The sequence below is a fragment of the Ceratotherium simum genome, chromosome 7 (genome assembly GCF_057802395.1).
Source record: "Ceratotherium simum simum isolate JZ-2026a chromosome 7, ASM5780239v1, whole genome shotgun sequence".
Classification (NCBI taxonomy): Eukaryota; Metazoa; Chordata; class Mammalia; order Perissodactyla; family Rhinocerotidae; genus Ceratotherium; species Ceratotherium simum.
The window spans coordinates 23,261,603-23,542,243 of NC_141906.1; the positions used below are offsets into that span (position 1 = coordinate 23,261,603).

Consider the following 280,641-nt stretch of genomic DNA (forward strand, 5'->3'; position numbering starts at 1 on the left):
GTGTAACATTCATATAGAAAAGGGCACAAATCATAGTGTTCGGCTCAATGAATTGCCACAAACTGAAACACCCATGTAACATCACTCAGGTCAAGAAACAGAACATTTCCAGCATCCCAGAAGCCCCTCCCAAGTACTACTGTATTACTTTTTAAAGCTATCTTTAAAAAGCATATTTAGAGACATCCAACACATGCAGCTGTGAGGTCATACTACAGAAATAGTTACCAAAGCTGTGTTAAATTTCTTTCACTATGGATTCTGTGACACGTGAACTATACAAGCATCCAAAACAGCATTCTTGAGGACATTTCAAGTTAATGGATCTTGCCCCAAAAGTAAAAATAGTTAGCATTTATTGAGCACTTACTATGTGCCAGGTAGATGGTACTATACATATATTAAATAATTTAATCTTTAGCCCCACTTTATAGATGAGAAAACTGAGGCAGAGACAGGTTAAATAACTTTCCAAAAGCCACATAGCTTGTAAATGGCACACTCTGGACTCCAAGCCAGGCAGTCTGCTTCCAGAGTCCACAAGCTTAGTCACCATACCATACTGCCCTATCCAGTGGTTTGTTGTTCAAAATAAAGTAAATGAGAGCAAACCCTGTAATATGAGAGACTTTGTAAGGACTCAAATATAAGGTTACTCTCTCTTTCCTGGAGGATGATTTTGGAAAAACAAGAAAGAAAAAACCTCACTCTATATTCAAGCTTATACAGTATTTGCAGATGACTCCCAAATATTTATGTCCATCCCAGACCTACCTACCCAACAGGCACTTCAAAGCCAGCAACCCAAATGGAAAGTCATCATCTTTCTATATCAACCCCCCGCAAGCTGCTCCGGCTCCTTTTGTCCAGTACAGTGAATGTCACCACCATCCACCCAGCTGCCCAAGCCAGAAACCCGTTTGTTAGCAAGGACTCTAGCCTCTCCTTCCCTTTTCTCTTTCAAAATCATACTCCCTTCTGCTTTAACTGAAACTTTGCTCTCTATCCCCAGAAGTTCCTCATTTCTTTGTACCATTTGTACACGTCTCAAGTCCAGAATACCTTTGGACTCACAGCCTACTCCTAGTCATAAGAAAGGACAGAAGGGAGGCGTCAAAACTCTTTAATATTCTCCACCTGTCTGATTTCACCTCTCCCCATTTTCTCTCCCAAATTGGCCCCTCAAGCCCCTTCCCACCTCCCTGCCCAGTTTCTGTCTCTTTCTTTTTCTGGGGAGTATACCCTGAATTAGACCACCATCCCCAAATCTTTTCGTTCCAATACCCTCCAATCTCTGGCTTCAAATTTAGGATGAAAGTGAAAAAGAGGGAAAGAGAACTAGGTGATGAGGAAGGGAAAAGGGAGAAAGAGCATGGGGTAAACAGAAGTGACTAGGAGGAGGGAAGGGAGAAAGAAAGTGGAAGAAGAGGATGGGGAAGGGGAGCACGGGGAAAAGAGGGAAGACAGAAGGGAATGGGGCAAAGGTGGGAGGGAAAGAGATGAGGAGGCAAAAGGGAGAAGTTGGGGAGAAAGGTGAGGAGACGAGATGGGGAGAGTGGATGGGGCGACAGGGAAGCGAGAAGGGCTGGGAGAGGAGATGGGAGAATCTGATGTGGGGAAGAGGTTGGGGAGAGGATCGAGAAGAGATGGGGAGAAGGAGGTGCAGAGAAAAGGATGGGAGAAGGGGTGAGGAGGGGATGGGGAAAAAGGAAGAGGAGAATGGAGAGAAAAGGGTTGGGAGGGAGAAGAGGACAGTGAGGGAGAAAAGGTGACGACCGGCAGTAGGGAGTGGGAAAGAAGATGGACGAGGGGGACCAGAAGGAAAAGGCCCGAAGGGAGAGAATGTAGAGACGGGACGGGAGGAGGGGTCGAGGCGCAGGGACCGGGAAAAGAGAGGAGAACGGGGGACGGCGCGGCGCTGCAGCCGGATCCGGCGCCGGGACTGGGGCCGGGAAGTCGAGGGGCGGAGGGAGGGCGGCCGGGCGGGCGGTGGGGGGGCCGCGGCGCGGAGCGCGTGGGGGCGGAGGCGGGGGCTCCGCGGGCGGAGGGGCGGGGGCTCGGGTTACCGCGCGGAGGGCGGGGGAGGGGAGGGGAGGGGAGGGGAGGGGAGGGGAGGGGGCGCGGGGCCGCGGCGGCGAATCTCGCATCCTCCGCGGGGCGGCTGTGGAGGAGGCGGCGCCCCGGCGGCGGTGACGGCGGCGGACGGACCGACCGACGGCCAGGGGCGCGTGGACCGACGGCCGACTGCCCGGAGCTGATCGCGGGCCCGGAGACAGCGGCGGCGGACGATGCGCGGCCCCAGGCCCCGCGCGGGCGGGCGCTGCCCGGGGGGCTGACCGCGGCCGGACGGTGCCCCAGGAGCGGGCGAGGGAGCCCGCGCCGCGCGGAGGTCAGTGCCCGCGCCCGCCCGGCCCGTCCGGCCGCGCCCGCCCGGCTCGCCGGCCTCTCCCGGGCGGCGGCGGTGGCGGCGGAGCCGGGGGCTTTGTTCTGAGCCGGAGACAATGGGGGAGGGGGGGCCTGGGCCTGCGGGACGAGGGCGAGCGTGAACGTGAGCGTGGGGGCAGGGCCTGAGGGTCTTTGTGTGCGTGTGTCATCGAGTCGGGGTGTGTGGCGGCGTGAGAGTGCCGGGGTGTGGGGGGCTGGGTGCGGGCAGGGCGTGTGTGTGTGTTATCCTGAGTGTGACTGCATAGGATGAATGTGAGTCAGTGCGTGTCACTGGGAGGTTGTGTGTCCGTGTGTATCTGTCTGGCCATGTGTGTATGTGCGTGTCACTCCGACAGTGTGTGGGTCAGAATGAGTGTGTGTCATGGTGAGCAAGTCCCTGTGAGGGAGTGTGTGTGTGTGAGGGAGTGTGTGTGTTTTGCCCGCCTCTGTGGGAGCCATGTGTCAGAATGTGGAGGATGGGTGTGTGACAGAGACAAACTGAGACAGAGACAAAGAAACTGAGGGGGGAGAAATAAGAGAAGCAGAGGAGAGTCAGGGGAAGCCTGAAGTGGAGGTGGGTCACCTAGACTGGTGTTCTGAGTTTGTGTTCAGCACACCTAGATCAGAATCCTGTGCAGGGGATGGAGAGAGGTCATCACAGGCCTGGTCCCACGTGGAGGGGGTGGGGAGAAGGAGGTCTAGAAGCACAATGAACTCAGTGTGGCGTGGGCTGGGCCCGCAGCCACCGGGTCATAGGCCAGAAAAATATTGTTGCTTATGTCAACTTCTCGAATACCCACAGGGGACACAGTCATAGCCCTACTTAACCCACAGGGGACACAGTCCCAGGCAACACACATCCACAAGAGATGCCTTCACAGCCATGACACACCCCCAGAAAGCACTGTCAGAGCCAACACACACCTTCAGAAGATGCTCTCAGGACAACATGCACGCACAGCAGAAATGGTGCAGCCAACACATTCCTACAGGATCACTGTCGAGGCCAACACATACCATGGGAGACACTGTTACTGCTAGCATCTCTCCAGAGACACTGTAACAGCACTACACATCCATTGGAAACAATGTCACAGCCAACACATCATCTAGGTTGTACTTCATCAGTGCTGCCCATGCATAGCAGGTGTCCCAGAGAACTGACACTAACATGAGGCTGTGTTGCAATCGCCCTTACCACATACCCGCTTGTACAACCTATAGGAAACACACTTTTAGGTGACATGCACACACCACGGGGTGAACTGTCCCAACTGCTCAGTAAACTGCCATTAACTTATGCTCACACCATTACTCCTTCTCATCCACAGACCTCCCAGGCTTACCCTCTTGTTCCCTGAAAACTTGGGGACCTGGATCAGTCTTCCTCTCACCCTATATCCTGCCATGGTTCTAAGGGTCCCTCCAACACCCCAGCCTTATAGTTTCTTGAGCTCCTTAGCTCCTTTTACCTTCATCTCCCCTCCCAGGACCACTCTGTAGACCTGGTCCATCTCTAAACTTCTAAACTCCTGCATTCCACTCTCTGCCCACAGCTTTTTATGTCCTTCTAGTTGTCAGGTGCCTGGGCTCCCATTACACTTACTCTTCAGCCTCATAATCACCTCTTGCCCTGGACCACTTTGCTTTCTCCTAATCTGCCACTTCCGGCTTTGTGCTCTCCTTCCAGGGACCCAGGACCATCCCTTCAACCACTCCTTGGCCACTCTTTGTTCCATTGTCCTTGAGCCTACCGTCCCGCAGTCTCAACCTTGCTGGAGTGATTTCCCAACCATACCAAGTGATGCTTCTATAAATTCCACCCTCAAGTGGGCCCTCCATAAATAAATAGATGAAATTTTTTCTATTTTCTTCACACCCCTTAACCTCACATCCCTCACCCCATTGTTTTCAGCAGATTAATTAGTCAATCCGCTGGTTCATTCATTCAGCAAACACACATTAAGCACCTGCTCTGTGCCAGGCAGTGTGCTAGGTGCTTGCATCACAAGGGTGAACAAAATGGACATGGTCCTTGCTTTTATGGAAGCTTACAGGCTCTGGGGTGAGTGCTGTAATATGGCAGCACATAGCATGAGGTCAGAAGAGGTTTTCTGGAGGAAGTGACATTTAAGCTTAAGCTTGATGGATAAATAGGGAGTTAACCAAGCAAAGGAGAGGTGGAGGTGAGGTGGGGTGGGTGGAGAATATGCCAAGCTAAGGAAGCAGCATGGGAAAGCCCACATGCAAGAAAGTATTGTGTTTGAGGGATAAAGCAATCCATTGAGCCTGACACTAATAGCATGATGTGAGGAAAAGTGAGAGAGTCTGGGAGAGGTAGATAGAGGGTTAGTTAGATTATGTAGTTCTGGTAGGTCATATGAAAATATTTAACCCAAGAATAATGGAAAGTCACCAAGTCATTTGAAGCTGAGGCCTGATATAATCAGATCTGTTTTAGAAATACCACCCTGACAGCAGTGTAGAGACTGGAGGGAGGAGTCTCAAAAGAAGGAGGATAGTTGACTGTTGCAGGAACCCAGGAGGGGATAACGCTGGCCTGAACTGGAGTAGTGGCAGTAGAAAGGGAGGAAGTAGGACTGGCCCAGTGGCGCAAGCGGTTAAGTGCCGGTGCTCCGCCTCGGGCGGCCCAAGGTTCGTGGGTTCGGATCCCCAGTGCGCACTGACGCACTGCTTGTCAAGCCATGCTGTGGCAGTGTCCCATATAAAGTAGAGGAAGATGGGCACAGATGTTAGCTCAGGACCAATCTTCCTCAGGAAAAAAAAAAAAGGAGGATTGGCATAAGATGTTAGCTCAGGGCTGATCCTCCTCACACAAAAAAAAAGGGAGGAAGTAGATGGTTTGAAGAGTTCTCTAGGCAGTGGAGTCAGCAGGGCTCAGTGACAGAATGAATGTGGAGGTTGAAGGAGAGGGAGGAAGTAAGAGTAGCCAATTTGGTCTCTTCACTCTTAGAAAATTGAGGCCATCCAGTTTGAATTCTCTCAGCTTTCTGCCTCCTCCCTCAAATTTTATCTGCATCCTCCTCAGTCTTTTTTCCTTCTGTCCTATAATAATGAAGAGGTGTCTCTTCTACGTAGGACCACTCCACCACCTGTGTTGTGGATCCCATCCCCTCTCACCTCTTTTTTTGTGTGTGTGTGAGGAAGATTAGCCCTGAGCTAACATCCGATGCCAGTCCTCCTCTTTTTTTGCTGAGGAAGATTGGCCCTGAGCTAACATCCGTGCCCATCTTCCTCTACTTTACATGGGACACCGCCACAGGATGGCCTGACAAGCGGTGCGTCGGTGCGCACCCGGGAGCCAGACCCGCGAACCCCGGGCCACCGAACTGGAGCACATGCACTTAACCGCTCGTGCCACAGGGCTGGCCCCCCTCCCACCTCCAAGAGGACCTCACTGGACTAATTATTCCATGTCTATCCATGTGTCCAGGTTCTCCCTCTATACCCATTCCTCCTGTGAGCACATGAAGAGCCTCCAGTCTCTCCTACTTTCCTTAACCCTGTAATACCTGATTAGCTAAGAGACTCTCTCACTTGGCTTCACTGACACATTTTGTGAAAGGGTCTTCTGTATGAAGCTGTTCCCACTTCTTCACTTCCCATTTACTCCTGTCCCTCCAGTGTAACTGCTTTCCATAAGGGAAAGTGACCTCTCACCTACCAAATCTAGGGGTTCTTTTAAAAAGTCCTCAACTGCTTAACCTCTTGGCAGGGTCTGACATTTTTGGCCATTCTTTTCTTTTTGAATCATTCTTGTCTTATGGCTTCTGAGCCACCGTTTTACTCTATCAACATTTAATGAGCTCTCATGTGCCAACCACACTGCTAGGTGATGGGAATAAGTACTATGATAGGAGACACTATTCCTACCCTCAAGAAGTTTAAACCTCAGTAGGGGAGACAGGCAAATAAACAGATGATTACCATATGGTGGGATCCATGCATCTCTCTCCCAGAGCTGCTCCTGGCTGTTCCTTCTTAGTCTGCTTTGGGGGCTTTTTTGGGTGGCCCCTACTGTTACTGTCCCAAGGTTGCATATTATTCATCTTGGGGTTCTGGCTTGGACTTTCTTATCGTCTGACTGTATACATCCCCCTGGGTGATCCATCTCATTCATTTCCTGCGCTTCAATTATCATCTGTATAGGCTGATGACTCCCAAATATCTACCTCTTCCAGACCTCTCTTCTGACCTCCAGACCTGCTTGTCTGCTTCCTACCTGATCTTTACTGTCTAGCTCACAAGCCCCTTAACATGTTCAAACCTGAACTCATCATTCCTTCCTCCCCCAAACCACCATCCCCACTCAGTTACCAAGCTACAAACCCAGAAATTAACTATAGCCACCCCCATCTACACATGTCCTACAACCCAGAAAGTCATTGGAACCTGTTGGTTTTACCTCCTTTCTAGCTCTATCTGATATCCCATCCCATTTTCTCCATGGCCTCAGTTACTGCCCTCACTTCACCATCTTTTCAAATAAATTACTGCAAAAGCCACTTAACTTGTCTCCCTAGACTTCTACTCTTCCCTCTTCCAATCCATTCTTTTCATTGCAGCAAGAGGGTTCTCCCTAAAACACAAATCCATCCGTGTCATTCCCTGCTCAGCATTCTTCAGTGTCTTTACATTGTCTTGGGTGAAATCTCTACTTTAACGAAGCTTATGCAATCCTTCCTGATCTGACCCCCAGCCTCCCCAGCCACATCACCTGTCCCATTTCCCCACCTCCCTCACGTTGAGTTCTAGCCATATTGAATTCCTTGTAGTTCCCCAAAGACACTGCATTCTTCCATGTTTCTGGCCCTTTGCACATACTGCTCTCTGATCAAAAAGCCCTTCACTCCCTTCTTCTTCTAGCTAACCTCCTCCCAGCCTCAGATCTAGTCTCAAACCCTGCCTTTCCTGACTCCACCAGGCAGGCTTGGGATCCTCTTGTCTCACTGTTGTCATTGCCTCTTCCCTGTTCTGTCTCTCTAACAGGGCTGGGACCTCCTTGATGGCAAGGTTGCATATTATTCATCTTCCTGTCCCAAGGGCCCCTCTACAGATGCTTGGCAATGAACAAATGAATGAATAAATGCGGCACCTCACAGCACATCCCTCATCCTCATTCATTCTTCAGAGACTGACATCTGGTCTCAACTCCCCACACAATCGAGACATTTTCACACGAGACTTATCCCACTGGAGACATTTCCACTCCCCTCCTCCTATCGACTTATCCTTCCTCACCCTCTGCTCTCTCCTCTCTTTCACCTGGGCTTCTCTTTTCCTGGATCCTCTTCCTCTCCCCTCTCTGTACTTTATTTCTCTTTCATTCAGTTAGCAGGTATTTAAGGAGCACCAAAAATTTGCAGATCCAAATCTGTTGAGCCAGGTTCCTTTTGGGATTCTTGGAGAGTGGAAGATGAGGAAGCTGTGACCTGCCATCAGGCCACAGGCACTACAGTGCCTTACCGTCTGCTCCATGCCACCAGGCCCCTTTCCCTAGAGGTATCATAGGCTGCTCCTTCCTCTAACGCCTCCTCACATACACCTGCTCTGAGCCCTCGAACTCCTGGCACCCTGGCCCCTGCTCCTCCCCATGTCCGGTTCTCTGGTACTTGTGCCCTCTTCCTCTTCCCTCTCTTGCCTATCAGTAGTAACAGGAGCAAGACTGGACTCTCTGATGCCTGGGTATCTGCAAGCAAAAGTTCCTCCCAGGGGCTTATGCTGTTGGATCCTATCTTTGTCCTGGCTTCCCACTGCCTGCTCCTTCCTTTAGCTCCAGTGTCCATGTTTCCTGGGTAACCCTCTGACTCCCAAGCATTTTCAACGCTGCCACTTGGGAGGGGCTTCTCAGTTCCTCTGTCCCCTGGTGAGAAGACACCCCCCTCCCCGCCGCCCCTCAGTCCACCTGGAGCCCCCAAGCCTGAATCAGGATGTCCCTCTGTGTTCTTAGCACACTGGAATGTCCTTGTTTATGTCTGTCTCTCTAAGCTGCTCCCTGGAAGGAGCTGTTATCTCTCAGAGCCTAGTTCACACCTCCCATCCTGGAGGAGGGGAAGGAGGAAAGGAGAGAGGGAGGGTTACACCTCACACCCTCCAGCCATACAGTGTGCCGCCTGGGTGACTTTAGCTTCTCTGAGCATCCCTTTCCTCAGGTGAAAACGGAGGTAACATTAAGAGAGCTATTTTGAGGATTCAAAAAGCAAACTATTAAGTGCTCAACTCTTAACTTAGTTAATTTTACTTCCAACATCTTAGTCCCTCTACTGTGCTCTCCTGCCCCTCAATCTCCTACTTCCCCAAACTAGATCCAGCCTCACTGGTCTCCTCTGCAGCCTGTACTCCAATGGTCAGGGTCAGACCTTAGGCCCTTGCTGCCCATCACCACTACCCTTAGCGCCCTCACCCTCCCCAGGTCTCCGCACCTGTGGACACGGCGAAGGCAGGGACTCAAGCTATCCAGGTCACTGCCGTATCTCTACTGCTTTGTATGGTGTTTGGCACGTGGTAGGTCTTCAACAGATATTTGTTGAATAAATCTATTAATGAATCATTTCACACGTGTGCCCTAGGCCTACCTCTCCCCATTTTTTTCTTTGTCTCCTGGAGACCTCCAAGCATCCTCTGGTCCCTTTCCCTGTCTCACCACCTGACCCCAGCCTGACCCTCTACCCGGACTGGCAATTGCCTCATCACTGACCTCCTCCGCTAACCCACCTTGTGCACACTGCCAGAGTTATTCTCCTAAAAGAGAAGTTTGCTCATTCTCCTTCCCTGTTCTGTTGCCAGTTACATGACCCTTTATCAGCATTCCAAGCCCTCCAGCAGAGAAGCAATACAGTGTAACAGAAAGCACTAGCTTTGGGGTCCATCAGAGTTGCATTCCAGATGTCTCTCTGCTACCCACACTGAGCCTCAGTTTCCTCATCTGTGAAATAACACTTATCCCAGGGTTATTGTGTGTGTCTGGCACACAACAATAGCAGCTGATATTTATTGAGCCTTCACTGTGTGCCAGACACTGTGCTAAGTTTTTGTAGCATTTTTTCATTTCTCTCTCATATCAACCATATAAAGTAGGCACTTTAATACCCATATTATGGAAGAGGAAGCTAAAGCTTAGAAAGGTTAAACACCTTGCCCAGGGTTACACTCTAAGTGGCAGAGTCAGGATCTGAACTCAAGTCTGACTGACAGCAGAGCCCATCTTCTTAACCACTGTAATAATAGCTTGTGCTTGCACACTTATAAAACACTTACTGTGCTCCAGACACTCTTCTAACTGCAAACACAGTGTAGGAAGTATTATTATTGTCGCTATTTTATAACTGAGAAATTAAGTGGCTTGCCCAAAGGCACACAGCTAGTAAGTGTGAAGCTGGGCAAAAGTCCAGTTGGTTTGGCCCCAGAGTTCTCATCTTCACCATTGTCCTGTCCTGCCCGACTATGATATATTGCTTCCCCGTTCTAGGAGGGCAGTAAGTGTGCACTGATGAATGAATCTATGCTGACGTCTGGTCTGTGGCTAGTTGTTAGTCAGTCCGTTCTCTCTCATTTCCTGCTGTAGCAGGCTTGCACCCTTAGGACTCTCCTGAAATTATTCTCCCCAAGATCACTAGTGAACTTCTTACCGCTAAAATCAGTGCCCACTCCCCAGCCTCATCTTACTTGAACTCTCAGCAGCATTGGACACTATCGATCCCTCCCTCCTTGTTGAAATGTTTCCTCCCTTAACTTCTGTGGTACTGCCTCCTTCTCTTTCTCCTCCAAGAATAATAAAGATCTCCTCAGTCTGCCCCTTAAATAGGACTGTTCCTCAGGGTTCTGTCCTAGACTGTCTTCTCACTCTACACATCCTGTCTGATGGGTCTCCACACCCATGGCTTTCAGTTACCCCTTAATTTGTCCAAATCCATATCTCCAACCCTCTCTCCTGTGCTCCAGACCTGCAAATCCAACTGTGTCTGGGACATCTCCATGTGGGGATCCCAGCAGGCACCCGAAAAATGGCTTCTCCTCTGTGGTAACCTAATGGCACCACTTTAATAACCAGATGAGAACCCTGGGAGTCGGTCTAGAGCCCTTCCATTCCCTCACCCTTCCCAAAGAGGCAGTGGCCAAGTCCTGTCAACTTCACCTCCTCACATCTTTCTTATCTGTGTCTCCTCCGTCCCACTGCTACTGACCTGGGCTATTACAGACACCTCATACCTGGTCTCCCTCCTCCCGTATGTAGATTCTCTTCTTCAGTCCTCCTTCATCTTGCTAGGATTCTCTCCCCTCAGCTCCCCTGTAATTTCTTCCTCTCTCTCTCTCCCTTCTCCTGGATTCCCAGGCAACATGGAGCATATAGTCCTGGATTCAAATCGAGGCTGTACTAACTCAGGAAAGTTATTTCCCTTCAAGCCTCAATTTCCTCAATGGGAGGTGAGACAGCTTCTTCACAGGGTCGTTAGGATGATTAAATGAGATACTATCTGAATTTCCTGGCATAGGCCCCAGGATACCTTAAAAGCTCAGAAAATTGACTTTCACTCTGCCTCTTCCCCTCACATTTGTCTCTAGCCTTCCCTGATGTGCCTCCTGGGAACCAGTCATTGGGAGGGACAGAGCCAGGCTCTGGACACTGCCCTGGCCGCTGTCCCCTGGGGTTATCCCAGGGATATGCAGGGAAGCCAGTTTGTCATCCTTCTCCTCCCTCCTCCCTTCCTGACACCTCCTGTCCTCTCCCCCTGCCTTCCTCCAGCTCTGGCTCCCACCTCTGTCTACCTCCCCTCAACCTCTCCAGGCTAGCTGTTTCTGTCTCTGACTTACCTCCCCTTTCTGCATTAATTCCACTCACTCTTTCCTTTGCTGGACATGTTCATGTTCACTTTCCCTCAGTCTTGCTCCCTGTCATCCCCCACCCAGAACTCTCACCTCTCTTCCTCTTTCCTTTATGCCTAATCCTGTGTCTGCACCTCCCATTGCTCACTGAGGCTACCGACTTCTTCATGCACTTCTGCTCCAATCTGCCTTTCATAGCCCCCTCCTCACCCTGTTGTCTTTCTGATCCCTGCCCCTCCTTGGCCCTGGGACAGGAAGTTGAGGGAGGAGGCCTGGGCGGTCCCAGCTCCCCCAGCCTGCTTCCCCTTCTGTACCTCAGGCCATTCCTCTACTTCCTCCTGGAGAACCCCCTTCCATTGTGGTCCCCCTGCCCACCCCCAGCCCACCTCTCTTTCCTCTCCCAGGTTCCGCCTGCTCCCAGATCATATAGACACACAGGCTGCGGGTAGAGGGGAGGATTGACATCACATTTCAAGCCCCAATGAACAGTCTCGCCCCTCCCCCTCCTAATGAGAACCAGCTGTGGTTCCAGAGGCCCAGATGTGGGGCTAGAGGGGGAGAGCAGGATGGAGCCAGAGAACAGAGTAACAGGACCAGGACAGAGTGAGGGCATGTAGCAAGGCAGAGTGGCTGGGAGAAGAGATGTGACAGTCCAGGGAAGAAAGAAGAAAAATCTGAGCAGGAGGCAGGACAGATTAGGGAAACAGACAGATAGGTGGTTTAGGCCAGATCTGGGGGAAGGGATGGGACAGACCTAGAGAAGGAAAGAAACAGAAACAGAGAGGAGGAGCAAGACTTGGGGAAGAGGCAATGAGAAACACTGGACAGATGTGGGGAGATGGTGCTGAGAAGAGAGTTGGAGAGAGGATGAGACGGTCTCGAGAGAGAGTCTGGAGTTCGAGTTTGGAACTGGAAGCCCTGGAGCAGGAAGTGATGAGGCGCAGTCCAGACAGAGGCCCCAGGGACCTCCGAGGTCACAGCTGCAGCCGCAGAGCTGACCACGAGTGCCCCGGCAGCATGTGTGAGAGCACGCCTGTGTGTGGGTGGGTCTGCAAGTGTGTGCGCACGTGCCTGCCTGTGTGAGTCTGTGCATATGTGAAAGTGGGTCTGTCCGTGTGTTTGGAAGGGTGTGTGTGGGGGGTGGGGGAGAGTGTCTGTGGGTATGAATGTGCCTGTCCATGGGAAGCCAGTGAGAAAGTGTCTTTCTGTGTGTATCTGTGTGTCTGTATGCATACCTGCATGTGTCTGGGGGGGGAGGTTCCATGTGAATGAATATGCCCATCTGTGTGTGTGAAAACATGCTCCTCTGTATCCATGAGGAGGGGTACCTGTGTTTGTGTGTTGGCTGTGGATATGTTAAAGTCGCCTCTGCATGTGTGTATGAGTGTGTGTTGAGTATGGCTGTCTGCATGTGAGTCTAGGCATCTGTGTGCCTGGCTGTATGTGGTCTGTATCTTCGTTAGTATGCACCTTTGCGTGTCCACTGAGAGAGTATTGGGGGAGTTTGCATTAGACAGGGACCCAGGTTGGGTGATGAGGAGGGCACTGGGGTCTACACAGGTTAGGAGAAGGGGTATCTGCCTGGGCCTGAATGCCTCCTCTTCAAGGCTGATCTATCACCTGAGCTTTTATCTCATGCCGTTCATATCTCCTTTCATTCAGAAAATTTATTGCCATCCTCCGTGTTACACACCAAGGTGAATAAGATACAGTCCTGGCCCTCAAACAGCTGACATTCTGTCTCTGGGTGGACACAGAATTATAATACAGAGTATAATAAGTACACTGACCTCACTGTCCATTATCTTCTCTTCCTGACAACCATAACTGCTTTCTGTCCACTGACTGCTTAAATGAATAGGACCAACTCTTAACCCTTGACCCCTAACCCAGTCTCTAGGCCTAGATCCCTGACTGGGGCTGCTGGGCCATCTTGTACACTCAGCCTCTCCCCCTACTCTTTGAGTCAGGCCTGTGTTCACTCTGACCTCCTTGTTCTAAATTCCTCTGACCTGTTACTCCACGTGGCACCATGTGGCAGCTCCACAGGCTCCTCAGACTTGAGCCCCAGGGAGAGAGGTTTAGTGCACACATAGAACCTCAGAACTCTAAAGCCAAAATGAGGGGACCCATCAGGGATAGTGTTGGGAACTGATGAGAAAGCATCCACCAAATGCCCAGCTCTGAGCTTCTTGCTTCCATAGTCTCTAATTCTCACAAACCCCCATACAGTAGATATTACCATAGCCATTATATAGATTAGGAAAATAATACTAAGACTGAGACTCAAACCCAACTCAAACTCCAGAGTCCCTGCTCCTTTTATTGCCTCACACAGATGGGACAGATGGGGGTTGGAAGCGTAAGAGGGGAGTCAGACACTCTCCTCCCTTAGGAGAACAGGAAGTCCTACAGCAGAGCAAATATATAAAGACCTGAGGACACACTTCTATAACCACTTCTCTAGCCACACTTCTGACCATGGTACCTGGGCATGGGCTCACATGTGTTTGTCTATGTCATCTGAGTTGGCATGTCTGTGGACGTTTCTCTCTGTGTCAGTATGTGAGTGTGGTGGTGTGGAATTATGAGGCTCTGACCATTCATTCAGCACTGATTGCCTGCTCACGCCATACTTCTACTAAATGCTGGAGAATCAGAGATTAAGACCCTCAAGTTGCTGCCCTCCAGGAGCCTCCAATTCAGTGTAGGGGGTGGACACATGAGCAAATCAACTCTACTGTGCAATTTATTGTCAGCATGTACCAAAAGCAGGGTAAAGTAGTCTTTGCAGAGGAGTGAGAGAGATGTCATAGAAGATTCCACAGAACACAGGACATTTGAACTGGATCTTGAAGTTAGAGTAGGAGATGGCCAGTTGGAGAGGATTTTTAGAGGATATCTCAGGACGAGAGAATAGTGGCTACAAGGCAAGGAGTTGGAGAGGAGCATGGTAGTGGGTCTAGTGTTGGAATGTGGGGGGGTAGGCAGATAAAGGCGGGCACACCAGAGAGGCTGGCAGGGCTCAGATCAGGAAGATATATTAAGGAGGTTGGACTTTATCTTGTGGGCCAGAAGTTTTATATCTAGTGTCCATGAACCCCTTGAAACTGAAGACACAAGTTAGTGTGTGTGTGTGTATCTGCATTTGTTTTCCATAGAGGGGCAGCAGTTTTCTGCCGTAGGTAATAGGGAACCAGTGGAAGCCATTCATCAGGAGAAGTTTGGTGAGAGCTGTTTGGACAGCTCTGGTCAGGTAGAGATGGATCAGAGGGTCCAAGCCAGGAGGCAAGGGGACCAGTGAGGAGCTGTCACAGGATTCGAAAGGAGAGATGACAATGCTTGTACTGGGACAGCAGCAGTGCGAAAAGAGAGGAAAGGGCAGAATTGAGACAAGTCTAGTTGAGATGGTCAGGTTTTTATAACTAATTGGAAATCAGATCGAAGCAAGGAGAGCTTCTGGATTTCTGGCTTGGACATTTGATGAGTGGTGGTGCTGTTCACAGGAAGGGGAATGGAGGAAGGAAATCAGCTTGCGTTGAAGGTTGGGGATGCATTGTGAAGGAAATCCTACTGGAGGCTGGGCATGTATCTCCTAAGCTCTCCAGAGCTGGAGCTGGAGGTTGGAAGGTCATAAGCAAATAGATGGTACATAAAAAATGATGGATACATTTGAATTGAAGGCATAGGAATGGATAAGCTCACCTAGGCAGAGTGTGGGGAGTGGGAAAAGATGGGGCCAAGGATTGAGTCCTGAAGAGCACTGATTTTTAAAGGACGGGCAGAGGAAGAAGAACTTGTGAAAGAGTTTGAGGAGTAGACAGAGAAGTACAATGGAAGCAAGAGGTGGGGTGTCACCATGTGAAGCCAAGAGGAATAGCCTTCAAGAAGCCAATGATCCAGTGTTCCAGAATGATCCAGTAAAAGGAGGATAAAAAAGTGTCCATTGGATGTAGAGCACAGAGATGACAGAAAGCTTAGTAAGAGCAATGTCAGAGGAGGGGAAGCCTCACTGCACAGAGGGAGGACGGTGTGAGAAGTAAGGAATTGGGGAAAGTGAACCACCTTTTCAGAGAGGGCAACCCCTCCCCTGACTTTGCTCTCACTTAGTCACTAAAGGCCTTCATGGGGCTTTAGGCCTCCTCCTTCTTTAACTTCAGCAGCATTTGAAATCCTGGCTCCCCTTAGACTCAGAAGCACCTCCCTCTCTGGTTTTCTTTCTCTCTCTCTCTCTCTGGCCAGTTAAGAACACCTTTGTCCAGCTGATAGTTCAGGGCAGAAATTGGCCCGTCATCCTTGACTTCCCCCACTCCCTCATCCTCTGCTTTCAAGCAGTCATCAAGCCTGGCCTATTCTACCTCCTAAACCTCCCACAGACCTATCCATGTCTCTGCACATTCATTGCTAACACTCATCCAAGTCACCATCAAAGCAGTGCCACCACCTGGACTCCCACAAGTGTGTTATAAGGGCTGTCCTGAGATAAATGGCCCATGTGCATACCAAAGGGCAGCGATAACGATCTTCACAAAATGTAAGTCATATCATGGCATCCCTTACAATGCTTTCGTGGCTTCCATTTGCCCTTAGGGTATAGTCAATTCATCACCAATTCATCACTCATGGCTTATGAGTCCCTGCCCCATTTCATGCCCCCTGCCCCCAGCACTCTACACCTACACACATTGTCCCCTACCCCCCAAACACTCTCAGCCCTTTCTTGACTGTAAAGTCTAAACCTTCCCACTTTCTGTTCCCTCTTTAAAGGCTCTTCTCTCCTTTCTGTACCCGTGTCTGCACACCACTGCCCAGCTAACACCTACTCATTAAGTAGATCCTTATCTGAATGTCACTTCCTCAGATAGGCTCTCCCTGATGTCCTGTGGTCAGCCCTCTTCTCTGCTCTCACAGCTCCGTGTACTCCTCACAGCCCTTGTCACACTTGGAATTATTTGTCCAAATCCTGGACTGTGGAGCCAGGGACTGTTTCCTTTATTCACTGCGGTGTCCCCAGTGAATATGACTGTCATCTTCCTGAGCGCAGATGGCTCCACATGGCAGGTGTCAATCTCTTGTTGAAAGGAGAGGGAAGTGCGGCTAATGGAAAAAATATATATAAATAAAACAAGAGAGCCTTCAGCATATTTAAATGCAGAGAGAAGGCTCCAGCAGAGAGGAAGAGGTTGAGGGTTCAGGTGAGATTACCAAGCACATGGTTATTGAGGTGAGTAGTAATCCTGAGTGAGAAGGAAAATGAGAAGGGATTGGCTATATTTTAAAGTCTAGATATGGGAGGAAGGGAGTCTGAGGGCATTCAGACTTGAACAATAGGAAGCAAAACCATCTGCTGAGAGAGGGGTGGTCAGGGTAGGATTGAGACCTGCCAGGGAGACTGGAGTGGGTCCCGAGGAGTCCTGAAGCAGGAGCTTCCTGGGGCTGAGATGGATGTGAGGCAGCACAAGGGCCCTGCTGGGGGGCTGAGCATGCCTGAGTCTTGGTGTGGCCTAGACCCCGGTCTCCCTGGACAGTTGATCCCTCCCCCATCATGACCTTTTTTCTTCTGCTTTTCTCCCAGGTCAGGAAGCCTGAGCTGGAGCCAGGGCCCGAGTTGGATCTGATCCAGAGCCTGAGATCAAGCTGGGCCCAGAGCCTGGCCTGGAGCTGGAGCCCAAGCCACAACTGGACTGCCCCTGTCATGCAGAAGGAGCCGGGCGTTGCACCTTCCTGCACTGGCAGGCAGAGCCCCAGGCCCCTCTCCCTGCTACCACTGCTGCTGCTGCTGCTGCTGGGAGCCAGGGTGCCAGGCGCCTGGGGTCAGGCTGGGAGCTTGGACCTGCAGATTGATGAGGAGCAGCCAGCAGGCACACTGATTGGGGACATCAGTGCAGGGCTTCCGGCAGGCACAGCAGCACCTCCCATGTACTTCATCTCCGCCCAGGAGGGCAGCGGCGTGGGCACAGACCTAGCCATTGATGAACACAGTGGGGTGGTCCGTACAGCCCGTGTCTTGGACCGTGAGCGGCGGGATCGCTACCGCTTCACTGCAGTCACTCCTGACGGTGCCACTGTGGAAGTTACCGTGCGAGTGGCTGACATCAATGACCATGCTCCAGCCTTCCCCCAGGCTCGGGTTGCCCTGCAGATACCTGAGCATACAGCTCTTGGCACCCGCTACCCGCTGAAGCCTGCTCGTGATGCAGACGCTGGCCGCCTAGGAACCCAGGGCTATGCACTATCTGGTGATGGGGCTGGAGAGACCTTCCAGCTGGAGACACGCCCTGGTCCAGACGGAGCTCCAGTGCCAGAGCTGGTAGTTACTGGGGAGCTGGACCGAGAGAACCGTTCGCACTACATGCTGCAACTGGAGGCTTACGATGGTGGTTCACCCCCCCGGAGGGCCCAGGCCCTGCTGGATGTGACACTGCTGGACATCAATGACCATGCCCCAGCTTTCAATCAGAGCCGCTATCATGCTGTCGTGTCTGAGAGCCTGGCCGCTGGCAGTCCTGTCCTGCAGGTGTATGCATCTGATGCCGATGCTGGTGCCAATGGGGCCGTGACTTATGAGATCAACCGGAGACAGAGTGAGGGTGATGGACCCTTCTCCATCGATGCACACACAGGGCTGCTGCAGTTGGAGCGGCCACTGGACTTTGAGCAACGGCGGGTCCATGAATTGGTGGTGCAGGCACGGGACGGTGGGGCTCACCCTGAGTTGGGCTCAGCCTTTGTGACGGTGCATGTGCGAGATGCCAATGACAATCAGCCCTCTATGACTGTCATCTTCCTGAGTGCAGATGGCTCCCCCCGAGTGTCTGAGGCTGCCCCACCTGGCCAGCTCGTTGCTCGCATCTCTGTGTCAGACCCAGATGATGGTGATTTTGCCCATGTTAACGTGTCCCTGGAGGGTGGAGAGGGCCACTTTGCCCTAAGCACGCAGGACAGCGTCATCTACCTGGTGTGTGTGGCTCGGCGGCTGGATCGGGAGGAGCGGGATGCCTATAACTTGCGGGTTACCGCCACAGATTCGGGCTCACCCCCGCTGCGGGCTGAGGCTACCTTTGTGCTGCACGTCACTGATGTCAATGACAATGCGCCTGCCTTTGATCGCCAGCTCTACCGACCTGAGCCACTGCCTGAGGTTGCACTGCCTGGCAGCTTCGTGGTGCGGGTGATGGCCCAGGATCCTGACCAGGGCACCAATGGTCAGGTCACCTATAGCCTGGCCCCTGGTGCCCACACTCGCTGGTTCTCCATCGACCCCACCTCAGGCATCATCACTACAGCTGCCTCGCTGGACTATGAGTTGGAACCTCAGCCACAGCTGATTGTGGTGGCCACGGATGGGGGCTTGCCCCCTCTCGCCTCCTCTGCCACAGTTAGCGTGGCTCTGCAAGATGTGAATGATAATGAGCCCCAGTTTCAGAGAACTTTCTACAATGCTTCACTGCCTGAGGGCACCCAGCCTGGGACTTGCTTCCTGCAGGTGGGTAAGCCCTGCACAGAGTAAGATGCTGTTGTGGGCAGGAGTGGATCAGAGGGTAACGGGGGACCTCACAGCAGGAACCAAGCCTTACAGGTACATCTGTTTATGGTGACTTATGCCAGAGGGTTTGGTCCTGTCCTGTGAGCTCCAAAGTCTGCAGAGCTTGAGGGTTGATGAGAAGATGAGAAAGCAGATTGCAAGAGCTGGGCCAGGTAATCTTGGGAGTTGAGGGAATTAAGATTGGATCTAGAGAAAAAGTGTCTTGTGGTATTAGGAAGTGAGAGAGACTCTATAAAGTCTGACAGCTGTTCCATACAGCCATGTGGCTCCTGTTCCCCAAGGGAGATGCCAGCATTTACGGAGTCCTCCAAGCCTTGTCCAGTGCTGGGCTGTGCTGGAAGAATCCCCCATCCTTGCCCTTGGTGCTGGCCTTGATGGGACACTTGGGCTCAAGCACAAGGATGAAAGATAACAAGAAGTATCCAGTGAGATCCCAATGTCCAGAGCAGGAAGGCCTCTCAGAGGAAGAGGCAGAAGCCCCAGACAGACTCTGGGAGCCACAGAGTGCCTGCAGGTCAGGCCTGGAGGAGATGGAAAGAGCATGAAACTGGAGAAGCAGGCCAAGGCCAGATTGCAGAAGTCTGGACACCAAGCCGTGGGGGGTTAGGACTTTACTTGAAAGGCAAAGGAGGTCACTTAATTTCTTTGAGCCAGAAAAGGGCGTGATCAGATTGTTTTGGTTTTGTTTTGTTTTGTTTTTAAGACTTGATGTTTTTTGGAGCAGTTTTAGATTCACAGTAAAATTGAGTGGAAGGTAGAGATTTCTCATATACCCCTTGCCCCTACTCATGCATAACCTCCCCCATTATCAACATCCCATACCAAAACAGTACATTTGTTACAATTAATGAACCTACGTTGACATATCATTATCACCCAAAATCCATAGTTTACATTAGGGTTCACTCCTGGTGTTGTATATTCTATGGGTTTGGACAAATGTATAATGACACATATAATGTATATGTATAATGGACATATATAATGACATGCATCATAGTATTATACAGAGTAGTTCCACTTCTAAAATCCTTTGTGCTCCACCTATTCATCCCTCCTTCCTACCCACAGATTGTTTTTTTTTAGGAAGCTAACTTGCTTTAAGGGTGAAGGATGGAGTGGATCAGTGGGTAAGTGATACATTCAAGAATTAACTTACCCACTGTAAGCCTGGCACTGTGCTGGACCCTGGAAACAAAGAAAGGAGACAGTCTTGTTCCCAGGCAGGTCCCAGTCTAGACAGGGAGACACACCAGTAACCAGTGCTGCATCAGGTGGCATATGAGATGCTGTGAAAGCCCAGAGGAGGGGCCTTTGAAGAACCAATGAGACTTTGCCAAATGGATAATATAGGTGTGTGGATGAAGACTCCAGGCCTACAGAAAGAGCTGAAGAACACCGTGATGTGTTAGGGGGCTGCATTGTTCAGGTTGGCCTCAACGGTGCTGATGAGAAAGAGTTGGAGAGAGATGAGACAAGATACTATACAGGGATCAGATTACAAGCTTTGACTTTATCCTAAAAATCACAGGGAGCCAATTAGGGGCTCCAGGCAAATCTGGTGTATCTTTTGGAAAGGTTGCTTTGGCAACCTTGCACCCTGGAATATGGATGCAAGAGAGGAGACTGGAGGCATGGAGGCCTATTAGGAGACTAGTGCTTGAAGTCCTTGTGTCTCAAAAGTCCACCAAGCCCCTGAGTATCTTCTTGGGCTGCCTTTTGGCCTAGACTTCCAGGCCACTGCCTGGGCCTGGCTGACCCGCTGTCTTCTGACCAGACTCTGAGTATTTGCCTGCCTGCTGCTGTCCAGCTCCCACCCGCTCTCTCATGTGTTTACTCTCCCTCTTGGCCCAGGACCAGTGGGCTGTGGCTTCCAAACTTCTTCCTCCTCACTACTGCCTGAAGTAAGAGTGTAACTCTCCAGGTGGTTTCCTAGAGTTTTTACTATTAGTAACCATAGAGGAAGCAGGGGTAAAAAATGATCATTGGGTGTTCATAACTGTTAAAAGAAGTCTTAATATTTAATTCATTCAGTATACATTTGTCAGGTATCTACCATGTGCCTGTTATTGTATTAGGGACACAGAATACAGTAATGAATGAGTCATCCCTCCCTACTTCACGGAGTTTATAGTCCAGAGGAGAGATTCATGTGCAAAGAAACAGTTTACTGCAATAAGAAAACTTCCATGATGGGGATCTATGTGAGGTACAGATAGGCAGTACAAACATTTTCCCAAAGGAAGGGACCCTTGAGCTGAGACTCAGAGGATAAGCAGGAGTTTATGATGGGATCAGACGAGAAGGGTTCCAAGCAGAGGTGACATGCCCAGAGGAGTGGGAGAGCCTGATTTGTTTAAGGGCCTACAAGTGGCTCAATATCTCTGCAGTTTAAGAAGTGAGATGGGAGAGTGAGAGATGAGACTATGCAGGTAGGCCAGACTGTGAGGAGTCAAGCCAAGCCGAGGAGTTTGAGCATTTTTCTTTAGGAAGCATTGAAGATTTTTCAGTAGAAGAGTAATATGATCATACTTGTTTTCTCAAAAAATGCTTTTGGTAGTCAGTGTGGAGCAGTGGTTCACAGCTGGGGGAGATTTTGCCCTCTGGAGGGGACATTTGGCAATGTCTAGAGACATTTCTGATTGTCGTAATTGGTGGGATACTACTTGCATCTAGTGGGTAGAGGCCAGGGATGCTGCCAAACATCCTATAAATGTACATGACAGCACCACAACAAAGAATTATCTGGTCCACAATGTCAGTTGTGCCAAGGTTGAGAAATCCTGGTGTAGAGGACAGACTGGAGGGTCAGACATCTACAAGAAGGGAATTACAATAGTCCAGGAGAGAGACAGCTCAGGCCTAAGTCAGGACAGTGATACTGGTGATGGAGAGGAATAGACAAATAGAAGAGATAATGAGGATTTACTTAGTCCCTGGTTGATTGATGTACCGGGAGAGGAAAAGGGAAGAACAGATTGCTGGCTTGAGCAGCTGTGTGGATGGAAGAGTCATTAGAGAAGGGTTTGGAATGATCATGAGTTTAGTTTTGGACAGGTTGGATTTAAGGTGCCTGTGGGACGTCCAAGTGGAGATGTTGAGCAGGCATCTGCATGTACAAGTTGGAGTTCAGAGGAGTGGTCTGGGTCAAAGTACGGACGATGGTCAAAGCCACGGAAGTGGAAGAGAAGGCCCTGAGAGAGTGTGTTAGAGTGAGAAGAGGCCAAGGAGAGATTCCAGGGAACAACAACGTGTAAGAACAGGCAGAGTAAGGGGAGGTGGAGGAGGGCTGTGGAGTAGGGAAGCAGTGGGAGGAGAAACAGGAGAGACGCCTGGGAAGGAGGTAAGAATGGGGCAGATGCAGTAAGTTTGTGGTCTGGTAAGAATTTTAGAGAGTTCACAGATAAGGGTCTCTATTTTCTCCTTGAAATAGTGCATTTGATGAGAGCTAGGGGTGGGGTGGGACAAAAGGAGAGAGACGAGGTTAGTTATAGCTTTTGGGCAGAGTGGGAGAGGGAGCTGACCAAGGTTGGACTGTGAAGCAGGGCTGAGCACCTGCTGAAAATGAAGACTGCACATTTGCAGTGGAACCTCTGAGCAGGGGCCGCACAGGCCAGGAAATTCACTTCTGCTTTGGTCATTTCCAGTCAATGGCTCCTGCGCTTTCGGGGGTCACTTCCTGACAACTTCCCCTGACCACTATTTATTGCTTTCTTCCTGCAGCAAGTCAGAGGGCAAAGGTCTTGAACAGCTTCTGGAGATGGTGCTGCAGCTGTGCTGCAGCCCGCCTGGATTGATGCAGGGGGAAGTTTGTCTCCTGGGATATCCGGGCCCACAGCCACAGTAAAGAGTTGGAGCAGGAGCTGTTTCCAGGGTTCAGCCATGGCAGGGTCTTACTGTCCCAGGAGGGTAAACAATGGCACAAATCACTGCTGTCAAGGGCCTGGGCAACAATCAAGAAGTCCTTGGCCAGCCTTCTCTCTGAGCAACATTTTCTGGCTAAGAAAGGGGAACTCTCCAGCTTCCTCTTACAGCATATCTTGACCCTGAGGCCCTTGTATCCACAAAGAGCACTTTGTCACAGGCTACAGCAGTCGGCACCAGCTGACACACTGCTGAGGGCCTAATGTGTGCCCAATGTATAAAACTTAGTTTGAAAGAAGTTTTTGTTGTAAGGCAGGGCAATCAGAATGTCCGTTTACTCAGTGAACAAATATGCATAGAGTACCTACTGCGTGCCTGGCCCTATCCTGAGCTCAGGAGCTCTCTCAGAATGGTGTCTCCTGCTCATCTGGCTCTGAAATGTTCAGAGGCTCCTGACATTGGTGTCCAATCATTCAGCTTTTCCTGAGCCAGTCTTAGAGATGCTTGAGAATTAGTCAGGAAATCTTTCCCCTACTTCTTAGTTTTGGGGAGCTCCCAGGACTTAATGACCTCTTATTGTCCCATTGACTTACAGTTCTCACTCTCTCACTTCCAATGAGGTTGGCTTGAGAGGTGATGGGATGCTAAAGGTGCACGAGCCACATCCATAAATCCATAGAGCAGACCCTGATCACTCCAGTGATCAGATGCCAGTATCAATCAGATCCCACTCTGCACTGACCAAACTCAATGAAGAGCAGGCCTATAACATCAGTCTCTACAGTTCTTTTGGTCAGCTGGTTCTCTGCTTAGAGTGATGATGAGACTCGGTCATTAACTCCCTGTGATCCACCTGGAGCTCTTAGCACTCTTCTTAGGGAGTACAGTTGGTCCTTATCATTTGTAGATACTGTATTTGTGAATTCACTGACTCTAAAATTTATTTTAACCCCAAAACCAATACTCACGGAGCTTGTGCAGTCAATCCTGGACATGGCAGAATGATGGAAAATTCAAGTTGCCCTAAGTGCACATTCCCCGCTGAGGTCAGACAAGGCAACGCTCTGCCTTCATGTTTCAACTTTTAAACTGTAAACAAGGGTCCTTCTTGTGGTCTATTTAGTGCCACGTTTTTCACATTTTTGTGCTTTTTGTTTGGTGATTTTGCTGTTTAAAATGGTCCCCAAGTGTAATGCTGAACTGCTGTCTAGTGTCCCTAAACACAAGAAGGCTATGATGTGCCTTATGGAGAAAATACGTGCATTAGATAAGCTTCGTTCAGATATGAGTTATAGCACCGTTAGCCATGAGTTCAATGTTAATGAATCAACTATATATATGTTAAATAAGGTGTCTTTAAACAGAAACACACATAAAGCAAGGTTATGTATTGACCAGTTGACAAAAATGTTGTGACCAGAAGCTCACAGGAACCTAACCCAGATGGTGAGGTCTGGACTGGGGTTGGGTTTGGCGCGTGTCCTACTAGTCCCCTCTGTGTGTCCACCATCTAGAGACTCTGGGCACCAGCTGGCCCAGGGCCACTTAGCTCTGGTTTTTCTAGCCAAAAAGATGAGGCATCACTCACTGCAGCCTCTCCCCAGGTGACAGCCACAGACGCAGACAGTGGCCCATTTGGCCTCCTCTCCTATTCCCTTGGTGCTGGACTTGGGGCCTCGGGGTCTCCCCCGTTCCGCATTGATGCCCACAGTGGTGACGTGTGCACAACCCGTACCCTGGACCGTGACCAGGGACCCTCGAGCTTCGACTTCACGGTGACGGCTGTGGATGGGGTGAGTGGGCAGACCGTGGGCAGGTTGGGGTGCTGGGGTAGAGCATCACCAGGGCCAGACAAGGCCCACCTGACTTACGGCCGCATGTCTCCCCAGGGAGGCCTCAAGTCCATTGTATATGTGAAGGTGTTTGTGTCAGACGAGAATGACAACCGCCCTCAGTTTTATCCACGGGAGTATGCTGCCAGTCTGAGCGCCCAGAGTGCGCCGGGCACAGCTGTGCTGAGGGTGCGTGCCCATGACCCTGATCAGGGGCCCCATGGGCGACTCTCCTACCACATCCTGGCTGGCAACAGCCCCCCGCTCTTTGCCTTGGATGAACACTCAGGTGAGGATCCTCCCATTCCCAGGGCTAGCTCCCCGACCCCCCTCCCCCGCTGCCTAAATAAAGTACTGCCCCCCACAACCCTTCCAGCTCTATTCTGTTTGCTTATATATTTCTGCTTCTATCTCTCCTCCCAGGGCTGTTGACAGTAGCCTGGCCCTTGGCCAGACGGGCCAACTCTGTGGTGCAGTTGGAGATCGGGGCTCAGGATGGAGGTGGCCTGCGGGCAGAGCCCAGTGCCCGAGTCAACATCAGCATTGTGCCTGGAACCCCCAAACCACCCATATTTGAGCAACTACAGTATGTCTTTTCTGTGCCAGAGGATGTGGCACCAGGCACCAGTGTGGGCATAGTTCAGGCACACAACCCACCAGGTATCATTTATCATTATACCCACTTGGTGCCATACCCAGACACCCCAACATAACCCTCGAGCTCCATCCCAAGGTACCGTAGAGTATCACACTGCAGGTAGCCCCCAAACAAAGCACTTCGGTTCCAATCCCAGCACCTCCTTGGGCACGATGCAGGAACTCTGCTTCATCCCCTGCCATATGAACATCACCCTAGTGCCACCCAGCTTCTCTGCTAGCACTTGCCCCTCCCCCTAATACTTTGAAAGACACAGGTGTGGGCACTGCCTAGCCCCTCTTGGTATCACAGTCTGGGCCCCAACTCAATAGGTGACCAGGTGCTCCCCATCTCTTTCCTGACCCCTGTCTCCTCTTCCTAGGTCGCTTGGGGCCTGTGACCCTTGTGCTCTCAGGTGGGGACCCCCGAGGACTCTTCTCCCTAGATGGGGCCTCAGGGCTGTTACAGACACTTCGCCCTCTGGACCGGGAGCTGCTGGGACCAGTGCTGGAGCTGGAGGTGCAAGCAGGCAGTGGAGTACCCCCGGCTTTTGCTGTAGCTCGGGTGCGTGTGCTGCTGGATGATGTGAATGACAACTCCCCTGCCTTCCCTGCACCTGAAGACACAGTGTTGCTGCCACCAAGCACTGCCCCAGGGACCCTCATCTATACACTGCGGGCTCTGGACCCTGACTCAGGCGTTAACAGTCGAGTCACCTTTACCCTGCTTGCTGGTGGTGGTGGGGCCTTCACCGTGGACCCTACCATGGGCCATGTGCGGCTTATGGGACCTCTGGGTCCCCCAGGGGGGCTAGCCCATGAGCTGGAGCTGGAGGCCCGGGATGGGGGCTCCCCGCCCCTCACCAGCCACTTTCGGCTGCGGGTGGTGGTACAGGACTTGGGGACCCGTGGGCTCGCTCCGCACTTCGACAGCCCTACCTACCGTGTGGACCTGCCCTCAGGCACCACCCCTGGAACTCAAGTTCTGCAAGTGCAGGCTCGAGCACCAGATGGGGGCCCTGTCACCTACCACCTTGCAACAGATGGGCCAAGTAGCCCCTTTGGCGTGGAGCCACAGAGTGGGTGGCTGTGGGTGCGGGCAGCACTGGACCGTGAGGCCCAGGAGTTGTACACACTGAAGGTAATGGCAGTGTCTGGGTCCAAAGCTGAGTTGGGGCAGCAAACAGGCACAGCCACCGTGAGGATCAGCATCCTCAACCAAAATGACCACAGTCCCCGCTTGTCTGAGGAGCCCACCTTCCTGGCTGTGGCTGAGAACCAGCCCCCAGGGACCAGCGTGGGCCGGGTCTTTGCCACTGACCGAGACTCAGGACCCAATGGACGTCTGACCTACAGCCTGCGACAGCTGTCAGAAGACAGCAAGGCTTTCCGCATCCACCCCCAGACTGGTGAGCACTGGGACCCAAATTCTGAGACCCCATAGCCTCATCCTCAGACTGGTGAACACCCAGACAGTATCCCCAGGCCCAGGCCACAAAGACCAGGGCTGAGCCTGGAGTTTTGCGCTGGTATTTCCCTTCACAATCCCCAAACCCCAGCCTGTCAGCCACATGCCACAGGCTCTGCATCCCTAGCTATCCCATACATGATGTCTGTCCTGCACTCGCAGGAGAGGTGACCACACTCCAAACCCTGGACCGTGAGCGGCAGAGCAGCTACCAGCTCCTTGTGCAGGTGCAAGATGCAGGGAGCCCACCCCGCAGTACCACAGGCACCGTGCATATCGCAGTGCTCGACCTCAATGACAACAGCCCCACTTTCCTGCAGGCTTCAGGGGCTGCTGGCGGGGGCCTCCCTATACAGGTACGTGAAGCAGCAGGACCCTGCCCTGAAGAAGTGTGAGAGAGAATGGGGGTCTCCCCATTGAGCTATAGGTGTAGGTAAGCGAGACTGCCTCTTAGAACAGGTGTGAGAGCAAAAAAGGGGCTCTGCCTGCACACAGGTGAGGGGAACTTGATTCTGAGTTGTCTCAAGAACAAGGAGGAGACAACTGTAGGTGAGTGGTGTGTCCCCACAGGTACCAGATCGCGTGCCTCCAGGAACACTAGTGACGACTCTGCAGGCCAAGGACCCGGATGAGGGGGAGAACGGGACCATCCTGTACACACTAACTGGTATGGGTAGTGGAGAGAAGAGAGTTGGTGGGTGATGGCATGCCCTCATGACCTGCCCAGCTCTGAGACCCAAGCCTTCAACCTTGCTCTGCCTGTCCCCAGGTCCTGGCTCAGAGCTCTTCTCTCTGCACCCTCATTCCGGGGAGCTGCTCACTGCAGCACCCCTGATCCGAGCAGAGCGACCCCACTATGTGCTGACTCTGAGTGCTCATGACCAAGGTAGCCCCCCTCGGAGCTCCAGCCTCCAGCTGCTGGTGCAGGTATGGCTGCCCTTCCTTCAGTCTGTCCCCTTCCCCTTGGCCACGGCTGTGAGCCCCCCTCCAAGAGTTCCACCTTCATGGGGTCCTTGCCACTCTAGTTAGCTACTCTCACCCCCCTTCCTGCTTCCCCGCGGGACAGTCCAGACTCCCTTTTACACGAGTCCCCCTGATTCCGTGCTCCCTCCCTGGTCCACAACAGGTGCTTCCCTCAGTTCGCTCGGCTGAGCCCCCGCCGGATCCCTCAGAGCCAGACCCAGCGGCGCCGGTGCCTGTTGTGCTGACGGTGACAGCAGCCGAGGGGCTGCAGCCCGGCTCCCTGTTGGGCTCGGTGGCGCCGCCAGAGCCGGCGGGGGTGGGCGCACTCACCTACACACTGGTGGGCGGCGCCGACCCGGAGGGCACCTTCGCGCTGGATGCGGCCTCAGGGCGCTTGTACCTGGCGCGGCCCCTGGACTTCGAGGCCGGCCCGGCGTGGCGCACGCTCACGGTGCGCGCCGAGGGGCCGGGAGGCGCGGGCGCGCGGCTGCTGCGAGTGCAGGTGCGCGTGCAGGACGAGAACGAGCATGCGCCGGCCTTCGCGCGCGACCCGCTGGCGCTGGCGCTGCCCGAGAACCCCGAGCCCGGCGCGGCGCTGTACACGTTCCGCGCGTCGGATGCCGACGGCCCTGGCCCCAACAGCGACGTGCGCTACCGCCTGCTGCGTCAGGAGCCGCCTCTGCCTGCGCTGCGCCTGGACGCGCGCACCGGGGCGCTCAGCGCACCGCGCGGCCTGGACCGGGAGACCACCCCCGCTCTGCTGCTGCTCGTGGAAGCCACCGACCGGCCCACCAATGCCAGCCGCCGCCGCGCAGCGCGCGTTTCCGCGCGCGTTTTTGTCACGGATGAGAATGACAACGCGCCCGTCTTCGCCTCGCCGTCACGTGTGCGCCTCCCGGAGGATCAGCTGCCTGGGCCCGCAGCGCTGCATGTGGTAGCCCGGGACCCGGACCTGGGCGAGGCCGCACGCGTGTCCTATCGCCTGGCAGCTGGCGGGGACGGCTACTTCCGACTACACTCCAGCACTGGTGAGTGGGGCCCGAGGGTGGGGGTGAGGAGGGTGCTGATGTGGAGGGAGCGTTGAGGATCCCTTCCAATCTGGCTTGCCGCTCACCTAGGAGCGCTGTCCGTGGTGCGGTCTCTGGACCGCGAACAGCGAGCTGAGCACGTACTGACAGTGGTGGCCTCCGACCACGGCTCCCCGCCGCGCTCAGCCACGCAACTCCTGACTATCAGTGTCGCCGATGTCAACGACGAGGCACCCGCTTTCCAGCAACAGGAGTACAGCGTCCTCTTGCGTGAGAACAGCCCCCCTGGCACATCTCTGCTCACTCTGCGGGCAACCGACCCCGACCTGGGTAAGACCTGGGGGGATGGGTTGAGGGAGGGATGGACTGGGGCAAGAAACGGTATATTTACCCTTGGATCTTTTTCCATGCTGCCCCTCCTCAGGGGCCAATGGTCAAGTGACTTATGGAGGCATCTCTGGTGAAAGCTTCTCCTTGGACCCAGACACTGGAGTTCTCACCACTCTTCGAATGCTGGATAGGGAGGAGCAGGAGGAGATCAACCTGACAGGTACACATTGACAGGACTCCAAAAGCGTGAGGTGTTGTGAACACCAATGTAAGATGGACAGAACCCTCAAAGTACCTTCTAGAAGCTTCCACTGATTACAGCACAGCTTCTGTTACATTTTTGGATCTTTTTGGAGATTCAAGAGTTCAGCAGAATGCAAAGTGAACTGACTTCTAGGCTATCAACCACTGTGATCATATAAACTCTGAAATGCATAACGTCGCAGCTCTGCCCTCTAGGATTCTCTCAGTTTATACTGCAGCCATTTAACAGATATTGAGTACCAGAGAGGTTAAGTGACTTGCTCAAGCTAACACAGCTTGGAAGTGGCAGAGCTGAGACTTGAACCCAAGATCTTTTAATACCTCATTTAGTGCCTTTTCTGTCATACCACCACTAATCTAAGATACATCTTGCATGCATGAAGCATGGGAGGTGGGGGAAAAAAACATTTTCTGACACATGTATATTTATGTGTGCATGCACATATGTAGTCTCCTGTGTGCTGCTGGGGTGTAGAGAGATGGACATTTTCCCGTTTGTGTGCACCTGGTGAAAATGTGTGAACACTATGTGGTGTGGATTTCTCCATGGAATGGGAGCAGACTAGATCTCATTGATTTTACTTCCCTACAGTGTATGCCCGGGACGGGGGCTCACCTCCACTGTTAACCCATGTCACAGTGCGAGTGGCTGTGGAGGATGAGAATGACCATGCCCCAACCTTTGGGAGTGCCCACCTCTCCCTGGAGGTGCCCGAGGGCCAGGACCCCCAGACTCTTAGCACACTGCGGGCATCAGATCCAGATGTGGGAGCCAACGGGCAGCTGCAGTACCGCATCCTGGGTGAGAACCATCCCACATCCAGTAACCCAGCACCCACTTGTCCAGTTCTTACTCCTTGTTGGCCTATGTCAGACTCAGTTAGTGTGTCTCGGTCTCCTTTTCCTTCTCTTTCTGTCCTCCACTTTCTCTTTCATGCATATATTTGTGTCTCTGAGTGTCTCTTTCTATGCCTCTCCAGCTCTTTGTCTCCCTGTCTGTTTTTATCTTCTTGTTTCTTTTTTTTTTTCTGTCTTGTCTCTGTCTCTCCCTGTAGAGCAGTTGTTCTCAAACTTATTGGTGTCAGGAACTCTTAACATTCTTAATTTTTGAGAACACTAAAGAGTTTTTGTTTGTATGATATCAATATTTATTGATATAAAAATGTGATATAATATTATAATATATAATATAAATATATAATAAATATACTATATCAGTATTTACTGTATTAGATATTAAAGCTGAGAAAAATTTAAAATATCGTTGCAAAACAAGCCAATGAAGTATACTGCTTGCCATATTTCTGCATGGGCACAAGAAAATATTAGGGTTTCAAATAACAGTTTGTTGGACAGTAATAAGGTTGCAAAGATTATAGCAGGTGTGACTGAAGGTAAGCCAAAAAAAACTGAATGAATCTCTGAAAACATACAGAGTTATGCTCTAAACTTTCTACCTAGAATATTCTAGAAAACACAAGAATACATAAGCACACATTCCATTAACCATCCAAGTGATGATGTCATCACGTCCTGTAGCATCTGGACTCCATTGTACATTTGTGAGATAATGAGAACAAAAAATGCACAAAATGTCCTGGTATTGCTATGAAAATGGTTTTGGTCTTATGTACTCCCTGAAAGGGCCTCAGGGGACTCCCAGGAGTCCCCGGTCCACCCTCTGAGAACAGCTGCTTTATAGTCTTTCTTTACCTTCCGTGTTTCTCTTTGTTTCTCTGCCTTTCTCCCAGTTTCTCTCTCTCCTCTCTCTCTCTTTCTCTCATTCTTTGCTGTTGCCTGTAAATCACTCCCTCTCCCGTGGGCTGACACATGTATGTTTATGTGTGCATGCCCTTCTCTGCAGATGGGGACCCATCAGGAGCCTTTGTCCTAGACCTAGCCTCTGGGGAGTTTGGCACCATGAGGCCACTAGACCGGGAGGTGGAGCCAGCATTCCAGCTGCGGATAGAGGCCCGGGATAGAGGCCAGCCAGCTCTCAGTGCCACTCTGCTTGTGACAGTGACAGTGCTGGATGCCAATGACCACGCCCCAGCCTTCCCTGTGCCTGCCTACTCTGTGGAGGTGCCTGAGGATGCGCCTGCGGGGACGCTGCTGCTGCAGCTACAGGCTCATGACCCTGATGCTGGGGCCAATGGCCATGTGACCTACTACCTGGGTGCAGGTGCAGCAGGAGCCTTTCTGCTGGAGCCCAGCTCTGGGGAATTGCGCACAGCCACAGCTCTAGACAGAGAGCAATGTGCCAGCTATGCCTTTTCCGTGAGCGCAGTGGATGGTGCAGCTGCTGGGCCCCTAAGCACCACGGTGCCTGTCACCATCACGGTGCGTGATGTCAATGACCATGCACCCACCTTCCCCACCAGTCCCCTGAGGCTGCGCCTGCCGCGCCCAGGCCCCAGCCTCAGCCCCCCGACCCTGCCTCTGGCCACTCTTCGAGCTGAAGACCGAGACGCTGGTGCCAATGCCTCCATCCTATACCGGCTGGCAGGCACACCACCTCCTGGCACAACTGTGGACTCTTACACGGGTGAAATCCGTGTGGCCCGCTCCCTTGTAGCCCTGGGCCCCCGTGATCGTGTCCTCTTCATTGTAGCCACCGACCTTGGCCGTCCAGCTCGCTCCGCCACTGGTGTGGTCATTGTTGGGTTGCAGGGGGAGTCTGAGCGTGGACCCCGCTTTCCCCGGGCTAGTAGCGAAGCCATGCTCCGTGAGAATGCACCCCCAGGTGGGTCCCCAACCATGTCTCCCAGCTTTGTATCCCTGGATGGGCTGGGGTTACTCACTAAAAATGTCCCCCAAACTCCCTCAGTCTAGTGCTCACAGTCCAACCATTACCATCCTCTGTGTAGGGACTCCCGTTGTCTCCCCCAAGGCTGTCCATGCAGGGGGCTCCAATGGACCAATCACCTACAGCATTCTCAGCGGGAATGAGAAAGGGACATTCTCCATCCAGCCTAGTACAGGTGAGAGGCAGGAGCAGGGGGCTCAGGGAGAGGACAGGCTCCTGGGGGAGCTCCTCTTTGGGCCTGGGGAGGCTCAGGTGGGAGAGGGGCTGCTGTTGAGTAAGGGGCCTGAGAGAGGGAGGCTCCAGGGCAAGCAAGGGGGCTGTCAGTGATGCATTCTGCCTCCCCTCAGGAGCCATCACAGTTCGCTCGGCAGAGGGGCTGGACTTTGAGGCAAGCCCACGGCTGCGACTGGTGCTGCAGGCGGAGAGCGGAGGAGCCTTTGCCTTCTCTGTGCTGACCCTAACCCTGCAAGATGCCAATGACAATGCTCCCCGCTTCTTGCAGCCCCACTATGTGGCCTTCCTGCCTGAGTCCAGGCCCTTGGAGGGGCCCCTGCTGCAGGTATGGGGTATGATAGAAAGTTGGGGGCAGAGCTGTTTTGACTTATCCAGACCAGTGCCAACAGCCTCCTACTCCCACCAGGTGGAGGCAGATGACCTGGATCAAGGCCCCAGTGGACAGATCTCCTACAGTCTGGCCGCATCTCAGCCAGCACGGGGGTTGTTCCATGTAGACCCAGCCACGGGCACTATCACTACCACAGCCATCCTGGACCGTGAGATCTGGGCCGAAACACGGTGAGGCCTGGCTCTGTAGACCCTGCGACCCCATCCTGGGTCTGTCTAGTTTCAAGCCCTGCCTTGAATGCCCCTCAGTTTCTAAGCCACATCCTTGAGCCCCCCAACCCCTAGCTTGTCCTGAGTCTTCCTAGCCCTGCCTAGGGTTCTCCCTTATCCCCAGGCCCCACCCCTGATTGTGTCCAGGCTGGTGCTGATGGCCACAGACAGAGGAAGCCCAGCGCTGGTGGGTTCAGCTACCCTGACAGTGATGGTCATCGACACCAATGACAATCGCCCCACCATCCCCCAGCCCTGGGAGCTCCGAGTGTCAGAAGGTGAGGGCTGGGTAAACTGAGAGATTCAAAGGGTGGTAGGGCGGTGCTGTTCCCCAGCCTGGTGCTCCATGGGTGCCTAGGACCATGCCAAACACGCTTGTCCCATGTACTGCAGATGCACTATTGGGCTCAGAGATTGCACAGGTCACAGGGAACGACGTGGACTCCGGACCGGTGCTGTGGTATGTGCTGAGCCCATCTGGGCCCCAGGATCCCTTCAGCATAGGCCGCTATGGAGGCCGCCTCTCCCTCACAGGCCCCCTGGACTTCGAGCAGCGTGACCGCTACCATCTGCAGCTGCTGGCACATGACGGGCCTCACGAGGGCCGTGCCAACCTCACGGTGCTCGTGGAGGATGTCAATGACAATGCACCTGCCTTCTCACAGAGCCTCTACCAGGTGCCGACACCCTCAGATGTCCCCACACCTGGGGCCAGAGTTGTTCACTTTGGAGAGAAGTGAGGAGGCTAGAAGCATCTGGGGTGGGCTAGGCATTGGAACTGACCTGGGGATGGAGCTCTGGAGATGGGAGGGTCCCATCTCAAACCAGCCTTCCAAGTCCTGGGAACTGTGTCCAGATTCTGCATCCTGTGCCTAGAAATGGGGGAAGGTGAGTAATTTGAATACTAGGGAGTATGGACTCCAAACTGGAATGGATGCCAAGCAGGGCTAACGGGACCAAGCCCCAGAACATAGGGTGAGTGGGCGGCAGGGCAGCTGGGAAGCTTGGCCATAAACACTTGTCCTCACACTTCAGGTAATGCTGCTTGAGCACACACCACCAGGCAGTGCCATTCTCTCCGTCTCTGCCACTGACCAGGACTCAGGTGCCAATGGTCACATCTCCTACCACCTGGCTTCCAGTGCTGAGGGCTTCAGCGTTGACCCCAACAATGGTGCGTCCTTTCTGGGATCTGACTGCCTCTATTGGACTGTGTTGGGCCATATTCTGACCTCATTCCTAGAATTTCTTGCCTGAACTCTTAACTCCTAGATCTCTGACCCAGGGAGGACATTTTACCCCCTTTGTCTCTATTTTAAGCCCTGACTGCATGTCTAGAAGCTGTTCTTTGAATCCTGGAGGCCATTCCATAATTTCCCAGCACATAGGCCATTCCCTGGAGTCTGATGTCTGAGGCCATTTCCTAGGCCCTGAAGGCTCACCCCTCTGCTCACACAGCCTCTGCTGAATGCATGTTTCTCTCCATTTCTTTCTCATCTCAGGGACCTTGTTCACAACATTGGGAACAGTCGCCTTGGGCCATGAGGGGCCAGGAGTGGTGGACGTGGTGCTGGAGGCACGAGATCATGGGATGCCTGGCCGGGCAGCACGAGCCACAGTGCATGTGCAGCTGCAGGACCAGAACGACCATGCTCCGAGCTTCACGTTGCCACACTACCGTGTGGCTGTGGCTGAGGATCTGCCTCCTGGCTCCACCCTGCTCACCCTAGAGGCCACAGATGCCGACGGAAGCCGCACCCATGCCACCGTGGACTACAGCATCGTCAGTGGCAACCGAGGCCGAGTCTTTCAGCTGGAACCCCGGCTGGCTGAAGCTGGGGAGGGTGGTGGACTAGGCCCCCGGGCACTGGGCTGCTTGGTGTTACTTGAGCCTCTAGACTTTGAAAGCCTAACCCAGTACAATCTAACTGTGACTGCAGCTGACCGGGGGCAGCCACCTCGCAGCTCAGCTGTGCCAGTCACTGTCACTGTGCTGGACGTCAACGACAACCCACCTGTCTTCACCCAAGCGTCCTACCGCTTGGCAGTACCTGAGGACACACCTGTTGGAGCTGAGCTCCTTCATGTGGAGGCCTCCGACGCTGACCCGGGCCCTCATGGCCTCGTGCGTTTCACTCTCAGCTCGGGTGACCCTTTGGGGCTCTTTGAGCTGGATGAGGGCTCGGGTGCCTTGCGACTGACTCGCCCCTTGGACTGTGAGACCCAGGCTCGACATCAGCTTGTAGTGCAGGCTGCCGACCCTGCCGGGGCACACTTTGCTCTGGCACCAGTGACCATCGAGGTCCAGGATGTGAATGACCACAGCCCAGCCTTCCCGCTGAGCTTGCTCAGCACTAGCCTGGCAGAGAACCAACCTCCAGGCACTCTTGTGACCACTCTGCATGCGATCGATGGGGATGCCGGGGCTTTTGGGAGGCTCCGCTACAGCCTGTTGGAGGCCGGGCCAGGGCCTGAGGGCCGCGAGGCATTTGCGCTGAACAGTTCAACAGGGGAGTTGCGGGCACGAGTGGCCTTTGACTACGAGCACACAGGAAGCTTCCAGCTGCTGGTGGGTGCTGCCGATGCTGGGAATCTCTCAGCCTCAGTCACTGTGTCGGTGCTGGTGACTGGCGAGGATGAGTATGACCCAGTATTCCTGGCTCCAGCTTTCCACTTCCAAGTGCCAGAAGGTGCCCGGCGAGGCCACAGCCTGGGTCATGTGCAGGCCACAGATGAGGATGGAGGTGCTGATGGCCTGGTGCTCTATTCCCTTGCCACCTCTTCCCCGTATTTTGGTATCAACCAGACTACAGGGGCCCTGTACCTGCGAGTGGACAGCCGAGCACCAGGCAGTGGAACAGGCACCTCTGGTGGTGGGGGCCGGACCCGGCGTGAGGCACCACGGGAGCTGAGGCTGGAGGTGGTGGCACGGGGACCTCTCCCTGGTTCCCGGAGTGCCACAGTGCCCGTAACCGTGGATATCACCCACACTGCATTGGGCCTGGCACCTGACCTCAACCTGCTATTGGTGGGGGCTGTGGCGGCCTCCCTGGGAGTTGTGGTGGTGCTCGCACTGGCAGCCCTGGTCCTAGGGCTGGTGCGGGCCCGTAACCGCAAGGCTGAGGCAGCACCTGGCCCAATGTCACAGGCAGCACCCCTGGCCAGTGGCTCCCTGCAGAAGTTGGGCCGAGAGCCACCTAGCCCACCGCCCTCAGAGCACCTGTATCACCAGACTCTCCCCAGCTATGGTGGGCCAGGAGCTGGAGGACCCTACCCCCGCGGTGGCTCCCTGGACCCTTCACATTCAAGTGGCCGAGGCTCAGCAGAAGCTGCAGAGGATGATGAGATCCGCATGATCAACGAGTTCCCCCGTGTGGCCAGTGTGGCTTCCTCCCTAGCTGCCCGTGGCCCCGACTCAGGCATCCAGCAGGATGCAGACGGACTGAGTGACACATCCTGTGAGCCACCTGCCCCTGACACCTGGTATAAGGGCCGCAAGGCAGCCCTGCTGCTGCCAGGTGCAGGAGCCACTCTGTACCGAGAAGAGGGGCCCCCAGCCACTGCCACGACGTTCCTGGGGGGCTGTGGCCTGAGCCCCGCACCCACCGGGGACTATGGCTTCCCAGCAGATGGCAAGCCATGCGTGGCAGGTGCGCTGACAGCCATTGTGGCTGGTGAGGAGGAGCTCCGTGGCAGCTATAACTGGGACTACCTGCTGAGCTGGTGCCCTCAGTTCCAGCCGCTGGCCAGCGTCTTCACAGAAATTGCCCGGCTCAAGGATGAAGCTCGGCCGTGTCCCCCGGCTCCTCGTATTGACCCACCACCCCTCATCACAGCCGTGGCCCACCCAGGAGCCAAGTCTGTGCCCCCAAAGCCAGCCAGCACGGCTGCAACCCGGGCCATCTTCCCACCAGCCTCTCACCGCTCCCCCATCAGCCATGAAGGCTCCCTGTCCTCAGCTGCCATGTCCCCCAGCTTCTCACCCTCACTGTCTCCTCTGGCTGCTCGCTCACCCGTTGTCTCGCCATTTGGGGTGGCCCAGGGCCCCTCAGCCTCAGCACTCAGCACAGAGTCCGGCCTGGAGCCACCCGATGACACAGAGCTGCACATCTAGCTGTGGCCCAGGCTGGGCCCTGACCTGGGATGCGCACAGTGTCCCCAATGCAGGCCCCATCTGAGCCTGCCCTGGGCAGCCTCGGACCATGACTGGCCACGGAGGAGGCCAGCTCCCCATCCCAAACTCTTCCAGTGGGGGCAGGTCCCACGTCTCACCCCAGCCCCATCAGAACACCAACACCACAGAGGCCCTGTTGGGCAGTGACCTGTGGCCAGGTCCAATGTGGGGCGAAATATGAAGGAGGCAGCAGCCCTGGGTTCTGCTCAGTGAGGGCTTCCTGCCCTGTGCCAGCACCTTGAGATGGAGCTGAGACTTTATTTATTAGGGGGCAGGGTGAATGGGGGAGGTCCCTCCAACCTGTTTGGGCCCAGCTTCTTTGGGTTCCACTAACACCCCTGCCCCTGCCCAGAACCAAGTGCCAATTCTCACTCTGGAGCCTTAATAAACTGCAGTTTGTATCCAACGTCTGGCTCTGTTCTGCGGGGGCCATAGGGATGGGGGGCATGATTGGAAGGGGTGGGTACCAGGAGGTGGTAAGGGGGTGAGGGAGGCTCGGGAGGCACGAGGGGTGGTGGACATAGGGGCCTTTAGGGTGAAGATGGCACTGGGAGCACGGGCCTGCCCTGAGGCTGACCATCATGTCTCTCTGCAGTCCACTTTTCCCTCCAGCATGGGCAGGAGGCCAGGGAGAAGGCAGACAGCAGGGGCTTTCTTGTGGCAGTGACCTAGAGAGGGATTGGCTGGATGGCGAGAGATCTTGGGGATGACCAGCTCGAGGCTTGAGGGGTGGATACAAGAGCAGCCAAGTGGTTTGTTTTTCTCGAGGCCGCTATATATTCACATGTAATAAGAGCTCACATTTGTTGAGCCTTTGTCATGTCAGGCTTTCTGCTGAGCGATCTGCCCGCTTTATCTCTGTAAATTCTCACTGCAACGGTAAGAGGCAGAGCACTTTTAATATAATAGTTTCTGTATTCTAAATGAAGAAACCCAGGCTCCAAGTGGTTAGGTGACTTGCCTGATATCATACAGCTAGGAAGAACCCAGGTCTATGGGTCTATGGGCCTCCAGAGCCCATTTCTTAAGCACCCCTTATACCCTGTGGTGAGTCCTGCTTGGACTCTTGCAGCAGGGGGGAGCCCTGGGCTTACCCAGTGCTTGATGGGCCGCAGAGGGACAATCTAGTGGCAGCCCCACCCATTCCCCAGAATTCAGGACCAACCCCATTGGAGGGAGGAGCCAGCACCGTCACTAGTTTCTAGGCAGAGGAGTGGTGATGGTGGTGGTATCTAGTGCTCATGTGATCTGTCACATGACAGCAGATCTGCAGAAACACGGAATGGGACTCCAAGCCTGGTGAGAGATTAGGGGGGCCCCAGGAGAAGGGGGTCACATTGGAGGGAGTACGTGTTGGAGGGAGGGAACGCAATGACCATCTGGCTGCCGCTGAAACCCCACCTGCCGCCCCTGCAGCCTCCTAGGGCTCCTTGCCCTCCTCGTCACCAGCAAATGCAGTTACAGCCCGGAGCCAGACCAGCAGCGGACGTGAGTTGACTTAGCACTGACTGCCCCCTTCATTATGTCCTGTCCTGCACCCACTGTCCTTGTCCTAGCCTCCCTCACCCCCTTAGCACCTCCTGGTACACACTCCATAGACTTATCCCCAGGTTCCCAGGTCCAGTCCCCAATCACCCACCTCTGTGAGCCATATCTGCTTCTGGGATCCTACCCAAGGACTCAGCCCCTAATCCTGAACCTTCCGTGACTAATATTTCCCATCCCCACCCTAACGAAGACCATGTTCCTGACCCTGACTCTGCAGGCTGCCCCCAGGCTGGGTGTCTCTGGGACGTGTGGACCCTGAGGAAGAGCTGAGTCTCACCTTTGCCCTGAAACAGCAGAACCTGGAGAGACTGTCCAAGCTGGTGCAGGCTGTGTCGGATCCCGGCTCTCCTCACTACGGTGCCTGTCGGGACTGAGGGTGGGATGTGGGATGCAGTGGAGGGATACAGGGCTGGGCTGAGAATGGGACGGTACAGATCACATCAGGGTCATGCTCTTGGTGCCTGTCGAGGGGTGATATAGGGCAGATGAATGGCAGTTGCTCTCATTGAAGAATTTCTGAATAAAAAAGTGAACTGGAACTAAACTGTCCGAAACTAACTCACACTCTTTCCTCTAAAACTTTCCACCTGTGTTAATCAGGCTAGAAAGCTAAACATAGATGTAGCTTAAGAGCATAGGCTTTGTGATCAGATCTGGATTCAAATTCTGACTCTACTGCTTACCAGCTACCAGACAAATGGGGAAGTAGCATCTAGTACATGTAGGGGCTTAAACTGATCCCCAACCCTCAAATCCACTCCCACTTCCTCCTCCATTCAGACATTGAGGCTGCCAGTTCCAACTCCAAAATAGCCTTTGGAGGAGTCTACTTCTCACCATCCCTTGTTGCCACCAACTCAGTTGTTTATTGTCTCACCTGGACAGCTGCCCAGCCACCTGCTAGTCTGAAGTCTCCCCTCCACCCCACTCCCCACTCTACTCCCCACTCTGCTCCCAAACAGTCAATGTTTTACTCCAACGGTCAAGCTGGATTGTGTCCTTCCCCGGCTCCAAGTCCTTTATGATGGGGGAAGAGAGGTCTGTGTGAGGGGGCAGTCTCAGATTCACCCAGGAGGCGTGTGCATGGCTCCATTCAGAAAAACAGTGACTCACTATCATGTTAAGCTTAAAGTCATTAAGTATGCAGATTTGAGCTAAATTAGATGTCATCTTATAATTGGCTCTGAAAGTTTTGAAAAATTCTATTGGAGATAAAATGGGAATTTTAAATTCATTAACAGCTTTTATTTTTCACGATCATGGCAATGCATGCCATGGTGCAGCATTTGCAACCTACTGACCTTTACAATAAATCCATTCTCCTGCCCATGGCATTCCAAGTCTCTCCAGCCTTTTCTTCCCCTGGCCCCCAAATACAGCCCGCACTTACACAGCCTGCCCTTTTGCTAGAAAGCTCTCACTCATCCCTCAAGACCCTGCTCCGGGTTCCCCGGGAAGTCCCGATGTCTTCTGGTTGAAGTCCAAAAGGGGCAACTTGGAAAAGCAATGAATGAAGGCAACAGCCTCTACCGAATTCCTGCAGGAAAATACCTGACCCTGGAGGATGTGGCTGAACTGGTCCGGCCATCACCACTGACCCTCCGCACCGTCCAAAAATGGCTCTTGGCGGCTGGAGCCCGGAACTGCCACTCAGTGACTACACAGGACTTTCTGACTTGCTCGCTGAGTGTCCGGTGAGAGGGAATGTTTTCCCTATGGAGGGTACCAATCATCCCATCAGGGAGGCTAGTCACGCCAATGGGAGGGAGTTGAAAGCTTGCTGGGGGCTTGTGGGTGAGAGCTAATGCATGGGGAGACAACGACTAACTGTCCAGTGATGCTCAAGCAGCCTCCTCTGCTCCATTCCATGCTCTCTGACCTTTGTTCTCTATCTCTGTCCTCCAGACAGGCAGAGCTGCTGCTCTCTGGGGCTGAGTTTCATCGCTATGTCGGGGGATCTGCAGAGACCCATGTTGTAAGGTCCCCACGTCCCTACCAGCTCCCGAAGGCTTTGGCCTCCCATGTGGACTTTGGTAATACCCAGTGGGGTTGGTTGGGGTTGGAGAAGGCAGAGTCAGAGGCTGGAGAAGTTTAGACGCTGTGGGGGCGGTTAGGGTGGGGTCAGCAGTAAGGTGGGGGTTGGAGTCTAAAAGATCTCCTCCGGCTGGCCCGGTGGTGTAGTGGTTTAGTTTGCATGCTCCACTGCAGTGGCCTGGGGTTCACAGGTTCGGATCCCGGGTGCAGACCTACATACTGCTCATCAAGCCATGCTGTGGCAGCATCCCATATACAAAATAGAGGAAGAGTGGCACGGATGTTAACTCAGGGCAAATCTTCCTCAAGCAAAAAGAGGAAGATTGGCAATAGATGTTAGCTCGGGGCCAATCTTCCTCACCAAAAAAATAAATAAATAAAATTAAAAAATAAAAGATCTCCTCCTCAAGTGTGACCCTTCCCCACAGTTGGAGGACTGCACCGCTTTCCCCCAACATCATCCCTGAAGCAACGCCCTGAGTCACAGGTGGCAGGGACTGTTGGCCTGCACCTGGGGGTGACCCCATCTGTGATCCGTGAGCGATACAACTTGACAGCACAAGACGTGGGCTCTGGCACAACCAACAACAGTCAAGCCTGTGCCCAGGTGAGCCATGCAGAGAGCCCCAGGGTCCTCACAGCCTTCCCAAGGTGCCCAACCAGCCTGGCGCTTGCTTTCTGACTCTAACCCCCGGGCTCTCATCCCCTATCCTGTGATCTGGGACAGTACCCCCTGTCCTGACCCTTGGGGCTGCATCCTCTGACCCATGATATCTGCTCTGACTCCCTCCATAGTTCCTGGAGCAGTATTTCCATGACTCAGACCTGGCTGAGTTCATGCGCCTCTTTGGTGGGAAGTTTGCACACCAGGCATCAGTAGCCCGTGTGGTCGGACAACAGGGTCGGGGCCTGGCCGGGATCGAGGCCAGTCTAGATGTGCAGTACCTGATGAGTGCTGGCGCCAACATCTCCACCTGGGTCTACAGTAACCCTGGTACTGCCATGGGGACTGGTTGGTGGGGAGGGGGTGTGGGTGAGTGTTGATCCCTGCTCCCTGAAGGGAATCCCATGAGCTAGAGGGAGAGCCTGACAACCCACCAAATGACTGCCCTTATGCTCCAACCCCTCAAAAAAATCCAGGCCGGCACGAGTCACAGGAGCCCTTCCTGCAGTGGCTCCTACTACTCAGTAACGAGTCAGCCCTGCCACATGTGCACACCGTGAGCTACGGAGATGACGAGGACTCCCTCAGCAGTGCCTACCTCCAGCGGGTCAACACCGAGTTCATGAAGGCTGCTGCTCGTGGTCTTACCCTGCTCTTTGCCTCAGGTGACCTCCTACTCTAAATTTAGACCGCCTCCACTCACCCACCCAACCTGGCAGATTTGACCCACAGTGACATGTGAACCTCATCTCTGACTCATAATCTGAACTCAACAGAGACCACTGACTGACCTCTAAACTTTGACCTCTTGCACTAATGACTAACACTTGAATTTCCTCTCCGACATCTGAACCCACACACCAAGCTCTGACCAATTAATCTGAGTGCTAAACTCGGTCTCTCTCCCAGGTGACAGTGGGGCTGGGTGTTGGTCTGTCTCTGGAAGACACCAGTTCCGTCCCACCTTCCCTGCCTCCAGGTAAGCACCCTAGCCGACCACTTACCTGTGACCACCAACCTTTCATCTGTGACCTCCTGATCTGGAACCTTTGCCTGACTGCACCAGGCCCTCAGCTTTACCTGCTCTGGTTGCTGCACTCCCCTCTTCTTCCTGTAGGTCCCAGGCCCCAAGACTCCTGAGTAGGACACAGCTCCCAGTGTTCCTTTTCCTCAGTCCCCAGGCATTTTAGTGAAAGATTTGGTGGGTGTTCCATAGGGAAAAATGTGCACAGTCACCTCAGGCCATGCCTTGAGGGCTCAAAACCTCTTAGTCATCCCCCTGTACATGCTTCCCTACAGAGTCCAGCCCCTCTGCAAGTCCAGCCCTTATGCAAGATCCGGGGCATACTTCCCCATCCCCACTCATTTTGGAGGTCCCCTTGGGACCCCTACGATCTGAGTGCTGTCTTCTGCCCTCAGCCCCTATGTCACCACGGTGGGAGGCACATCCTTCCAGAATCCTTTCCGAGTCACAAATGAAGTTGTTGACTATATCAGTGGTGGTGGCTTTAGCAATGTGTTCCCACGGCCTTCATACCAGGTACGCATATGTTTGTGTGGGTGGATGGGTAGGGGGGATCCTCAGTTCAGCAGACAAGACTCACTCAGCAATGCCTTTCAGGAGGAAGCTGTATCCCAGTTCCTGAGCTCCAGCCCACATTTGCCGCCATCCAGTTACTTCAACGCCAGTGGCCGTGCCTACCCAGATGTGGCTGCACTCTCTGATGGCTACTGGGTGGTCAGCAACAATGTGCCCATTCCATGGGTGTCTGGCACCTCGGTGAGAATCAGCCTGGCTCCAAAACCCCCACTCAGCAACTACTCTTGCACCCAGAACCCCTGACTCCTCAGAGACCTCTGGTCCTTTCAAACATCCCTCTCCCAAAGTCCAATCACTCTGAACCCCTAACCTCTACTTACACCCTCACCCTTGCAGGCCTCTACTCCAGTGTTTGGGGGTCTCCTAGCCCTGATAAATGAACACAGAATTCTCAGTGGCCACCCTTCTCTTGGCTTTCTCAACCCAAGGCTCTACCAGCAGCGTGGGACAGGACTCTTTGATGTGAGTGTGGAATGGAAGGGGGCGGACGTTTTCCTAAGAGTATGGGGAGTGCTAAAATGAACTTGAGGGCAGTTCTTACGGGGTGGGAGAGCCCCTGGGATGTGAATACAATGTGAGGGAGTGCAGTCTATTAGTACTGGGACCAGCAGACCCAAAGCTGATGCCCACTTTCTCCCTAGGTAACCCGTGGCTGCCATGAGTCCTGTCTGAATGAAGAGGTGCAGGGTGAGGGTTTCTGCTCTGGCCCTGGCTGGGATCCTGTGACAGGCTGGGGAACACCCAACTTCCCAGCTCTACTGAAGACACTAATCAACCCTTGACCCTTTCCTACCAAGAGAATGGGCCTGTCCCCTGCCCCACGGCTGGCGGCTCGGTCCCTTATTCTGCAGTTGGAAGCCCTGCTGAACCCTCAACTGTTGACTGCTGCAGATAGTTTATCTCCCTAACCCTGAAATGCTGTGAGCTTGACTTGATTCCCAATGCTACCCTGCTCCATGATACTCAGGTCTCCCTACTCCTGCCTCAGGTTCCTCTACAGATGCTATAACCAGTACTGTTTGGGAGCCTCCCCCCCCCCCATTTCTTCTTTCTCTTTTCAACCAGACTTTTCCAAAGGGTTGTCTACGCAGTCTGTATACATTATTCCACCTCATGTTCTCTCAATTCATTGCAACGAAACCTCTGCTTTCATTTTTTCACTTTTTCCTCCCGACACTGAGAAACAATGGCCTCCCCGCTGCTTCATCCAGTGCACACGTCACAGTTTCCGCTTTAGGGGCTCTCTGTCATAGTTGCTCACTCTCTCTCCTTCTTTAGCTTCCAGGGCTTAACTTTTCCTCTGACCATTCTCTCTTCCTCCTTCATTCCCTCTTCCTCCTTCTCTTTCTCTTCTTCCTCATTGAATATTGGTGCACTTCATTGCTCCATCCTTAGTCTTTTGCTCTCGTCCCTCTACCCATTGTCCCCTGGAAGAAATCAATCACTGGCATCCACAGCCATCACCATCTCCCAAATCAGACTTTCTATCCAACAGTAATTGATACCACAGATGCAAGATGTGTGAAACTCAATACTTGATCTCCCTCCTTCCCAATCCCAAACTGTTCTCTTTTGTTTCTTCTTGGTAAATGATACTACGCTTCTTCCAACCAAGCCAGAAACCTAAGTGTCATCCTAGACTCCCATTTCTTTCACCTCCCCCCATCACCACCTTCAATCAAGTCCTATTGACTTCACCTCTTAAATACATCTTTATCAATCCACAAGTCCTGCCAAGTATGTCTCCTAAGTATATCTAGAACTCGTCTGCTTCTCTCCATCTCCACTGCTACTACATTAGCTTAGAGCCATCTTGTCTCTCCTCTGAACTGTAGGAGGCCCTTGCAAAAAGTGTCCTTATGTTCTGCCCTTCCCTAAACCATCTTCCAGAGTAAAATGCAAATCCCATCAGGTCATTTACTTGATTAAGACCCTTCAAAGATTACTGGATAAAGTTCAGTCTTTTTACCATGACTCACAAACTGGATCCCTTCCTTGCTGTTTGTTCCTGAGTAACAAGTTGTTTATCCTCCCCTGCTCTCCTCCCCACACTTTCACTCTTGCTCAAGACATTCTGTGCCCTTAACACTACTCTTAACTCCCCTTTGCTTGGTTGACTTCCAGGATTTTTTCAAGAATCAGCTCAGAAGTCACCTTCTCCTGTGAACCTTTTGGCTTCCTGAAATTAGTTGATTTTGGCATGTCAGAAAAATCCTAGATTTTTGAAACCAAACCAGTTTGATTCTTGGTTCTGATATAGACTAGGAGAGAACCTTGGGCAAGTAAGTTCATCTCCCTGAGGCATTTTTCTCATGTTAAGTAGGGATATCGATACCTGCCTCTCATAACAAGCAGGGAATAATTAAATGGAATCAAGTTGATAGAGCACCTGACACACAGAAGTAAGCAGCAGATGTTAGTTCCCTTCCTCTGCTGCACTGCATTCTGTGTCTACCTCTAGGATTGTAAATCTCACATAACATTGAAATTGCCAGATTACCTGTTTGCCTCCCTTTCCAAGACCATTGGTGCCTAGAGGACTAGAGTCTTGTCCTACTTAACTTTGTATTCCCAGGCCCTAGCTCAGGATTGGCAAATAGGAATCAAATAAATGTTTGCTGCATTTAAAACCCCACTTTTTCACTCGCTGTGATTTTGCATATGTTGTTTACCCAGGCTGAAATACCTCTTTCCACCATCTACAGCAACACTGTGTGCGCTATCCCGCTGCCCTCACTTCTCCCGGCAGCTGGCGGGGAGTGGGGGCTTTCCAACTCCATTACTAAGCCTTAAAAACACTGAATGAGGGAGCTATAAAGGATGCAGGTTGGCAGGCCTCCTGGTCGAGGGGGCTGGGCCCAGGAGCCCCAAAGCAAGGTCTTTAGGCGTAAGGCTGAATGAGGGGGTCCCAGACCCACCGAAGAGAGTCCTCGACATTCAAGGGTTCCTATCCCAGCGGAACACTTGAATACGGCGCGGTAGAGGGTGGAATGTCCGCGGCCAGCGCCGTTCTCCTAAGCTGGTCCCCGACCTTCAGTCCATGTCATCCAGCGGGAGGATGGGCAACCGGGAGGCGGAAAACCTACGGCGGAGGGCGAACACGGCGTGGGCGCGGCGAGTCGCGAGGCGTGTGACGTCACCCATGGTGTGTGTGCGTAACGTGAGCGGAAGCGGAAGCGGCTCTGTTCGCCGCCTCTCCCACCGGCCCGATGAGCTGCAGCGGCTCTGGCGCGGACCCCGAGGCGGCGCCGGCTTCCGCCGCCTCGGCCCCGGGCCCGGCGCCCGCGGTCTCGGCCCCCGCCGCGCTGCCCGCCGGCACTGCTGTGGAGAACAAGGCCAGCCCCGCGGGGACAGCAGGGGGGCCTGGGGCTGGAGCCGCGGCAGCGGGCACGGGACCCGTGGCGGCGCGGGCCGGGGAGCCGGCCGAGCGGCGCGGGGCGGGTGAGGGCCGGGACGGGTGAGGGCGAGGGCAGCGCCTTGGGCTGGGCCCAGCGGCGGGTGAGAGCAGAGGGTCTAAGGCAGATCTAGCCGGGGCCCTGCGCCCCCCACCTCCGTGTCTCAGTTTGCTGGTTCTTCTCCAGCTCCGGTGTCGGCGGGCGGCGCGGCGCCCCCCGAGGGGGCCATGTCTAACGGGGTTTACGTGCTGCCGAGCGCGGCCAACGGAGAGGTGAAGCCGGTGGTGTCCAGCACGCCTCTGGTGGACTTCCTGATGCAGCTGGAGGATTACACGCCTACGGTGGGCTTCCAGCCTGAACAAGGCTGTTGACCCGCTGTCACGCCAACTTTCCGCCACACCACCTGGATTTCCAGCGTCCTCTTGTATTTGCTTCCCTGCTAGCTCTTGTGATTTATCCCCTCTGCCCACCCAAACTGTGAGCTTCCTGATAGCCAGGCCTGTCCTCCCCCATTTCCCTTACTCTCTCACGGCAGTGCACAGGGCTAACCCTGACAGTCATCTAATTGATTTCTCAGATCCCAGATGCAGTGACTGGTTACTACCTGAACCGCGCTGGCTTTGAGGCCTCGGACCCACGCATGTGAGTAACCTGTGGGCAGGTTAGAGCCTTGGGTGCTTGTGTGGACTCTGTTGTCCATCTCCTCCTCATACCAGTTTTTTCTCTCTAGAATTCGGCTCATCTCCCTAGCTGCCCAGAAATTCATCTCAGATATTGCCAACGATGCCCTACAGCACTGCAAAATGAAGGGCACAGCCTCTGGCAGCTCCCGAAGCAAGAGCAAGGTGTGAGGGGAGGCTCATTGAATCAGTAATTACCTCCCCAGCAGCAGAGGCTTAATTTATGCTGAAACTCCTTTGGGGAAACTAAGTTCTAGGGGAGGTGAATGACCTACTCAGGGTCATCACCTGGGACTGAAATCTGGGATTCCTCTGCTCAGCTGGTGCTCTTCCGTCTTCCCTCAGGACCGCAAGTACACTCTAACCATGGAGGACTTGACCCCTGCCCTCAGCGAGTATGGCATCAATGTGAAGAAGCCGCACTACTTCACCTGAGCCACCCAACCTAAATGTATTTGTCTGTCCCCTTGACCCCACACCAGCCTGTTTTCATAATAAACTTTATTGTGACAGGCAGGGCTGATCCCTCCCATGCTGGGAGACACCGTGTGGCAAGTGACAAAGCTCTGAGCCCAGCCCCTTTTGGGGCCACAGTGGTAGGGATGGGGGCAGGGGATGGGCCCCATGGCTGGGGTAGTACCATGACTGGAGGCAGGGAAGGCAACCAGAGGCCTGCAGCTCTGGGGAGGTGCACTCCCCTGTGTCCTGACACCTCTGGAGTATAGGCAAGGACATTCCAGCCCTACTTGTCCTGCATCTTCTCCAGGATAGGCACAATCATGTCAAACTTGGGTCGCTTAGCAGGGTCTTCATTCATGCAGATCTTCATGAGCTTACACACATGGGGGGAAATGCCTGGTGGGATGGTAGGCCGAAGGCCTTCCAGTGCCACCTGCAGATACAGGGAAAAACCAGGTAGGTCTCAGAACTTGAGTCATGTGGGGAAAAGCCTCTAGCCCTCAGGACAGGATTACTGTATATCCAAACATACACAGTATGAGAGCCCAGCCCCACCACAGTTATTGTCACTGCCACCACCATTCCCCCAACACAAGTATATAGATTTGTGCTCTCACTTTCATTCCAATCTCCATGTTGGAGAGGTCAGCAAAGGGTACCTCCCGTGTCACCAGTTCCCACAGAAGCACTGCAAAACTCCACATGTCTGCTGAGCGTCTGTTTGTGTCTTCAGGCTTCTTCTGCAGAGCTGGAGGGACGGGACTTATCTGTTCCAGCTGCCTGTCCTGTCCTGTCTCTGCCCCCTTCCATTACTACTGAGCTGGCCCTTCTCTACCTCCCAACATGATGCCCTCACTCACCTTCAGGGGCCACCCAGGCAGGTGCATACATGCGCCCAGGGCATTGGAAGGAGAACTTCACGTCGGCCATGCTGATTCGGGCAGTCATGTCCTCATCAATCTGAGGAAGAGAAGATAGATTTGAGGAAGGAGGTAAGTCCTATTCTAGATAGGGAAACGGCTTCTGGGGGCCTGGGCCGGGAGTGAAGCTGTGACCTCACCATTACGCTACGGCTATTGAGTGCATGTCGTGGGATGAGGGGCTCTAGTGTGTGTAGGAAGGCCATGCCCCTTGCCATGTCCAATGCAAACTTCACAGCCTGGCTCTGGTCCACGACGAAATCTAAGAAAGGAGGCAAGAGTCAAATACTTCGGAGAGGCTCACACATCCTCTGCCCCCTCCAATGAGATCTGGCATCCCCTACTCACTGGTGCCTTCATGTAGTACATTGTACAGGGATCCATATGGCATCCAGTGTGTGATGAGGGTGGGGTGAGGAGCAGGTGGAGACTGACAGGCACCTAGCACTGGGAGCACATTTGGATGCGAGAAAATCCTGAGAGGGAGAGAGTGTCCCTGGCTGAGACCCAGCATAAAAGATCTCCCTCTGGGTGCTAGTCAGGGTTCCTTGGAAACAGCAGCTTCCAGTTTAGGCTTTGCCCCACCTGAGCCGGGGACATTCCTCGTTGAAGTCCCTGCTTTTCCTTGTACTCCAGTCTCGAACCTTCAGCACCTTCACGACGATGTCATTGCCCTGCCAGCGGCCCTTCCATAGCTGAGGGACAGGTAAGGGTTAGGAGGCTTGAACTAAGGCCACCACTTTCTTGCCTGCTAACTGGAGGAGAAACTTAAAACAGGTGCAGAGCAGGTAATTTGTCGGGGTTTGGGGCGGGAGGGCCAAGAAGGGCAGGGGTCACCTCTCCAGAGTGATTCTCGTTGAGCTTCGCCAGGAAGTTGAGCTGTTTGAAGTCAATGCCGGAGTGTTTGTTCAGAGTCCCGTTTCCTGAGAGTGTGGGCAGGTCAGGTACCCAGCTTCCCCCTCACCCAGCCCCAGGAGCCCAGGATTATTCCCTATTACCACTCCTCCCCCCACAACTGACTCACGGGGTCGAGTGCGGGTGGTCCCCTTCCAGAATGTGTCCTTGTATGGAATACGGTTGAGATTCTGTCCCATCTTCTCTGCCCGCTCTGGGGAAGAAAGACAAATAGTCTTCGTCTCCGCTGTGGTCTGGAGGGAGGAGATAGGCAGGGACAAGACAAGAGGGCACAAGCTCGGGGGTAGAGGACGGACCTCGGAGAAGCTCTCTCAGGGGTGCCTTGGCTTTGTCCACAGGCATCTCTCCATACTTGTTACAGATGCTGACAAGGGCCCCATTAGCCACCAAGTCCTGGAATGAAAAGGTGCTTGTGATGAGGGCCCCTGCTACCTCCCTGGCGGTCACAACCAACCAAGAACACAGATGCAGTACAAACCCTGTGAGTGTCATACACTGAGCAGTACTCACAGGATGGGTTGAGGGTTCCAGAATCTCCCAATCAGGCTCAGACTTTGCTTCCCACCCACCCCAGGGCTCGAGGCCTGAGTACTCACCTCTGCCACCTGATCTTGGCCCCAAAAACAGGCATAATGTAGGGGGACATTCCCATGCTCATTCACTGCATTGATGTCAGCTTTGTACTGCAGCAGCTGGTCCCCATGGCGAGAGAGACACACAAAGAGGCAGAAGGCACAGTCAGTCACAAATAAGAGATGGTGTTGAGGCATTTGAGGAGGGAGAAGAGTACACATACTGTCTCCAGTATGTTACAGTGCCTGTGACTGACTTCTACGCATGTATGTGATGTAGGTGACGGAGGGGTTCATACATACCTTCTGTACAATATCACGGTGTCCATGACTGGCTGCCAGGTGCAGGGGGGTGTCATCCCCACGGTTCATCACATTGATTCGAGCACCCCGCATGATCAGCATCTCAACCACAGCAGAGCGGCCCTCTCGGCAGGCCCAGTGCAAGGGAGAGAAGCCATGATCGTCCCTTTGAGGAAGGGGCAATGGTCATTCATCTGGAGGTGGGATGGGGGCAAAGGCTTTGATACAGAAAAAATTGATAGGCACTCTGCATACTCTCCGTGGGAAACCTTACCTCTCCAGGACTTTGATTCTCATTCATGCCAGCAATTCCCAAAGCTGTCCAATTCATACCTTCCCCTGAGCTTCAAACCTAACCAACCACCACGTGAAATCCTGACAAGTCCATAAGATTCATTGTCTTCACCACCATCTCCCACTAGCTGTTTTTCCCTGGCACGCCCCATCTCATTAAATGGTAGCATTCATCTGGTTTCCTCTGCACCTCTTTTGTAACATCTGTTGGTCCTTTCTATTTTGCACTGCATCTTGTACATCCCCCTACTATAGTACTTGTCACACTGGATTGTAAAAATCTGTTAATGGGCTGTCCTGTCTATTAGACTGTAAACTTGAGAAAATGGATTGACAGTAGGTATTCAGTGCATGTTAATGGGGTGATGTCTTGGAGAAGGAAGGCCACAACTCATGGGAGAGGGAGCAAGCTTACTGATTGGCTCTGGTACTGAGACTAAGATCTAAAAATGGAATGGAATTAAACTGATGTTCAGGAAGGGTTTATAATGAAAAGGAGAAATGCTTTTGATAAGTCATTACTGATGAGGCCACCACATACAACAGGATTCCTCTGCTCAAGCAGTCCTGGGCACAGAAAACAGGAAAAAATGAGACTAGCTTCTCTAGAAAGAAAACTATCTGACTTTTTTCTTACCCCACTGACATATATTTTCTAAAGTAAAAAGTGTACAAAAAACCCAAAAAACAATTGGGTGGGAGCTGTGCCTGCCTGACAGCCCGGGGCCATAAAAGGAAATTCCCTCCAGTCCCGGGTGGCAGATCCAAGAGGCGGAGCAGGGGGCGGTCTGTGGTCCTGGCCACAGCCTCCGGATGCCTTAGTGCTGAGGTCACTTCCCGTGTGGGGGCTCTAGGCGGGACCTGGAGCTGATTGGTGGGCTGGCCATCCCGATGCCCCCCACAGCCGCTGAGGGTGGGGGGCGTGGCTTTTAACCTCAAGATTCCCCTCCACAGCTGCCCTCATCTGCTCACACAGAGATAGCAAAAAGCTTTCCTGGGAAGTGGGTATCTACCTGCTCCTCGAAGCAATTACCACCCCTGCCTTATCAGTCAGTTTTGCCTCCCAGCTCTTTAATTTGTGTCATGGCTTATCAGCCTCCTGAAGGCTGTGGCCCCAGAGCAGGCCAGAGCCTGAAGGCAAAAGTTTGGGGACAAGGGTACTACCTACTGTCAGCCTGCCTGTCCACCTCAGACCCTGGACTTTAATCCCAAAGAGGCCTGCAGGGCGTTTACCCCCACCTCATATCCAGACTATAACCAGCTTGTGCTCCCAAAGCCCAGCCCCTCAAACCAGCACCAAAGCCTTGCAGTTTCATTAATGCCACCCCTTTACCTTTCAGCAGCAAAAAATCTTCCTAGATGCCAGGCCCACTGGATAACTTCACTTAAGCTTTTATAACCCCACCAACAAAACAGTAATGGTGCTCACTGGCTTTATCAGAGCACCCTTTGAGTTATATGAAAAATGGAACAAGTGACTGCAAATTATGGAGAAATAGTGTAGAGCCTAATGGAAACCAGTAAAGCCTGGATGAAGATAACTGGTGTTCCTTACCTCTTAAACCTAAACACTAAATTCCCAACCTTAAAAAATAAAATTTTAAAATTAAAATCCCCCATCCTGAATCAACATCACTACTGCTTTTCTTGCCTTCCTGTCTCAGCCTTTTAAGCCTGTAGACAGCCTTAAAGAACCTGTCTACATTCCCTTTTTCTGTTTCCTCACCTCCCATTCAACCTGCCACAAGGCCACTGCCTTGAGAGCAGGCATTACCTCTGATTCTGGGCCTCTAGCGCCTAGTACAGGTGTTCAGTATAGTTCCTTAAATGAAGGAACCCAGTGTCATCTGGTTTCTTCACCTGTTTTCCTCTGAAACACCCCTCACAGAGATCAATGTAAATTCAATGATTACTTTAAAGTGCTCAAGTTCTTTGACCTCTCAGCAGCCTATACTACTGCTGACCACTCCCCCTTCATTGAAACATTCACTTCTCTAAGCTTTACCAACATATTTTCCTGTTTCTCCTTCAACCTCCACTTGTTCATTTTTGGTCTCGCAGGCTTCTCATCCCCTCTCCTTCACACCCATGTCTTCAGGTTTCATCTGTATGCTAATATCACCCAAGTCTGTATCTCCAAGTCAGATCTCTCTCCTGAAATCCAAATCTGCATAACCAACCACCTACTCCACAATTCCACTTCGCTCTACTGTCACTTTAACATGTCCAGGGTGGAACTCATCATCCTCCAGTCGTCTGTCTCAGTAAAAGAAACCACCATCTACTCAAGTGCCCGAGTCAGAACCCTGGTCATCATCTTTGACCTTCCTCAATTCCCACACCAGATCTCACCAATTCTTTATCCTGATGATTTCAGGAATCTGATCACTTCTTTCTTTTTCATATGACCCCATTCTAGTCCAAGCCGTTACTTCTGGGATAGACCAAGCAGTTGCTTCTCTTCACATCACCACTTGCTCTTCACAAAGCATCCAAAATGACAATAAACAAATGGACAACCTCATCATATCACCACACAGCTTTAAACCCTTAGCCTAAATATCCTTGCATGTTCTAGCTGATTCTTGCAGACCTTTCCAGTCTTATCTCCTGTCGTTCTCCACTTGTACTCAACGCTTCAGCCCACAGAAGCCCATATGGAACTCTGGACAATTTCAGGGTACTCTCCACTCTATCTTGCCTCCTAGCTTTTGCCCATGCAGTTCACTGAGGCTGGAAAGCTCTTTGCAGCCTCTGCCTGTGAAACTCTTATTCAGCAGTCAAGATTCAGCTCAAACACAGCTTCCTCTGCGGAGACCCCCTGCCACCCACAGGCTGGGCTTAGCACTCATCACACTGGATAGGAAAGTCAGCCATCCACACCAGACGTGAAGCAACCCACATCGCGGAGAGGAGCATGTCTCTGCCCTTCCTCTCACCCACCAGCCACCTCAGCTCACCCCTGGTTGAGGTCGTTCTCGGTGTTGTCCAGCCACAAGCGAACGGCAACCGCGTTGCCTTCCCGGCACTGAGTGAAAATGTCGTCCATAGCAGCGTCCCAGCGCTGAGTCCCCAAGATTGGGGAAGCCTGGGGACTGTGGAGGGATCCAGGGAAGGGGGTGAACCCCAAGCTTTGTCCCCTGCAGGAGAGAAGTGTTCGTGTTGGGGGTGGGGGTCTGGGCAGCGTCGCCGGCTACTAGAGGTCTGGGAAGGAGTTCAGGGTAGGGAGATGATCCCCGACTGTGTCCCCTGGGCGCGAGGGAAAGGCGGGTCCGGGCGAGGTAGGAGGTGATTAAGAGGTAGTATCTCCTGCAGGGACGTCAGAGAGCAAGCACAGAGACCCTACCCGCGAACAGAGCTGGGGGGGGGGTGGAGTTCAGGCGCTCTAAACCCTGGGGGATGCGATCGGGGATCCTTTCCCGGGGGAGCCCTCGTTCCCTACTCGGAACTCAGCCGGAGCGAGGGGTGACAGGTCGGCAGCGCTCGAGCCTTAAGGAGGGGACACGGGTGCTCCCACACTCACCGGGACTTGGGCTGCAGGAGCCTTCTTCAGGGAACTACCGTCCGGCCGCGCCCGCCGCCCAGCCCCGCCCCGCCCCTGGCCCTCTCTGGTCAGCGCGGGCCTCCTACCCTCCCTCCCTCCTCCTTCCTCCTTTGCCTTTCTAGCCCACCAGTGTCTGAACTCGATGGTTTTCGGCTCTCTGCCGGCCGCTCTAGCCACCCTGGCTTCCACTCCTTGGTTTCCGGCTGGGTTCTGGCTGCTCTCCGCGGTGTGAGTCGGGGAGACGCGCTCTGCACGTGGAGCGGCGCCGGGTCCCCGCGTCTTCGCCCTCCCCACCCGCATGTTCGAGGAGCCGGAGTGGGCCGAGGAGGCCCCCGCAGCCGCGGACCTCGGACCTGTATCCTCACGGCCTCGGCCCGCAGCAGCCTCGAAGATCAAGGTAAGTGGCCCCGCAGGGGCTCTGGAGCTGTTTCAGGCGGCGAAGCGGACCCTGGTGGATCCCAGCGCTGGGGCACGCCGTGTGTGTGCGTGTATATGTGTGTGTGTGTTTGTATTAGGGAGAGGGGGGCACCTGCGGCCGACTGAAGATACGGGAATTTCCAAAAGAAGATGACCTCGGAACTGAGACAGAGTTGGTGAATAGAAGTTAGTGAAGCGAGGAGGGTTTCTTGGACAGGAAAAGCCTGTACAAAGGCCCTGGGGCAAGAGACCAGGTCCTAGTTGGGTCACACACAAAATAATCCGTGTGGTTGGAGCACAGAGAGTGAGGGGATGCCCTTGAAGCTGGAGAGGTAGATTAGAGGTTTTGCGTATTGTAAGATGAGCAAGGAGCCAATGAACTGGTTTTAGCAGGGGAATGATTTCTTCAGATTTGCATTTTGCAAAGGTCATTGGTTGCACTGTGGAGATTGGATTGGAGAGAGCAAGAGTGAATGACAATGAAGGATTGTCAGTACTATCGTTTAAAAGGAGGTTGTGTGGAGGGGACCTGAGAACCTCCAAGCCTGGGAGGGCCCAGTAGGACTTCAGCGCAGAAGACCTCCCAGACAACAGATCTTCTCCTTTAAGTTTTTGCAGATGTGATGGCTGCTGTACTTCCTCCAGCTCTTCCTACCCTTCAGTCAGCCTCCAACATGGAATCTGCATGCTTTATTCTCTTCTCTTCATTCCTTCAACCCATTGTTATAATTTAGGCCACTGGCCTCTCTGTCTGCAGTTTGTCGCCTTCGTTTGTTCTCTACACTGCAGCTAGAGTCATCTTAAATGCACACGTGTGAGTGATCCCATCACTCTTGTTTTCAGAAACCTCCCTTCCTCTTTTATAGAAAGATATCAGCTGGAGGTAAAAGCCTGAGACTGAGGGTTGGAACTCCTGGTCTCTGGCCTTGGTCCTGTTGCTTGTGGCCTCACCACATTCCTCTGAGGAACCCCATTACCTCATCTGTACATTAAAGAAAGTGGGGTGGGTGGTTTCTCTGCCCTCCAGCCTCTCGGAGGTTGGATGGTGACTTGAAAGTTCTTCAGGGTCTGGCAGGCTTCATGACAAGCGAGTTAAGTTGACTGGGAATAATCCAGATGTCTCTGCCAGCGTCTGAATCAGGTCCCCATTTCTCCCTTCTTATTCTCCAGGCCCCATCCATTCTCCTCTGCCCTGTTCTCATGCCTTGTTTTCCCTCAGGACTCCAAGCGCCGCCAGCTCTTGGCCACATTACGGGTCCTGGAGGCAGCATCTCTTCCCCAGCAGCCCCTCAGCCTGCCTGGCAGTGACTCTGAAGAAGAGGAGGTGGTGGGAAGGAAGAAGAAACGCCCAAAAAAGCCCTCATTTGCCAGTGTTTCTACTGAAGTAGAGGAGAAAAGGAAGAAGAAACATCAGAAACAGGGCCCACCTGGCAGTGACTCTGAGGAAAAGGAAGTAGAAAGGAAGAAGTGCTGCAGAGGGGCTCTTGGTGGTGATTCCGCTGAAAAACAGAAAAGAAAAAGGAAATGCCAGACACAGGCCTCTTCAAACCCTGCCCAGCACCTGGACAATGGTGACCAAACAGGTACTAGTGGATGTGTATATGTGTGTGGGACTGGGAGGGGGGTCAGCTGATCCTACGTATGACAGAGGTTACCTGCCACCCTTAGTTTTGGGGTTAGGCAGTAAGAAGTACTTTCATCCAGGCCACAGTCTCTGTCTCAAGGACAGGGGTATGGCCAGGATGACTTGCCAAACCTCTGAATTCAGGGGATCTTGCCCCAGATATGCTTTCCATCCTCCTCCCTGTAGGTCCCAACGCTTGGAAGAGTAGTGGTACAAATGACCCACCCAAGCCAAGCCCTGGGACCACTTCCCCCAAGCCCCCCCAAACCTTGAGTCGCAAGCAGTGGCGGAACCGGCAGAAGAACAAGCGTAGACACAAGAATAAGTTTCGGCCACCTCAGCCGCCAGACCAGGCTCCAGCCACAGCCCCCACAGAGGAGACAGAGGTGCCTCCTACTCCCAGTCCAGACAGCCATGAGGCTCGGGCAGGGGCTCTGCGAGCCCACATGGCACAGCGGCTGGATGGTGCCCGATTTCGCTACCTGAACGAACAGCTGTACTCAGGGCCCAGCAGTGCTGCACAACGCCTCTTCCAGGAAGACCCTGAGGCCTTTGTCCTCTACCACCGTGGCTTCCAGAGCCAAATCAAGAAGTGGCCACTGCAGCCCGTGGACCGCATTGCCAAGGATCTTCGCCAGCGGTGAATGGGGGTTGGGCGCTGTGAGAAGCAATGTGGGTCAGTCATGGGCTCATGCACTAGACCAGTGAATGATCCCTCTTCTCCATTCCCAGGCCTGCGTCCCTGGTGGTAGCTGACTTTGGCTGCGGGGACTGCCGCCTAGCCTCAAGTATCCGGAACACTGTGCATTGCTTTGACTTGGCCTCTCTGGACCCCAGGGTCACTGTGTGCGACATGGCCCAGGTAAACCCCTCTATCCCTTTACGTGTCTGGCCTGTGCTCCAGGCCCAACCTCCATGTGCTAAACTCTTAACATTCCCTCCTTCCTCCCTCCCTGTGCCCTCATCCTAATGTCCAGCCCTAGCACTCAGCGCTGACTTTCTCCTCCCCATATTGTGTGTTTCATACAACACTCCCACCCTGCACAGGTGCCTCTAGAGGATGAGTCTGTGGACGTGGCTGTGTTCTGCCTTTCACTGATGGGAACCAACATCAGAGACTTCCTAGAGGAGGCAAATAGAGTGCTGAAGCCAGGGTAGGAGCCCCCAAGACACAGACATGTGTGTATGTGCACATGCATGCATCTGTGTATTTACATAGAACTCTCCATCCTTCTCAGGGGTCTCCTGAAAGTGGCTGAAGTCAGCAGCCGCTTTGAAGATGTTCGGACCTTTCTGGGGGCTGTGACCAAACTAGGCTTCAAGGTCATCTCCAAGGTAAGGGCCACAAGAATTCTGTCTCTGTTTTTGTCTCATGGGTGGCCCTTTTCAGAGTAATGGTATTCAGGAAGGAGGCCATAGGCACAGGCACAGACTTTTGCTCCTTGAAGGCACGACTCATGGGAGAGCCCTGGGAAGCTTTCTGAGCAGGGGCGGGATGTGGATGGAGGTGTTTTGAGGAGCTCGGGTGAGGATTTGGAGCTCACTTGGTCTTTTCTGCCCCCAGGACCTGACCAATAGCCACTTCTTCTTGTTTGACTTTCAAAAGACTGGGCCCCCTCAGGTAGGGCCCAGGGCTCAACTCTCAGGCCTGAAGCTTCAGCCATGTCTCTACAAGCGCAGGTGACCTCTGGACCCCCCTTGAAAGGGGAAGCAAGTCTCGAACTCAAGGCTCAGAACTCTGAAGACTGCATCCAGCCAGGCTGTGACCCAGGACCTGGTACCACCCTTCCTCCGTCCCCAGAACAAAGTGTGATGAAAACTCTGGCTCAGCCCTGTTCTAATGAAGACTTCTTGGTGGCAAGAAGCATAAAGTCACTCGGGCTAGCTAAAGAATAAGGAGTTTATTGTGAGAACACAGGGGTATCTGGGAATTATGGGTGCCCTAGGTGTCATGGAAACTAGATGGTTCGGAATACCAGGCATCTCTCAGGAGCCACAGGTCTTTCTGACCTGGCATGTCCACTCTCTGATCTTCTGTCTACAGACCAGCTCTATCTGCTCACCCGTAGCTCCTGCTCCTTCAGCTTCAGTCTGCCCAGGCCTTCAAGGCCTCAGACAGGCAAGTGTTGCTTCTTGGCTCTGGGGCAACCAGCAGCCCACCAACATCCTGGCTCAACATATTCTGGGCTTCTGGGTCAAGACTATTTGATTGTCCCTATAGTAAACACCTCTGTCTCCTCTACCTTCATCTTCATCTTTGGAGCCATATGGCCCAAATGACTCCTAGCACCTATTGCCCTGTGGGGGCTTGGTGTGTGAGAGCACAGATTTTGGAATCAGGTAGGCCTGGGTTCAAATGCTGGCCTGCCACTTGTTGCTGAGAGTCATTTAATCTTTGAATATCATATTCCTCATTTGGAAAATGGTAGGATTCCTGTCTCACGGGATTGTTATGTGAGTTAACTGAGGAAATCCATAGCCAGGGCCGGGTACATAAGAGGTGCTCAATAAACTATAGCTGTGGCTATTATGTGTTGTAAGCCTTACTGTTTTCTAAAGACCTTCCCTAGGCAGGGTTGGAGGTTGAAGGGTAAAGTATGGATTTGCTGACTGAGGAAGATTCTGGGAGAGCTCAATATAGGCCTTTCAGTATGCTCACTTTATAGGATATTTAGAGATTCTTGATTCTGAGCTGTCCTTGGAGGGGGGTGGTGAGAGAGCTGGGTCTCTTCATAAATAACAACTGGTTGATGCCATGTTGGGGCGAAGGATTGGGCTGTTCATTGGCAGAAGGGTCTGTCTGTTGTTTCTGCCTTGCAGTGGGCCCAGGTCAGGATGTCCTAGGAAAGCTATGGGCAGGGAAGGCTGGGAAAAGATGAGCTGGGATGATAGATCCTGGGCCTCTCCCAGAAGGTATCTGCCATGGGCCCAGGTATAAAGATACATTCTCTTCTACCTATTTCCAAGAACAAGAACTGAGAGTGACCACTGGGACACAGTTCCAGGGCTCTGAGCCATTTGGATGCCTCCAGAAGGGGGTGAGGTTTTGAGGCAGGCTGTGAACCATTCAGCAGACCCTGCACAGTGCCTTTGCCTATGCTTGTCTCTGCTGAACACTCTTCTGACTGGCAGAGTCTTACTCATCCTTCCAGACAGCCTGATTGTTTCCTCCTCCACCACTCCCAAAGCAGAATTTCTTCCTCTGTGCTCTCAAAGCACGACATGAAGAGTGAACCTTCAGCATCGAAGTATTGTGTTGTGATTGCTTTGTGCATTAGGCTGCAGTCTTCTTAAGTCATATTTATCTTTCTAAATATGGTTTGGGGCACAAGATAAGGGCACTGTGGACTAGTGACGATGGAAGAAGTAGGCAGGCAGGAGAACTTCAGTAGGTGGAACTGGTAGGATGTTGAGGGTTAGTGAGAGAAAGAAATCTGAAGTAAGTCTCTGGTTTCTGGCTTGAACAACTGGTTGGGCTGGTGATGCCATTCAAATGTTGGGTTTTATGTATCTGTTACATGTTCATTTGGAAGTGGGACATAAATGTCTCAGGAGAGATCTGTTCTAGGGATTTGGGAATCAGCAGCCTAGAGGTGGTAATGTAAGTCATAGGAATAGATGAGATACTCAGAGTAAGACAATGAGAAGAGAACATGGCTCTGAGTAGAACTCTGAGGAGCATTTACTGGGTGGGTAAAAGAAAATGAGCCAGTAAAGGTCACAAGATGAGAAGGTTGGGCTAGAGATGGAGGAGTAAAACCAGGAGAGTGGATTTTTTAATCTGGAAGGAATGGGGAGGTTGTCAGCTGTCAAATGCTGTTGAAAGGTCTATTAAGATGAGAGAGGGGCTGGCCCCGTGGCCTAGCGGTTAAGTGCGTGCGCTCCGCTACTGGTGCCCGGGCGCACACCGACACACCGCTTGTCCGGCCATGCTGAGGTGGCATCCCGGATAGAGCAACTAGGAGGATGTGAACTATGACATACAACTATCTACTGGGACTTTGGGGAGAAAAAGGGAAAAAAAGAAAGGAGGAGGATTGGCAACAGATGTTAGCTAAGGGCCCATCTTCCTCAGCAAAAAGAGGAGGATTGGCATGGATGTTAGCTCAGGGCTGATCATCCTCACAAAAAAAAAAAAGAGAGAGAAAAGAACACTTATTAAAAAAAAAAGATGAGAGAGAAGTCAGATTGCACTGGGGTGAGAATTGCTGAGTAATGTTGAGGGCCTTTTTGAATTTATAGTGGTATTATGCATGAATTTATGGTTATACCAGTCAGCCGAATGGTGTGGTTGTCTCTGCCTACTCAGGAGTCTAGAGGGAGCTGTGGGAAGAGTGAGTACTAAGGGGTCATCCAGAGTCCAAACCTTGCCACACAATTGAAATGAAAGGAAATCAAGCAAAGGAATTTCAGGCTGTTCGTAAGTGATTGCTATGCTGGACCTTGGGATTTTGTAGAACAGGGAGGAGAGTGAAGACAGGAGTAGGTTGTTGTACTGGGAGTAACTGAACATGTGACCTGGGAGGATGGGAGGCTGTGGTCATAAATTGGGATGTTTGAATTATTAATATTAGAAGCAGAGTAGCACCAGGCGATGGCAAAGTCTAGAATGTAGCTACAGGAGTGCGTGCCTGAGAAGCATGCAAGGGAGGTTGCCTGTAGATTGGTTAATGGACTCAGGGCTCAGGTATTGTAGGGAAGGTTTGTCTGCATGGACTTGGACGTTCTCCAGGATGATGGCAGAAGTTGGCATAAAACAGGTACCAGCCTCTTGAGGGAGGGGGCCGATCCAGGAGGTCTGCAGACAAAGGGAAGGAGAGGCTGGATGGCACAAATTTCAGAAGTGCAGAGGGTTCACACAGCCTATGAGAGAGACTTCCATTTTGGGGGTGATGTGAAGCTGGTGAGTGGAGTTGGCTGCCAGGCAGCCAAGATAAAATACCCTGATAGTTGTCTCTAGCTCATCAGGATTCACCAGGGATCATTGGGGAGATGACTATTGTGGCAGCTCCATGGGGCAGGAGCCTCTGGGATAATGGGGAGACAAGCCACAAAGTCCGAGGAATGTGTTGGAGTAGCAGGGCATCTCACTGTAGGACACACATCCCCTTTTATAGCTCCGTATCTGTGTTCTTTCCCAAATGTTTATGTTCCTAGATCTTGAATCATTTTCCCTGTTTTCTTATGCTCAGCAGGACAGCTGGTGTCTGCCTTCCTCTCTTTTGCTTCCTCCCTGACTTATAATTTAGATTCTTCCTTTGCCTATTCTGGCTCCAGCCACCTGAGTAAATACTTCCTTGGGTCTGACTTAGGCCCCGGGCTCCCCCTAACTCAGCCCAGCCCCCGCTAGTGGCTCCATCAGTCACCCTGATTCTGAAAGCAGGACTCTCCTGAGCCTGATCTGGGTCCTCCCTGCTCCATCATCAGCTTCAGGGCAAGCTCTTGTTCAAGGCCATGCCTGGGATTCAGTGTCTAATGTTGAGAGCCTGGACTGAAGAGAGAACAGTGTATGTTTCATTAAGAAATAACAGCATGCCAGCTGTCCAAGGAACAATGAGACCAGTTTAAGGAGCAGCTTGAGAACGGATTGAAGGAGTGGCAGGAATAGTAAGAGGTAAACGGGAGTGGGAGGGAGTTGCTCCTCTGTGAAAGGCAGAGGTTCTCAAACTTGCATAATTAGGGTAACCTGGAAGGCTTGTTACACTGCAGATTGCTAAGTGCTCCCCCAGTTTCTCATTCAGAAGGTCAGGATAGGGTTTGAGAAGTTCTTTTTTGGTTGCTTTGATTTTTCTCAATGAAGCAAGAGGCAGACTTACGGGTTGAGAGTGAGAATGGGGGAGAAAGGGTTGGAGTTTTGAGGAGTGACGGTCGTGAATGTCGTTTCTAAGAGAGTAAGAGAGGGAGTAAAAGAACTAAGGAAATACAGTATGATTGCTGGTAGTATTAATAGCACACTTAAGGTTCAAGGTCAGAAAGAGGAAGGATGGGAGGAGACTCAGAGAGAGCTTCTGTGAGACAAAGTACAGCTGGCCTGTCAGAACCCGCCCCCTCCTTTGGAGGGCTGGTTTCTGCCCTCTTACCTCAGGTGTACCTGGGGACTCCACTGGGACCCTTCAGGAAGCTTGAGGGATTTATTCCTACAGCCAAGGAATGATGAGCCTGGAGTCTGACTCCTGTGCTGGAAGTGTAGCCGGCAAGCAGAGGCTCACTAACTGTTTCCATGGCGGAGCCAGGAGAGTGCTGCTGCTTTTGCATTGGCCTACATTTCCAGAATTTGTCATGGCAAGTGATGCGTGAGTGTATCCTATGCACCTTGCGGGAGAGAGGGAAGCATGGGGTGGTCTTGGGTCCTGTCCTGTAGGACCATTTGAACAAGCAAGGAGACCTCAGCACAAAGAAGCTAGGAGTGGGCTCAGCCCCTGTGGGCTAAGGAGGGAGTTGCAGGAGACCACCCAGAATAGAGCTGCATCCACTGGGGTCAAGGGGACAGCAAGGATGCCCCTTTTAAATATCTGCGAGGCCCATAGGGCAGAGAACCACCCAGTCAGGGAAGAACTGTTTTATCCCCTTGCTTCTCTGCAGTTGGGCCCAGAGCGGTCAGCAGCTATTAGGTAGAGAGGAGGTGGGAAGAGTGGAGAGCATCCAGATCTTTCCTCCCTTCTGTCACCAACTAATTGTCCCAAGGAACTCAAAGGTGGGTTCGGAAGCATTTAACTATTTAAGAGATGCAGTCACCAACCACTCTGAACCAGACCAAGCGTCACCACAGGAGCTCCGCCTATGACCTTTGCCTCATTTTTAATGCTAAGATCTTCTCTCTGGGAGGAGCTTAGGCCTTATCATCTTAACCTGCAGTGTATGTGGAAGCATGTTTTCCAACTGAGCCTGCACAAGCAAATACCCACCTCTTCCTTTTTAATATTCATTACCCATCTGAAATAAAAGACCCCTGCTTTCCTGTGTTTGGGGACAGCCACGACTTTGGAAATGAGTCCACGTGGTCTCCTATTTGCTGCAAATAAGTTCTACTTTGTGTGACAACTACTTCTGGTTGAAAGTCTGATTTTAACTCGCCAGGAGGCAAACCTACTTTTGGTTAAGTAACACTTCCTCAATTCAGGCTCCTTGACTTAAGTGGGGCAGAGCTGGGGGGGGAAAGAGTTAAAGCTACAACACATGCAGATTATTTATTGTTACATAGGATTAGGTGTTCTAATTACTTGAGATTGTATCTTAAAGTTGATTTTAAGACTATCTGTTAGCTAAGAACGAGCTGAGAAGTCACAGGCTTGCTGCAGCTTTTCTGCACGGCAGGGGAAGAGTCCCCCCAAATGAAGAAGTCTGGAGGGGTAGTGAGAGACAAGAAGGAAGTGGATTTGGATAGCAATCTGTGCCTCCTGCTTGTTCAGCATCGCTTGTAGAGGTTATTGCCTCTGCAGTTACTGGTGTGCTCCGGCTTTTGTTCCTGTAACGCAGTCCTAAGGGAACACAGTTCCAAAAGAAACAACATGATCTTGGCAGAGACGCAGTTCAGCTCCAAACACTCAACCATTTACGTAATTGCACAAAGCGCTTTACAGCTTTTCACAGACAGAGACCAGCAATTAGAGCTTTTTATCCCCAGGGCGTCCTCCTTCACAAGTGACTTCTCAGACTGGCCACCTGGTTCTAGGATAGTCAGCTACAGCAGTAACTGCCTTAGTGGTCTCTGCTTCCATTCCTGCCCCCAGAGCAATTCATTTTCCTCGAAGCCAAGTGATCCTTTTGAAATGTAAATCAGATATGTTGCCCGTCTGCTGAAAAGCCTTCAGTGGATTCTCACTGCTCTGAGAACAAAGACAAACTCCTTCCCAGGCATCCCTCTCCAGCTGCATCTTAAAAACCCCTTCCTCACCAAACTCCAGCCACGCACGCAGGCTTGCTTTTCATTCCCTGAGCGTCCCAAGCCAGTTCTACTTTTGGGTCCTTATATAGGCTGCTCCATCTTCCTAGAATACTCTCTCCCTGATGAGCTCATTTTCATCTTCCAGATCTTCACACCAACATCACCGTTTCTTGTATGGAAGAAATTGGCTAGATGCTCACTAAAAATGTCCTTTTCCTCGACACATAGGCTACGTTTCCCAGCTTCTTACATCAAAGCAGGGCTGTGTGAGCCATTCTCACCAGCGGAAAGTAAGTAGAAGTGGATGAGCCTTCTCTGCATTCTCCCGCCCTCTCTGCCTTCTGGGGTGACCTTGAAGCACACGTTTCGAAGATGATGGAATCACAGCATAAAAGTCTGAAAGGTGCTTGGCCAAGAACATGCACATTGGACTTTGAACAAGGAGTAAACTTCTATTGCATTAAGTTAGTGGGCTTTGGGAATGTTAACGGCAGTTAGCATTATATACCCTGGCTAATTAACCTATCTTCTCTGGGCATCTTGTCCAGCTTACTCTTGATCACAAAACTGTTTTTGTTTCCTTCAGGGTGCTTCAAACATGTAATTATTTTACCAGATGGCAGTCAACATTTCCCACATGTCCTATGAATTTGAATCTTAATTAGGAAAAAAATGCTTACATGAGGAAGTTGAGATACTCATTTTATCAGTTACATTTTTATTGTGACAAAAAAATAGCACTAAAGAATGTCTTAAACTAGATTTTTCTTCTATTATAACTAGAAACATGAAGGTAGGTGGCTGTTGGCACTGGTTAAGGAACTCAAGGATATTAGCAAAGAGGTCTCTGTGATTCTCTTGGTCTCTTGATTCTTCTGGTCCCACCATGATGTGTTCGATTGAGCAGGGACACCCTACTTACTGTTAAACTTCTTGGGTGTCTGGCTGTGTGCCACAGCCCCTATCCTTTTGGCCTTACTCCAAAGGTCCTTCTACATTGTTAATGCTCCATTATGTAAATATGTTCCATTATTCCCTACAACATGGCTGAGGCCAATCTCAAATAGTAACGTTTTAAATATACTTGTCTCCCCCACCCCTTCCCACCTCTCAGCGGCCTGTCAGTAGCTCCTCCAATTCAAAGCTGCTCTCCCTCCAGCTCAGTTGGTGGGAACGTGGTCTGTTTGTTTCGCTCATTCTTTACGCCCCCTATCCCTTCTAGCATTGTGATGGAGGAGGGCATATTAAAGGCAAAAAGACCAAACATTTTTTTAGTTTGTCTCTATCAGTGTGCTCTATGAAGACAGGCACTTAAATGTTGGCTCTGGTGTAGGCTATTGGGGTTCCTTGTGCACTCACTGGCTTTGGTTCCCTCCTTGTGATACTCAGCCCACACTTCCCCTCGGCTCCTCAGCTCCTCAGCTCCTGACCCTGACACTCTACGCACAGCCTCCTAATGCTAAAGTCCTTCACCCTAGCAGGCCGCCCTCCTGGGAGAGGGCTCAACAAACACCTCAAGACTGGTTCCCTTGCAAGGAGCCCACAGGAAACTCATGCATATTTGTCCTGCCAAACAGTGGAAGTGCAGCCCAGCCAGCCGCTGCCTCCTCTCCCCTTGCCCTGCCCCAGCCAGCCTGACTGACTCCTCCCTGTGAAAAGTAAACACCAGTCTCTATACTCATATGGCTCCAAACCCTCATAAGTGATTCAGGTTATGTTCTCCCAAGAAGCCCCTGCCCCAGGCTCCACCCCAGTGGCTATATGAGATGGGTCTGTAAGTTCCTGAGTGTAGCAAGCCTCTAGCTAGAGAATGTAATGCTGAATGAATGTAATGTCTCTCCTCATGAGAAGACAAAATGACTAAATGGTTCTGTTGGAGCCCTCCTCACTTGATTTAAGATGGAGGGAACAGCACTGCTCCTTTGCCTTTCAGGGAGGAGAAGTTCTCTCTGTTCCTAAAAATTCCCGGGGCCAGCCCTGTGGCCTAGTGGTTAAGTTCGGTGTGCTCTGTTTTGGCAGCCTGGGTTTGGTGCCCTGGACACGGACCTACACCACTTGTCAGCAGCCATGCTGTGGCAGCGAGCCACATACAGAATAGAGGAAGATTGGCACAGTTGTTATTGCAGGGTGAATCTTCCTCAAGCAAAAAGAGGAAGATTGGCAACAGATGTTAGCTCAGGGCGACTCTTCCTCAGCCAAAAAAAAAAAAAAAAAAAAAAATCCCATCAATGAATCTTGTTTCTAACTTCATATACAATAGAAAGGCTGGTGGTCTCTGGTCAGCTTTTCTGTCTTAGAGTAGATGCTGTGTGGATATATCCAGCACCTGTATTTAGAATGTGTCAGTACCTATTACCTGTTGTCTTCAGTTTGGTTGTATTCACCAAAGATCTTATGCAAGTATTCTTGTAAAATGTGAATTGTTCTTTTGTATGTGTGTGCTTTATTTGTATAAAGTATTGTTGACAAATCTTTTCTTATTTCTTACCTTTTTTCCCTCCCTCAACTGTTTTTAATATCCATCCATGTATCAGTTAGGGCCCAGTCAGGAAAATAGAAACCACACTGAGTATTTTAAGTAGAGGGCATTTAATACAGAGAATTGGTTACAAGTGTTGGAAGGCTGAGCGTCAAAAGAAGATGCTGATATAATTAAAAAATTAGTAACTGGAGAAATCAGGTAACATCCCAAGCCCTGGGAAAACAAAAAGGAAGAAGGGGTGTGGTTACCAGAAACCAGGAGATCAGAGAAGGGGCCCCTTTTGACCGACACTCAGACCTTTGTGGGGGAAGCTCCCTCCGAGTGCCTGGTGCTTGGACCTCTGAGGAAGGATCTGGCCTTGAGGGTTGGGAGCAAGGTCTGACTGGTCTCTGACCGCCAAGCGGGTAGCTGATCTGCTGCCGATATCTCTGAGAAGTGTAGCAAAGCTGCTGCTGAGTGCAGAAGAAGCTAGTAGCTGGAGCCAACTGTCTGCAGCTGAAGTGATGTGACAACAACTGGAAAACAGTGAAGACCCTCCTCCATCTTTCACTTTCAGTTTCCCTTTGTGGCATCCTTTTGGCAGAACCTAACAGGGAACCGCCTGGCAGTGGATTCTGAGAAATACAATTTGTGGAGTCCCACCTGCAGCAACACACCTCCAGAGCGTGTGTAGTGGGGGGGCGGTGGCGTTGGAGGAGGAGGTTGTGTTATGGAGGGAGATTTGGAGAGTCTCCAAGCAGAAAGAAAATAGGTCAATAACCAGTATAACCCCTGTAGCCGCTCATACATCTAGTTTGTTGCTTCTGTTGCTGTGGAATATTCCATAGTATGCATCCACCATGGTAAACTTACCCGTTCACCTGGTTGCCTCAAATTCTTTGCTATCTGGAGAAATTAAAATCCTTGCAGCTAGGGTTCTTTTTTTTTTTTTTTATAATTTTATTTATTTATTTTTCCCCCAAAGCCCCAGTAGATAGTTGTATGTCACAGTTGCACATCCTTCTAGTTGCTGTGTGTGGGACGTGGCCTCAGCATGGCCGGAGAAGCCGTGCGTTGGTGCGCGCCCGGGATCCAAACCCGGGCCGCCAGCAGCGGAGCGCGCGCACTTAACCGCTAAGCCACGGGGCCAGCCCCATAGCTAGGGTTCTGAGTACAGAATAACTCGCACCAATTAGAGGCACTCCTTTGAGATTTGGGAGGTAAGGGTCATCTTCCCGCTGCTTGGCTGTTGCAGCTGGAAAGCAGGTTTATGTAGCTGTCTGGCTGCCTGCAGCAGCATTCCCACTGAGGCCAAGGACAAAATAAAGATGCCTACTGTGATGGCTGAAGTTCCGCATAGGACGGGAGGTTCCACAAGTAAAGTGAACCTACTCTGTGACAGTACAAGTTTCGCTATAGTAAACTGTGGTGAAGAAGAAAAGTTATTGGAATGATATCACTAAGTAACAGAACCAATGGGAAGTCCAGGGAGTGAGGCTTAGAGAACAGACAGGAACCAAGGGAGGATGGACAGCTGCAGAAACTAAGGTCACACTTTAGACTCAGTCTGGTTAGGATGGCACTGCTGGCACCACTGCTGCTGGACTTTTCTGTCACTCTTGTTGGTACACAGATTGATGCTGAGAATTGAGGTAATCTTCCTCTAAGTTCATGGCACTGTATTAGGATGGGTCCATGAAAGGCCCTCTCCTGTTCTTTGTTATTTTATTTGTTTCCTTTATTCTTGATTCACACTTCTGTTTCTCTTGTACGCCCACAGTGTGTTTGTTGTGTGTCCTTAGACACAGATGTATCTTTGGCAAAGATACATGGTGGTTTTGGTAGAGGTATGTTTGTGGCAGAGACTTGCCAGCTGTTCCTCACACACGGGAAATCCGCTGGACTCTGTTTCCCAGCTTCCCTTATACTTAAGTGTGGCCATGTGATTGCATCTGCCAACTGGAGGGTAGTGGAGCCACTGTGTGCTGCTTCCAGACTTGGGTCCTTAAATTTCCCTACGCATAGTCCCCCATGTTACTTCCACTTTGGCCAACTTGATGCATTTGAGCATATGACCTTGAAAGCTACACATTGAAGATGATAGAGCAAAAAGATGGAAGGAGCCTGAACATCACTTAGAGGAGAGCCACCTACCAATTAGGAACATCTGTTTTGGACTTCATGTGAGTGAGAAATAAATTTCTATCTTTTTTGAGCCATTGTACACTTGGTTTGTTGTTACAGCAACTAGGAGTCTTTTTTTAAAATCCCTTTTAAGTGAACATATCAGAAAAGTAAACAAAACACATACCCGTACAGAAAAGAAAACAAAAATGTTCAGCCCAGTGGTTTATCACAAGGCCAATACCATGTAACCACCACCCAGATTAAGAAACAGAATGCTTTCAACACCCCAAAACCTCTTTTATGTCACCTCCCAAACATTAGCAACTTTCTTCTCTCGACCCTGCAAAGTTACCACCATCCTGACTTTCATACCATTAAGTTTCTTGCTTTTCTTTATAGTCTTACTAGTTAAGCATGCAGACCTAAATAATATGTATTTCCTTGTATCTGGCTTCTTTCACTCAACATTAGGTTTATGGGATTCATCAATGTTGTTGAGTGCAGCTGCATTTCGTTCGTTTTTATTACTGTAGAAATAACCCATTCTGTGGAGAAACCACAATTTATTGATTCAACTGTTGATGTATATTTGAGTTGTATATCAATCAGATTGGGCTGTGTCATGCTGAAGGAAATAAAAACCCAAAATATTAATGGCTTAACCCCACAAAAGATAATTTTATACTATTGCTGGATGGGCAGGGACTCTGCTCATAATCACTTAGGAACCCAAGCTAATGAAACTCCATTGCAATACATGCTTCCATAATCACCAGGCAGGAAGAGAGAACAAGGCAGATCACCCCCGGCACCAAAAGCTTCAGCCCAGAAGTGACACATGTTCTTTTTGCCCCTATGTAATTGGCCAAAACAAGTCTCACTGCCCTGTATAGCTCCATAAATGGTAAGAAAGTACACTCCTACCATGTACCCAGAAGGAAGAGAAACAGAGTGCTTGTGAACTGACTGATGACCAGTTTGTGGTTCCTACAAATAATGCCTCTGTGAACAATCTTGCAAATGCCTCTTGTGCACATGCACACATTTCTGTTGGGAATATAACTAAGAGTAGAATTGTTTGGTAGTAAAGTGAGTATATCCTCAACTTTAGTAGACAATGCCAGACTGTTTTCAGATACTTCAATTTATACTGCCTTCACCAGGGATATGAGAGTTCACTTAATCCACATGAGAATTCACTTTACTCCATATCTTTGCCATCCTGTAGCATTTCTCCCCAATTCTGGTGTCTGTGCAATGTTATGTCGTTCAGTTTTACTGTGCATTTCCCTGATTACTAATGGGATTGACCTTTTCATGTGTCTACTGGCTACTGAAAATCTTCTTCTATAAAGTGCTTGTTTAAGTCTCTTGCCCATTTTTCTATTGGGTTGTCTTTTTCTTGTTGATTTTTGGAGTTCTTTATATATATATATATATAGAGAGAGAGAGAGAGAGAGAGAGGATATAAGCCCTTTGGGTTATATGTGTGCATGTATCTTCTCCCATTCTGTGGTTTGCTTTTTCACTTTCTCAATGGGCATTTATTGGTGAACTGAAATTTTTAATTTTAATGTAGTCTAGTTTATCAATAATTTCTTTATGGTTAATGTTGTTTATGCCTATTTAAAAAGTCATTCCTACCTGAAAATGATGAAGATATTCTACTAAATTATCTTCTGGAAGTGTTACTATTTTGCCTTTCATGATTAATTCTACAACCTGTGTGCAACTGACTTTTATGTGTAGTTAGAATAGGAGCCAAGTTTAATTTTTTTCATCTAGATATCCAACTAATCCAAAACTGTTCATTGAAAAAACCTTTTCAAAAAAAAGAAAAACATTTCCTGGAAACAATAGGGTATTCCTTTAAAAAATCATTAAATGGAAGAACATTTAGTGATATGCAAAAGCATTCCCATTAGGTGGAGAAAACAGGTTATATACATGATTATATAGGTAATATATATGTATATATACCTATAAAAAATGTACTTATGTGAGAGACTGAAAAAAATTTTCCCATTGCTATGCAATGCCATCTTTCCATATTTTTCTATATATATGTGGATCTGTTTCTGGGCATCCTAATCCATTCCTTGGTCTGTACATCTGTCTTTTCACCAATACCTCACTGTTTAATTACAATAGCATTCTAATAAGTCTTAGTATGTGGGACTGCAAGTCCCATACTTTTCTCCAGAAGGGCTAATGTTGCCCCTTTGCATTTCCATGATTGTCAAGGTCCTCACCCTGATGGAATTTTCTTATACTAGATAAGTTGGGGGCGAATTAATATATTTGTAATACTGAATCTTCAATTTCTGTGGTGTATATGTTCCATTTCTTTAATTGCTGTCAATAATGTTTTATAGATTTGTAAACTTTATAACTTTAGAGTGTAAAGTTTTTCTTTCACATGATTGCTAGGCATTTACTGTTGTTTTTTAAAACATGATTTGCAAATAGAATCTTTTAAAATTTTATTTTCTGCTTGCTTGTATATAGAAATACAACCAATTTTGTGTTGAACATGGAGCAGTACTCTTGCTAACCTCACTTACTAATCATTTATCTGTATTCTTTTTTATTTTCTACATATATACTCATATCATCTCTAAATAATCACAGTTTTATTTCATCCTTTCCAATTCTGTATCATTTATTTCTTTTCTTACTTTACTCCACTGGCCAGGAGATCCATTACTGTGTTCAAGAGAAGTGGTGTTGGTGGAAGTCCTTGTCTCATTCCCAAACTCAAAGGAAAAGCTTTCCACGTTTTGTTACTGGGTATGATATTTGCAGTGAGGTTCTTGAAAACACCCTTTGTCAGATTAGTGATGTGCCTTTCTATTTCCTATTATTTTTATCATGAATTGGATTTTGCATTTTTTCAAATGCTGCTTCTGAATTGATATGATCATGTATATATTTTTTTATTCTGTCAATGTAGCAAGTAATAGGTTTGTTTTCTTTTTTTTAATTTTTTTTTTTTATTTTATTTATTTTTTCCCCCAAAGCCCCAGTAGACAGGTGCATGTCATAGCTGCACCTCCCTCTAGTTGCTGTATGTGGGACGCGGCCTCAGCATGGCTGGAGAAGCAGTGCCTCGGTGTGCACCCGGGATCCGAACCCAGGCCGCCAGCAGCGGAGTGCGGGCACTTAACCGCTAAGCCACGGGGCTGGCCCTAGGTTTGTTTTCATATGTGAAATCAACCTTGAATTTTTGGAATAAAATCAGCTTAGTTGCTTATTATCATTTTTATATATTGCTGAAGTCAGTTTGATAATAATTTTTTTTAATAATTTTATTTATTTATTTATTTTCCCCCAAAGCCCCGGTAGACAGTTGGTGTGTCATAGTTGCACATCCTTCTAGTTGCTGTACGTGGGACGTGGCCTCAGCATGGCTGGAGAAGCAGTGCGTCGGTGCGTGCCTGGGATCCCAATCCCAGCCGCCAGCAGCAGAGCGCGCGCACTTAACCGCTAAGCCATGGGCCGGCCCCGTGATAATTTTGATTGGACTTTTGCATCTATGCTCATGAGTGAACATAAATGACATTTTACTATAAATCTTTCTTTTCTCACTCAACACAATGCCTTTAAGTTCTATTCATATTTCTATATGTTCCTGTAACTCACTTTTCCCACTTCTCCAAATGCTGATGTTTTTTCATCTCACTTATAATGTAGTCCAGAGTTCTAATGGTAGCCTAAAAGGCCTTGTATTATCTGGACTGCAATTATCTCTCTAACACTCACCCCCTTCACTCACACCTCTCCAGCTACACTGTCCACCTTGCTATTTATTGAACATTCTAAGCATCCCCCTGCCTCAGGGCCAGTGTACTTATTATTCCATCTACTTGGAATCTTATTTCCTTTTGGTTGGCAAACCGGCCCCCACACACAAGCAAGGAGAGACCTAAGAAAGAAAATCCACTCCAGATTGGTAGGTGGCAGGTTTAATAAGCAAGGGAACTTACATACAAGGCTTGTCTTGGGCAGCTGCAAGACGAGTAGATCTCTGCACCTGCCAGCCAGAATCTTAAAAGTTCATATAGAGCCTTAACTGGGTTCAGTCACATACACCATCCAGATGGTCTCGACAACACACTGCTCTCTCAAGACTACGTCTTAGAACAGGTCCTGCTGTGGAAATAGTTGGTAGAACATACATTCCAAGGACGGGAATTGCCAATTGCCCAGGTCCAGCTTGAGGGTCAGCTGGCGGTCATGTCCTCTCAATGACCTCCTCCAACATTGCCCCAGCTATCTACATGGCTCACTTCCTCACTTTATTCAGGTCTCTATTCAAATTTATCAGATAGTCCCCCTCTCTAGCCAGTACTCTCTACTGCCTTACCGTGCTTAACTTTTCTTCAAGGGACTTATCACAACCTTTTTAATTGCATATTTATTTGTTTAGATGATTATTGTGCATTTCCCCACACTAGAATTTAAATTCCGAGAGAGTGGGGACTTGATCTGTTTTATTTAATACTACATCCCTAGGAGCTAGTACCTACTTGGCACGTATTAGGCATTTAATAAATAACCGAATGAATGAATAAATTGCATCTTATGGCTGCTTAATGTTCCAACATATGTATTTAGAACATTTAACATAGCATTTCCTCTAGTTAAGGACATTTAGATCATCCAGATCCTTGCAACCACAAAAAATTGGGGGAAGAATTTTCTTACAAATGTTCTCTAAAAATGTACATGTGAGTTTTGGTTCCAGGTTCCAAGATAATTTGTCAAGCCAATTATCCCACACTTAACTATAAAATCTGAACAAAATATGAACCGAAAAACAAATATCAAAGGCACAATTAACAATGATAAAATCTGAACAGAATATAAACCAAAAAACCAGCTATTTGAAGGCACTGGAAAATCAACAAATGCAGGCAGAAACCAGAGGAGAATTTACCCTTGAAAGACATCAACTGCAATGGGTAAGAATTGTAATTTTGTGGTCTTTCTGTGTAAAAGTCCTTCCCAATCCTACCCCATTCCCCAGTTCCAAAGGTATAAAACCGCAGCCTTACTGGCTCAAAATAGCAAAGGACAGGGTCCAGGACTGGTGGAGCAGCTGGAAACTTAAGAAGTGAGAGAGTGGCATAAGGGGTGAAACCAAAATATGAACATAAACTCTGCCCAAGTCTTTGGATGACTAAATTACACATGCATAGGAGAGGCTGAAGGGGACCTAGGGAAAAAAGCTGGCAGAATCCAGTGAGGAGTCTACTCTTAAATGATAGAAATGCACTGGGGGAGATGTGCAAATCTGCAGCTTTTTTGACGTGCATTTTTTAGTGCATTCCTCAATTCACATCCAGCTTGAGTGGCAGCTGACATGTCAGAGGACGGGGTTTGGTAATGGAGAGCAGCTGGAAATTTAAAAGGAAAACCTCAGGCCGGCCCTGTGGCTTAGCGGTTAAGTGCGCGCCCTCTGCTGCTGGCCGCCCGGGTTCGGATCCCGGGCGCGCACCAACGCACAGCTTCCCCGGCCATGCTGAGGCCGCGTCCCACATACAGCAACTAGAAGGATGTGCAGCTGTGACATACAACTATCTACTGGGGCTTTGGGGAAAAAAATAAATAAATAAATAAAATTATTTAAAAAAAAAATTAAAAAAATAAAAGGAAAACCTCAGAAGAAAAAGATGTTAGAGGGGATAAGCCCCCAAATCTGAGCCAAACTCTGCCCAAATCCTTGGTAGTGACTAAACTATGTACATACAGGTAGATGACCAGATGCCAGACTGAAAAAGCAGCTGCTGAAAGAACTAAACAGAGATATCAACTATTGCACACCACAGGAAATACAAAATTTGCAATTTGAGCCCACCCACTTGCCCAAAATGCCTGCTATAACAACAACAACAACAAATCTTCAGACCATAACAGAATGAAAACTAACTACAATACGTTATCCATAATATCCAGTTTTCAACCAAAATTACCAGACATGCAAATAAGCAAGAAATTATAACCGTGTTATAATTATTAAAATATGAAATTATAAACAATAACTGATACTCAGGGTAAAAGACAGTTAATAGAAATTGACTCCAGTTTGACTCCAGTGGGCTCAGGTATTGGATTTAGCAATTAAATATTTCAAAGTGGCTATTAAGATATTCAAATAATGAAAGGAAAATATGTATAAGAAACTCAAGGAAAATATGGTCTCAGTGAATCCACAGATATGGAACCTTACTGGGGGCATAGAAACTACAAAAAAGAACCAAACAGAAATTCTAGAACTGAAAGATATAAATAACTAAAAGGAAAATTTCAATATATGGACTCAACCACAAATTAGTGATGGCAGAAATAAGGCTCAGTGAACTTGAAGAGATGAATAGAGATTAATCCAAAGGACAGAGAAAAAGAATGAAGACAAATGAGAGTCTTGGGAACATATGGGACAATATTAATTGGTCCAACATATATGCATGGAATCCTAGAAGGAGAAGAGAGAAAGAAGGGACAGAAAAATATTTGAAAATATAATAGCCAAAATCTTCTCAATATTCTTGAAAAACATGGACTTGGATTCAAGAATCTATGTTTCACAAGCAAGATAAATACAAGGAAACCCAGACCTAGGAATATCATAATCAAATTGCTGAGAGGCAAAGAGAAAACATTGAAAACACAGAGAGAGGAAGATAACATATACTGGGAACAGGCTGGAATTCTCTGGGTATAGTTGGCCCAGTTCCATACCTGGGCATTCTGCCAACATTTGCTTCTAAAGCGATGAAATCGTGTGGTCTTGTCTTTTTCAATTGTCAGGCCTGTTCCCCTCCCTGCCAATGTGGCCTCTCCACAACTCTGTTTGGTGCTGCAGACCCCAGTGGTTCTCTGCCTCATACTCCATCAAGCTTAAAGGGTCTCTACTCAGTATCCACACTATATAGGGATTAAGAGAGACCTCTTCCTGCCTGTGCCACTCTGCCCTCTCAATGCTCTTGGAGCTACAGTGAGTCCATACTGCAAAGCAGTTCCCTCCTAAAGTCCCAGTAGAGAAAAGGGCAAAAGCCTTTTTGCCCTCGGTACCTCAGTTTGTCTACTGTTCCGTCCCAAGGTCCCAGATCAGGTTGATTTTCTCACCACGCTCCTCCTGTTCTTGTCTCTACTCCTTCATCTACCCCTGTCCATCAGGAAAGGACGGGACGTGTTTCTCCCTTTTGTCATGTGTATTACTTCTTCCTTCCTTTCATTGTTTGGGACTTTAATTTCCTAATGGGATTTTAATTTATCTGGTAGACAGTTTCAATAGTGAAACTGTCAAATCTGGAACATTTTTACATGGCAGTCATTGTATTTGGGCTATGCTGTCATATGGTACTTATTTCATAATCTCTAATTGACTCGGTTTAATAACTTGGCTAGGCATGATTCAAGAATGAATTTCAGCAGTTGTTCCTCAATAAAGCTGAAATTTTAAGAAACAGAAAAAGAAAATCCTAGATAAAAGAAAAGGAATGAATTTTGGTCTAGAGAATGGTGTGGATTTGTAGGAAATATTCTGTACTAACCAATATCAGATGGTTTTACAGATATCTCACTATCGCTCCCTGCTCCCACTGGACGATAAATAGTAAGGATGGTAAACATGGACAGAGGGTCCATTTATCCAAAAGCACTTCTTTAAGACTCTGCTAATCTCCTCTCCTGGAGGAACAGCCATGCTCCAGGTTGACCGTAGAAAAGAAAAGGGAAGGGTGTCTGAGGAAAGTGGAAGCTTTTGCCTCTCTGCTCAGCCCTTTGTTGAAGGACATCGTTGCACCACAGTCGCTGGTGAGTGGGCTGACTGTGAAGAGGTTGTGCACCGATGCTCAGTATACACTTGCATTTACATTTCTTCCCGCCATGTAGCTCGTATGGAGCCATGCAGCAAGGGAGGTAATTTGTAGCTGGTGAGTTTTGGTGCTTGGAGGCAAGGAGAGGAGCCCAAGTAGGCCTTTAGCTCTGCTATACTCTGCCTCAAATTTTATCAGCAAGGTTTGCCCTGGAATAGCATGTGATCACACGACTAATAATAACTGATCATGTCAAAGCAACTCTTGATTCCCTACCCACAACCTGTCTCTCCCTCAAATTTCCCATCTCAGTAAATAACACCATGATCCACCCAGCTATTCGAGCCTAAAATATAGGAATCATCTTAGATTTGTCCTCTTCCCTCACTCTTCACATCTAATCCACCAGCAAGTCCTGCTGGCTTTGCCTCCGGAATATATCCTAAATCCATCAATTCTCTGTCTCCACTGTTATGACCCTAGTTCAAACTCCATCATCTCTCACTTGAATTACTTCAATAGCCTCCAAACAAATCTTCCTCCTTGTTACTCTGGATTTTCTTCCACCCATCCACCATAGAACAGCCAGGGTGATCCTTGAGAAATGCAAATTAGATCATGTCATCTCCCACTTAACACTCTCCAATAGATTCCTCCTTATGCTTTTAAACAATACAAGCACATTATCATGAAACGGCTTTGTGTGATCTACCCCTTTCTATACCTTTCCATCCTTTGGGCTTACTCTGTCCCTCACTCACCATGCTCTAGCTACATCTTCTATTCCTTGAACACCCCAAAGTTGTTCCTGACTCAAGACCTTGGCACCCACTGATGGTGATACCTGAAACACTCCTCCCTTTCAAATATTTAGCATGCCTTCCTATATTAACTGCTCCCTTCTAGCCGCTAACACTTCAGCCTACTTTTATTTTGTAGCACTTAAAAATCATCACATTAACTTTATATGTTGACTTTTTATTGTGTGTCTCCCTGCATAAGAACAACTTCATCAGTGCCTGGAAGAGCTTCAGAAGAGTGCTCCATAAAAAACTGTTGAATGATCATAGGACCTTGTATCTTATTTTGCTTTTGTTTTTTGTGTGTATGACTCAGAGAATCCATCACTGGGGAGGGGATGACAGGGCAGGATTGGGGCATTCCCAATAATACCACTAAACGCCTTAAGAAAACATTTTGAGTTCTAATGTTCTCCCTTTAAAAATATCCTTTGTGGATTCAGCACAAGTGCTGAGACCACAGTAGAGAGCTGGGGAGGATTCAGGATCCTGTGTGTCGGCCATCCCCAGATCTGCCTAGGTCCTTGGATCCATGACTAACACCAAGCCCCTCTCCCCCCAGGGTACCCACCCTCCCTCTCCCCAGTTGCCAGGCACACGCCCTCTTCTACCTTCAGTGTGCACATACCTCCTCTCTCCTCAGCTGTGCACAGTGTGCTTTCCCCTCGGTGTGTCACATTCTCCATATGCACACACCCTACACTCCTTCTAAATCTCAGAAGTCTTCCATGAACCACTCCAACTTTATTTTGGTTGAGGGCTCAGGGCAGGGGTGGGCTGCAAACATGGACTCTCCTTTGGACACAGGTGGCAGGGCTGAGCTTCGTGGGCAGGGGCAGGTGCATCAGGACATTCCTGCTGTGCAGCCTAGTGGTACCAAGGGGCCCTTCCAGGTACACGGGACAGGAGTACACAGCCAGGCCGGCTGGAGATGGCAGGTCACTGGTGCCCTGAGCCTGGGTGCTGACGCTGACTGGAGGCAGAGGGCTGGGCTGGCTGGATGGACTGTCCTGCAAGGCCCCTGCTAACGGGTCCCACTCTGCGTTCCAGACCTGTAGCCCAATCAGCAGCAGCCCCGTCTCAGGAACCGTGGGATTTGGGTCGCTCACCACCTGGGAGCACCAGAAGCTGGTCAGGCAAGGCTAGGAAGCTGGGGGATGGTGGTGAAGTGGGATCAGAGAAGCAGATGGGGTTAGAGAGAGGCAAGATCACCTAGAGGCAAGGTGGGGTAACTGCGAGCTGTTATCCTGGATTTGAGGAGGGGAATTGCAAAGGAAGGGGCAGCAGGAAGATACCTGGAGGTGCAGAGGGTTGCTGTTCAGCTCCTGACGTCTGTAGGCGAACTGATGGCAAGCGGAGAAGTTGGAGTCGGGCACATACTGCTCCAGGGCGACCACAGGAAAGGCAGCCTCCCAGCGCAGTGCCAGCAGGAGGCGGCGAGGGTGGCCAAAGGCTGATAGGTGAAAGATGCGCTCTGGTACTTCGGTGCCCACGCCCAGGTAGCGAACTAACAGCTGCCCGCGGCGCGACAGCTGTCGCAGCCAGTGCCAGGGTGGCTGTGGGCCGGCAGGCGCATGGGGTCGCCAAGGCGGGGGTAGGCGGCCAGTCCAGAGAGCGTGGGCCACCTCGGCACAGCGCCGGGAGGCGCACGGGGGCGCCCCCTTCAGCTGCTGCAACAGGCAGTTAAGGTCGCGTTGCAGCGTGCCCACCAGCTGACTCAGTTCCAGCACCTCTGTCTCCAGGAAGCCTTCCAGAGGCCGCCACGCACTCAGCCGCGGCCCCACCCACCCCGCGCCAGACCAGTTTTGGCGAGAGGTCTCTGTCAGCAGAGCCTGCAAGGACTCCAGCCTCCGCTCAGCTTGCACCAGACGGTGCCGCAGCCGCCTCTCGGCGCGCCGGGAGCCTCCGCGAGCCGCAGGAACCCAAGTGGGTGAACTCCGCTGCAGCGCGCTCAGGAGGGCGCGGCTCTGGCGTCGCAACAGCCAGGCCTGGGGGCCAGCACTCAGTCCGCAGATCTGGGGTTCGGGTGGTGTGGACAGCAGGTGCATCTGGGCCTTGCATTCTGCCACGGCATCCAGCTCATTCAACTCTTGGAGGTGGAGGTGAGGAGTGAGAGACAAGGTGGATTCTCTCCACCCTAGACCCAAGGGAGTAGGCCTTCCTCTGACACTTTAAGCCATCACCCCATCACCTTCCTTACACCTTTATTGGTACCACTGTTCACATTCCCATGAGGGTGGCATTACGCTGAGCCGTTCCCCACCCCAACACAGATACCTGGCTCTAGCTTACCTGGGCTGGGCATCAGAGTGGCCAGCAGATACTGGGGAGTGTGTGGTTGGGCCCAGCTCCCACTGCTGGGGCTCAGGCAGGCTTGTGTGAGACTGATCAGGGCCTCCCTGTCCTTGTCATCTCCCACAGGACCCCCATAGAAAACTGAAGCTGAGGATGAGGTCAGAGCGCCTCAATTCCAGCCCCTCCAGTTTCCCACCTCCCAAAGCAAAGTTGTGAATTATGTCCTGGTAGTATTCCCACCCCCACCCCTTTCTGGGCTCTCCTGGGGGCTGGTGAATATGTGGGGGATAGGAAAGGTCTCACCGGCTAGCTCCTGCATCGCAGTGCTGGGGTTGCTGAGGCTGGCCCACAGCTGCTCTTGGATTTGAAGGACCTGAGTCAGGGTCACTTGACTCCTAGGGGAGAGGAGCAGGAAGTAGGGTTTCACTATATGCCGAGGACTCTCATATCTCTCTCTCCAGCCCAAACCTCTCTCCTGAGCTCCAGATTCATGAGAGCTCACTAATCATTGCCAGTTGGTACCTCAAATACAACTTGCTTTCAACTGAAATCATCATTTCCCCCACACCAGCCACCCAATTGTCCAAGGCAGAAATCTGGGAGCCATCCTTGACTCCTCCCTCTTCCTCACCCCGTATTTACTCCTATCCTACTGTGACTACCCTGGTCCCTACCACCCATATCCTGATCTTGTCCCTCGAGACTGCCAGAGCCTCCCAAGACTGTTCTGCTTGCCTGCAGCCCTGACCCATCTGGTCCATCCTGCACACTGCAGCCAGAGTGATCTTTCCAATGGACAAATAGGATCATGTTTCTTCTTTTACTTAAAACCCTTCGGGGGCTTCCCACTGTCCTCAGGATAAAATAGGGCCCCTTGCCATGGTCTTGAAGGCCCTTTACCACAAGCCACACCTCTCCCCTCTCAACCCCCAGCATGCCCACCTCAGCCACACTGAAGTCTTCTCCCTCTCACTGAGCTTAGTTCCCTCAGCTCAGAAAGGCCTCATCTCCACCTAATCTGCCTCTGCTTTCAAGACTCAATTCAAAGTGAGATCCCAAAGTCCTTGGAGAAGACTTCCTTGACTTCCCCTTGCCCTCACACTTTGGAGCTCCCCAGGGATGAATCCCAGCATGTGGAAAATACTCAGTGTTTGCTGAGTGACTGACTAACTGAGCAGGATGGGTGGGTCCCTCACCAGCGCCCCCTGTGTGCCTGCAGCTTCATTCCATAGAGCTGCCGGTGTAGCAGGAGGCCATGCAGGAGGAGCAGAGGCAGCACCCTGGTAGGGGGTTGCATGTAGAGTCCTTGCTGGGCTAGCTCCATGCTGTCAATCAAGACATGGCCCAGCTCCAGGGACTGGTCCCAGAAAACAGGCGTGGAGTGCTGAATCAGCACAGCTGGGGAGGAAGGAGAGTGCTGAGTCAGCACAGCACAGTTGCTCTCCCCCCTCTAATCTGAGAGCCTATGGGGTAAGCTCCTTACCTGGTAAGGAAGCAATAGCCTCTGCAGATACGATAAGCCAAAGACGGAAATCTTGGTGGACAGTGGCCACATTCCTGCTTGCAGGTTGGGCTAAAAGCAGTTCTAACTCCAGGTCGGAGACCACTAGGGGTCAGACATGGGGCTGAGATCAATCACTGGGTAAAGGGTCAGACACAAGTCTAGGAATCAGACTTGAGGCTAGAGGGTCAGGAGTCAGATACAAGGGGACAGACTTGGAGCTAGGAATCAGCCATGAGGCCTGAGAGTTCAAGTTCAGGCCCAAGGGTAGGATAGGGTCCTAGAAGTCATCCCCAGGCAGCAAACCCACCCTTGGCTCCATCCAATAGCCCCAACAAGGGCTGTAGCAGCTCTTTCGGCCAGTGAGGCATCAGATGACAGTTCTCCAGCACCAGCCAGTGTCCTTTGTGCATAGCCTGGCATAGAGTGCTGATCACAACTGAGAGCGGGTCCCAGGCTTCAGAGCCCAGGGCTATCACCTCCAGATGCCTCTGTCCCTGGGGACCAACAGAGAGATGGCAGAGTAACACAAAGTGATCCTAGGGTGACCCAAGGGACCCAGAGTAATGCCTCAAATGACCCAAAAAGTCCCTGAGTAACCCAGAAAGATCCAGGAGAATGCTGGGAGGGGGTCCCCACACCCCCGAGAGGCTAGGCTCAAACCTGCTTATGCTTGGCAGCCAGTTTCTGGATGACAGTCAGGGGATGCAGGGTGGCTGTGAGGTGACCAGTTGGTGGCAACAAGATCAGCATGGGCTGAGTAGCCTGACTGTGTTCAAAGGGTATGGTGGAGGCATCCAAGTTTTCCTCCAGGGGCCGGCCCAGGAGGCTGGTGGTGACATCTGCCAGAGCACCTGCTAGGCACTCAGGTCGCAGCACACGCCACAGGATCAGCTTCTGGAGGAGGCTGAGTGGATCAGGCCCAGGCCCAGGTGCAGGACCCAGCACTGTGGATGACAGTGACAGATAAGCCTGCCAAACACTGGAGTGGCCTGCCAGGGACTCACACAGCCCAGCAAATGGGGGCAGCAGCTCTAACATCCCACATTCATGCCAGGCCCTCAGCCCCAGCCAGGCTGGTCGAGCCACACCTGGGTCTGGCTTGCTATAGCCTGTGCTGGGAGAGGCTGCCAGTCCAGGCCAAAGTGCCAGCCTCTCCAGCTCTGGTGCCTTTCTTGCCACTCGCAGCAGAGCCAAAGCACCCAAGGCACCCACCAAGGGTACTTGGGTCAGGCCCAGTGTAGCCACGGTGCTGCCCAGTAGCTGGCGGGTCAGGTGTGTTCTGAGCTGCAGCAGATGGCTGGGCAGGTCCTCCCGCTGATGAATCTCACACTGCTTCATGCTATTCAGAGCCTGCTTGGTGGCTGCCAGCCAATTCTCTGAGCTCATATGGAAAAGTGGCAGCAGGTTCTGCAGTGGGCTAAGGGCCTTTATAATGGCCATTCCATGCCAGACCACTTGCCGATAGGGTGCCCGCAATACCACCTCCTGCAGCTTCAGGTCTTCTAGCTCCTTGCAATGGGCACGCAGCCGACATAGCTCTGCCTGGGCCCTCACCATATCCCTCAGGAACTTGGCTGGTTTCTGATGCTGTGGGTTCTGGAACAGCAGCATCGTCAGCAGCCGCTCCTGTACACAGTCACTTGTTGCATGGATCTGGCCCTTTCCCACACAGTCCCCAATCGTCTACGCTCATCTCCATCCCCATTCCTGGGCCCCTCCCAAGCTCATCCCAACCCATAGACTGGGCCCGCAAGCACCTCAACAGCCTCCACATCTTCGCAGGTGTCCAGGGCTCTGATCTTTAGGTCCTGCCAGCGGCTCTCGAGCTCAGGACACTCTATGCACAGGATTTCATGCAGCATCTGTTCTTCTAGGAGTTCCAGGTTCAGGCCCAGATCCAGCACATTCAGCCCCTTCAGCAGTTCACAGCCTAGCACTTGGGGTCACATGGGAGACACTTAACCCCTTCCCCTTGGCGGCGCCAGGGGGTGAGGTGTGCAGGGAGTATGGCTCCCTACTATGGCTTCCCTACTGAGTGAAGCGGGGGGCCTAGTGTGTCCACAAAGCTGTGCTGGCAACTTACCCACTGGGCCTCACCTTTTCCCAAGGCACTGAGGGGCAGGGTAGTGCTCAGATAGAGACAGAAGCCAGGCTGCACCTGGAGTGGGCTCAGCTGCTCCCGCTGTAGTAACCATTGCAGTTCCGGGCACGCTAGGCCCAGCTCCACGTTGGTCAGTAGAACGGGCAGGCCTGTGAGGGAGAGGCAAGGACACCCCTACCCACCATGCCAGCGCCTATGCCACCAGGCACAAAATCTGGCTCTGACCAGCTACCCCCCCCCGGCTGATAGGAGGGTTCCTTTAAGGCTCTTCCACAGAGTCAGTGCCCAGGATGAAGGTGGGAGCTGAGGTCAGACTGGGTGTGAGAGGCCTCTGGAGCCACAGAGTAGGGGCAGGACAGAAGAGGGACATGGTGGGCGGGCACTAGTTCTCACCACTGGCAGCTGCCTGGCAGAGCTGAGGACCCAGCTCTGGGTCAGCACCTGAGAGCACGCTAAGGAAGGGGAGGGAGGGAGACTGAGCCTCAGAGGCTGGCCTCGACTCCTGCCTCTTCGTCTCCTCCTCCTTCTCCTCTTCCTTCTCCTCATTTCCCCTTTCCTCTGCCTTCTCCTCGTTTGTCTTCTCCTCAGCCTTATCAGTCTCTTCACTATCATCATCTTCTTCCATGTCCTCCTGTTTACACTCTTTTTCTTGATTTCTCATGAAGCCCTTCCCTGTGGCAGAAAGATGCAGAGGAGCTCTTCTCAGGGGAGGAATCAGGCTCCGAGGGAGCACCGTTCAACCAAGGGCTCCATCTCATGAGGGAAGGTCCGCAGGAAGACACCTTAGGAAAGTTGCTTAAGCTCTCTATGACTCAACTTCCTTATCTGCAGAATGGGGTTGACATTAGCGACTACCTCATAGCGTTAGTGTGAAGATGACAGCACTCAGCTGGCACCTACTAAGCACTCCATAAATGTTAACCATCATTATTATTACTCTAAAATTCTAGGCAGGGGTTCTAGTCATCCCTGAAATCAGCTCCATTTCTGCCGGTTGGTTAGAAGAGTCAGCGCATTTCCCTTTTTTGCCTAAGCTAATTCTGTCACTAACAACTAAAAGAGTCGTCACTAATATAGAAATGGTGCCTGGAAGTAGTGACTTGTAAGTGAAAGGCCATAAACTGTGGAATTAGCTAAGTCATGAGCGGTGCGGTGGACACAGATGGTTGGCTAACCAACAGCCATCCCCAACCCCCTTCTCCTTTGCCTCCTCTACTGCAAGAACTAAAAAAGATAAATACTTTTTTTTTTAAGCATTAAGAAATTTAAGAATTTTTTAAAGTATTAAGCATTTAAGAAGTGGGCAAGTGGAGGCTGCCAGGTCCACAGTTTGGTGTATTCACTTTCTACTGCTTAACAAATCGCCACAAACTTAGCAGCTTAGAACAACACCCATTTATTATCTCACATCTGGGTAAGTCAGAAGCTCGCATAGCATGACTGGATGCTCTGTTCAGGGTTACTCTGGGCTGACATCAAGGCCTCAGCTGGGCTCCAACTGTGTCATCTGGGACTTGGGTCCTCTTCCAGGCTTACTGGGTTTTAACAGAATTTATTTCCTTCTCACACTTTCCCTAGAGAGCACTCCATCTTCCAGCCAACAAGATTCATTGAATCCTTGTGTTTCAAATCTTTCTGACTGCCTCTTCTTTCTTCCTTTCTTCTTTGAAGGGCATACATGATTACATTGGGCCCACCCAGATAATATCTCTCTCTTAAGGTCAACTGATTAGTAAACTTAATTACATCTGCAAAGTCTCTCTTGTCATGGAACACTTCAAAACTAAGGGAGTAACAGCAGAAGACAAAGGTCTTGGGGGCCAAAATTCTTCCTACCACATTTGGCTATTCAGACTTCTGGAGAGCTTTTGTTTTCCTGACAAAAGGGACAGAAATGGACAGCAGCAACCCTGACATGATGCCTGGAGGGACAGCAGCCAATTTGATAACAAATTACCACAAATATGGTAGCTTAAAACAACAGAAACTCATTCCATCATAGTTCTGGAGACTTGAAGTCCAAAAGCAAGGTGTTGGCAAGGCTGCACTCCCTCTGAAGGCTTTAAGAGAGACTCCTTCCTTGCCTCCTCCAGCTTCTGGTGGTTCCAAGAGTTCCTTGGCTTGAGGCTACGTAACTCTAATATCTATCTCCATCTCCACGTGGCTTTCCCTCTGTATACGTATGCCTTCTCTTCTGTCTCTTACAAGGACACTTGTCATTGGATTTAGGGCCAACCTAGATAATCTAGGGTGATCTCATTTCAAGGTCCTTAACTTAATTACATCTGCAAAGACTCTTTTTCCAAATAAGGTCACATTCATAGGTTCCAGGGGTTAGGATGTGGACATGTCTTTTTGGGGGCCACCATTCAACCCACTACAATATAAGCCAGCATGCTAAGAATCGTAGACCAGAAAGATAGAAGAATCTGGATGCTTGAAAGCAACACTGAAGCCCTGACTCGCTTATCTCAGTACTTCTTATAATGTGAGATAAATAAATCTCTATTTGTTTAAGCCATAAATTGGGTTTTTGTTACTGTTAGTGAGAGCATTCCTAACTGATTCAGAGAGCTGGGGGGCAATGAGGATTTTTCTTTTCCCTACTGGGAAGGTGGCCAGGCTCTGTGGTGGGTAAAAAGTTGGCTTATCTCATGGGACTTGGCCCATGTGCTCACTGACCTTTAGTGGATTTAGTAGAAGATACTGGAGCGTGCTGGCTACTTCTCTATTTAGATGAGAAAAACAACCTCCAGAAAAAACTTTAAGGGAATTCCTTTCTGCTCATATCAAGCAATTTCAGACCACAAATGATCAGATACTCATGCACTTTGCTGCTTGGTAAAAACGATTCTCTACCTCATGGAATAGGAAATTACGGGCTCTTGGAGGAGCATGGAAAATCAGGCAAGCCTAATTCTCCAAATCCATTCCACGTACTTCTCTCTATGCATCTCTGCTTGACAAAGATGATGGTCTCCCTCCCTGCTTTTGACCTGGATAGAGCCCAAAGTAAGAGGGGCTGCATTCCATGACCGATTAGCCTAAGCCCACCACTCAGACTATTTTCTTTCTTACTACAGCTTGGGAGAAGGCTGAGGTTTAGCTGGATGACAATTACACTAGGGCTTAGTGGAATTGGTGGAGACCCCAGAACCAATGTTAAGAGACAAAAGCCGAAAGGTAGGGTTTAGATTAAGAATGAGAATGTACCAAGATTTCTGGCATTGGTTAATAGCTAATAGAGTCCTTACAAATGAAATCTGCGGGAAAAGACGAGAGATTTAAGGAGATTAGGCAAAAAATCCCACGTCTGGTAACAAGTGGTCTGTATTTGCTTAATTTTAAGGCAAATCCTAAGCTTCCATACCCGTTCCAATAGGAAGTGGACATTTAAGTAAAAACAGCTACACCAGGGGACTTTTGCCCAGCTTTCCTTTTAGCCCTGGGGAGGGAGGACAAGGAAAATTATACTTTTCATAGGAACCCAGGGCAGCTGAACTAGCTGTCCAAGAGCTCACTTGACAGCGGGTGAAGTGATGCTGATCATTTGCCTTACTATCTCTGTCTGGCATTATATGACACATATATACAGCATATGTTTCTTACCCTTTCCCAGTTTCTAAACAGAAAGTTTATTGTAGTTATTTTGATTTGATTTTGCTTCACTTTGCATATCAGGTGTCTTGGTATGGTGAGATTTAGCATGTAATCTATCATAGGTTATGGAATCACAAAGAGCCACATCCAGATCTGATCAAGAACAATGAACATCATTCAGAGTTCCTGGACTCAGAATTGGATGAAGCAGCTAGATGTTTCTTTTTTTTTCTTTTAGCTTTTTTTTTTTTGAGGAAGATTGGCCCTGAGCTAACATCTGTTGCCACTCTTCCTCTTTTTTTCTTTTTTCTCCCAAAAGGCCCCAGTACATAGTTGTATATCCTAGTTATAGGTCCTTCTAGTTCTTTTATGTGGGACGCTGCCTCAGCATGGCTTGATAAGCAGTAACTAGGTCTGCGCCCAGGATCTGACCTGTTGAACCCTGGGCCACCAAAGCAGAATGCGTGGACCCGACCACTGCACCACTGGGCCAGCCCCCAGGTATTTCTTCGAGGTGTCTCTTATTAGAGAGGGGGGAATCCATTTTTAGTTACACATGTGGTAGTTATATGATGGGCATTCTTGTAATGGTGGATGGGCACAATGGAAAGTTATGCTGGATGGCCAAGGGATGGACTGTAATAACAGTAGCAATAATATATTAGTAGTAATAATGACTAACATTTTTGAGAACTTATTATATATTAGGCACTGTATGAACCCCTTTTACATGAATTATCTTAATACTCACAACACATTATGGGACAGGTATAATTAAGACCCTCATTTTATTGGCAAATGAATTTAGGCTTAGAGAGATTAAGTACCTTGCCTAAGGTCACACAGGTAGTAAAGGATAGATATTTGACCCAGACAGTCTGATTATAGAGCCCATGTTACAGATCACTTTATTACACATCTTCCATTGTAGATGTCTATTATTCTCACCAATGCAACCCCTTCTTCTGGGAAATAAATACCCTTGCTTCCTTCCCCTAGGAAATGCTCCTTCCCTGATTCAAGCAGAGCCAATAGAAATATTTCCCCAAAATTCCTATACATGGGATAAATTCGGGTAGTAAAGCTCTGAGTTGTAGGTTAAGCTTCCAAAAGTGCTGAGCAGACCAGAGAAGTGGAAGATTGTGGACTGGTCAGCCATATAGATTCAGAATGATTACAATACGGGCCAAAAAATATAAATGTGACCTAATTTGTTAATATCATGTAGGCTGGTGAAACCTGGGATACCCTGGCCACAAAAATTTAGTGTCTTCATTATGAAAGGGAAGATCACAAGTGGCTGAGAGTGTTGGGCAGTTCAGACACCTGAGAAGCACTGTGTTTATTATCCCTGGTTTTACCTCTGCCCTCAGCGGGACCTGGGGCCAAGCATCTGGTCTCTTCCAGAGGCAGTGGGTTCAGCCAGATGAGGGCCTGGTTGCTGGGGTCAAGCAGCAGAGGCCAACGGCAACTGAAGTAGTGGGTGCGACTTCGCAGAAGCAGGCCTGCCAGGCGGGCTGACTTTGCCTGGGGCTTCAGGTCTCGGTCCCACTGGAACTGTTCGGATTCAGAGCTCAGCAAGGACAGAAGGCTGAAGGGGGAGCGTGTGGAGAGCAGAGGGTTCTTCACTGGCATGATGACAGATTTCTGCTTCTGCTTCAGTGCCTGTGCCACATCATCTGGGCCCAGGGTCTCCTGGAATCCTCTACACAGAGCCAGCCACTTGTCTAGTAGCTCCTGGCGCCGCAATGGTGGGAAGGGACCCAGGTAGATGACAGCAGCTGAACATAGGAGGGCATCTCCGAACACAGTTGTGCAGTGCCCCTTCAACTTCTGGTGTGGAACGGAAGGTCAGAGGGTGTGTAGGCCAGTGAGGAGGGTATAGGCAGAGGGTCTGGCAGAGAGGGAGCAAGGCAGGGTAAGGAGGGCCGAGTGGGACAGAAGGAGGCAGTGAAGGCACAGGGAGGAGCAGAAGAGTGGGGGCAGTGGTGCAGAAATGAACTTTGTGGGGGGCGGGAATCTGAGAGGGGCTGGTTACCTGGAGCTCTGTAGTCCAGGAATGCATGGGTGTGAGCAGTGCAGCCTTCATGGGCCATTTGCAGTACTGGCCAGACTGAGCCCGACTGAGATTCTCGACCACACGGCTGTGGGAAGCCTGGGCATCTTGCAGCTTCTTGGTCAGGGCCAAATTGTGCTCTAGGATCTCCTGGGCCTGGAACTGGTAATGGCCCAGGCGGGCCTGCTCCCGAGCCAGTGTCGCCTCTACCTGCCGCAGCAGCTGGCCCGTGGGCAGTCCTCGGCGCTGTGCCAGCCCGTAACACAGAACAGCCCAGAGCCAGGCTGCCAGGCTTGCTGCAGGTATGCTTACTGCCTGCAAGGCTGCATTGCTCATACCTGGAGCCCTGAGAGCTAGGTTTAACTTTATCAGCTCTGAGTCTGTCATCTTCTCCTTGGGGAAGAACACCAGCTCCTGGAAGAGTGTGTATTCGGTGGTGGGGTCGGGGGGTCGGGGTGGAAACACAGAGGCGCTGAGCCTTGCCCCCTCAGCCTAGCCCCACCAAGTCTCCCTCCATGCCTCCCCTCTCCTCCTCCACTGTGCTCCACACTACCTACCTGATAAAAATCCTCACTGCATAACAGCTGCTTGGCACTGGCCCAGCCTGTTTCACGGTGGAACAGGTCACACAGAGCATCAGTCACCCGGACCACAGATTCTGGTGGTGCTCGATAGCTTCGTATCTCCTCAAAGTCAGCCACCTGCAGCTGGCTCAGGGGCCCCAGAAATGCGTTGCTCATCTAAATCAGAGAGATGCATTCTTGAAGTGAGCTCCTGAAATGTCCTCTTTCTTCAAGGTGTTGCCATGAAGGATCATCTCCTCCTACGAGTCCCCATGAAGGACTACTCCTCAAGCCATCCTATTACCTTTGCCCCTCCCCCAGGAGACTCCATGACAAGTCACCCTCCATGACAAGTCCTCTCCTCTGGGCATCCTATGAGCGTTTGGCCCCTCGAGAGAGAGGAGCAATACAGGGAAGGCAGCAGGAAGAGCCCACCTGCTCCAGGAGAGCCTCGCGCTGAGCCCGCAGGGCATCTTGCTGCTTGGTCAGGTTCTCAATGAGGTTCTCCTGCTGCCGACACTCTGCCAGCTGCCGCTTGTACAGGAGCTTGCTTTGATCTAGCTGCTGATGCAGTGTGCTGAGGCTCTGTGAACAGAGATCCAAGCTCTGCAGCTCCAGATCCAGGGCCAGGTGGGAAGGCCCCAAGGGAAGACCCCATGGGCGCGGGACTCCTGCACACTCCTCACTTGATAGTCAGGGTGACCAAGTTGTACTCTAAATAGGCCACAGATACAGACTGAGCTCTGGAACTGTTACTTACCAGTCTGTGAGTTATACATCTAGTAATGCAGCTCCAAGTGGTGGTTGCTTCTCCCGACCTGCCCTACAGGCCCAGGCAATCTGAATCCAAAGCCTATGTGCTGAACCATTATGCTGCACTCTTTATCTTACCTGACCTATTAGCAGCAGTTATCAGAGAAGACACTTCCCTCCTCGAAACATTCTCCTCCCTTGACTTCCCCGATAGCGTGTTCTCCTTGGGCTTTCTCCAACTTCTGTGGCTGCTCTTTCTCACTCTCTTCCTCTGCCATCCCTTAAATATTCCTCAGCAGTTTTTACAGGCCCCTTCTTTTCTCACTCTATACTTCTAGGCGCCCTCTCTAATCTCATGGCTTTAATTACCACTTATTTTCTAACAACACCCAAATCTCTCTCTCCAGCCAGATTCTCTCCCAGGCCTGACACCCATGTACCCATCTGCTTAGTGGGAATCTCTTCGACATCTCGCAGGCCCTCAGACTTCACATGTCCAAAAATAAACATATTGGCTGTGCCTCCTCAGATCTCTCGCAATCTTACTCATCTCCTCGGTGGTCTTTTTCTCAGAGAACTGTGGCAAAATACACCCAAGTTTCCCAAGGAAGAAACCTAATTGTGACCCTGACTCCATCTCTTCTATTTCCCCAAACGCTACTCATCTTCAAGGCCTTTCAATTCTCCTTCCTAAGTGTCTCTCTTGTCTACTCCCACCCCACACCCATCACTCATGCCCATGCTCTCACCCTGACCTTCTGCACTGGCTTCCTAACTGGCGTCTTGGCTTCCATGCTTATTCTTCCTCCTCTAGTCCATTTTTCATGCTGCAGCCTGGTTGGTTTTCTAAAAACCAAATATCATCATCACTGTCCCTTAATACCTGCCACTTTTTCATTTCTTTTACAATGCCTCCCTGACCAAGAGGTCTCTACTCATCTTTCCAACCTCAGCTCTTTTTCCTCTCCCAGCACTCTACTCTCCAGCCATTCCTGACTTTCAGTTCCTCCAATGTGGCACACATTCTCTTGCCTCTGGGCCTTTGCATATGCTATTACTCCAGCCTGTCACATTTCTCCTCCCCCCTGCCTTTTATGCCAAATCTTACCTAACCCTCAGGTAACAACTTTGATGTACTTCATTCATTTGTTTACATATTGAAGGAATGTTTTTGAGCGCCTACCATGTTCTGCATGTGGCTATGTGCTACATTCTGTGGCACTATGCTTTCTCTAGGAAGTCTTTGATACTTCAGAGCACTCTATACTTTCTCTGTCATAACACACTGTTTTGTAATTGCCTGGATGAGTCTATATCTTCCAGTAAAGTAGGCCCCATGAAGGCAAGGACAGCCCCTCATCTTTCTTATTAGGAGGCAATCTAACCTAATAAGGACTAACAATTATTGAGCTCTTACTATGTGCCAGCACTTTTAAGTGCTTTACATATTAAGATCTCATTTAATCCTCATCCTAACCTGATCTCAGTTTTCTCATCTGTAAAATGGGAAAAAGGACAGCCACTTCAGAAAGTTGTGGCAAGGATTCTATCTATATATCTATCTATCTATCTATCTATCTATCTATCTATCTATCTAGATGTAAACATAGATGTAGACATAGACATAGACACAAATATTAATGGGTGCCTCGACAAAAAAATGTGGAGTTCAACTAATTTTTGTTGAGTACAATAATGAATAAATGAACCAATTGAATATGAGAGAGAGAAGAGATGGAGGGATCCAGAATGACTCAGATTTGGCTGAAATGACTAAGGAGATGGTGGTGCCACTTCCTGGGGTGGGGAACATTGAAAGAAGTACATACTACTATGACTGTTGAGTGAATGACCAAGGGTTCTGACACTGAATGCCTCTAAGACTATGAACACCTCTTATCCAGATTTTGGGCTTCTTATGTTGTGCTCTGATATAACTGACCCAGGGATCAAGAATATAATAGCCCCTCTAAACCAGATCAACAATTCCTGGTCTTAAACAAGGTAGGGCCCAAGACAAGAAACTGGAATATGGAAAACATGGGAGAGGGGACCCCTGTCCTTCTATGAACTTCTTTTTTTTTGCATCCCAACTGAGTTTTGAGGTTTAATCTAAGCTAGCGATCCTTGGTGATGGATAGCAGGAGGGCACCAGTACGATGGGAACTCCAGGGAGCACCATTTACACAGAACACAATGAAAACCATGTATGTGGATACACATAAGCCATGCCCCTGGAGTTTGCAACACCGGGTGATAGCCCTGAGGGCACTCATCAAAACAGGCAGGCTGGACATTAGGAATTGTAAGGCCTGAAAACCCAGTAGAAAGTAAGTCAGATTATCTACTTGTGAGTTGATCATTAGTTCACCTCTCTGTAGTTATTTATCCCTGAACCTTCAAGTGTTGTGTAGCACAAAGAAAACAACAACAACAACAAAATGTTATTTCAGAATTCCTCTTATTAAAAACAAAAGAAAAAAACTCCTTATTTTGGGAAAACACCTTTAACTGAGAGTATTTGACTATAGAAGTTGTGATGACCCCACTTCCACCAGTTTTAGCTAGATATGAGAGGTGTATTTATTCAAAGAAGAAAATTGCTCTGTATAAGAAAGCAACAGGATTTAGGGTTTGGACTAGGAAAAAACCTCTTGTTACATGAGAATTGTATTTGGGGAGCTCTAAAGGAGATGTGGGGTGGCTGAATAACATTGTGGAGCAGATATTGGGGAGATGTGAGGAGAAGAAAAAGTTGGTCATTGGGAAATGCTCTGTAGAGGACAGTGACTGAGGAAATTCAGGACACTGATTTCTAGAATACCATTTAAATCTATTTCTGGTTCTGTTCTAGAATGTACATTGCCTCTACTGCCATCATCCATCCACATTTCCCCACTGTACGCAACAGCCTTGCATATTTGGTGCTTTGGTGGAAGGAAGAGGTCAGGGACAAAGCATTGTGGGAAAAGAGGATAGCTACAAGAGGTGTGCCAACTAGCAGTGATGGAGAATTCAGGAGAAGGGGATAAGAGGAGGAGGCAACTGTGAGAATGTAATCCCTGCCCCATCCCCAGTGGAAATCTATAGAGATCTTGGGAGGCATACTGAACTTCACAGTCAAGGAACTAGGGATAACCAGAATCAGACACTTGGGTTTCATGTGTTCAGAAGAATCAGCCTGGTCTGAGCTGTGCCACGGGGAACTTTGAGCCTGAGCTCTAAAGGGGGAGGCAGCAGGGATTAGAGAGATCTCCTGGGGAAAGGGGATTCTCGGGAGAGAAGAACTAAGGTTTGGTCTGGTTGGTTCCTCCAAAGTCCCCTTTTGGGCTCCTGCTTTGACTTTACTGTGCATGCCTCATAATCTTCTCCCTCTTACCGTGCAGGAGGCTTTCAGCTGCTCTTCCAACTTGAAGATCAGGTTGGTGTGGGCGTTGTGCTGCTCAATTATCATTCTCAGGTTCCGCAGGGCATTCTGGATCCTGGAGATACAATGTGCCAGTGAGTGGACCCAAGGGAGCAGGAGGTACAGTGCAGGGAAGGGGGCCACTCACCGCTGGGCCTTGCTCTTTATCTGCAGGATCATCTGTTCCTGTAGCAGCACAAAGGTGTCCAGGAAGTCTAGGAAGGTCTTGGGGGTGACGAGTGGCAATTCAGGGCACAAGTGCCCATGGTAGCTGGCAGCCGAAAGGTGGATGAGAGCCATGGCTTTGGCCACACTGGGAATTGAGGCCTGGAGGTCTGGGCACTTCAAGGAGTCTGCAATGGGTATGACTTTAGCCTGGACTTGTGAGCTTGTAGGGGAATGGGAAGGGAAAAGGACCCTCTCCTGGCTCACAAGAAGGGCAGAAAAAGGGAAGGGGGCCCACTAGGTTCTAGAAAGAGAGAGACTGACTTAAGTAATAATCCTCATTAGAACCTGGATGAGATGAGTGGCGAGGACAGGTAAAAAGGGCTCACCGTCATCAAGGGGTAGACTCTGAGCACCCTTCAGGTAGTGCTGGACCACTCTGACCAGGGAATCCTGATCCCAGGTTTCATAGCGGTCAATGCTGGCGACGGCCAGTTGAAGGAGCCTCAGGAAAAGGGTGGAGGGCAGCTGTTTGTGGGCCTGGTCATCGCTGATCAGGAAGAACATGTGCAGGTGGCTGCATACTTGCTGGTAGAACCTGTGGGCCAGGGGATCAGGTACTGTCCTCCCCTTTATCCCTATTTGCCCCTGGTCCCAACTCTGACCCCTAGCCCTGATCTTCTGAGCCCTCATGGCAACCCCTAGATTTCTTTTTGGCCTTTTTGCCAGGATGGAGCAAGAGCAGAGCAGCCCCTGTTATATAGGGTTCTTGGCCTCACCTCTGCAACAGCATTTCCTTCTTGATGTTCGGCTTGATACTTAGGTTCTCCCTGAGGAGATGTTCTTCAATGTTGTCCAGATCTGCGTCTGTGTACTGGTCAGGGAAACTGCCTGAAGTAGCCAGGGCTAGCAGACAGTGAAGGGTAGTAAGATCCACATCCGTGGGCACCAGCAGGGCCACTGGCTGGCCTAACATGCCAGCATGCCAGCTGGCATCCTGTAGGCACTGGAGAATGGCCTCCTCTGACCCAGATGGCAGATGGAAGAGGCGGACCTGACAAATGCTAGCTGCCAGAGTGATGGCAGTACGGCGCCCAGTACTCAGAGCTCCCGAGAGCAGTAGGCTATGCTGCCGGGGCCTGGCCAGCACCCGGACCAGGCGGGCCACGTGCTGGGCCATGGAGTGGCACTGGGCAAGGTGGGGGCTCAGCTTCAGCTGAGCAGCTGAGGTGGCTAGCTGCTCCTCCAGGCTCTCCCACTGCCGTTCCAGGTACAAGTTAGGGCTCTCTGAGTTGGACCCCAGTATCAGCTCCTGGCTGAAGACCAGGTCTGAGGGCTTTTCCTGGGGATGGAGTAGTAGCACTGGTAGCAACAGGGGTGAGACCAGGTCCATCTGGGGAGTCTTCTGCCACCAACTCTTAGAACTCTTTAGCTGGAATTTGTAGCTGGAGGCCCTTGTGCCTCTCTCCTGGCTTATCTTCTGACTCATGTTCTCTGTGGTCTCCTTCTTTACTGGTGGCATGGATGGTGCTAGACTTGAATCACTGTAGTGCAAGCCTGTGGTGACCTGAAGGCAATAAGGGTCCTCCTCCTCCTCTGTCTCACTGCCACTGTTGCTGAAGTCCTCCAACTGGGCCAACTCCCCTTCAGATTCCACTTCAGGCACCCTTTCCTCTTCCTCCTCCTCCCCCTCATAGCCCTTGCCCAGGCTCTGGGGCACTGGCCCACAGCAGAAGACACTCTGAGCTACTTCTAGGAGCAGCTTAGCACAGTAAGAGCGTTCCCTAGGGCTGTCCAGTCGGTCACAAAATGTTCTCTGTGCCTCATGCAACCAAAGACGCACCATGTTGCGCATGGCCATCATAATCGTCAGGTGAGTGCCTCGCAAGCCTGACACCCGGCGCAAGTGCTCCCGGTGGTTGGGACAGTACAGAAAACCTCGGGAGCCCATTCTGGTTGGCAGTAGCTGAAGGCTGCCCAGTAGCTGGCTCACAGAGTGCAGGGAGAAGCGGTAGTGTGGGTGGAGAGGTGAAGGCATAAAGCAGTTGCCCACAGCCTCCCAGGCCTCCACTGAGGCCCAGACCAGGGCTCTTGCTAGAACCCCTTCCCGCTCCACAGAGGGGAAGCGCTCAAGCCAGGCCTGGATGCTAGGTGTGTGCCTGCTCAGCAGCATGGCCTGGGTCATGCTGCCCAGGGCCAGCACTGTGAAGAGTCGAAAGAGGCGTGGGCACAGCGGGCGCTCGCAGAAGCCTGGCACCGTGGCAGTGGCAAGGAAGTTGACTATAGGCTGCAGCGTCTGCAGTTCCAAGGTGCTGTGGGCATACATGGTGCCATCTATGGCCTGGCGCAGAGTCTCCAACACCGGCTGACAGCTCTTCTCTGGGTCTGTGGGACATGAAGTATAACAGTGAGGACATGTGTGAGTCCACATAACAGTGTCACCATGTGCCTCCTATCCCTGCCTACTAATATTGCATCAGTATTGTCTCTGGTGCAATACTGAATAGAAGCAGTGAGAGTGGACATTCTTGCCTAGTGACTGATCTTAGGGAAAAAGTGTTCAATATTTCACCATTAAGTATGTAATTAGCTGTAGGTTTTAATAGATGTCCTTCACTCTTTCTATTTCTAGGTAGCTGAGAGTTACCATGAATAGTGTTGAATTTTAATCAAATGCTTTTTCTTTATCTATTGAGGTGATCTTACACTTTTTCTTCTTTATTCTGTTAATGTTTTGAATTACACTGATGGATTTTTGAATGTTGAGTCAACTTTCCATTCCTGGGATATACTCCATTTGATGATAATGTATTGTTCTTTTATATGTTGCTGAATTTTATTTAATACTTCATTGAGGATTTATTTTTGCATTTATATTAATGAAAGAAAATGATCTATAATTTCTTTTCTTGAAATGTCTTTTCAGGGCTTGTTATTAAGGTTATGGTGGCCTCATAAAATGAGTCGGGAAGTGTTTACTCCATTTTCTGAAAAAGTGTAAGTTTCAATTTTTTCTTAAATATTGGATATACTTCAACTGTGTAACCATCTGGGACTGGGAATGTTTATTATTATGAATTCAAGTTTTTAATAGATATATAGGGCTATTCATTTTCTATTGTTTTTCTTCTTGAGTCAGGTTTTAATAAGTTGTGTTTTTCAAGGTATCTGTCCATTTCATCTAAGTTACTAAATGTACTAGCAAAGTTTTTCACAATGTTCCCTTGTTATCCTTTTTAACATCTTTAAGATAAAATTTCTTTCATTCCTGATATTGATAATTTATGTTTTCTCTTTTCATTTCTTGATTTGTGTAACTTGGGGATTAATTTTATTCATCTTTTTTCAAAGAACTAAATTTTGGCTTTGTTATTTTTTACTGTTTTTGTGTTTTTCTACCTCATTATTTCTGCTCTGATTTTTATTATTTATTTCCTTCTAATTACTTTGGGTTTAACTTGCTCTTCTTTTTCTAGATTCTTTTTTTTTTTTTTTGCTGAAGAAGATTGGCCCTGAGCTAAAATCTATTGCAATCTTCCTCTTTTTGCTTGAGGAAGATTGTCGCTGAGCTAACATCTGTGCCAATCTTCCTCTACTTTGTATGTGGGACATCGCCTCTGCATAGCTTGATGAGCAGTGTGTAGATCCGCGCCCAGGATCCAAACCCACAAACTCCCTGGGCCGCCGAAGCGGAGCACGCAAACTTAAAGACTACGCCACCAGGCCGGCACTTTCTAGATTCTTAAGCTGAAAATTTAGATCACTGATTCTAAACCTTTCTTCTTTTCTGATATAGGCATTTAAAGCTGTAAACTTCTCTCTAAGCACTGCTTTAGCTACATGCCACAGATTTTCATATGTTTTTGTTTTTTGTTTTGTTTTGTTTTGTTTGTGAGGAAGATTGGCCCTGTGCTAATATCTGCTGCCAATCTTCCTCTTTTTCTTTTTTCTCTTCAAAGCCCCAGTACATAGTTGTGTATCATAGTTGTAGAGTTGTAGCTTTACTTTATCACCTAGTCTGATAATGTTGGCCTTTTATATGGACTGCTTAGTCCATTTACATTTAATGTAATTATTGATAGGGTTGGTTTAAAAAGTGCATATATTGTTATTTGTCTTCTATTTGTCTCTTCTATTGTTTACTTCTCTGTTGTAAGCTTATTTCCTGCTTTCTTTTACATAACTTAAATATTTTTATCCCATTGTATTTCCTTTATTGATTTTTTAGCTATACTCTTTGTTAAGTGATTTTTCTAGGGCTAACAATATGCCTCCTTAACTTATCAATACTTAGAAGTAATATTTTACACTTCATACTTCACACTTGACCTTTCCAACTTCCTGTTTCACATTTCACAAACATAAGAACCTTACAACAGTATAATTCCTTTTACCCATTGCTCCCCATCCTATCCTTTTACTATTGTTCCAATTTCTTTCTTACTTCTACCTACATTAGCAACTCCATCTGACATTATTATTTTTGTTTTAAACTATCAGCTGTATTTTAAGGAAATTAAGAGATGAAAAAGATATTTTTGTAAAGATACTCACATATTTACCATTTCTGATAGTCTTCATTCTTTTCCATAGATCTGAGTTTCCATATGGTATTATTTCCCTTCTGCCTGAAGAACATCTTTTAGCAGTTATTGTAGTGCAATTCTAGCTGCAGTGAACTTTCTCAGCTTTCAAGTATCTGAAATACCTTTGTTTCCTCCTCATTTATGAAGGCTATCTTTACTGGATGGAGAATTATGAGATGACAGATTTTGGTTCTTTTTTTGCCTTTTCTTACTTTAAAGATGTTGTTCCACTATCCTCTGGACTCTGTTGTTTCTGATGAGAAGTTAACCATTATTCTCAATGTTGTTCATCTACACATAATGTGTCTTACTTTTTCTCTAATCACTTTCAAAGTTTTTCTTTCTTTGATTTTCAGAAGTTTGACTATGATGTGCCTAGGTGTGGTTTTCTTTTTAATATTTTACTTGGTAATAACTGAGCTTTCTATATCTGAAAGTCAATATTTTCTAAGAAATTTGGGAAATTTTTAGTCAAAGAGTTTGGTCAAATATTTCCTCAAAGAGTTTTTCTGCCCTGTTCTCACTCTTCTTTCCTGCTGGAACTCCAATTATATACATGTTAGATTGAACCTCTATTCATATCTAATATTTTTCTTTCTTCAGGGTTCACTGACTCTTTCTTTAGCCATCTTGAATCTTTTATTAAGCCATGAAGTGAATTTTTCATTTCAGTTATTGTATTTTCCAGTTCTAAAATTTCCCTTCAGTTATTTTTAGTAGTTTACATTCTTTTGCTGAGATTACCCATATATTCACTCATTAAGATCATATTTTCCTTTAAGTACTTGAATACTTTTATAATAGCTGCTGTAAAGTATTTGTCTGCTAAATTTAACTTCTAGACCATCTCAGGGTCAGTTTTTATTGACTATTTTCTCTTAACAGTGGGTCACAGTTTTTTGTATTGTATGTCTATTAATTTTTTATTTTATGCTGGATGTTTTGATGACTATCATTCAGTGACAACTTTTACACTGCCAGCTATAATATACTTCATTCTACAACATTGCTTGCAATGTTTTCAACCTTCCTGTTGAAATCTCTTCTCAGTTGCCGTTCACAGATCTGAATTCACCCTTTCTATTATCTACTGACATCCTGATTATTTGTGCAAATTCACTGAGAAGGCCAAATAATGTAGTTAGAAAAAATTACAAGTTTTGGAGCAAACAGACTTGAATTTTAATCTTGGTTTGGACACTTACTGGCTAGAGTGTCTTCGGCATGTTATAAAATCTCTCAGTTTCTTCATCTTTAAAATAATCATAACAAATCTCCATGTTACTAGGATTCTATGAACACTAAAGATGACATAGATAAGGCATGTAGCACGTAGTGCTCAATAAATTGTACTACTACTATTAAGTACTTACACTACCTGGTTCAAATTTTCTACATCTCATAAGGGATTTCAGTGTCTAACTGAAATTATGGGCTTTAGCCCATTGACTTCCTTGACTCCAATAACCTGTACCTATACTTCATTTCTGGCTGGTCCAATGGCCGTATTCTGAACCTGACATTATCTGGAGGCACAGCATTTTAGAAACTTTAAAATTCAATATCCCACACTTTCATCACAATTTCTCCCCTTTCCTTTCTTATCTTTTCTTCTACGAACTGTTACTGGGCACTTACCTCCTGTTGAGTCTATCAAAACAAATGAGACAAATCTCTGTTCTCATGAAGATCAGAGTGTGATGGAAGGGCAGACAAGTAAACACACAATCAAAACCATGGTTGTCACAGATTTTTGTACAGAGCATGGGATGAGTATCTAACCTAGCCTGGCTTCTCCTCCAGGAGGCTCAGGCTTCCTGGAGGAGATATTGCCTGAGATTACTTGTAAAGAATAAGTAGGACTTAGCCAGATAAATAGAGGACAGAAGGCAGAGAGGACAGCAATCCCAGAGGCTAGAGGAAGCCTGACTTATTGGATGCCTGTACATAGTTGAGTCCAGTTAGAGCACAGAGTATAAGAGGTTACAGAAGAAAGCATCATACTTTGGCAAATGCTTTTGCCAAAGTTCCACGTAATGACTGTCTGAACCAGGGAAAGTGAAATGAAAATAAGTGGAGAGATTCGAGAGATATTTAGAAGGTATAATTGAGAGGCATAGTGACTGGACATTGGTGAGAGAGAAGATGTCAACAAGATTTCTGGCTTAAGTGACTGGATGCATGGTGGTACCAGTTACCAAGTGGATAGTAGCAGGTTTTGGGGGGAAGAGGATGAGTTCAGGGTTGCATCTGAGGTGTCAATGTGACAACAAGGTAGAGAAATACAGTAGGTAGTTGGAAAAACAGTTCTGGTGCTTAAAAGAGAAGCCTGGGTTGGAGATAAAGATTTAGCAGTCAAAGCATAGAGATGGTGGATGAGGCCATGAGAGGGCTAAGATTGTTCAGGGAGCATATGTAGAATGAGACGATATTAAGAATGGAACACTGAAATTTGGTCTATAGGTGTATATTTGAGAGTCAATGAATATTGATAGGGATTTTACAGTCTCAAGAGATGATAGTGACTTCTTTCTTCCCTCCTCCCAGCTCCTCACCAGAAGCGGCCAGGTGCAAATCCTCCAGGAGGAAGAGGAGGGAGCCTTTAGAATCCAGGTGCCGCCCGGGCCACAGACTGGCTTGTGCTTGGCCCTGGACCCCTCTGCTCAGTAGAAGGCGAAGGTGGTTGGTACTGAAGGCAGGGTGGATGGGGCTGTACATGTATGGGTGATGTGGCTCCACTAGCACCTCCACAAAGGTTGACTTCCCTGTTGCTGCTTCTCCAGCCAGCAGCACAGGGTGTCCCTCTGACAGAAGCAGGTCCACCACATACAAGAGCCGTTCGGTCTGCAGGAGAGGAGCAGGGCTTACTGTGGCAGCTCCAGTTAGGACAGTAATCTAGCTGAAAGTAAAGGTCTAGGGGTCTGTCTTAAAGCTGTACTTGCAGAACTCTTCATGTATTCTTGCCATTGTGAAAACATATCAAAGAATGGGAGCAGGTAGGCCTCAGCTGAGCCTAGAACATGGACTCCTCCAGGATGTCTCCTTGAGCCCCAAGCCCAGCCACTGCTCTACTGTCCTCTCACCTGGGGAGAAGGGTTGAAGGTGCCTGGAATTCCCTTGACGCGGCTCCCCAGGTATTGACCAGTGAAAGGGACCAGTGTCCCGTCTTCAGGGCATACATGTAGATCGAACACCAAGGCTGAGGGTGGTGGCTCAGGGTAGTTGCAGAGGCAACTAATAGAATCCCTTATGAAGGTGTCAAAGAGGGGCCAGAGCCTGCTCAGATGGATACACAGGCAAAAGTGTCAGACAGTTATAACAGTTCCATTTGTGACACCCTCACACACTCCACCCTCCCCTGACAGTGTTGTCACCTGGGTTTTGACTCCCATGGGCCAGTCCATCTCAGCCCTCTGCAACCCCCACACTCCACCCCTGTAGATACCTGGAAGGAAGGTGGGCTCCAAAGCCCCAGATCAAGGCAAAGAGAAAGCTGCTGACAGCCAGCAGGTGTTCCCTGCGCTTATTAGGCACATCATCGCTGTCAATCCGGGACCGGTTCAGAGAGCTGCTTTTTGAGGATTTGAAGCTTTGGGCCATAGGATCACTACAGCTGAGGTCCTCTGCAAAGGTCACCGTGGCCAAAATAGGAGCCCCATAGGAAAAATCGGGGGGTAGGGGAGGAGAGTGGAGGTTGGCTCTATCACTTTCAGTCCCCAGGCCCAAACCCACCCAAGAACCCACACTCCTGGCTCCAGCTATATCTCAAGGCCCCATATCTCTCAAACCAGCCTTTCCCTTTCCCTTCCCTTCACCTGGAACACGTGCCTTCTCCTCCTCATCTATGTGCAGGTGGGGGTCAAGGAGACAACGCAAAATGCGGGCCAGGCTGGTAACTTCAGCCACGCCTGGGCAAACAGCCTGCTGCCCATGTACCTGCAGCAGAGAGCTGGCACCCTGGTGGGCGAGGAATCGGAATGTTGCAGGCACCAGCACTTCAGCCAGGCGGTTGAGCTCGGTGACTGTCTGGAGCTGCAGGCGGTACTCATGGGGCAGGGCTGCCATCAGGACGCTAAGCATACCCTGCCAAGTCTGCTCCCCACCACACCAGACTAGGGCACAACGGCCCACCACTGTCGGGGACATGCCTGTTGCGTCTCCCACCTCCATCAAAAGAAAAGTATCTGGGGGTCGTGTTATTTGCTGACCATTGGGGAGGCAAAGCAGGGGCGGGTCGCCCAGGAGGCAAGTGATGGAGTCCAGCCAAGCAGCACTGGAGGCCCCATCACATATTATCCAGTGCTGGGTCCCCACCGATTCCTGTGCCTGCCCCTGTGGGCCCACAGCCTTACTCTGACTGGCTGCACGAAGCAGCCTGGGGAAGACGCCATGGTGCCAGCAGGATCCCTCTAGCCATCCCAGGAACTCCTGGGGGCTGAGGACACTGGGATACAGGTGAGTAATTTCCACAGGCTGGTAGCCTTGGGTCGAGGCATCCTCCATGGCTGCCAGCCGATTCTGGATCTTAAATAAGCTATGCCAACAAGTGGTCTTGCCGCTGCCTGCAGGGCCCAGGAGCAAAATGCCTGAGGCCCGGCCCAAGGCCTGGCTCAGCTGCTCCAGGGACCCCAAAATATCAAGGCTGGGATGCAGGCCTACCTGCTGCACTTCCTCCACCAGCAGTGGCTTCCTCAGCCTGTGGGTCATAGGCTCTGCCAGCACCTGGCTGGCACTAGGGAAGAGCCCACAGAGCAGCTCTTGGAGGTTGTGCAGGTGGACCCCATCGAGGATGCTGAACAGTGGTGAGCGTAGCAGGGCACGCAGTAGGGCAGCCTCCTCAAAGGCAGCTAGGTTGTGGGGCTGCTGAGACTTGGGTTCCTCCTCGGTCATGTTTAGAGCCTGTATCATGTCCTCTAGTACCTGTTTGAGCAGTGGCAAGCGGCAGGGCAGGGACCCAGGCACCAGCTCACACTCTAGGGAGAAGAATTTGGATAGGCGGGTAGCCATGCGGGAGGCATCCCGCATCCCCGCACCCAGCAGGGTCAGCTCTGCTACTTGCTGCAAGTCAGGCAGTGTCAGTGCCACAGGCCGCAGCAGTAGGTGCAGGTTAGCAGGCACAGCAGGGCTCAGGGCACGCAGTGTCAAGAGACAGCCATAGCCAAGGCGCATGAACACGTGACGTTTCTCAAAGAAGCCACTGCCAAGGAGTTGGGAGTGGGTGGGGTCCATAATGCTGGTGCTTCGGGAAGCTTCCTGGTACAGTGGGGCATAGAGGTGGTGAAGTTCAGTCAGGCGCTGGCCCAGGGCAGAGAGCAAGCCAAGCGGCAGGTGCTGGGCTGCCTTCAACAGCAGCCAGGCACCACCCTGCAGGGCACCGTTCAGGTAGTTGCTCAGGCTTTGGGCCTCTATCTGGGGCAAGCAGGGCATCACCACCAGCTGGCGCCCCATGGCCTGTGCCAGGCTCTGCACTATGGCTGCCTTGCCCACACCATCAGGGCCCAGTAGAGTCCCACACGCCACCTCCTCCAGGGCCAATAACAGCACCAGAGCTGGCCGCTCAGGCAGCAGGCTGGGTAGAGACCCCAGTCTCGGACCCAGGTATTCATAATTGTACAGGAATGACCGGCCCAGCACATCTATCCAGCATGCAGCTGGTGACAGAGAAGTCTCAGCAGACGCAATCGTCTTGAGACTCTGCAGGGGGCTCTGGGGGACGACGTGAGGTGAACCCAGGTGGTACTTGAGTTGGCGGGCCCAGTGAAAGTCTGTCAGATCACTGACCTGGTGCTCCTGAAGCAGCTGTGCTATATCCCGGTGAGTCACTGCCATGACCAGCAGGGCACTGAGCAGGCTGGTCTGGCGGACAGAGGGCAGGGGCTGCCCACCCTGGGAGGCCCTCTGGGCCTGTAAAAAATGCACCAGTACCTCAAGCTTGTGCACATTCATGGGGACCATGGCTAGGGTCCTCCCCTCAAGCAGAGCCTCCTCCATCTCGGCCCGCCATACCACCTCCTCTGCCACCAGCACACACTGCCATGGGAAGGCCTGGACTAAATCCAGCCAGTGGTGGACATATGGGTGCAGGGACAACTGGCTTTGCAGAGGCAGCTGCTTGAAGGCCTTGTCTAGGGATGGGCCCAGAGCAAGATGGGCAGCCACACAGTCCTGCAGCATGTGCACCAGTGCCAAATGCAGACACTTCTCCAGAGATGCCAGCCATTTGGGGAGATCTGGATGCAGAGGAAGGGGCCCCTGCAGCTTCACCTCCTCCCCACCTGCCCCTAGAACTGCAAGCGCCTCCACCTGAGTCTGTGTGCTTGGGCTTGACTCCCAGTCATCCATCATGTTTTTATCAGTTGTGCTGGACTTGAAGCTCACAGCATGCACGTGAGGAAAGCAGCGTCGTACCCATAGCTGGGCCTCACATGACTCCAGCGGGGCAGCCAGCAGGGCCACCAGCTCACTGTCACTGAGAAAGAAGAGGCGGGGGAAGTGAGCACGCACCCCATAGAGCACGCTCTCCAGAGCCATAATCATGCCCTCCAGCTCCACTGAGCCTTTCTGCAGCAGCTGTTGCAGCTGCTGGCCTTGGAAATGAGGGCTCCGCTTGGCACTGGGCACTATAAGCGACAGAACCAGGGGGTCAGCTACAGAGATCTGCATCAGGGTCCGATACTGATCATCTATGGCCTTGAAGCGGGAGTTCTGTGGTGAGGGAAAGGGTAAAAGTGAGGGCAGACGTGAAGGGGTAGCTCCCCCTTCCCACCCTGAGCCCCACTCTTCAGTAGCCCTTGCCCACACTGCCTCACCCCACTTCCCTACCAGGTCCGAACTAGGAAACTGGATCTTCATCTCATACAGAACTTTACTCAGAAAAATCCACTTCTGCTGGAAAGTCACCCACACTTCCATCAGGGCACCTGTGTGAGCAGCCAGAGGAAAGGAACACTGGAGGGAGATTAGGGTTCTAGCTTCTGTAAGAGGGTCCAGCCTGCTCCTAACCTCTCAGGGTGCCCCACCCCAAAATACTCTGCTCAGCAGGACTCAGGGACCTTGCCTAGAGGAGAGAAAACTTTCACTGTAAATAAAGTCCTGGTCACCTCACCCCAAGATGCAGCCCTCAAGAAGGTACTCATTGTGTCCTTCAGATCTTCCCCACCCAAACCCCACCTCTCACCCTATCCCTCTGGGCCATCCTGCTTCAGGGCCTGCCCATCAGCCCAGCAAGAGGCCTGTACTCACCCAGGCTGTGCATGATGGTCACCCACTCCAAAGCTCTTTTGTATAAGTCTCCTGACTTTTGGGTGGCCAGGATCTTGAACAATACCTGAAGACTTTCCTGGATAGAATCCTGCAGGCTGCTGCAATCTAAGGAAGAGTGGGCTCCAGCTGAGCTGAGCTGAGCTGGCAGTCAGATGGGGCAAGGACACAGGTGACCAAGACCTAAAATACACTGAACCTCACAGATCTCAAGCTATTCTCTAGAAGACCCAAACGGTTTTTCTTTCATTAGTTGAACTGTACGCTTACCAAGAATCAGAGGGTGTTTACAAACCTGTTTATATGACTTATAATTTTAATTACAGAATTTAATCTAATAGTACGTTAACCAATGAAATATGGGTGCGAAAAGAGTTGCTGGTTCTATAGGAACTATGGAAGGCTTTAGTAAAGGTGAGTTGATAAAAACATGATATTAAATTAGGTATAGGCAAGTCAGTTTTTAAAAACCAGGAAATTATAACAAAAATCCAGAAAAGTTCTGGACTCAGGTAACTTCACAATTGTCTTCATGTCACCACTCAACTTTACAGAAACTGAAAGTTCAAACAGTAGACAATGCATTAATGCAAGAAAGGCAGTGAGGAACTTCTATCAGTTGACTGCAAATCAAAGAAAAGCTCTCGTCCTTAGGTTAAAAGGTTAGTAAATAAATGTACATTTATATGTTTTATGCTAAAATAAAAATCTTAAGCCATGTATGCATCCTATTTTATGATTTTCCTATTTAACTAACTTTTTAAATTCGCCAGTTAGGTTTCAATTGTGTTGGGTGAGAGAATTTCTCTACTGGCAATTCCCTAGCTACACCATCTTGGGTGTCTGTACATATGCTGTTCCCTCTGCCTGGCATGCTCTTCTCCCTTGCAGGTTTGGCAAACTCCTGCTCCTTCAGAACTCAGCATGAGACCTTTGCCTATGGGAAGGGAAGATTTCTCTGACTCTCCTGGTCCTTTGAAGCTGGTCCTCTTTCAGAGATTCCACTGTCCTCATTAGGTGCTCCATCATGTATTTATCTCTGTTCAACTGTCTCTCTCTCACTGGATTGGGAGCTCCCAAGGGACAGGACTTCTGTTTATAAATCTCAGGGTCCCCTGTGTTTGGCTCAGAGGAGCAGGTGAATTTGTTGAGGGAATAAAAAAGGAATGAATGAGTGGGGCAAAAGATCAAACAGCAGGGTGTAATCTAGAGGACAGAGCATTGAAAGGTGGAGAGATATGACCATAAGGAATTTCTTAGCACACCTAGAAAGGAAAGGACCTCTGCTGAAGAGGCCAGGCATTGGGCGGGAGCAGAGGGACTCCCAAGATTAAGACTGTACAGGAGCTACATGAATACACTATCTCAGAACAGACTGATGTCTCAGGCTGTAGAGTAAGGATGGGGCCCTGGCTAGGGAAGTCAGATCTGGCAGGGCTTGGTGGATATGGTGGATGAATATGGTCCCCCCGCAGGGGGCTTTCACTGGTATACAAGGGCTGGGTCTCACCTGAAAGGATGAAGGTGCCACTATCCTTGTCCACCACTTCCCAGTGGGGGCTGCGGAGTGTTTGCCTCTTGGAGCGCTCTGAGGCTGGGGGGTGGTAGGGCACATGCAGGATGAAGTTGAGCAGTCGCAGCTGGCGCATTTCCCAGACCCGCTGCAGCCGCTGTAGGGTCTCTTGGGCATGAATTCGTTCGTTTTCACACTGCCAGATCTGCAACAGCTAGGTCTTAGGAACCAGGACTGGGTAATGGCTCAGGGGATAGCCTTGGAGCCGGGACTTAAAGGCCAGGGCTCAGGGGAGTGGAGGTCTCAGAGATAGACTGGGACTATCGGACTTCAAAGATAGGCCATCAGCAGCATACTTTGACCTAGGGCTGCTGCCTTGAAAGCCACTCTTTTGCAACGCTCTAGCTGAGCAGACAGTGTCTCCATCAGCTCGTGCTCTTTTGGGACAGGGTAAGTGTTGGGGGACATCTGCCATCCTGTGTGCCCCCAACTTCAGGGTGGCCACCCACTTCCTTCCCCTGGTGGGGGCATACTCTCAATCACACAGAATCTGAAACCACCCATCAGATCCCCATACCCTCTAGGCAGGCCAGCAATCTCAACCACCCACCCACAAGCCAATATCTACTGCCCTCTTGTCTCAAGGGGCTGCTGGGCCTTAACTGGCTCTACTAGAGTTTAGCAAACAGGTCCTAGGCTGGACCACTTCCATCCCTCCAGTGGGCCCCACCTGATTGATTCGATCTGAAAACTCCAGCAGTGGACAATTCAGCAGCTGGCCCAGTGTTAGGAGTTCTATGTTGTGGAGACTGCCCAGCCCTAAGGCTGGAGGTAGAAGGGACAAGTCAGAGCAACATCCAGTATACGGCAGAGTCCAGCCCCTATCCCAGAGCCCAGAGCAGGACCCAGAGCCCAGCCCAGCTCCCAGATGTCAGATCTCAAAGTTCAACATAGAGCCAAGAGCCCAGAACCTAAGGTCCAGAGCACAGTGCAGAGCCCAGCCCAGGTCAGCAGAGAGGACCCATATGGTAGTGTGGGAATCTAGAAATGTTTTTCCCTGTGGAGGAAAAGGGGTTATAAATACATGGGGGAAGGCAGAGAGCAACCCAGGGAGGAAAAATGTTTTCAACAGGAGTAGCAGGGAACTGAGCTGTCACATTGTTCTAATCCCTGTCTTTCCTTTCCCCTCCCTTCTGACTCTACCCAAACACACCTTGCAGGAGGGCTTGGAAGTTGAGGTTCTGTAGCTGGAGGCTGCCCAGCTTGGTAAGCAATGGCAGATAGCTGCGAAACTCCTCCAGCATGCGCATGCAGCGCTGCAGAACCGGGCTGTGCAGGCCCAGGGTTGCACTCATCCGGGCCGCCTCTGTCAGCCAACCATCTGTCTTCTCCTGGGCCATAGCCAGGCTGAACTGTAGGGAGAAGGGTTCATTGTCAGCTGGAGACCCTTCCCACCCCCATCCCCCAGAGACTCTCCACTCCCAGGCAGGAGCTCCAAGGAAGGGTGTCAGCACCTTGGCAAAAGCCATGCACTTCCATTCGCTGATGTTTTCAGAGATGACCCGGTACAGGTGCCAGACGCGCTGCTGCTGCACAATAGGATGGGTCCCACAGGTTGGCAAGGGCACAGGCCTCTCATCCCCTGTGGGACAGGGCTGGGTGAGGCCTGGGCTATGTGTGCGGGTCGGGGGCTTGATGGGAATGGTCAGTCAAGAACCCATAATGACAGAAGAGGGGGTCCTGAAAGTGCCAAGGTCGGGGGAGTCTAAAATTGTTCAATACAACAATGGAGTGAAGACAACCCAAGGGGCAGTTATTCTAAAGAAAGAAAATCTGGGAAAATGTGATGGTAGTGAAAGGGAAGGGTTCTTTTCTGCTAGTCTCCATTTCACTCATTCTACTCTAGCCACACCAGACTCTTCACTGTTGCTCAGACACACCAGGCATGCACCCTCCTGCTGAGGGCCTTTGACTGGCAGTTCATTCTTTCTGGAACATTCTTCCTTCAGAGAACCATATGGCTCACTCCCTCACCAAATTCAAGTCCTTACTGAAACATTATCTTCTTAATGAGCCTATGCAGCCCACTCTATTAAAAACTGCTATCTACCCTCCCTGGCATTCTTGACCCCTCCTATCCTGCTCTGTTTTTTCTTTTCTATACCACTTATCACTTTCTCACATGCTCCATAATTTGCTTATATTGTATGTTTAGTATTTGTTGTCTTTCTTTCCCAACTAGAATGTTGGGTCCACGGGGGGAGGGGTTTGTCATTTGTTCATTGATACACCTCAAGTCTGGTGTGCCGTAAGCACTCAACAAATACATGTTGGACAGATGAGTTCAGGGAGATGCACATAAAAAAAGATCCGGCCCACAGGGAGGAATATCAGGGGTACATGGTGATGCCTCCTGTTGTGTTTGCCTCTGGCCATTATTCCCTCCCTTTATCTCATAAGCGACTGCATTAGTTCTTAACCAATAATTTATATTCAGTTGTGAGATATGTGTCAAAAGTAATTTGCGATTAATAATAATTATAATACTGAGGCTTTCAATTTACTTAAAAGACATTAGACCAGATTCAAGGATATTGCAATGAAACTGTCATTCTCATTCACTTGAATTCCAGTATATTTTCTTGAGTGAGAGAAAAAGTGATGAAGTTACACCCAAATGCTGGGAATCATGGATCTTACATGTATAAGCATTATCCATCATGGAGATCTCAGAATATTAAAAGACTGAGAATCATTAGGCGATCAGAGCTCTGATCTGACAAAAAAAAAATGACAGTAAATCTGAACCCTTCCAATCTTCCTTTGTCTGAACTCAAAAGATCCAGCTAGAGACCTATGTCTTTGATAGCAGTTATCTCAACATGAAATACTGGACAAGTAAAGAACTTTCTCTGTAAGAAGGAGCAGACATAATACCTCCAGATGCATGAGCAGATAAAGACAAACTTGAGGATAAATGTCCTCTGGACATTTGCTGTGGTATCTCTTCAGTAAATTCCACTGCATTTTAAAACTTTTTATTTGGAAATGATTTCAAATTTTTTAAAGCTGCAAGAAAAAATAGTAAAAAGAATACCTGTATACCTTTTATCTAGATTCACCTTTTTTAACATTTCACCCATTTTCTTTATCATTTGTGTTTACATGCTCTGTGTATGGGTATGCGTATACACACACAAACACATAATTCTTTTCTGAACTATTTAAGGGTAAGTTACATATATCACAGCCTTTTACGCCCAAATACTCAAGTGTGTATTTCCTAAGAACAGGGATATTATATTCTATAATTACAGTATAATTATCAACTTCATATACAGGCATGCATAGCTTAACAATAGAGACACGTTCTGAGAAATGTGTCATTAGGAGATATCATCATTGTGTGAACATCATACAGTGTACTTACACAAGCCTAGATGGTATAGCCTACTACACACCTTCTGTATCCTTGTGACAAGCTCCCATAACTTTTTCAAAGAATTTAACACTTCCTTACTTTCTGGCTTAAAAAGATATTCCAGGCTCATCTTGTGTCTACCCCGCCACAGTCCTGGAATCATCCATCCTCTGAGGAGCCCTGGTTCCTTTTAGTGGGAAATGGTATTAGAAACTAAGATCTGGGCACCATGTGGCTCCTTGCTATTGGAGTATTTTTGTTTCTTGGCCTCTTCAGTAGATGGAGCTAGGAAATATATTCATGTATATATACACATATATATACACTTATATACATATACATGTGCACATAAGCATCTACACAACAATATGTGTGTGTGTTTGAAAATGCAGTGGAAATTACGGAGTAGATACCACAGAAAATGGAAATTTATAAGACAAGCTCACAATATTTCCCCAGAACTCAGAAAAAAAGAATAAAGGAATGAGTGATGATGAAGAAGATAAAAGAAATGGAGGAAAGATCCAGAAAATCGAATATACAAATAAGAATTCTGGAAGGAGACCAGAGCAAATATAAAATCCATTATCAAACAATCAATAAATAGATTACCTACAAAGGAAAAAAATCAGATTGATATCAGATTTGTCCACAATTATAAATGTCAGAAAACAATGATGCAATATCTTAGTTTGGGGAAAAAAATTTTGTGACTTCAGAATTCAATATTTAGCCAAGCTGTGATATAAGTACATTATAAAGTCATCTCAGCATAAGGAGCTTAGAAATTTTAACACCTCTAACTCACTTAGGAAAAGAAATACTCAAAGAAATATCACAGCCATCCAAGGAAAGAATGAAAATAATGAAAAGATGTGGTATTTTAAAGAATGGTAGGTGGGTAAACCAACCAAGGAAATCTTAGATGTCAGAATAGTTGTTAACATAGTTATAAAACAAAGCAAATGTCAAAAGTAATGAGTAAAATAAAAGATATAGAATGGAAAATAAAGAGTAGTATTAATAACCTGGATCTAAGATCCTGGATTATTTTAACAAAAACTGGGAGTTTGGTGAGGAGACAGGGATGGAGGAAGGAAGTAAAAGCAACGCTTGGGGTTTCCTGGGCCTAGCATCACAAGGCCTACGTCCCCTGCTCTGCTTTTCACAAACACCCCCATCCCTAGCAGGAAAGGTCAAGGTCTGTGGTCTATGTCAAGCAGAGTACGGGATGAGTGTCCCCTAATACTTGGCCAAAGAAAAAGTCCCTTGCAGAGCGTCCTCCACCTCCCATTTGGCCAAATGGCCCCAGGACTGGAGATGTCCACAGGCAGAGAAGTTAATAGTTGGTAGTTGGCCAAGAGGCAACTCAGAAGCAATGTGTCCTACCCAGGGATAGAAGTGACTGCTAGAAGTGACTTCATCTGAGAAAAGAAACTTGGGCCCATAAAGTTCTTTACGTGCAGAAGGGAACCCGCCTAGTTGCACCACTGTACGGGGATCCTCAGTACCAGTGAAGGTAACATAGGCATGGTGCAGTTCACTGAGGTGGCTGGCTGTGTTCTGGAACTGACGCTCCAGGGAGATGAGCTGGAGCTCAGTGCTCCTCTGCTCTTGCGCAGGGTCCATGAAGGGACCGGACAGGGCCTTCTCAATCAGGCCTTCCAGCTCTGCCAGTGCTGCCGCCATCAGCTGCTGCAGCTTGGGCACAATGGCATGTTGCTTGCTGAGTAGGAACTCTGAGGCCTGGCTTTTCTCAAACTGAAATGCCTCCCACGCATCCAGAAGCTGCAGGGCAAGCAGAGGGCAGTCAAGGAGATGTGGTTGTGGGGGAAGGGGGACTGGGAGGGATGGGAGACTCCCTGAATTGCCTTCTCACCGAGATGTCCAGCGCCTCGTTCTCTGCATTAAAGAGGCTAAAGTGGTTGCGGATGAGTTCATGGAGTGACCGTATGTATTCCAGTCGCTCTTCCAGCTTGGTGTACTGCTTATTGGCCTCGTTCAACTGCAGGAGCTACAGCATGAGACCAGCACCCCCACAACCCTGCGCACCAGTTTGGGCCCATCCCTGAGGGGCACCCCCACCTTCTGGAGGCTCCAAACCCCAGCAGCTGCCTTTTAACCAACTGGGTCCAGGGACAATCTGCAATCAGATCCCCATCTGACCTATGTCTTTGTGATGACAGCACAGTTCCTCCCCCACCAAGTCATTACCCTGATGACGGGGCAACAGATCCCTATCTGACTGACACAGAGAGCAGAACTATGTGTCTCTCTTCACACCAGGGCCTCCTGCTGCCATGAGAAAACTGAGGGCCATGTGAACAGGGCGAGAATTAGCAAGTGCAGATCACGTATGCGAGCAGTTTAAGAGCATCAAGGCCCATGGGGAGCTCGGCTGAGACCTGAAGAGAGTGTGCTGAGCATTTGAGCAGGATGGGCCCTGGATAAGCCGGGAAGGAAGGATGGGGAGAGCCCACCTTCTGGGAGCACTGTGCGATGGTGTGAATGTCTGAGTTGATGCTTTGGAAGACCTCTACAAAACCCGTGAGCTCCATCATCAGCTGTTGACTACGGCTCCAGCACTCATGCTGCACCTGTGCAAGAATGTCCTTCTTGATGCTCTCCAGCTTGGACTCTGAAGACAGGAGAGAGTTAGGTGTCAGGGGGTGCACAAAAAAAGAAGGGGTGCTAGGCGAGCGCTGTGGGTCCAGAGTGGGAGAAGTTTAAAGGGGAAGCCAGACCATGAATTCATTCCTTCACTCATTGAACACTTACTGGACCTCTGCTCACTGTCCAGTCAGCTGCTCTACACTGGGGCCTGTGCTGGGCACCAGCAGACAAGAGTGAGTGAGACAGAAAGTGTTCCCACCCTCAGAAGCTCACGATGCAGTGGCAGAGACAGACAATAAATGGACAATCACAAACCAGTGTGATAAATGCTCTGCAAGTACCCAGGAGCCCTCAATCAGGCACAGTGAAGGGAAAGGAGGCCCAACGAGGCTGGGAAAGGCCTCCTCAGAGATGGGGACACTGAGGTTGAATGTATTGGGTAGTTAATGCTCCAAGGGGCAAAGGCACGCCAAGTAGATGAAATAGCATGTGCAAAGGCCCTGGAGTGACGTGTTCGTGAATAGCAGAATGCCCCATCAGAGATGAAAGTTTTCTCTTTGGGGAGTCTTACTGCCTCTGCTCTCCTAGAAGAGGTACCAAGAAGAGTGTTAAATCTGCCTTTTGTTTTTAAGGATTAAAGGATATGGGGCTAGAAGATAATCTTGGAAGCTGCCTTTGGTGATACGAACACTCCATTGTCTCTGAGGGCAGGAATAATACCAATATAATACCTCATCAAATCTAAGATACTACTGACTGTAAGAAGCACCATTATTTTATAAACCATGAAAAATGAAAAAAACGATGCCATATAAACTCTCACGTCGTCAATCATAATACGCCTCTTAAGTTCAAAGATGTTAAAATATGCACAGAACAGCAAAACACAACATAGAAATACAATATGCAGTATACCACAAAATACAGTATAGAGTGCTTACTATGTGCCAGACACAAAGTCAACTACTTTACCTGTATTAACCCACTTAATAGTCACAAAAACCCTTTGCAGTAGATACTACTATTGTCCCTATTTTATAGATAAGCAAACTGAGGCTCAGAGAGGTAAAGTAATTTTATCAACATCACACAGTGGCAGAGCAAGGATTCAAACTCAGGTAGCCTGGCTCCACTCTGTTATATTTTATGTTTTGAGGGTGAAAAGTAAGTTGACTTATCCCTTACGAGCATCTCTGCAACTGGAAAGTGGGATCGTGACTTCCAGGGGCAGAGAATTGAGATATACTGGGTATGGCACTTTTGGAGCCTTGGAGGAAGTAACCAAGAGGACTGAGCACCAAGAGCTGAGACTGAGAAAACCAAGAGGGAAGGAACCTATCAAAGGGCACCCAAGGTTGAACAGAACACAAGGATGTGTACTCATCCTTTTTCAAACTACCCCTCTGGCCTATGACAGTAGCTAGGCCGTTGCAATGGTGCCACTTTTGGACCAGCAGCATCAGGCAGGCGAAGGCAGAGAGGGGCTCAACAGCGACACCGTATGGCATAAAGAAGTGACAGATTCATAAAATACCAGGGCTGCTGGAGATGGATGGGAAAACAGATTTGAGAGATATTTAGGAGGCAGAAGAATGGGAAGCATTTGGTGACAGGTTGTGTCACTGACTAGGTAACTTGAGAAACTCAAAGGTGGGTTTGGAAGCAATTAACTGTTTTTCCAAGTTGTTTCTTTTCCTTTTGTGTGTTAAGGAGCTGTAACCAACAGCCATCCTGAAACTGACCAAGCCTCACCACAAGAGCTATGCCCATGACCTTTGCCTTATTTTTAATGCAAAGATCTCTCCAGGAGGAGCTTAGGCCTCATTATGTGGAAGCATGTTCTCCAAGTGAGCCTGTGCAAGCGAATACCCACCTCTCCCTTTTGAATATTCATTCCCCAACCGAAATATAAGTTCCTGCTTCCCTTTCGGAAATATAAGTTCCTGCTTCCCTTTGTTCGGAGACACCATGACTCTGGAAATGATTCCTCATGGCCTCCTATTTGCTGCAAATACACTTTACTTTGTGAGAAAACTTCCACTGATATAGAGTCTTATTTAATTCCCCAGGAGGTGAGCCCACTTGGTTCAGTAACAGTTGGATGTGGTGCAGTTAGGAAGAGGGAAGAGTAAAGGATAAATCCAAGTTTCTGGTGAGGACAACTCACCAGAGTGGATAATTATGTCGTGTGCTGTTCAAGAGAGCCCAGGTAGAAGAGGAACAAAGTTGGAGAATAAGAAGATAAAATTAGATCAGCAAGAAGGATGAGAGCAGACAGAAGGGGATAAGGTGAAATGAAAAAAATTAAGCACCTACTGCATGCCATATTCAATGCTCGGAGTATTACAAATAATATCTCATTTAACCCTCCTTGCCAAGACCCTTTGAGTGACTGCATTATCATGTCCATGTTACAAATAAAGAAAGTGAAGCTCAGGGATCTGCAGTGGCACAAGCCAGTGAAAAACAGCCAGGATTCTGAACCTGTGCTTTTCTCTCTGTTCCTCTTGAAGAGGCCAGTTGATCCTGGACTAAGGGTCAAGAAGCTAACAAACCAGAAAAAACACGGACTTCTCGCAACAGTGGAGGAAAGCCTGCCCAAAATAGTGTCAGAAAGAAAGCAGGCTAATCACGGGCCCTCCCTGTTCCTGCCCTGCCAGCCTGAGCCCCCTGTACATTTAGGAGGGGAAGGGAAAAAGCGGGGAGTTTTTGTGGCTTATGAGATGCCTCACGAGGCATGTGCTCTCATCTGCTGAGGAGCAGAAGCGGGGAGGGCTAGGCAGGCAAGCATTTTCAAGCAAATTCTTTCAGGCTCCCGCTCCAAGAGCTCCCACCTTCATAAAGAAAGCAGGCCTGGGGGCCATGGATCTGAATACTACCCAGTCTCTGCAGAAAGTAGACACTATTGGTTACTGCCATCCTTGGGAGTTAGGTGAGAAAACAGAACAACCTCCCTATTTCCTAGAACAACAAATCACTGGCTTCCCAATCCACCCCACTGTGAGCCTCTCCAAGGCCAGCTCCTGGGCAGAGGCACTTAGCTAGTAGACAATAGCATTTCTCCCAGGGGATGGGAGAAAGAGAAAAGAGGAACAAGGCTAGGTCTTACACCAGATTTCTCAGAGACCCAGGGAGATCAACAATCGGGCCTTGGCCTTATGGGCATAGGCAGTGGCAAGAGGAGAGAAACTGAGATGCATGGAGGAGGCAGCAGACAGCAGAGTGGACTTAGCTCCACTTTCCATGTGGAACTCTGGAAGGCATCCCCCTGCAGGGTTCCCTTATGCTCACATGACACGAGATAGTCACAGCAGAGTAGAAATCATGGTGTCATGTGTTGTGACAGAAAGAGGGCCAAACAAACCTTCCCAAGTTCCCCACAGCTCCCAAATCACAGGAGATACAGAAGACAGTGGTGAGTTGATAGCCAGTGGGCCTGATTAGGTTCCTGTGTTGAGAGGCAAGTGACCTTGCAGCAGAAGCTATGGGGGTGGCCAGCTTAAGACAAAGACTAGGTGAAGGGTTCACTAAGACCCCAAGGATCTACAATGCCAGCAGGAGCCCATGCAGGGCCGAGTCAGCAAAGGCAGACACTCTGGGCTCCTATGAGCCAAGAGCACACACCCCAGTTATACCAGCTCAGGACACAGAGGCAGCGATGTCAGAAGGGGGGCAGGGACCAGGTAGGGATGCATTACACCTCAGCAAAGGTCACAGAAGCCAGCAGAGACGAGCACACAGCCCAGAGCCCTCTCCAATGCCAGATGCACCTTGGGGAGGAAAAGGAACAGAGGATACTTGAGAATAAAAACAACCCAGAACTGTAGTATTAATTTTGAATTGACCAAACACCCAAAATAGGCTGAATTAGAGCAAAAGTGCTGCTTTAAATGAAAAGTGCTTTCACTTTCAATTGGAATGTATTCTTTCACCATCAGCAGAAGTTAGGACTACAGAGTAGGACAAGATCAGTTAAAGAGAGTAACTTTTTACAGGTGCAAACTGTAGTGTCAGTTTTGACTCTGCTACACGTGGGGAGGAGGCCCCCTTGATTCCTGAGAGTCTCTGTAAAGAAACTGAGCTCACTAGCCTAAGGAGCAGGCTAAGATTTTTCTCAGTCTCATTTGGTTTGAACTACTTCCAGGCCATAAGAACAGAAAGTGTCAGGTGACAGGTACACGATTCCTAAGGAGAAAGGGGAATGAGCAGAGCCAAAACAGATGGAGAGGCTGTCCTCGGTAAGGATCACATCTTTCATTGCAAAGAGAAAGGGCCGGGACCTGGGGCTTTGCGAGGCTCCATGGGTCCAATGAGAGGCCTGCACCAAAGGTCCTTGGAAGACACTCCAGGCTCAAGGAGGGCCATGTGGATAAAATAAGGAAGGCGGAAGGAAAGGAGGGTGCATAAGCAGCACTCACCCAGCTCTGCCTGTATGGCACGGCAGCTCAGCAGCAGCAACCTGCCTTTTGTGATCAACTCCGCAGGTATACTGGAGACACGGGCCTGCCAAACGTTCAGGCAGCTCACCAGCGTCACGTAGTTCTTGATAGGACAACCTCTCATAGACTCCAGCTTCTGAGGCCCCCAGGCTTGCAGGAACTCATAAATGCCTGTCATCCAGTGATGTTCCTTGCAGAATTCCTGTACCTCCCACAGCATGCCCTAGGGGCAGACAAGGTGCTTAGGACAGAAGTGCGTGGCTATGGTGGGAATTGGTGGACATGATCCTACTCATTAAACCTCTGTTCTCACCTCCAGCAGGGCCTGTTGTATAGTCAGTGCCTGCTGGATTTGAGGGTTGTTGTCCAGGTCTTCTTGCAGCTGCTTATAATTGGGGGGCAAGTACTGGCCTCGCAGCCGGTACCCACGGACCTCCAGGGCTTCGGTAATTATACGAGACTTCCACGGCCACACCAATCCTATATTTGGGCCACAGAAGATGCCCACAGCATCGCTGGGCTGGCCCTGGAATTTGGGCATCACGGATTCCGTGTTTGAGTCCTCCTCTTCATCTTCTGGTGGGGCACACGCCATAATTGTCCATGAGCGCTCTCCAGGGCCCACACACAACCTCTCTCTCTACCGAGTGTACACAACACATTACACACACAATCCCTGCTCACGAGTGAGTTTACACATACATCTATATCACAAACACAGTACACCAGACCCAATGAGGGAAGTTATTAGTTAGAGTTCAGGAGTAGAGAACAGAATTTACTCTAGCTAGGATAAGCAGGAAGGGAATAATTGTGGAATATTTAGTGGGTTGCGAATAACTGGAAGAGCTGAAAAACAAAAACACTCTAGCCTGAGTGTCTAGGGCTCTGTGATGCCTGGCAAATGGGGATGTCACTGCCATACCATCAGCTACAAAAAGCACATTGCCTCTCTTATGATCTCCACCAGCAGAATGGATGACATAGGCCCTGCCTCTCTCCCCTACTGACCTCAATTCTGAACTAAAGTCTCATGTAGATCTAAATCACATATGACACCTAGCTGCAAAGGGGTCTGGGAAGTGTAGTTTGTAGCACTCCAGCCTCTGCAGAACAGAGGAGGAGGTGGGAAAGGATGTTGAGCATGCCAGTCCTCAGTATCTGCCTTAAGGAAATATTCTTGAACCTAGCCTCCCCTTCAACTTCTTAGAAACTGGTTAATTGCCAATTTCAGTATTTGTCTTAAACTTTGTACAAAAAGGCGGGGAAACCATCAAAATGCATACTACCAACACCTAAACACTACAGTGCCTGCCAAAGCTCAGTCCTCAGATCTCTTTACTTCTTCATCTGTACTCACTTTCTAGAACTCTTCCAGTTTTACGGTTTTAAATACCATTTGTTTGCTATCAAATTTATGTCTAGCTCTGATCTCTCCCTGAATCCCAAAACCATTTTAACAACTGCCTACTCCACATCTCTACTTGGATGTCTAATATGCACCTCAAACTTTTAACAGGGTCAAAAATGAGCTCTTATTTCTTCCCCCAACCACCACCCAAAACTGCTCCCCTGCAGTCTTCCAACTTTAGGAAATGGGAACACCATTCTTCCAATTGCTCCAGTCAAACACTTTAAAGTCACCTTTGACCCTTCTCTCACATACAACACACCCAGCCACCAACAAATCCCACTGGCTCTACATTCAAAATATATCCAGAATCCAACCAATTCTCACCACCTCCACCACCACCTCCCCCCGCTCCCAGCCCAAGTCACCATCAAGTCTCACTGCATTATTGCAAGACCCTTCTAACTCATCTCCCTGCTTTGACTCTGGCCTCCAGCACCTTACATTCTCTGCCCCACAGAAGAATAATCCTTTAAAAATAATGCCAGAAGGGATTCTGGGAAAATGGTGGAAGTGGCAGCATAATTTTGAAATCTCTCCCAAATTCCCACATAAAATGACATAAAAGTGACAGAGCAATTAGATAGTAAAACAAAAACCCATGGATTACGTTTTCTACAAAATGGAGATTAGGGATCCTTACAAATCCTAAAATATGAATGAGTGGGGACAAATCACCTACGGCCTCAAGACCCACAAGGCATTGCCATTTGTGGGGAAAGAAACAGAGGGGAACAATGACAGATGTGACAGACCTGAGACTGGGAAAACTCCGAATAGGCATTTCCTGGAAAGCAGAGGGCCAATTTGAGAACAGCAAGTAAAAGTGGGAGGGGTTTTGCCCACTCCAATGGCAGGTGAGGTAAGACCTGTAAGAGCTGAAGCCGTCTAGGCCCATGAACTCCTGAAACCAACTGGCCAGGGCTCTCTTCTGGGACAGAGCTAAGGATAAACTGCGAGGGGTAGAATAAAAATTAAGCAGAACGAAGCTATAGAGAAAAAGAAAAGAAAAGGTCCAGATAAAAGTGGGAGAGAGAAACAGAAACCAGGAAATCTCAGAAAGCTAGCCACCATTTTTTGAACACTACAGGAAAGCAATAGAAAAGGAAACCAAAAGGTTAGAAAACGACACTGAACCAAGCCTCCTTCTAAAAGTTTAGAAAAGCCCAATTTTCAAAAGTGAGCAACACAAAAAGTATCAACATCAAACCCCATACAAAGGTTTTATAAGAAAAAAGAAAATAAGGAGTAAATAACATCTTTAGAGACAATGAAAGCATGTCAAGAAACAGATCAAACAGGCCCATTTCAAGACAAGGTGAAAGACACTAGGAAATGATGTAAATCATGAAAGAACAACACATATCAGAACTAGAAAAACTCAGAAATTATGTGACAGAACTCAGGAAAGAACTAGAAATAAAAGACAAAATCATCTCAGAATGGAAACTTAACTGAAAAAACATAAGAGGAAATAAACTTAGATAATGTCTTAAGAGAAACAGAAGGTAAAAATGAGGATAATTATAAAATAAAAAAGAAATAGGTTTTTTAAAAAAAGTTTTGGAGAACAGGAAAAATATTTGAGATAGGTGATAAGGATCTAAAATACATGTAATAGGAGTCCCTGAAGAAAAATGCAAAGGAAAGGATGAGAACAGTACCAAAAATTTTTAAGAAAACTTTCCTGAAATAAAAAAGATTTAAAGCTACACTTTATAAGAGAATACCCAATAATACTGCCTCAGCATGTTCACTACCAGACATATTTTACTAAAATTACTGAATTTTAAGCAAAAATAAAACAATACTTTGGGCATCTAGGCAAAAACAACAAGTGATTTATAAGGGAAATAAAATTAGATACTATCACACTTTTTGGTAGCAATTCTTAATGACAGAAGAAAATGGAGGAACATCTTTAGGATATGCGCCAATGATCTTATATCCAGTAATACTGACTTCCAAAAGGTATAAACTGTTATATACATAGCAGAACTTGAGAATTTTGTTGCCACAAGCCCTTTCTGGGGAAGCTCAATAAAGAATGAGCTTCAGACAAACAATATTACTGAGAGACATCAACCTAAGGACTGTTGGTGAGCTTAAAGATATTGTTACTTGTAGAACTAAAATTAAATGAGGGTTAGAAGGCAAGGGATATAGTATGAAATGATGATGTAGAGAATGCTGGTGATTCTTTTGCCTGCAGGTAGAGAGAACCTATCTGAGGAATGGAACCTTGGAAGGCATACTGGTTGACTACCCAAAAGCTAGTCCCTTCTCCCTTCTTCCGTGCTGGGAGAGCCTATCTTCCATGAGAAACTAGAAACATCAGCCATTTGATGTCCCAGCCTTTCTTGCAGCTGGAGGTAGCCTCATGACCTAGATTTTCACAATGAGATGTAAAAGTGAGTCTGCTGGGAACTTTCTGGAAAAGATTTCCTTTCCTGATAAAAAGTGAGTCAGGCAAGGAGAGCTGTCTCACCAACCTTGCCTCCCCGTTTTCCCCCTGATTTTGCTTGAGCATGGGATGCCTGGAGCTGCAACATGTCTTGCAACTATGAGGCAATAAGCCTGAGGATGAGAAAACATTTTTGATTGCAGCCTCCCCTACCACACACCCTTCTAAGAGGATCTGCCCTTACCTATAGCTAAACCCAGAAAGGAGTAAGGGAAGGATATATAGAGGCTGGTACTTGATGACATTTTTGAACCACTGAACCAACTCTGGAATCACTTACCTCAAGACTTCTTATCATGTGAGATAATTGTTTTTATTATTTAGGCCACTCTTAGGTCTTCTGTTACTTCCAAGCTGAAAGCATTCTCAGTGATTCAGATTTCAAACACACAAAGTCAAAAGACTAAGAGAGAGAAAGCCTTGATGACACTGCCTGAGCCCTGAATCCAGCTGAGCCTGAATCCAGCTGCATCTGTGAATTTCTTACAGGAACCAATAAATTCTCCTTTTTGCTTACCTAGTTTTGAGTTATGATTATGTAATCCAAAACCAACTTGCACATTTAGGCCCATGTAATAGATGTTTAGAAGCAGTATAAACAGAGTTGAAGATTGGTGCGTCCTCCATACACACCCTTCTAAGAGGATCAACCTTACCTACAGCTAAAACCAATTAATTTGTACCATGACCCATTTCCCTTGCCCGAGCTTATGGATATGGACAGGCTGAACCAATCACCTTCCTTGTCTTGAAAATTTGAACTAAGTCACACATACAGGAAAACTTAACTGAAAGATCATATACAGTCAAGGATGGAGTTGGTGCCATAGAAAATCTAAGTCATTTGCAAGCGATAGAAGGCAGCAGAAAGTTCAAAGGAAGCAGAGACAGCTGGTTTTAGGAGAGAATCAGGGGAAGTGGGAAGAGGCACAGAGAGAATTAGAGATGAAAGGATAAGCAGCAATTTGAGAGAGGCTCTCTTCCTGACTTTCTAGCTTCGATTTCTGTGAAGCTTGGTGCTGCTACATCTTTCCTGCCTTTGAATTTGGTAACTGTCTGTTTTGTGAGCTCCAGAACACAAGATAAGGTGAAGAACTGTGATTCAAGGGGCCACGACCCATGAGAGTGCTCAAGCAACACGGTGCTACACAGTCAGTTCACATGTGATTCTGAGCAATGGAAAGAAAAGCTAGTGTATTTTCAATGCATTTTGGCGAAAGCAATATCCTAATAAAACAAAACAAAACAGAAATGACTAATAACTTCATAGCCAAAGTAAGAGTTAAATAAAGTTTGCTTACAATAAGAAATCTGATATCAACTACATCAAAGAAACATAAGTTACCTGTCATTACTGAGGGATTTGGACTTCAATTTATAATATGCATATATCACTATAGTATGTATAAGTCAACATGGAGACACATTTTTAAATATCAATCCAACTTTGAAAGATCTAAATAATATAGAACTTTAATATAGGTTTCCTTGAATGAGTAACTCAGACATTTCACACAGAGTAAAGCTTCTCGTCAAACATATTTATACAACTTTTCATCTCTTCAAAATTTCTTATAGAGTGGCAAGAAAAAAAATCTCTCCCTCTCATCTACGAATCCACTCACTGCAAAATTGCTTCCCTCCATACTTCCTCTTGCTGATCATACTGTTTATACCACACACTCCCAAGAGACCCTCCTTGACATATGCAGCCCCCTGGCAAAAAATACAGTAATGACAGTTTCATGCTTTGCAGTGTATCTCTAAGCTAACTTGAACACCATCCCAACCAAAAAGTACATCAAAAGATTTTATAATAAAAATGAAGGAATCTTTTGTCCCTTTTTAGTGTAACAGATTTACCTTACCAACAAGATCAAAAAAATATTTTGATCGTGGTAGGATATTGTCATAGTAAAGTTAACAGAAGAACTTTTAAGGAACTTGACACTTGCCAGATAAGAAAAATGATTATCTGATTACATTTTCTCAGTTTTAAACTGCAGAAAATTCCTGATAAGATTGTAAGGACATCAGATAGTAATATTAATACTCTCTTTTTGGTCAAAAAATGTTCCAGTATTTAGACTGTCCTCTGGAAAATGGCAGAGAACACAGCTTAAGACTAGAGGATATGATACGATCCAGCTATCTTACTACTGGGTATTTATCCAAAGAACATGAAATCAACAACACAAAGAGATCTCTGCACCCCTATGTTCACTGAAGCACTATTCACAATAGCCAAGACATGGAAGCAACCCAAGTGTCCATCAACAGATGAATGGATAAAGAAGATGTGGTATATACAATGGAATACTACTCAGCCATAAAAAAATAATTGTCCCATTTGCAACAACATGTATGGACCTTGAGGGTATTATGTTAAGCAAAATAAGCCAGACAAAGAAAGACAAACACCATATGATTTCACTCATGTGTGGAAGACAAACAAACACATGGATAAAGAGAACAGATTAGTGGTTACCAGAGCGGAAGGGGGTGGGGAGTAGGCAAAAGGCGTAAAGGACCACATATGTATGGTGACGGATAAAAACTAGACTATCGGTGGGGCCAGCCTGGTGGTATAGCAGTTAAGTTTGCGTGTTCCACTTCGGCGGCCTGGGGTTCACTGGTTCGGATCCTGGATGTGGACCTACTCACCGCTCATCAAGCCATGCTGAGGCGGCGTCCCATATAGAAGAGCTACAACTTTACAACTACGATACACCACTATGTACTGGGGCTTTGGGGAGAAAAAAGAAAAAGAGGAAGATTGGCAACAGATGTTAGCGCAGGGCCAAACTTCCTCAAAAAAAATAAATAAATGGATGTATGACGGGGATGACCACTCATGCATCCTTTTCAAAAAAAAAACAAAAAAACTAGACTGTTGGTGGTGAGCACCATGCAGTCTAAACAGAAACTGATCTTTAATAACGTATACCTGAAATTACAGTGTTATAAACCAATATGACCTCAATAAAAAAAAAAGACTGGAGGATACGTTGCAACCATTTTATTAGTACTATATCAGGTATTCTTCCAGGAACTACAATCTAGTCAATGTATAAGTTTCTATTGTGGGGGGCTTATTTTTCATATTTTTGTGTATAAGCAGAGGTATTGAAATCATGTTGTAACTTGGTTAAAATATCATAAAAATTTGGCCTCATTGAAGTAAAATATTTCTTAGATGGAGGTATGTTTCTTAAAGACTACTAGTGGTGTTTTAACTGCTACATATTTACTTTTTTGAATATTACTCCAATTTTCTTAAAGAACTTAAGGAAAATCTTATATCAGAACTTTGATTCTGGTTCCTCCACAACTTGAATTCAATTTTCCATGCTGATCTTTTTTTTTCCCTTCAAATTTGAATTCTGAAAAATCTCAAACACGTAGAAAAGTTTAAAGGTACTATGAACACCTTTATCCATCTGCTTAGATTCAACAATTATTAACATTTGCCACATTGCTTTATTTTTCCTTCTATCTCTCTTTCTCCTAAACCATTTGAAAGTAAGATACAGGCATTGTGACACTTCACCCCTAAATACATCAGTCCATGCTGATCTTTTAAAAGTAGAAGGGACAACCCAAGACATTGCAGGTGAATATTTTCACTTTCACTAGACTTGAGAGTAAAAGTTTAAAGTTTTGTTTTTTGTTTGTTTTGCCGTTCAAAGGAAAATACTATAGCATATCCATAATACGAATTAGTACAACACATAATAAGAAAATACTATGAAATGTCTGATTTATCTAAGCTTTTAATACGAATACTAGTAAGAAGATACTATCTGTAGCATGTATTACTATGTGCTGAGCACTATACTGGACATATTATCCCTTTTAATCTTCAAAACAATCCTACAACTTAGGTATTTTTTTATTCCCATTTTATAGATTAATAAACTGTGTTTGATTTCAGAGCCTTTCTCATTCCACTGTATCAAGTAAAACGAATACCAATAGCCTCTATCAATTAACCTAGACTCATTTGAGAAAAAAATGTGCCCCAACTGGTGATTTGTAAAAGACATGAGCTCCTTCCAGTGAACCTTTTTCTTCATTGTCACCTATTTCCTAAAATTAACTTTGTGTTTTTAAATCATCTTAATGAAAGCATACTAGTTGAATGGGAAATGAAAAAGCATCTACATGCTTGAATGCATTTAATGATTTTATTTGTGACAATGTTAGTATTCCAAATAAAGGTAATGTGAAGATGTATTTCCTCCCTGATAGTTAACAAGTTTGAAGATTGATAACCAATAACTGGTTAAAATAGCTCAATAACATTAACGAATTATTCTATATGAAATGAAAAAGAGCTCTAGGAAATAAAGCAAATACTGAATAAGCAGGGTTTTTCAAACAAGTACCAACGAACTTAGCAATAAGATTCAACAGTAAATGAAACACCATTACGACATTAGTGAAAAACCATATGGAGTTTGGATGAACCAGAGGAAGGACAATGTACTCACATTCTTTCATACACCCCTCATCACACTCAGGTGCACACACACACATACACATAAGCACAGGCATGAGCAAGCAAAAACATATCCCCACCCTTCTACTGCTCCACACACGTGTGCAGTGCCCAGGGTAGAGCTGCTCCATCCACACCCAAGGCCGGACTCTATGGCCACGCCACTAGCACGCTGCATGTGCCCTCCCCCCTCCTTCCACCCTTCCCACCCTCTGCCTAGGTCTCCTTAAATACCTTGAAAACACAGGGAATCCCAGGGGGTCTTCAGGTCTCTAGATTGCACTACCTTCATGCCAATGTATGGAGAAGGGGCAGAAATGGAAAATAAGGAAGGTTCAGACCAGGCTGAGAGGTTCTGATTACACAGAGGATAGGAAGTGGAAATTCCTACAGCCAGCCCGCTGCCCAATCCAGAATACCTTCAGGGCAGAGGCCTTGACAGACTGTAGGCCCCCATTTAGAATCTGGATCATATTTTCAATACAGGGCTCATGAGATAGCTGGCCACAATTGTCAAAGACCAGCTGTGCTGAGAGAAACGGTTTCTGCCTTGGGGCCTGTAAAGAAGGGTTAGGAGAGGTCATGGGGCTAGGTGTCAGTATTTGCTCCCTGCCATTGGGCCCTTGACCACCTGCCCACCTCCACACATGCCACCCACCACCTCACTTGCAGAATGTTGGCCACAAAAGAGGTTATATCCTCCTCTATGATAGACACAAGGCTCTGGCAAATCATGTAGTCCACCAGGCGGGCCAATCGTCCCAGCTGCAACAACCAGGCCTCTGCCTGCTTCAGCTTCTGCTCCAGCTGCTGTTGCTGTACCCTCTGAAGGTATGTGGAGCCTTGGCCTGTCCTGATCCTCTTGCAGTTTTCCACTCGCTCCTGCAGGCCCTGTTGCATGTGATATGTGTCTTCATGAACCTGTCAGCACAGAGAGTGGAAAACTCACTGGAGAAAGGGGGATGGAGAGCAAACCAGCCACCACTGGTCTGTGCACAACTCTCAGGTCTTGGATCCTGAAACCTAGAACCTAGATATGCACACGGAGGGCTGCTTTTTAGTAGAGATTAGCCCCAAAAATCTTTAAGTGACCAGAGGAGATGCAAAACAGAGAACATATATTGAGAGGCCACAATGTGCTAATTTGATAGACCAGGCCTGTCTACTAAAAGCCCCCAGGGTGGCACTCAAATAGAAAATCTGTGCATGTGTAAATAGAGAGGTTCACAATGCATAGATTAGACAAAGAAAGAGAAAAGATTAGATAAGTCGGGCTCAGCAATAATTCTAGGATCTGGACTCCAATCACTAGGCCTGGGTGTTGTGGCCTGCTGACTAGCATTATACTGCCGTATGTGATAGTAGAAGCTCTCTGGGTACTGACACAGACTTTCTATTGGGGGATGGGGAATGTGGGATAAAAGTCTGGGAGCCTCTTTGTGGGTTCTTCTCAAATCTGGGAGGATCCTCAGCCTACAAAAGCTGCTGACAGCTGCTACCTCTCTGGGCCTGTCCCGTTTAGAAGCAGAGGGGAGACACCAGAAAGATATGCTTGGCCAGATGGACCTTTTGTCCTTGCTGTTCTCCTGTCCTTTTTGGTGCTCAGTAGAGCTTATGATTAGAATTAATTGGTACCCGTGAATTGTATTCTGCTAACCCTGACCTCAAATCCCAGTCTTCCGAGACCCAGACATAAGGCAGTTGAGGCCTAAGCTAGGCACATCATACACAAACACGCCCTCAGACTTGGCGAGATGTCCTCTTCTATGCTCTGGCAACACCCTCAATATCTAGTGCTTCCCACTTCATAGCCCTTAGTCCAGTGCACCATCATTATCTAGTTACTTGTGAGACTCATTCACTACAGATACGCTTTGACTTAACAGTGGGGTTAAACCATCCTAAGTTGAAAATATCGTAAGTCAAAAATGCATTTAATACACCTAACCCACTGAACATCACAGCTTAGCCTAGCACACGTTAAATGTGCTCAGAACACTTACGTTAGCCTACAGTTGGGCAAAATCATCTAACGCAAAGCCTATTTTATAATAAAGTATTGCACGTCTCATGTAATTTATTGAATACTGTACTGAAAGTGAAAAACAGAATGGTTGGATGGGTACTCATCCAAAAAAAACACTGGCAACACAGTACACTGTCGAATATCAGCTGTTTACCCATGTGATTGTGTGTGTGGCTGACTGGGAGCTGTGCTCGCTGCCGCCGCCCAGCATCACAAGAGAGCATCATCCCGCGTATCCCTAGCCCAGGGAAAGATCAAAATTCAAAACTCGAAGTACGGTTTCTAATGACTACATATCACTTTCACACTATGATCAAGTCGAAAAACTGCAAGTCAAACCATCATAAGTCGGGCACCATCTGTACATTGTAAATTCTTCAAGGAGGAGGCCTCTGTCACACCTTATTCCATTTCTCTATTGCTTAACACAGTGCCTGGCATGGGTAGTTCTACAGTAAATGTTTGTAAAAAGAATGTATCACCTCACATTGAAAGGGCTTACTGAGTGTCAGTTAGGATAAAACCATACAAACAACAACAAAAATAATTACTACAACAGAGCATAATCAGTGTACATTTTTAAAACCTCACCATTAGGGGCAATATCTTCAAAGTTCTGAGGATATTTTTTAAACCCAGAATTCTGTATCTAGCCACAGTATCACTGAAGTTTGAGGATAAATAAAGACATTTTTAGATATACAAAGACTCCAAAAATTTACGATCCACAGATTCTCTCTGAAAAAAAAAAAATAGTATATTTCTGACAGAGGAAAATGAATACCAGAGAACAAAGTGGTCTACAAGAAGCTCTGATGAGCAAAGAAATTTGTGAAACATATTGTTAATTCTAAATGGGTAGGCTGTAAAACAAGAATGTTCATAACAATCCAGAATTAAAATTCTAGGAGAGATCAATATAAGCATAATAGGGGGCCGGTCCTGTGGCTTGGTGGTTAAGTGCGCGCGCTGCAATGCTGGTGGCCCGGGTTCGGATCCCGGGTGCGCATCGAGGCACCACTTCTCCGTCCATCCTGAGGCCGAGTCCCACATACAGCAACTAGAAGGATGTGCAGCTATGACATACAACTATCTACTGGGGCTTTGGGGGGAAAAATTAAATAAATAAAATCTTAAAAAAAAAAAAAAAAAGCATAATAGGAAGGGTGGAGGGTAGAGAGAGGGAGAGAGGAGAGAAAGGGAATGAGGAGAGTGCTGAGGCTCTTACTCTACTTAGGAGAAAGATATGGATACACATTCACACTTGACATTCATTCATTCAACCAATATTCACTAAGCACATACTATATGGCACACCTATAATAAGCACTAGAGATATACTAGTGAATGAAGCAGATAAAAATCCCTACCCTCTTGGGGGTGGGGGTTGGAAATGGGAAAAATACAATAAACATAATAAGTAAATAATTTAGATTCTATGTAAAAAGGTGATAAGTGCTATAAAAAAAAAACCACAGAGCAGGGAAAGAGGGATGATGAGTGCTGGTGACAGTGGGCTTTGCAGTTTTAAACAGGGTAACCAGAGAATGCCTCTCTGAGAAGATGATTTTAGACAAAGACATGGAAGAGACATTCTTATAAAATATAAGTTGAACAGCTACACATGTTGGGCAGGGGTATAAATGTCTTATATAGGCACTCAGCTGCAAGAGAAAACTAGAAAAAATGTGGCTTAAGCAAGTAAAAGGTTTATTTATTTAATGCAATAAGAAATCCCTGGATAGCATATTGGCCCGACAACATCAATCAGAACAAAGCTCCTTCTGTCTTCTCCCTCCTCCATCCTTAACATGACTTTCACCCTTACCTTGGTGAGATAGCTTCTCCATCACCAGGAATTCATCTCAGGGTCAGGCAATAAGACAGGAGTAAATGTCCAAAAAGACATTCCAGTTGAATTTGCCTCTTTTAAAAAGTTTTCCCAGTGACTTCCACTTACGTTTCATTGCCTGGACCTGAATTACACAGCTTCCTCCAGCTAGGAGTCCATGAAAAGAAACAAAAGCAAGATTCTAAAACTAAGAAAGATGAGTAGGCACTGAGTGGTTCCTGGGCAACCCCAAGAAGAATAAAATGGATAACATCCCAATCATTAGATGACAATAACAGCAACAAAAATGTAAACAATCCAACCAAAGACAAGAAACACAAGGAAGACTCAAACAGAAATCATAGGAAATAGAAAACACCAAAACCAGATGGGAAAAATAAGTCCAAACCTATCAGTAACCATAATAAATGAGATAAACCTGTTGCAAGACAGAGACTCTCAGACTAAACGTTTTCCAGCTATTTGTAAGAGAGACACAGAAAACAAAATAACAAAGGAGGACTGAAAACAAAGGGATAGAAAAAGACAGATCAAGAAAATGCTTGATGCTCTTAACATCAGACAAAAGAGAACTCTAGTACAAAAGTAGTACCAAGAATGAAGACTTTTTCATATCAACAAAGTCACCAGGAAATATTGTTATGAACCTCTATGCACATTACAGCATGATTTTGAAATACATGTTGCAAAATGAAAGAACAGCAAGGAGAAATTAATAAATGTATAGTCATAGGAGGGGATCTTTAACATATCTCTCTCAGAAACTGAAAGATAAATTGGATAAAAAAAATTATTGTGGCTATAGAATATTTGAATAAAACAATGAGTCTAATTGGTCTAATTTCTTAGGTTGGGTTTCCTAGAAGCAGAGCCTGAGACAAGAATTTGGGGAAATGAGATTTATTGAAGGAATGATCTTCAGGAAACACACCTCTAAGGGAGGCAGGGAAGCAAAACAGGGAGGGGACAGTGCCAAGCAAGGTCTCAGCGAAGGCGGTTCTTGGTCTGATGTGAAAGGGAGACGGCTTTGGAATGTATATCATATTGTAGAGTTGTCCCACCATGAGACAAGGAGCTAAAAAAAGGTGGGAAGCTGTTCCACATGGAAGATACTGAAGAGAAGTGACCACTAAATACAACGCATGATTCTGGATTGGATCCTGAAGCAGGAAAAAAACACAGCAAGAAAGGACATTACTGGAATAATTGGCAAATTTTTAATAAGGACGGTGGGTTAGATAACAGAATTGTATCAAAGTGAAATTGCCTAATTTTTGATAACTGTACTATAGTTATGGAAGAAAATGTCCTAGTTCTTATGAAAAACACTCTGGCATATTTAGGGGTAAAGGGACTTGATGTCTGCAACTTACTCTCAAACAACTCACGAAAATAATGTATATATACGTAGAGAAAGAAAGAGCACAGATGATAAAGTAAATGGGACAAAATAACAATCTGGGTAAAAGGTACATGAGAGTTTATTATACTATCCTTGCAACTCTCCAAATAAGTTTGAAATTATATCAAAATAAAAAGTTACACAAGAAGGAAGGAAGGAAGGAAGGAAGGAAGGAAGGAAGGGAAGGGAAGGGGAGGGGAGGGAAGGAGGGAGGGAGGGAGGGAGGGAGGGAGGAAGGAAGGAAGGAAGGAAGGAAGGAAGGAAGGAAGGAAGGAAGGAAGAAAGAAAGAAAGAAAGAAAGAAAGCAAAAGTGTTTATCCCAGAAATGCAAAGGTGGTCTAATACTGACAATTCACCATATTAATAGACGAAAGGAGAAAAATCCCATGATCATCCAAATAGAAGCAGAAAAAAAAAATCACTGGACAAAATTCAACTCCCATTCATGATAAAACCTCTTAGCAAACTAGGAATTGATGGGAACTTCCTTAAAAATTGATAAAGGGTATCTACCAAACACTCACATTCAACATCATTATTTATTTAACGTTTTGAATCTATTTTACTTATTAGTAATGCTACAGTTTAATGGGCAGCAGCATGCTTTTATTTAGCACAGATTACAAGCTTGGTTCTGTAACAATTCAGTTACCAGCTGGGATGATTACTGATCTTCCCCTTCTCCACCCCCCGCCCCTTGGGGTGACTGCCAACAGGAACAGGTTCCATTCCAGTCTGCGTAGCAGCACAGAAAGTGGCTCCACGTGTTGCATTTGCTTGTCTTTTCACTCTTTTTATCATGCTTTTTAAAAAAATTTTAATATAGACAAATTTATTTATTTTCTTGTGGTTTACAATTTTTATATTTGTTTAAGAAAACCTGAGATAATAAAAATATTATCTTGGGCCGGCCCTGTGGCTTGGTGGTTAAGTGCGCGCGCTGCGATGCTGGTGGCCTGGGTTCGGATCCCGGGTGCGCATCGGGGCACCACTTCTCCGTTCATCCTGAGGCCGAGTCCCGCATACAGCAACTAGAAGGATGTGCAGCTACAACATACAACTATCCACTGGGGCTTTGGGGGGAAAAATAAAATAAATAAAATCTTTAAAAAAAAAAATAAATAAATAAAAATAAAAATATTATCTTATATTGTCCTCTGAAAGCTTTCTGGATTTTCCTTTCACACTTACGTCTTTTTATCCACCATAAATTAATTTTTGTGTATGGTGTAGCAACTATTAGAAAACAATAATGTTTTAAAATACCATTTACAATAGCAACAACAAAAAAATCAAATATCTAGTAATAAACTTAACGAAATACATTCAAGAACTCTACTGGAAACCAATAAAATCTTGTTAAAAGAAATTAAAGAAATCAACGGGCCAGCCCCGTGGCTTAGCGGTTAAGTGCGTGCGCTCCGCTGCTGGCTGCCCGGGTTCGGATCCCGGGCACGCACCGATGCACCGCTTCTCCGGCCATGCTGAGTCCGCGTCCCACATACAGCAACTAGAAGGATGTGCAGCTATGACATACAACTATCTACTGGGGCTTTGGGGGAAAAAAATAAATAAATAAAATCTTTGAAAAAAAAAAAGAAATTAAAGAAATCAAAATAAATAGAGATCCATGTTCACGGATTAGGAGATGAGAAATTGTTAAGATATCAATTCTCCCTGAAATTGATCTATAGATTCAAAGCAAGCCAATAAAAATATCCTTTAAATTATTTTGTGGAAATTAATAAGCTGATTCTAAACTTTATACGGAAATTCAAAGAACCTAGACTAGTCAGGGAAATCCTGAAAAACAAAAAGTTGTAGGACTTACAATACAAGATATCAAGACTTATCATAAAGCTACAATAATTAAGACAGTTGTGACACTGACAAAAAGATAGACACATAGACTAATGGAACAAAAGAAAGTCCAGAAACAGACCCACACATATACAATCACTTGATTTAAGAAAAAGACACCACTGTAATTAAGTGGGGAAAGGACGTTCTTTTCAATAAATGGGAAAAATAAAACTTGACTCTTACCTCACACCATACATAAAAATCAATTTGAAATGAACCATAGAACCATTTCTAAATGTGAAAGAAAAGGCAATAAAATTTCTAGAAGAAAACATAGGAGAATATCTACGTGACTTTGGGGTAAGCAAAGATTTCTTAAACCAGGACTCAGAAGGCACTAACCAAAAGAGACTGATAAAATGAACTTCAAGAAAATTAGGAACTTCTGTTAATCAAAAGCCACCATTCAAACAGTAAAAAGGTAAGTCACAGACTGAGAAAATATCTACAATACATATATATATTTGATATGTATTATACATAAAGAATATATAAAGAACTCCTACAAATTAATAGGAAAGAAACAGGCAACCAATAAAAAATAAGCAAGAGAGTTAGACACTTCACAGAAGAGGGTAACAAAATGGCCAATAAACATATGACAAGATGCTCAATATCACTCATGATCATAGAAACACAAATTAAAACCACAATAAGATATCACTGTAAACCCACCAGTTTGGCTAAAATTAAAAACTCTGACAATACCAAGTGTCAGTGAGAAGGCAGGACAACTGGAAGTCTCCTACGCAGTTGGTGGGAACATAAACTGGTACAACCACTCTAGAAAACTGTTTGGCACTGCAAAACATACATATTCCCTATTCCAGCAATTCCACTCCTGGCATAAATACCCCAAACAAATGAGTGCTTATGTCCACCAAAAGACACATATGAGAATGTTCATGGCAGCATTATTCATAATAGTGAAAAACTGGAACCAACTCAAATGTCCATCAATAGGAGAATTAACAAATAAATTGTGGTACATTCATACAGGGAAATACTACATAGCATGCAGAAGAGTGAACCACTACTACCTAGACTATTATGCACAAATCTCAAAAACATAATGTTGAGTGAAAAAAAAAGCCAGACAAAAAAGAGCACATGCTGTCTGATTCCATTTACATGAAATTTAAAATCAGACAAAATTAATCTATGGTGACAGAGGTCAGAGTAGTGGTTGCCTTTGTGGGGTATTGATGAGAGAGGAATCAGGGAGCTTGCTGAGGTGCTGGAAATGCTCTACATCTTGATCTGGGAGGTGGTTACATGGAAGTATATATATGCAAATATTTCAACAAACTGTACACTTAAAATTTGTTTACTGCATGTAAATGATACCTTAATAAAAAGAATAACTACTGACTATAAAAAAAATTATAACTATTTTGGTGACATTAAAACAAAGGTGGGATTTATGAACTGGGAGGTAGAGAAAGGCTGTGGAGCAGCTCACCGCCCCCTTCTGCCCCCTTCAGCTTAGTGCAATGGCAGGTCCAGCTGCTGTTGTCTGGAGGCTCAAGGCCATTTCCCTGTATGAGTGTACCAAGGGCCTTCACATCATTTTTCATTTTCAAAAATCTGGGTGGGTCGCCTCTCTCAGAACTGGACTATGCGCAGATGGTGATTAGCCAGAGAACTGTGTGAATATCCAGCCCCACCTGACAGACAACAAACCATGATGATAGGTCATGGGCAAGAGGCAAGTACACAGCAGGGCCTTCCAGAGTGCTAGGCAGGGGGCATGTACCACAGATGCAAAGTAGGCATAATTAGGAAGGACTCCATCACTGGATGCTTCTACCAGCCACAGTGGCCTGCCAAAGGTTCAAGATAGGTTCAAAGACTAGCCCAGCAGCATGAAAGATCAGGATTCCAACTCTCAAACTCCCTAATGCCTCTGGCACAAACAACTGAAAAAATAGACATCGTTATGTTCCTTCTCCTCCCTGCTCAAGGCCAAGACCAACCCTCAGGGAAAGGTTGAGTCCAAGTCTCTGCCCATCTGTTATTGATCTACCCACCCCAGAGCAGAGGCCACTGTTGCTGGGCAGGACAACGGCTGAGACAACTGCAGAGTCCAGGCCACCCAGGGGATCCCAGGAGAAGCTTAAGCCAAGAAGAGGCTGGAAGTCTGGTGAACTCAGCCTGGAGAAAAGGTTCACAATAAACTGGAGCCTCTTACCAGTTGAAGGATGGATGTGCAGAGGTGCAGGCAGCGCCGGAGCAGCCGCAGAGCCTTGTGGTTCTCCTTGGCTAGAGCCCGCTGCAGGTCCAGCAGCGTGTAGCACCGATCTGGCTCCTGGGGGAGCCAGGACACAGAGTGCAGCTCCTGCAGAAGCCTGGAATCAAGGGCTAAGCTGGTCAGAGCTGGAATCTCAGTCCTCTTTCCTTGGACACCTTTGACCTCTTCCTAGCCCAGCTCACCCCAAAATAAGCAAAAGTTTAGAAAGGTAATAATATTCCCAGTGACTGACAGTGACAGCTTCCTCCTGAGAGTTCTTTGTAAGAATTCAAGCCCAGGAAGTTGCTGGCTGAGGAATTCTTTGGGCAAGCCCTGGAGTATGTGCAAGTGTTTACACAAGTGACCTTTCTGCCAGGAGAGAGGGTCAAATAGATCCCAAGGTCTGACTTAGAAGGAGAGACTACAGAGGTTTCTTCTTTGGAACAGGGCTAGCAGAGGGCCCTAAAAATTTAGATGAACAGGTGAGTTTTAGGATCAAAGGTGATGAACCTTCAACTTCCCTATGGGCTGACCATCCCTGAGGAAACCCACTTCTGTTACCCACTCCCCCACCACCCGCCCTGAGAACTCTGCATCTCTAAACATCCTTGAAAAAGATGAAAGACTCCCTTTAAGCAGAGGATGATCATAATGGGCGTCATTTATTCAGTACCTATTAAGAGGCACTGAACATGGTATTTCATATTCACAGTCTCATTTAACTCTCACTACAGCTGTGTAGCAGAAATCTTTATCCCAAGTTTTCAGATCAGGAAACAGAGGCTCAAAGAGTAAATTCTTTGCTAGCATTCAGGATTTAAATTCAGATCTGTCCAGCCTCTAAGCTCTTATGCTTTTAATTACACCATGATGATTAGGTTAGACTGGAAGTTGCCTAGAGCAGAGGTTGCAAACCGGTAGCCCACGGGCAAACTCAGAACAAAAATATTTTCATGTGTACCACTAAGAGTTAGCCAGCACAGTGTTTTAATAAAAACTTGAGCTAACCAGATAAAATGAAGAAATTTTACAACAAAATTTTGATTTCTAGGAAATCCTGAAAAACAAAGTGGCTGACATGCTGGACCCATACTCCCAATGGCAACAGTCAATTGGAACTGAGTAGTGACTGTCCTCTTTAGATGCAATCTCCAGACTGCAGTCCCCACACTCCCTCATGTCTTGCACCTAACCCACTGCATTTCTTCCATAGCTCCTGTTGGGCCCCATAGGTGTTTTGAGTTCACAACTCCTATCACAAAAGATAACTGGAGTGGCTGAGGATTACAGAGAAACCAAGAAAGCACTGAAAATAGGAATAAATAAGCTTTTCCAAAAAAAGAATCCAAGTAATACCATGGAAAGGGCAGAGAGTTTGGATTCAAACACCTAAATTAGAGCCCCAGATTTGATACTTAATAATTGTGTGATCTGGGGCAAGTTGATGGAGGAATATGTAATTACATGGAGATATGTTCAGAATATATTATTCAGAGAAAAAACTAGTTAGTTAACAGCATGCAAAGTATGATCACATTTATACATGTGATAGAAAAAAGATCACAAAGATATGCAACAAAATGTTCATAGTGGTTATTTATGGGTGGTGGGATTAAAGATTTTTTACCTTTGTGCTTTTTTGTATTTTCCAAATTTTCTACAAGGAACATGTTATTACCTTCTATAAAAATGATTTTTAAAAATCCATTGAGGTTGTGTTTTGAAGACCTCACCTGCTAATATGGAGCAGCCCAGCTCCAAAGTGGGGCACAGCACAGAGCAGATTCTTCCCTAGGAAAGTCTGGCACCGTTGTAGCCCCTGCAATTTCATACTCTTCTTCCAACTGCAGATCAGAGGGCAGGGACAACGTGCTATCACTCTCTGCAACACCTCCCCCCCAGTCCCATACCCATCATCACCTACCAGGCCAAGGCCTTGCGTAAGAGGCAATACTTGAAGAATGGAATGAACTGGAGCTGTTGCCAGAGGACAGAGTGGTGGTGCCAGGTACCCAGTGTCATTGTCTCACTGCCCTCCACAGGATGTACATGCAGGATGCCAAAGGGAGAGAAGATGTAGTGCTCAGGATTCACCTCGTTTGGTGGCACCACCATCAGGCTGTAGGGCCTTTGAAAAAGAGCTCTGATCAGTAGGAGCCCTAGGCATTTGTGCAGACTTCAGGAAGGGACAAAAGAAGGACAGGGAGTTGAAAACAAGGAGGCAGGAAGGAAGGCAGAAGAAAGGAGGAAGAGGGGAAAAAGAGACGAACGATCTTCAAACTAGAAAGATGGAACAAATATTATTAAGAAGAAATGGAGGCTGGCCCCGTGGCTTAGCGGTTAAGTGCATGCACTCCGCTCCCGGCGGCCCGGGGTTCGGATCCCAGGCGTGCACCGACGCACCACTTCACCGGCCATGCTGAGGCTGCGTCCCACATACAGCAACTAGAAGGATGTGCAGCTATGACGTACAACTATCTACTGGGGCTTTGTGGGGGCAGGGGGAGAAGAAATGGAAGCCAAAGATAGATGAGAAGAAAGAAAAAGGCACTTAGCCAGTTCCAAGAAGTTTCTATCTCCAAACCCAGACACCTTACATCCCATCAAACCTAAGAGACCATCAGTTGTAAGCTGTAGCACTTTTTTAATGAAACACTGAAATAAAAAATGCTGCCAATATGATACTCTACAAGTTTGTAAGATGCATCACAATTTCAGAGATGTCGAAATGTGAAAAAAATGTGCATCTTAGAAATGATAAAATACGTATATCCCTAAGTACTGAAATACCATGCAGAGATAATCAGGGAATGCTGTTTGGAGTAACTGAGAATGGGGAAAAGGAGGGGGCAACTAGAAGGCTAGACACAGGCCAATAAAGAGGAAACCTGCAACCTTGTGAGCCAGACTCGTGCCTCCAGAGCCACCTTAAAATCCTACTAAGTTCTCTTACTTCAGCAAGGTGCACCTACAACCCACATTACATACAATTTATATGGGGCTATACAGTAGTTGTGTCTAGTTGCAGTAGACTAGTTAGCATAACGCTATGGGCACATTTAATAAAGCATTTATTCATTTTTATTTTGCAGTTTTCTTTTCATAACTTGGAGCCAGTAATATTTTAAAGCATTAAATATATTTTAAAGCCCTTTAAAATCTGTATGTCCTAGGTCCTATGCCTATAATACCCAAGAGAGAAAATAGCCCTCCTCTACCTCTTATCTCTCTCACTCTCTAGAATACATTATCAAGCAAATGACTTGAGTATTTGGACAGATATCAGAATAAACTCACTAAGTCAAGTCATATATAAACTTTAGTTCATTTCTGATAAAGTGACTAGATCTTCTCAAGTACTATTTTCCCCAAATTACAGATGAGAAAACTGAAACAAAGAGAAGTTATAACTTTGCCCAAAGCAGTTAAGGGAAGAATACAGGATTTAAAACCAAATCTACCTGACTCAATCCCCCTCTCTTAACCACTGGGCCATTTAGCTTCCCAGTGGATAGCCTCCTATCCTAACTGGTCCCTGGATCTCCCAAGGGGACACTCCTTTCCCCATGACTTTCTTGATGGAAGCTACTCTTTCTGCACAGGGCCAGGAGTTAGGGAGTACTCTCCTCACTCCCCACTGCTCCTTTGGGGGATATTCACTCATTCTACAAATGTTTATGATGCCAAGCACTATGTCAGGCACTGAGGATACAGCAGTGAACAAGAAAAATCCAGTGCCTGACTTCATGAAGCTTAGTTAAACCATCACCAAGTTCCCTTTCTATCCAGGTGCTGTGATCGGAGATGAGGACATAAAGATAACTACTACAGAGTCCTTACCCTCAAAGGACGCAGATCAGTTGGAGGATTAAGTGATGTTAGAGAGTAACTGAGGTAAGTCAAGATCTTCCTGAGTCCCAGACCCATGTATTCACTGCTTCCAAAACACCTCACACTCTATGTCTTGCATCTACCTGAGACACAGCAAGTTCTATACCGAACTTATCATTTACTCCCTCCAAATCTGCTCCTATTTTGGGTATTTCATTCATCCATTCAACAAATGTCACTGAGTTTCTACTCTACGCTAAACTCTTCTAAGCCCTTAGGATACATTGCTAAATATAACAAACGCAACTCCCCGCCCTGATAGAGCTCTCATTCTACTGGAGAAGAAAGAAGATAAATATAATAAATGGCGGGGTTGGGGGGTGAGGAAAAGGAGATTGGCAGTGCCAGAAGAGGAGGGAGAGCAATTTTAGATAGGGTGGGGAGGGTGGGGAGGGTGACAGTCGAGCAAAGACTCTAAGGAAGTGAAGGAATAAATTCCTTCCTAAATATGAATCAAAATCTAGGACAAATACAAGAAAAATTTGATAAATTCAAACACATTGAAAAAAAACTCTGTTAAATGGCAAATAAACAAACAAAATGAGGGCCGGCCCCGTGGCTTGGTGGTTAAGTGAGCGCGCTCCACTGCTGGCGACCCGGGTTCGGATCCCGGGCTCGCACCGACGCGCTGCTTCTCCGGCCATGCTGAGGCCGCGTCCCACATACAGCAACTAGAAGGATGTGCAGCTATGACACACAACTATCTACTGGGGCTTTGGGGGGAAAAAATAAATAAATAAAATCTTTAAAAAAAAAAAAAAAAAATGAAACAATAAATGCCAGGCTTCTACGTTTGCTGATGGTACACTAGAAATTTGGACCAACACTCCCACTTGAGAACACCTAGAAAAACTGGGCAAAATATCTGGATAAAATATGAAAATTATCTGTGTGAATGTATCAGAGAACCCACAAATCAAATCCCCTGGGCTTGGTGTTGGGACCCTGGGTTACAATATCGGTTGAACCAGAAAACACTTCCGTCCTTGGCATGGGCCCTGAACCGCAACTTCTGTTCTTCACCTTTCTGAGTCTGTCGAAAGCTCAGCTCCTCTTCTCAGTCTTTCGGAGCATATAGTAAAACTGACACACAACTGCCTCTGCTGGAATCGACAGGCACCTCTGTTTGGGGAAAAGCAGCACTAAATGCTAAACTCACTTCCTTGGGTTCCTTCTTTGGCAGATGTTGGCCCTGTAATTATTCACTTCTGTTTTAGTTCTCTTGCTCATGGTTTTTTGTCTTTCTATGTGCCTAATTATCTTTGATTGTGCTGCTTCTCTGATTATGACTGAGCTGATAGTCTAAAGCCCGAAGCTTGTAATTTTCTTTCTGTAAGCTCTCCACCATGGTCAACAGGCATCCCCTCCCACATTGCTACCATTACTATCATCACCGCCAGACGGTCAAGTGGAGCAGCCACTAGGTGTCAGTAGGTAGTCATCGTATTCAACCACAAGTGATAATTAATTGTGATACCACTACCTGTCATGGATTACTGGACCTATTTCCCTTTAGCAAGGAGCTCAGTATCGTTCAAGGCCAAGGACATTACCAAACCAATATCAGAATCCCATATTTGATGATCGTTTCCTGGGACCACTCATGATACTAAGTTCTGCACCAGTCTGGGTCCAGTCAGGAAAGCAGAAACCACACTAGGCATTTCAACAAAGTGAATTTAATAGAGAGACTGTGTTTTTAAAAAGGTGTCAGAGGGGACTTGCCCTGTAGCGTAGCGGTTAAGTGTGTGAGCTCCACTGCTGGCGGCCCAGGGTTCGGAACCCGGGCGCGCACTGATGCACTGCTTGTCAGGCCATGCTGTGGCAGCATCCCACATAAAGTGGAGGAAGATGGGCACGGATGTTAGCCCAGGGCCAGTCTTCCTGAGCAAAAAGAGGAGGACTGGCATGGATATTAGCTCAGAGCTGATCTTCTTCACAAAAAAAAAAAAAGGTGTCAGAGGACTGAAAAAGGAAAAAGGGAACACTAAGGCAGCACAGAGATAATATATGCAGGAAATGGATGCAGCTCCTGAACTAGAGGAACAAAGGCAAGAGGTTTGGGTTCTTAGAAGCTATGAGCTTGAAGAGGGGCTTGTAGAGTTGGGACTTGGATTTCTAAGGAGATGATGCCTGGCTGCTGTTAGTGCCTAAGGAGTTTGGAGGAGTGGCCTTGAGAGTTGAGACTCAGAACTCTGATGGGAAGGGGCCACTCAGCTGGTGTCAGTACCTCTCAGGATTATGAAGAGGCTGATTCAGAAAGTGCCTGCTGCTGCCAGGGTGAAGGACCATTTCTGGGGCAATGCCAACAGGAAGAGCAAGCAAAGGAAGAAGAAAGTCTCTTCTCCCCTGATCCTGCTCTCCAGTCTCTTTCTAGCACCCCTATTAATCAAACCTAACAGGAGGCCAGCTGAAAAAGGAAAAATGAAGTTTGCAGTGTCTTAGCCCCAGTGTCACAAAGCAGAGAGAGATAGTAGAATTACAGCCAAGAGACGATTGTTTAATAACTGGCACAATGCTCTCAGTGAACGTTTATTAAATGAATTGATCAGCAAATGAATGGAAGATGCAGATCATTAGTGCTACCTAAGTTCAGAAGAAAGAGATCAGTGTACGCAGGAAATAAGGCTCTCTGGGAGAATTTATCAGATGTGGCTTAAGAGCATGAACTTTTGAGTTAAGACAGTCTTAGGTTTAAGTCCTGTTTCCACCACTTACTATGTGGCTTTGGACAAGTTACTTAGCCTCTCTATGCATCAGTCTATTCGTCTCATATATGGAAATAATAACAGCACCTACCTGGTAGGTGAGGATTAGATAACACATGTCATGTGTTTATTAGCACAATGCCTGGTATATAGAAAAGCTTGATTAACAGTAATTATTATTATTATCTCTAGGAAGAGATAGGACCTGAATAGGGCTTTTAAAAATAGGTAAGATTTAGATCTAATGGAAGAAAGTGCATGAATGCCTCTTGAGTCATGTGGAAGGAGGAGACTTGTTTTTATAGCCCCAGAGATAAAACTAGGACCAGGAGGTAAAAGTTAAACAAAGCAGATTTTGGTTTAGTCTAAGGAACAGCATGCCTTGGGGAAAACAAAGCTTCCCTGACTGTAAAGATTTAAACAAACACCTGGTTGTTGCACTGGTGTTGGAAGACATCACCACTAAATTCCCTTCTGAGGCGATGACCAAGTGTTTCTATCATTCTAGGACAGAATAAAGAAGACAGAGCAAAAAGTAGAAAAGGATGACTAAGACAAAAGGCTGTGAGAGCAAAGGGAAGCAAAGAAGAGGTGGAGAGGGGAGAGGAGGAGGCTGAGGAGAAGGGAAGAGGGAGGGAAACTGGGAGACAGAAGAGAAATGAGAGGGGAGAGGACAAAGGACCAGAGAGGAGCGCGTATGGAGAGGAGGAGGAGGGGAAGATAGCAGGGGAGGAAACCAGGGAGTGTGGGAGTAGGAGAAGAGGTCTGGATATGGGCTCTTACCTAAAGTACCGGCTGGGAGCCACATTGAGATAGAGGAAGTGGATCTTCTTCAGGTATCTCTCTGTCTTCAAAATGGTCATCACCTGGCTACCCCGCAGGGAAATCTGAGGTAAGAAGCCAGTGCTTCTCCTTTGGAAGGCCTTCTCCCCAGGAACTTCAGAGTCAAGCTGAGACCTGTATGATAACAAATCAAGAGAGAAGAGGCAGAGCAAAGAGGTCAGGTTGCCCCTGGTGGCCAGTGAGAGGAGGAGATAGATCAGGCGCCTGAGAGGACCTGATATGGCGTTGTCAGAGCCTGTCTACTGCCTATACACTGAGGTGGCCACAGACTGAGCAAATGCAGTCCACGATGTAACACAGTCAGGCAGCTATACTCACACAGGCCTGTGCACGAACCGCTCCCCCTTTCTGATAAATGAGTAATCATTCTGGATTGATTATGATTACTATGAAGTCAGTATTACACAATACTGAGCAAAAGTAACAGGAATACTTTGTTTTCTCAACTCATCACCTCACAAGCCCATAGTCCTGGATTTCCCCTCTCTGACAACCTTCCTAACCTTCTAGATCTCCTATCTTTGCTCCCATTATACCTGCTTTCCAACCCCACATGATCTCCATGCCTGTGACTCTTTCTTGCTCTTCCTCCATCATCACCCAACCCCAGCTTCACTTCCTTTCCTTTCCAGCCAGAATCCAATCGTGCATCCTTCAACCGCTCAAGCCTGCCTCAATCTTCTTACTCTTCTACCACATCAGTCAACAAAATTGATAAGAAAATTAATTATTCAAGAAACCAAAAGTTAATTACCTGGACTAATAATTTTGGTTGGGGTGACCTCAGAGCACACCACACAAAACAACTCTGAATAATCAAACTTAGACTCAACCAGTCAAAGTATACTAGTGTCATTAATTGTCCCAAACCTAGATCAACAAAACAAGATAGTCCAGAGATAACAGTGCAATCCTATGTAAAGTTTATATCAACAATAGAGTTTATGATCTTGATGTCGGATCAGAACATCTTAAAGGTGTAACTGCTATTAAAAGTTCATTTTCTCAACAATTAAAGTCCTACCTGATCTAGGCATGTTCAGAGGATCACAGAACTAGGAGTATGGGCTTATCTATAGATTCCTGTTGTCTAGTCTCAACTGTGGGCTCACTCTGCCATGTCTTAGTATAAGTCCTCAGGCTCCTCAGCTGCTATTCCAGGCCTCCAGCTACCCTCATGGCCATCCCTGCCAAGCCCCCAGTCCCTCCCCTTCTCTGCCTTCTTCCCTGCCTAAAGAAAACTGAGGTTCTCAGCCAGGAACTCCCTCAAGTTCACCTGCCCTCCCACACATTTATCTGCACACACTCCCATCCTAATCTTGTCTTCCAATCTGAGGGGAAGTAGTGTCCTTTCTTGTCTGCAAGGCTAATTCTTCCATTTGTGTTCTGGATCCCTTATTCCCCCTTCATGATGTATTTTCAATCTCTCCTTCTTCTTCCCCTTAGCCCATATTTATTCATTTACACTCTACAAATATTTATTGAGCACCCACTTCTCAAAGCACTGTCTTAAGGGCTATGAACATCTCTTCATCTTTCTTTCTTTTTTAAAAAAGAGTCCTACTGAGACACCACTATTCTTTCACTCTGCTGTCCTATTATCTTTCTCTCCCTTTCAAGCCAATCTTCATGAAAGAATAGTAAAATGCAATTTCCACCTCTTCATCTCCCATTCATTTCTGAACACACTACCATCTGGCTTCCTCCTCACATAACTCCATGGAAACTGCTCTTGCCAATCTTCTCTTTTGTTGCTAAATCCAACAAACATTTTTCAGATTTTTCTTACTTGACTCAGTAGGATTTAACACTACTGACTGTTCCCTCCTCCTTGAAACTCTCCTCTTATTTCACCTCCTAACCTGCAAGATATTTTGTTAACTCTAATCTAAACCCAAACTCCTCTGATGTGCTTTCCCCCAACTGCATACACACACAAACACACACACAGACACACCCCCCCCTCCAGGGGAGCAGCCAGGGGAAAGGCACTGTTCTTCGATTTTGTAGCACTTATCACAATTTGTAATTATATTCTACTTGTATCCATTTATTTAACATCTATCTCGATAACTAAACTGTAAAACCCCAAGGGAAGGGATTCAGTCTGTCTTGTTCACTTCTGTATCCTCAGCATCTAGCAGTTCCTGATATTTATTATATTAGGTATCCAGTAATACTTGTTGAATGAATGAACGCCTGGGAGGCAAGTCCTGGAGAACTTCATGCAAATTAAGCCACATTAGCTAGGCCTCAGAGATTTACCGCCAGGTCCAGAGAGAGGGCAGAGAACTTGACCCCTTCCCAACGTCGCAGCCCATTTTCACTTCAATTAAGTTCCCCTAGGAAACGAAACATACTCAGGGCACACGGCAGGTCTGTGAAAAACGAAGAGTCTGTGGGGTTATTAAAGGCATAAATTGTTGATACTGGCCACCTTCCATCAGGGCCCCAGGAGCCTGCCTATCTGTCCACCATTAGGGCTCTAAGGCTTCAGGAAAAACTTGACCCAGCCATAAACTTAGGGCAAAAACTGAGGAAGCCAAGCTTGATTAAAGGTAAAATCACCTTCTTCCCAGCCAGTGAATGTGTCACAAACAAGCTGCAAAGCACTTAGAAAATCAGGCCAGAAGACGGGGAGAAATTCCAAGGCTAGAGTCAGAGAGCCCTCAGAAGAGGGTTCTGCAGGCATCCTGAAATCCTGAACAGAGCAATGAGAACCAGACTGGGGAAAAAAATCATCACTCAAGGGGCCAGGACACCCACACTGGCAGGGCAGGAAGAAGACACTGGAAAGGTCAGAATGAAAGTCCCTCCGGCAGTGCTGCCAACTCTGATCTGCTTTGGAGCTGGTTTCGCCCACATAGACATGAGTGGGAAGACCCCTTGGACCAGTGCGCACCGAGGAGCATCTAGAGGGAAGGACCCAGCATCCAGCACCCAGCACTAGGGAGGCCCACAGGCAAGGCTCAGGGATTACGAATGAGTGAGAAAAAGAAGTAAAGAGGCTTCCAGCACCATAGGAGAAAGAAGTCTGGGAACTCAAGCTGTTTTCTGAAGCTTTGGCTTCCTCATGGCTGACTTTTGATTTTCATGAATTTCTGCATTTCCCTATGGGGATTAACACTAGGACCACAGGGTTTATTTCGTAGAAAAAAAGGAAGCGAGCAGCAGCCTCCCACCAGCTTGGCTTGGGGTCACGCTAATTCCTAAAGTCAATAGGGAGCTGGCTCTAGACATCCAAGTGACCCTAGGGGCAGCATAAATGGCTTCTTTCTCTCCTCTGCTCAAAGCCCCAGACTTGGTCCCCCACTTACTTAGTCTCTCTTCTTCCAACAGGCTCCTCCTCTGCATTGTCAGTGTCACTGCTTTCATACTGTACAGGGATGTCCGTCGCCAGTGCCAAGGGCAGGAGACTAAGGCCATCCTGCCACCGGATCTCTTCCAGGGCCACCTCAGCACCAACAATACCCAGGCTGTGCTGTAGCTCAGGCAATGTAAGTGGTCGCCGCCATGTGGCCAACTCCTCCTTTACTTGCTGCCCACCCCACCGAGCCTGCACAAAAGGGCAGGCAGGACGTAGGAGCCCATGATGGAACCTCTCCTTCTGGGGACAGCAGTCAACATGGGAGGCACTCTCTAACAAAGAGACATCTGGGGGAAAAGCCTGGTCTATGGCATCTAGCAGGTCCAGCTGGAGCTGGGATTGGACCCTAGGTGCCCAGCGGTACAGCTGCTCCAGGAAGGGCAGCAAATCAAGGTGACCAACAAGTAGTGCACGATATGGAGGCAGCAGACCCAGCACTGCATGCAGGTAGTGCCAAGCTGCAGGGCTGCCGTCCTGCAGCACAGCTGAGAACAGAGATTGGAGCTCAGCTACCAGGGGCTCCAGCACTGTGGGCTGCCCTGACTGAGTCACTGCCTTCAGGGACCGCCTCTGTTTCCTCTGACAGGCCCAGGGCTGCTCTTCTTTGTCTAGGACACATACAGAGTGCTGCCGAGATCCAAGGGCTTCAGATGATGTCCCTTCAGGAGACAAGCCTACCCTTGTCCCAGAGACCAAGAGGAGCTGGGCATTCAACTGCTGTCGAACTGACCTTGCCCACAGCTCAGGCTCCGACTGCCAGTTCCAGGTTCCTGGCTGCTGGGCCTCACCTGGTTGCCCCAGCCCAGGAGAGAGGCAAGAGAAGGGGCCTTAGGCTCTGGGCAGGGGATGGTCATGGTCAAAGGTTAGGGGAAATGCACGTAGCTGCAGGGCAAAGCCAGACCAGCAGAGGGCCTTTCCTGAGACCCTCCCCCTCCCTACAGCTTCCCCAAAGACTCTAGCGAAGCAGGCCCAGGGCAGAGGTGGGGGCCCTCCCTGCACAAGAGTTCCTTCCCACCGCCCAGGACATTGTCACCTCACCTGGCCTAAGGGGTACAGGAGGCAAAGGAAGGGAAGAGGGATAGAGCTGCTGATGAGGTTTCATCGGGAGTGCCTGTAGGGGAAACAGATGAACTTAGACTTGGGTCCTAGGCACAGGCTCACTCTACTCACAGCCACCTACACACGGAGAGACTGGCACACACACGTTTGATCACTCTAGAGGCAAAGTGACACACAGCGAAAGGCTCACTCAGAGAACCTCGGTAACAGCAAGGAACCGTCACTGGGAGTGGAGCCTGGTGATTGCCTGAAGGGGAGGAATAGGTCACTCAGAGGCAGCGAAGCCCCCATCCCACCCGCCCAGCCCATGGGCTGAAAGCAGAGGAACGGGCACAGAGAACTAGTTGGTCGGGATGGCGGGGGGAGCGAGCGGAGAGGAAAAAGTGGCAAAAGACCTGGGCCGGGAGGAAGAGGGAGAGGGGGAGGAGGCGGGCTGTGTGGGAGTGTGGGAACAAGAGACCCTCCTGGGGACAGTGGCGAGAGTGTTTCCAGGGGCGAAGAGAAACGGATCCGAGCCATGGACTCACCCGCAGCTCCAACCTCTCCCAGCGGTTAGAACGGTTACGGGATCCGGTGAAGCCCGAGCCTCCGCCCGGAGCCCCCGAGGAGCCGGCGAAGGGAGCGGCGGGGGTCGAATACCGGCCGGCGGGCGGGCCGAGGGGGCGGGGCCAGCGCCGGGAGGGCCGCGGCTCACGCCAATCCCGCAGGCTGCCCGCACGCCTCGGGAACAGGGGGTCTGCCTGGCCGGGTCTGAGGAAAAATGACATGGTCGATCTCCTGGGGGCGTCGTGGGCAGGTGTAATCCCTGCTTCTGTGTATCCATTCACTGACCGTCTAAGCTAGCGCCAGGCACCAATAAGCTATGTTTTTGGGAAACCCCCTACTCACACACAAATCCACCTACCCCATCTCACTCTCCTAAAAAACCCCGAATAAGGTAAAATCCTTGAACACAGGGATCTCAAAATGGGAGGTGGGGAGCCGAATGATTTAAAACAAAAGAAATTCAGCATGATAGAGTCGCACCGCTGCTCTGAAATCCAGATTCGTACATCCATCTGCCTACTTAATGTCTCCATTTGGATATCTAAGTACTCCAAACTGAAAAACTTAAAATGTCCAAAGCTAGACAGACTCCTAACTGCCTCCCTCAAAAAGAAACCTGCTCCTTTCACTGTCTTCCCCTTCTTAGTGAATGACAAGTCCACTTTTCCAGTTGCTCAGGTCAAATCCTTAGTCACCTTTGACTTCCCACCCTCCCCCCAGACCCCTACATCCCATGTCTACTCCTTCAGCAAATTGTTGGCTATAGCTTCAAAATATACCCAGAATCCAACTATTTCTCACCCCCTAAGAGCTCAACCTTGGTCTAAGCCACTATCGTTTCTCACCTGGATTATTCCATAGCCTTCCAATTGGTCTCCCTGCTTCCACCCTTGCCCCTAAAATCTGTTCTTTTCAGAGCAGCCAGTGACCCTTCTCAAATATAGGCATATCCTGTCACTCCTCTGCACAAAACCCACTAATGCCTTATCATCTCATTCCCTCAGGTGAAAGCCAAAGTCCTATGATGGCCTACTAGTTGCTATCTCATCAGTTGCCTGCTACTTCTGTAACCTACTCTCCTACTCTCTCTCCCTATTCACTCTACTCCTGCTGTGCCTGATCACACCAAGCATGCTCCCACCTCAGAGCCTATGTACATCTCTGTTTGTGCATCAGTTAGGAGACAGACAAGTTTTCTAGGGCTGTGTAACAAATTACCACAAACTAAGCAGCTTAAAAACAACACCCATTTAGTATCTCACAGTTCTGTACATCCAAGTCCAGCAAGGCTTGGCTGGCTTCGCTGCTTAAAGTATCACAAGCCCGAAATCGAGGTGTTGGCTGGGTTGAGTTCTTGTCTGGAGGCTCTGGGGGAAAATCCTCTTTCAAGCTCATTCTTGTTGTTGGCAGGATTCAGTTCCTTGTGGTTGTAGGACTGAGGTCACTGTTTCCTTCCCGGCCATCAGCTGGGGGCCACTCTTAGGTCCTAGAAGCCACCTGACTTCCTTGTCATATGGCCTCTCCATCTTCAAGCCAGCAACAGTGCCTCAAACCCAAGATTTTCATACTTCAAATCTTTCTGATGTCCTCTTCCACAATCAGCCAGAGAAAATTCCCCGCTTTTACAAAGTTCATGTGGTTACTTACTGGGTCAGGCCCACCCAGATAATCTCCCTTTCTTACAGTCAAGTATGCCATATAATATAACCTAATTGAAGAAGTAAAATCTGTGATATTCACAGTCCTAGGGATTATGCAGGGTGTGTACACAGGGAGCGGGAAATCTTGGGGACAGTCTTAAAATTCTGCCTACTACACATATGCTGTAATAACAAAAAGACCCCAAAATACAATGGCTTAAACATGATAGGAGTTTATTTTTTTCTCTCATAGAACTGTCCAAGAATGAGTACTGCAGGGCTAACATGGCAGCCTTTTAGTTGTTCTGCCTTCTCCAAGGAAGTGGTCCTTGAGAGAAGGTCCAAGAGAGTTCAGCACTATGTCTGCTAGGCCCCTTCCCAACTAGTGAGATGGGGGAAAGAGAAAGCATACCCTTACTTTTAACGGCACAATCTGGCAATGCACACATCACTCCATCACGTGACACACCCAGCTGCAAGGAAAGCTGCAAAATCCAATCTTTATTTTCTGTGGCGATGTGCCCAGATAAAAGTCAGGGATTCTATTAGTAAAGGAAGAGGGGGACAACGGGTACCGGGGAACAACTAGAGGCGTCTACCACAGTGAACACTCTTCTTCCAGATGTCCACCAGGTTTACTCCTTCATTTCAAGTCTCTGCTCAAAGAGACCTTATTAGTGAGTTCTTCTCTGACCACCCGGTATAAAATAGTAACATTCTCTCCACCTAATTTTTTTCTTCTTACCCTGCATTATTTTTCTCCACAGCACTTATTACCATCTCATATAAATACTTATTTAATTGCTTATTATCTGCTTCCCCTGACTAGAAACATCAGCTCCATGGCGGCAGAGATTCTGACTGCTCTCTGCTCTATCCCCAGCCCCTAGTGCTAAGCACCATGAGTAGGCGATCTGAAAATATTTGCGGAACAAATGAATACAGGTATGGCAATCTTCATTGGTGAGAAAGAGGACAGGCTCTGGAGTCAGACTGCCTGGATTGAAAACCTGAATCCACCACCTACTAGTCATGGGATATTTTACCTCAGTTTCTTTTTTTTGTAAAATGAAGATAATAATCGTTATCTACTTTTTATAGGGTTGTTGTGAGGATTAAATGAGTTAATGCTTAGAATAGAGCCTGGTGGATAATAAGCAGGTGATATAACTGATATGTGTGAGCTATGTGTTTTGTCATTGTTCATGGCACTCTACCAAGTGCTGGTGACATAATGGTGAACAAGACACAACAGGGTTCAGTGAGGAAACAAATAAGGGCAGGGGCAACCCTTTCTGGAAAGAGCAAAGGAGTCACAGGTCACAGGAGGCCTTAAAGTTTACGGCCTTAACACAACGGTTTTCTAGACAGACAAGGACAGAAGGGAATTATTCAGTAACCTCTACTGAGCCCTAAACATGCCTAAAAACCTCATTCTGTTTTTTTCGTTAGTTCATTCTTCCATTCTGTGCAAAGACTATTTCAAACCTTCTGCACTCTCTCATCTTCCATTTTGTTCTGCTTTATTCTCCAATGATAACTTCACCTCCTGTTTAAAAAATAAAATTAGATGCTGTATCAATCAGGGTTCTCTAGAGAAACTGAACCAATGGGATACATGTATATATAAAGAGATTTATTTTAAGGAATCGGCTCACACAATTGTGGGGGCTGACGAGTCCAAAATCCATGGGGTAGGTCGGCATGCTGGAGACTCAGGCAGGGTTATCGTGCAGTCTTGAGGCAGAATTTCTTCTCTGGGAAATCTCAGTTTGTGCTCTTAAGGCCTTCAACTGATTGGATGAAGCCTACTAACATTATTGAGGGCCATTTCTGTTACTTAAAGTCAACTAATTGTAGATGTTAACTACATCTATAAAATACCTTCAGAGCAACTCCTGTTTAGCATCTGATTAAATTACTGGGTACTGTAGCCTAGCCAAGTTGATACATAAAACTAACAATCACACATTCTATTGAAAAGAAACTCTCTCAATCTCCCAATACCAAATCAAAAAGCTACTTAGATCTGCTCTCATCTATTCCTCCTTCCTCCCTATTACCAATAAGAGGTGCTCCTTCTCTCTCTAAAGCCAAGCTCTAGACCTCTGCTCTGGAACTATTCTCTCTTGTCTTCATTCACTCAACAAGTATTTACTGAGCATCAACTGAGTTGGGCACTATTGTAGATGTTCAGTTATATCAGTGTACAAAATAATAACATTGACAAAATTCCTGACTTTTGGAGCTTACATTCTAATGGGGGACACAAATAATAAACAAAATGAGATCCTTCACCCATTTCACCAATGGGTAAAGGGCTCAAAAGGGAAAAATAAATAAATAAAAAATAAAGAAAGCCTAGGCAGAATATAAGTATGAGTCACAGGAGACTGGCCAACACATAAGGTTTAATTTAGAATTCTCAAGTTCCACAGAAATCTTACTGATCTTAATCTTCACCCTCTCCAGCAGAATCACATTTAGAGAATTTATATCACTAGTTTTAGGAAAGAAAATATCATCTTGAATCTGAAGGAAGAAAATTACCTCTCAATGTAAAAGCCCCACATTGGTTTCCATCCTAACTTAGTTCCTGTTTAGATTAGATGATAAGCCTATTCCAAAAGTCCATACTACTTACTGTTTATGTATGATAGTAGCCCAAAATAGGCTCACAGCAACAACAAAAAATACAGTAATCCACTGCAGGGGACAATGCCAATATAAACAATTTTGTATAATCATGGTAGCATATAGAACAAATTTTATTAGAATCTTGATCCAGAATTTTTTTTAAAAATGAGTAAACTACATAGTATGTGAGAAATGTTAGTGCTATGGGGAAAAAAAGCAGGATAAAGGGGACCAGGAATGTCTGAGAGGAGGATGGGTTGCAATTTTAAATAGGGTAATCAGAGTACACCTTAATAAAAAGGTGACATTCAAGCAAAGACATGAAGAAAAGGAGGGCAGCCCTTCCCCCTGTCTTTTGCTTGGTTAATTCTAATTCATCCTTCAGAACTCAGCTTCAAAATCACTTCCTCAGGGAAGCTCTCCTTTATCCCACACACAGGTAAGTTAGTACTACCGTATGTTCCCATTACAATGCACATTTCTTCTTCATAACATTCATCAGCGTTGTGATTACTTGTTCTATATAGACCTTCACCATACCTACATTAACTTCCAAGAGAACAAGAGTTGCATCTCTTTCATTCACCTCTGTATCTGCAGGGCTTAACAGGGTTGGTAAAAGTAGTCTCTCAAGTATTTGTGAAATATGTGAATATATGGAAGAATGTGGGGCATACCCAGAAAAGGAAAAACAGTCCAGAATTAGCATGATGTGTCTGAGCACCACAAATAAATTGATCTTTTTATAACCAAGATAAGAGAATCAAAAACCGAGGAAACAGGGTTGAAGATGAGGCCAGAGAGGTCATCTGGGACCTGATCAGATAAAGCCTCAGTTGTGATGCTTAGAAGTCTGAAGGTCAAGACAGGCATTAAGCAGATGAGTACCATGGTTAAATTTGTATTTTATAAGAATCACTCTTGGCTAGTATGGACAATGGATTGGTAGATGTCTCCCAATAGCCATTCTTCTCTTCTTCCTTAGTAACAGAACGCCCAGTTTTTAATGGGGTAAATGACTGGTAAGAATAAAGATGACATTTCCCAGCCTCCTTTGTAATTAGATCTATCCACATGACAAATTTCTGGTGTGCAACTTCCAGGATGTGTCTTTAAAGGGAGCAGGGCATGCCCCTTCACGGCCACTCCCTGCCCCATTCTGCCCCTTGGAATGTTTGTGTGATAAATAAAGTTCCGTCTTGGGTCACAAGGATAAGGGTTATACCCTAGACACAACAAGCAGAAAGCTGATAAATAGCTTGGTTCTTAGATGACTGTGATGTCACCACACTAGTTTTGGACCAGATTTTACTTGAAAGAGAAAGTTTGTAAGTCATTGTTATTTTGAATCTCTTACATGTACCTTAGCTAAATCCTAACTAATCAAAAGGGGTCCAGACTCAGGGAAGAAGCTCTTAGGTGACTGCTGCTGTAATCTATATAAGAGCTGATGAAAGCTTGACTAAGGTGGTGACAAAGAAGATGGAGAGAAAAGAAAGGGTTCAAGAGTATTTAAGCAGAACTATAGTACTTAGAAATTCAGTGGAGGGGCCAGTCCCATGGCGGAGTGGTTCAAGTTCTGTGCACTCTGCTTCGGCAGCCTGGGTTCACGGGTTTGGATCCTGGGCATGGACCTGCTCCACTCAACAGCCATGGTGAGGAGGCATCCCACATACAAAATAGAGGAAGACTGGCACAGATGTTAGCTCAGGGCTAATCTTCCTCAAGCAAAAAAAAAAAAAAAAAAAAAAAAAAAAGAAATGAAACTAGAATGACAGAGAATGATTTGCTCCTGATGGAGGCTTTCAGGTGTTAACTGATCTGCGAATATTAAGAGCAGAAGATACCAACCAGTGAGATTTTGAATGAAAAACACCTCTAAATTATGGGCAAAAGGTCAAAATTTAAGTACAGATTCACTTCTGTCTCTTCTGAAAAAAGCCTTTCTCTTGTTAATAAATAAAAGATTGAGCTGGGAGACTGAAAAATGTTCATTGAACAAATATTTATCAAGCAGATATTACGTGCCAGGCACTGTGATAAGGATTCAATGGTGAGCAATACAGACATGGACTCTGACCTCATGAGGTATATAATTACCAACTGTTAGAAGGGCTATATGCTAAAAAACATGAGAAATTATGGGAGCTGGAGTCTGGGAAGAGCTATCTGAGGAAACAGTATCTGAACTAAGTACTCAAGAATGAGTAGAAGTTAAGCAGGTAAAGTAAGGGGGAAAGCATTGCAAGCCAGGAAACAGCAGGTACAAAGGCCCTGAGATGGAAGAGTGTGTGACAGGTTAAAGGAACTGAAAGGCCAGTGTGGCTAGAGCACAGAGAGGCCGAGTGAGGTGTGGTTCAATTCAATTCACTTCAACAAACAGTATTGGCAGTCCAGTGTTTGACAGTCACTGATAAGACAAAGCTGAGGTAGGCAGAGGCTGGATCATGCAGGGCCTTGTAGGTCCTGTGTAGAATGTGTTTTTATTCTAAGAAGAATGGGAAGCTATTGCAAGGTTTTAAGCATCAGTTTGTGTTTTCTGGCCAATGAATGGAGAACAGATTGGAGGGGTGCAAAAGTGGATACGGGGAGAAGCAGCAGTTGCAATAATGCTGGTGGGAGACTGTGAAGATGGAGAGAAGCAAACAGAATCAAGGGATATTTAGAAATGTAAACAGATAGGATTTGCCAATTGAGTGAGGGGATGAGTGAGGTTTCTAGCTTCTGCACCTGGATGAGTGGTAAGCATAGGAGGAAAGTTTATGAGGAAACATGTTGCGTATGGGATGTTTTTGAGATGCCTAAGTGCAGATGTCAATCAAGTAGCTCAGAGCAGAGATCTGGTCATCAGTAACTAAAGCGCAGAGTGCGGATGAAACAATCCTAGAAAAATTAAACCGAAAAACAACAGGACCTAGAGAAACTTATATTTAAAGGCCAGACACGGATGAGCCTGCAAGAGGCTAAGAAGCTGCAGCCAAAGAAGTAGTGGTACAGTCATGTGGGTGGAATCCCCGAGACCAGTGAAGACTGTCGATGATGAGGAACTAGTCGATAGTAACAGATGCTACCGAGAAGTGAAGTAAGCTGAGGACTTGGAAATAACTATTGGACTCGGGAATATGAACGTCACTTGGTGAACCAGGGTGACCTCCCTAAGAACTATTTCAATAGAATAAAGGTTGTAGAAGTCAAAACAGACTGCGTGAAGGAATAGGAATGGAGAGGGCCAAAGTACCAACTGTTTTGAATTTAGCTATAAAGTGGAAAAACAGAATGGTAGCTGGAGGAGAAATGAGGTATAGACTGTTTTTTTTGTTTTAACAAGGGAGTCTTTAGCATGTTAAACACTGGTGAGAAGAATTTAGTAAAGTGGGAAAAAGTCAGAGATTCCCAAAGGACAGACTAGGATTCAGAGCACAGGAATAGGCATTAACCTTGAGAGGGATGCTTGCCTTGTTCAGACAGGAGAGAATGAAGCAGATGCCAGGTGAGTGACCAAGTTTGGTTGCGAGATGTTGCAGGAGTTCTCAGCTGATAGCTTCTACTTTTGCCTATGAAGTAAGAAATATGGTTACCTGCAGAAAGTGAAGAGAATGGTGGGGGGCAATAAGAAGCTTAAGAATATTGGTTTGAAATAATCATTGCAGGGAGAAAAGATGAAAAGAAAAACCTGGTGGGATTACAGGGGCTGAGATTCCATTTGAAGTTGGTAACCACGGATTCATGTTGATATAAATGTGCTCTATAGTGATTTTCTTGGGCAGCTTTTAGCTGCCCAAATGCAGGCACAAATGTTTCATTTCATCTAAGAGTCCAACAAAGACATGAAGCAAGGAAATTTAGCTTATTCCAAGAGAATCACAAGAATTTCAGCTGGATAGAAATCTAAAGGCAGGAAGGGGTTAATGGAAAGAGAGAAGGTAGAAGTGATGGCGTGAATGCTCCAGTGAAATCAAAGAATGGTAGTAGAGGAATACTTCGATAAACAAAGTAGAAGGAATACTGTCAATGAGTAAGATGCAAGTAACAGTGTTTTGAAGATGGAGCAGTTTGGGCTGATGACGACGGCTAGGATATAACTAAGGGAGTGGCTGGCTAAGACAGACTGGAAATCATTGGAGATTAGGTCAAGGAATTAAGAGACCAAAATACTGAATGGACTGTCCATGTAAACATTAAAGCACCAAGGGGTGGATATGAAGACCAAGGGATAGCTATTTAGAGGAAATAGGAGAGTGGTAGTTACTAAGAACAAGTAATGAGAGATAGTGGTATAGTTGAATAGCCTCAAAGGAATCAGTCTTTGCAAATGAGTGGGCAGTTAAGTTCTAAAGCCGCAATGGTGGGAACACCAACGCTGTTTCCAATGTTTGTGATAAAGGGATAAAGCTTTGTCAACGTTTATTCTTGTGTTGTACTTGAGACATCACCATTGCTCTCATTATGCCAATGGCTACGGTTTATGGCAAGACTTAAGGGAGAGATTTCCACAACTATGGAAGATGGATGGTAGGAATAAGGTACTTCTAAGTATCAAACATATTTATAAATAGGAGAAAGAACCAGGACAGAAAAGATTGAAAATTTAAGGGACTAATTGATGGATCAGATTGAGGGCCACTTGTTTTTCCATGCCTAAGGACTGGATGGGTGCAGATGAGCAAGCAAATATAAACTCTGGAATTTCAAAGAACATAGGCTTTAGAGTCAGACAGATCTATGTTCCTAGCCCTGCTCCAGCAATTACTAATTATGTGACCTGGAAACACAGATAATTCACAAGGGAAGTTTACTGCAAATGTTAATGTAGAATTCTCCCACCAGCAGCACAATATCCCAGGGCCTCATTCCCATCTCTGGGAATTGGTAAATTCAAAAGATGGTTTACTTGCATTTATACTTTCCAAGGACAGAATTTTATTGGGTAGACATGAAGCCAGTCAATAGGAAAGTTCCTGCTCAGCAACTTTTACGTTCCTAATAAATTTTTCTGTTCAAGAGACAGCAGCTAAGGAGGCAAAAAGCTGATTGCAACCACTCTTCTTAATAGGTAACTGTATAAGATGGGCTTCTGGTACATTCTGGATTCTTGCTTCCTCATCTGTCAAGTGGGCATAATACCTCTTACTTATAGTTTTGTTGTAAAGATTAACTAAGATAAAGCATAACATATACCAACATCAGAACCTATACAAACTGGGTGCTCAATAGGTATTACTTTGAGAGGCAGCCTAGTGTAGTAAAAAGCACATGGATTTTAAAGTCAGATCTGCATTTTAATACAGAGTCTGCTACTGGAGAATTTCACCTCCCTGATCTGTAGAGAGGAGAGAACATCTGCTTTGTGCGTGGTCATAAGGAGTTTTTGATTATTCTGGGAACTAATGTCTAAGAGCTTCCATTTCCTCTGTAAAAAATGAAACGTGGTCACCTGATGGGGGATAGTTGAGGGTGAGGTGGAGGATTAAGGAGAGCAGTGAAGGTGTAAAATCACTGCCAAGTTGATTAGGAGAGGGAATAGACCAGGAATTCATACAGGGTTGCTTGTTGGTAGTGAGGGCTTGGTTGGGGTTGCAGACCTTGAACATTTAGTGGCATTCATTACACAGCTGTGTTTTCCTCTAACGGCTTGAATGAGGAATAGAAAAGATAAAACAGCTGAAATGACACAAAAAGGACACAAGGGTGGCAAGAAAATGTGGTGATGGAGTGCCATTCAGACTGCTAAGTACAGAAGTAAACTCCACAAGAGGGCCAATAATGAGAAAAGAATGTAGAAGATGGAATTAGAAATCACAGAATGGGTACAGTGGGAACAAGGTGGGATAGAAGTTAGGGGAGCTAGAATTAGATTACAGACAAGCAGTGAGACATTAAGGTAATATTAAAGAGGTCCCAAAGATTTCGCTTTATCCTTGTTTTTTCCCATAACCACCACCATCTATTTCTCCCTTAGATTTCTCTCCTTCAAGTCTGACTGTATTACAGAATACAGTCCCCCAAGTTTTCCCTTTTCTGACTGCCCCTGAAGACAAGGCATATAGACCTTCTTTGTTTAAAGGTTTTACTGCTCATCCAGGGAAGACACAACATAGTAACAAAGTAACAACTTGAAGAAATGGTGGAAGTTCCGGAACACCCCAAAATTCTTACAGGTTTCATCTCTGTCCTGGGGCTACTGACTTCCCAGAAGGTAGTGCCTAAAAGCCCTGTGGTTTCTTGATCTGTTGTCCTTAGATACTGCCTCCTTTCCCTAAATCTGGCAAAATTCCTTCTTGTAAGACACAGTCCATGAAAAAACAGTTATGAAGGAACGCATATCTGGCTCAAAAGTGGGCCGTTTAAGTCAGAGGTTTAAGTTAAGGACAACTAGAGAGAGCTCCCATTTTCTCTGTCTTCTGGGCAGAAACCAACTTCCTGTTGCTATTATTAACCTTAAAACTATACCCACAGACCTTGCTTTAACCAGCTCCCTGGGAATGCTGAGGTTTTCCTTCTAGACATAGAAGGCAATTTCCCACCTGCCAGGGCTGAAGCCAGCAGATATGCACTAACTGACAAAACAAAGCATGGTCCCAACAAAGTGGGCAAAGCTTCCCTGCCCAGAATATAAATGAAACAGAGTAAAAGCGGGTTTATTGGCTCCAGGAAAAGGAGCAATGGCACCCAGCTCTCAAGCAACTCTCTCTCTATACAGGCCGCACCCAGCCCAAGGTCTACTGGCTCCTTCAATTTGAGGGTCCATCAAGCGCTTCCCTTCCTGGGGTTGGGGATGGCTAGCTGCCTGATGGCGAGGTTCCGGGCTGTTCAGCAGCAACACCTGGCACAGCTGAGGCAGCCTCGTAGTCTGCGATGCGGCGCTGTACCAGAGCAGGCATGAGTTGCACGTAAGCGGCCATGAGGCGGTGGTTGGAATGGATCAGCTTCCCAGCACAGCTGTGCAGACATGCCTCCTGGAAGGAAGACAGGGTGGAAGTAGAGGCCAAAGGTGTCCTGTCAGGTCCGTCTCCTTCCTTCCCATCCCCAGCCTAGGAGCAAGGGGTCGTGGAAAGGCCAGGGCCAGAGATGGGGGAAGTGAGGGAAGGAGGGAGCAGCCTACCCTCTCTACTCAGGTCCCCACCTCCTCAGCATCCAGAGCTCGGTGGTGCAGGCTGGGCACGCAGCGCTGGAAGCAGAGTTCCGTCATGCGATTGTAGACCAACAAGAAGTCCCGTAACTGGGAGAAAAGGAGACCAAGAATTCAGAGACAAGGGGGCCCGCATCTCAATTCAAGCCGCGCCGCCCACGGTTTCCCAGCACCGAGCACCACAGCCCGACGTTTCCAGCCCTCGGACCCCTGGCTCTTTGGGGTTCCCGCCACGCGGACGTGGATGCGAGCTGAACGTATACCCCCTCAGCGACTGAGCTCCCACTCACGTTTCTCAGCTGTTGCTGCTGCTGCTGCTGCTCCATCACGCCGCCGGCGCGCGGGTACGTCACTTCCGTTCCGTTTCTCGGTAACGCCCCGGAAGTAAGCTCTCGTAGCTCCCCAAGGAATGAGGGGTTGGCTCAAGGATCGCCCTGCCCCCGGTTGCCAACGTCACCTCCGCCCTTATAATCTGCGACGTGGCCGGCTTCTTCTGCCCGGGAGAGGACGTCACTTCCACCGAGTCCCTGACCTGCTGCTAGGATCGCGACGGGAACTGGAACCCGAGGTCCCCGCGCCGCCCGGGCCTGGCGCCCTGAGGGGAAGAGCGGCCCGGCCCGAGGTGAGAGGGACGTACTTGGGCAAGGGGAAGTTGAAAGCACAAGCCTGTCCTGAGGGCAAGGTGCCTCTGAGCCCTGAGGAAGGATGAGGGCACACCTGATGCCCAGGTGTATGGGGGCGGCGGGCATTCACACACCTGGGGCGACATAACTGACTTTGAAAGGGATCACCTATATCCTGGGAAAAAGAGGCTTTTCTCAGAGGCCAAGAACAGATACCAACTGATTCAGTTAAGGCCTGGGTGTAGGGCAGGAGGTGCATGGGATGGAGGAGGGGGAGACCACCTGAAGGAAAGGGGAACAAACACTAAAAGAGTGTGAAAGACCAAGCAATGGAGAACATACCTGAATGGGGGTTAGGTACCTGAGCTCTGGAAAGGGGTTCTTCTCCTGATGGGGGAAACACCTGCATGGGGATAAGCTCCAAGAAAGCACAGACTTTGTCTGTCTCGTTCGCTACTGTATTTCCGTTGCCTCAAATAGTGCATGACACATAGTATGCACTCATTAAATGTCTGTTGGATGATTGAATGCATGAATGATCAATAGAGTCCTGGTGGGGTTGGGAGTCATGAGAAGACACCTGAGGCCTGAGTATGAATGTGTAAAAATATGCGCCTTGGAGGGGAGAAATACATGCCTGAAGAAAGGAGTAGTGGCCAAACCCCAGAACACTCAAGCCCTGGAACAACCTCTCAAACCTATGGAATGGCAGGGGATACCTTCCTCTTCTGTAGTACTGGCCAGTTTCCAGAACTGTCTCTGTTGGGCTTTGCAGGGCGCTGGGGTGGAGACTTTGACTCCAGTCCCTTCCCTAGCCATGACGGACGGGATCCTAGGGAAGGCAGCCACCATGGAGATCCCCATCCATGGCAACGGCGAAGCTGGGCAGCTTCCTGAGGATGATGGGCTGGAGCAGGTGCTTCTGTTTGCTTCTTCTCCGTAATATTTCAATTTAGGAATCCCAATTTATAAACCCTGGGCTCTGACCCCCTATTCCAGTAGGCTTCCCCTAACTTGTCTAACTCCCTTCAATCTTTTTATAAATCTTCATTCTGATTCTGTGCAGACTTCCCTTGTGCACTCTCTCTATGATGCTTCAATCCAAGCTTATTCTCATCCCCAAAATGCTTCAGCTGCCCCTATGTTCCTGAAGCCCCCCTCTTCTCTGGCCTATAGGACCTCCAGCAAGTGATGGTGTCAGGACCCAATCTCAATGAAACCAGCATTGTGTCTGGTGGCTATGGGGGCTCTGGTGATGGACTCATCCCCACAGGTATGGATGATCAGAACAGGCCAGGAAGCTTGAGTGGAGAGGGGGAGAGGAATGGTTCTGGGGAGTGTAGGATATATCTAAGAAAGCTTGAATTATGTCCAGAGATCTTGGGAACCTCTGCTAGTATGAACCCTATGGACTCTCCTCAGCCCAAGGTCAGTTCCCAGTGTTGTTCAGCTACTCCCACTTGCCATTTAGCCCCTGAGATGCGCCCATTTGTCCTTTCTCTGCTGCCACCACTTGAGTCAAGTTAAGAACTCTGTTTCACAGGAGTTCCCCCTGCTCTGGAGCATGAGGCTGATTTGGAACTCTGTGAGCTTCACAGAGTTTTACGTTAGACTCTAAAATTTAGAGGAACAAACAGCGCTGAATCTCTCACTGACTAGGATTCCACATGAGCGTGTCAACCAGGTTTCCTGTTATCAGGACCCACCATCCTTGACCTGCCACCCCATACTCAGCATATTTTCTTTTGTTTCCTCTGCCCCTGTACACCAGCAACTCCCTCTCCCCTCCCCATCCAATCCCCACCACCACCTCAGAAGGAGGCCAGATATATATTGGGATTTGGGTCTCGGGGCCCGAGGTATGAGTTCCTCCTAGTGAGTAGGTGAATCTAATTGTGTCTAGCTTCCACGCCTTCAAAGAAGCTGTTTTCATGTGCTGGGAGGGAAGTGTGGGTGGAGCCACAGAGGTGTCTGGTTGTACCCTTGGTCCTTTAGGGTCTGGCCGCCATCCATCTCACAGTGCCACTCCTGCTGGCCCTGGAGATGAGGTGGCTCGGGGCATCGCTGGAGAGAAGTTTGACATTGTCAAGAAATGGGGCATCAACACATATAAGGTGGGATTCAAGCCCCTCTCCCTTCCCCCAAAACTCCCCCTGGGTACCTTTTCCCCACCTTCCAGATCCTAATATCCCATCTGTGGCTAAGACGAGGAGCCTGGGGATGCTGGGGTAGATACCTGTTGGGGAGGCAGGGTGCTAGGGTCTCTGACCTATTCCCCGACTTCCCATTCAGTGCACAAAGCAGCTGTTATCAGAGCGATTTGGCCGAGGCTCCCGGACTGTGGACCTGGAGCTAGAGCTGCAGATTGAGTTGCTGCGTGAGACAAAGCGCAAGTATGAGAGTGTCCTGCAGCTGGGCCGGGCACTGACAGCCCACCTCTACAGCCTGCTGCAGACCCAGCATGCACTAGGTGATGCCTTTGCTGACCTCAGCCAGAAGTCCCCAGAGCTTCAGGTGCCTCAGCCAGGCCAAAGAGGGTGGGGGGGACTGGGCCCAGGCCCTCCTAGGCAGTCTCCCCTCAGCCTCCCTCCCTCACTCCCTCCCTGCAGCCCAGAGGGAGAACCCCTCCAGGGTGGGCCCAGCCCTACCCCCAACAGCACTCACCTGTGGAGTCAGCCTAAGGGTTTGTACAGAGGTCCAGAAGTCGGAGTGGGTGGGGGAGGCAGCACATTAGGTGCCCCACAAGTAACCCTTCTCTGCATAGGCGAGAATGCCTTCGGTGCTCAGCCTAATTGGAGCCCCTCCCTTGCCTGCTGCACTAGCTTTCCCTGTTCTAGTCCTGTGAACTTATCTGAGAACCCCAACCCGACATTCCTACCCTAGGTATCCCCAGGGTGGCCCCACTAACTTTCTGGCTAAGAGCCTTACTGGAGGCAGTCCTTGATTGTTCCAGTTTCCATGGCTGTTTCCTCCCTGGGGAGGAGGGGAATGAAGGGCTCTACAGTTCTGGTCAGGTAGGGACTGTTACTCAAGGCCTGCCTCCTCCCTTCTGCCCTCAGGAGGAATTTGGCTACAATGCGGAAACGCAGAAGCTGCTGTGCAAGAATGGAGAGACACTGCTAGGGGCTGTGAACTTCTTTGTCTCTAGCATCAACACATTGGTCACCAAGACCATGGAAGACACACTCATGACTGTCAAACAGTATGAGGCTGCCAGGTGTGGGCACTGGCAGGGCCTAGGGTTTGGGGAGTTGGCTGGCATGGGTGGAAGTTTGAGCTTTAAGGGCATAAGAATTGAAGAATGAAAGAAGAGTGTGTGGAGGACAAAGGGGTGGAGACCAGCCTATATCACCTCCTCCCCAGGCTGGAATATGATGCCTACCGAACAGACTTAGAGGAGCTGAGCCTAGGCCCTCGGGATGCAGCGACCCGTGGTCGACTCGAGAGTGCCCAGGCCACTTTCCAGGCCCATCGGGACAAATATGAGAAGCTGCGGGGAGATGTGGCCATCAAGCTCAAGTTCCTGGAAGAAAACAAGGTGCCAACCCCACCCCTTTGACCCAGCCCACCTTTCTGTCTGTAACACTGACCTTTTCCCCAGACCCTCCCCATCACTGGATGGGGAAATGCAGCCTGGCTAAGGAGTGGGATCTTCCCCTAGGCCCCTCAGCCCCTGGTCCTTTCTGATCACCCTCCCTCTGATCCCTGGCCCTATTCTGTTGGAGGATTTGGCTGCTGATCCCAGGAATGTAACTGGGAGAAATCATCCTCTGAGTTGGGGTACCAGAACCCCAGGTCCAGTAGATCAAGTCAGGTTTCTCCCATCGGATTGACCCTTAACTTTTGACTCCCTTGGAGTTCAGCCCCCACCCCAAAAGCACCATCAGATCAGAGTCCATGTGCCCCTAGTCTCGGCTCAGGCTCGTAGTCCCTCAAGAAGGGCATTTGAGTCCATTCTCAGCTGGCTCTGCTGGACCCCCAGATCAAGGTGATGCACAAGCAGCTGCTGCTCTTCCACAATGCCGTGTCAGCCTACTTTGCTGGGAACCAGAAACAACTGGAGCAGACCCTGCAGCAGTTCAACATCAAGCTGCGGCCTCCTGGAGCTGAGAAGCCCTCCTGGCTAGAGGAGCAGTGAGCTGCTCCCAGCCCAACCTGGCTATCAAGAAGGACATTGGGAGGGGCAGTCCTAGGGTGGGGGAGATTGGACATGGGACATTCCTTGCCACCTGCGCTCTGGCTTGGATTCCCTTTCCCTGGCTGGGGCCTGACACCAGTTTTGCCCACACTGCTGTGGGTACGGAGGGGGCCTGCAGGCCCAGCAGCTGCTGCCCTGTCCTTTATCTTCCTGGCCACTGGGCTTCATTCCCAGATCTTTTCCTTCTACTCCACAGCCAAAGGCTGTGACAAAATCACTCCCTGGCCAATGGCATCACTCCTCAGGCCTATCCCTAGCTCCTGGGGGTGTGCCCTCTGACCAATGGCAGAGCCTCAAAAGGCCCTGTCAGCCAATGGCAGCTCTTCTTGGGCTCCCCTGGGCCAATGATGTTGCCTCCAGTACCCTTTGTCCCTCCTCTATGCGTGTCCATTGCAGAGAAAGGGACAGGGACCAAAGGGGTGGGGATAATGGGGAGTCCCATTTCTGGCCCTGCATCTGAATGGGCCTCCCCTCATCTACCCACCCAGTTTAATTGTGCTTAGAGCCCTGGAAGATTGGGCCCTAGCACTAGGAATAAACCTTTCATAAAAGCAGGCCCAGTGAGGTCAATTTGTGGGGGACTCTAGGAGGGTGGGCTAGGTGGAAAAATGCTCAGTCTAATCATACACCAAAATCCTATCGAGTCGGAAGAGCTGAGGCCAGAAGCTGAAGTCACATGTTTCAGGAACAGTCTGAGGGCTCATTCCTCCCCCAGCCCAGTTGTAGCCAACGCTTTATTTGCCTTTTAGGCCAGCACCAAGATAGCTATGGATCTTAAAAGCACAGGGCCCAGAGGGGGTTGGGCCCGCTGACCTTCATCATCCATTCATTCATACAGCAAATATTTACTGAGTGCTTTTATTTGCCAAGCACTGCGCTAGACCCTAGGGAAACATCAGTGGATAAGACACGGTCCCTGCCCATAGTGCTTATGGCCTAGTGGGGGATAGAGACAAGTAACCAGGCAACTACCATACAGTGACAAGTACTAGGCTCCAGAAGTGCAGGGAGCTGTGGGAGCCCAGAGGAGGGCATCTAGCCTAGACTGGGGAGGAGATGTCAGCCTGAAAGCTGAGACCTGAGGGTGAGTAGAGGGCAGCCAGGCAAAGAATAGAGGGAAGAGCATCCTAGGCAGAGAGGCCAACATATGTGAAGGCCCTGAGTAGGACTCGGGAGGAATTCCATTTGACTGAAAAGTTGGCTAGAGGATGACTACAGAGGTAAGGTAGTAAGACTTCACGCTGGGCCTTTTCCTGCTGGTTAAGGACTTTTGCCTTCTGGAGAAAGGGGAGCTGTGAAGCCTTTTCAGCAGAAGTTGGACAGTATGGGGGAAGTCTAGGGTTGAGGAAAGTAGCCCTGAGAGGCTTCAAGTAGTGTCATACAGAGCCCGGTCCTTATGTTGGGTAGTCTAGTAGCCCTGGACCCAAAGTCCAAAGCAAGTGTGAAGCCTGTCTGAGGCTCATTCACAAGTACTGGAGCACCCGTGCTGGAACTCAGGCTGATGAGGGGTCGAGGCAGTTCCCAGTTCCCCTGTGTTGAGCTCAAATCTGAACCTTGTGTGAAGCAAGAAAGCTCCTCAACAGGACTTTGATTTAGTCAGGACCCAGGTACCATCACCATCACCTCATGGCCAAAGAGGGCTCTAGATTTTTTCAACATTCTCCCCTACCTCTTTGGAGGGCTGGAGGAGGGGGACAACCCAGTCAGCAGATTCTCAAAGTGCTGAGATCCACACAGCTTGATGCTGCTCTTTGTCACAGATACTGCGGCTCCCAGGCAAGCTTCCTGGGCTTTGGTCAGCCTACAGTCATCTGCCTGGAGCTTCATTATTAGGTGGGATGGTCCACATACAAGCCTGCACTTTATGGGCCACTGAATTTTCAACATGAAACATGCTGAATTTCTGAGTGAGTGGAGGTAGGCCCTAAAAGCAGAGCTCAAACCCTGGTTATACCACTTTCTAGCTGAGTGATCAGGGTTAACACCTGGGGAGCCAAGGGCCCTCTGTTTCTTCTGTTGTAAAACATGGCTAATAAAAGAAACTACCTATTAAGATTATGAGTATTAAAGGAGATAATATATGTAAAGTGATTCGTTATGTGTCTGGCACATAATAAGCATTCAGCCCCTGTTAACTGTTATTACAATTTTTATTTTCTACCGGGGCTGCTTTTCCACAATGCAATGATTCTGAGAATTGCTCTGGTCCTTGGAGTGTGGAAGGGAGTCGCTGGATGGTCTGAACCATAATTTTCTCGCGAGGGGGCTCCTGCGGGAGAGCCAGGCACCTAGAGCCAAATCCAATCCCCCACCTTTCTACCCCGGCAGCCCATCCTCCCAGAGCTCTGGGAACTGCCCTTCCACTTTGGGGCCCTTCCGCCGCCCAGAGATCCGTGCCGAGGTACAGACGATCCCTGTCTGCCCCTGCTCAGCAGAGACCTCGCTAGCATATTCTGTAGGAGCCCCCCAAGAAAGCTAGGAAGGGCACCTCCAGGAGGCAGCCCGGACCGGCTCCCAGAGTCCGAGATCCCTGCCGCCAGCTGCCTTTTCTTGATGGAGCCTCATCCCAGCCCCTGAGGTCTGCTACGCCGCCCTTCCCTGGAGCCGTTGGGAGCCAGATGCAGCTGCAGGGATCGGGGACCGAGGATCCGGGATCCGAGATCCGGAATCCGGCTCACGGGCTCCCCAGCCCGACCGCGGAGGCAGCTCCTGAAGGAACCTCAGGGGGGTGGAGGAACGGTGCGGGTGGGGCAGGGGCGGGCGGGGCCTCCGCGGCGGAGGGCGGGGCGTGGGTGGGTCTTCAGTACTGAGCCGCCCCCTCCCCCGGCCGGTCCGCAGCCCCGCCCCGGCCCCTCCCTCCGGCCTGTGCGGCGGGTCCGGCGGCGGCGCCGGCGCGGGGACAGGCGGCGGCGCGGGACGTGGGGCGGCGCCGCGGGCAGGGCCGGGCGGACGGGCGCTAGCAGCGGGGTCAGCGCCGCGGGCCCTTCCGAGCGGCCGCAGTCTGGGCCTCGGCCCTCCTATCCTGCTCCGCCGCGGTGAGTGCGACGGGTGGCCCCCAGGGATGCGTTTGTATCCCTGTCTGCCCTGGTCCGGGTCTGGGTCCGAGCAGCGGTGTGTCTGTCCGAGTGTCTGTGGGTGGGGGCACAGATGCTTTTCAAAAGCTGTGCCTGTCTCTGTCCACGTGAGGCGTGTCCATGTCCGTAAGAGCAGTGGGGGGATTCTTCGGGCTGTGGCTGTTCACGTGAGGTTCATGTTTGAGGGGGGAGGTGCGGGTGGATGGGTGATGGTTCTTTGGAGGAGCGCGGGGCTTGGGAGCTTGTGTATGCTGGCGGAGGGTGTCGAACGCTGCGGCCGAGGGTGATGGTGCGGAGGTGGGGGCGGGAGGGGTTGCTGAGTGGGACTCTGGAGTCTTGTGGCCCAGCTTGTCTGAAGGGTTCCTTTCTCCCTGGTGCAGACACTTCCACCCCTTGCTCCCCCCTCCATCCTCCTCAGGCACCAAAAAGACCACCAGCCAGGACGGAGGACACTTGTTCCTCCTCTACCACTGCTCCTTAGACAAGCCTCATCCGGAGGCTATTTCGTAGGAAAGGACCCCTCTGGTTCCCCTACAGCTTGAGCCCCGCCTGGAGGACCTGAGGCCCCTCCCTGGTTCTGACCTCCTCCCTTCTGGACTTGGCTTCAGATCCTGGGCTGCAAACCTGCAGGGACAGATGGTTGCAGGTTGGAGGGGCAGGCTGCACTCCAGGGAGGTCAGTCTGACTGAAGGCAGGCCTTGGGCTTGTTCCTGGTATGGGGGTCTCTGATGTGGGCAGCGTAAACCCAGGACTGGCCCCAGTAGGAAGGTGAGATCGGGGAGGTTGGAGCAGGTGCAGAGGTCTTTTGCAGAGACTGCTTGTTTGTCCTGCTCACCAGTGCCCATTCATCCCCTAAGCAGGGCTCTGATTTGCTGCAGAATTGGAATCAGAGCTGCAGGCCTGACAGGTGCCCTGCCTCTCTTGGCTTGCATGCCTCCAGTGACAGAGCACTTACTACCTTCTCTGTGGGAAAGCTTCTTTATGTTAAGTGGAGGTCTTTTTCTTGGAACTTTATTCACTTGTTATTGCCTTTGCTTTTGCCTCACTGTCTGGTGAGAGGGAACTGCAGTGATTTAAACATGGCTCTCCTGTCACCAGCATATACTGAGTACCCTCTGTGTGCCAGGTACTGCCTCAGCCACTTAGGGGACAAAGGCATTTTTGCTGGGAGAAGAACTTGAGTAAAGGCCCATAGTTGGGATAGTACAGCCTGTGTTCTGAAAAACAGAGCAGAACCATATGGCTAGAGTAGAGGGTGCCTGGAGGGAGTGTCATGGGTGCCCTAAATCAGCACACATTTTGTGGAAAGGGAGGTGGGGGCAACTGCAACCACCCTCTGACACACCTAACCTTACCATGGAAATCAGCATTCAAATCCTTAAGGTAGTACAAGATGGGATTTAATCATGGACACATATTACAATCTGTAGGGACCTTTGTCTGGAAAGAGAACTTTGGGAATCTCAGATTTGGGGAACAAAAAGACCCCTCCCTCTTCCAATTTACAAGGGGATGGAGTAGGAACTTGCCCAGAGTCTTACCTTGCATTAGTGAAATTAGTGACTGAGTCAGGACTAGCTCCTAGATCTCCTGACCTTTTAACCTTTTAACCAGAGGCAGATTCAAGGATATAGTCATAGCTTGTATCTGAAAGGTGGAAGAAGAGGAGGAATTGAAAAGACTCCCAGTGTTCTGACTGGTGTGGCTAGCTGGATACTGGTGCCTTTTATTGAGATGAAGAGTAGGTTAGGGGAAAATGAATTCAGTTTTAAACTAGTCTCTATGCATCATCCATGTAGAGGTGTCCATGATACAGTTGGACATACAGGTATGGGGTTCAAGAAAGTTTTCTGCACAGGAGATAAGGCTTTGGAAGTCATTAGCAAGTGGATGGTAACTGAAACCATGGGAGATGATGATATTTCCCAGGTGTAGTATAAGAGTAAGAGAAGAGGCCCTAGAACAAAGCCTTGGGGAACTAGACATTTAAGAAATTGCTTTATCCTTCCTGGAAAAATATCTTTAAGGAAAGAAAGTCTTGCTTTCTTGCCCAACTGGTCCATGTTTCTTAATTTTTCATGCTTCTGTTCCTTTACTCACTGTTTTCCCAATGTACCTATCAAACTCCTATATGTCCCTCAAGAGCCAGCTCATATATCCTTTCCTCTGGAAACCTTCTTTATTCTCCCCCTCCACCACCTTCAGAATTAGATACTTCCTCCTCTTTGCTGCCATAGCGCTTTGCGAATGTCAATATCATGACACTTATCACATTGTAGTTGCTATTTCCATGTCTGTTTCCCACACTAGTCTGAGAACTTGTGAAGGACAGGGAATGTGTCTGTTTCAGCTTTGTGTCCTCAGTTCCCAGTTTCAGGGCCTGGTCCCCAGTGTGCCCAGGGAAGTTTGATTGTTTGGTAGGATCAGCTGATTGACTGGTTCATTCAACTTCTCAGGTTGGCAGTGGGTGGGGGAGACGGTACTGTGAATTTCATCCTTTTTTCCCCCTGCCAATTGTATTGAAAGGAGTCCTTGAGTTTAAGGACTATATCTCCTCCAAGGCTTCATCTGTTCCAGAGAAACCCCAAAGACTATAACCTGCAGACATTTGTCATTTTGCTGAGGCCTCAAATGATCAAATACACTTGGGGGCTAGTGAACAGGAGTGAGTCATTTTAGGAAGCAAGTGAGCCTAGCTGACCTCTTGCATCCACTTTTTAACAATGCCTTGGTCACCTACCTCCACTCACAGCTGTGTAAATCATGTAGGCTGGGAGTCTCGTGAGGTTGTAGGAGGAAGTCATGGGGGAAGTTCGATGCTGTTTGAGAATTTGGAGAAACTGAAAAGCCTTGAAACACATCCTTTGCAGATGTTAACAATCTAGTGGAGTCAGCGCTGGCTGTCTTCATTTGCTCACAATCAGCTTCCTCCTCAGCCCCCTGGATCTGGCTTCCTCTCCTCTAGCTCCTAGAAACCACACTCCCTGAGATTAATGACAGCTTCTGAAAAGCTGTCATTAGATCATGAGGCCTCTCTGCAGCATTTCACAATGAGGATCGGTCCCTTGTCCAATGAAGCTCTCTTATCCTTTGGCTTTCACGATATCTCTCTTTCCTGCTTCCCTGGCCTCTCTGGCCATACCTTTTCAATTTCTTTGCAGGCTTTGCTTCCTGGGCCTGTCCCTTAAATATTGACCTTCCTCTAGGCACAGTCACGGGCTCTCCTTTCTCATCTTATGCCCTCTCTGGGTGATGTCATCCACTTCCATGGCTTCAGGCACCATCTCCACACCAAAGACTCCAAATCCATATCTCCAGGCTAGACTTCTTTCCTAGGCTCCTGCCTATCTTTCTGACAGCCAGCTGGACCTCTCCACTCGAATGTCCCATAGGTACCTCAGATTCATCTTACTAAACACTGAACGTATCACTCTCTCATCCAAACTGCTCCTCTTCCAGAGTTTCCAAGCCAGAAAACTAGGAATCATCTCTAAATCTTTCTTCTCTCTCTACTGTTCACATCAGACCAAGCAGTCCTCAAGTTCTGTTGATTCCTCCCTATGAAATCACTTCTCTCAACCTCGTCTTTGCCACTCCCCTAGTCAAGGCCACCATCATCTCCTCTGCAATCTCATGGCAGTCTCTTAACTATCCACTCATGACCCCTCTAAACTATCTTCCACACAGCAGTCAAAAATTTACTCTTGTCACTCTGTCACTCTATACTTAAACCCTCACCCCCAACCCCCAAAGGTTTCCTTTGCTCTTTAGATAAAGCCTTAATCCCCTAGCAGGGAATGGTAAAGTCTAAACTCCCTGATAAAACCAACAAGGCGTTGTGTGATCTAGCTCTTGCTTACTGCTCCATCTCGTTTCCTAGCCCTCCCCTGTCACTGGGTATGATTCAGTGTCCTGATGCAGAAGGCACCATGCTCTCTGTAATTCTCATTCATCCTGGGACTTTCAGCTTGCATGGCACCTTCTTCAGGAGAACTCCCTTGACCTCCAACCTCCTATACCCACCCCCAGCCCCAGATCTGGGTTAGGTGACCTCTGTGCTCCTGGAGCAATCTGTGCTTCCCCATCATAGCCCTCACCATATGGCATTGCAGTAATCTATTTATTAGACTGTGGAGTCCATGAAGGCTGAGCCACTGCTATTTATCATTGTATCCCCAGGCCTAGCAGAGGTGTTGAGTGAATGCTCAATAAGGAAATGAAGTGCCTTTAGACCTGAGCCATAAAAGATGGGTGGGATAAGGGATGTGGCATGGCAGTAGGCAGACTGCGGAGGGAGGATGAAATCTCAGCTCTGAGTTCAAGATCCTTCAACTGTCTGCTGTGATAAATAGTCCACTCAAACCATCGCCTGTAGGACCTCAGGGGAAGATCTCCAGGGTGCAGTGGGATGGGAGAGGTGGGAGTAGGATCCCAAGAGAGGAAGGGAATCTTACTGATTCAGGCTGGGGTATGGCCTCAGCGGCTGCATGCCCAGCAAGTCTGGGTGGGGAACTGAAGCAGGAAGGGGAAGGGAGGGAGGAGCTGCCCGTCCTTGGATGTAGCCCAATCCCCGCCCCTGTGTGACAGGCTAGGAGAGCCCCTTGGACTTGGAGAGAGGCGGAGCCTGACATCTAGCTGGCCCGGCAGGCCTGGTAGACCACTCCTACTCTTCCTCTCAGCCCTCCCCTTCACCAGACAGAAGCTTAGCTTGGCTCCGGCCTCCTGTTCCTTCCACCAACCCTCACATCTGTCCTCCTTCCTGCTATGTTGTCCTCGTATTAAGTCTCCAGATTCAGAACCAGTCATATCTGGAGTAAGAATCCCAGATCCCTCAGAATCCCAGTGCCCGCATCAGGAGAGGATGCCCTCAGGCAGAGGGCACCTCTACCCTACCATGCCCACCCTCACACAAACATAAGGCACACGCGGCCCAGCCCCTCTCTTCTCCCTCCCTGGAGAGGGCTCTGGACTGGCTCCACTGCATGCATCATGCATACATTCATTCATTCAGTCAGTCAGTCAGTCATTGTCTTTAGAGAGGCCCAGGATGCATCTAGCTCGGAACAGATAGTGGTGACCTGCTCCTAGTCCCTGCCTGTTTTGAAGTAGTCCAACTATCTTTCTGCCTCCTTTCATGGCCAGATTTCTCTCATGAATTGTCTGTATACATTCATGAATTGAATGTAGACATGAATTTTCTACATCTGCTGTATTAATTTCTTCATCTCCATTCATCTTTCAGTCACTCTAACCTGGCTTCTGCCCCTACCACTCCACCACAACCAAATCTGGCGGATACTCTTCAGTCTTCATCTTACTTCACCACTCCTTCCTTGAATCCTTCTCTTCCCCATTTCTTTGGTCCCACACTCTGTTAGTTTTCCTCTTATCTCTCTGGGTTTGCCTTTACTCTCTACTCTCTGTCCCTAGGATGTCTCATCCATTCTTATTGCTTTAAGTGCCGTGAATGTGCCAATGCTTCCAAATCAGTAACCAGCCCAGACCTGTCTCTTAAGCTCCTGTATTTTATTCCTTACTTGACATCTCTACCTGGATATCACACAGGCACCTCAAACTTAGCATGCCTAAAACAGGATGCCCCAAATAGTTCCTTAGCTTTTATTGTCTCTGGGCAGGGCCCAGCATTTGCTCAAGTGAGAAACCTGGGCATCATTATTGACATTCCTTTTCCCCTCATATCTAGTCCATCATGATGTCCTTTTGATTCAACCTCATGAGTATTTCTCAGTTCAATCCACCTTTTTACCTGTAGCTCTGCTAGAACCCAACACCATCTTACCTGAAGAACTGGAATAGCCTCCTAACTGGTGTCCCAGCTTTCACTCTGGCTCCTCACAGTTGCCAGAAGAGCTTTTTGACTTATGTGTATTTTTGTAAATTGTATCATTTCTCTCCCAGTTAGGATAAAATCCAGATTCTTAACGTCAAGGTCCTTTGTGATCTCATTTCAGCCTACCTTGCCAAACTCACCTCTTGCCTTGTATTCATTTTGCTCTGACCACATGGTCCTTTCAGGTTCTCAGTGAACATTCTGCCTAAGGACTTTCATCCATGCTATTCCTTCAGCCCAGAGTGATTGCCCTCCCTTCCTCTCTGATGCCTCCACCCTCATCCCTACCATATTCCTTCCATTGCTCAGAGCTCTGCCTAAAAGTTACCTGCTTGGAGAGACCTTCCCTGATCACCCAATTAAAAAAGTGTTCTTTCTCATAGCCTCCTTTTCTTCTTTATTGCACTCCCCTCCTCCAACTTGTAATTATGTATTTATTTACTTTTTAAATATCTGTCACTACCTCCCTACCACAAGGACAGTGACCAAATCTGTTTTATCAGTCTATCCCTAGCGCCTTAACAAAGTAGGCTCTTAATAAATCTTTGTTGAATTACTGAATTAATTTAGTAAATACAGATCGATCCTTATGTCAGGCTCTGTGCTAAGTGCTAGGAATAAAATATATATATAATGCCAGCCCTCAAGAACTCTGCATACAGTAGAGAAACTAAAGAAGTAACAAGAAAATTACAGTGTAGTGTATAAGGGCTAGGGTGGAGGACATACAAGATGTGGAGAGACGCAAAGGCGGAGCACCTAACCCAGACTTTGGGAAATCAGGGAAGGCCTTCTGGAGAAAGTGACATTTACATGGAGACCTGTAACTTAAGCAGGAGTCAGCCAGGCAAAGAGGGGCTTGGAAGAGGATCTCAGGCAGAGGGAACAGAATGTGTGACTGCCCGGAAAAAAAAGAGAACAAGGAGTTTTCCAGGAACTGAAAAGAAACCAGTGTGACTGATCCTAGAATCATGAGACATGAAGTTGTAGAGGGAGGTATGGGCCAGACAAAGATAAGCCTTGTCGGCCCATTTGTGGAGTTTGGACTTTGTCCTCTGGACAATGGAGAACCATTGAAGGAATTTAAACAGGGAGTTAGTGACAAGATGGAATCTGTGATTTAGAAGCCTCATTCTAGCTGCGAGGGGGATGGATGAGAAGGCGCAAGCGAGGAGACAAGGATACCAGTTAGGAGGCTATTGCTATATCGCAGGAGAGAATTGGTGACAACCTGAATTGCGAGCAGTAGCTGTGTGGTTGGAGAAGGGCAATAAGATATTTGGGAAGCAGAATCTACAAGACCTGGATACTGATTGGGTGTGGGAAAGAACGCAGTCTGGGCAGTTGTGCTGAGAGGTGGGTCAGAGCATAGATAGAAAAGCTGCAGGTAGTCAGAGGAGAGATACTCCATCAGGAAGGTCTCCTGGAGGAGGATTTGGGGGAGGCAGAGGAGATGAAGGGTAGACATGTCCATGAAAGGGCCCCTGTCCATGCACTCGACATGTGCTATTGCAAATTCTCAAAAGAATCAGTTGAGGTAGGGACTATTATTCTCATAATTGCCAGTTAGGAAACTCAGGCTCAGAGAGGTTATATGAATTGTCCAGGGTCACATAGCTGGTAAGAGACTGAGCTAGGTTTGAAACCCAATCTAACCCTAAGTCTGTGCTCTTAATTAGACCACCATGCTCACGGGTCACTAAGTCCACCTACTTCTCCCTGCTCCTTCCAGATCGTTGCCTATCTTGCCAGTGGCAGGGAAAAATTGGGGCTAGTTCTCTGCAGGGGGTTTGAGGGGTGGGGATCAGAGCGGGAGAGGGAGCGCTGGCTTCCCTGGTGCTGACCATCTCTCTGTACACAGGCTGGTGTGAGTGGCAGGAGCCATCGTGGGCACCATGGCGAAGAGGGAGGACAGCCCTGGCCCAGAGGTCCAGCCGATGGACAAGCAGTTCCTGGTGTGCAGTATCTGCCTGGATCGGTACCGGTGCCCCAAGGTCCTGCCTTGCCTGCATACCTTCTGTGAGAGGTGAGGGCGTGTGTGCACTGGGGAGGGATGATGACCTTGCAGGCCTCCCTGAGAGGGGAGTGGCATGTGTAAACCTGTGAAAGGTGAGGGAAATGTGTGCACACATGGAGGGGAGCAGATGAACCCCAACCTGCATGAGATGAGGGTTTGGTGCAAGAACCTGTGAGAGGACCAGAAGCTCCTAGCTCTGGGCTGTGGTCCCTGCCCAGAACAGGGCTTCTCTGCCCCTTCCCAAATCCCAAGGTAGCCTTTAACACTACCAGAGGAATCAGACTGAACTGAGACCCTCAACCAGCTGTGGCACCAGAAGTTTGTGACCAGTTGGAGAATATTCGAAGCTAAGTCTGTCCTTCCCTGCCTGTCCTCATTGTCATCCAGAGGCAATGAGTGAAAGGCAACCCCTCCCAGCCTCTCGGTTTCTATCTATTATTCCTTCATTCGTTCAACAAATATTTATTTATCAAGCAACTGCTATTGAGGCCTGTCCCAGGCATTGGGTATACAGTGATAAACAAAAACAGATATGATCCTTGCTCCTAAAAAGCTTACAATATAGTAAAGGAGAAAGATAGTAATCAAATAAGTATACGGCCAGACTACAGGTAGATGTAATATTGCACCCTTAATGAGTGCTGCAAATAAAGTGCTAAGCTATGAGCACTTAGACGGGATCTGTTATAGTTTGGAGAATCAGGGAAGGCTTCCCTGGGTGGTGATCTGGAGGCTGAATAAGAGTTAACTAAGTGAAGGGAGTGGTACAAGCACTCCAGGCAGAAGGAAGAACTTGGGAAGGGGCCATGTGTCGGGTAAGAGGGCCCAGAGGAACCTGGCCAGGCTGGAGCGAGTGCGGCTGATTGAGAGTGGCAGGATGAAGCTAGAGAGGTAGGTGAAGGCCAGACAAAGGTGGGGCTTTGTAAATCTGTTAGGAAATTTTGCCTTTACTCTGAGAGCCACATGAAGCCTTTGCAGGGTTTTATAGATGATCACACGTGTACTTTGACAACGTTCTCTCTCCGGCCCTCATCCCTCACTGCTCTGTCTTGAGTAGCCCGGTCCCTGGGTCTTCTCACCGTTGCCTCCGCCCCAGCTTTCCCTCTGCCTCCTGCCTTCACGGAAACCTGGCTCTGCCCCAGGGACGCTGCTGTCCTTCCAGCCCTGCTTCTTCAGATTCCAGCTCTGCTGCTCTCTCCCCTTCATCAACTGGAAACAGTCAGCCTTCCTGCCTATTCCAAGTTCTTCCTGGAACTTCCATCAACCTGCGTGACTTCACTACCCTTATGCCTCTTGGTTCTTGACTGTTTCTCCAGGGACATCCTCCATGTCACTTCAGTTGTACTCTCTCCCAACCACGACCTGGATATTGCCATCATCCAGAATAATACCACTTCTGTGATCAAAAACTCCAGTATCCCACTCCTGGATCCCATTGTCCCACTCCCACTACACCAGCTTTGACTGGATATAGACGTCCAGCCCCCTCGACTGCTCCCTCTTCTGCTGGCCACCAGGTCATCTGGCCTCCCTTTCTTTCCTACCTGTCCTGTATCCTATGGCTGACCATCTGACTGGCCGCCACAATTCCCTTACACCTTTGTCCTTCTCTAAACCCACACAATAAAAGCTCATTCGTGGATCGGAGCTGTAATGGGGTGTCTCGGCACCTTCTCCAACACCTGAGTCACTGAGCACTCCCGGAGAAATCAGTGCCTGAGAAATTTAATAATAGCTACCATGTATTGATTGCTTACTATTTGCCAGGGACTGGCTAAGTGATTTACATGTATTGATTTACTTAATCCTCACAACAGATACTTTATTATCCCCATTTTAGAGAGGAGGACACTAGGGTTCAGAGCCATTAAGTGATTAAGAAGTGTTTCCGAGGCTCCACAGCAAGTAAATAGTCGAGGTCTGAATCCAGGTTTGATGCAGAGCCTTCACTCTTAACACTAGTCATTCATTTATCCCTTGGTCTCTGCTCTCAAAGAACTTATACTCTAGTGGCAGTGACAGACAGTAAGCAAGCAAATAAGCAAACAGGAGAGTCATAGTTTGTGCTAAGTGTTTTGCAGGAAATAAACAGCCAGTAAGTGGGGATAGTTGAGCCAGGGGCTGTTCTACATAGAGTCATCAAGGAAGGCTTCCCTGAGGAGGTGACATTTGACCTGAGACCTGAGGATGAGAAGGAGACAGACCTATGCAGATTGTTCCAGGCAGTGGGAAAATTTTTGCATTATTCCATGCAAAGTCCTTAAGGAAGGAGTAAACAAGCCATGTTCAGAAACTAGAAAAGAAGCCAGTGTGGCTGAGTGTGGAGAAAAGTGGGATGAAGTGAGGTCCGAAAGAGTAAGGACAATTCAGGGGAAGCTTGGTGGTTACAGGAAAGTGTTTGGATTTTATTCTAAATGCAATGGGAAACCATTGGAGGATGTTTTTTTTTAGTGGGGAAGCAATGTGACATAAATTAGATTTTTCAAAGCTCACTCTGGCTGCTGTGTGGAGAGTGGATTATAGAGGAGCAAGAGTGGAAACAGGAAACCAGTCAGGAAGCTATTGTAAGCCAGGTATGCTTAACACACAGGAAGGAGGTCTTGATGAGTTCAAAGGTATTTTGCAGGGGAAACACCAGATTCAGTGAGCTGGGAAGAGAGCTACAGGGGACGGAGTGGAATAGTTGAAATGCAGATTTCAGAGTTGATGCAGTGGTGGGTGATGAGACCAGTGGTGGTGGGAGCATAGGATTGGACAGCTGAGGTGCAATGGAGGAAAACATCACGGGGTGGGGAGGTCAAAGAACTAAGAAATCCTGATGGTGGGTGGGTCATCTGTGGATGTCAGAGCCACTGAGAATGATGGCAGGAGAGTGTGGGTTGGGGGTGGGGAGGTAACAGAGGAAGAGGGTGAGCCAGAAGAAAGACTTCAATGAATGGGGAAGCAACCATGAAGTCAGTGGAGATGATAACAAGGAGGGGTGGTGTAGACAGAAGGCATGTGCTTCCAAGGAGCTGAAGAATAGTTTAGAAATATTCCAGTTGGGGGCGGGGAGGACTCAACCCCACCGTCTGGCCTTCAGGAATGTGGAGTATGAGACAAAAACCACCCTCCACTTGAGAGGACTGCGGGGGAAACTAGGTCACAAATAAGTTAACATTCATGAAGCACTTAGAATCATGCCTGGCACATAGTGTTTGTTAAATAAATAAAAATTAATTAATTCAGATCAAGGTGTAGAGAACCTTAAGAGAAGAGATTGAGGATAAGGGAAAGTTTGCACCATGCAGATTTTCTCTGCACAAATTTATAGTCTCCAAACACAGCCACTGTCAGTCTGTTTCTAGTAGCTTCCTCTCCTCCTCCCTTCAGTGACTGGTGTCGGCCCTCACCTTTCTCCTGAATCTCCCTCCTTCACTCTCAGCAGCTGTTCTTGCCTGAGGCAAGTTAGGTATCCTCTCTCTGACTTTGGCCCCTGTGCTCAAGTGTATCCACCTCTCTTTTCCCTTCCTCATTTTAGAGGATGGGGTCCACTCCTCCTCTTCAGGCCAACCAGAGCCACCCCCATCCCCAAGACATTGATCTATCTTCTAATCTCTTCCACCTCTCTTCCTTCTCTACTGGCTTCTTAATTTATAAACATGCTCAAGTTTCCCATTACAAACAGGTAATGGGAACAACTCTTTGACCCTTTGCCCCCCTCCAGCTGCCATCCAATCCCTCAACCTCCTTCTTACTCAGGCTTCCACCCTCCAAAGCTTTCCTTCCCCCACCACTCTACTCTCTCTGTTTTCCTTACAGACAAAAGTACTCTCACATTGGCCAAATTCCATGGCCGTCTTTCCAGTCCTTAGCTTCCCTGACTCCTCAGCTGCTTTTGACACTGATGATACTCATTCCCTCCTTTTGGAATTGCACTACTCACTTTGCTGCCCTGACACTGTCTCTCCTCCTACCTGTCTGCCTGTTCCTCTTTGCTCTCCTCATTCAGTATTTGCTGGGTGCTCTGTCCCACTCCTATCACTGTATACCCCTTCTTGGCTCATTGCATCCTCTCCCATGGCTACAGAAGCCATCCAAATGTTGATGGCATCCCCAGCCCTATCTCTAACCTGCCTTCTGCCCAACTGTCTACTGGTCCTCTCTACCTGGATGTACCACTGTTACAGAAGACTCAACCAGGTCAAGGCTGAACTTCCCTATAAATCACTTCTCTTTCTATGTTTCTCCTCTTAATGAATCTCACCACCTTCCACTCAGTCATCTAAGCTAGGAATCTGGGAGTCAACCAAGACTCATCTCTCACTCCCCATATCTAATCAGACTACACCTCCCACCAGCTATACTTCTTAAATACTTCTCACATTTTTTCTACCTTAGTCTACATTGCTGCTGCCTAAATCCAGATCTTCCTCATCCCTTGTCTAGACTATTGCTAGAGTATTTTGGTTAAGCTCATGCTTTGCCTTGGAATTTGGATCCAGCTCTACTAGCTTTATTACCTTGGCCCACTTACCTTTTTGAGTCCATTAACATAAACATAAAGTGCAAAGCACAGTGCCTGGCACATGGTGCTTAATAAGTGATAACTGGATGATGATGATGATGATGCCACTACTGCTATCTTCTGACATACCTGCCTGGCTCCAGAATGTGTCTTGTCTGCTGGTATCTGCAAACATAGCCCTTGTCTGCTCTGTTGTCCTGTCGAAATTCACCCTCCACACAGAGACAGTGAAAGGAGCTTGATAAAATGTAAACCTGGCTGTACCATGCTCTTGCGGCTCCCTATTGCTGTTGGGATAACTTCTAAGCTCCTTGATGTGGGCCACAGGGCCCTCCATGAGCTGGCCTTTGCCTCTCTTTCCAGACTTCTCTTACCATTGCTTGCCTTAGACTTGGTCTCCAGCCACATGAAGCTGTTTATAATTCCCTACCCACACTATGCTCTTTGTTTTTTTTTTTTTTTTTGTGAGGAAGATCAGCCCTGAGCTAACATCCATGCTAATCCTCCTCTTTTTTTTTTTGCTGAGGAAAACCAGCTCTGAGCTAACATCTATTGCCAATGCTCCTCCTTTTTTTTTTTCCCAAAGCCCCAGCAGATAGTTGTATGTCACAGTTGCACATCCTTCTAGTTGCTGTATGTGGGACGTGGCCTCAGCATGGCCGGAGAAGCGGTGCATCGGTGCGCGCCGGGGATCTGAACCCAGGCTGCCAGTAGCGGAGTGCACACACTTAACCGCTAAGCCATGTGGCCGGCCCCACACTATGCTCTTTCTGGCCGCCTTCTGTATCTGGAATACTCTTGCTCTTCTCCTTGCACCTTTTTTTTTGGTCAGGCTAACAATTATTCATCCATGAGGATTTAGCTCACATCACCTCCTCTGAAGCCTTTCCTGGCCACACTCTCCACCTGCCCTGGGCCAGGTGCCCTTCTGTGTATTTCTTTATCGCTGCATCTACTGTATTCCTTGTATTAATGATGAATAATACTAATAACCTACAATATATAGTGCTTTCTATAAATCAGGCAGGTAAGCACTTTACATTTAATCTTCTAACACCCTGTGAAGTCTGTACTGTCTCCATCTTACAAAGGAAGGACCCTTGGCTCATAAAAGTTAAGTGACTTGTCAGGGGTCACACAGTATAATAGACGACTGACCCGGGAATTGAACCCAGGCAGCCTAGCTCCATGCCCTTAATCATTACACTGTTGACTTCTATAAACTGTCTATTTCTGTGACTTCTATTCTCTGTAGACTAGAAGTATTTTAGGCACTGTGCTTTAATCTTTATATCCCCAGGGCTTGGCAAAAATTTGGCAAGAGTAGGCAGTCAGTAAATGTTTAATGAGTTAATGAAGGGGGTGGGGGCTAGTGGCACATTTTCTATGAGAAGGGTTTGTAAATATCTGTGAAAACTGAACAGTGTTTGTGCACACTGTGTGGAATGTGGATATGTCTGCTCTTCTGAGAGGTCAGGGATGTTTCTACTCAGTTGTGAGAGGTGAGGCCTTTGCAGGACAAGATGTGTGTGCCAAACAGAGAGGTTTCAAAGTGAAGTGTAATGGCACACCTGTAAGGAGTGGGCTCAGCACTCGTGGGAGGTATAAAGAGGGGGGCATTGATGCCACCCCACCTCCTCCTTCCTTTAACTCTGCCTCCTCCCTGGCCAGATGCCTCCAGAACTACATCCCTGCCCAGAGCCTGACGCTGTCCTGTCCGGTGTGTCGGCAGACCTCCATCCTCCCTGAGCAGGGCGTCTCGGCACTGCAGAACAACTTCTTCATCAGCAGCCTCATGGAGGCGATGCAGCAGGCACCTGATGGGGCCCGCGACCCCGAGGACCCCCATCCCCTCAGCGCTGTGGCTGGCCGCCCCCTCTCCTGCCCCAACCATGAAGGCAAGGTGGGCCCAAGCAGGCCCAGTGAGGCCAGGACTTGGGGTGGAGGGGGAAGAGAGGTTGTGGGGGGGAGCCGAGTGGCTGTGGGTAAGAGGGTGTTTCTCTGGATAAGTGATGCAGGTAGGGGATACACCTGGAAGGAGAGGGGCAAGGAGGGCAGATGGGGGAGGGGAGCGGGCAAAGAAGTTTGGTGTCTAGTCGTTGCCTGACTGGAGTCTTTATGCTGCCAGACAATGGAGTTTTACTGTGAGCCCTGTGAGACGGCCATGTGTGGTGAGTGCCGTGCAGGGGAGCATCGGGAGCATGGCACGGTACTGCTGCGCGACGTGGTGGAGCAGCACAAGGCGGCCCTGCAGCGCCAGCTTGAGGCGGTGCGCGGCCGGTAGGCGCCCGGTGGGAACCTGGGCTGGAGGGGCCATCAGGGATGCTGTCTCAAGAGGGGCAGGAGAGGGACCCTGGGGACAGTAGAGATAAAATTCTTAGGGAGGGCAGGAAGGTCTCAGGTAGGAGATCTCCTGGAAGGCAGCAGGAGGGTCCCCAGGGAGAAGGAATGGTTTGGTGAGGGACCCTCAAGCAAGCCCAGTGTGAGACGTTTCCCCTCCCCAGACTGCCACAGCTCTCCGCAGCTATCGCCTTAGTGGGAGGCATCAGCCAGCAGCTGCAGGAGCGCAAGGCAGAGGCCCTGGCCCAGATCAGCGCAGCCTTTGAGGACCTGGAGCACGCACTGCAGCAGCGCAAGCAGGCTCTGGTCAGCGACCTGGAGGCCATTTGTGGGGCCAAGCAGAAGGTGCGTCTGTTCACCCTTTACACCACCGTCCGTCATGAAATGGCTTTATTGCCTCCATGCTTCCCCTGCTTTGCACACCTGTGCATCCCTTTCTCTCATCTATACTTTCTGCCTCCTAACATGGCCTCATAGGTGCTGCGGGCATCTGTGTCCGTTGTCCACATTCACCCTCTTGTATTTCTTTCATGCCATAGTACTGCAGGTTCATCAGGAATCAGAGACCCCCTCAGTGCCAGTTTGCTCACCCAGCCCTCCACTGTACTCTCCTCAGGTGTTGCAGACCCAGCTAGACACCCTGCGCCAGGGTCAGGAACACATCGGCAGTAGCTGCAGCTTCGCAGAGCAGGCCCTGCGCTTGGGCTCGGCCCCGGAGGTGTTGCTTGTGCGCAAGCACATGCGAGAGCGGCTGGCGGCGTTGGCGGCGCAGGCCTTCCCTGAGCGGCCGCATGAGAACGCGCAGCTGGAACTGGTCCTCGAGGTCGATGGGCTGCGGCGATCCGTGCTCAATCTGGGCGCGCTGCTCACTACGAGCGCCACTGCACACGAGACGGTGGCCACGGGCGAGGGCCTGCGCCAGGCGCTTGTGGGCCAGCCGGCCTCCCTCACCGTCACTACCAAAGACAAGGATGGGCGGCTTGTGCGCACAGGCAGCGCCGAGCTGCACGCCGAGATCACGGGCCCCGACGGCACGCGCCTGCCTGTGCCGGTGGTGGACCACAAGAATGGTACATACGAGCTGGTGTACACGGCACGCACCGAGGGCGAGCTGCTCCTCTCAGTGCTGCTCTACGGACAGCCGGTGCGTGGCAGCCCCTTTCGCGTGCGTGCCCTGCGTCCTGGGGACCTGCCACCTTCCCCGGACGATGTCAAGCGCCGCGTCAAATCCCCCGGCGGCCCGGGCAGCCATGTGCGCCAGAAGGCGGTGCGTAGGCCCAGCTCTATGTACAGCACGGGCGGCAAACGGAAGGACAACCCCATTGAGGACGAGCTGGTGTTCCGCGTTGGTACAAATGGCCGGGGGTGGAGCCACACGGGGGCGGGCTCAGGCAGTGGGCGGGGCGGGAGGCTCAAAATGACCTCCAAGTGAATTGTTTTGTTTCCCTCCCTTGCCTTCCTCACAGGCAGTCGTGGACGGGAGAAGGGCGAATTCACCAATTTACAGGGTGTGTCCGCAGCTAGCAGCGGCCGCATAGTGGTAGCAGACAGCAACAACCAATGTATCCAGGTAAGCGCCTTTCCAGCTCTCCCCTCAACGCCAAAATGAGGGTTCTCAAGCTACAGCCCACTGAAAGGTGTACAGGCCACCTCCTGACAGATGAAACCCTACAGGTAGTATCGTTCCTTAAAGAGCAATGAATCATAGCACCACCCCTCACCCACCCACTTGCCACCCACCGGGACTGGTCACAACAAGAACAGCACCTTTCAGTTAGGCACCAGGGTCTACTGTGCTTGCAGCCTCTACCTCCCAGGCCAGACAAGCTCCTGACCCCAAAGATCTGGCTAGTTCTTCCTTCTCCTCTGCCTCCACTTGAGCCTCCACCTGGCTGGATTTCTTTCTCCTCTTGTCTCCACATGGTCAGGGTGCAGGCTCTGCCCCCACCCCCGCCAGCTGCTATCTTCCGACATACCCATCTGGCTCCAGAACATGTCTTGTCTGCCCCAATCTCTGCAAACATCTAGTTGGCTAGATAGTCAAATGAGGGTAACTTGTGAAAAGGGGTGCCTTCCAGTGTCTAGACTGTAGTGCAGCCTCACAGGTTGTTCTGCCCCTGGCACTCTGAGTCCTCACACACCTGATTAAAGCATCCGCCACACAAATAGACATGGCCTCTGATGCACTTTGAGCTCCTTAAAGCCAGGAAACGTACTTTGCTCTTGATATTCCTTGTAGTGAGCCCAGAGCCTAGTGGCGGGCACCAGCGTGGTAGACACACTGATTTAAAAGCTCAGGCTCTGCAACCAGACACCTGGGCTTGAATCCTAGCTCTGCCACTTACTGACAAGTCATGTGTCCTCTCTGAGCTTCAGTTAACTCACGTGTAAAATTAGGAAAAGAACACCTCATGGGGTTGCTGGGAGCATTAAATGACATAGTGTACCATGTCTGACACCTAGTGAACCCTCTAATGTTAGCAGTTGTTCAAAATATCATTGTCCAGGTGGAGGCTGTAAACAAAAGCTAGGAGGTGGGAAAGCGCTGGAGGGAGTTGTTCAGGAAACTGGAAGGATCCCAGCAGGCTGGAGGTGGATTACTCTTAGGAGCCCAGTAGCTCAGGTCACATTGTAAATGGTTTTGGAGAGGATGCTGTGGAATTTTTATTTTATCCTATACAGGATTGTTTCTAACTACCATGCACTTCATTTCTTGGAAACATTTTATCAGGTAGCAAAACTTTTCCTTGAAGATCCTTACTTCACCACACTTACATATTTAAACTTCTTCCTGACCCTGCCTGAGTACCCCTGTCACAGATCCAGCTCTGCCAAGAGTCTGTCACCTCAGTGTCAGCTGCTCCCTGGGCCCTGCTTTCCATCTAGCAGGCTGAAGGTACCAGGAACTCCTCCATGACCATAGTCCCAGTCCTGTCCAGCCTGTCTTTATTCCTGCCTATTCCTAAGAGCAGAGGAATGGAGAGGTCCAGGTCAGCACAGAGAGGCATTTGGGCTAAGCCTGGATAGTGAGGAGGGGATGGGGGTTGGGTAGGGGTGGTCCCGAGACCCTACGCAGTCATGCCCTCCACCCTCCATCTCCTTTTCTCCTCTTTATACCAGCGATGTTTTCTGGCACAAAGGTTGGGATTTGGGAAACCTTCGTTGGTGTGCACACACACCAGTGTTCACATGTATAGAATGACGCGTGCCATTTTGTCTCCCCAATGAGGGGCTGTGCTTGTACATTGTTTCAGGGTGGGGACTAGAGAGGGAGGGCCTGGGGCAGCCCCCTCGCCCTTCCAAACACCTGCTGCTCCTACAGCAGTTCTCCTAGCTCCTACTCCCACCTGCACTCCAACTTCATAGCTGCTGGGAGCCCGGCTCTCAGATTCCAAAGCTGAGTTTCTGCTTCTCTTATTCTGGGTTCCTCAGGGCTGGTATGGGCTGGGCTCCCTGATGAACTGTGCCCTGCCCCCCCTCAGTTCATGAGGATTGGGGTCCTCATGAACTTTTCCTCCTTTGGACCCACCTATGGTGGTGGCTGAGGCAATCACCTCATTGTGCTGAATCAGCATCAGCTGACAGAAGAGAAAAAGCATTTTGTGATTTTTGAATGAAGAATGTGAATTTTATGTATTATACCCTTGTGTAATTGTCTTGGTCCAGAAATTTTATCAGCTCTTCTGTGAAAACTTCCTTATTTCCTTCAGGCAGAATATTAGTCCCATTCTCCTCTGTCAGCCTTTTGCTATAGCACTCTTCATAGTTTACTAGAATCACTGGTTTGTTTTATTTTGTTTTAGTCTCTCTCCCCCGACTAGACTCAGATCCTGAAGTTACTTAGTGCTGCCGTGGTATAGGAGAGAGATGTTAAAGACCAAACTAGGGCACCAGCAGATTCTAGAGATGATAAGGAAGCAAATATGGCAGGTTTTGATGAGCCAACAGATGTCAAGGGAGAGGGAGGGATCAAGCATTGCAGCACTTGGTGCACGGGGTAAGTGGTCCATTTGGGAGCAAGCCTGGGTATAAGTCGATGAATTCACTTTTGCATGTGTTGAGTGTGAGATAGCTGTGCAGTGTCCAAGCAGAGATGTCCAGTTCTGGTCTGAGGAAGTCATTTGTTTGTTGAATATCTGCTCTGAGCCAGATGCGATACCAGTGCTACAAATGCAGCAGCAAACAAAACAGACACAGTCCCTGTCCTACCTGGGGCTTGCATCCTCAGAAGGGGACAAGGATAGTTAGCAGTTAGTTACAGAAGTGACAGTTGTTATGAAGGGAGCTATAACGTATGTATCACAGAGACCTAACTTTATATGTGTATAGGGATTCCTGGGGTGGAATTGGTCGTTAAAGTCTTCTCTGAGGAAGTGAACTCGAAATTCTGGGAATCATAAGGTGAGTAGGAGTTGGCCAGGTGTCTGGGGTGGGATAGGATAGGATGGGAAGAGCAAGACCCCCCATAGCCTCAGCGTTGAGCCCGAAACTGAGCTGTTCAGACGGAGGAGGCAGACGTGTTGCCTCACTGCTGATCTGATGGTACCTTTTAGTCCCTCTCACATCAGCTCTTCAGCCCACGGTGCCTCCCTGCTCATGCACTTGCTCTCCTATTACAGAGGACCAGGGCAGAACCCCGGGTCTGTGCTCATCAGCCAGGTGAGAGCATGATGGAAGGTCCACGTCAGGAGGGAGTGATGTCCATTGGTGGGAGCAGTTCAGATGGCCCTGCAGGCCTAAGAGATGGGCATGGGGCAGAGGCAGGGTGCCCAGTCCTCTAAGGAAGGGACAGATCTGGATGGAAGAGCAAAGCCAAGGCCCAGAACTTCAGTTCTCCAAGCCTGCTCCTGCCTCTGATTCATGTTGTGTCCCTAGAGCCTATAACAAAGCAGAGTGTGTGCTACCTTTGCAGTGAGTGATGGTTTGGCTGTGAAGGAGAAGCAAGAAGGCTTAGCTATAGAGGGAAGGAGCATTAAAGGAGGTGCTTTTAGGATGGGGAGACCTGAGCATGTTGGGTGAGTAAGGTGGAGGAGGTAGGAGAAGGCGAGAGGTTGAAAGGTTTATTCTGTCTTGGAGGCAGGTAACCTGTCAGCCCCATAGCCTGGATGGACTCATCCTTGTCCATTCCTCCCACCACACACACACGCACGCACGCACGCACGCACACCCCGTCTCTTGTCTGCTACTAAGGTTGAGTCTTCCTCCTATATGTCTCTTGAGTCCATCTCCTTCTCTCCAGAAAGTACCCTGGTCCACGCCCTCACCATTTCTTACCTGGACTCCTGCAGCACCTCCCACTGGTCAGCTAGCTTCCAGTCTTGACTCCTCCCTGCAGCCAGACAGCTCTTTCTTAAAAGCTCCTATATGTTTTTTCCAACACACCAAGCAATTCTCCAGTTCTCAATGGACACTGACCAGTTGTCCTACAAACTTAACTCAATTCTGACGCTATCTACCTGATGGTGTCACATCTCACAGATTAAGGGCTCAGTCCCATAAGACTGCTCCCACTTAAGATGCCAATCACGCATCCAGGTTGTTACCTGTGCTTCTGACTGACCAGCTATAAATTGGAGGTTCCCACAACTCACTTTTTGAGTTTGATTGATTAGTTAGAGCGACTCACAGAACTCAGAGAAACATTTAATTATGTTGACCAGTTTACTGTAAAGGGTATTATAAAGGATACAGATGAAGAGTCACATGAAGAGGTACATAGTGTGATGTCTGGAAGGGTCCCTAGTGCAGGAGTTTCTGTCCCTGTGGAACTGGGGTGTGCTACCCTCCCAGCACCAACCCGGAAGCTCATCAAATCTTGTTGTTCAGGAGTTTTTATAGAGCTTAATCTGCACCCCTTCCCCCTTCCTAGAGTTTAGTGGGTAGGGCTGAAAGTTCCAACTCTTCAATCACTTGGTCTTTCTGGTGACCAGCCCATCCTGAGGCCATCTAGGGGCCCCATCCTAAGTCACCTCATTAGCATAAGCTCAAAGGGGGCCCCTTATGAATGACAAAAGACACCTCTATTGGTCAGGAAATTCCAAGGGTTTGAGGAGCTCTGTGCCAGGCACTGGGGACAAAGACCAAATATATTACTTATTATACCACTCAAGTAGATCTTATCTTGTCACTCCTCTGCACAGTTCTTTTCCGTGAATCCTCATTATACCCAGGATAAAACCTTACTCCTTCTGTTGTTCATGGGAATGCTATCTGCAGTCCAGCCCCACACTGGATGAGCAGTGCCCATACTGGACTCTGTGCCTTTTACATACGGTTCATTCTGCTTAACTGCCTTTCCTCCTCCTACTTTACTGGCCAACTTTGGTTCATCTCTTGGCATCCTCATTAGGCTATTAGCTCAGATATCCCCCTCTCTTGGAGCCTTTCCTGACCACTCCCTCTCACCCCTTTCCTGTTCTTACAATCCCATTCACACTTCTGCTGCATGTCCCCTAAGGTCTGAGGCCATGTCTGATTCTTCTCTGTACCCCCAGCATGGTGTCAGTAAGTGCTTGCCGAATGACTGAATGAATGGGGGGGTCTCCTCCCTCAGGATCCTGCCTCCTTCCCTCTGTGCCCACAGTCTCTCCCCTCCTCCCTGCTCCCTCCCTTGCTCCTGTGCTCCAGGTTTTCTCCAATGAAGGCCAGTTCAAGTTCCGCTTCGGGGTCCGAGGGCGCTCACCTGGGCAACTGCAGCGCCCCACGGGTGTGGCAGTGGACACCAATGGAGACATTATCGTGGCAGACTATGACAACCGTTGGGTCAGCATCTTCTCCCCTGAGGGCAAGTTCAAGGTGAGAGACCGAGTCTCACTGCACTCTGCACCCCTGGTAGCCAGCTGAGGTGACCATCCTAATGCCTCTTGGTGGTCAGGGCCTGGACTGGTCCATCCCCAGCCCAAGGTTCTGCTTTGGTCCAGGCTGGGAATCCTCTCCCCACCAAGCAGGATAAAGCCCCTAATGGGTATCCCCTCCCTCCAGACCAAGATTGGAGCTGGCCGCCTCATGGGCCCCAAGGGAGTGGCTGTAGACCGGAATGGACATATCATTGTGGTCGACAACAAGTCTTGCTGTGTCTTCACCTTCCAGCCCAATGGCAAGCTGGTTGGCCGTTTTGGGGGCCGTGGGGCCACTGACCGCCACTTCGCAGGTATTGGGGGACAGTTCAGAGATCTATTTCGATACCTCAATCCCAGAGAACTCCCTTGGATACCCCAGTTCTAAAGACCCCTCTTCCTATATCTTGGCCCTGGAGGACCCCCTCCCTTTGCTGTACCCCCAGCACCATCATCCCAGAGACCACTTATCTCAGCCCCTGAGACCCCACACCTCTCCTAACGCCCTAGCTTTATCCTCCCAGATAGTCTTCCCCGTCCCACTCAGTATCCCGGCTTACTGCCCTAGAGATGACTTTGTATTTTCAGGGCCCCATTTTGTGGCTGTGAACAACAAGAATGAGATTGTAGTGACGGATTTCCATAACCATTCAGTGAAGGTCAGTGTCCTCCCTCCCTCCGTGACCACTGTCCCAACATGCTTTTCTGTTCCACAAGACTCCTCTCTCCCTCACCTCCTTTTTCTCCCCTTGGGATCATTCATTTGAACAATAAACATTTATGGCATGGCTATTTTGTCCCAGGCGCTATGCTAGAAGCTCCCCAGCTTTATACAGTGATGTATAAAGGAAATATGTTCCCTGTCTTCTTGGTTATGGTCTAGTAGGGAAGAGGAAAAGGTGGCCAGGATATTACAATATGATGTGATGGATTCTGTGATAGGGAAGTGCAGGGAACTGTGTGAGGGCATAGCGGGAGCATTTGATTCAGGTGAGACTGAATACGACCTAAAGCACCAGTGGGAATTAACCAGAAGGTAGAGAAGGGTAAGGATTCGAGGCAAAGGGGACAGGAGGATCCAAGAACTGGAGGTGGGAACCCTTATGGTGCGTTCAGGAAACTACAAGTAGTTCTGACTGGGTTTGCAGAGGGGAGTGGTACAAAGCAAGAATGAGGCTTGTGTTCCCCTTCAAGGGGCTTGCTCTCTTCCTAAGAGCTATAGGGAGTCACTGAAGGGTTGCAGGCAAGGGGGTGATGCATTCCTGTGTGTCTTAGAAAGATCATTCTGGTAGAGCGAGATTAGAGGCAGAAAGATCAATCTTTCGCAGTAATCCAGATGAGGACCATTGCAGTGGCAATGTATGCATAGGGTACAGATGTCAGATAGAATCAGGAGGTTGTGTTAGCTCATTGGCTGTCAGGCAGAGGAGAAGGTGGAGTCCAGAATGATCCATGGCCAAGTGGGTGTTGCCAGTCACTGAGAAAGAGAACTCAGAAGAACTGCTTTCCTAGGGAAGATGAGCTGTCGATTTGATATGCCCAAGGCACATCAGCTAGAGATGTCCAGGAGGCAGTAGGATGCATGGATGAGAAGCCTAGGAAGAAGAACTGGGCTGTAGCTGCAGATCTGGGGGGGGCTTCACCCCATCCTCCAAGGCCCTGCCCTCTGCCCAAGGTCGGGTCCCCAGCCCTTTCCCCTGCCAGGTGTACAGTGCCGATGGAGAGTTCCTCTTCAAGTTTGGCTCTCACGGTGAAGGCAATGGGCAGTTCAACGCCCCCACGGGAGTAGCTGTGGACTCCAATGGGAACATCATCGTGGCTGACTGGGGCAATAGCCGCATCCAGGTGAGTAAGGTCCAGGGATGGCCTGAGGGGGAGGTTTCCTACTGTGCCCCATGCACACACACCCCCAAAAATGCCTCTCCTCTGCCTGATCTCGCCTCTCCCTCCATTCTCCATCATCCGCCAGGTGTTTGACAGCTCTGGCTCCTTCCTGTCCTATATCAACACATCTGCAGAGCCACTGTACGGCCCACAGGGCCTGGCACTGACCTCGGATGGCCATGTGGTAGTGGCCGATGCTGGCAACCACTGCTTTAAGGCCTATCGCTACCTCCAGTAGCTGCACAGCGGCCCTGCCTGGCTCCTGGAGGGATGGACATAGGGGTGATTGGACAAGAGGGTCTGGCCGGGAGGTGGGCCGGACCTGGCAGCACTGAATGTGGGCTATGGGCGTGGGTGCGCCCGGAGCCTTCCCTCTCCCCATCTCCCCACCCCACGGTTGCACTTTATTTATTCGGTTCTTGCTTTGGTGACTGGGTGGGCCTGGACTGTGGTCCCAAGGATGTGTGCAGAGCTTCATCCTGCCCTCCACCCCCCTTACACACCTCCCCTGCCCCTCAGTCTGCTCCCCACCCCCCAGCCTGGCGCCAGAACAGCCCCTTACTCCAGGGCAGAAGTCCCTCTGGTTGTCTCCCTACCACCCCATACACTGACAGAGACAGCAATACCCCACCCCCCATATTAAATAAATGTGTTCACCAAGATGGTTTTGTTGCTTTCTTGTGGGATGGGGCTGTGAGCAGATGAGAGAGTGGGACTAGCTCTGAATTAAAAGGTGGGAAGTAGGGAGGGGACCCAGATTCCTAAATGGGCCCTGATGTTTTGAAGCTTCAGGAGAGGAGAGCAAGAGAGGGTGAACCCCTGGGACTCTGAGCCACTTGCCAAATCCCTGTCCCCAGGCCACCATCTCCTGCAGAAATAGTAAGTCCTTTGGCTATCTGCCCTGGGCTCAGAAGAGCCTGGGAAAAATGACCTTGCCCAGAACACGGTCAGCAGCTGCAGGGAGAACAGTTTCAGGGTTATGACAGCAATTCTTGAGGCCCATGCCTTGGTTAGGCCCTTGGGGTTAGCCCAGGTGGAAGCTGGGTGTGGGAGACTCCAAAGCCAATTTCAGAGCTCAGTTCTGAAGCCCAGGAGCCCTGCTTCATTCTCCTGCTCTTTGTTCAAAGATTGCTGCCCTTCCCTACAGTGGAATGGGGATCCTAGGCACCCCCACCTGAGCTCTAGTCTGCCAGGGTTTGGCTGCCATTCCAGAAATAATTACAACTGGAACTCAGTGATTTGGAGGGTAGGAGCTATGATTTCTCCCTCTCTACAAAGGCTGAAGGTCAGGGAAGTAGGGCATATTGCTGATGAAGAGAATCCAGGCTTGGGTAGATGTATGTATGCTTTGATAGATGTATGCTCCTAACTGCTAAGTTGTTACACCTTACTTGTTCTCATGGCCCTTGCACCTAGTCTGGTGCCTAGCAGAGAAGGCACTCAGCAAGATTTGGGGAATGATGGATCTGGAAAGGTTGGTTATGAAAGGTCATGGGAAAGATCAAGACATTGTCCTGGTGCAGCATGATTCCAGGGGCTGAGATGGGAGGGCCTGTCCATGGACCTGTGGAAGACCATTGGGGCTTTGAAGATCAAGCAGGCACCACATGGAAGCCTCGGTTCTATTCACCTCCCTGGTCCTCTTTGTTCCCACTGGTTGGGACTTGGTAGGCAGGTAGAGAGACAGAGGAACTCCCTGAAGGTTCTAGGGCAAGTGTTCTTAGAGGGCCTGCACTTGTGGCTCTGATTCTGAGTAGGATTGCCTGAGCCCATGCCCTGGCCAGCAGAGATGGTGTGCTCAATCATCCGTCACTCAGCACAGTGGGGTCTTCCCTGAGAGCTCTCAGGTGATGGTCTATTCCTTGCACCCCCATCTTGAGCAAGCACCAGCAGTGACACTGAAGATGGAGGCTCAAAGTCCCCAGTCCTCACCGTCTCACATGCTTACATTCTGAGACCTAATGGTGGCAAGGGAATAAAATGGCAATAAAAGGGAGCTTCCTTGGGTGGGAAGCTCCAAATGGCTCTCCTACCAGCCCCAGAACAGGCTGCTGGGGCTGATTTCCATAGATTCCTGATTAGGTAGTCTGCCTAAGCCATGCAGAAGGTGTCTCAAGGTGGGATCACTCGCTTCCTCCTGGACCTAATCACAGGGGCCATTTTCTTTCCGATTCAGGCTTTGGGCCCAGAAGTAGGTGGAGGTGGTACCTGGCAATGGAGGCTATGCCTTGACTTGGCCTAAGTTTTAAATGATCTTTACAGACTTGAGGGTTGCAGCAGAGCCCCCACTGGGACAGGTCAGAAAGTTACTTTTTGGTCCTGCAAGGGCTCACACCTTGCTTATACAGGGCTGTCTGTTTATCGGAACAACCCTATGGCCACATGTGGCCTGAGGTTCATTATTCATTCAACAAGTACTTCTGAGCACTTACTATTGGTTGGACAGAGTGGTGGGTCCTGGGACTACAGACAGAGATGATCTCTGCCCTTATGGAGCTTCTAGTCCAGTGGGAAGGCAGGCAAACAAGCAAACACAAGAAGCTAAATGCATGATGAGAGTTTGTGTTAGAGCTGTGAAGGAAATGAATAAAATGCAAAACATAAAATAGATAGTGACTCTGGTGTTAAATAGGGTGGGCAGGGAGGGCCTCTGAGAAGTGACCTGAAGGTTGTGAGGGTGGGTAGGGAACCAGCTGTATTAAGACGAGGAGGTAGAGATTTCTAGACAAAGTAAGAGCAGCTACAAAGGTCCTGAGGGGTCAAGATCTTGGTGTGTTGAAGGACCCAAAAGGAGGCCAGGGTGATTGGAAGGGAGGAGGGTGGAGGCAGAGAGGAAAGGAGCAAGTTTGGAGAGTCAGGCCTGAATTACATCACTTAACTCAGGTAGAGAGTTTGGATTTGATTTGGAGTATAACAGTAAACCACGGAAAAGCTTCAGTGACAGGATGAAAGGATGCCTTATGAGATGACCTGGCAGCTGGACAGTGATTCTGTGGGGTGGGAAGAGAAGTGAGAATGAAAAACGGAAGAAAATTCAACATCTCTAAACTGCTCCTTCCGAAGACCACGTGTACCTTCAAGTCATCAATAGCCTTCCAGTTCTGGGAATGTTTCCCAAGAAAGTAATTGGGCAAAGACACAAAGAGGTGTGTGCACCAATGTCTATCACAGCTCTATTTATAACAGAAAAAAAAAAATCCCAGAAAAAACTAAACGTCCATCAGCAGGGAATGGTTATACAAAGTTTTGCTTAAACATATAATGCAATTATGCGCATCCTTTAAAAATGCTGATGTCTGAGATATACTGTTAAAGAAAAAAAAGTTTTATAAAATCATATCTTTGTTTTAAAAAGGACGTTCTAAGAATAGAAAAAGGCTGGAATAGATAAAATGTTAATAGTGGTGTTCTCTGGTGAGTAGAATTAAAACTAATTTTTATCTCCAAGAAAAGAAGAGTTTTAAGCAGGAGCATAAGGTGGTCTCAGGTATGTTTTTGAAGATTAGTGTGGTTGCTACGAAGAATGTATTGCAGAAGGGCAGGAGAAGCAGAGGGAGAGGCTGCTTCAGCAGTCAGATGAGAAATGACGGTGTTTGCATTACTAGGGAGGCAGAGAGAAGTGGACAGATTTTAGGTCTAATTAGGAAGTGGGAACAAAGAATTCAATATTTAATAAACTCATACAGTATCTCACACACCGCTCTAGGCACTGAAGATATAACAGTGGATAAAGCAGATACAATTCTTGTTCATTAAGGCAGTGTGATGGACAGTGGGGTTGCTGGAACTGGTTTGTACTGGCTTACGAGAGCCCACTGTCAAATTCAGGAAGTTTGACAGCTGGTTGTTAAAACCCAGCCATTATTAAAAGTTAGATTATGTAAACTTAAAATTAAATACATTTTATTAAAATCAAAGAAAATAAATACTCAAACCTCATCACTTCCTAATTATTTTATTGCATTTTACTACCTGTGCTCTCGAGGTTATTTACATCTGTCACATCTGCTTGGTGGAAATACCATATACAGTAGTACATTACTGTGTATTTCTCCACGTTTGGTGGGGTCTTGCTGGTAGCTTGAAATTGGCCATGGTGGGAGTATTTACACCACAGAATCAACAAATGCTACAGATCAGGGCTTCTTCCCCTCCAGAGCGCTGGCTGTTAAACATTTACCAGTAGCCTCCTTGATAGGGTAAGGAGCACACCCTGAGGAGTCAGGCAGCCAGAGTTTAATCATGGTTCTACTACGTGCTAACAATGGGATTTGGCTAAGATACCTAATGCCAGTCTCCTTATTTGTAAAATGGGACTAATAGTACCATTTATATATGACTTAATGAAATAATCTATATCAAGTACTTAACACAGTGCCAGACATACGTGTACCCAATAGATATGAGCAAATTATTATTATAATTTTTTATTCATAGAGAAGCAAGAATGGACTATGCAGGAAGGCCCAGTATAGACAAAGCAAGAGAAAAAGTGCATGTTGGGGGGCCAGCCTGGTGGTGTAGCAGGTAAATTCGCGTGCTCTGCTTTGGCGGCCTGGGATTCGCAGGTTCTATCCCGGGCATGGACCGACGCACCACTTGTCAAGCCATGCTGTGGCGGCGTCCCATATAAAGTAGAGGAAGATGGGCACGGATGTTAGCCCAGGGCCAATCTTACTCAGCAAAAAGAGGAGGATTGGCAATGGATGTTAGCTCAGGGCTAATCTTCCTCACACAAAACAAGTGCACGTTGGAGGAGTCAGTTGGGAGCAGGGAGCTCTTTTTGGTGCCTAGAGCTTTATCCCAAGCCTTCCAAGCCCGGGGAAAGGGAGAATCCAGTCTCTGCTCCCTGGAGTACCCAGGCACAGGCAGCAGGCCTAGCATACCCGGCATCAGTGGGCCCCAGGAGAAATGACTGAGGTCAAAGAACTCAGATTAGCGGCAGGGCAGGCTGGACATAGCCGTTCCAAGGGACAGTGCGTCAGTATACAGCTTAAATGTGGCCCTTGGCGATGCACGAGAGAGCCCTGTCCATGAACACATTTGCAGGCCCACACTCAGACCCCCTTTGGGGGAAGCCAGAAAGCTACTGGTTAGGAGGATTGAGAAGACTACATGGAAAAGGAGAGAGTAAGATTTTTCTGGGCTTGAATTCTCCAGGAAATCAAGCAAGAGACTGAGGTCCCTCAACCCGCTCTGGGCAGCAGGGGTTTGCAGAGGAAGGGCATGTGCCATTAAGGCCCCACAGGCAGGCTGAGAGGAGTAAGGAAGGAAGGCTGCAGAGAGCAGTTTCTGGGAGGAAAACTCCTGGACTCTGGCCTCTGGTTGGAGAGTGGGAACACACTGATCCCTGCCGCCTCCAGGGGGCGCTCAGGCCCAAGCATGGACAAGCACTTTCTCTTCAACCCGGGCCAGAGGGCTGGGAAGGACTCAGGACAAGCGGTAATGGCCACCTCTAGTGAGGAGAAGAGAAGCAAGGCCCATAGCTGACTCTGCCCATATTTGTCTTCAGAATCAGCAGCTGAGTCTCAGGTGGAAATGGGGCAGGCTTTGGGAGTGGCCCCAGGGAGTATTGAAGATAGCAGGCACTAGAGATGCAGGTCAGATCCCATCTCAGGGCTTGAAGAGGAAAGGGATGTGGGGGCTGGGACACTGAGAAAGAAACAACCATAAGATGAAGGGCAGTGACGAGGGGACCTGTGACCCTCGATCACAATATGCCTTCCATCATAATACACCCCAATTCCTGATACTCTCCTTACCCCAGAAGGAGGAAAATTGCCAGAAATTTGGCTGTAACACTAGCAACACTAGTTAGTATTTGAAATTCATTTTTTTTCATTCAACAAATATTTGTTGAACACCTATAATGTGCCAGGTACTATTTTAGGTGGAGAGAATATAACGGTAAACAAAACAGGCAAAACAAAACAAATAAAGAAAAAAGCAACAAATAAGTAGAGGAAATAATTTCAACTTTTCATAAGTGACATAAAGGAAACAAGGGATAATCTGAAATGGCTGGATAAGGCGGTCCAGAAAGGCTTCATTGAAAGGATAACATTTAAGCAAGAATCAGCTGTAAATATTGTGAAACCCGAGTTACAGTTCTATTTATTCTGTGATGGGTAAATAAGGCACTTTCCCCTTAAGGTGGAAATGACAAAGAAAGACTAATTACTCGTAGTGCCCTCTGGAGGAGAGACACATCTTCCTGCCGGGTTACCATCAGCCTTGCCCTCCCAGACATTCGAGAAGCTCTCTGTGAGTAGGGGTGGGGCCAGGGTGGGACATGGACATTTGACCACGGTGAAATAGTATTGACCCCTCAAGGGCAAAGCTGAAGGGGCTTGGGAATGCCTCAGAAAGGCCCTTGATGGAGCTTGGAAAAAGCTGTTCTCTGAGTATTTCTAAGTATGTTTGTATGTGTGTGTGGTTGCTAAGTATACATAAGTATCAGTGTCTTTAGCTGTTTTAGCAGGGCTTCTCTCTTAGTACACAAAAGTGCTAGTTTCGTCGTCATCTCTCCTCTCCCACTGCAGAGGTAAATCCAACCACAGAAAGATGATCCTCAATCAATCTAGCCCCTTCCCTAGGGTCACCCAGACCCATCACCAAGGTGATGAGAGTCACAGCTGGGCATCAATGGCTTGAGCTAGTCACTGCTGGAAAGTCATTGAAGGGGGATGGGGCCTCCTGCCGGGAAGAGTTAGTCCTGGACTCAGCTTTCTGTCCAGACCCTGACCCTATTTGCATTGATGTAATCGGCCAATATTGGCAAAGTCCTGAGAGGCAGCTCATTCCCAGTAGGCTTAGAGGTGGGTGTGGCGCTGCTGCCATCTCTATATAGAGAGTTCAGTCAGGTGCCTAGAGCTGTCCTGTGGCCTCTCCGGCTCAGCATGGCTCAGGCACTGGGAGAATCAGTTGCACTGGGGTTGTTGGGCCTGTGCTGGTCTCTGGCCATTGCCCATCCTCTTCCTCCGTGAGTAAAGCTGGCACTGGGGAAGGACTGGGGTCTTGGCTAGGGTGGGATAGGGCGAGATTTTAGGCCTGTGGCAAGTTTGGGGTCAGGAGCTAAGGGAGAGGGACTGGGCGCAGGGGACCCAGACATCTGTCTGTCTTCTCTCTAGGGCTAGTGCCCCTGGGAACGGAGCTGAAGGTGGGAATGGGGTCAAGCTGGACCCAGACGTGCTCGGTGAGGCCCCGACTCCCTGAGTCTGTCTATCTGTCTGGCTGTATCTCTGCACTGTATCATCTGACTGGTCTTTTACTTGCCATCTCCCCACCTCCACACTAGAACGCTGCTCAGATGGCTGGAGCTTCGATGCTACCACCCTGGATGAGCATGGGGCCATGCTGTTTTTCAAAGGTAGGAGGGGCTGGGTTGGGGCATTTGGGACCTCAGACTTGGTCCCCTTCACAGAGGGGTATCCATCTGTGGGAGATCTTATGAAGTACCTGGGAGTATCACCCACAACTTCTCTGTAACTATCTCAGTAGGACAGAGGTTGTTCTGGGTGCCTCAGTGAGTGTGCATCTTTCAGGGGAGTTCGTGTGGAAGAGTCACAACTGGACCCGCGAGTTAATCTCAGAGAGGTGGAAGAATTTCAACAGCACCGTGGATGCCGCATTCCGCCACAGTCACGACAGCATCTTCCTGATCAAGGTACTGCTGGGCCAAGTTCAGGGCCTGGCCAGAAAGTGCTGGAATCCACACTAGCGACCCTCCCCGATGTGGCCTTGGCATGGAGCCCTTACCAGTATGTTCCAGGTTTCCTCCCACTGTGCCCTCCTTTCTCAAATAAACTCAGGTTAAGGGAGTGTGTGTGTGCACGTGGGCCCGGCAGGCGCAGCATCCAGTGGCTATTCTTCAGTCCTAATCTTCGTCCAGACCTCTCTGCTATGCCTCACTCACACTGTTGGCCATCCTTCCCTTCCTGGCAATTTCTTCCCTTGGCTTCCATGACCCTGCATCGGGTCCTCTTCACATGATGGCCAGGTTGTGCACAACACAATGGTACCTGGCCAAGCAGGAGAGTGGAGGATGAAACCCAGCCTGTGCTTCTTGAGTCCCGTTGCCCTGGCCCAGGCTTGGTCTGCTCAAAGGAGGGGGCGCCTTCTCCTAACTTGCACATAGGTGCTGTGTGGTTGGGAGGCCCTCATTGCCAGCCTTGTTTTCCCTCCTGCTTCTTTTCCTGCTCTTCTCAGGCTTCTCTTCCTCTGCCAGTCCCTGAATGTTCCTGGGAGATCCATCCCAGCCATTCCATTACCTCCCTGGGTCTTGTCAACCATTGCCATGGCTCTGAGGACTCTATGTGGTGGGCACCAGATCTGGCTCTCTCCCAGAGCTCCAGATATCTCTTTCCAATTTTGTGGTAGACATCTCCAACTTAGATGTCCTGCAGGAACCTCAAATTCAGCATCCCCCAAACTGAACTTAGTATGTTCCTTACAAATCCACCCCTCCTCCTATGTTCTCTGTCTCAGCAAATGGCACCACCACATGCCAGTTCCTGCAAGCCAGGTGCACGTGGGTCTCGAGATCTGGCCCTTGGTTGTCTTTTCAGGTTTGTCTCCTCCCCCACTACCTGCACTGTGTGCCAGCCACAGGAGACTACACGTAGTTCTCTGAGTACACTCTGTACATGCTGCTCCCTCTGCTGGTAACACCCTTTCCACACTTTTCCACTTAGAAAATTCCTGCTCAATTTTCAACTCTTGGCCCAAGTGCTTCCTCCTCTGTGAAGCCTTCTAGGAATTCTCTAGGTAGACTTAGGCAGTCTCCCTACATCCCCAATGCCTTTCACATGTTTCCACCTTGGTGGCTGCATGGCCAGGACTGTAGGAATAATTTCTCCTTTTGTACAGTGAACTCCTTGAAGGCTGAGACAGTCTTGTCATCCTTTTATCCCCAGTGCCTCTCACAATACCTGGCATATAGTAGTCATTCAGGAACTGTTCCTTGAATGAATAAATAGATAAATGAACAAATGTATGTATGAATGGATGGATGATTGTAGGATGACTATTTGTCGATGTGTTTGCCAAGACTAATACAGTTGCTGATAAGTGGGCCATGGGAGTGTCTGGTTGTACATAGCCAGATGTGTGTGTGTTATAGTAATAGTGATGGGATTTGCACAGTCTAACTGAGGGTATGTATTTGTGCAAGAGGACAGTACATTGTTGTCCACAGACTGATTGAGCGTGTATGGGGCTGCAGGAGAGTATCAGATAAATGCAATAGAACAGAGATGTTGTGTGTGAATGCAGAATGGCAGTATGGGAGGATGCATAGTTAAAAATAGAGTGATTTTGTATGCAGGGGGACAAAGTCTGGGTGTACCCTCCTGAGAAGAAGGATAAAGGATATCCAAAGTTGCTCCAAGAGGAGTTTCCTGGAATCCCGTTCCCACTGGATGCAGCTGTGGAATGTCACCGTGGAGAATGCCAAGATGAGGGCATCCTCTTCTTCAAAGGTCAGTCCAGCCTGGAGTAATGGTGGGTTGGTGGTGATGGAGGCAGTGGTAGGGATGGTGGTGGTGGTGGAGCAACTCTATGGCTTCCCAAGGAAGTGAAGAAATAGAGAATCCAGTTATGTTCTAGAGGTCAATTAGGGGAAGGAGAGGAAGTCGTCCTGAGGAAGGTAACTGGGTGTAATTCTGCTAAAAGTTCCTCATTGTTCCCCATCACCCTTAGGACAAATCTATGTTCTTTAGTCTGTCATATAAGGCTCTCCATGACCAAGCCCCTATTGACCCTCTAGCCTTGACTCTCATTATACCCTTACCTTGAATATGAAGCTCCAGAATTGTGTGCTGTTCCCTGGACACCCAATCTGCTTCATGCTTCAGACTTTCCTCTCTCTGGAGTTCCATCTCCCACTCTAGTTTGCCTTGTAACTCCTGCTTCAGATTTTAGTTTAAGTATCATCTTCTCTGGGAAATTTTCTCTGACTCTCCCCACTGCCCTTGCTGAGCTGATCATCTGCAATTTGCTGCTGAATTTTACTGTATGATCACTCTCCTCAACTGTTTACCTGCTGGACTGTGAGCTCCATGTGGCCAGGACCTTATCTGGCCCATCCTGGGGCCCAGTGCAAGCAAAAGGGAGAGCATAGCCTGGCTTCACTGAATGCTCGTTGATTGATTGGACAAAGGTAACCGCACGTGGTTCTGGGACTTTACTACGGGAACTGAAAAGGAGCGTTTCTGGCCGGCCGTTGGGGACTGCTCCTCTGCCATGCGATGGATCGGCCGCTACTACTGCTTCCGGGGTAACCAGTTCCTGCACTTCAACCCCGTTTCTGGAGAGGTGAATTCCAAGTACCCTCTGGATGTCCGAGACTACTTCATGCCCTGCCCTGGCAGAGGTGAGAAAGCCCTAGCCCCTGGGTCCTAGTGGAATTCGCCCACCTTCCCTGAGTTTGCAGACCCCGTATGCCCCAGCTCCCATCTGCACTGTGTGCTGTAACACCTTAGCCCTTGCCCTAGCCCCATTGTCATTCTGGCTTTTCCCAGCTGTCTTCATATGGGAGAAGACCACAACCCCACTAACCCAGCAGTCTCTTCCACCTCAGACCTCTCTGACCTCTGGCCTCCTTCTGTGTTCCCCCTCACCTATATCTTCCCCCAGGTCATGGACACAGGAATAGGACCAGCCATTGGAATACTACCCACCATGGCCATTGGGATGTGCCCTGTGGCACAGATATAGCCTTGTCTGCACTGCTATCTGACAACCATGGTGCCATCTATGCCTTCATTGGTGAGAGATGCCCCCCGACTCCCCAGTCTCTGCCCTCCATACCTCCCATCTCTTTTACATGTGTCTCCCATCTCTGATACATTTCCTCCATTTTCATCACTGCATCCCTTATTTTATCCCCTCGGTCTCACCATCCTTAGCATCCTTTGCATATCCTTTTTCATCCCTCATCTCCTCTGATGCATATACTGTTCAACCTTGTCTCCATTGCCCAGGCCTCTAATTCATCCACCTGCCTGCCTCCCAGTACCATCTGATCCCAGGTCTGTGCCCTCTCTGGACCTCTCTGGGTCTCTTTGAGGAATCATATTCCCTTTGTTCTTGCATGTCTTGCTAGGTCCTCTGGCTCCCCCTGAGCTTATCTTGAGGAGCTCCATCTTTTTCCAGGTGCCTGGTTCCTATATCCAGGCCTTTGGGCACAGCACTACCTGGGGATGAGATGTTCCCATTACTGAGAACCAACCAAGAAGTGTTGGGTCTCTTAGAGCTTTAGGAGATAGATAGCTTCACTAGCCCAAGGAGGTTTCTCCTCTGAGTGACCAGTGGAGACCCCTCCCCAGACCTGTGGCATTAATTGGTAAAGTCATCTAATGACATCTAGGGATGTTCTGGGGTTAGTCAGGCAGGTAGTGATGAGTCTTGATCCACACTTGAGAACAGCTCCAAGAGAAGGAGTGAATAACCATAGTACACTCAGCCTAAGATATTTGTATGATCAGATATAAATGTAAAATAGTGGTGAGAACATAGAGTAGGGAAAATTCTTTTTTGCTCTTAACTCCTGGACAGATCTGATCAGATATGGCTACCAAGCTATAAAGAAAAATACACAGTCACAAGGAAAGCATATCCCCACAACAGGAATGCATGCTGTAATAAGAACATACACCCGTGATGAAACACACCTATAGTGAAAATATAGACCTACACAGAGACTATATGTCATGGTAAGAACGCATAAGTATCAGGAGAACATGCAGCTATGGTGAGAGCGTGGGACCATTGGGAGGACACACAGACAAAGTGCTATAGAGATAGAGATAGAGATAGAGATAGAGATAGAGATAGAGATAGAGATAGAGATAGAGATAGATGGATGGATAAATAGATATAGCTAGCTAGCTAGCTAGCTAGATGATGATAGATAGAGAGAGAGATAGAGAAAACAGGGCCACAGGGACCACACAGAGATGTCACGAGAATACTCAGCCATAGAGAAATCATAGAAACTCAAGGCAATATGGCCATCACTCGAATGCAGCTGAACTCCTAAATTCAAAGGATAAGCTATGTTCCAGAGCTGTTGAGAGAGGACCCAGGCATGGAGAGAACACAGTTATGTTAAAAATATCCAGCTGAGGTGAGAACTCACTATCTTGGTGAAAACACCTGTGTGACCCAGATACTCAGCACGGGGCTGATCCTCTCCTCTCTTTGATGAATTTTTCTCTTTTCTCTACCTCATAGCTTTTTATCCATTCTTTCTGCTTTTTCACAACTTTGGCTTGCACATGGACCAACGTGTCCTCTCCACCTTCTCTCTATTCATGATCTTTCAGCCTCAGATCCAACTGATGACAGCCTCAGTTACTCTTTTTTTCCTAGTCGGATTTCCAGAGACAGAATCTGACTGGCCCAGTCCATATTTTTATTCCAGACCACATTAAAGTGGTTGCTGGTCAGCCTATGCATTGGCTGTTGATGAATTGGAGACTCATCATTTATTTCCAATGCACAAAGAGTAGCATAGCTCTGATCCTCAAAATGGGGGCCATGAGCAGGGCAGTTTCAGCAGGATGGGAAGGTAAATATGCAGTCACCATGACATGCCCAGTAAACAGCTATACAGAAAACTTGTGGCTGCAGCGAGAACACCAGGTATTTATTCAACAAATATTTATTGAGCACCTGATAGACACTGGACATTGTTCTAGACAATGGGATTACAGTAGTCAACATGGCAGATGAGACACTTTCCCTCACAGAGCCTCCTAGGGAGAGAGGACAATAAGACAGAGAAAAAAGGAAAGAGAATACTTTCAGGTAGTATTAATAGCTGTGAAGTGTCCTAGGAACATCAGAATGTTTCTCATTCTGAGATACCACTTGGAGCTAGTATAAATGGATTTAAAAGTTGTTGATATTTTTAAATATAAAATAAAAAATGTTAAGTGTCAAAAAAAAAAGCTGTGAAGAAAATAAGACAAGATAACGGGACAGAGGTGAGGAGAATGAGGGGCCCCTTCTCTGAAGAGATGATTTTTGAGCTGAGATTTCAGTGATAAAAAGGAATTAGCCACATAAAGCACTGGAGGAAAAGCATTTTAGGGAGGGTGGACAGCAAATACTTTGAGGAATCAGGAAAGGAAGCCAGTTGGCTGGAGCATAGTAAAGGTGAGTGGCTTGAAAAGAGAGACGCAGGGGCCAGATTACATAGGCTTGGTGTGGATTTTCAACTGTAAAAGGAAGCCTAGGGTGGGGGTCTTGAGCTGGGCTGTGATATGTTCTGACTTATTTTTTTAAAGATCATCCTGGCTTCTGTGAAATATAAGTCATACAGATACAACTGTGTAAGCACAAATCCAGCTAGTAGTTTTGCAGTTGTCGGCATTAGAGGTAGTGACAGCTTGGACTAGGATAACAGCAGCAGAGGTGGTAAGAAGTCCTCATGATATATTTTGGAGGTTGAACCAATGGCATTAACCGATTTATCGGACATTGGTCAGAGTAGGGAAAGGAAAAGGAAGATTTCAAGAATGACTTAGCTTTTGGGGATGGGGCAACTGGGTGAATGGTGGTTACTTTTTCTAAAATTAGGAAAGACTAGGGAAGGAGCGGGTGTGTGTGTGTGTGTGTGTGTGTGTGTGTTTGGTGGTGGCAGAAATCAGTTTGGACATGTTAGGTTTTTGGCGCCGAATGGCCCCAACTGGACACATCAGGTAGCCAGTTGAGTTTCAGCCTGATACTCAGGGGAGAGAAGAGGTCCATCAGAGCTGAAGAGAAAAGATTGAAAGTCATCAGCATGTAGATGGAATTTAAAGCCCTGGACTAGGTGAAATCACCAAGAGAGTGAGTGTAGATAGAGAAGAGGCCCAATCTAGGGGATTCCAGTACTAGATATCAGGCTGAAGAGAAGAGTGGTCAAAAAGATAAGAAGAATGCTGGAAGAGTCTGGTATCATGGGAGCCAAGATCCCAAAAGATACTTAAAGAAGGGAGTCATGAGGAGTCAAACACTGCTGAGTGGTAGAAGAAGATGAAGACAGAGAATTGACCATTAGATTTGGAAAGTTGGAGGATACTGGTGACCTTGAAAGGAACACTTTCAATGGAGGAGGGAAACAGAATGTAAGGGAAGTGGGTTGAGGAAGAAAAGGTAAATGGGAGCTTAGACAATTCCTTTAATAAGATGTTATGAAAAGGGGAGAAGAGAATTATGGCGCTGGTCTGGCTACCCCCATACTCTCCTGCCACCTCAAGGGGATTAGAGAGCAGGCAGCATGAGAACCTCAGTGGGAACTTGCTGGGGTGCTTACCTTTGAACTTCTGGCCACTATATCTCATTGTCTATAGCATCTCTGCACGTGGACATCTGAGACATGTAGGGAGATCCCACCAAACCCCATGATGTTGGCCTCACATGGCAACTTGGCCACTGTTCTCCACGCTTGCCCTTCTGTCAGGCTCCTGCTGACTCCAGTTCCAATCAGGTCACAATGCCCAACTTTGCCAATCAAGGCCTGCTCTACTCCCTCTCACTTGGCCTCTTCCCTCTTGGCCTCTGGATGCATTCTCTCCTCCCTCTCAGGACTCATCCCTGCACCTGTCACTTGCCTTTTCACTGCCCAGCCTTTTACCACCAGCACTTGAGGTACTTCTGATACTCCATAGGGTCCCACTACTGGCGCCTGGACACCAGCCGAGATGGGTGGCATAGGTGGCCCATTGGCCATCAGTGGCCCCAGGGTCCTTCAACAGTGGATGCTGCTTTTTCCTGGGAGGATAAACTCTATCTGATCCAGGTGTGTGTTGGGAGAGTGGCTTGATGTAGAGGCTGAGGGGATATCCAACTCTTGTGCTGATTCATGTCCTTTGTCCTCCAGGGCACTCAGGTGTATATCTTCCTGACAAAGGGAGGCTATACTCTAGTAGATGGTTATCCAAAGCAGCTGGACAAGGAACTTGGGAGCCCTCCTGGCATCAGCCTTAGGGCTGTGGATGCAGCCTTTACGTGTCCTGGGTCTTCTCGGCTCCACGTCATGGCAGGTGAGGAGAGTCTGGGTGCAAAGGCTTGTTCTGCTACTTCTCCATGACATAGGTCCCCACTGGGCACGAGAAGGGCTAGGTCAGGATCTCCATGTTATGTCTGGTGCCTTCTTCCCAGGACGGCGGCTGTGGTGGCTGGACCTGCAATCAAGAGCTCCAGCAACATGGACGGAGCTTCCTTGGCCCCATGAGAAGGTTGATGCGGCCCTGTGTGTGGATAAGTCCCTTGGCCCTCACTCGTGTTCCGCCAACGGTCTCGGCTTGTACCTCATCCAAGGCTCCAATTTGTACTGCTTCAGTGACTTGGAGAAACTGAATGCAGCCAAGACCCTTCCCCAGCCCCAGAGAGTGAACAGCCTCCTGGGCTGCAATCATTGAGAGGCCTCCTGACGTAAGTCTGGCCCAGCCCCTTCTCCCCATTTTCCTTACAATAAAGCCAGAGTGCTTCTTCTCTTGAATCAAGGGGACTGGCTGTGGAACAAGCTCACTTCTTTCTTTGAACTGAGAAGCTAGTAACATCTCTTTTTTGAGGCTCTCAAGCTCAAATGAGGCTGCAGGAGGCAAAGGAGGGGAGGGCTGAGGGACAAACCTCATTTCTGCACAGATGATTCCTAAATCCAGATCATAAACTGGCTTCTTCCAGACTATCTACACATAGAGGGAAATGGAGGACCAAAGGTAGGAGAAGGAACTGCTGTGTTTACCCAGTAAGTAAGAGGCAGAGCAGGGACTCCGACCCAGCCTGCTAATAACTCACCACAGCTTGGCCCCAAGGCATCAGGAAAATAGGGCCTGGGGCAGCTGTGCATGAGCAAAGTGAATTGGCTCAGAGTTGCCATGGAGGACCATGGAGGCCCTCAAATTGTGGTTCCAGGTGGTTCAGGCAGCTCCACACCAGAAGACGAGGCTTTGGTCGCCATGAGTTAGGCATAACAAGTGGAGTGAAGTTGAAGTGGGGAAACAGAGACACCTCTGTGTGTCAGAGGCAAGCTGGGGAAAGGGCAGAAGGAATAATTCGTGGACCTGGCACCATGAAACACATTTGCAGAACACAGCCCCTGGGGAGTCCTGCTGGTTACCCTTCAGTCCCCGGTGAATGTTGTCTTGGTGGAGGTTGCAGTGGTTGGTTCTTTTCTGATCATAAACTGACCAAGGCTTTAGGTTCCAAACTTGCTAACAATCATTTGACTGGGAATTGGGCCTGGACTATGGACAACTGGATCTCGGGTGAGACCCTTTTCTACCTTTTCTACCTTTCCAACCCATCTGAGGTTGAAGATTTGTTTGCTTGTTTATTTTAGGCTCAAAAAATAGCCTCAGACTCTAGCAAGGGGCTCTCACTCTGAGCTTCCATATCCTAGCTCTTCCATAAAATGGGTATAATACTACCCACCTCCCAGTGACAATGAATATGGACTCAAACCCATCCCTTAGATTCTCTCAGGAAGGGGCCCTGGAAGCAGACCCACACTCTAGCCCATGGCCTCATCTGGTTTAGGGTCAGCCCCTCCTGACCTGGTGGCTCCTTGCTTTATGGGACTTCGGTGGGTAGAGTAGTAGACTGACAAGCTCCACCTGTGACACAGGGCTTTGCACTGGAAGGCCAGGCCACAGAGTGGCTCCTGGGAGGCACCAGGCCCTACTGGTTCAGGAGAACTGTCTAAGGTTCCTTCACCAGCCTCAATGGCTGGGAGGGGAGGCAGGGGATGAATCTGGGCCTCTTAGATCAGGGTCCACCCAGGACTTGAAGTTGGCCAGGCTGGGAACACAGGTTAAGGTGCCAGGCACTTGGGCTGTGGGGTCCACTCCAAAGAAGTATCTTGAGCTTTCCCCTTCATCCCTGATGTATCTGGATGCTTCTTCTCATGGGGTTGGCAGCCGCTCCTTCAGTCTGAGTGGTGAAGACAAGGCCAAAGTCTCAGGTCTGGGCCTTATTCAGTCCATGTACTACATCTGGGGCATCACTGCATCATACCAGGGAGCCTGAAGGTATCTAAACAGTTATCCAGTAACTTTGGTACTCAAGGTTAACTTCCTCCTCTCTATTGAAAGAGGAGTACTAAGTCTCCTCTCTCTTCTCTTCTTCCCTGCTCCGTTGCAGGGAAGCCTCTAGCTTGTCTCCAAGAAACTTCCAGATAAGGTCCAACTCATGCTTCTTTCATCCATTCACTTAGCACTTCCTATATGCAGAGCAGTGTGTCAGGCAACGGACTAACAAGATGAGTCGGACAGTGCCGGCCCTCATGAATCTGCCGCTCTATCATGGTCAGGAAGGGAACACAGACAAGGCATCAGATAAATGCAATAAAGTGAGATAGACATTAAGATGGAAGACTGTATCTACAAAGGAGAGCGGAACCAGCAATACCTGGGATGGAGAGGGGCTTAGGGAAAGGCTTTATATATGATATAACACTTGAGCTGAATTTTAAAAGATGAGTAGAAAGTATACAATTCCTTTAGCAAATATAGATTCACTGCCTACTATCCACTACCATGCCAGGGAGCAGGACAGGCAGAGCAGACAACATGAGCAAAGAAAAGCCAGGGGAGAAGAGATAGCCAGGATTGGGAACCACAACTACTCAGCAGGGCTGAGTACAGGGGATGAGTGAGGGACTGGTGGGATGAGGCTGGAGAAAGAGGCAGGGGCTTCTCAGCCCATGGGGGGCTTCCATGTCAGGCTAGGAAGCATGGATTTTGTCTATCTTTGGAGCAATGGAGACCTACTGAGAGATTTTAGACAAGAGAGTGAGGTGATGAGATTTACATTTTAGAAAGATTACTCTGACAGTTGCAGAGTGGATACTGGGTGAAAGGAGACGACAGTGGATGTGAGGAGAACACTGAGAAGGTTGGTGCTGTGGTCCAGGTGGTAAATCATAGAGGGCTGGACACTGTTTGGCAATAATGATGAAGAGAAGGAGGCAGATTAAAAAATATTTAGAAGACAGTCTATAGGACTGGCTGATAGATTGGATAGGAGGGTGAAGGAGAGCGAGGAATCTCCCCTCCAAACTGCTCCATGGCTCCTTTTTCCTGTTCGTCATTGTGCCTCTTCTTCCCAAACTTTCCATGACGCCCTCTCGAATTCACACTCCATGGCTAATAAGCTTCTCTATATTCTTTACACACTCCATGGTAAATACACACTTCTATCTCTTTACCTCCAGTTTTAATTGACACTGGCTCTGCCCCAGGGCCCCTCTTCCTTTCCCTGTAGCTGTCCAAATGGATGGGCAGCAGTATCAGCATTGGCATGACTCTCATACATGTCTGTACCATTTCCCATCCTCTTTCTATGCAGGTTAAATTCCTCCTCCTTTGGCCTCATGCAAGTGAGCCATACCATTCTTATGCCATCATCTACCAACCTATGTCCTCTCAATTGCTGAAATCCCTACTTCAGCCACCCAATTAGTATGGCCAAATTCTGACCCTAGTCATCATTCGCAATTGCTCCACCTGTGAAGAAATTCCTTAAATCCCAGCATCCCACTTGTGCCCACAACATCTTATCCTTATCCTTCTGCCTCCCTCACAACTTCATTCTCATGCTCCTGCTCTTTTTTATCGAGATATTTGGTCCCTTTATTATCTCCCAGTCCTCCATTCCCTAAAAGCCATTTTTTTCCCTATCCAAATTGAACATCAAGGTTGATCATCTGAACAAGCTTTCTTAACATTACATTTATTTTTCTGTCCTCTTTAACTTCTATTTAACCTAGCCATAAAAAAGAAAAGAACAACAAAAACCAACTTGAGGTCAGAGAAAGAGTGAGAACATTGGAGTCGGGCATGTCTGAATCCCAGTCCCAGCTAGGCCACTTACTAAGTCTGCAGATTTGAGAAACAGCCTCTCTGAGCTTTGTGTGTGGTATATGTGTGTGTACAAGCACTGTGTATGCAAAATAGGAGAGTGTATTGTACCAATCACTGTTCAATAAGGATACAGAAATCACTCTAGATATAAGCAGAGAAGGATTTAATGCAAAGAATTTGTTACAAAGTTGTGGGGGAGGTCTGGAGAAGCATAAGAGGGAAAGCAGGGTTACCCAGAGATCAGGAAACTACCGCTAATCTTGGGTTAGACGAGCAAAAGGGAGAAAAAGTACTGCCCAAAGATCAAGGAGCTGGAACCTACAAATCTGTACTCACTTGCTGATGCGGCTGGAGTTTGTACTGCTGATGCTACTGGAACCGCCCCCACTTCTGCTAGGCAGGAACCACTGCTGCTGACGTTGCCAGAGGCACTGCTAAAAGCAGAAGGGCTTCTCCCTTCCTCCCATCTTCCTCACTCAAGGGTTCCCATTGGCAGAACCTAACTGGAGCGAAGTGACAAAGGAACCTGAGAAATGTGGTTTTCAGCTTTCCAGTGCTGTGGGTGCAGGGGAGATTATAGAAGAGTGGATGTGGGGATAAGTACCAACAGGCAATATCTGCCACACATATTCATCATAACTTGTGGTTGCAAGTGATAAAACCCACTCAAAGTGGTGTAAGGAAAAAGGGAAATTTATTGACTCATGTGACTTCAGGCAGAGGTTAATATAGCTGTTAAATTGATGTTATTAGGCATCTCTCTCTCTCCATCCCTTAGCTCTGCTTTCTTTGACTTGGCTTCATTCTCAGGCAGGCTCAACCTTCCTGGTGGCAAGATGTCCACCAGGCTTACATTCTACCAGCACCTTTTACCCAACAGTTGCAGGAAAATTCCTGGATCTGATTTTCACTGGCTCAGATTTAGTCATGTGACCATCTTTGACTTGATCACATTGACCTGATCATGGGTTAGGAGCCCAACACTGAAGTGTGTTGTGGGGCTGGAATGATTCCCGTCTGAAGCACACAGACTTAGAGTGGGGAGAGGATGGGTCTTCAAAGAAAACTGATGTGCTGTGACCAATAAAAGGGGGAATGGATGCTGCACAGATAACAACAACAAAGGTAACAACAACATGTTCATGACAAGATAATACTTACCTTGTAAAGTTTTTCTTGTTCTCTATCCAACCCTCCTTCCCTTCCTCAGCTAAAGACTTTGAAAATATTGATATCACTAGGCATGAAATACCTCAACCTCTTGCCTGCTCCCATCTTATTAATTACCCTACATATATCCTTGTCATCACCCCTACCCCTGCAGTCTATAAAGTTAAGGTGTATTATTCTTCTACATGAGCCCTTGATCCCACCTCCTCTCATCACCTCCTGGATCTCACTGCATCTCTCATCTTCTTTTTTCTTTACTTTCAAATCCATCTTCTCTACTGGTATCTTTTTGTAGCTTATACCCATGTCCAATTCTCCACCATCTTAAAAAAAAGACAAAACCAGAATCTTTAACTTCATATCACTTTTCAGGTACCATCTATTCTTTCTTCCAAATTTCTCAAAAGAGGGTTCTGCACTTACTTATTCTACATCCTCATTTTCATTTGCTCAATTCATTGCATTGCGGCTTCTGCCTCCATTTTCTGCTGATATAGATCATATCATGGGGATCCATGACCTCCATGTTGCCAAATTCAAAGGATAGTTTCTTGCGTTGACCTTATTAGAAATCTTTGCTGCATTTGATGCTGTGGATCAGTTCGTCCTCCTTGAAAGTCTTTCCTCCCTTGGATTTCTTCCATGACATTACTCTCTCCTAATTCTTCTCTTACTCTCTATTTCTTCTCAGCTTCCTTCTTGGCCTTCTTTTCCTCTGCTGGCTCCCCAAATGCTGGCATTCCCAGAGTTCAGTCCTTAGTCCTTTTCTCTTCTCACCCTATACGCTCTTCCTGGGAATGGATTAGAATAGTCCTGCTGAAGAAGGGTGTTGAGGAATTCCTTGCCAGGCCTACCATCTGACTTATGAACTCCTTATATTATGTGGGAAGTTTTTACTCCTTATGGATTTTCTGAATGATAACAACCACCCAGAAGAATGAGGGTTTATTAGATCAACTACAAGAAAAGTTACAATATCAAAGCAATTCTTATATGTAGTGGTAGAAAAGGCTGCCTTTGCTCCATTAAGTGTCTTTGCTATTCTTCCATATAGGCGAGTTAGGTGCCAACTGCCTGGTAATGCTAATTGGCTGGTCTATTAAACCAAACAGCATAAATCCAGTACTCTTGGTAAGTGATTCATGATTTTCCTGATAGGTCCAAGGTAATAATTTTAAAAGATTGCTGCCTCAGAGGGCCCCACATTGGTCAGAACCACACACAGCACCCGAGGTGATTCATAGGCTATTGGTTGCTCCTAGGCCATGGAGAGCACCAGAAGGGGGAAGAGATACAATAGAGAAAGGATGGATGGATAGCACAGGTTCACTCCCCTTTAATCAGGACGCTTTGTAGACCCAGGAGGAGATTAGGGATTCAGGAAGACGGTGTGTGGGTCAAACTGCACTGTGTGTGAACTGTACATTTTCCTTTTTGCATTTTAATTAAACTAGCTAATTAAACTCCTCTCCTTACCCTCACCATCCTATCTGTGTGCCTCTTGTTACCTGAAAAGATTTCCCTGGATATTGCAGCCATCCTGCTCAATGGGGTTGGGAAGATAAGTATTCTGGTGGGCTGTTTGAAAATGGGTGATATTTCTGGATTTTTTCATTTATTGAAGCAGAAACCTGGAAGTAATCCTTTTATTTAGCCAATCAATCAATAGACCACTAATTTCTGTGAATTCCACCTCCTGAATATTCACTAAACCTGTGCAATTTTCTCCATCCCTACTCCCACCACTATAATCATCTCCCACCTAGACTACATCAGTTACTTACTAACTGGTCCCCACAGTGCCAATTTTGCTCTCCTCCTGTCTATTCTCCACTTAGCAGCCAGAAGTGATTTTCTAAAATGCAAGGGTGAACATGCCATTCCCCTGCCTCAAATTCTTTGATAATTTTCCATTCCCCTTAAAATAAAGTCCCAAACTCTTAGCCTAACATACAAGGTCCTCCTTGATTTGGCACCTACCCACCTTTCCAGCTCATCTTATGCCATTCTTCTCCACCATCATACGCATACTGGCCTTCTTGTGTTTCTCCCTTGACTTGGAATAATTTTCTCTTTTCTTGGCTGACCTCTGTCTCATTCATCCCTTCCCCTCACGTAAGTGCCACTTCCCTATGAAAGCCTTCCCAAACCTTCCCAGGCCAAATTTAATCCACCCACATAGCATCCTGCACATCTCCTTCAAGATACTCATCACATTTCTAATCACATGTTTAATGTCTCTTTCCCCTGTTATTTGAGCTTCATGGAGGCAGGGGCTGAATCTTTTTTTTTTTTTTTTTTTTTTAATTTTAATTGACTTTATTTATTTATTTATTTTTTGTGAGGAAGATCAGCCCTGAGGTAACATCCATGCCAATCCTTCCTCTTTTTGCTGAGGAAGACTGGCCCTAGCCTAACATCTGTGCCTATCTTCCTCCCCTTTATATGGGACACCACCACAGCATGGCCTGACAGGTGGTGCCTCGCCGGGTGCTCGGGATCCAGACTCGGGCCACCAGCAGCAGAGCGCACGCAATTAACTGCTACGCCACGGGGCTGGCCCTGAATCTTGTTTCTTTACATGTTCCTAGCACCAAGGATAGTGCCTCACACCTAATAATTATTTGTTGAAAGAGAATGAATGAATGAGGACAGCTTTCCTCTTCTGGGTAATTCTTACTCATCTTTCAAGGACCCAGGTCAGATGTTATTTCCTCCAGGTTGGGTTACAGTCAAATCTGATTCATCTTTGGATCCCTAGAGCCAAGCTTGGGACCTGGAACACAATTCATATATCACAGATGTTTGTCAAATCATAATAAACTCTTGGCCAGGAGTTGATAATTGTTGAAACTGAGTGATGGGTATATGAAGGTTCATTATACTGTTCTGTCTCCTTTTGTACATATTTGAAAATTTCCATAATAAAAAGTTAAAACATTTATATTCACCTCAAGTCGAGTGAAAGTGTGTGGTCAAAGATGATCTTGAAGCCTATGGCTTGGGCAAACCAGTAGATGGTGGTGCCATTTACTGGGATGGATGAAGTGGAGCTGCATTCAGTCGTGTGTGCATGCATATGCGCCTGTGCGCATGTTGGGGAGGGTTCTTTTCCACCCCAGTGAAACTTCTTAGAAGGTCAATAAAGGGATGAGATAATTTAAATTTGGACACCTTTAGTTTTAGGTCTCTTGAGGGTATCTCCTGTCAGTTGCTCAACAGTTAGCAGGTACAATAAATGAAAACCTCTGCCTTAGAGGAATGAGCCATGAGAGGGTTTCTGGATGGTAACATTCCCCCTTCATTATCGTTGATGGCCTCTGGGCTCTGATCTGACTGACCACTGGGAACTATCCCACTATCCAGGGAGTCTGCAGTAAATATTGTGCCCCACCATCCCCTCCTTCACACTTTTCATCTACCTTCTCGTCTTCTTTCTTCTCTCTTGTTAATTTCTACTGGGGAGGATTTGTTCTCGACATCTGGGAGGCCTCCCTTTATGTTCAGCAGCAGGGGTCGGGTGTTAGGAAACATCTGGGTTCCAGTTTGATTTCACTTACTTGTGACTGCAGGCAACTCACTTTACCTTTCTGAATCTCAGCATCTGCCTCTGAAAAATGAGGATAATAATAGCCAGCTTCCCAGGGCTCATGTGAGGATGAATGCATGTAAGAGGTTTAACACACAGCCCGGCACAGTGTAACCGGTCAATAAACACGAGCTATTATTATCACCAGCGCTGCGTCCTCATTGCCTCTCCACCAGGACGTCAGGGAGCTTGCCGCAAGAGCGGGGCAGGCTGCCTCCTCCGAGCCCCTCACCGCGCGGCCACGGCCCCGGGCACGGCCACCGCCGCTCCCGCTCCAACCTCGTCGGAGCGTCGCCCCGCGGGGGTGCGGGGCCAGCGCCCTGCGGGGCGCGGGGTGAGTCCGTGGCCTCGTGGAGGAGGGCGGTGCCAGGCTGGGCACGGGGCGGCGGAGGCTGGGCAGCGCTCTGGGACCCGGGGAACCGCGGCTGGAGGGGGGGGTGTTAGGCCGTGGGGCTCACCGCGGCCGAGGGTCCTGTAGGGTGGAGCCCTCCGGGAAGCGGCAGCTAATGCACCCCCGAGGGGCTCTCGCTCGTGGCCCGCGCCCGGCCCAAGATGGCGCCCCTCCCCCTCCCCCCGCCCCGCGCGCGCCCCCGCCGCTCCGGGCGCGGCCCCGCGGCCCGCGCGCTCCTGGGCGGGGGATGTTGTGATGGAGAAGCCGCCGCGGAGTCGGAGCCCCGCAGCCTGAGCCACCTCCGCCACCAGGGCCTGGGGCCTCCCCGCGCAGGTAGGAGCTGCCCCAGCCTGGGTCCAGCCACCGCGGCCGGATCCCGACCCCCAGCGGCCAGTGGACCCCGCAGTCCCTTCCCCGCGGCCGACCGGGTCCCCTGGCCAGGCCCGATCCCCGCGAGCGGCCCTCCCACCGCGCGCATTCCGACCCCGGTCCTGTCCCCCCTTGTAGGCTCCACCTCGGTCCTCACACCCTCCCCTCCCCGACCTTTACCTCCTGCTCCTCTGGGATGAATAGGGGGCGAGTATAAGGGACGCAAAGCGAGGGGCAGTGGGGGATGGGGGACGGAGGATGGAGGAGGGGAGGTCAAGGGCTGGCAAGGGGACGTGGGGTGAGGTAGGCAGAGACCGCACGGATTCCTGCAGGGTCCCAGGCCTGGGGTCTGTCAAGCCGCATTCTGTTGCCCTCAGCGACCAAGGGGTGTGCCCTGGGGCCGGCTGTGTCCCCAGCTAAGCCGGGAGGCCTAGCACTCGGAGGAGACTCTTGAGGAGCAGTTTTCCCATTGCCAATTCAGAGGTGATTCCCAACCTATTTTGAATCTGCCTGTGCATTTCTTGCATTCCCAGCCTCTCCTGCATAGTCCTGGCTCTCTCCACTCTTCAAAGCCAAAACCTTGTCTACACTTACCCTTCATTTCCTCACTTCCCATTCATTCTTAAAACCACTTCATTCAGTCTTCTGTCTCTGACACCCACGGAAACTGCTCAAGCCAGGGTTACCAGAGACCACCATGTGGCCAGTTCCAGTGGACACTTTCCTGGTATCCCCCGTTACCTTTCTGCAGTATTCAGTGGTGGTGTCAACTCTCCTTGAAGCATTTTTCTGGCTTCTCTCCTGTGGCATTGTCCGCTCCATCTCAGTCTCATTTGCTCTCTCCTTCCTCTCCCTTTAGATGTTGGTGAGGCTCTTGATTCTGTCCTGAGCTGTCATCTCTCATTCGGCACTTTCTCCTTGGGTATTTTATTCACTCCCAAGGCTTCAAATTTTGTATATATTTATACCCAAATTTGTATATCTGGTCCAGACCTCTTTCCTGAACTCCAGACTCAATATCCAGCTGTCCTCATGACATCCCTTTGGAAGTCCAGCAGGAACTCCAGACCCACAGATCCCAAGCTGAATTGGTTTCCCTCTGTCCCCTGTCTACCCTTCTTCCAAATCCGTGTTTCCTTCAACTCTCAGAAATGGCTACTTTCCAAGTGGTAACCCAAGCTGGAATCCTGGGCAACATTCTAGATTAACCTCTCTCCCTCACTCTCTACCTCTGATGTCACCAAGTTCTGTCACATCTACTACCAGAATAGTTTTCAGATCCATTCATTTCAGCCGTCTCCACTGCTACCAAACTGAATTTGGGCCACAATCCTTTTTGTCCTTGACTGCTCTAACAGCATACCCTCTTGCCTGTCTCCTGTTAACTACTCTCGACATAGGGTGATCCTTTAAAAAATGCATCTATCTGATCATCTATTCATTCAACAAATATGCTCTGAGTACCTAATACATACCAGGTACTGTGGTAGGCACTAAAGATATAATTATGAGCAAAACAGACTGGATTCTTGTCCCCAGGGAGCTGACAAACTAGGGGGGAAATCAGATAAGAATAAAATTATAGATATAATAAATACCATGAAGGAAAGGTGGACAGTGCCTTGTAAATATACAAGAACACAAGCTGAACTGGTCTAGGGGACAAGGAGAGAGCTACAAGGAAAGTTTCTCTGATCATATGACATTTGAACTAAGATGTAAGAGATGAGTAGGGGTTGGTTAGGCTGAGAGAGTAGGGGAAGGAGGTTCCAGGCATAAATCACATGCAAACACTTTGTGGAAGGAGAGAGTACTTTGTCTTTGAGGAGTCAAAAGAAGGCCAGTGAGACTGGAGAGCAGAATGCCAAAGCTAGAGAGGAAGGTAGGGGCCAGGCTGAGCAGGACAGTTTAGGCCATGTTAAGAATTTTGGTCTTAGGGTCTTTGTCCTTGATGTGGATTGTTGATGATAGTGGGTGGGGAGAGTAGATCAAGTCCAGAAATTTTTCTCAGCAAGAAAATTGTCAATACCTGGAGATGGATCAAATATGGCGAGTGAGGGAGAAGGTAATGTCAAGGATGGTACCTCTACTTCTGGTTTGCACAACAGGATGGATGGTCATATCATTCCACAAACCAGGATCCTGAAAGAGGACCAGTTAGGGTGTGGGAGAGAGAAACATGAGTGGGCATGTTAGTTTGAGAGGGCTTTGAGACATCCAGGTAAAGATGTTGAGGAGAAAGTTTTATGTACATGTGTGGAGCTCAGATGAGCGGTCAGAAATGGAGATGTAAATTTGGAAATCATCAGTGTATAGGTGGTAACTGAAGCTATGGGCATGAATGAATACCTATATTGAATATCAGGTAAGAAAGAGAAAAGAACATAAGAACAAGCTGTGAGAAACTCCAGTGTATAGTGGCTGGTAGAGGAAGATGAGCCAGCAAAGGAGTCTAAGAAACCACCAGGCAGTAACTACAGTGTAGGAAGAAAACCAGGAGATGTAGCATGTGGAAGCCATGGATGAAAGTTGGATGAGAGGCCCGTGGTGTCAGATGCTGCTGAGAGGACAACCAAGATGAGGACGTCTGTTGGATTAAATGACTTAGGAGCCACGTTGACCTTGGTGGGAGCTGTTACTGAGGCTTGTTGGGAGTGGAAGCAGGATTGGAAAGGATTGAGCAGTGAGTGCGAGGTGAGGAGATGGTAACAGTGAGTAGAAACGACTCTTTCAAGAAGTTTGCCTGCATGGGGGAGAAGGAGATAGAGCAGGAAGTGAAGTGTCAGGTCAAGAAAGATTCTGTTTTTAGGTTGGGAGATAGTGGATCCCATTGAGAAGGAGAGATTGATTATATAGAAGAGAAAATGGATACACAGTGGTGTCAAATTCCTGGAAAGGCATGACAGGAAGGATCTAAATAGTAGGTGAAGCAGTTGGCTTTAGGAAGGAGAGAAAAGTTTAGGTGCTGAAGTAAGTAAGTGTACATATGTTTGAGGATGTTGCCCAACTGATGGCTTCCATTTCCTCTGTGAATTAGCAGTGGGAGGTCATCCTCTGAGAGGGAGGGGTGGTGAAGGGGGTGGTCCAAGGAGAGTTGCGTTCTTCTCTCAGCTTAAAAGCCACTTCTTCAGGCAGGATTTTGCTGATGCCTGGGCTAGAGTAAGCCTCAGGCTCCTGTAGTGCCCTGTTCTTCCCCATCCTAACACTCAGTTGTTTATTCAACAAATAGAGAGTGCTTCTAGGTGGCAGGTACTGTTCTAGATACTGGCATTACACTGCATTGTAACGAGTTCCTCAGTGGCTATTTCCCCACTAGACTGAGCTCCATCAGGAAGAACCATTTCCTTGCAATTCATCACTCTCTTCACCTAGCACGGTGCCTGGTATATAGTAAGCTGTCAGGTTGGAAGACCCTTGACCCTGAGCAGGACTCACTTCCCACCCCTATGATCTGATATTAGCTCTTTCAGGCTTAGTGGCCACTCTTTTATTTCCTGCCCTAAGGACTTCACCCAGCTCCCTGCCTTGAGCCAGAATCCATTTGGCTCTTTCCATCCTTTGAGAGGCTCCCGGTGTGTATAACCCCAATGAGAGAGAAGAGGTTGGGTTGTGCCCTTTCTTGAAGATGTTGGGCAGCTGGTCATCCTTTGACCTCAGAAAGTGAGGTGATGGTGACCACACTGCCTTGAGCTAAGTGCTCAGGCCTCAGAACTCACTCCCAACAGAACTTCCTCCCCGGTACTTTCTGCCCTGGTGGTCAGATGGACAGGGCTGCCCTGAAGTTGACCTGACTCTTTACTCCCTGACTGACAGTGCATGTGCCCTTCCCAGAACACACCTCCAAGTGCTAAGGAGGTTGGTCCCAGCGTGACCTGAGAAGCCTGGCTCCATATACCAGTGCTTCAGAGAAGAGCTTATCTGATCCTCTGAACTTGGCAGAGTCACGGGGTCCTCCACCTCCTCAAACTTATGGAGATTCCATTGTTGAACAGCCCTCAAGCCAGGATGTTTGTTTAAGCTACATCCCTCCCTCCCTTTTTCCCTAGATCTCAGCCCTCAGCTCTCTGGGACCCCTGTCTCATCTTCCTTCCTTCTCAAGGACCCTTCTTTTTTTTTTTTTTTTTTTTTTTTTAAAGATTTTATTTATTTATTTTTCCCCCAAAGCCCCAGTACATAGTTGTCTGTCATAGCTGCACATCCTTCTAGTTGCTGTATGTGGGATGCGGCCTCAGCATGGCTGGAGGAGTGGTGCCTCGGTGCGCACCCGGGATCCGAACCCGGGCCGCCGGCAGCGGAGAGCACGCACTTAACCGCTAAGCCACGGGGCCGGCCCTCAAGGACCCTTCATTATTTTCCAGCACTACCCCTAACACTCCTGTTGTCCATCCCCAGCCCATGGGGCCACACAAGCCTTTCTTATTGTCTATTCCCAACTAGTTCTGAGCTTCCTAGTTCCTAGTTCTTCTAACCCTCCCCCCTTCCTTCCACAGCAAGGGCCCACTCTGTGGCAGATGCACAACACACTCTCCTTGGTAATGGGAATGTGACGTTGAATAAGACATAGTCTCAGGGTTCTGATACAATGTGGTACTGAGTATCATGAGACACAAGGGAGGGAATGGTTACTTGAGGATGGAGAGAGAGGACTGAACAGGAAAGACTCACTGCCTAGGAGCTGTGACTGCTCAGCCAAGTTTTGAAACATGAGCAGAGGTTTTCTTAAGAGGAGACATGATTCCAAGCTGAGGGAGCAGGTAAACAAAGAGCTGGGGCTGTGAGAATGTGATATGTTCTAGAATCCACCAAACTGCATGTCGCTGGAGTGTAAGGTGTGAAGGAGGCACGGGGTGGGAGGAGGTCCGAGAGGTCGTAGGGATTGGCTCAAGGAGGCTCTTGGATGTTCTGCTAATGAACTCAGATGTTCTCCTAAAGGCAGCAATGAGCCATGCAATTTTTTGAACTGGGGAGTGACACAATCTGGTTTCCATTTTTGGAAGATTACTATGGTTCTGGGTAGAGGCAGAGCTGTCTATTTTTTTTCATTTATTCAAGTGACCACGGGCTTTCTCCCTGCCCAGTGGAGCCACACTGAGCAGACCAACAGTTACATGTGAGGCAAACATATGGACAGAAACCTTTTTTTGTTTATTTCATAGATGTATGCGTAGCATTGTGCGAGGCTCTGAGGAGCTAGAAATGACAGAAAGTCAAGCTGTGGTTCCTGCCTCAGGACCATGCACCGCACCTGAGAGATGGCAGGGCCTTGCTCAGGCAGCCTAAAACACCCTGTGCTCAGTGCTGAGAGCTACACTGAGGCGGCAGAGAAAACTAGGGCAGGGGGCAGGGAGAGAATGAACTCCTTAGTGGGGAACAGGGAGATAGAGAACTCACAGATGAGAAGTTGAGTCAGAGGGAAAGGTGTGCATTGGGGGGCAGTCAATGTGTGTTGGGGGGAAGGTCAATCGGAAAAGAGAACTTTGGGTGTGCACATGAGGGAGGGAGAGTGTATTGTAGGAGGGGCTGTCTCAGAGGGTCAGGATGAGAGAGAACTGGGTAGTGGTTGGTCAGAGCGAATGAGCTGTGAGGCGGTGGCCAGTGAGAGTCCAAGGAGTGAGCACTTATATTGGAGGTCAGGGAAGGAGAGTAGCCGAGCAGTGGAAGGTCAGGGAGATGGAGAGGATGGAATGGGGCCTTCATGGGGGATCACTGGGGCGATGGGGCTGGAAGGACAGGTAGGTGGAGAAGGTGATCCACAGGGGGCTTGTGAGGAGGGAGTAGGGAGGAGGGGGTTTGAGGGGACGAGAGGGGTGGGCTGTCACTGTGGAACAGGAGATCCCCTCACCTGAGGGCAGGTGGAGCTTGGTTGGGGCGCCATGAGCAATGGTTGAGATACAGTAAGCTGACCAAAGTGTGTTTTCTGAAACTGGCAGAGGAGATGCTAAAATGGGGCCTGGAGGAGATGAGAGGGCAGATTTGTACATTAATTCAACAAGTATTTATTGAGTTCCTCTTCTGTGCCAGGACTGTGTTAAGCTCTAGGCATAATGCGTTGAAAAAAAAAGACAATATCCTCACCACCATGGAACTGAAATGATAGTCATGAGGAGAAAATCATCAAACAAAGCAATAATAATAAATAGCTTGTCAGATGGTGCTCAGTGCTAGGGAAGGTTTGGGGATTGCTAAGAGGGGGCGTGGTAGCCCGCAGTTTTAAAAAGGGTATCAGGGAAGGCCTCACTGAGAAGGCGACATTTGGGCAAAGACTTGAAGAGCTGGAGGGTCCAGGTCAAAGGCTCCTGTAGTGACCCAGGCGTGGGGCATTATAGGGGCTGGCAGAGGCACTGGTGCCCGAGGCGAGATACTTTATAGAAATAGTCGCCAAAACGTAGCTTCATCTGCCCAAAGGAGCCATGAATTGGAGTTGAAGGCCCTTCCTTTGTGACCTGCCTTCCCAGGGCCGTGCCCTTGAGGGCTGAGTCTAGGGCTCATTCTCTCCTGTCCTACTGTGCCTAGTAGGGGGTGGCTTGGGGGCTGGTTGGGCCCAGTGATTTAGGATAAGAGGAACATGGCCTGGGGAGCTCACAGTGGTGGGCCCATGGATAGCAGTGTGGCGGGAGGAAGGGGGCAGTCAGTGTCTAGTGTCCAGACCACATGAGCCAGTCCCACACCAGCTGTGTCCCTGGCACAGTAAAGCCCCAGTCGGATGCGCTGGGGGTGGGGATGGACAGAGAGCCATTGTGTAGAGACTCTGCTATTGGGAGTGAGGGCAAAGCAGGGGCCAGCTGTGCTATCCCAGGAAACTCAGGGCTGCGGATGGGGTAGACTGCGGGTCTGGGCCTGGCCTAGGATGGGGGTGGTGGTTGAGGGGGTGATGGTCATCGGGGACAGAAGTTGAGCTCAGTCATTCTCATGGGAAAATAGCTCATAGGACATGGAGCAGTGTGTGCTGGCCTGCCGAGTGTAGGGAAATGAGGAGGTACAGGGCACAGCCCTGGGGTAGAAGCAGGGTTGCTGTTATCCTGACCTGGAGGCTCAACGTGGTCTCTCCTCCCCACCTGCAGGATCTGCCAAGGCCATGTCTGTTCCATCATCCCTGAGCCAGTCGGCCATTAATGCCAACAGCCACGGAGGCCCTGCCCTGAGCCTACCCCTGCCCCTGCACGCTGCCCACAACCAGCTGCTCAACGCCAAGCTGCAGGCCACGGCCGTGGGACCTAAGGACCTGCGCAGCGCCATGGGGGAGGGTGGTGGGCCTGAGCCAGGCCCTGCCAATGCCAAGTGGCTGAAAGAGGGCCAGAACCAGCTCCGGCGGGCCGCCACGGCCCACCGTGATCAGAATCGCAACGTGACCTTGACCCTGGCGGAGGAGGCCAGCCAGGAGCCTGAGACAGCACCCTTGGGCCCCAAAGGCCTGATGCACCTGTACTCTGAGCTGGAGCTCTCCGCCCACAATGCGGCCAACCGAGGGCTCCGAGGACCCGGCCTGATCATCAGCACTCAAGAACAGGGGCCTGATGAGGGAGAGGAGAAGGCGGCAGGGGAGGCTGAGGAGGATGATGAGGAAGAAGATGAGGAGGAAGAGGAGGAGGACTTGTCTTCTCCTCCAGGGCTGCCTGAGCCCCTGGAGAGTGCGGAAGTCCCCCATGGGCCCCAGGCCCTTGCAGACGGCCCCCGAGAGCACAGCAAGAGTGCCAGCCTCCTGTTTGGTGTGCGGAACAGTGCAGCCAGTGATGAGGACTCAAGCTGGGCTACCTTATCCCAGGGCAGCCCCTCCTATGGCTCCCCCGAGGACGCAGGTACCTTGCGGGGCTTGACACGGGGCATGTGGGAGGGCAAGAGGGCAGAGGGCAGACCTCTCCATACAGAGGCCAGGGCCAGCCTGGACATGAGTCACAGCACCCATGTCCTCAGTCCTCAGCCGGCCATGCCCAGGTTTTCCTGAAGGAAACCATTCCTGTATTCAGAGAGTGCTTGAACAAGTTGATAGACCTGTCCGTCACGCACACCCTGATGTGTGTGCAGACTAGGATCCATTTTTGGGGCGCTTTCCAGGTACTGGCCGTGTGCTCAGCATTACGGTGTTTAATCCTCACAAAAATGTTGTGAGGTAGATACCATTATTACGCCCATGTTACAGATGAGAAAAAAGAGGCCTAGAGAGGTTTAGCACTTTCCCAAGGTCACAGACGGTCTGAGCTCACAGTAGAACTGAGATCTTCACCAGGTCTGAGTCCAGACCCCAGCTCTTGGCCCCGTGTAACCCTGCCACCGATGGGCACAACATGAGGAACCAAGGTGTACTTGGGCCGGGTTTTAACAGGCAAGGCCTGGAGGGGGCAGCAGCTCCTCCCCACAGAGGTCTATTTGGAAAGACTAAGGGGTGTCATGTGCAGAGCACAGTGCTGGGCATTACAAGGATACTGTTTTGTATCCTTTGTATCAGGAATAGAATATCAACTAAAAGTTATGAAACAAAGGAAGAATAAACATGTGCTTCCTTGTGAGGGGAAGAATAGATATTAGGGCTCCAAGGATTGATCATTAAATGTGTCCCATTTAAGTAAATTGAGTCTTTACATTGGCTAATGTCATGTAGAGATGCAGACAGAGCTGAGGAGCAAAGAGCAGAGATAATGGGCTGTAGCCACAAGCCCAGAGTTCTGTGGATGGGAGTGTAAGTAAAGATTGGGAAAGACAATGCCTGCACCAGGCAGCAGGCACCATACCCGGACCCCGAACTGTGAAACCTTTGCAGTGAGCAGACAGTTCAGATGAGCCAAGAGCAGCACACCACCCACTTTCAAAAGACTTAGGATGGACATTTTCAAACATATACAAAAGTAGCAAGAATAGAATAACAAGTCTGATTTACCCAGGACCCAGTTTTAACAATTAGCAACACGTGGCTAATCTTGCTGCGTCTGTTCCCCCACCTACTGCTGGACCCCAGCCTAGGTTATTTTGAAGCAAATACTTTCACCCTTAAATGTTTACCCGTTCATTTCTAAAACGTAAAACTCTTTTAAAAAATTCACAGTACCATTATCATGCCTACAGAAATTTAACAGTAATTCCTTAATATCATCAAATAGCCAGCCAATGTTTACATTTTCCCAGTTATCTAATAAATGTCATCCCCCGCCTTTTAAAAAAGTTTTGATTGTTTGAATCAATATCCAAATGGGTCCAGACCTTTTGATGGTTGATATGTCTCTTAAAGTTTCTTTTAATCTCTACATTATCTTTCCATCTCTCTTTGTTTCTGCTTGTAGTTTTGTTGTTGTTTATTTTTTAATTGAAGCCACTGTGTTGTTTGTCCTGGGTTTTCCAGGGTCTGGAGTTGCAGACTCTCTTTTCTGCATTGGTGTTGAACGTGTTCCTCTTCCCCTGGATTTCCCGTAAATTGGTAGTGAGTTCTAGACCCTGATCAGATTCAGATTTGAGAGTTTTCTGTGTTTCGTTTTTGAAAGAACACTTCCTAGGTAGTATTGAGTACTTCTATCAAAGGCAGAGTCTGATTGTCTCTCTTTTATGTGATGTTAGTAGCCTTCGATGGTCATTGCCTGGACCCCCTTTAAAGGGAACAGCTGCTGCTCCATTCCAATGGTTATGTGTAGGGCTGGGTGGGAGAAATGTAGTCTCAATGGAACCAGTTGATGTAACTTTTCAAGAGAAACTGAAAACTAGATATTGATGTGAAATATCACCATTTTGAAATGTTAGCAACCAATTCTGTTTTTTAAGAAGCACTGTGCAGGCCATGCAAAATCAATCTGAGGCTTGCACCAGTCTGCAGATTGCTAGTTTGCAACCTCTGCCCTAGGGGCTGTGAGTCAGAGGCCAAAATGGAGGGTCTGGTTGCTCAGAGACTCCTGGGGTGGTCGCTGTGGTGGCTGCACCTATGAGCCTTCTGGGAGTAGGATAGAACTGCTGGAGAACTGGGAAGGGTATGCCAGGCATGGCCAGTGACCTCAGCAAGGGTGTTGGCGTGGCAAGAGGATGGTCAAGGATCACTCTCTGGTGGAGGCTCTGGAAATTGAGGGTAGCGGTGTGGGGCCAGCCCAGGGAAGGGCTGAGTCACTGCTTGCTCTTTTGTGATTGTGTTGTTATGACCATGAGGGCCACAGAGGAGGTCTGGGCGCCTGTACGAATAGGGTAGAATTGAGCAAAAATTATTTTCTCCTCCCCTCTCTGGGATCTCCACACAGTTGTTGATTGAATGCATAAGTGCATGAGTGAATGAATGAATGAGTGAGTGATGAAAGAATGAATTTTACTACTTGTGTTGGGTTCATACTCAGTGCCAGGCCTTGTCCTAAATGCTGGGAATGCACACTACGGGGGACAGATGTTCCTGCTCTCACAGCACTCACAGCCTAGTGGAGAGACAGACAAACAGGCAGTTATAATCAGCATGATGAGCACTGGGATTGCACTGAACCCTACCTGTTCGCTTGGTGGGGGACAGGGGGTGGGTCAGTTTGGAGAAGTGACCTTTATATTGATGCCTGAAGGAGGAGTGGGTGACAGCCAGGTGAAGATGGAGGGGAGGAAGGCTGGGCTCAGAGAGGATGAGGGGCAAGTCCCAATCAGAGAGGGGGGGGGTGGGGGTGGTCAGAGACAAGGCTGAGAGGCCGAGGGTTAGGGGCTCCAAACAGCACTCACACCCTGTGGGGGAGTTTGGATTCTATCCTTAGGGCAAGGAGAAAACGATTAAGAATATTAAACTGGAGAGTAACTTCCTTAGTTTAGTCCAAGAGGCAGCACTGAGGGAGATCATTTGTGAGGTTGTTGCAATGATCCAGGTAAAAAACCAGTAGTCTGGACTACAGTAGTGACATGGGGGTGGAAAAGAGAAGAGAGCATTATGTGATTCACTGATTCCTGAGCAAATCACTGTATCTGGCTCAGCCACGAAGGCATGCATGGATGAATCGATGAATGAATGATACCTGAATTCTTGTGTGAGTGCCTGCGTGAATCGATGCAGGAGGGAAGGTGTACATTCCTGAATAAGTGCATGCGTGTGGAAGCCAAGGCCCAGGTGGGGCTGCGCTTGGAGGTTATGTGCCAAGCTCCAGATGGGCCTCCCAGATGGTCAAGCGGGGAGAGCAGCCCCTCCAGGACAGATTAGAAGGACGAAGCTCTTTGAAGCAGGAAGGTATAGGCTGACAGGGATGGCAGATGGATTGGTGTGTGTGACTCAGTCAGAAGACGGTGAATTGGTCCCCAGATTCAAGAGGTGTATGACCCTTTATGGAGAAGGGTGTGGCTGTGGAGGGCATGGCTGCCCTGGGTACTGGTGTTCCTGGAAGGTTTGGCAGGAGAGTCCTGAAGGTGATGGAGGATCTCTGGGGAAGAGCAGCCATTCTGATTCCATAGGGCCTGAGGTGAGGGAGGGGTGGGGGGAAAAGAGGTAGTAATGGCTACCGTGAAGACTGGATGGGCGGGCAAGAAGAGCCCGCCTCTGTGGGCCCATCTCATTTGAAAGCCGAAGGTGCTGGGGCACCTTGCCCAGATAACTTTCGCATCACGTGTGTAGCCACCTTGATGTAACCACGCCCACTCCCAGCCCCTGTGTGTTTGGTTGCCCAGCAGCCTGGGTCTGGGGACTGCCTGTCCCTCAGTGCTGCCTCTTGGACCAGTCAGGATTCCTGGTTTCCCTGGTAACGGGAAGCACGTCAGCAGTCTGGGCGCTCCCAGCCGGTCCTGGTGCTGCGGTTGCCGAGGAGACGCTGCAGCCTAGCTGGGCCCTGGCAGGTGAGGGGGGTTGGTGATGGGAAGCCCCAAGCCTAGCCTCAAGCTTGCTGGGGCCCATGCCCTCAAGGCCCACTTTCAAGCTCAAACTGCTGGGCAGGTTCAAGGCAGGGGAGGGATCCCTAGGTGCCTTGAAGCCACACCCTGTTTGTGCTGAGAGCTCTAGGCTTTGCAGGGCCCCAGGTGGCTAGGCTATTCCTGAGGGGCTGAGCCTCCTGATGTCCCTAAGACTGGGTTTGACTGTGGCATTGAGGTAACTACTGTGGGGTGGGATGGAGATTCAGGATTGGGGGAGGGGAGCCAGGATTAGAAAGAAGAGATGTGAGCAGTAAGGGCTGGGGTCTCATGAACACCCACCCCCTCCCCACCCCAAGGAGGTTCCCTCTTGTGGTGGTCCTGGCCCCTCCCTAGTGAGCTCCGGTGTGGGGGCTGGTGAGGATCTTGCCTGGCAGGCGCTCTGTCCTGGTGAGAAGGGGGCGGGATGAGCTTTTCTCTGCAGCCCAGCACCAGGCTGTGAGCCCAGCTGGCTGGGCTGGAGGGGCTATGAGGAGGGAGGGTAGAGGCAGGAGGGGCTGGGAACGAGCACCATGTTCTCCCAGGACTTTTTCCTGGCCATCATCCTGCAGGACAGCAGCCCAGGTGAGGGGCAGCACAGGGCTGGGCATGATGTGGGGCAGGGCTGGCAGGGAGAGCAGAGGCAGAGGAGCGGGGTTACGGGGCTGGAGTGGTGTGGCTCTGCTGGGGGAGGAGGGATGTATGTCACAGATATGTGGTACACGTGCATGTGCATGAACTGTTTGCCTGCATCTGTATGACACCGGTTGGGGTGTGTCTGTGGTGTCTGCACGCATGTGGCAGAAGTTGACATATGTTGTGTGTCTGACTATGCATTCAGTATGTGTGGTACCCATATGTGTGTTGGGGTTGTGGGTGTGGTCTCTGCACACATGTGTGGTGGGGGCTGGTATGTATAGCTGTGTATGTGCACACTTCTGTGTATGGTGTCTGCATTAGTGTATGGCTAGAGTTGCTGTGTGTATGTTTGCCCCTGCACGTGGGTGTGCATCTGTATGTGATACCTGCCATCTGTGCTGGTATTTTCTGTGTGTGCACACCCTTGTGTTTGTGGTAGCTGCACAGGTGTGTAGTAGGGCTTGTATATGTTGTGTGTCTGTGTGCACGTGTATGTGCAGGAGCTGGTGTGTGCACTGGAGATATGGATATGTATGACAGGTCAATTGAGGTCATCCAACCTCCCTGCCTTCTTTCCTTCCTCTGCCTCCTTTGCTCTGTGTGATCACATTGGCCAGGAACAGGGCCCAGGAGGAGACCTGAGCCATGTCCCCTGCTGGTGGCCCTCATGTGGTGACTCCAGACTGCAGGCTCTGGGAGGAAGCAGGAGCTCTGTTGTGCTGTGGCCCTTCCCCCACTCTTTCCTCACCACTATGGGTTCTTGGGAGGGGACTGGGCATAAGCACCTGCTGTCTGCTTGTTGAGTGGGCAGACCCTCACCAAGCCCCCAACCTGGCAGATTCCTTCTGGAACCCCAACGCCTTCGAGACGGATTCCGATCTGCCGGCTGGATGGATGAGGGTCCAGGACACTTCAGGGACCTACTACTGGCACATCCCGACGGGGACCACCCAGTGGGAGCCCCCGGGCCGGGCCTCCCCCTCACAGGAGAGCAGCCCCCGAGAGGAATCCCAGGTGAGGCTCACAGGCTTGTTGTTTTTTTGGCCAGGGGTGGAGGGGTAGTGCTGCTGGAGCAAGATGAGTCCCCCTCCTTGTTCCCATCCCTCCTTCTAGCTCACCTGGACAGGCTTTGCCCACAGAGAAGGCTTTGAGGATGGAGAATTTTGGAAGGTGAGTGAAGGGACCTGCTTTACAGTGGGGGAGCTGGGGGAAGAGGCCTCGTCTTGATCCTGATTCCTCTCTCTCCTTCCTAAGGATGAACCCAGTGAGGAGGCCCCGATGGATTTGGGACTGAAGGACCCTGAGGAGGGGACAGTGCCCTTCCCGGGTCAGAGCCTCAGGTGAGTGGGAAGTCAGGACGCAGTGGGCTGGCAGTGGGATGGACCTATCTGGAAGGGGCCTTGGGACAGCTTCATGTATGAGGACCTTGTACCAAGTGTTACATCTGCCTCCAGCCCAGAGCCATTGCCCCAAGAGGAGGAGAAGCTGCCTCTGCGGAATGCCAACCCAGGGACTAAGGTTTGTTCAAGACCAACACCTAGTCCCCTGGCTAGAGCCCCTTTGTGTACGGAGAGCCCCTTGTGTCATGTTCTGGGGGGCATCTCTGGTCTCAGTACAGCTCCCCAGGTCCTGAGTTAGGAACTCTTCCTGTCTCAGCAAATCCCCTGTGTCCTGTGCTGGGGACTTCTCCAGTTTTAGCTCACACCTTCTACCTCCCACCCCCCTTCTGTGTCTGGCAGTGTTTCGCCGTGCGCTCCCTAGGCTGGGTGGAGATGACCGAGGAGGAGCTGGCCCCGGGACGCAGCAGCGTGGCAGTCAACAATTGCATCCGTCAGCTCTCCTACCACAAAAACAATCTGCACGACCCCATGTCTGGGGGTTGGGGGGAGGTGAGGGCCCAAGCCAGCAGAGTGTGGTGCAGTGGAGAAGGGAACTGTGAGAGACGGGAGAGCTGAGCTGCCCAAGTGAGGGCTGGGGAAGAAGCGTGTGGACCCACCCCAAGTGACAGCCCTGTGACATGGTTGCTTGCCCCCAGGTTGGGCCCTTGGGAGAGCTAATCTCTCCTGAGCTGGAGGTGGCGGAGATCAGCCACCTTCCCAGCTGAGGCACCACTGAGTGCCTGCTTCCTGGGCCTGCAGGGAAAGGATCTGCTGCTACAGCTGGAGGACGAGACGCTAAAGCTGGTGGAGCCGCAAAGTCAGGCCCTGCTGCACGCCCAGCCCATCGTCAGCATTCGCGTGTGGGGCGTTGGGCGGGACAGTGGAAGGTGGGAGCAGGGCCTGGGATCCCAGGGTGGGGGCTCATCCAGCAGTCAGAGCGGGCCCTCCTCCCTAACTCTGTTCTCTGCCTCTCTTGTGCTGCCGGACCCAGAGAGAGGTACTTTGCTTATTTACCTTCCTCCTCCCACTCCAGGACCAGATGCCTTGAAGTCCCCAAGTTGCCCTATTCTGCTCTGCCCCTTCCTCCCCGCTGTGCTCGTCCACTCTCCCCCACCTCAGCACACTTGCCTGTTTACCCTCCAGCCGGAAGGCAGCCCCCACAGGACACCATCCTGAGGGCAGAAGCCCTGGAGGAGCTGTGATGGACAGGGAGGGCATGGGTGGGGTGGGGACGAGGCTCAGCACTGGCTGACACTGAGAGACAATGAGGTGCCCCTCCCCCAACAGGGACTTTGCCTACGTAGCTCGCGATAAGCTGACCCAGATGCTCAAGTGCCACGTGTTTCGCTGTGAGGCACCCGCCAAGAACATCGCCACCAGCCTGCATGAGATCTGCTCTAAGGCACGGCCCCCTCCACTCCCTGGACTAGCTGCCACCTTTGCTCTACAAGGATGTGGTTGGGGTCACAGTGTGGGGGTGGGGGGCTCCAGGGCAAGGAAGCCCTAATAGGCCCTCCCTCGCTCCTCCCCTCCCCTCCTCCCTTCCTCAGATCATGGCTGAACGGCGCACTGCCCGCTGCTTGGTAAATGGACTCTCCCTGGACCACTCTAAACTTGTGGATGTCCCTTTCCAAGGTCAGTGTCACACACCACCAGGTCCAGCTCAGCTTTGTTGGCAGAGGTGGGGTGACCGAAGAAGAGGCATGAGCTACTGGTCAGACATGATAGAAAAATGGACACATGGAGACTAAATTCTTTGGGTCAAATAAGTGGAGGGACTTCAGTTAAAGGGAGGCAGGGAGAGGGGTGGAGGTAGGGCCTTGGCTGGGTGGATGTCCAGCTTATGCCCTGGTGGTAGGTACCAGGAGCAAGCAAGATCTTCCACCACGATTGATCCTCCTCTTCTTTCCCACAGTGGAATTCCCAGCGCCTAAGAATGAGTTGGCACAGAAGTTCCAAGTCTATTACCTGGGGAATGTGCCTGTTGCGAAACCTGTTGGTATGTGTGTCCTTCACCCAGGGACTACCACCTTGATCCCAAAGCTCTGTCCCCACCCTCTGTCTCCCAATGCCTCTTCTACCAGACCTTCCTCATGCTTGGTGTCACCTGCCTTCAAAATGCATCCCAACCCCTGTACATCTTTCCCAGGTGCACTCCGTGTCCTGCCTGTAGCCACAGTTGGCATGCCTTCACTGAGCATCAACCATGTGGCTGGTGCTGGACCAGGCACACAGAGAGACCCCACTCTTGCATCTCACAGAAAAGCTTTGATTAGGTTGGGAGGCAGGTCTTAGATGACTGGAGACACGAGGCAGCAGCCTGGAGCTGGGTTTGGTATTACAGCACCAGCTATGGGCTGTGAGTGTCTAAAGAGGAAGCAGTAAGCATAACTATCATGTGCTTTGGTGTTTGTAAAGTACTTCCTTATATATTATGTCATTTAATTCTTGATGATCCTATGAGGTTGGGATTATAATAATACCCATTTTATAGATAAGGAAACTGAAGGTACAAGCTACCTGGTTCACTCGTATTTTCAGTGCTTTCACAGTACCTGTTATTTATTTGCTCATTCACTTAGCAAATACCTTTGAAGCCGACCATGTGCCAAGTCCTGGGAAAATAATGGCCATAGTCATGCTTTCATGGAAGTTACAGTAGAAAAAACAGGAATTAGTCAAATAATCACACAAGTAAATGTATAATTACAAATTGAGTCATTCATTGAAAGAAAGTAGCAAGGTTCTATGAAACTATGTAACAGAGGAATTTCTTTTAGTCTAGAGAGTCAGAAAAGACTTCCTTGAGAAAGTGACATTTGAACTGAGATCAGAAAATGAATAGGAGCTAATGTGGTGAAGTGGGATGGAGATAGGAGTAAGGTAGAGAAAGATGATTCCAGGCAGAGTGCACAGTGTGTGTTCACAGAGCACCTGTGGCAGAAGGCATTTTGACACTTCAAAGGCATTGAGAGAAGGCCAGTGATGCCAGATGAGGCTGAGAGCAGAGCAGCAGTCAGAGCATGTGGGACCTCACAGGCTGGGCTAACGATTTGTTCTTCATCCTAAGAGCAGCAAGGAGCTATCGAGGAGTTTTCAGGAGAGCACTTGGTGTAATCAGATTTGAATTTTGTAAAGCTCCCTTTGGCTATACCATGGAGAAGGATGTTCAGCCGGTGGAGGTGGGCGTAAGGAACTCAATTAGGAGGATCTTGCAGAAGTGGTGGCCAGTAATGAGAGTATTTTGGACTATGGTGGAACTGAAGAGGAGTGTGTAGATTCGAGATGTTTAGACAATTAGAATCAACAGGCATTGGTAATTGAATGTGAGGGGCACAGGCATTAAGGCTGACTCCTGGCTCCTGGCTTTTGGAACTAACTGGATAGTGGTGCTGTTCTCTAAAGGGAGAAGTGGAAAAGGCCAGTTTTGATGTGGATATTTGAGGTCAATTTCAGACATGCTGAGTTTGATGTGCCTTGGGGAAGCGGAGTAGCAAACAGGTTGGCAGCTGAATTCACAGAGGAGAGGTCTGGGCTGCGGATACAAATGTGGGCATCACTGAGTTACAGAGGTGATCAAAGCCATGAGTGTGGAGAACTGGGCAGCCTGCAGTGAGAAGGGAGATGAGGCTAGGCCTGCCTTGAGGTCCTCCAATATGTAACAGACAGTGGAGGAGGATGAAACTGCCAAGGATGTGAGACCAGGAGAGAAGTCAGAGGTAAAAAAGAGACTGCTTCAAGAAGTGGTCGGGTGCCATGTCAAAGGACTCTTAGGAAGAACTCAACAGTGTTTGGTGAATGGATAAACAAACAAACAAATGAAAGAATGAATGAGACTTGCCACAGGTGACATAGCCAAAAGATGGTAGACGTAGGACTCAAACCCTGGTCCTCTTCACTTCTCTACCCTTCCCCTCAAACCATGCTACTTTAGTGACAGCACCTTACATTCAACAAGGGAACCCTTCTTAGAAAGGGTGGGGATTGAGTTGGGGTTTGAAGAAAGGCTTGGATTAGCAGAGAGGAGTGGGTATTCCAGGTGGATTCGGTGGCATTGCCACAGATGTGGATGCCGAGGTGAGACATGCATGTTCAGGGAGCAGGAAGGAGGCTTGGCTCACCTCTACCCCTTTGCTCTCATTTCCTACTCCCTCTCAACTTCTAAACTCTTATTCCTCTTCCAGTTTCCTACTCCTCTACTCCCACATCTTCTCCTTTCCATCTCCCACCTTACACAGGTTCTCACTACACTAAAGCAACTGTCTGCAACCCTTGACTGCCCCTTGCTGCCCTCAGCTCTCTGGGTCTGCTCTGTTGAAGCCGGGGCTTTCACACCAGGAGTCTCTAAGCTCACTGCCTGCTTTATCTTATGCTCTCTCTCTCTCTTTTTTTTTTTTTTTTGCTGAGGAAGATTGGCCCTGGGCTAACATCTGTGCCCGTCTTCCTCTACTTTATATGTGGGACCCCTGCCACAGCATGGCTTGATAAGTGGTGCGTAGGTCTGTGCTTGGGATCTGAACCTGCGAACCCCAGGCTGCCAAAGCGGGGGGTGCAAACTTAACCACTACGCCACTGGGCCGGCGCCTCTTAATGCTCTCTTTTTAACCTCCGGGAGTTTAGCATTGGTCCCTGCTGAAGCTGCAGTATTCATTCATTATTCATTCATTCATTCAACAAATGACTACTGACTGCCTGGTTGGTGCCAGGCACTGTCCCAGGTTCTTGGTATATATCAATGAGCAAAACTGACAAAGACTTCTGCCTTCAAGTAGCTGACATTCTAGCCAGGAGAGACAGACAATAAAATAAGTAAATTATATAGTATGTTGGAAGGCTGAAAAAACAATGCACAGCAGGATAAGGGGGATTGGGAGTGCAGGGCTGGGGGTCAGGTGTAGGTTTCAGTCCTGAGTTGTAACCAAATGTGGCAGACTGTTTCCAGGCCATGTTGTTCCACTGCTTTCTCCACCTCCATGCTGATCCTCCCCACACTCTGAGGCCAGGCTCACTCTCGCAGCCCCACCTCTGCATTGAGCACTTTGACTTTTATGTCTCATCCACACGCGTCATCTCTGAGATTTTCATTGCACTTGCCCTAAATGTCATAAACGTCACAGCCCTCTGCATTTGGACCTGGCCTGCCCACTCCTGCCAGCACGTCACCTTCTGTGGACTCCTGGGCGACTTGGTTATACCAGTTCGGGTGCGTTAGCCCATGTTGCCTTGAGGGTGACTTGCTCAAGCTTCTGGAATTCCTTCAGTAGATAAGCCCTGTGCTAGTATTGGGGACACAGAGATGAATTAAACTTGGTTTCTGTCCTTGAGATAGCTATAGCCTGGTGTGGAAAAAGGTTTTCCAGCAGTTACAGGATGTTGTGCTAAGAGTTGTCCCAGCAACATCCTCTCCCTACCCTGCCACAGAGAAGGCCTCCCAGGCGGGGCCTGGGTGAACCCCAAAGGATGAGCATCGGGAGTTTCTCAGACAGTCAAGGGGGCAGGGCACTCCAGACAGAGGCTTTTCCCTCAGTTACAGTCTGTGTCCCTCGAGGGCATCCTCATCTCTTACTTTGTATTCCCCATCTGCCTAGCAGGGCATTTGCCAAGATTAGATGTTAATAAATGCTACGTAAATCATTTGAAGCTCAGGGAGCAGTAAAATATGAGACTTGACTGCTCAGATAAGGCCAGTTTTTGGAGGACTTGCATGCTTGGAGAGGAGTTTGGCCTTGATCCAGCCAGAGGTAAGATGTGCAAGGCCAAGATGAGGGAGGACTTTCGAGGAAGACATTTGTCCTCCACCCACAAAGGGTCCATGTGGTCTGCTCCTAGGGGAAGTGCAGAAGCACTGAAAGGGGTGAGGGGGCCTGGGAGTGGACCACAGAGGCATGCACCTTTTGCATTGGCATTGTTCACTCTAACCTCTTCACTGGGAAGGTGAAGACACCTGGATCACACAGCCAGCTCACGAGTGTGCAGGGACTAGAACCCAGGCCTCCATCATGCCGTGTACTCCTGCCTTGGCTCTCTGCTGGGTGCAAGCAAAAGTGGGATGCAGGAGTGGAAATGGTTCACAGCAGTTAGAGGTGGAGGAAACCCTTGTGTTACAAGGGAAAGTTGGTTGATATAAAAGCCGGGAACCTTGGGTTCCTTGGTCTTTGAGCACATTATAGAAATTGTTGAGTGCAGCCAAGATTTTGATAGCCCTTCTAGTTCTAAAAACTTGGAATACAGAGAAGGGGCAAGATAAAGGCCTGGTTAAGAACCCAGGCTCTGGAATCAGACTGCCTGTTTTCAGATCTCTAGTCCTGGTGTGACCTAGGCTTACTACCAGATTTCTATAAACTTCAGTTTCCTTATTTGTAAAATGGTGATAAAAAGGTCTATTGTGAGATTGTTGTAAAGCACTGTAATGATTAGCACTGTGTGACACAAGAGTAAACATTCCTCCAATGGATATCTTTAAAAAAACAAACATTGGGTCTTGGGAGAAGACTGGCTTGTAGGTTCTGATTTGGGTCATTGTTGTGGAGTGAAGCACTGGACTGTCTGAATGTGGATGAGCACTGAGAAGGCAAGATATGGGGACGTCAGAGCTTTGGGGTTCAATCAGTTTAGGAGGCTGGAGGAAGAGGCAGAGTCAGTAGGATTCAAGATGGAAGAGACCAGAAAAGTGCCAAGTCACTGAAGCCAAGGAGGAGAGCACTAGGCAAGGGACACCTGCACAGCATCGCCTAGGGCTGTAGGCCAATGAAGTGGGGACAGAGCAAAGGCCCTGGGCCTGACTAGACAGAGCTAGAAAGTCTGGGGTAGAGCTGGGGTGTCCTCTCCCCACCCTCAGTGGTGCCATGTTCATGTCCTTATCTTCTAGGGGTAGACGTGATAAATGGGGCCCTGGAGTCAGTCCTGTCCTCCAGTAGCCGTGAGCAATGGACCCCGAGTCACGTCAGCGTGGCCCCTGCTACCCTCACCATCTTGCACCAGCAGGTAAAGATCTGGGTGGGAGAAGGAGAAGGCATGGCTGTGACTTGCCATGGAGGGGAGTCTAAGGGTGAGGGGAAGAGCTGCCAATAAGATGGATGTGCCCAGTGGAACAGAGGGTCGCGCTGTTCCTTTCTAACTGGGTTCCCTCCCTCCAGACGGAGGCAGTGCTAGGGGAGTGTCGGGTGCGCTTCCTGTCCTTCCTGGCCGTGGGCAGAGATGTCCACACATTTGCATTCATCATGGCTGCTGGCCCAGCCTCCTTCTGCTGCCACATGTTCTGGTGTGAGCCCAATGCTGCCAGCCTCTCAGAGGCTGTGCAGGCTGCGTGCATGGTAAGTGGGTAGGGTGGTGGAGTGGTGACACCCACCCCACATGGGGCAGGCTGGGGAGTGACTGCCCCTCCTGCCTTTCTGCAGCTCCGCTACCAGAAGTGTCTGGATGCCCGCTCCCAGGCCTCCACGTCCTGCCTCCCAGCACCCCCTGCTGAGTCTGTTGCCCGGCGTGTAGGGTGGACTGTCCGCAGGGGCGTTCAGTCGCTGTGGGGCTCCCTCAAGCCCAAACGGCTGGGGACCCATACCCCCTGAAGCCCTCAGTCCTCCTTCCACCTGCTTGCGTTGGGCCCCAGGGAACTCAAGGGTATGGGGCAGGGAGAGGCACTAGAGGCTATTCTTAGGCCTCAGGCCCCCCTAAAACTGCCCTTCCCCAGTAGCTGGGGTTCCCTGCCTAGGGGCTGGGGAGGGGGAGATCTGATCCCTACAAGGAAGTGACAATACTGGATTGATGACAAGAGGAGCAGGAAGCAAGGCCAGCCCCGAGCTCTCCATCCCCACGTTTCAGGTGGAGCAGGAGGAACTGGTCTAGGCCAGGCCCCATCTTCGTAGGGCCCAGAAGGGGCAGAAGGAGGGGACTGGTCCAGGCATGGGTCCCCTCCCCTCTGCCCCATGGGCACCTCTGCTGTACTGATATCACTAATAAAGTCTGTCTGCCCTGCTGAGCTGTGTCTTCCTGTGCCTGCCCCACACCATCACCCCCAGTACCATGATCCCTCAGTTACGATCTTGTTTCCAAGGCCCCCTTTCCCTGCCTGCTTCAAAAGAAGAAATTGGGACAGCCACAGAGGGGTCTGGAGTCCAAGTCTCATATCTTTATTTTAACACCCTGGCAGTCAGGCAGCAGCAGCAGTACACGGTTCCTGACCGGCCAGCACAGGCCTGGGGTGACCGCACCTCTCTGGTCTGCCAGACCAGTGCCAGCTGTGACCTCTGCTCCACGTCTGTCAAAGGACAGCAGCCCCAGGGCAGCCTGGATGCTGGGCACAGGCAGAGCAGCCAACCCCTCCCATGTCTTGCTAAACCAGCTCCAGGAAAGGAGAGGGTCCTGTTTCCCGTGCCTGGGCCCAGGGATAAGCTCTTCCACCACAGGTTCTTCTCAACACAGCGGCCCTCTGGGGTTTTTGCTCCTTAAGACACACATTTTCCCAACTCTGGGCCCTGGGAGTGCTAGCAGAACAGTGGCCGTGGCCACACCCTCTGGACATCAGGGAGGCCTGTATCTGGCACAAGGTGGCGACACAGAGCAGGGCTGTCCGAGCGGGCAGAGAGCTGGGCGCACAGAATGGCGAGGCGGCAGGGCGTGCCACAGGGCTCTGAGGGCGGGTGGCCCTTATGATAGAGAAACCAGAAGGTCTGGAATAGCCGCGTGTCGCCCCGCATGCGGTATACTAGGTCGTGCCAGGCGGCAGGCAGCGCATTGGGCAGCCCATAGGTTTCTCGGGCTTTATAGAGAAGCTGCCAGCGCGGCGTGGCTCCGGGCTCATTCGCCTGCGTCAGGTTCAGGATGTAGGTCTCATGGTCCAGGACCACGTGAGAGCTCCCAGAGTAGTTGCCATCTATTTGGTAGACGCGGTAACCTGCAAGGAGGGAGGGCTGACTGGAGAGGGAAGGAGCGACTCCAGGGAGAGGCCACATGCCCCACCTGCTCCTGACCCCCACTTCCGCTATCCCACCAACTTCCTCTATCCGAACAACTCCCTTCCCCCTCACTCACCAGGATTAAGGCTGATGTAGGTGGTGGCACTGGGTGCCAGGAAGGCGACAGATAGCGGCCGGCTCAGGGTCTCTTCATCATAGAAGATCTCAAATTCATCCACGTGGGTGTGGCCAAAGAACTGACCAGCCAAGGTGTTCTCATACCTGGCCAGAAGACACTAATTATATTCAGAAGGCTCTAGGGAGGGGAAGGCGATCCAGAGAGAGAGGATGCTTGCTTTCTCCATACTGTTCAAGTAAGTAGCCTCTCCACTCCAATGGGGCAGCAAGGATGGTGAGATGCTCAAGAGAATTTCCAACCTTTAGCCTCTTCATCACTCCATCCCCACCTCCCTCCTACCTGGCTACAATTCGGTAATAATTCCAGCTCCAGCTCTTCAGGCAGTGCCCTGGGGGAATGTGGCCGATTATATGCACCTGCGGAGAGAGTTGATCTCATCAGGGCAGGAGGAGGCCAGGCAGCCCTGGCTAGGATAGTTGGTACTCATCTCTCCTACACCGGCTGGCACCAGAAAACCAAGCTTGTCTGCTCCTAGGTGCTCCAGCTCCAGACAGGGGTCTGCTTATGAGGGCCTGCTTCTCCCCACAAACCCCCATCAGGACCTACTCCACCGCGTTCCCACCACTCTCCCTCACTTTGTCTCCTCGATCCTCAGCGGCCTGAAGCTCCCCCACCAGCCACTGGAGCTGTCCAGCAGGATCTGTGGAGTTGATCAAGAGCCAGAAGTTCTCACGGGAACAAAAATTCATATTGAGAGAGATGAGGCGGAGGCCGGGGCGTGGGGAAAGGGCATAGAACCCCCCAATTCTGAAACAAAGTGAACATGAGGGGTCAACACTCGTTCATGATCCTGATCCTGCATGCCCCATTCTGTGCTAGGCATCTGGTGGGGGGCAGAGGCATACAGGACATCACCCCTACCCTCAGGGGGCTCACATGCTAGCTGAAGACCAAACAATAGTGATTATAGGGCCTGCGTGACTGAGGAGAGTGGCTCAGAGGGCTAAGGGCTCTAGGAGTTCAGGGGAGAGACAAAAGTCAGCTAGAATAGGAAGCAAAGGCCATTCAGAGGGAAGATGTCCTGGGCCTGGATAAGTTGGAATGTTAAAGAGGAGGGGAAGGCATTTAGAGAGGGCTGATGTAGCAAAGACACAGACTCGCATGGAGAGGGTATGCTGTGAGCCCTGAGAGGGAGGGTGGCTGGAGACAAGGGTGGAAGTGGAAGGTGGGGTCAGGTTATGGAGTGCCAGTGAGGAGAGCTGAGGACTTATGCTAGGGCAGTCACAGATAATGCCTAGGGCCCCTGCTTCCTTCACTTTCATCCACCTTTCTTTTCCCTTCCTGGGTTTCCATGGACCTTCAAGTACCTGAGGGTGTGAAGGGCTTCAGCAGGCAGCCAGGGCTCCCATGCCTTGGCCATCGCCTCATAGAGCCAGCGTGAAGAGTGGTTGCCCTCTATGAAGGGGGGAGGGAAGCCATTGACGGGTGTGCTCTCGTGGTTGCCCACGGCAGGGTACACAGGCAATGGCCCCAAGTACTTCTTCACAAGGGCTGTGATAGTGGTCAGGGCCCGCAGCTGGTCCTGACGAGACTGGTGCCAGACATTGTGGGCAGGGATATCTCCTGTCCAGTACACCATATCAAAGGGTCCGGCGGGGCCCAGCCCGCTCAGCAGGCTCTCCAGGGTCCGCAGGGGTAGGTCACACTTGCTGTACTCGCCCCAGTATCCAGCGCCCGGGCGGGAGGCAGGTGGCAGGCCAGAATCCTGGCGGCAACACAGTGGGTTCTCACAGTCCGGGTCTGTGCCCTCCAGGTAGTCATGATCCCAGTGCAAGTCAGTGAGGAAGAGGATGCGGCTGACAGGGGCGCCTGGGGCTGGGGGGTTGGGTGGCTGGGGGGATGGCTTCGGCACAGCCGGCAAAGAGATGTTCCAAGATGAGAAGATGTCCCAGTGCCCACAGGTGGAGCCCAGGAGCAGACCACAGGCCTCAGATGGGCTCAACACTGAGCGTGTCCACACCTCCACCATGTCATCCTCAAAGAGCCGGACAGCTGACTGGCACACAGCGGGTGGTGCTATCTTCAGCAGCTTGCACAGCTTGATGGCCAGAGAGCCCACCCAGGCCACACTGGGCTCCTTCTGTGGTGGGAAGAACCAGTGGTGACAGGTCAGAGACAGAGCACAGGGACCAGGCCAGCCCTGGCTACCACCCTTTGGGCCTCTATATTCAAACGGGGCTGGGCTGGACTCAGTGGCACCATGGTGAAGAGACCTCAATGCACCCTCTGCCTCCCATAGATATGGCTTTCTGACTCAGGCAGCACTAGGCCAGTACTTCCTCTTCAGCTCAGTGGTCAGGGGCATTTCAGGCCTTTACTTGTCCGGCTGGCTTTCTCAGGTACTTCTGCAGAGTGCCCTGAAATTTGGGCTGGGCAGAATGACAGACTGTCCAGGGTTTGGGGACACACACAGGGGCAGGGCTGTTTCCTTGGGGAGCCCTGCAAAGCTCACCTACTAACTAGCCCTCATCATAACCCCATTAGGGTCAAGGCAGCCCCATTCAGTCCCACACCCCTGGATATTTCTTAATCCAAGCCCCTTCTGAGTAGCTAGTACCAGGCATGGTGCTCTGGGCTGGAGATGCTAAGTGTAAGGCAGAGGGGATTCAGTCTGGCACACCAAGAGGGAAGTACCAGCCCCGCCCTTTGCCAGCTGTGTGTCTTCTGGCAAGTGACTTCACCTCTCCAGGACTCTACTTATTAGCAAAATGGAGATAACAACTGTAACGAAACCACCTTGCAGGCTTGATGCAATCTGTATAAAATGATTAGCACAGTGCCCAGCATATAATTTGCACTTTCCTTACTTTACAAGGTCACAATGGAGGTAGTGGTGGCATACAGCCACGGATGTCTCCAAAGGAGAGCAAATTTGGGACAAGGCTTGTAGATGCCAGCCTCTCCATCAGGGATGCTCTTCGGGACCCCAGAGCGCCTGCACTGGCCCCAGCCCCCACCCTGGGCGCTGCACCCAGCTGCTTTAGCACTCACCTTCAGCCCGAAGTCGATGGCGGTGAACAGGCCTTTGCAGACCGGGCAGGTGAGGTTCCACCCCCTAAAAGCGTCCCAGAGCTGAGGCACTATGCGACTGAACACGGCGGGATGGCCTTGGCCAGGAAGAGGGTGGGCCCCGGCCCAGAGCACCAGTGAGTCGGACAGTACCAGCGCAAGAACTAGGCCCATCCACAAGAGGCCCAGGCTGGGGGCCCCTCGGGACCTGTCCGGCCCCTGCTCCCGGCCGGACCTGGAGTAGCCCTTGCCGGGAGACACTCCGTGGCGGGGCATTGCCCGGCTTCCTAGACAGGGTTGATTTGCCAGTCCGGCCCCCGCCGGCCTAGGCCTTGGCTGGCCCTCGGGCCCCGGGCGGCGCCAGGGACAGCTGACTAGCCCCCGCCGCAGTCGGCTGACTGCTTTGCGGCCACCACAAGCAGCTCCACCCCTTCCTCTTCCTCTGTTCCCCAGCAACTGTCCGCCGCGGCAGCGGGGAGCCTCCTCAACACAGCGGAGGCGGAGCGGACTGGGCGCGTCCAAGATCCGCCCCGCCCCCGCCTGGACCGAGACCGTCGGGCGCCGCGCGGAGGGGAGCTCCCTGCTGTCACCCGCGCGGGAGGCCGCGCTCCTGCTGACAGCCGATCAAGTGCGGCCGGCTGGTGAAAATCCCATCCGAGGCTCCTAGGCGCCTCCTCTCTCCAACCCTGCATTCGAATTCCTGGAATAGCTAACGGCCAGGCCCTCTCGGCGTTCAACTCGGGAAGGCAGGCCGGGCAGGGAGTCTCACACTGGGTGTGAGAGTGTTCTCTCTGCTGAGAGGGCGCCTCCCCTCGATCTCCCACGCTCTGCCACTGGCACCAGCGCCCTGAGTCACCCTGACTGAGAATCTTTGAGTCACGCTTGATTTAGACTTCTCCGGATGGAAGGGACCCTGGGCTAGTGTGGGGACACCTCTACCTTCATTTTATGAATGAGGAAACAGGCTCAGGGACGGAGAAGCGACTAAGAAGGGGTAAAGGTCATACAGCCAGGAGGGCTAGGAACGTGGACTAGAACTTGAGTGTCCCACCTCCGTGCATCCATGATGGTAAAAGCTAACATTTATTGAGCTCTACACATGTTCCTGGCACTAATCCAGACACTTTATAAATTCTAACCCTCAGAATTAAGTATAATACTATTATTGCTTCCATTCTACAGGTGGAAAACTGAAGCTGTAGTTAAGTGGCAGAACAGCCATTAAAAGCTAAGCTGTTTAACTCCTAGAGTGCATCTCCAAGATCCACAGAGCTACCAAGTCCTCCCAGTTCTTTCCTTTGAGAATTTCTTTTAAGTAACTCTTTTCCTCAGTTCTGTGGGCATCATCTCAAATAGAGTAATTGTAGTATAGTAAGAAATATGTTTGGTGTTTGTCTCCAGTTCCTGGTACAGAGCTCCTAAAATGCTTTGAATTTCCTGAGTGATAGGAGTGTCTTTTGATATTTACACCAGCCCCTTTCAATCACAGTTGAATTTATGCTAATGAGGTGACTTAGAGTGGGGTCCCTAGGTAGCCTCAGAATGGGACTGGTCACTAGAAAGAAAAAGTGATTGGAGGGTGAGAAATTTCAGCCCCACCACCTGACCTCCAGGGAGCGAAGGAGGGCTGGAGATTGAGCTCTCTAAAAACTCTTTGAGAGCTTCCAGTTGGTGAACAGCCAGAAGGGTGGCACACCTGGAGTGTGCATGGAAGCTCCATGACATCCCCTCTTCCATGCCTTGCCCTATGCATCTCTTCCATTTGGCTATTCCTGAGTTGTAACCTTTGTAATAAGTCAGTAAATGTAAGTAAGGTGTTTTCTTGAGTTCTGTGAGCTGTTTGAGTAAGTTATCAAACCTGAGGAGAGGGTCATGAAACCCTAGAATTTATAGCTGGTTGGTCAGAAGTACAGAGGGCAACCTGGGACTTGAGACTGGCATCTGAAGTGGAGGTAGTCTTGTGGAGCTGGGCCCTTTAATTTGTGGGATCTGAATGCTAACTCCAGGTAGACAGTATCAGAATTTAACTGAATTGTTGTACAACCAGTTGGTGTGAGAAAATTTGAGAATTGCTTGGAGTCAGAAAAAGCGCCCCAGAATTGGGGCCAGAAGTAGGATTTGCTAGACTGGCCCTAGCTCATGGAAACATGTGGTTTGGGAAGAGAAAGGATGACAGGGCGGAGGACGAGGAAACTTTGATTCCTGGGTGGCCACATAGTCTCCACAGTATGGAATGGCACCTGTGCTGTAGTCAATTACTAAAGGTAAAATTTACCAATGGAATTTAGAGATGGATCCAGCTCCTAGGGAGTTGGTTCACTGGATGCTTAAGGAAATGGAAACTAATAAAAAAGCAAAATATACAGTCTCTTGGTTATTGTTACCTGTCATAGCTAAAATGAAAGCAAGAGAGAGTGCTGGGTCGGACCTTGATGCTGGACCAACCTCAGATTTTAGTCAGTCTGAGCTTTGGCCACTAGCCTCAAATCCACCCCTGAAGGGAAAAATTATGCGGGGACAATACAGAGTGCCTCTAAGACTTTGATCACCAAGAAGGTAGTCCACATAGGTAGAGGACGAAACCAAGAAACTACTGAAACCAGGGGATATAATGTGAAGGAGTTGTTTTATTTTGTAGTGTCAACACAGATAATCTATAATCAATCTACAAATCAAAATTGAGGTGCGTTTATTACATGAGCCAGGTCTGAGGACTATAGCCTGGGAGCTTCCTTCCTTAAGCTCTCTGAAGAAGTGTACAGTGTGGTTATATACCATCTTGGAACAAGGAACATACATCACATATGACAGGAATATCTCTTTTACTACAGTCACAAGATGCTTTGCTAGCACAGCAGGTCAGTGGTCACAAGGTGAGCACAGGAAGTCAGTGGTCAGCAGGTCAGTGGTGACGAGATGAGTTAAAGCAGGTCAGTAATTAATCCTTAGTTTCTGGAAAGAAATGCTTATCCTTAAAGAAATGCTGATATGAGGGAGGCAACATCCCTATCTTTAAGGGCATCATCCTCAGCTTTGGGACGTTGCAAATGTTTAAAGCAGATGTACCATGCATGCTCAACAGGCCATGTCAAACCTTTCTGGAAAAACAAGATCAGGCAGAATTAGTTTTAAACCAATGGCTTCCTCATATACTCCAATATATCATACTGCTTTTCATTTATACATCAGTAGATTAGTATGAAGAACTTTTATTGAAATGGATTGTGAAAGCAACTAATTTAGGGGCAGTATCTTTGGTTTTAAATGCTATAGAATAGAAGAGCATGTTTGGGTTGATACAGGACCCACAGCTCACTATGGAACAATCACAGATGGTTATACATAATCCAGACATACAGCATGTTATTCCTGAGGAAACTGCCAGCCTGCTGGATTGAATAAAAGCCACTGTAAGGACTGTTTACCTTGAGACGGAGGACTATACAGCAACTCCCATAATGCCAAGTTGAACACCTCAGATGAAGCAGCTGATCTGCTTTGTATATAAGTCATGTGGGACTGGCTTTATGATGAACTGGATATTCACCCACTGACTATGCACATTACTCAGGTCATGGTTAATGCTGTGGTTGCTGTGGGCCCCTTCTGCGTGGGCCCCCCATGTAACTTTTCTGCTGCAAAATCAATCAATAGTCCAGGAAGCCTTATTGAATTTGTTGTCTTGGCTTCCTTTCATGGGTCTTACAGATGCTAATAAAAACATTAGATTAATTAACAAGAGAATGGGGGGACTAGAGGGGAGAGTCAAGGGGCTTGTCCCAGCAGGGTGGACGTCTTTAGATGGTTATTAAGAAATGGGATTTCAAGTTGCCCCATTTCTCCTTAACTGTTACTGCTCTGAGTCTCTGTCCTTCATTTTGTAGGAGGACACTGATGACCCTCAGGGCCCAAATTCTGTCTGTTCTCCAAGACCTTATCCCATAAGGTCTTATCCTTAGCTCATATCCCATCTCTTTAATAACATCTTTCTTGATCACTCCCTCCTTTCTCATTTGCCCAGTCCTCTTTTTCACAATGTTTTCATATATATATTGCTGTTTTTGATGGAACGATTACTTGCTGCATATCACACATCCTTTTCCTTCTGGATAGGTGATCAAAAGCCCCTCTTCTCCTGGCATGGATGATGCTGTTCTCCAGGAATCAGGTTCTGAGACAGAGATTAACATGCAAGAGATTTATTAGGAAGTGCTCTTGGAATCTACAGCTATGGAAGGAAAGGGAAGGTAGCAGAGGGACAAGTTGAGCTGTGACGCTGTCTCAGTGGACCCTGTGGGAGTTCTGAAGCTGAGATGACCCTTCAAAGTTGTCCAGAAGCGGGGTGAGGGGCTTGCTTCATTTGGCAAAATCCCTGTAGGGGCTGATAGCTGAGGGCTTCCTGTTGAGAGCTCTCCTAGCAGCCAGAGGAATAAGTCCTTCATTCCTGAAGGAAGATCCAGGCGGTCCCCCCACGGCACCCACCACTGTCCACGTCTTGTGCCACTTGGATCCACTTCTTCATATAAGTTCTGGGAGAAGCTCTTCCAGCATTCTGGTGAATCTGTCTTCATGGCGGAAACTTAGAAAAGGAAAGATGGTGGGAAGAATTACAGCTCATTGCAGCTGACCTCAGAACAGCAACTAATACCCATTATTCCCTCTTCTACTACAGATTCTAGATTTCCTTCATCCTTCGCTGGCACCTCTGCTGATTTTAGTGGCTTATCTGATGGTGTGACCCAGACTTTCACCCCTGAGGGGTCTGAGCCTCTGGTATCCATGTCCTCCTCAAGTCATAGCTGCTGCACTTGTCGTTTTTACCATCAAAATAGAGCAGGGGATTACCAAGAGGCTCCTAGGTGGACCAGCTGGATGCCAAACTACTCCTGTGTCTCCTTTGTGTAACAGCTGCCCTACCTCCTCTTCTTGTAATCAGCATTCACTCTATGGCCAAGATGGTGATGCCTCTTCTTGCCTGGTGGTCCCTTCACACAAGGGACCCAAAGTTGCTGGGCAGCAGCCATACTCTTTCCCCTTTTGGACACATTTTTCCCTCGGTAACCAGGATCTCTAAACCTGTAGAGCCTAGAGTTGTAGGGGCAGGAAGCACAAATTCCCCAAGTGGATCACGAGAGTGATGGTAAGCAAGCCATTCCTGCTTCCCCCCTTGTTTTTGGACTCATGTCCAAATTTATGTGGGCACATAGCACCACATAAATGTTGTTGTTTTACAGTGGACACTGCGTGCTGGAAGGTAGCACCCTGTCCTTTCTAAGTATCACTTCTAGGTATGCTTTGGCTGTATCTTCACTAGCCTGTTCCATCACTGTGTCAGGCTGGCAGTTTCTGGGTGGTATGATATGTAGTGTGACCAGTGGGTCCCATAGTCATGTATCCACTTTACACCTCCTTTGCTAAAGAGTGGGTCCTTGGTCTGATGTGTTGGATCCCATGCCTGTTGTTCAAACATTGTAAGTCTTTGGATGGTGGTGATAGTTGAAGCCCAGTGGGCAGGAAAGGCAAACTCATACCTGAGTATGTATTTATTCCAACCAAAATAAATGACTTCACCTTCTGGAGTGGATGGAGTCCAATATAGTCAACTTGCCACCAACAGGCTGGTTGGTTCCCTCATGGTTTGATGCTGTACTGGGGATTCAGCTTTTGTTTTTGCTGCTTGTAGGTTAGACATTTGACAGTGGCAAAAGCTATGTCAGCCTTGGTAAGTGAAGTCTATGCTATTGGGCCTAGATTAGTGGGCTTCTGATGGTTATATGCTGCTACCTAGCCTCTATTTTGGGGGGAAAGTCCTATCATTTCCATTGCTGTCAGTGAGCCCATCTCAGTAGAGGCATTTCCTACCATCAGCCTTGGCCTGTTTGGGAGAGCAATCACGGAGCTCCTTAGTGATGCTGGTGCCCCTCTCAGCATACATTGCTTATTGCTTTGGTGAGTTGTGTGTCCTCCAGGCTGTCCCATGGAACACAGTTATTTAGTGGATTTTCCAGCCTTGTATAGTACATCCATTCTCAATGCCCACTTTCTGAGCCTTTTAATCCTTCTTGTCAATCATGGCATTTCTGCCTCACTTGGTGCAGGCCATCACTTTTTCAATGCTTTTAAGTGCTGATATTTTCAACTTTTCATTATTTTTTTCCAGAGTATCTGTCGAGCTTAGCTATCATCATCAATTCCCCTATACATATAGTTACTATTTCTCTCAAAAAGGATTCTCAAAAGGCTGATGCACTGAACCAGTTAATGCATTTCTTTCCAACAGTATACCATCCCAGTTCACCAGGATCTCTTGAAGCTCCATCTAACCAGTGATGGGGTCCTCATTGTCAGCTGGGTGGTGAGTGATCCAGCTCCAAAATCCCATCCCAGCATCTGCCTTCTCAGAGCACTCCTGACACCAACTGTTGCAGATTGGGTTACCTAAGAGCAGACTCTAAGATGAAGATGAACTTGCAGGAGATTTATTAGGGAGAGCTCTCAGGATCACCAACTGTGGAGGAAAGGCAGAAAGAAGGATTGAGCATAAAACCAGGGGCCAACTTGCTTTGACTATAGTCAGTTAGTTATCTGTTTGCAGAAGTGGTTAGATAATGCATTACTAAAGCCCACTCCATAGATAACATCTCTGATGCTTGGGTCACCATGTAACGGGTGCTTAAATTTTCCAGGAGCTGAGAATCAACTCCTTGTTCAGTTCAGGCCTGGTTAAGACCACTGACTGATCAACTGGGGCGGCACCAATGACCAATAGGTGACCCTTTTGATGTCAGGGAGCTGAAAACTCCACCCTCAGATCATGCTAATGCCATCATTTTGTAAATGTGTGTCCTATGAAGAGCCACGAAGCTTGGTTACACTTGTGCAGATCATCAATTACCTCACTTCTCCTTACCTTCAATCATCTAGTCCCTCACTTCAAACCACCCTGCCCATTTATCCATAAATATCCCTAATCCCCATTTTTCAGGGAGGCAGATTTGAGATTTGCGCTCCCATCTCCTTGCTTGGCTGCCTTGTGAATAAACCCTTTCTCTGCTGCAAATTCATCTCAGTAATTGGCATGTTGTGTGACGGGCAAAATAAACCTGGTTCAGTAACAGGCAGAGGGAGAGGATGAGCTTCGATATAGTCTCTACAGAGGCCACAGCTGACCCTTCAGTGAGTTCTGAAGCTGAGACGACCCTTCAGAATTGTTCCAAGTTGAGGCAAGGGGACTGGGCCCTTTATCCCTCCTAAATAGATCAGTCATAGGATGAGGGCTGCCGCCTAAAGGGGGTATGGCTTTTGGCAAAGTCACTGTCCTGGGTGGAAGCTCCTGTAGGGTCTCATTGTTGAGGGTCATGTTCCAGCATCACCCCTAGCATCTGGGGGAACAAGTTCTTCATTCCTGAAGGGGAACCTTGGTGATGCATCACAGTGTCCCTCACACTCTCATTCCTAGTGTCCGTCTTAGGAATGGGCACAGGTATACCCGGAAATCCTGTGGCTTAAGGGTCGTTATGATCAGGGCTTTGCAGGGCTGATAGTGATAGTGGTAAAGACAACATTATTCTTTATTTTCTCTGGGTTTTGGAACCTCTGAAACCTATTTGGGAGGCTTCCAGGCTACTGGACAATGGGTAGAATTTGGGTAAGGGGAGGGGAGCCCAGCGTTTAAAGATCTAAGGCTCACACAGCTCTGGCCACCATAGCGAATTGAGTTTCAGGCTTGGAGAGTGATTGGCAGAGGGGTAATATGAGCTGCCTGTTTGGGACCCAGAACTTCTGAGTTAATTGGGGCTAATTAGGACAGGTACCCACTTAGGATACCTATGTCCCTCGTGTCAGGAAACCTGTTCAAATTCTGTACCAGTAACCAGCCAACACTTGAGTTGCCTATGAAACTGAAAATTAAATCCATAATTCCAGTCAGCAGCCTAGAGCTGATGGGAAAAGGTCCCCCTCTTGTGGATTTTTTAGGGAGTAACAGAGAGCTAGGAATCTACGAATATAAGGGCACAGACCCTGAAGAAATGGTATCTTCTGACAGGCAATTCCAACAGTGTACACAGAACCTTCAATGGTAGGGGCAATGGCTAAGGGGTGGACTTTAGAGTCAGGCCCCTGAGTTAGAATCCTGGCTCTGCCCCTCACTAGTTGTGTGACCCTGGACAAAGCACATTACTTTCTGAACTTCAATTTCTTCCTGTGTGACATGGAGATAATAATAGTACAAGGTTGTTGTGAAGACTCAGCAAGAAAAAGAGTACTTAGAGCCAGTGTAGTGCAGGGGAAGCCTTTAGTACCTCATGCCACCTCTCTAAGTTGCCTCTTCCCACTGTGTTGACTGTTGTTGGTTTAAGGAGAGCTGGCTCTCAGCTTTCCAGGCTTCCTGTGCCCCATTCACCTGTCCATTGTCAGGTGAGAGGAACTCTGGCTGCAGTGAGGTGAAGGCCAAAGGAAAGAATGTGAGAAACTGAAAAAGCCTGTTTTCCTCCCTGTGGAAGAAGTGGAAGCATTTATTTAACAGAGAGTAACTTAGCTCCTTTTATTGCCAGGCAATCATACATTCATTCATTCAGGACGCGCGCGCGCGCACACACACGCACAGAGAGAGACAATGATTTATCAAAACAAAATTCTCACTGAGTTCAGCCTCCCTAGATAAGCCCTATAGTCATCTATTGTTATTGATGCAGCCTTCAAAGACCTCGCTCTCCCCACCCTAAACTCCTCATCAAAGGATTCATTCAGTACAAACAATTCTCTTCTGAAGGAAGAGGGAGAAATTCTGCATCTAAGAAAAGTATAATTTAGAAATTTCTCTATACGGTCATGTACCACTTAATGACAGGGATATGTTCTGGGAAACGGGTCATTAGGCTAGGCTATATGATACTAATCTTATGGGACCACCATCCTATATGTGGTCTGTTGTTGACCGAAACGTTGTTGTATGGTGCACGACTGTATTGTTATACTAGTAACTGTGCAATTCTAATCAGTCCGATAAAAGCTTCCATGGGAGACATATGGGAAGTTGTGGGAGCAGAGAAGAGTGTCACCTGAGGGCCTTAATGCAGGTTCTTGAGGAAGTGATTTGTCTACACTGAGGCCTGAAATAGTGCCTAGATGTAGTAAGAGTAATGCCTGCCTCCCCCGCCCCCATGCAGTGGGAACTGCTCAGTGTCTGGCAGGGAGGGGCTGGGCAGGTTTCTGAACTGAGACAGAAGACAGTAGGAGTGGAGCCTCAGATGGAGTCAGGAGGTGGAGAGTGCTGGGAGTTGGGGCTGGAGAGACAGGCACAGGCCAGATCAGGAGGATTTCACTAAAAAGTTTAGTCTTAATCCCAAAGGAATGGAGGCATTTATAATTAATTTTATTCCTTCATTCATCCAGCAAGCCAGCCGGCCATTCATTCAGGTGACAAACACTTTTAGAAGTCTACTCTTTGCCAAGTGTTGTGCCAGGGACCATGAAACACAGAGATGACTAGGACACCAGCATTTCCGTCAGACAGCTCATGGACCCGTGGGAAGAAACAGACATGAAAGCACACACCCAGGATAAAGGTCTTTCGATGACATGCTTACTTGGTACTGCAGGGATCGAAGGAACAAGTGATCATTCCTGCTAACTGGCGAGTAAGGGTTGGTGGGGATGAGAAAAAGTTTTCCAGAGGAGGCAGTCTTGAAAAATGAGATAGTATTTGCCTAGAGGGCAAGATCAGAAGAGGTTTCTTCTTCCTTCTCAATGCTTAAGATGTACTAACTTTCTTTCAGAGCTTATGCAATGTTCTCCCCAGCTTTCTCAGGGCCTTTGCACGTGCTGTTCTTTCTACCTAAAAGATCTTCCCTCTCCTTTCACTTGATTAACTTCTGCTCATTCTTCAGGTCAATTGTGATTTCCTTGGGGATGCTTCCCTGATCTCTTTAGTTTTTTTTCTTTTTCTTCTTCTTTTCCCTTGTCTTCCTCTTCCTGTCTCTGCGCCTCCCCTTCCTCCTCCCTCTTCTTCATCCTCCATCACAGTTCTAATTACAGTATAATTTTACATTTATTTATGTCTTATTTGATCCATGTCTGCCTCCTCCAGCAGACTGTATGCTTCATGAGGGCAGGGACCACGTCCGATTTTGCTCCCCATGATGTCCCCAGTACATACCACAATGTCTGGCAATGTCTCAGTAAGAACGTTGTTTGAATAAATTAGAAGTGAGAGAATAGGAAAAGAGCTAAAGGCGTGAAACACTATGCAACAAGGGGAAATTTTCAAAAGTTTAGGTGGAGGGTAGTTGGGAGAGGAGATGCAGGGGAGGTAGGCAGGGACCAGATCTTGAAGAGTTTAGTTACAGTTTGGACAACTGAGTCGTTAAAAGATTTTATTGGGGTTTGTCCTGATAAGCTTTGGAGCTTCAGTGAGGAAGGGCCAGGGAGGTCCACTGGTAAAGAACGGTAATAGATGAAGTGAGAGAAGATGAATTCTGAAAAGTGGGATTGAAGAGGGGCGTTCATCAGGGGGAACAGATAGAAGAGATATTGGGCTAGCAGCCTCAACAGAACCAACTGGATGCTGTGGGGAGAGGACTCTTGATGCCTTCCAAGTAGCCACCTCTGATCCATAAGTAAACAAATGAGAAAAGTGAATACTTGAATTAAAGGGTTTCAGATTTGGGTGATAGGTAGATGGAGCACATGTGTAAGTGTTGGACTGGGCCAGGAAGAGGGATATAGCTTCCTCTCAGGTTGAAGGTGGTGTTCTTCAGATTCATGTAGGGGGTGTGGAGGACTTTCAGCATTTTATCCCCACTTCCTGGCGTGGTGCCTGGGGCATAGTAAAGGCTCACTGTTTGTTTATTTGTTCAGAGAAAGGAGTGGGGCTGAGGTAGGGTCTGGAGGAGAATGTTGACAGTATGGAGATGAGGGGAACGGGAAAGAATTTAAGGAGAAACAGCCAACTTGATTGACAAGTAAGACTGGGAATCCAGGTCAAAAGGTACAAACTCCCAATTATAAGATAAATAAGTATTGGGGTTGTAATGTACAACGTGAGGGCTGTAGTTAATACTGCTGTATGGTATATTTGGAAGTTGTTAAGAGAGTAGATCCTAAGAGTTCTCATCACAAGGAAAAAATCGTTTCTTTTCTTTTTTTGTTTGGTATCCATACAAGATGATGCCTGTTAGCTAAACTTATCGTGGTAATCATTTCACAATGTACGTAAGTCAAGTTGTTATGCTGTACGCCTTAAACTTACACAGCGATGTATGTCAATTATATTTCAGTACTGGAAAAACACCCTGGGAATCCAGCTGTTAGAAACAGAAAAAAAATGACCTCAAACCTGAGAAGAGGTGCGATCGTATGGTATTGCACTGATAATACAGGCAAACAACGCCAACAGACTAACTGGAAAAGAATTTTGTTGTTTGATCTAGTTAACAGCACCTTTTGGAAAGTTAGACTTTAACCCTCTCCATCGACCATTAGTCTCACGGTAATGAGCCTAACGACCTTTAACCAGACATATTTTTTCTTGTATCTAATCTAATAATTTTACCTGCATGCCATTTTTTCCCCAAGAGAAATTTTTTCAATTGTCTTTCATGGAAGCCTCACTCCCTTGTGGGGAAGTTTGAAATAAAACTTTAGCCCTTGCTTGAAATCAACTTGTCTGAGAAGTTACTTTAAAAACAAGGCCATTGCTTTGCTTTGTGTGAGTAATGCTACCCACACTTTTTGTTACACCAGTGTAGGGACCACTCCCCAATAAAGTGTTTCAGAGACAATCTTGGAGATGGGAGAGTGAGGAGAAAAGCTTTCAATTGTTTTAAAAGCCAGTTTTCTTAACATTGAAAAAGTAATATATGCACATGTTAAAATTTTTTTTCAAGTACTTTAGAGGGTATGCTTTAAATACAGAATGCTTCCTTCCTACTCCAGATTCCTGAGTCTTTCTCTGGAGAGAACCGTGACTTCTTCTTTGTGTGTTTTTAGAATGTTTCTACCATAATAAGTGCGTGAGTATGTGTAACAGAATGTCGAATGGGACTTCTGATGTGTCAATATTTTCACAAAAACTCTAAGCTTAGACAGTACACATACCCAAAGGATTACTTAAAAATTGGCTGAACAGATACTTTGGCCCTCCCCCTAACATCTACCTTCAGTCTATATAGAAGTCTAAAATTCTAGGAAAGTTAAAGCCTAGGGGACAGATGCTATGGTTTCCTAAGTATGTGTATGTTTGTGTATGTGTGTATGTGGAGGCTGGGTGCCAAGGAAAGAGTGATTGGGAATCCAGCATCTTTCTTGGGGACAAAGGCTTGGGGAGTTGCAGAAACTTATACCCAGTGCAATCGCAGTGCAGCTACCAGAGCAGTGTGGTGAGAGAGCTCTTGGAAGAGCTTGATATGTGGCATAGAGTCTGTTGCCTTCTTTCTGCTTACGTAATTATCAAGTGGGGAGGCTGGCTGTATTACCAGCACCAGTCAGATTGCTGTGGTGGGGTCCCAGGTTCTTGGTCCACAGACACAAAAGAATTTGAGAGCGGACACACAGCAGAAGTTTTAACAGAGAAGGATTTATTAGCACAGCGAAAATACACCCGCAAGGGGAGGGGAGGGCAGGCTTGAGGGGGAGCAAGTGCAGGAAAGTTGTGGTGGTCAGTGGCTTTGGAAAGTTGGGTCCTGGGGGTGGGTGAGGGTCTTGGAAAGTGCGCCAATCAGGGCATTGTCTCCACTCCCATGTCGAGAGGGGGAGATTTTTTCCTTACACAGGCATCTCTGGAACTGTCATGGCGGTGATACCCCTCGGGGGTAGGGGGGTAAAAAGTGCAATGCAAATGAGGGTATAATGAGGCTTGGGGCTACTCTTGGTCAAGGTCGGGGGGAGTGCTCCATGTCAGAAATGCTGCTGCCTGGAGATTAGGATGCTGCACTTGGTGGAGTAACCTTGCTTCCAGCACATTTCTAGCTTCCTGCCTATCATAGCTGGAACAGCCTTCAATGTTAGAGCAAGGAGAGAAGGCAGCAGTGGGGTGGTCTGCATGCTCATAGCTTGATGTAGCAAAGTCAAGTGGATGCTGTGGAAAAGAGTCGAACATGGAGGAACCTTGTCCAAGGGAATACTTAGTACTGGCAATAAGAGACTATAGAATGTACTTCAGAGGATGTGGGGTCTCAGAAGCATACCCTTTCCTGCCCACTTCCTCTCCCATCCCCCAAGTCAGGAAATTGTACAGTGTCGATATTGCTACTGGGCCTTTGAAATCCACAAATGTCCCCAGGAGAGAGCCAAATTCAGACACCTCTACACAGAGGTACCAAGAGCTCAGTTACAACAGGCTAATGTCACACATATAAACTCACCCCCAAACACCCCGTGGGCACTCTGGAAAAGCCAGTTGCAGGAGGTGAAGGAGGTCAATGGAAAATGAACGAGCTGTCCACGTCTCCTTTCATTGTTGCAAGTTTCCAAGCCACAGAACTGGCCTGAGCTGGAAGTGCAAGGCTGCTAGGGGAAATTGCGAACGGGAAATGTTTTCTATTCTGTTTTAGGCCGGACTGAATTGTTTTAATACATAGAAATGAATTTAGTTTTAATTGCCAATGTGAGACTGTTTTTCCATCTGAAAGTGACCAGAAATCTATGGGATCTGCTTGAGACATCATGGCAGGGCTGTGGTAAAAAGGGCATTCAGTACAGCATGTGTGAAGGCTGTGGCTGGAGAGAAAGCTGAGACATGTTTGTACGCCACTGAGTTCAGTCCATTAAATAGATCCCTTGCATGTGTATTTATAGGCAACAATACAAAATACACAAAGAAAAAAATAGTACATTGTTACTTTCACTTAGCAAAGTATCTTTTCATATCAACTTGCAGAGAGCTAACCTCTGGGTAGTTCCAGGGAGCCAGTTAATCACAGGGCTCCTCCCCGGATTCTGAGCGGAGGGTAAATGCCTAGAGGCAGATGAAGATCGAGGTTCACCACCTGCTTCAGCCTGGTACTCTACTGGAACAAGATGCTTGGGCCTGAGGCCCAAGTGAGGCTTCCTATGCATCTTCTCCCTCAGCCACCCTGCAGCCAGATTTAGACTTTGGGTCTGATCTGTGGGGAAAATTAGGGCTCTAGAACAGTTTCCTACCCAGCTAGAGGCATAGAGGATCACAGCCTGGCACACAGCCTATCCACTGGGAGAGAGCAACACATCTTCAGGACCGTCTCTAAAATAGTTATATCCAAACTTTTTACTTGCAAATCCCTGTGAATAAATGATTTTTGAGCACTCATCTTGAAGTGTTCCTTCGCTTACAAATTATATAAATTTACTTTTATATTACTTTTCTTTAAAAATTTGTTAAAATAAATACATAAGAGGATGAAATAAAAATAAAAATAAATACCTGTTCTCATAGTCTAATATTTTATTCTTGCACCTCAGTGGATTGGCTTGTGCACTGCGTGGGATGTGCATACTCTGCTGCTCTAGAAGGAGCATCGGGGTCTGACACGGGAACAGGAGTGCAGAAAGAGCGTGCTCTGTGTGGGCCTGCAAGTCCCACGGGAGAGCGAGAGCCAGGAGCCTGGCTGTGCTTTGACAGCCGCTTCGCCTTGTTTCACCGACTGAGTCATGAGGTTCTGTGAGAAGAGAAAGAGACCAGAAGTATTCTTCCAATAGGGTTCTATCTTGGAGAATGGAGCAGAAGTCCTTCCCCTCCACGAAAACATGAAGAATGCAGTAACAAGCAACTTCTCCTCCTTTAAAATTTAAAAGCAGTGTCGTATTCCACTATAAATAATCATGAGATATCCAGGAACACTTTTGTGCGTATGTGTATTTTTTTTGCCTTTCTGCGTGTTCCTCCTCTAGACTAAGGTGTGCAAACTACTGTCCATGGGTCAAATCTGGCCTGTTGCCGTTTTGGGGGGACAGTGTATAGCTAATAATGGTTTTTACATTTTTAAATGGGTAAAGAAAACCGAAAGAAGAATAATACCTTGTTACATATGAAAATTACAGGAAATTCAAATTTCTTTTTTTATTTTAAAAACTTTTTTTGTGTGTGTGAGGAAGATCAGCCTTGAGCTAACATCCATGCCCATCTTCCTCCGCTTTATGTGGGATGCCGCCACAGCATGGCCTGACAAGCGGTCCATCGGTGCGCGCCCGGGATCCCAACCCGGGCCGCCAGCAGCAGAGCGCGCACACTTAACCGCTACACTGTGGGGCCGGCCCCGAGGAAATTCAAATTTCAATGTCCATAAAGAAAGTTTTATTGGAACACAGCCACCTTCACTTATTTATGTATTGTCTATGGCTGCTTATACACCTGAATGGCAGAGCTGAGTACTTGCAACAGAGACCCTATGATCCTCGAACCTAATATGTTTGCTGTCTGGCCCTTTACAGGAGAAGTTTGCTGATCCCTGCTCTAGACAGTGGGAAATAGCCGTATTATCTCAAGGAAAATTAGGATTGTTCTAGTAGAAGGAATGCAAATACAAGCAAAGGACTAATGTTTAGAATGGTGTGTTTGTGTGTGTATCTGAGTATATGTTTATTTTCAAACAAATTTTTGTGAATAAAAAGGGAAGGGGATGAGGATAGAGTGTATGTCATTGCAATGACAGGGAACAGAACAGGGATAGGCAGGTGATTCAAATCCTATGTCCTTGCCCTGGAGAAACTAGGTACAGACCCGTGGGTCTTCTGATAGCAAGGAGACGGTGGTGAAGAGGTGGGCTGGGGGTCTGAACTGAGAAGAGCAGACTGGGACTGGTTGTTATGCCAGGCCAACATCAAGATACCTGAGCAGCCTGCCCCACCTCCATCAGCCGGATCAGGAAACTGCAGAGAAGCCATCCCCTGCAGACTCCTGTCAACAGTCCCATGAACACTCCCATCACCAGTCTTGGCTGAAGATCTCCAGTCATATTGAGAGGAGGCTCTCCCATCCACTGTGGCCTACATGCTACTTATGATGAAGGTTACCTGTCTACGTCCTGAGGCATTGCTGCACACCAACCACACTGCCCCGTGTGGACATCCCACTTTCAACGACTCAGGGGACGTGTGAGCTCCACTGAAGCGGACAGTCAGATCTTTGACACCCAGTGTTGGGTGCAATGCGGAAGGGAACCTCAGCCCTGTACTGGGGTGCTCCTTTTTCTCCCTCTTTATCTGGCCTATCCTGGCTTCATGTCCTTTCCGTATCATATTCTACATTCTAACATTATAATTATTCTCTGCAGATATTCTCAGCAACCTTTCTCCTCTCCTTTCTGTCATTTTCATCTGACTCAGATGATCCAAACCATGCCTCTCTTCTACTACTGAATCCTAGTAGCTGAAATTTTTATAGAAAAGTCTATAGGTGAGAAAATTGATATGATGAGAAATTCATGGTCCCCGGCCTCAACGGGGCCCTCAGTGCTGCCTGGCAGTTTTTCTGCTTTTCTCTAATCAGCTTGCCCTGTCTTTTTCTACAATAGCTGTCCCGTAACTTTGCAAATCTTCTTGTATCTTTGATTCCTCTGCCCCCATACCACCCAGCCCCCTAAAGGATTTTGCCGTCCATTTCACAGATAATTTAGGAGCCATCAGAGAGAAACACGCTTGTTTTTGTTATAACAAATTAAAAGCCTACTTGGCGTCTGTGGCCATCCTCGCTTTTCCTTTCTGTTACATTCGAACAGCCATGGCAAACACTTGGATAGCACCATATTGTGTGCATCTACTCTTAAACAATTTTACAGATGATGAAATTCAAGTGCACAGAGGTTAGGGAACTTGCCTACGATGACACAGCTAGCAAGTGGTGAAGTCAGTTCCAAATAGAGGAAGTGTCCCTCCTTCTACCAAGGACCAATACTTTTATATTGCTCTCTATCCCATCCCACTCATTCTACTCAGGCATCTAACTATATTAGTTATTCCCCCTCTCTTAATTAATATTAAGTTCTGCTGTGAGTGAAAACTGAAAATAACAGCAGCTTTAAACAATGTCAACACTTACTCCTCACATAGACATAGCCCACCCAGGACTTGTAAGACAACGCTATGATCACCAGGGACCCAGGATCCTTTTTTCTTGCCCATTACCCTCAAAATGTGGCTTCCACCTCATGGTTCATGCTCCAGCTGTAACATCTACATTCTGAACGGGCAGGAGAGGGACAGGCCCCTTCCCTTTAAGGACACTTCCTGGAAGTTGCACATATTTTTGCCTTTTTTTCCATGGACAGAACTTGATCACATTATTTTAATAAGCTGCAAGGGAAATGGAGAAATGTCGCTTTTGTTCCAGGAGGCCATTTACCCAGCTAAAATTCATAGATTCAACTACCATAGAATGAGGGAGAATGGCTATTGGAGGACAATGACAGTCTCAGCCATACTCTCCCTCTCTGGCATCTTCATCCTCTCCTACTCAATTTGAAAATCCAATTGACACTCCATCTTTAAAAATTAGGATAAAACAAACCAAGACAAAACAAACACAATCCCCTCTCTGGACCTAATCTGATCTCCTCCAACTATCCCTATTCCTCTGCTCTCTTAAACAGGGAGGGTCTCAAAAGAGCTCTCTATACGTGCTGTCTCCACTTCTGAAACTGGGGGAAAATTTGCTTTAACTATACTCAGTTAGCTGTCTGTTTGCAAAAGCAGTTAGATGATGCATTACTAAAGCCCACCCTATAGATAACATCTCTGCTGCTTGAGTCTCCATGGTAACGGATGCTTAGGTTTTTCAGGAACTGAGAGTCAGCTACTTGTGCAGTTCAGGCCGGTTACAACAAGCAACTCATCAACTGGGCCTATGTGAATGCCTGATGGGTGACCCTTTGATGTCAAGGAGCTGAAAACGCCACCCTCAGATCATGCTAACACCACCATTTTGTGAACACGCGTCCTATGAAGAACCGTGAAGCTTGACTAGGCCTGCATAGGTCATCAATTACCTCACTTCTCCTTGCCTCCAATCATCTATTGCCACATTTTAGACCACCCTGCCCCACTATACCATAAATATCCCAAATTCCCATTTTCAGGGAGATAGATTTGAGATTTGTTCTCCTGTCTCCTCACTTGGCTGCCTTGTGACTAAACCCTTTCTCTGCTGCAAAGGCATCATTTCAGTGATTGGCATACTGTGAGTTGGGCAAAACAAGCCTGGTTCAGTAACACTTCCTCACCTATTGGTCCTTCAGAACACTCCAATCTCATCTTAACCCAACCAATCTACCAAAATAACAGCTAAGGCATCTATGACCTCCACATTAACATATCTAATGGACACTTTTCAGTCTTTCTTTTCTGGATCTGCCAGCAGATTTGGACATGTGTGATTACTCTCTCTGTTTTCAACACTCTTTTTTCTCTGCTTCTCTGACTCCTCAGTTTTGGCTTTCTTCCTTTTTTTTTTTTTTTTTTTTAAGTCTGTTCCTTCTCAGCCTCTTTGCTGTTTCTTCTCCTCTAAGTACTTTCCAGATCTCTCACAGCTTTGACTTCCTGTCCCTGCCCTCAAAGATACTTGGGAGTTGCTGGGGCCAAGGCCTGTGGGCCCCACCTCACTCAAGAGCTGGCTGCAGTCAGAGATTTAATCCACATGGTCTGGAGAGAGGTACTAGATCAGATCCTGGAGCTGGGCTCTAGTATCTTAGCAGCTAAGAATAGTGGGAGGAAGCCTGGAAGGACCAGAAAATTTAACCAAATTATACAACATGACCCTGAGACAAGTACTATTATTATCCCCAGTTCTCAGGAAATGGAAGCTTAGAGAGATCAAGTTGTTCACAAAGTGGTAAGGAAAATCTACTGCCTATTTGGGGATCTTTTTCGGTCAGCTTGACCCAGAACCAGGCATCCCTGCATCTCCTGAGGGCCAGGTGATCTGTCACGCCCACGGCCTCACATAATTTCTATATGTTGATGAATTCCAGATTTATATCTCCAGTGCCCACCTCTGAGCTCAGACAACTAGATTCCCCTATATTAATTTTTTCTTCTTCGTCAGGAGTGAATCTCTGCATTCCACTGTGGCCTTTAGACTCCTGTAAGCAAGGCCCTTGCCCTGACGCCACAACTCAGGAGATCCCTGCTTTGGAGTGCCTTACTCGAAATTTTCTGTCTCCTCTGGTGCCAGGACTGGCTGGGCCCAGCAGTACTGCCCAGTGGGTCACTCCAAGTCTGTATTGGGATCCATGTCCAAGTAGGTCACTGCAAATCTATATTGGGATCCATGTGGGCCAGAGTCCCTATTTCCTCCCTTCAGAAGAAGAAAGCACATCTCTAACTTAACTATGTCTAATATGGAACTTTTGATCCTTCTTCCTGAATTTGACACTGCTCCAGTCTTCTCTATCTGGGGATTAAGCGCCTCAATCTACATAATTATTTGTACCAGAAACTTGGAGTCATCTTCGGCATCTCATCTTTTACCCTAAATTTTATTCGTGACCAAGGCATGTCTATTCCTCCTCCAAAATCTATCCTAAATCCAGCCGCTGCTAACCACCTCTGCAGCTGCTGTCTTAGCCGAGGCTGCTGTCATCTCTTGCTTGGATTGCTTCAGGGTATCCTAACTGATGCCCCTGCTTCCACTCTTGCCCCCAACCCCATAGTCTATTTCCTACACTCTTCTCTGTCCAAGTCTGTCTTCTCCCTCTCTCCCGTGCTCTTTTTGCTCTGTGCTCAGCCACCTGGGTGTGGAGTTCTCTGAACACCCCAGCCCTCTGTGCATTCGCACATGCAGGTCCTTCTCCAAATACCTTCTTATCCTTTGACCCTCTGGCAACCTCCTACTCATCCTTCAAATCTTAGCGCAAATGCCTCTTCTGTACTGCTGTCCCCAGCACACCAGCCCCGAAACCCCTGTTCTGGTGATTCCACATAGAAGCTCATTCAATGTTTGTTTGAATAAATAGGTGATCTTGAGTGGGATGAGGACTGATGAGGGAAGGGCCTGAATTGTGCTGGGGTCTGGAAGAAAGGGAGATTGGGAAGAGTCAGCACTAGGGCCTGGGGCGGGTGTCAGGCCCGGTGGGTCTGAGGAGCCCTTGTCCTTTGTGTGACAGGACCATGAGGTGATGGAGGCCTTGCCTGTGAGGGGGAGAGGGTGAGATGATGCAGACATGTGTGACCAGGTGTTGGAGGGCCAGCAGATGTGAGCCCCAGGGGATGGCAGGTGGGCTATGGAATCTGGTCTTCTCAGGCAGAGTTCCTGGGATGGGATTAATTGCCCCAGCAGGGCCCATTCTCCTCATGAGACCCAGGCACAGCTGTAGCCATATCTAAAGCAAATCCAGTAGCAAAGGCAAAACAAGATGGAAAGCCCTGGTGACCAGAAGCCTCTGTCTTGGTGTCTCTGGAGACTACGTGGAGGGGGAAGAGATATGGGGGAACCAGAGGGGACCTGCCCGGCTCTTGAGAAGCCAAGAGCCCCCAAAATGCCACTCCATATGCCCGCTGGGCTCTGAGTAAGTGTCTCTAGTTACTGAGGTGCAGAAGGTCCTGAATGAGGGGGATCCAGGTCACTAAGGGGCCCTGGTCGGTGGGGTCTGGTCTTTGGGGGGGTCATGAACTATAGGTCCTGATCATTGAGTGGCCTGAGTGTGAGGCCAGGTCTCCAAGAGGGCCTGAATGAGAGGCCCTAGTCACTGTGGGGCTTGAATGAGGGGTCCTTGTCACTTAAGCCCAGGTAACAGTTTCTGGTCATTAAGGGGCCTGAGAAAGAGGCCTTAGTCACTGGGGCATGATCTAGGGGGCCTGGTCACTGACAAGCCTGAATGAGAGGCCTTGGTCACTGCGGGGTGGGATTAGGGACTGAGTGAGGGGCCTGATCCCTGAGGAAACTGACCTGGGGGCCACGGTCACTAAAGGACTTGAGCAGGGGCCTCTGATCACTGAACTCTGAGTGAGGGCCCCTGGTCACTGGGTGCTTAATGGGGAGGCCACTCTATTAATCCTGAGCTGAGGTACATGCAGAAAGCTTCCCAGTGCCCCCCATCTGTCTGACATGCTTTTGCATTGTCTGGGCCTGACCTGCATGACTCACAACAGCCAGCAGATGGCACTGTGGCCTCATGCACGGCCTGGACTCAGAGGGAGCAGCTGGCAGGCGGTCCTTGGGGTGGAAAAGCTCAGCTGACAGGCTCAGGTGCAGCCTCCACCAGCTTTGGGAGCTGCAGGGCGGGGGGGAGGTGGGGAGTTAGGTGGACTCCGACCAAACTCTCTGGGGTGATGGCCCAAGGCAGAGGCCCTGGAAGCAGAGAATTTCGTGCTGTGGGTTAAGGATCTTGGGTCTGTTCCACAGTCCAGGAGCCAGAACAGCCTTGATCAATACCTCTGGAGCTCAGAATAAAGTCTACTCCAAATCTGGCCTAACACACCCAGATACACGTTCACCTCTGGCCCGATTCAGCTGGCCCTGTCCACAGATCCAAGACAAACTAGATCCGCCCTGAACAATAAAACTGTTGTTTTCCAGAGCATTCCGTGTCCTGGGCCCTGTGAAACCCAGACAGAATTAGAGTCTGTACCTTGTCATAGCAAGAACTTGTCACGCCCAGCACTCCTCAATACCTCACATCCCAGGGCCTGGTCACCTTCCAGAACCATGTCACAATCCAGGGCCTTGTCTTAACTTAAGATAGTCACAGAGCAGAGCTCTGTCGTCCCTCCATTAAAGGCATAACCCAGGACCCTGTCACCCTTCATATACAGAACAACCAGGGCTTGTCCTGTCAGACTTTATACATTGTGCTTCCCAGGGTTCTGTCACAGCTCATGCTTGGCCCAGAGCTGTGACAGTGTCTGGGATGTGGCAGCTGGGCTGTGACAGCATTGGGTACATGACCAAGCCCTGAAATGTCCCTGGATTTGAGGAACAACAGGGCCCTAGGCTGTGACTTTATCCACAGTGTGCAGCAACTGGTCCCAGAACATGCACCTGGGAGACTGGCCGTCATCAACCGGTATTCATAATTAGCATCCATAACCATCATAGTGACAAGTGCTGTGGGGGACACAGTATACAGAGCAATGCTCCTCCAACTATCTGTGGTGAAAGACCAGCTCCATTTTTTAAATTTCCATTTTGGATCCATTGCAGACTGACACTTCTGTAAAATGCAATTACATTGCTAGAAAAATGAAATTGAAAAAAGACATACAAAATATAAGCTCATATTTTAAAAAATATTTGTCTTATTTTGGAATAATTTTAGATTTCCAGAGAAGTTGTAAAAAGAGTAGAGCTGCTGTATACCCTTCGCCCAGCTTCCCTTTCATGTTAACATCTTAGATAACAAGGGACGTTTGTCAAAACTAACAAATGAACATCAGTGCAGGACTATTAGCTAAGCTACAGACACACTTTGGATTTCAGCAGTTTTTCTGCTAAGGTCCTTTTTCTGTTTCAGGATCCAATCCAGGATACCACATTGCGCTTAGTGTATTTTTTATTATTAGAGTCAAATGACATAATTATTCTGTCAAACTGCTATAAAAGTTTCTAAGCACTTGCTCTTAATTTCTGAACTTATTTCATCACGGACTGGTAAATGGTCTGTGGCCTGGCCCTGGCTCGTAGCCGCTCCTTGAGAAGCACTGTATAAAGAGTCACTGCCATACTTATGGGGTGTGCCAGGGGAGTGAGAAGGGTGGGAGGCGACCTCGTGTACAACCAGGGCACAGGGTACAGAGGCGGGAGGATGGTAGCCATATGGGTGGGCCTTGGGCATGGCCTGCGTGGAACAAAATGGCGGAGTGGAAGCTTTGGGGAAAGAAGTCCTGAAAGACAGCCAGTCAGGCTGTGATGCTGCATGTGCATGCATTGTACTGAAGCTTCAGTGTAACATCTGCAACAACCAGTGGGTCCTGATGACGATTTACGAGCTCATTGAGCTATATAGGTGTGTGGGTGGAGAACTTAGGACTTGAAAAGACAATGTTGTGTATGGGCCCAAAGATTCTAAGCTCTGACCCAGGGCCCTGCCAGTCCATGGACTCTGGTGAGTCAGCATAGTCTTAGGAAGACTTAGGTCTAGGATCGCACAATAGGAGACCAGGAAGCACAAAGGTTCAGGGGTGTCAAAATCACCCCGAGGAAGAAGAAGGAGACAGGACAAGGTGGATGTGCCTGTGCTTTGGAGCTTCCCTTCATCCTGACCAGGTTACTGATCCCGGCCCCCGCAAGTGGGTAATGTCAACATTCCGACATTATGTCAGGGCTCCTCATCTATGCAGTGGGGTAAATAATGCATGACCTCAAGGAGGATTCAGAGAATGAAATGAGAATCATATGGAAGTGTTGTCCTGATGCCTGGCACAGAGCAGGAGCTCCCTTTCCCTGCTCAGGACAGCCCAGCTAGAGTCATGAGTTTCCTCATCTCCTTCTTTCCCTGTAGGAGCTGGAATTAAGGTTCTCGTAGGGGTTGCCTGACCCAGATTCTCACCACATCCCAGATTCTGCCAGCCTCCTCCTCTGGGCAGTAGTGCCCACTCATCCCTCAGGTTTCAGGAGGAAGCCTCCGGGGGCTTTCTCTAAACCTTCCCTCCATCACCTCTAAGATGCACAAGTTGTTGCTCAACACTTCCCACACTTTATCATTATTGATTATTCAATTATGAGTACAGTAATGGCAGACACTGAGCCTGTCCAATTCTCCACTCTATTTCTAGCACCCAGCAAGTGCCGGGCTCCTATTTAATAAATATTTATTGAATGAATGATTTGGAGGAAAATATGTGATTTCTTCCTTTAAATAATTTTGAGTGTAGTTAACAGATAGTAATACAGATTGTACAATCAATTGCCAAAATAATCATTGCTTGGAACTGAATAGGTTGCCTGGAAAAAAGATGGTCCTGATATACATGAGTTCAATATACCATAAAGGTGGAATCATAAATCATTGGTAAAGGAAGAAATTTATTCTATATATGGTCTGGGAAAACTAGTTAGCATCAAGGAAAAATTTATCTAGATCTTTTCCTCACATTGTATACCATATATTTTCCAGATGGACTAAAGAGCTTTAAAAAACTTCGGAAACACTAAACTATTTATCAAATCTCTGGAAGGAAGTAATTTTCCATCTTAGAAGTGTAGAAGCACTCTATGCTAACAAAGCATAGCAATGGTCAACTGACTTGACTGTAGAAGTATTTTAAACTTTTTCATGTTAAAAAAATAAAAGGTAGCCCAAATAAAAAGGCAAACAACCTGGGGAAATATTTGCAGTCAGCTGCAGCAAGAACTTCCATAAATTGATTTAAAAAGAATACACTGAGGTCCCAGTGAGTTAACAGGCAAAGTATATGATCAGATAGTTTCCAAAAGAGGAAAGACATGGAATGGTGCTTACTCTTAATAATTAAAGAGAACTGCAGTGGGGAGAGGTCCATGGTGGCCAAAAGAGTCAGGGAAAATTTCACAGGTCAGGTGGAGTGTGAGCTTATTCTCGAAGGTATGGACTTTACAGAGATGAAGGGAAAAGACGTCACACATTTGAGTGGCATTTCCTGCTGGTTCACCAACCTCTCCTGGTTCCCTTCTGACTTCTGAGGCCTAGAGCTGGAACCTCAGGGAGTCTAGCAGGGGGGGTTCTGGAAGGAGAATTCTTCGGGGGTGGGGTAGGCAGTGGCCAAGGACACTGACTTTCTCCAGTCCACCCCCAGCAACCTTGGAGTTTTCTGACTTCAACACCAGCTGCCGGCCCCCCCCTGCCCCCAAGTCCTACTAGGGTTGAGCTGCTCCTTTTTCACAACTCTCTTGGGAATGTGGACAAAACTTTCTTTAATTCCTCTCAACATAGCATGAACTGGTATTTCCATTTTAGAGTCTTTTCTCTATATTATTTTTAATAAATATCTTTTAAAAAATAAAGCAAGCCATACATATTCATTGGAGAAACTACAGACATAGCTGGCGTTTCTGAAAGTTTTCTGAAGAACTGAGAGGAAAATAAAATAGAAAATATAAATAGATCACTAAGAGTCACATTTCCAAGCACAGCAACGCAGACCCCACAGTAAGGAGACCCTGCCTTGCCACTGGGCTTTCCAGGCATGTGGGCTGGCCTCCTCTCCTCCAACTTCAGGACCTGACTAGACACGGGCACCTGGATTCATGCCACATCAGAGAGGCCTCCTGACATCATTGCTGCCTCCAGGTGGCAAAACCCTGATTCATACTTGCAACTCCCTCCCGCCTGGCCTCCCACTCAGCTCCCTTTCTGGTCTAAGGAACATGACTCATCCTCAGCCGTGTGTACCCATTCTCAATCTTTTCTCTGCCCACCACGCTCAATGGGTGACATCCATATTCATACACACTCTCAAAGGTTAAACCCAATTTTATCTAAACCTGGGTAGGATTTTTTCAGGAAATGAAAGCCAATGGTAAAAATAACTGTTACATCTCAATGCAATACAATGATTTGAAATTGGCATGACCACTGGTGTGGAGCAATCTGCCAGTCCTGGCTGCTGCACACATAGCACAGGCCTTGGAGAAGAATTCCTGAGTACTGGCTGTGACGCCACCCCTTCCTCTCCCAAATTAGTGAGGGTGACGTTATCACAGGGATAACCTTAGTAGTCATTGTCACTAAGCCTCATGCATATATTTTTATAGCAATTACCGTGTTTTGCTGTATGTCTGTTTTCCCAATCACATTTTTTGGTTAGTATCTCTAGTGCTCAGCACAGGACCTGACCTTGACCGAGACAGTGATTGCACTAATGAGTGAATGAACCCATTTTGCTGTGAAGCCTGAATGCCTCTTGCTCTGGTTCTAAGAAATCCCGCCTTCCTTCTATTCCTCTTTCCCGGGGCAGGCTGTGCTAGCTGCAGCCCTCTGCTGCTACATTCTCTAAACTCAGTTTCTCTCGTTTGGCCTGTTTGTGTTAGCCCAGCATCCCAGCCCTGACATCTTGGCCCCTTACCCACATTCCGTCTTTTCCAGTCATCAGGAGCCTTTGAGATATTCTCAAGAACTTTTTTAGAGTGTCAGATTTCGCCAACCTTCTCCTTCCCCTAGCAGGAGTTCTGAGTTGGCTCTCCACCTAGAGTTTGACTCTTTGACAGTATATTTGTGCCTTATCCACTTCTTTCATAATCACCCAGAGCGTGTAGCACAGGCCTGGATACAGTTAGGCCCATTTCCTTTGTGGCGTGTATCATGCTTTTATTAAATAAGTAACCATGTAGCTTGGCTAACATCTGTGCCTCCCATCTGTAGGCAAATACAGCAAGGACAGATATTCTAACTATTTTATTCACTGCTGTATCCCCAATACCTAGTACATGGTCCAATACACAGTAGAGCTCAATAAAGATGTGTGGTAAGAATGAATGAATGAATGAGTGAGTGAATGAATGAATGAGTGGACTGAATGATTGACCCATTACGACTTTGATAAACAGGGGATGGTTTTGTTTCTCTGAAAAGAAGCCTTAATACTGAAGGCTCTGTTAGTGAAAGGGAAAAACAGGCCTTGGGGCAGTTGGCGACCAAGAGCAGAGGTTAATGCTTATAGGGATCCTGTGTGCAGCCTGGTCAAGTGCAGGGGAGCCCAGTTTGGGCCCAATAGAGGGAACAAATGGCTCTGGGAGGGCTGAGAATGGGAGCAGGGATGGTGAGTCACAATTTCCCGCATCCAACCCACCAATTTCTCCCATAATCATATTTACTTTGGACCCTGTACTTTGTTCCCAGGTGATTTGGGGTAAAAGTGGAATTGGTTTATCTGTTATACCGTTCATGTGGATTAGTGGGTGGCAGAAACATTTCAAGAGGGTTATTGCTAATCACTCCCGATGCATGTGGGCTGGGGCAGGGGTGGCCAAAGCTGGCCTTTTGGGGGACAATCCCTGGGATTGTACCAATTACCCCAGCAGGCCCACACCTCCTCCTGAGACCTGGGCACAGCTGTGGCCCCTGTCTGGACAAGGGGCCCAGGGACAAAGCAGAAGGCAGAAGTCCTGGAGGCAAGAGGCTTTGGCAGCTTCTCTGGGGACCAGAGGGAAGCAGAAGGTCGATGGGCGATCTGAAGGGACCTGCTTAGCTCTTGTTATGCTCACTAGACCTTAATTAAGGGCTTGGTCTCAGAGCCCTGAGTGATGGGCACCAGGTCCCTGAGAGAATGGGGCTGGATCAAGACTGTTAAAGATCTAGACATGTTAAAGATTATGGTTAGTCTCCATATGTCATTCAAAGTAAAACAGTTAAACCATAAATAAGTGCAAAGGTCAACACAGTTCAGGTTTACCCCATGATAGTCACTAGTCACATTGATGCTTTTCTGCAAATATTGAATTCTTTAAAAAAACATTTTTTCTGGTTTTGTTTTGTGTTTCTGCATTAGTAATGCCATAAGCTCTTTCTTGTTGGTCTATTGAGGAATCCTTCCCTGATGAGGGGTCTGAGGGAGGGCCCTGTCACTGAGACCCAAGTGAGAACTGGGGAGATCTGAGTAAGGGTCTCTGGCTCATTGAGAGGCTGAGTGAGGGGCCTTGGCTGCTAAGTGAATGGAGGGAAGAGCTCTGATAACTGAGGGATCTATGCGAGGGTTGAGGAGCCTGAGGCAGGGGTCCCTGATCACTGAGGCAGTTGAGCTGGGACACCGTCACTGAGATGTCTGAGTGAGGGTCCCTAGTCACTGATAGAGCTGAGGGTTGGCTCTGGTCAGTGAGGGGCCTAAAAAGATGCTTTGGTCACTGAGGACCTGAAGAAAGGTCCCTCATCACCGAGGCCTCTGAGTCAGAGGCCCTGTTTACTGAGGGGCTTGGTGGAGGCATTTGGTCACCAAAGCTGAAGGGGAGGCTACCATCACAAATTCTTGAAAGTGATCAACGGGTCCTAAATGAGAGGGTCTACTCCATGAAAGGGTCAGGGGGAGGGGGGTGTTTCGGTCCCAGAGTTAGGGTCACTAGCTTTTGAGGGGACTGAAGGTGGGGGTCCTGGCTTTGAGAGGTTTGAAGAAAGGGCTCTGACCACTGAGACATGACTGAGGATCTTTGGTCAATGGGAAATATAAGTGAAGGGCTCCCTTCATCAAGTCTGGGCTCATATGGGTGGGGGAAACTGCCCAGTGCGGGGTCCAATAGCTGGGATTTCACAGCCAGATTAAAGCATAGTGGCCCTTAATTCCTCCTTCCCCTTCCTCCTTCAGCCTGACCTGCAGGTCTTCTAGTCCCCAGGAGATGGCACTGCAGCTTCAAGTGCGAACAGGGCTGCTGGCTTGGGTCCCAAGGTGGGGGTCCAGGTGCAAGCAGGTGAGACTTGGGAAAGAGAGGAAATTAGTTGCTCCCCCCCCCCCCCCGCCCCGACCAGAGTCCCTGGAGGCAGGGAGGAAGCAGGCTATGATGGCCACAGCAGATCCCTAAACACAGGCCACCTAGAGGCTGAGTCCTGTTATCACCAGACCAGCTGGTTCTAGTTCTAAATACAGTGTGACTTTTTATGTATGATTCATTCATACATTCACTTGTTCAGTAAGTGTACAACCAATACCTGACAGAATTTGTGCCAGGCACTGAGGATACAATGGTGATTAAACAAGATCACTGTTGTTGAGAAATCCATAGTCTAGGAGGTGAAACATTAATATAAACAAAATAGTTACAACAAATATGATGAGGACTGTAATACAGGATGCACACAATGCTGTGGAAGTCCAGGGAAGGAATGAATATAGAGTCTGAGGAGGTTGTGAATACGAGAGAAGAAAGAGGGGACTTTGACGCAGGGTCTCAAAGTATGAGCAGGGATTTGCAGGTATGAGGCAAGGTATGCGAGGTAGAAGCAGAAGTGTGAGTAAGGATGTGGATATGCCGAAGAGCCTGGGGTGTTGAGGGGTCTTTGTGTAGTCCCAAATGTCTAGGGCATAGGAAACAGGGTGGGAGTGGGCTGGGAGGATGGTGAGGAGTAGGAATGATGGATATGTTTGGGGGAAGATCATTAAGAACCTTATAGCCAATATTAGGGTTTTGGTCATGGTCCTTTAACAGATGAACAATGAGGAGTATTTTCAAGTAGGCAGGTGGAATATTCAGGTTTCTGTTTAATTCTTCTGGCAGCTGAGGTGTGGGGTGGATTAGAGGAGGAACGGACTGCATGCAGGAACCGACGTAGGCAACCAAGGTAGAATATATGAGAGTAAGTAAAGAAGGGAGATAGGGAGGAGAAAACAGATTTGAGGGGTATTTAGGACGGAAGATGAATAGGATTTTCTGCCAAAGTAGATGTGAAAGGTAAGGAAGAATGAAGAATTTGGGAAAATAATAAATGCTAACATTTACTAACCATTTAACATTTGTAATAATTTATCTCACTAATCATGACAGCACTCTATAAGGTAGGAATTATTACCCCCCTTTTCAGATGAAGAAACTGGAGCTCAGAGAGGCTATGTGACTTGCCAAAGGCCACACAGCTAGTTTTGTCCCCCACCTGGTTATCTTCAGCCTTATCCCTCTCCAGACCACCTTCCACACTGCCACCAGATTGAGCTTCAGAAAATCCTTCCTTAAAAACCTCCCATGGTCCTCTATTGTATATAGGATAAAATAAAGCCCAAGCATTTCACAGCTGCACACAAAGTCCTTGGCCATCCAGCCCTGCCACCCTCACCCTTTCCCCACCCCATTCTAAAGATCAGACAGGCAGGGCTGCTGGCAGCTCACTACAGGGCTTCTCCTTCTTGCCTGTTTGCACTGTATATGTGGCATGCTAGTGATGCACACCCCACTGGAAGCCTTCACACAGACCGGTCCTTCTGCCTCGTCCTCACCTACCTCCCCCACTGCCTGACCAACTCCTACTCATCCTTCAAGTCTCAGCTTAAACATCACTTCCTTAGGGTAGCCTTTTGTGACACGCTCAATCCCATGGTCTGTGTATAATATACTGTCACAGTACTTTTCTTTTATAGCATAATTATAATTAGGTAATTGTTTTCTTAATTATTGACTTGATATCAGTCTCTTCCATGAGACTATCAGCTCCTTGACAGGAGGGCCCTACTTAGGGATATTCATTGCAGCTTTTTGTAACAACAAAAATACCACGAATAACGAATTGGTTAAATAAAATGTGACTAAACATTCCTAGTAATGAAATATTCTGCAGTCATTAAAATGAATAAGAGCTCATGCCACCCTCCCTTAAATGCCACTCAGGACCTATTGACAGAGGATGAGAAGACCCAAACCTAATTTGCAGAAAGCTCTGCACAGGACACAGCCACCAGGGAGAAGTGGACGGGAGGAAGGAAAACCCATCATTCACACTGCCTAGGAAGATGGGAATGTCATTGCTCATAATTAGACTTTAATAATCACTCTCAAACGTTAGCTTCCTGACACCAAGATTCTTTGATTACCCAAGTCATTTCCACCAGGGGGTTGTAATAATGATTCCACTAAACTGGAAACTGGAAACCGGTCATTTCACATTTCTTATAACATACAGCAAAAAGGGGGAAAAAGTTGTTCTAGTATTGTCTAGGGTGATTAATCTTGACCACTATTGGAGAAAAGTGCTTTTTCCCCGTTCTCAGTGGTTTACTTCACATGGAGGGAGCTCCTCTAGAGTACCACTCTTGGCCTCTCTCCTCAGAAGAGAAGTCAATAACAGTCGAATGACTAATTTGAGAAGAACAAGATGAGCCTATTGGCTTAGCTCCTCCATTCGTCTCTTTGGGAGTCAGGCCGACCACAGAAGCATGCATTCTGTAGGACATATTAAAGGGCCTTGTCCCAGTGGGGAGACCTCAGTTTTCCAGCATGATCTATGACTGGGTGGGTAGCTTCTCTCTGTTTCTGGGGTTCACTATTAGAAAGTTCATTTATCCAATGATATAAGCCACCTTCTGCAATATTAACTTTATCAGTAATAAAAGTAGTCTATTGACTTCTACCTTTTAGTTGCTTTTGAACTCAGGAGAGGGAAAGAGGGGCTATTTATTGAGAATCCACAGAACTTCAACATCTGATTCACTGGACCAGGAACCTTAAGAAATAAACAGGGGGTAGAATTTGGGGATCCAACTAACATGTGAAGAAACTTTTGTGAGGCCAGGGTCCATAGCTTTAGGTTTGGACTTGACTAAGCATGTATTTGTGACCGCAGTGGTTTTGTGGAAGCTTACATTGAGGCAAGTGGCTGGCTTTTTTATGGATGGAGTTGGTTTTTATCAGTTGTAACTGGGCAGGCAGCTTCAGGTTTTCAGTGCCACATATGTGGGATTTTCTCCTCGGTGGGTCCCCACAACTCTCAGGATCTGTTTTTATAGAGGCAGGGCTGTGGGTTGGCCTTGGGGTACGTGGAGTGGATCTTTCTTGCCTTCAGCTAAAATACCTCTGTCAAAGAGCATGTGAGTGGCCTCAACATTCATAATGGCAAGGTTTAGCCAGACACCTCCCTGAGTGTGGCAGGGAGGGGATGGTTGGCTCAGCTGACAATGGCCTCAGTGGATGCCTGCTACACAGGAGCTAGCATGCATGTGCTGGCCACACTGCTCTCAGAAACGGCACAGACACAGCAAAAGTGAGAGCCTTGGGTGTAGTGTGCTGCAGTTTATCCCTGAACTCCACAGGCATTAGACTTGGCATATGTGCATGGGCCATGTGGGGGCCACAGAGAAGCTGGTAGGTTGCAGTGCCTTAAACAGGGGCAGCTGAACAAGGCTTCAATCTTGGAGAAAAGAGAGTCCTTCTGTATGTGAGCCTTTTAGACACGGGAGGTGCAGAACAATTATTCATCTGTTGTATTATTCATCAGTGTAGATAGGCTGCTCCAAATTTGATCCAAGAAACTGTTGTTTCCAAAATAATGTTGTTTTGAAATGACTTCACCCAAGAAAGGGAACCACGGAGGGACTAACCTCCTCTTACCACCTGTTGAGAAGACCAAAATGGATCAATAAAAAAGGGGAAAAGGAGATGCATCTAGATCTAATTGCTCTTAAAGAGGGTACCAGAACAGGGTGGGATGTCTAACTTATTATTGGCTCAAAAACAGTGATTAGGTCCTAAATAAATCTAACAAGATAGGAAAGTCTAGATTTCAGAGCTGACTGGAATGACTCCCTCAAAAGGAGTTCAAACTTTTAGGAGGCAGCTTCTCAGAATAAGAGAGACAGATCATAGTATGAGCAAATTAAAGACAAAGTTGTAACTTATGTTTTTTTGTGTGCCAGGAGTATTTTGTTGACTTTATTAGTTTATTTACTGAGGTCAGTAGCCAGAAAGGTGAACATTCTGATTCACCTCTGCAAATTTTGACTACAGTATCTTCAACTGCATGGGAATTAAAGACACTTTAAAAAACTCCACAACCACAATACCATTATGACACTCAAAATTTATTTTTTAAAATATTATTTATTATTCAATTAGCATTCAAATTTCCCAGATTATCTCTTACTTTTTTTCAACCTGTTTTTGGAATCAGAATCCAAATAAGATCCAATCATTAATATTAGTTTATGGATTTCTTAGATCTCTTTTAATCTATACGTTTCCCTTCTATCGTTTTTTTTCTTTGAAATTTATTAACTGAGGAACCTGGGTCACTTGTCCTGTAGAATGCATGCACGAATTGCTGTGATATCATTGAATATGTTTCTTTGTTTTACGTATTCCTGGTGAATTGGTAGTTAGATCTGAAGACTTGATCATGTTCCGATTTGATTTTTGATTTGACCCCTCTGGGGCAAAGGGGTCACTTCTCTGGTAAATTTGAGAAGAATGAATTGGGCATGCTCGACACCACTCCTCTGACTCCCCCAGGATACACACATTCTGCTCTCCTCTTCCATGAAGTAAAATTTAAAGGGGTCTTCCTTGGATAGGGATGGGGGATGGGGTGGGAAGCAGGGAGAGCTATAGTTTTTTTTGCACAGTCTGTGAGTAGATGGTTAGTTTTCCTAGTCCTGGAGTTCAGGATCTGAAGGCCATTTACTAAATGATATAGCCACACTTGCCAATATCAACTTTATCAGTAGTATTGTTATTCTGATCTCTAATTTGTCCTATTCTTTTGTATTATTTTCCGATTGATTCAGAACTTGGGCAGGGAACAGGGGGTTGGTATTATTTATTGGAGCCCCTAAACTCTACAGCAACCACCAAGGATAAATAGACTAGCTACTTTTATTAGACAAGCTTCTCTGCCTGCCTTGCCCACAGACCCTGTAAGAGTCAGCCATACTTACCATGTTCATCTCCTTCCCTCACCCTGGGCAACAACTGATTGGACCTGACCCAAGGCTATCAGTTAGATGCTCACTCTTTTTATCTCTCAAGAAATTCAACTAAGACACAATGACTGTAATCGTTTGACAGTATGCACTTGAGCTGGATTGGGATAGATACTTTCCCACCCTGTGCATTGCTAATAAGCAGCATGGAGCAGGCACATGGAGGGGAGTGGAGATAAGAGATGATGAGGCCTTTGAGAACCTGAGGGAGAAGCCTGGCTCTCTGATTCCCTTGTTCTAGTCCTCCAGGCTTTTCTTGTTCTTAGATTCTGTGACATGGTCATTTGACCCCCAAGGTTATGTAATGGAGGAAATTATACTCACCAGACTTGCTGAAGAGAGAGCACTATAGGTTTTTTGGAAGAACTTTCGTGATAGGCTCATTTGAGTACAAGCTGAGAAGCCAAGGGGTCTGACTATGGGCAAAACATTTGCAGGATAAAGGAAAAGCATTTGCTGATTGTTCTGGAGAAGGAGGGAAGAAAGAGAATAAGAGCGTGGGGTAGAGTCTGAGACATTGATGTGACACTTTCCATGACCAACCCTCCAAAACTTCAGAGTTCTTATCTCTTAAAACAAGAGACTTTCAATTTTCTTAGTGAAAATTGATGAAGGGGCTATGCTTGACACCCAGAATCATGTGGAAGAATCAAGGCAGCAAGAGGGAGTGTGGGAGCCCTGAGTGTGTGTGGTAGGAGTGTATCAGAGTGTGTAGAACTTTGAACTTGAAATGGGGTTTTAGAACTAATTGTAACCAGATGATATCTGGTCTCTTTGAATGCCCAGCCTCCCTCACTTGCACTTTTGGATGGCAGTGTCCTCTAATCTATTTGAAAACCCAAAAGCTTCAATCTTATTGCCCTTCAAATTTGTCCTCTCTGCAGTGCTGTCCTATCATCATGGCTATATCCCCCCTGCTCTCAGTTTGGCCTGTCACCACCAGGAGCTCCATGTTATAGCCCTCTTGATATCTCTCTCCAATCAATCAAAGGAAGAGACGGTTGGGCAGATCTTTCTTCCCCTTCCAGTTCTCTCCCTCTAATCTTTCCAAAATTACCAACAGCCTATGTGGTTACATGTGGGTTTCTTCACTGAAGAGTTGAGGCAATTTCAGAAGGGGATTCAATGTCAAAGAAGGGAAAGATAAAGGGCTCCTAACATAGGCTTTCTCTTTACTTCTCAAAGAGATGATACCTACAGATCTAGATCTTTCACACCCTCCCTGGCTTTTAGATGTACAACTTTTTCTTCTCCATGGGCCTCCTTTTTAAATTTGCTCCACTTGAAACTCCATGAACTTTCACACCTCTCATAGGAAGAGTCTCCCATCTTGGACATCTCTGTCCAAATTCACCACTCTTATCCTACCCCAAAGTCCTAAATCTGAGTGTGCCAATTTGAGGTGGGGCCCCAAGACTTTAGTCAGTTAAAAATGATGCCTATTGTCACCCATGTCTTGCAGAATTTTGTGTATAGGGGTAGGGGTAAGAGGGGGGCTGAATAAGAAGAGCCTCTGGGTCTGTAGTTAGTTGTGGATTTAGATCTTCCTGGTCAGATTTCCTTTTCAATATTCTTACATGTGTGAGTGGGAATCATGTCAGTTCACTTGAGTAATAGAATTGTTATATTAGCTCATGCACTGCTCCCAGGAACAGACATTAATTTCTAGAGAGTACAATCTAAACCCATATTGAAAAAGGATATATTTCCTCAATTAGAGGGGCATCTTGCCTTTTTTCCAGAGTTAGTGGGCTTCATTACTGTGCATAAAAGAGGTCTGGTTTCTTTCCTGCTCTGCCTGAGAAGCTATTGAAATAATAAATAGGCTATATTATCCTTTAATGGCTCCTCCCTTTTGTTAATTCAGGAAGGGCTCCAGACTCAAAAAATTGTTTCAACAGTCTGCTTTGGGGGCTGGAGTAGCTGCCAATGCTTTTACAATAAACTCACCTTCACTTAAGTTAACCAAAACAGTTTCTGTTCCTTGCAAACAACTGATCCTTGTCTAGAAGAGAAACGGATTCTGGCAAGTAGGTTTGCAAGCAATAGAGCCTCAGAGAATGTGGATACTGTCCCTGGCATCACTGCATGGTGCTGAGTGGTGAAGATTCTCTCATCCTGGGAAGAACAGTTTGGTGAGGCCTAGCCAGCTTGTGTGGGCTTCTGTTCATTGCAAAAAAGTGATGCCTGAGTAGAATCCACTATAATAGAGGCAGGGAGAAAGGCCTCTATTATAGTGGATAGAATGTGAGATGGGTAGAATGTGAGAAATTCTGGCATGTTGTGTGGTAAAGGTTAATGAAAACATTAGCACCATTCTAGGCTAGTTCACCAAGGGTTCTGACTCTTCTGGTATAAAGGTTTGGGTCAGTTCACCTGGTGAAGAAACCCTAACCAGTGTAGGTACTGGTTAAAAACAATGGGCAACATGAGATGCGTTATACAGGACAGACAAAATAAAGATCAGCTTTACTTCTTTTTTTTTTTTTTTTTGTGAGGATGATCAGCCCTGAGCTAACATCCGATGCCACTCATCCTCGTTTTTTTTTTTTTTTTTTTTTTTTTGATGAGGAAGGTTGGCCCTGAGCTAACATCCGTGCCCATCTTCCTCCACTTTATATGGGATGCTGCCACAGCATGGCTTTGACAAGCAGTGCGTCAGTGCACGCCCGGGATCCGTACCTGTGACCTCGGGCCACCGAAGTGGAGCGCGTGCACTTAACTGCTTGCGCCACTGGGCCTGGCCTAGACTTACACTCAACCATCCATTTCTTATCCAATTGGTGTTGGATTTTTATTTGAATTTAAATCTAGCTTATTTTTGTTTTGTTTTGTATATGTTTAACTCAGTCTGGTTTTATGAGATTTTTAACTCTAGTCTTAACCTGTACTTCCCTTTCTCTCTTTCTTTCCTTTTTTCTCCTAATATTTTATATTTAAAATCTTCTCTATTTATTTTTTCCCTCTCATTCTAATGGTCCCAGATTGACTAAAAGAATGAGAGAGAGACTCCCTGATTTAGAAACATAAGCTTTGATCAAGGACTAGGTAGCACAGGCTGCTTTCTGAGAGGCAGACCACGTGAGGCTGTCAGGAGGTCTTTCTGCATGCCGTTCTCCAAGATCCAGGTCCCACAAGGTTTGTGCACTACGTAGGTAAACCGCAGGGTTCCCCTATGGTGATTGCTTTCAGTTTCAACCAAGCCACTGTGGCTTTGGCCTCTTACGGCATCATATAGAGTCTAAAGTTCTAGATCTAGCCTGGGATCATGGGCAAGTTTAAATAGTTCAGCCATAGAAAAAGTTTATTGTTGTCCTTTCCCCACTCACTTGTGTAGATAAGACAAATCAAGGCCTGTGAGAGGTCTAAACAGAGAGTTATTTACAGAAGGTGAAATAGACCCAAAGCAAAGCAATGCATTCATTCCTCTCATTTCTCAACCTTTGTTGCCAGGATATCCCTGTGGTCTGAAGACCACTTCAAGGTGGGCATGTCTGGCAATGAATGTGTTGGTGACTTCCCTTCCACTGATTGTGTTGGCTTCAGGGAAAGCCCAGGACCATCAATTCAACAAGCAGCATTCAATACTCCAAACATTGTAGCCTTGACCTGTAACCAGGCTCAGTACACCTATCATGTTTCCCCCACTCCTATCATTGATTCTCACTGGTCTCTCTTCTGGAGGTTGCTACATTAGAAGCAGAGGCTTAACTCTTATTAAAACTTTACTCCTGAGCCAGCCCTGATGGTCTAGTGGTTAAAGTTTGGCTCTCTCACTGCTTCGGCGGCCTGGGTTCCTTTCCAGGCTGTAGAACCACACCACCCGTCTGTCAGTTGCCATGTTGTGGCAGTGGCTCACATAGATCTAAAGGGGCTTATAACTAGAATATACAACCATGCACTGGGGCTTTGGGGAGAAAGAAAAAATGCTTCACTCCTGAGGCTGTCATTGCAAGCATGATCCAGGTCTTGTTGGTGCTCTACCTTGCTTAGCAAAGCAAACTCTATTTTTTTTCAATCAATAAATTTCATGTTTTAGGTTCTTCTGTGCTGGACACTTGTTATGAAAACTAAGAACTAAAATATCTGCAATAACTAGTTGCAGATAAGTGCAAGGCTATTTACTGTTTTATTCAAAATTGCATGCTACAAACTAAACATACTCATCTTTCTCATAACCCTCATATCCCTTTTTCAGGGTGAGGTAGGCTTACAGCGAACATCTTGACTATTTTCACTGTATAAATGAAGGGAATCTTGTTCCTTGGGCACATAGAATTTTTATAATGCTTCCCCAAAAAGGATAAAATCAATAACAATAATTCCCATCATCAAGGTAAACCATGCTGGAAGGCATATATTTTTGAGAGTGCTGATTCATATCCTGAAGCCTGGGACCACTTCAGAAACTACTCTTCTGTATCCTTATCTACCAATTTTAAATGCTGATGGAAGAAATCCCTTCTCCACTAACTGCTCTGTAATTTCATTGATATTGATCATTTCTTGTTCAGATGTGGCTTTCAGGTGAAATGGAAGATTTCTTTGTCTCATATCTCAGAGAAACCCGTGGAATTGTTATTAGTAACATTTAGGGGGGACATTCACCCCATGGGCTGGTATGAACTAGAGACGCGCAGTCCAATATGGTAACCACTTGCCACATGCGGCTGTTAAGCTCTTGAAATGTGGATTGTGTGACTGAGAGTTTAAAATTCAGTCAATTTTAAATTTAATTTAATTTAAATTAATTAAAATTTAAATTTTAACAGCCATGTGTGGCTGGTGGCTATCATATTGGACAGAGCAGGGCTAGAGAAATCCTGGGATGAATTTAGAAAAATGGGTTTTGGGTCACTCTGCTTGTATCAGGCTTTAATCTGATTTCCTGAGGATACTTCAACTCCTTACTTAGGTGCAAAGAGCAGTTTCTATACTTCTTTTGACGATTCACATTGTAATTTTACAACCTTCATAAGTACAGCAGCATCCAGACACTACATTTTTCTGTCCTCATAAATTTTCCCATTCTAGTCAGAGCCATGTAGTATATGGTCTTTTCAATATCTTGTACAAATTTTCCAGTTGTGGAAGTATGAATAAGTAAATTTCTCTCTTTCTCCCTCCCTCCCTCCCTTCCTTCCTTCCTTCCTTTCTCTCTCTCTCTCTCTCTCCCTCCGTCCCTTCCTCCCTTCTTTCTTTCTTCTCTCTCTCTATCTCTTTCTTCTTTTTTGACATAAATCTTTAGTCCACATGAATAGGACAGCTCCAGCTCCCACCTACAGTCCCCCTGCCCCCCGACATTAGCTTCCCGAGCAAACTGACCTTTAACTGAATTTACTTTGCTGGGACACAACTCCAAGACTGCTCATTGCTCTCTGGCCCATTTATTGTGGGGCTTAGATGCAACTTGGTGACAGGAAGGATATCTAAACCTTATGCCCTGCCTATGCCAATTAATATTGTCTTCATCCAACTCCCCACAATAAGGAGGAGTCATGATTAAACTGCAGCTCGCTCCCACAAACAGACAAATTGAATAGCTGGTGGTAGACTGATTTTGCATAGTATATTATCTCCAGGGGACTCAGGGGATTACTGTGATGCCATCACACTTAATTGGATGGGATTTTGATACCAAAAATCTGGGGTTCCAGTCTCAAGGGCCATTTTACCAGCCTCAGGGATCATTCTCACCCTCGAACGAAATGGGTGAGCTTGCAGACCTATTAAAACATTTTTCCCTTTTCAAATCCTCTCAACTGCCACACCTGGCTGGTATAGTGAACGGATTGTTATCCATATGGTCTGAGTCTGAGAGCTTTCTCTTCTGCTTCTAAAAAATCACTGAATCCAAAAAGGGTAAGAAATGTCCAGCAGGGTACTTTGTGTGATACAATATTGCTAAATCATGCCATTTGCCTTCTGGAAGAGCCAATGCTATCTTTTTCCGGAGTAGGCTCACTTCTCCCACTTCACTAGTAGAATCGATTAGCAACAATCTCCCCTTTAGACACCAAACAAATCATAGTTACGTTTTCAAACAAAATCTCATAACTAAACACCATCCCACTAATGTACTGCTAAATCTAATAAGTCAAATTATTTCCCAGTTGTGGTAGATGACAATGGTAGATTTGTGGTAGATTATATTTCCTAGTTGTGGTGGCTCATAAGGACTTCTCCTTTTTTGGGCCCAGCCCCCGATACGCAGGGGGATGTTTGTACCAAGATAAAAGCAGTTGCAGGACTCCAGCTACATACAGCTTCCTGCAAGTCACCGCAGGTCTGGAATTGCCGCCCATGGCATCTTTGTCAAGCCCCTCTTCAGTGCCCATTCTATCGCTCAGTCTAGAGAGCTGCCTATGCGAGGTGGGGCACACCATTCCCTAATGATCTGCCCTGTCTTTTATTATGTGTGCAGCAAAATATGTTCCCGGAACAGAGGCTGTAGTTGAGAAACGCCATGTTAGTTCAAGGTAGAAGGCTGCAGTGGCTTTGTGGTGGCTCCTCAGTGACTTGTCTGAGAATGTAACTCGAATCCAGGCGAGGCCTGCCCCCTGTCAGAGCCCGTTGAATTCCTCAGGTTACAGAAAGAGGTTCAATAGAGTCTATTAAGTAACTGCTTCCAGACTTTTTGCCTTTTGGAATGTCCCAGGACATTTTTGCAGGAGGAGCCCAACTCCCACATCCTGACAACTGGCTCCAGCAGCAATCACATACTCCATAATTCTGGGCCCCTGCCAACCTTGGTTTCCTCTCAGGTGCATGGTGCTCTGATGCACCTAGTGTGCTTCAGCCAAACAGCCATCCATGGC

At 48.5% G+C, this 280,641-nt stretch overlaps 13 protein-coding genes across 38 annotated transcripts; 8 read left to right on the forward strand and 5 right to left on the reverse strand.

The window, feature by feature from the left end:
- The first annotated feature begins 2,173 nt into the window (after nt 1–2,173).
- DCHS1 (dachsous cadherin-related 1) lies at nt 2,174–37,419 on the forward strand. Its single transcript, XM_087433282.1, has 21 exons — nt 2,174–2,389; nt 16,844–18,754; nt 24,283–24,471; nt 24,568–24,799; nt 24,934–25,170; nt 25,530–26,555; nt 26,777–26,970; nt 27,185–27,281; nt 27,384–27,541; nt 27,741–28,605; nt 28,696–28,935; nt 29,030–29,155; nt 29,792–30,001; nt 31,064–31,942; nt 32,067–32,180; nt 32,353–32,564; nt 32,646–32,800; nt 32,987–33,117; nt 33,233–33,516; nt 33,875–34,013; nt 34,342–37,419. The coding sequence occupies exons 2-21, from the start codon at nt 16,964–16,966 to the stop codon at nt 36,951–36,953; spliced, it is 9,891 nt and encodes a 3,296-aa protein (XP_087289408.1). The 5' UTR covers nt 2,174–2,389; nt 16,844–16,963; the 3' UTR covers nt 36,954–37,419.
- Nucleotides 37,420–38,232: 813 nt separating this feature from the next.
- Nucleotides 38,233–45,092, forward strand: TPP1 (tripeptidyl peptidase 1). The gene is made up of 13 exons (XM_004418376.3): nt 38,233–38,312; nt 38,430–38,501; nt 38,779–38,918; nt 40,105–40,255; nt 40,467–40,594; nt 41,024–41,202; nt 41,391–41,589; nt 41,736–41,924; nt 42,169–42,238; nt 42,679–42,799; nt 42,881–43,039; nt 43,196–43,321; nt 43,501–45,092. Exons 1-13 carry the CDS (start codon nt 38,233–38,235, stop codon nt 43,639–43,641), a joined length of 1,755 nt encoding a protein of 584 aa, XP_004418433.2. The 3' UTR covers nt 43,642–45,092.
- A 961-nt stretch (nt 45,093–46,053) lies between these two features.
- Nucleotides 46,054–47,450, forward strand: TAF10 (TATA-box binding protein associated factor 10). The gene is made up of 5 exons (XM_087433309.1): nt 46,054–46,300; nt 46,441–46,595; nt 46,832–46,896; nt 46,985–47,099; nt 47,280–47,450. Exons 1-5 carry the CDS (start codon nt 46,069–46,071, stop codon nt 47,367–47,369), a joined length of 657 nt encoding a protein of 218 aa, XP_087289435.1. The 5' UTR covers nt 46,054–46,068; the 3' UTR covers nt 47,370–47,450.
- ILK (integrin linked kinase) lies at nt 47,419–54,008 on the reverse strand. Of its 2 annotated transcripts, none has more exons than XM_087433305.1 (13): nt 53,921–54,008; nt 53,358–53,537; nt 50,104–50,269; nt 49,825–49,920; nt 49,525–49,621; nt 49,338–49,421; nt 49,151–49,236; nt 48,899–49,008; nt 48,662–48,789; nt 48,454–48,575; nt 48,254–48,353; nt 48,011–48,141; nt 47,419–47,826 (listed from the first exon to the last, which is right to left on the reverse strand). In XM_087433305.1, exons 2-13 carry the CDS (start codon nt 53,444–53,446, stop codon nt 47,677–47,679), a joined length of 1,359 nt encoding a protein of 452 aa, XP_087289431.1. In that variant the 5' UTR covers nt 53,447–53,537; nt 53,921–54,008; the 3' UTR covers nt 47,419–47,676. The 2 variants fall into 2 exon arrangements, with proteins under 2 accessions (XP_087289431.1, XP_087289432.1); XM_087433306.1 differs by lacking the exon at nt 53,921–54,008 and adding an exon at nt 53,840–53,857.
- A 77-nt stretch (nt 54,009–54,085) lies between these two features.
- Nucleotides 54,086–66,337, forward strand: RRP8 (ribosomal RNA processing 8). 2 transcript variants are annotated; one of them, XM_087433304.1, is made up of 7 exons: nt 54,086–54,338; nt 55,578–55,941; nt 56,142–56,622; nt 56,715–56,844; nt 57,030–57,136; nt 57,221–57,317; nt 57,547–66,337. In XM_087433304.1, the coding sequence occupies exons 1-7, from the start codon at nt 54,240–54,242 to the stop codon at nt 57,664–57,666; spliced, it is 1,398 nt and encodes a 465-aa protein (XP_087289430.1). In that variant the 5' UTR covers nt 54,086–54,239; the 3' UTR covers nt 57,667–66,337. The 2 variants fall into 2 exon arrangements, with proteins under 2 accessions (XP_087289430.1, XP_004418427.2); XM_004418370.3 differs by having other exon boundaries at nt 54,090–54,338; nt 56,169–56,622.
- A 120-nt stretch (nt 66,338–66,457) lies between these two features.
- DNHD1 (dynein heavy chain domain 1) lies at nt 66,458–147,974 on the reverse strand. 21 transcript variants are annotated; one of them, XR_015552676.1, is made up of 44 exons: nt 147,498–147,769; nt 146,945–147,022; nt 145,862–146,694; nt 142,485–142,658; nt 137,027–137,230; nt 136,836–136,946; nt 135,064–135,220; nt 126,396–126,650; nt 126,149–126,286; nt 125,964–126,015; nt 117,667–117,929; nt 117,333–117,576; nt 112,782–112,939; nt 112,181–112,306; nt 111,813–112,089; nt 108,395–108,522; nt 108,094–108,292; nt 107,611–107,705; nt 106,878–107,085; nt 105,350–105,475; nt 101,923–105,027; nt 101,553–101,730; nt 101,191–101,383; nt 100,663–100,951; nt 94,301–95,906; nt 93,911–94,119; nt 93,505–93,709; nt 93,330–93,432; nt 89,633–89,782; nt 89,192–89,374; nt 88,617–89,048; nt 87,940–88,411; nt 83,372–83,650; nt 82,975–83,127; nt 82,635–82,813; nt 81,538–82,503; nt 81,185–81,371; nt 80,857–80,979; nt 80,570–80,771; nt 79,677–79,768; nt 79,371–79,520; nt 78,374–79,167; nt 66,647–72,607; nt 66,458–66,562 (listed from the first exon to the last, which is right to left on the reverse strand). XR_015552676.1 is itself a non-coding variant. In XM_087433287.1 (44 exons), exons 1-44 carry the CDS (start codon nt 147,735–147,737, stop codon nt 77,840–77,842), a joined length of 14,550 nt encoding a protein of 4,849 aa, XP_087289413.1. In that variant the 5' UTR covers nt 147,738–147,769; the 3' UTR covers nt 77,650–77,839. The 21 variants fall into 21 exon arrangements, 20 of the variants coding, with proteins under 20 accessions (XP_087289413.1, XP_087289421.1, XP_087289419.1 ...); XM_087433287.1 differs by lacking the exons at nt 66,458–66,562; nt 66,647–72,607 and adding an exon at nt 77,650–78,190 and having other exon boundaries at nt 101,923–104,812; nt 104,930–105,027; XM_087433295.1 differs by lacking the exons at nt 66,458–66,562; nt 66,647–72,607 and adding an exon at nt 77,650–78,190 and having other exon boundaries at nt 101,923–102,064; nt 102,767–105,027.
- Nucleotides 147,975–158,415: 10,441 nt separating this feature from the next.
- Nucleotides 158,416–159,305, reverse strand: TIMM10B (translocase of inner mitochondrial membrane 10B). Its single transcript, XM_004418369.3, has 3 exons — nt 159,213–159,305; nt 158,917–159,012; nt 158,416–158,749 (listed from the first exon to the last, which is right to left on the reverse strand). Exons 1-3 carry the CDS (start codon nt 159,246–159,248, stop codon nt 158,573–158,575), a joined length of 309 nt encoding a protein of 102 aa, XP_004418426.2. The 5' UTR covers nt 159,249–159,305; the 3' UTR covers nt 158,416–158,572.
- A 104-nt stretch (nt 159,306–159,409) lies between these two features.
- On the forward strand, nt 159,410–164,297 carry ARFIP2 (ARF interacting protein 2). 2 transcript variants are annotated; one of them, XM_004418366.3, is made up of 8 exons: nt 159,410–159,544; nt 160,321–160,461; nt 160,722–160,818; nt 161,541–161,659; nt 161,838–162,059; nt 162,605–162,762; nt 162,909–163,083; nt 163,528–164,297. In XM_004418366.3, the coding sequence occupies exons 2-8, from the start codon at nt 160,363–160,365 to the stop codon at nt 163,681–163,683; spliced, it is 1,026 nt and encodes a 341-aa protein (XP_004418423.1). In that variant the 5' UTR covers nt 159,410–159,544; nt 160,321–160,362; the 3' UTR covers nt 163,684–164,297. The 2 variants fall into 2 exon arrangements, with proteins under 2 accessions (XP_004418423.1, XP_087289436.1); XM_087433310.1 differs by lacking the exon at nt 160,321–160,461 and having other exon boundaries at nt 159,413–159,544.
- A 2,347-nt stretch (nt 164,298–166,644) lies between these two features.
- On the forward strand, nt 166,645–190,938 carry TRIM3 (tripartite motif containing 3). Its single transcript, XM_004418363.3, has 12 exons — nt 166,645–166,778; nt 174,530–174,694; nt 180,864–181,095; nt 181,321–181,472; nt 181,697–181,877; nt 182,149–182,881; nt 182,999–183,102; nt 188,160–188,327; nt 188,514–188,682; nt 188,957–189,027; nt 190,073–190,213; nt 190,338–190,938. Exons 2-12 carry the CDS (start codon nt 174,564–174,566, stop codon nt 190,488–190,490), a joined length of 2,235 nt encoding a protein of 744 aa, XP_004418420.1. The 5' UTR covers nt 166,645–166,778; nt 174,530–174,563; the 3' UTR covers nt 190,491–190,938.
- A 6,172-nt stretch (nt 190,939–197,110) lies between these two features.
- Nucleotides 197,111–205,766, forward strand: HPX (hemopexin). Its single transcript, XM_087433995.1, has 10 exons — nt 197,111–197,234; nt 197,383–197,447; nt 197,550–197,621; nt 197,797–197,918; nt 199,578–199,731; nt 200,412–200,624; nt 200,888–201,019; nt 204,910–205,040; nt 205,122–205,284; nt 205,403–205,766. The coding sequence occupies exons 1-10, from the start codon at nt 197,152–197,154 to the stop codon at nt 205,660–205,662; spliced, it is 1,395 nt and encodes a 464-aa protein (XP_087290121.1). The 5' UTR covers nt 197,111–197,151; the 3' UTR covers nt 205,663–205,766.
- An 8,317-nt stretch (nt 205,767–214,083) lies between these two features.
- APBB1 (amyloid beta precursor protein binding family B member 1) lies at nt 214,084–236,427 on the forward strand. Of its 3 annotated transcripts, none has more exons than XM_004418352.3 (14): nt 214,084–214,199; nt 221,687–222,421; nt 227,914–228,089; nt 228,189–228,245; nt 228,330–228,415; nt 228,530–228,593; nt 228,815–228,964; nt 229,214–229,341; nt 229,742–229,856; nt 230,005–230,089; nt 230,370–230,453; nt 235,323–235,438; nt 235,591–235,767; nt 235,852–236,427. In XM_004418352.3, the coding sequence occupies exons 2-14, from the start codon at nt 221,701–221,703 to the stop codon at nt 236,017–236,019; spliced, it is 2,127 nt and encodes a 708-aa protein (XP_004418409.1). In that variant the 5' UTR covers nt 214,084–214,199; nt 221,687–221,700; the 3' UTR covers nt 236,020–236,427. The 3 variants fall into 3 exon arrangements, with proteins under 3 accessions (XP_004418409.1, XP_004418408.1, XP_087289438.1); XM_004418351.3 differs by lacking the exon at nt 214,084–214,199 and adding an exon at nt 214,505–214,589; XM_087433312.1 differs by lacking the exon at nt 214,084–214,199 and adding an exon at nt 214,999–215,108.
- Nucleotides 214,094–215,435, reverse strand: LOC147916585 (uncharacterized). Its single transcript, XM_087433971.1, is given in 3 exon segments — nt 214,094–214,729; nt 214,732–214,974; nt 215,367–215,435. Coding segments are annotated over 3 exon segments (948 nt in total).
- Nucleotides 236,428–236,559: 132 nt separating the features above from the next.
- Nucleotides 236,560–240,892, reverse strand: SMPD1 (sphingomyelin phosphodiesterase 1). Its single transcript, XM_004418349.3, has 6 exons — nt 240,536–240,892; nt 238,852–239,624; nt 238,120–238,291; nt 237,824–237,900; nt 237,482–237,627; nt 236,560–237,344 (listed from the first exon to the last, which is right to left on the reverse strand). Exons 1-6 carry the CDS (start codon nt 240,827–240,829, stop codon nt 236,935–236,937), a joined length of 1,872 nt encoding a protein of 623 aa, XP_004418406.1. The 5' UTR covers nt 240,830–240,892; the 3' UTR covers nt 236,560–236,934.
- Nucleotides 240,893–280,641: the final 39,749 nt, after the last annotated feature.

Bases quoted from the DNA above. Each gene is read 5' to 3' on its own strand.
- ILK (XM_087433305.1), bottom strand. From the start codon at position 53,446: ATGGACGACATTTTCACTCAGTGCCGGGAAGGCAACGCGGTTGCCGTT. The intron at 49,237-49,337 runs GTGAGTCAGTTG...CCACACTCTCAG, and splicing joins GACCACCCGCACTCGACCCC to GAAACGGGACTCTGAACAAA. The intron at 49,009-49,150 runs GTGACCCCTGCC...CCTGTCCCTCAG, and splicing joins ACGAGAATCACTCTGGAGAG to CTATGGAAGGGCCGCTGGCA.
- SMPD1 (XM_004418349.3), bottom strand. From the start codon at position 240,829: ATGCCCCGCCACGGAGTGTCTCCCGGCAAGGGCTACTCCAGGTCCGGC. The intron at 239,625-240,535 runs GTGAGTGCTAAA...TTCCCACCACAG, and splicing joins CCATCGACTTCGGGCTGAAG to AAGGAGCCCAGTGTGGCCTG. The intron at 237,628-237,823 runs GTAGGAGGGAGG...TCTTCTGGCCAG, and splicing joins TATTACCGAATTGTAGCCAG to GTATGAGAACACCTTGGCTG.
- TIMM10B (XM_004418369.3), bottom strand. From the start codon at position 159,248: ATGGAGCAGCAGCAGCAGCAGCAACAGCTGAGAAAC. The intron at 159,013-159,212 runs GTGAGTGGGAGC...CTTTTCTCCCAG, and splicing joins AGCAGCAACAGCTGAGAAAC to TTACGGGACTTCTTGTTGGT. The intron at 158,750-158,916 runs GTGGGGACCTGA...TCTTCCTTCCAG, and splicing joins GAGCTCTGGATGCTGAGGAG to GAGGCATGTCTGCACAGCTG.
- TAF10 (XM_087433309.1), top strand. From the start codon at position 46,069: ATGAGCTGCAGCGGCTCTGGCGCGGACCCCGAGGCGGCGCCGGCTTCC. The intron at 46,301-46,440 runs GTGAGGGCCGGG...GTTCTTCTCCAG, and splicing joins GGCCGAGCGGCGCGGGGCGG to CTCCGGTGTCGGCGGGCGGC. The intron at 46,897-46,984 runs GTGAGTAACCTG...TTTTCTCTCTAG, and splicing joins GAGGCCTCGGACCCACGCAT to AATTCGGCTCATCTCCCTAG.
- DCHS1 (XM_087433282.1), top strand. From the start codon at position 16,964: ATGCAGAAGGAGCCGGGCGTTGCACCTTCCTGCACTGGCAGGCAGAGC. The intron at 25,171-25,529 runs GTATCATTTATC...TCCTCTTCCTAG, and splicing joins TCAGGCACACAACCCACCAG to GTCGCTTGGGGCCTGTGACC. The intron at 28,936-29,029 runs GTAAGACCTGGG...GCCCCTCCTCAG, and splicing joins GGCAACCGACCCCGACCTGG to GGGCCAATGGTCAAGTGACT.
- TPP1 (XM_004418376.3), top strand. From the start codon at position 38,233: ATGGTGGTGGTATCTAGTGCTCATGTGATCTGTCACATGACAGCAGAT. The intron at 41,203-41,390 runs GTGAGCCATGCA...CTCCCTCCATAG, and splicing joins ACAGTCAAGCCTGTGCCCAG to TTCCTGGAGCAGTATTTCCA. The intron at 41,590-41,735 runs GTACTGCCATGG...AAAAAAATCCAG, and splicing joins CTGGGTCTACAGTAACCCTG to GCCGGCACGAGTCACAGGAG.
- APBB1 (XM_004418352.3), top strand. From the start codon at position 221,701: ATGTCTGTTCCATCATCCCTGAGCCAGTCGGCCATTAATGCCAACAGC. The intron at 228,416-228,529 runs GTGAGTGGGAAG...ATCTGCCTCCAG, and splicing joins TTCCCGGGTCAGAGCCTCAG to CCCAGAGCCATTGCCCCAAG. The intron at 235,768-235,851 runs GTAAGTGGGTAG...GCCTTTCTGCAG, and splicing joins CTGTGCAGGCTGCGTGCATG to CTCCGCTACCAGAAGTGTCT.
- RRP8 (XM_087433304.1), top strand. From the start codon at position 54,240: ATGTTCGAGGAGCCGGAGTGGGCCGAGGAGGCCCCCGCAGCCGCGGAC. The intron at 56,845-57,029 runs GTAAACCCCTCT...CACCCTGCACAG, and splicing joins CTGTGTGCGACATGGCCCAG to GTGCCTCTAGAGGATGAGTC. The intron at 57,318-57,546 runs GTAAGGGCCACA...TTCTGCCCCCAG, and splicing joins GCTTCAAGGTCATCTCCAAG to GACCTGACCAATAGCCACTT.
- HPX (XM_087433995.1), top strand. From the start codon at position 197,152: ATGGCTCAGGCACTGGGAGAATCAGTTGCACTGGGGTTGTTGGGCCTG. The intron at 197,448-197,549 runs GTGAGGCCCCGA...CCTCCACACTAG, and splicing joins GCTGGACCCAGACGTGCTCG to AACGCTGCTCAGATGGCTGG. The intron at 199,732-200,411 runs GTCAGTCCAGCC...GATTGGACAAAG, and splicing joins GGGCATCCTCTTCTTCAAAG to GTAACCGCACGTGGTTCTGG.
- DNHD1 (XM_087433283.1), bottom strand. From the start codon at position 147,737: ATGTCATTTTTCCTCAGACCCGGCCAGGCAGACCCCCTGTTCCCGAGG. The intron at 126,287-126,395 runs GTGAGGTGGTGG...CCTTCTTTACAG, and splicing joins TTGTGGCCAACATTCTGCAA to GCCCCAAGGCAGAAACCGTT. The intron at 117,577-117,666 runs GTGAGAACAGAG...GTCTGCCCCTAG, and splicing joins TACAACAGGCCCTGCTGGAG to GGCATGCTGTGGGAGGTACA.
- TRIM3 (XM_004418363.3), top strand. From the start codon at position 174,564: ATGGCGAAGAGGGAGGACAGCCCTGGCCCAGAGGTCCAGCCGATGGAC. The intron at 174,695-180,863 runs GTGAGGGCGTGT...CTCCCTGGCCAG, and splicing joins CTGCATACCTTCTGTGAGAG to ATGCCTCCAGAACTACATCC. The intron at 182,882-182,998 runs GTACAAATGGCC...CCTTCCTCACAG, and splicing joins CGAGCTGGTGTTCCGCGTTG to GCAGTCGTGGACGGGAGAAG.
- ARFIP2 (XM_004418366.3), top strand. From the start codon at position 160,363: ATGACGGACGGGATCCTAGGGAAGGCAGCCACCATGGAGATCCCCATC. The intron at 161,660-161,837 runs GTGGGATTCAAG...CTTCCCATTCAG, and splicing joins GGGGCATCAACACATATAAG to TGCACAAAGCAGCTGTTATC. The intron at 163,084-163,527 runs GTGCCAACCCCA...CTGGACCCCCAG, and splicing joins AGTTCCTGGAAGAAAACAAG to ATCAAGGTGATGCACAAGCA.